Genomic DNA, 288,358 nt, shown 5'->3' with positions numbered 1-288,358 from the left:
CTACCCCTCCCCAGTGGTATGATACTCCCTCCTACCCCTCCCCAGTGGTATGAGACTCCCTCCTACCCCTCCCCAGTGGTATGATACTCCCTCCTACCCCTCCCCTGTGGTATGATACTCCTCCCTACCCCTCCCCAATGCTATGCTACTCCTTCCTACCCCTCCCCAGTGGTATTATGCTCCGTCCTACCCCTGTCTTTACCTTTCGCCGGTTGCTGTTCAGGTGTGTCAGAGGCAATCAGGATCTAAATGCAGTATTCACGAGCGGATGTAAGCAGCTAATACCAGTAACGTTACTCCTCGGAAATAACACTCTTTTTCTTTCCATTACGAAGAAAAAATATGGCGTAATATATTTTGGTAATATACAAATTTAAAGTGCACTCACATAAAGGGTTAAGGCAGTGAAATGTGTTTGGAACATATAATAAGATAGATGGCACGCGCAGCACAACAGACAGACACCTGCAAAATCTAGTTATAGAACCAGAAGTAAGAAGGGAGAGACTGTTAACTACGGACTGTGTTCTTACTTCGTCATTCCCGCGTCCTTTAGAGGGAACAACTGTAGTAGTCTATGTATATATAGAATGTAGTAAACTACTTCTACTGGTAAAGTCCGCAGTGGGAAACGACTATCTTACAGTAACCAGAAGATTTCTCATCAATATAAGTTACAAAATTGCACGATAAATAGAATATGATACTATTAAAAATTCGATTTATTTAGCTATATATTTGGTACTATGCTGGCACTCAAATAGGATCTTCTATTGATGATATAACAGTTTGACTTCAATGTTCTATTAACGATCGGTATAACACACGTGACACAGTGTGACGTCAATAAATGACGTCACATCGTTGTCGCGCTAGTCAAAGATGTGTACATACGTACAATACATTTGTAAGCACGTTTCCCGACTCAGCTTCTACAACTCCATTGGAATAACTATTTAGGATCAATCTATAATCATAATGCATCTCTATTTGTAACCAGTTTGTAATGCTTTTGGCTAAACTTTCTATAAAATTTGGGAGACCAAAACGTTAAGTAAACAAAATCGTTTCAAATGCTTTTGTAAATATTGTAGGGCTGTGAGCGCAACCATCATATTGTTTAAAAGCGCATGTTATCAGGGAGTTTTTCTGACTATAAAGATAAACGTTAGGCTGTTGTGATCATTCAATATGCGTAAAAACTCACGGTGAATCACGCCTCGATGCCGAGTTTTACAGTTGGTCCAACTTTGCGAAGGATTCACATTTTTTCTTCAAATGAAACGCATCCGATAAATGTTGTAATATAAATTTAAACTATTTCTGAGTTAGATTTATATCCGTCTCAGTCAGTTTGTCATTATAAATAAGTGATTTTGTAGCTTAAAGTTCACTACTATCTTCTACGATCATGATGACCAGCCATCTTGACCATTACCTAACGGTACCTAATGCCTGTCCCTTACACGACTCGGGAAGTACAGCATTGAAACATCAATAGATATAAATGAGTTATTCCAGAACTTCAAGAACACAAAATTCATTGCAAGGGCATAAGGGAACATACGAATAGTTTTAACGTTTCGGTTCCAAGGACTTGAACGAACAAATAAAAAAGAATTAAAAAGAAAGAAAGAAAAAGTGCTAAATAATTGCATTTCTTTTCAATCAGAGCCGAGTAATCCGATCTATCAGCCAGCAAAAACACAAAATCTGTTATAATTCCTATAGAATATTACATATTTTCTATAAATGTCATTCGTAACTCTACAATATATCCACATGTACAATCGTGCTTACACATATTCGTCCGCACTTTCTACAGATACCCTCACACATGCACATGCTGTTTAAAAATGTGGACGGACACGGAAATAAGAACCGCGGTTTCAACGAACGAACGTTAACAGACACAAACATCGTTTTCAAGGACATATACAAACACAAAAAATATTTCGAAGGACATATTCATATATAAAAATTGTTTCGTTTCTATCGATACAAACGAGCCCAAAAATCATAGCAATGGACATCAACGAGTCTAAACAGCGACGCCAAGGACATGAAAAGAACACAAAAAATGAAGCCAAGGACATAAACAAACACAAAATGCGAGGTCAAGGACATAAACAAGCACAAAAAGCGAGGTCAAGGACATAAACGAACACACATAGCGATGTCAAGGACATAAACGAATACAAAAAGCAAGGTCAAGGACATAAACGAATACAAAAAGCAAGGTCAAGGACATAAACGAATACAAAAAGCGAGGTCAAGGACATAAACGAACACAAAAAGCAAGGTCAAGGGCATAAACGAACACAAAAATTGAGGTCAAGGACATAAACAAGCACAAAAAGCGATGTCAAGGACATAAACAAACACAAAATGCGATGTCAAGGACATAAACGAATACAAAAAGCGATGTCAAGGACATAAACGAATACAAAAAGCGATGTCAAGGACATAAACGAATACAAAAAGCGAGGTCAAGGACATAAACGAACACAAAAAGCAAGGTCAAGGGCATAAACGAACACAAAAATTGAGGTCAAGGACATAAACGAACACAAAAAGTGAGGTCAAGGACATAAATGAACACAAAAATGAGGTCAAGGTCATAAACGAACACAAAAAAACGAGGTCAAGGACATAAACGGTCACAAAAATTGATACCAAAGACATTAACGAACCCAAAAATAGATACCAAAAACATAACCGAACACAAAAATTGAGGTCAAGGACATAAACGAACACCAAAAGTTTGATCAAGGACATAAACGAACACACATAGAGATGTCAAGGACATAAACAAACACAAAAAGCGATGTCAAGGACATAAACGAATACAAAAAGCGATGTCAAGGACATCAACTAATATAAAAAGCGATGTCAAGGACATAAACGAATACAAAAAGCGAGGTCAAGGACATAAACGAACACAAAAAGCAAGGTCAAGGACATAAACGAACACTAAAAGCAAGGTCAGGGACATAAACGAACACAAAAAGCAAGGTCAAGGACATAAACCAACACAAAAAGTGAGGTCAAGGACATAAACCAACACAAAAAGCAAGGTCAAGGACATAAACGAACACAAAAAAGCGAGGTCAAGGACATAAACGAACACAAAAAGCGAGGTCAAGGACATAAACGAACACAAAAAGCGAGGTCAAGGACATAAAGGAACACAAAAAGCAATGTCAAGGACATAAACGAACACAAAAATTGAGGTCAAGGACATAAACAAACACAAAAAAAGCGAGGTCAAGGACATAAACGAACACAAAAAGCGAGGTCAAGGACATAAACGAACACAAAAAGCGAGGTCAAGAACATAAACGAACACAAAAAGCGAGGTCAAGAACATAAACGAACACAAAAAGCAATGTCAAGGACATAAACGAACATAAAAAGCAAGGCCAAGGACATAAACGGTCACAAAAATTGATACCAAAAACATAACCGAACAAAAAAATTGAGGTCAAGGACATAAACGAACACAAAAATAGATACCAAAAACAAAACCGAACACAAAAATTGAGGTCAAGGACATAAACGAACACAAAAAGTTTGATCAAGGACATAAACGAACACACATAGCGATGTCAATGACATAAACGAACACAAAAAGCGATGTCAAGGACATAAACGAACACAAAAAGCAATGTCAAGGACATAAACGAACATAAAAAGCAAGGCCAAGGACATAAACGATCATAAAAATAGATGACAAGGACATAAACGAACCCGAAAATTGATGCAAAGGACATAAACGAACACAAAAAGTGAGGTCAAGGACATAAACGAACACAAAAAGTGAGGTCAAGGTCATAAACCAACACAAAAAACGAGGTCAAGGACATAAACGGTCACAAAAATTGATACCAAAGACATAAACGAACCCAAAAATATATACCAAAAACATAACCGAACACAAAAATTGAGGTCAAGGACATAAACGAACACAAAAAGTTTGGTCAAGGACATAAACGAACACACATAGCGATGTCAAGGACATAAACAAACACAAAAAGCGATGTCAAGGACATAAACGAATACAAAAAGCGATGTCAAGGACATAAACGAATACAAAAAGCGATGTCAAGGACATAAACGAATACAAAAAGCGATGTCAAGGACATAAACGAATACAAAAAGCGAGGTCAAGGACATAAACGAACACAAAAAGCAAGGTCAAGGACACAAACGAACACAAAAAGCAAGGTCAAGGACATAAACGAACACAAAAAGCAAGGTCAAGGACATAAACGAATACAAAAACCGATGTCAAGGACATAAACGAACACAAAAAGCAAGGTCAGGACATAAACGAACACAAAAAAGCGAGGTCAAGGACATAAACGAACACAAAAAGCGAGGTCAAGGACATAAACGAACACAAAAAGCGAGGTCAAGGACATAAACGAACACAAAAAGCAATGTCAAGGACATAAACATTAAACAGTCACAACAATTGATACCAAAGACATAAACAGTCACAAAAATTGATACCAAAGACATAAACGAACCCAAAAATAGATACCAAAAACATAACCGAACACAAAAAGCGAGGTCAAGGACATAAACGAACACAAAAAGTTTGATCAAGGTCATAAACGAACACACATAGCGATGTCAAGGACATAAACAAACACAAAAAGCGATGTCAAGGACATAAACGTATACAAAAAGCGATGTCAAGGACATAAACGAATACAAAAAGCGATGTCAAGGACATAAACGAATACAAAAAGCGAGGTCAAGGACATAAACGAACACAAAAAGCAAGGTCAAGGACATAAAAGAACACAAAAAGCAAGGTCAAGGACATAAACGAACATAAAAAGCAAGGTCAAGGACATAAAAGAACACAAAAAGCAAGGTCAAGGACATAAACGAACACAAAAAGCAAGGTCAAGGACATAAACGAACACAAAAAAGCGAGGTCAAGGACATAAACGAACACAAAAAGCGAGGTCAAGGACATAAACGAACACAAAAAACAATGTCAAGGACATAAACGAACCCAAAAAGCAATTTCAAGGCCATAAACGAACATAAAAAGCAAGGCCAAGGACATAAACGATCATAAAAATAGATGACAAGGACATAAACGAACCCGAAAATTGATGCAAAGGACATAAACGAACACAAAAATAGTTGCAAAGGGCATAAACGAACACAAAAATTGAGGTCAAGGACATAAACGAACACAAAAAGTGATGTCAAGGACATCAACGAATACAAAAAGCGATGTCAAGGACATAAACGAATACAAAAAGCGAGGTCAAGGACATAAACGAACACAAAAAGCAAGGTCAAGGACACAAACGAACACACATAGCGATGTCAAGGACATAAACAAACACAAAAAGCGATGTCAAGGACATAAACGAATACAAAAAGCGATGTCAAGGACATAAACGAATACAAAAAGCGATGTCAAGGACATAAACGAATACAAAAAGCGAGGTCAAGGACATAAACGAACACAAAAAGCAAGGTCAAGGACATAAACGAACACAAAAAGCGAGGTCAAGGACATAAACGAACACAAAAAGCGAGGTCAAGGACATAAACGAACACAAAAAGCAATGTCAAGGACATAAACGAACATAAAAAGCAAGGCCAAGGACATAAACGATCATAAAAATAGATGACAAGGACATAAACGAACCCGAAAATTGATGCAAAGGACATAAACGAACACAAAAAGTGAGGTCAAGGACATAAACGAACACAAAAAGTGAGGTCAAGGTCATAAACCAACACAAAAAACGAGGTCAAGGACATAAACGGTCACAAAAATTGATACCAAAGACATAAACGAACCCAAAAATATATACCAAAAACATAACCGAACACAAAAATTGAGGTCAAGGACATAAACGAACACAAAAAGTTTGGTCAAGGACATAAACGAACACACATAGCGATGTCAAGGACATAAACAAACACAAAAAGCGATGTCAAGGACATAAACGAATACAAAAAGCGATGTCAAGGACATAAACGAATACAAAAAGCGATGTCAAGGACATAAATGAATACAAAAAGCGAGGTCAAGGACATAAACGAACACAAAAAGCAAGGTCAAGGACACAAACGAACACAAAAAGCAAGGTCAAGGACATAAACGAACACAAAAAGCAAGGTCAAGGACATAAACGAATACAAAAACCGATGTCAAGGACATAAACGAACACAAAAAGCAAGGTCAGGACATAAACGAACACAAAAAAGCGAGGTCAAGGACATAAACGAACACAAAAAGCGAGGTCAAGGACATAAACGAACACAAAAAGCGAGGTCAAGGACATAAACGAACACAAAAAGCAATGTCAAGGACATAAACAGTCACAAAAATTGATACCAAAGACATAAACAGTCACAAAAATTGATACCAAAGACATAAACGAACCCAAAAATAGATACCAAAAACATAACCGAACACAAAAAGCGAAGGTCAAGGACATAAACGAACACAAAAAGTTTGATCAAGGTCATAAACGAACACACATAGCGATGTCAAGGACATAAACAAACACAAAAAGCGATGTCAAGGACATAAACGAATACAAAAAGCGATGTCAAGGACATAAACGAATACAAAAAGCGATGTCAAGGACATAAACGAATACAAAAAGCGAGGTCAAGGACATAAACGAACACAAAAAGCAAGGTCAAGGACATAAACGAACACAAAAAGCAAGGTCAAGGACATAAACGAACATAAAAAGCAAGGTCAAGGACATAAACGAACACAAAAAGCAAGGTCAAGGACATAAACGAACACAAAAAGCAAGGTCAAGGACATAAACGAACACAAAAAAGCGAGGTCAAGGACATAAACGAACACAAAAAGCGAGGTCAAGGACATAAACGAACACAAAAAACAATGTCAAGGACATAAACGAACCCAAAAAGCAATTTCAAGGCCATAAACGAACATAAAAAGCAAGGCCAAGGACATAAACGATCATAAAAATAGATGACAAGGACATAAACGAACCCGAAAATTGATGCAAAGGACATAAACGAACACAAAAATAGTTGCAAAGGGCATAAACGAACACAAAAATTGAGGTCAAGGACATAAACGAACACAAAAAGTGATGTCAAGGACATAAACGAATACAAAAAGCGATGTCAAGGACATAAACGAATACAAAAAGCGAGGTCAAGGACATAAACGAACACAAAAAGCAAGGTCAAGGACACAAACGAACACACATAGCGATGTCAAGGACATAAACAAACACAAAAAGCGATGTCAAGGACATAAACGAATACAAAAAGCGATGTCAAGGACATCAACGAATACAAAAAGCGATGTCAAGGACATAAACAGTCACAACAATTGATACCAAAGACATAAACAGTCACAAAAATTGATACCAAAGACATAAACGAACCCAAAAATAGATACCAAAAACATAACCGAACACAAAAAGCGAGGTCAAGGACATAAACGAACACAAAAAGTTTGATCAAGGTCATAAACGAACACACATAGCGATGTCAAGGACATAAACAAACACAAAAAGCGATGTCAAGGACATAAACGTATACAAAAAGCGATGTCAAGGACATAAACGAATACAAAAAGCGATGTCAAGGACATAAACGAATACAAAAAGCGAGGTCAAGGACATAAACGAACACAAAAAGCAAGGTCAAGGACATAAACGAACACAAAAAGCAAGGTCAAGGACATAAACGAACATAAAAAGCAAGGTCAAGGACATAAAAGAACACAAAAAGCAAGGTCAAGGACATAAACGAACACAAAAAGCAAGGTCAAGGACATAAACGAACACAAAAAAGCGAGGTCAAGGACATAAACGAACACAAAAAGCGAGGTCAAGGACATAAACGAACACAAAAAACAATGTCAAGGACATAAACGAACCCAAAAAGCAATTTCAAGGCCATAAACGAACATAAAAAGCAAGGCCAAGGACATAAACGATCATAAAAATAGATGACAAGGACATAAACGAACCCGAAAATTGATGCAAAGGACATAAACGAACACAAAAATAGTTGCAAAGGGCATAAACGAACACAAAAATTGAGGTCAAGGACATAAACGAACACAAAAAGTGATGTCAAGGACATAAACGAATACAAAAAGCGATGTCAAGGACATAAACGAATACAAAAAGCGAGGTCAAGGACATAAACGAACACAAAAAAGCAAGGTCAAGGACACAAACGAACACACATAGCGATGTCAAGGACATAAACAAACACAAAAAGCGATGTCAAGGACATAAACGAATACAAAAAGCGATGTCAAGGACATAAACGAATACAAAAAGCGATGTCAAGGACATAAACGAATACAAAAAGCGAGGTCAAGGACATAAACGAACACAAAAATCAAGGTCAAGGACATAAACGAACACAAAAAGCGAGGTCAAGGACATAAACGAACACAAAAAGCGAGGTCAAGGACATAAACGAACACAAAAAGCAATGTCAAGGACATAAACGAACATAAAAAGCAAGGCCAAGGACATAAACGATCATAAAAATAGATGACAAGGACATAAACGAACCCGAAAATTGATGCAAAGGACATAAACGAACACAAAAAGTGAGGTCAAGCACATAAACGAACACAAAAAGTGAGGTCAAGGTCATAAACCAACACAAAAAACGAGGTCAAGGACATAAACGGTCACAAAAATTGATACCAAAGACATAAACGAACCCAAAAATATATACCAAAAACATAACCGAACACAAAAATTGAGGTCAAGGACATAAACGAACACAAAAAGTTTGGTCAAGGACATAAACGAACACACATAGCGATGTCAAGGACATAAACAAACACAAAAAGCGATGTCAAGGACATAAACGAATACAAAAAGCGATGTCAAGGACATAAACGAATACAAAAAGCGATGTCAAGGACATAAACGAATACAAAAAGCGATGTCAAGGACATAAATGAATACAAAAAGCGAGGTCAAGGACATAAACGAACACAAAAAGCAAGGTCAAGGACACAAACGAACACAAAAAGCAAGGTCAAGGACATAAACGAACACAAAAAGCAAGGTCAAGGACATAAACGAATACAAAAACCGATGTCAAGGACATAAACGAACACAAAAAGCAAGGTCAGGACATAAACGAACACAAAAAAGCGAGGTCAAGGACATAAACGAACACAAAAAGCGAGGTCAAGGACATAAACGAACACAAAAAGCGAGGTCAAGGACATAAACGAACACAAAAAGCAATGTCAAGGACATAAACAGTCACAAAAATTGATACCAAAGACATAAACAGTCACAAAAATTGATACCAAAGACATAAACGAACCCAAAAATAGATACCAAAAACATAACCGAACACAAAAAGCGAGGTCAAGGACATAAACGAACACAAAAAGTTTGATCAAGGTCATAAACGAACACACATAGCGATGTCAAGGACATAAACAAACACAAAAAGCGATGTCAAGGACATAAACGTATACAAAAAGCGATGTCAAGGACATAAACGAATACAAAAAGCGATGTCAAGGACATAAACGAATACAAAAAGCGAGGTCAAGGACATAAACGAACACAAAAAGCAAGGTCAAGGACATAAACGAACACAAAAAGCAAGGTCAAGGACATAAACGAACACAAAAAGCAAGGTCAAGGACATAAACGAACACAAAAAGCAAGGTCAAGGACATAAACGAACACAAAAAGCAAGGTCAAGGACATAAACGAACACAAAAAAGCGAGGTCAAGGACATAAACGAACACAAAAAGCGAGGTCAAGGACATAAACGAACACAAAAAACAATGTCAAGGACATAAACGAACCCAAAAAAGCAATTTCAAGGCCATAAACGAACATAAAAAGCAAGGCCAAGGACATAAACGATCATAAAAATAGATGACAAGGACATAAACGAACCCGAAAATTGATGCAAAGGACATAAACGAACACAAAAATAGTTGCAAAGGGCATAAACGAACACAAAAATTGAGGTCAAGGACATAAACGAACACAAAAAGTGATGTCAAGGACATAAACGAATACAAAAAGCGATGTCAAGGACATAAACGAACACAAAAAAGCGAGGTCAAGGACATAAACGAACACAAAAAGCAAGGTCAAGGACACAAACGAACACACATAGCGATGTCAAGGACATAAACAAACACAAAAAGCGATGTCAAGGACATAAACGAATACAAAAAGCGATGTCAAGGACATAAACGAATACAAAAAGCGATGTCAAGGACATAAACGAATACAAAAAGCGAGGTCAAGGACATAAACGAACACAAAAAGCAAGGTCAAGGACACAAACGAACACAAAAAGCAAGGTCAAGGACATAAACGAACACAAAAAGCGAGGTCAAGGACATAAACGAACACAAAAAACAATGTCAAGGACATAAACGAACCCAAAAAGCAATTTCAAGGCCATAAACGAACATAAAAAGCAAGGCCAAGGACATAATCGATCATAAAAATAGATGACAAGGACATAAACGAACCCGAAAATTGATGCAAAGGACATAAACGAACACAAAAATAGTTGCAAAGGGCATAAACGAACACAAAAATTGAGGTCAAGGACATAAACGAACACAAAAAGTGATGTCAAGGACATAAACGAATACAAAAAGCGATGTCAAGGACATAAACGAATACAAAAAGCGAGGTCAAGGACATAAACGAACACAAAAAGCAAGGTCAAGGACACAAACGAACACACATAGCGATGTCAAGGACATAAACAAACACAAAAAAGCGATGTCAAGGACATAAACGAATACAAAAAGCGATGTCAAGGACATAAACGAATACAAAAAGCGATGTCAAGGACATAAACGAATACAAAAAGCGAGGTCAAGGACATAAACGAACACAAAAAGCAAGGTCAAGGACACAAACGAACACAAAAAGCAAGGTCAGCGACATAAACGAACACAAAAAGCAAGGTCAAGGACATAAACGAATACAAAAACCGATGTCAAGGACATAAACGAACACAAAAAGCAAGGTCAGGACATAAACGAACACAAAAAAGCGAGGTCAAGGACATAAACGAACACAAAAAGCGAGGTCAAGGACATAAACGAACACAAAAAGCGAGGTCAAGGACATAAACGAACACAAAAAGCAATGTCAAGGACATAAACAGTCACAAAAATTGATACCAAAGACATAAACGAACACAAAAATAGATACCAAAAACATAACCGAACACAAAAAGCGAGGTCAAGGACATAAACGAACACAAAAAGTTTGATCAAGGTCATAAACGAACACACATAGCGATGTCAAGGACATAAACAAACACAAAAAGCGATGTCAAGGACATAAACGTATACAAAAAGCGATGTCAAGGACATAAACGAATACAAAAAGCGATGTCAAGGACATAAACGAATACAAAAAGCGAGGTCAAGGACATAAACGAACACAAAAAGCAAGGTCAAGGACATAAACGAACACAAAAAGCAAGGTCAAGGACATTAACGAACATAAAAAGCAAGGTCAAGGACATAAACGAACACAAAAAGCAAGGTCAAGGACATAAACGAACACAAAAAGCAAGGTCAAGGACATAAACGAACACAAAAAAGCGAGGTCAAGGACATAAACGAACACAAAAAGCGAGGTCAAGGACATAAACGAACACAAAAAGCAATGTCAAGGACATAAACGAACCCAAAAAGCAATTTCAAGGCCATAAACGAACATAAAAAAGCAAGGCCAAGGACATAAACGATCATAAAAATAGATGACAAGGACATAAACGAACCCCAAAATTGATGCAAAGGACATAAACGAACACAAAAATAGTTGCAAAGGGCATAAACGAACACAAAAATTGAGGTCAAGGACATAAACGAACACAAAAAGTGAGGTCAAGTACATAAACGAACACAAAAAGTGAGGTAAAGGTCATAAACGAACACAAAAAACGAGGTCAAGGACATAAACGGTCTCAAAAATTGATACCAAAGACATAAACGAACCCAAAAATAGATGCCAAAAACATAACCGAACACAAAAATTGAGGTCATGGACATAAACGAACACAAAAAGTGAGGTCAAGGACATAAACGAACACAAAAAGTGAGGTCAAGGATATAAACGAACACAAAAATAGTTTCCAAAGACATAAACGAACACAAAAAACGAGGTCAAGGACATAAACGGTCACAAAAATTGATGCAAAAGACATAAACGAACACAAAAATAGTTGCGAAGGACATAAACGAACACAAAAAATAGTTGCCAAGGACATAAACGAACACAAAAAATAGTTGCAAAGGACATAAACGAACACAAAAAATAGTTGCCAAGGACATAAACGAACACAAAAAATAGTTGCAAAGGGCATAAACTACATGTAACACAAAAATAGTTGCCAGGGACATATATAATAGGAAGGATTGATGTAAAAGCCCTCTCCGTGACTAGTGACCTTTCACTCTCAAGGTAGACATTTTACCGATAGGCTAAAGGGAAATTGACGCTAGCCTGATTTAGTAAGGTGACCTGATACTTTCCACTTTTTCAACCCTGAAGACAACCACAACCCCGCTTCTTACAGCTTTCACTTTGAATGGTGAACGGCACCCATCCGTAATAGAAAAGAGCAGTGAAAAATACCTTGCCCGTGCCGAGACTCGAACTAGCGATCTGTCTCTTAAGATGCTTCTCGATCGAACGAGAAAAAGGTATGGGATCACTTGCCCGACCTCGTGACAGAATAGGAAAGATGCAACAACCAGATCGGGACTCGAATCCGGGACCTCTGAACTCTTGACCACCGGCGTTCTGCCCACTCCAATTCTGCTGCACATTAAAGACAAATCCAGGGACAGAAATACAAAAATCGTTTCAAGGGCATAAACGAACACAAAAAAAACACCACAAAAAAACACACAAAAAAACACAAAAAATCGCCAAAAAAGACGTCAGCGATTTTGGAAACCGTTCCGAGGGCTTAACTGATTGTAAACAGAAAGTACGGATAACAAAACTCGCTCCATGAGCATACTTTGTATATTGTATGTTTGATGAAAATGTAAACGAGCACAATATAGTTTGAATGATACTAATGAAATACAAAAAACGACAATGGTTTTCGAAATGCTGTTTGTAAGATTGTAATGTAAAAGTTATATAACACCGCATGTCGAAACAGTACAGACTGATAACAAACAGCATGGATATGGTCGGCTTCGATGATCAAGATAAGACTGCGGAGTGCACGCAATAACGTCCATGATAAGGCTTATCGTCCAACATCCGTGTCAACAACTACGTGTGCATTACAAAGAATCACAGTAAATACTGTAACATACAGACAAAGTATGTACAGCAATTCTTACATATACTATATACATTTGTATATACACACATTCTTATACATATAGAATATATAGTGACATGTATACACACAGCCTTATACACAGAATAGATAGTGACATGTATACACACATCCTTATACACAAATTAGATAGTGACATGTAAACACACATCCTTATACATATAGAATAGATAGTGACATGTATACACACATCCTTATACATATAGAATAGATAGTGACATGTACACACACATCCTTATACATATAGAATATATAGTGACATGTATACACACATCCTTATACACAGAATAGATAGTGACATGTATACACACATCCTTATACACAGAATAGATAGTGACATGTATACACACATCCTTATACATATAGAATAGATAGCGACATGTATACACACATCCTTATACATATAGAATATATAGTGACATGTATACACACATCCTTATACACAGAATAGATAGTGACATGTATACACACATCCTTATACACAGAATAGATAGTGACATGTACACACACATCCTTATACATATAGAATAGATAGTGACATGTATAAAAACATCCTTATACATAGAATAGATAGTGACATGTACACACACATCCTTATACATATAGAATAGATAGTGACATGTATACACACATCCTTATACATATAGAATAGATAGTGACATGTATACACACATCCTTATACACAGAATAGATAGTGACATGTATACGCACATCCTTATACACAGAATAGATAGTGACATGTACACACACATCCTTATACACAGAATAGATAGTGACATGTATACACACATCCTTATACACAGAATAGATAGTGACATGTATACACACATCCTTATACACAGAATAGATAGTGACATGTATACACACATCCTTATACACAGAATAGATAGTGACATGTATACACACATCCTTATACACAGAATAGATAGTGACATGTATACACACATCCTTATACACAGAATAAGATAGTGACATGTATACACACATCCTTATACACAGAATAGATAGTGACATGTATACACACATCCTTATACACAGAATAGATAGTGACATGTATACACACATCCTTATACACAGAATAGATAGTGACATGTATACACACATCCTTATACACAGAATAGATAGTGACATGTATACACACATCCTTATACACAGAATAGATAGTGACATGTATACACACATCCTTATACACAGAATAGATAGTGACATGTATACACACATCCTTATACACAGAATAGATAGTGACATGTATACACACATCCTTATACACAGAATAGATAGTGACATGTATACACACATCCTTATACACAGTATAGATAGTGACATGTATACACACATCCTTATACACAGAATAGATAGTGACATGTATACACACATCCTTATACACAGAATAGATAGTGACATGTATACACACATCCTTATACACAGTATAGATAGTGACATGTATACACACATCCTTATACACAGAATAGATAGTGACATGTATACACACATCCTTATACACAGAATATATAGTGACATGTATACACACATCCTTATACACAGAATAGATAGTGACATGTATACACACATCCTTATACACAGAATAAATAGTGACATGTATACTCACATCCTTATACATAGAATAGATAGTGACATGTATACACACATCCTTATACACAGAATAGATAGTGACATGTATACACACATCCTTATACATAGAATATATAGTGACATGTATACACACATCCTTATACACAGAATAGATAGTGACATGTATACACACATCCTTATATAATTTATACACATATCCGTTCATCCACATCCTTGAAGTCTACGTGGAATGTTAGAGGGAGGGCGGCTTTCACATTGATATTTCCTTAATCATTTTGAATAGTGCCCTTGTCTAGGACCCAAACTATTTGACAGAAACTCGGCCAACAAAATTTGCTAAGTTTTCTCATGTCAGCCGACTTCCGGATGCACTAGGCTTTCGATTATAGTCGGAGTTCAGTGGCTTATGAACTACTTACCGAGTCAGAGGGGAACACTACATTTGCTGAAATACCGCGATCATACATAAAACCACAAATAGAGATGAACTTAATTTTTATACTGCGTTTACGGGTAGCATGAAAACAATGTCATTAAACTGCTTAAGGAGTCAGAAGTGATATCGAACTAGGTACCATGCTGGCTAATTGGGCATATATGGGTAGAGATGAAATACGTTTTTATTGCGTTTATTGTGGCACATTGTGTATGAATATAAAAACTAGGATTTAGATCAACATTAATAAAAAAAAGTGGGAGTCAGATCCAAATAAGTATAAAACCAGGATTCCGATTCACATTAATGTAAAACCAGGATTTAGATCCACATTAATATCAAACCAGGATTCAGATTCACATTAATATAAAACCAGGATTCAGATTTACATTAATATAAAACCAGGATTCAGATTCACATTAATATAAAACCAGGATTCAGATCCACATTTAGACTCATCTTTAGTACGATCCCATGCTATACTGCAGCTTCTAAAATGGATTGAAGGGAGGCAAGGTTTTCTGGACGAATAGACAATTTAGGTACCCTCACAAAAATATCTTATAAGGGACATTTTAGACGGAGCTTTACATCGATTCAGTCGAGGGGATACAGATAAATGTCTCATATAACAATTCTGTGTTTGAACACCATTAAATGTGAGGATAAATAATGTGAAAAAATAGGATAGAATTCATTCGGAAGGAGACGGGGTATGGTGATTCGATCTACATGTCCACCTCAACGAAATATACGTAGTACTAAATAGGAAGATTTGCATCTACCAACTTTTTTCGGTAGGTGACGAGACAAAATGTAAAATATTAAAGAAAATATTGAAAATAAATAAATATTTAAAATTCATTTAAGCATTGATGTCATTTTTTTTTAGTTTCATCGGGGTATGAAACACATTTTGTTTGCAAACTGTATGAATCTACGCGGATTCATACAGTTTGCAAACAAAATGTGTTTCATACCCCGATGAAACTAAAAAAAATTGACATCAACGCTTATAATTAATTTTTGAAAATGATTTTCTAATCTAAAACATGTTTTATGTACAATTTTACTGGTTTTGAATGGGATTCTTTTTCTCAAATCAATACGCAACGTCAATTGTCGTATTGTGACGTCACATTTTTCGCGCCATTCTCGGAATTTCTTTCATAGAAGAATGAAAAGAATTTTTCGACCAATCACATTTGAGTATTTACCATGAAAACAAAGAAAAAATAATTATATGTCATTCAAGTAATATGTAGAACTATATATACTTGTTTACCGACACATAATAGCCTCATTAATTAGCTGATTTTATGCGAGCCGAGTTACAGTAGTAAACACTTGTTGTTTCAGTTGCCACACTATAGTACTGTACTGGGTTTTTCCACTCATGCACATGCACTTAATGCTGTTCTGAAATGAAATATTAAAAATTATAAAGTTCATTGAAAATTATAAAACTATCATTTTGGCATTTCTTTTGATCAACCTCGAGATTTGTCGCCTCCTATCATCAACAATTTAGCTCTTGGCACAGCTGTATGATGCATTCTAATTCGTTTTGGCTCCCCAAACTTTTTAAAGGGAAATAACTCTTCAACAAATTACGATACCGTAAATAATGAGAGTTATCTTTCTTACATAGATGCTGCGAGAGTTTAACATCTGTGTCTTGGCCTTCAGATCTAATCTACTAACTTATCCAGTAACCATCCAGATGAATAAAAAAGACTCCAACCAGTAATAAAAGTTTCAGAATGTATTATCTAGAACATGAAAATACAATTGCTACAGTTTCAGATCATTATAAATGACACTGACAGTGTATTTTGTCATCAGAAATAATCTCGGGAGTATACAAGGCATAACATGTAATTGTCAGTTATGAGACATGTAGAGAAGTAAAGGTTTGTCCAAGAGAGACCATTTGCCGTGTTTTATTTCCAATGATGACGTTTAATTAAAAGGAGACAACCTACTCTGTTTGATATCTTCACTCATTATCTATAATCAACTGGTAAATAACTTGATAAAGTAATTTTTGGACTAGGTTGCTGATATTTAGTAAAAGAGTCCCTCTGGAGTTACACTATCCCTTCTTGGAGTGAAAAAAAAACAATGTGAAAATGCTCACATTAGACAATTTATACGGATCTACATTTTTCAAGGGAGACAACTCTTATTCGGATAATTTTTTTTATCAAAAAATAAGAAATAGGTCCAAAAGCAATTATTTAATATAGTTATTCAATTTACAACAGCATTGCTTGTCTCCCGAATATTTGTCAATAAATAATTTATATAAATTGGTATGGTTTTGAAAATTGCATGAATACACAATAAACAATATGATCAAACAAACAATATTGATATTACTAATGCAATTTGCATACATTTGCGAGAGGAGCTATGCTGTTCTCCAACATATCTTATTTCAGTGGTTGTCGTTCGAGCAATTTTCTCATCGCTCGTTCGTGGAAGAGATCGAGGGGCCACCGCACTGGAAAAAGCAATGTGATAATCTATAAAACTGGCAACACACATCAATAAATGTTACCACATATTATGTTTAGCATCAAATTTGGATATTTGAAAAATACATTGATTTTTTTTCATTAAGGATTTACACCTACAAAATTCCTGTATTAAACTTTTTTTCTCGTATATTTTTTGGAAATGAGAGTTAATAGCATGACCGAAAATGAAGGAAGAATTATATGTGTGTGCTCGTTTTTGTACCTATCTGACATAATATGTGAAGATAAGCGAATTCGCTATTTTGACCTTTTACGGGGAAAATCCACACAACATCTTCATATGTGTTGTCAGAAATGTATGGATGCTTGTAGAAATGAAAAAAATAGAATTTTCTTTTAAATCATGGAAGTTAACTTTCTCGAACATGTTCATTTAACTCAAAAAAGCAATTAAAGTTAACCCTACCTCTTTATTTTCATGGCAAAATATTCATTTCTTTCACCATTTTCAGATTCAACGCTTTACATAAAAGTTCTGAAAATATTTTGAAATATTTTGCAGATCAAAAGAAAACAAAGTAATCTTTAGACTTGCAATAAAAGTTCATGTTTATGGTTGTGTTAAAGGTTGTGTTTTTGCTAAGCTGACAGCTGAATTTTTAATACCGTTTGGAGAAATAAAGCATTTTTTTATTCGGGAAAAGGGATAAATATCGCGATATTGCGGTCCAGAGTGATACTTAGAAAAGGGAGTGGCGCTTGTAGGGGCGTGTTCCAAAAAAGGAGATTGATGACCGGCTGATCTGCTCCTCTCTTCATGGTGACAATGCCGTGGAATTTTCAAAAAGTATCTATGCTTCTAAAATACTGGCTTATGTATTGATATTATCCCAGCTGAATATTATTCTTGTGAAAAAATAATTTTGTCGGGTCGTTGGTTTTTCTGACGTCGGTGGTACATTTTTTTCTGATGTCCCAACTGAAACTATACAATTTGGCAGTGTAAGCGTGTGGCGGACTGCCACGCTAAAACAGGCAATGGTGATCACTGCAGAATTTATATTAATATTGACACTTGAATTTTGACTTGAAGTAGCTAAAGGAAATTCTTATTTGCTAAAAGAGAAAAGTGGTATTTAGTGGCTTTTGAATGTGATTCATTTTTGTATATCGCATATTTGACCCAAGCGGCCAGGGCGCACAAAAAAAAAAGGGGGGGGGGGGGGGGGGGGGGGGGGGGGCGCTTATTGGGAACCACTATTTAAAGCCATCAGCCATAATGACGCACACAAATAATCAGAAATGCTACAAGTAATTATTTTTTCACATTGTATTGTATTGACCATGGTTGTAAAAACACTGTTATATTGATTACCCAAAAAAGCCACCTACAAATTGAATGGGTGCTTATTGGATCAATATGGTATTCCTTTATTATGTGTAGTTAGAATATAAAGACTCTTATACGACGTTGTACAACCAAAGCAGGTGAATGAAAGCTTACATTAAAATAAATTTTGTATGACTGCTTCGGGTCAGACGGTTGAGTTTTACACAGAAGACAGGGGACCTGATTGACCAGGATGAGCCAGAATCTTCAAACCTAAAGCAAGACACACTAGAGTATACATGTACAGTAAATCAAAGTGACAAGGATGGAATTGAGACTTCACTCTGATTCAGACTTGTCTGCAATCTTACCATTCTTGCCTGCATTGAACAAACAGTCTGCTCATGTTTTTAAGAATGTAGACTGTATTAATATATCATCTGGTGACAATGATGTGGCAAATTTTAGTGGTGACACCAATTGTTTATTGGCCAAAAAAGGGAGAATGGATGTGAATACAAGGAAAATTCCCCTGTAAAATTAAAGGGACCATCTCGGAGAAGAAAGAAGATGGTGATAATGTCGGAGTCAGAGTCCATCTGCAGTGAAAAGAATGAAGATAGTGATAACTCTGCGACGATGCCAAACTCTGCAAACAGGAGAGATGAAAACCACGGGAAGCTATTTAAAGGAGCTGAAATAATAACAGTAAAAAGGCAAAGAGAATGTTTGGATCAGCAAAGCGATGATGATGAAGCAGATCAGAAAAAATGTCACAACACAAGGGAAGAATTCATTATCTGAGATAAAAGCTTGACCGGAATATTCATAAAGAAATATAGATTAAAGAAATCGGGTAGGAGAATATATGACAATACCCATGCATGTCTATTTAGTAGTAGTGTTGTTCTTCACATAAACTAGCATCTGAAGACTCACAGGAATCGACCAGAAGTAAAGGAAGACACATCAGATTTCACTCCACTACGAAAGCTTATAGATGATAAGCATAATAGAGAGGTCATGGAAAAGGAACAAGGATAAATTATCTTGGCTAGAAGGTCATCAAAAGATGAGATTTTTGCAGATTTCAAACATGGACCATGCCCGATATGTAGGGAATTGGTTCTGTTGAAGTCACTTAAGTGCCACCATAAGAGATGCACAAAATCTGACCGTGACATTAGTGAAATGAAAAAGAAAGATCTCGTCATGCAAGCACAAGTGTTGGCTGGACACATCAAAAGTGATTATAGTATTATGCTAATCATGAGACAGTGATGCTATATTAAAATTGCAAGAGAAGATCCACTAATTATGGTCTTAGGTGAGAGTTGGATGACACGAAATGTGGCGAATAAAGAGAAACGGAAGATTATGCAAGTTCGCATATGAGACTATGTCCAAGATTTCTCCAACACTCCGGTCTCTACAGAAACAAAAGGCAAACCAGAGCACTGGTGAAATGTTAAGTGTAATTGATGAAACTGACAACACAGCTGAAGATGAAGAAGAAGAAACACCAGACAATAACATATCCAAGGATATTGATATGGAGAAATCTTGGATTGAACCTTCTCCGGAAGTAAAATAAAAGACAATGTGGGACTTTTTAAAACCACTACACTTCAATGGTGTCATCCAAGCAGCTCTAAAATGTTCATTTCTAAATGTTGATGATGTGGAATATTTGGTTGCACCTAGTAACAGTAGCAAACTGAAGTATGATATACTGAAGCTGATCAATGGTAAATAGGCAATGATCGCAAAAAGAACTGGAAATGTAAATCACCCTGACGCTCAAGACTGCAAGGCATTCATGGGCTTGATGGAGGTGGAATGGAAAGAGAAAGTTACCACAGTAGCTAGTTCTGTTTTGAACAGAAGAAAGTACGAAGAAGTCAAGGAACCTCTATCTCCTGAAGATATTGATAAGATAACAAGATATCTTATTCAGGAATTGAAAACAGTTCCTATGAGTCAAGAAAATGTCGTCCATCTTTGTACGACAGCACAAACACGATTGCTTCTTTATAACAAGCGAAGAACTGGAGAACTTGAAGTCATCAATTAAGTTGTCCGATAGTTTTTCTTTTAACATGTGGTTACTTGATTTTTATATCTTTTATTTTTACAGTCTAACTTATCAGCATTTGAATACTTTAAAGTTATGTGTGTTAATGCTTAAAACATGTTTCCAATTCGTAATAGTTTGTGGTCAAGGGTAACTCCCGAGGGAGGTTGACTTTTGTCATGGTAATATCTTACAAAGAGTTAATTTATGTAGACCAGTTATGATATACACACAGAACATTTCAATTATTTGCAGAGAATTTAGATATCATTTCACAAATCTATCTAGAATTTTTGTCCTATTGAGAAAACTTCATATGTAAGTGTAGTAAAATGCAAACATCTTTTCATGTTAAAGAGTTCACAGCTATGCTTCACGAAGTCGGGGACTTGATGAAATGGATGACTCCCTGGCACAGGACCTCGCAACGGTTGAGAAAAAGCTACTCGAGTCGCAAGATCTGATGAAAGTTAGAGGAAAAGGGAGGGAAATTTTTAAAACAAGTATTCATAGGGGGGTGTCTGCATTATGCTTTGTAATCACATTTGGTCAATATTGTTTTGAGGATTTATTAATGTTGTGACAATTAATTACAGAAAGAATGTTGTAATTTAAGATTTAAAAAAAGTACAAAATTTATTTACCAATATTAAGGTTTTAGTAAGCATTCATCAAGACAGGATTATATATTTTTTTGAATGAAGGCCTTGTGTATGACAAAATGTATTCATGAAAGCTCTGTAACATAAGTGACTTTGAATATTTATGTATGTGCACCAATACATTTTTCAGAGAGGAAAACCTGTTCCAGTAATTATACCGCCAGATGCCAAGGCAATGTTGGCTTTTCTTGCCAGTTCTGATATGAAGCGAAAAGCAGGGATCGTAGAAGGGAATCCCTACCTGTTCCCAAATTCTAGTAAGTTTTAATTCTGTCTAAAATATGGTATGTTTTAAATCCGTTCACCATGGCATCAAATATGCTAAGGAAGGAGCTATCTTGCTATTAAACAGGTACTGGGTGCTGTTGAATCATATATCTTAGAAATCCTTCTTTGAATTAACAGGCAAGATCGAACATTTTGTAAAAGTACCTTTTAGAATGATATAAGACATTGTTTATTACAGTCAAACTTTGTTGAAGTTACGGGATAATGAAAAAAAACATTTAAGCTATTCGAGTTAAGCGAGTCCCGAAGTTTGGTATATTTGGTTATTTGAGTCGTCAATTTTACGATGTCAGTGAACTTTTAATGATCAAAGAAGGACAGAAAAGGATCATATAAGATCAAGGCGATTAATTCACAAGACATACATGTTAAATGTTAAATAAATAAACACACATTTTAGTGTATATTGTCATTCGCCCGGTATGGTGGCCCTGCTGATAGGGCATGAGAACTACTTGCTGCCCCCATTACATCATCGTAGAAGGCGAGTAAACTTGGGATCGTATCTTTTCCATTCTTTCTAAACAACTTTCTCCTTCCTAATGTCTCCCTTTACACAACCTCACATTTGGGCTTTAGTTGAGTGTTCGTCCCTGTGAGGAAAGCTATATACAAATTGTATTTCGTTTATGGGTTCTGTTCCCAGACCGAGACATACCAGAATCTCTAACAATTTTAGTTACTACTCCCTGCTTGACGTTCAGTAGTATTGGAGTGGAACGACTGGTTTGCCCGTTGTCAGTTAATGTGACCGGATGGGGTGTTGGGGGCTTTTGGTAGTATACTTCAGTGTGATAGCACTTTAAATCGGCCAAAGATCCGGACTATCGCAAGAAGGCTTACACGAACACATCCCATCGCTTAGACCGGGAGGCCGTCCTTAAATGAGCATTGAACTGTTACCAGATGTATAAGATAACAATTTGGGTGAATGCATGCGTCATAATTTATCTGTTGTCCAAATTGTGTTCTTATCGACTGTATACTAAATCTGGTAACATTGTGATGCTTATATTTAGATTTGTGATTTTTTTTTTTAAATATGCCTGTGTCTTTCTTTTTAGATATAGTCGGTTTACCAGGGTCTTAGTTATCCGAGTTCGAGGTAGCAAAATGTGGCTGTATTGTTAGTAATACAATTTTGATAATCTCTCAAACAGCGGTTAATCAAATAGTTGTTTCCAATACAAATGGGTTGTCTGATATGGGTATGATAAAAAGTTCAACACGGACTTGTATTGGTATATATTTTTAACACATCTGACATTTTTTTCTATATGTATATATATATATATATGTGTGTGTGTGTGTGTGTGTGTGTGTGTGTGTGTGTGTGTGTGAATATCGGGAGCAATACATTTAGCATCTTGTTGATACTAGTTTGTTAAAAGATGAGTTTTAGTTTATGTATCTTAAATCATATACCTGTCAATAAAGTTCAAAATAGTGGCATGATTTTTATGAAATTTGAAAGCGAAGAGCTTATTGATATATATTACACATCTTACTGACTCTTGTATTTTATTTTTTGTCCAGCAAACTACTAAGTATTATGCAAGAGCATACGAATATTTTAAAATCTGTGTGTAACAGATTGCACCTTGCGGCACCCCACCGGATTACATCAGTGTCCATGCGGAAATATACAAGAGCCTGAAGTTGGTTCCGAGTTCCGAGTTCCGTTTACGAAAAAACGGAACTAGGAACCAGTTCCGAGTTCCGTTTAAGAAAAATGGAACTGCAATGGATTAGCTTTACGGGTTTTGGTCCCAGTTCCGAGTTCCGTTTAAGAAAAACTGAAAAACCATGTATTCGCTTTATTGGTTTTGGTCCCAGTTCCGAGTTCCGTTTAAGAAAAACTGAAATACTATGTATTAGCTTTATTGGTTTTGGTCCCAGTTCCGAGTTCCGTTTAAGAAAAACGGAACTAGGAATTAGTTTCCAAATTCTTTAAAGAAAATATTCTACGTACTTTATCTCAATATAAGACCCGAATCTGAAAAGAAATGATATGTCAATGAGTGTAAGGACACTTATCAGTCAGGTATAAACTTTACGGGACTTGGTCTTTGATCTCAGTTCCGTTTGAAATAAATGAAACTAGAAACCATTTCCTAGTTCCGTTTAAGATAACTAGGAATCAGTTCCGAGTTCTGTTTAATTTAACACCTTATCAATTTGCTGTTGCAAAAACAAAATGTTCCATATGCATAAAAATGCCCATTTTTTGGAGAACATTAGCGAAAAGAAATGTTCTAGGGACATCCAGCTGTTCATATGTGTTATAATAACAGCAAGATATTTTGTTCTGAGATATGAGTTTTCTTTTTCTGAATTCCTTATGAGCTAATGTTTGTAAACAACATTGAAGAATATGAATATTGCTCAATGCATCAAAATGTACTTTAATATCATTGTCAACGTCTAAGAGTCATTTTCCTTCCAACGTTTAGCCGCTGATAAGTGGTAGGGGGGGGGGGGGGGGGGGGGGGTATATAGTGTTACCCATATATGTTCCATCTTGTTGTGTCCTGTCCCGATTCAGTATAAACATTTTGGTCAAACTTCTGACATATGTGAAGTATGAGTATACTTCAAACATTATTGTGTGTCAAGGTTCCAGTTCACCATTACTGTTGATGGAAAAATGTCCAACAAAATACTAATTTGCATGGGAAAAGAGACATTCAGACATTTTCTTGTTATTATTTTCACGGTTTTAGAATAAACCTCAGTTGTTCCCAAAATTCTCTGCAGCAGTGAAATACTTCTTAAGATTATTTGAGAAGGCGTTAAGATGTAACATTTCATAATCCGGTACTTTATCAAATTTGCTTTTACAAAAAAAATAAAACTAAAAAAAAGTCTTGCTGGTTATTGCTCTATGAATAAAAATGCACTTCATTCGTCATTGTCAATGTTTGAGGATATTGGAGGACAGGAATCTTCTCAGTTGTCCATGTTTAAGTGTGATGATAACAGCAAGATGGTTTATTCTGAGAGATCACTTTTCTAAGTTTGAATAGTTTATTGATTTTTGTAAACAACATTGAGGAATATTGTGCTCCATGCATAAAAAATGGATTTCATTTACATTTTTTTTTTGTACATGTGTCAGGATTTCCATTTTTTGAGTATTTTGAGTTATAATGCCATATTAATCTTGTTCTGACAATGATTCAATGCGTTATAGTATTACATTTGTTTTTATTAAACAAAATTGAGGAATATTGTTCCATGCATATAATACCTTCCATTCATTATAGTGGATGTATATAATATTGGAGTCATGGAGAGAAAAAAGTCTACTTTCATTTTTAAATGTAACAAATTGTATTATGCCATGTTTGTTTTCTTCTAAGATATATTTTTGCAGTTAATACTGTACCTTAGAATATTTCCGATAACATTGAGGAAATATGACTCTTCTGCAATGTATTAAGGTGTATGCATTGAACACTGGGTAATATCAGATCCACAGTAGTCAAATGTTGATTTGAAAATGTAAACACCTCAATTTTTAGATTATATTGAATTATTTATGTGATTTATGAAAACACAAGTAAATAACTAAGTGAGCACATGTATACATATTGTACTGGTCTGACATTTTTTGGTGGAAGAATGTGCATTTTAAAATCACTTCAGGGTTGCCACATTACAGAGAAACTGGTAGCATAATTTATTTTCTTTTTCAGATATAAAGAAATTACTCTTCTTCCTAACATTGTTGTATATCTATAATGGCTTTTTTCCATGACATTTTGTACTTGAAGACCAGTCACCTACTGTGACGTACGTTTTTTTACGCAATCGACACACAGCCATGCTAGCATATTACTTGAACGCATGTATATGCTGAAAAGCATTATTAGCCTTGACAAATCTCCCTTTCCAAACATGCTGAGTAAAATGTGATATTTCACTTAAATGGTACGATTTGACGCAAAAAGAAGCCTCGTTGTCATTAGCAACAAACAGTTATTTCTATATATAAAAAACAAAATGTATCAAAAGAAGAAAATAATTTAAACCAACCGTCTCTCTCTATTGTGGCAACCCTGAAATTGTTTAAAATGCATATTTGTTTTCACCCAAAATTGGCATACCAATGAAATGTGTACTTTCATAAATCATATCAGTATAATCTAAAAGTTGAGGTTTTTACACCCTCAACGTTGACTACTGCCGGTCCTAATTGTGTTCAATACATATCCCTAACATTACTAACGTTTGTGTAATGTGACCACTCGCCACATTAAATAAAATTACACTTTCGAGATGCATACACCATTGATATTGTTCATGTTGCCATTCAATTGGTTATTTGACACCACCTTTTTGGTGAACAGAAAGTGGATGATGTTTATGATCCACTATGGTTGCCAATCAGGGGTATGGAAATCATCCCTTTCATCCATCCATTCATTTAACACCGACAAATGTATATAACACTGTCCCGTGTAGTATACAAGTATCTTCTAGGAAGACTGTGCATGGAATATTTCATGCTCCATAATTCCATTTGGCATGCGACTGCCTTACAATATGAATCCAACATCAAGTGACTGTATGGACATATTTTATGTGACTGCATGTCCATACAGAGTCATTTAATGTTGGATCCATATTGTAAGTCAGTCACATAAAACATGTCCATACAGAGTCATTTAATGTTGGATCCATTTTGTAAGGCAGTCACATAAAACATGTCCATACAAAGTCATTTAATGTTGGATTCATATTGTAAGTCAATCACATAAAACATGTCCATACAAAGTCATTTAATGTTGGATTCATATTGTAAGTCAGTCACATAAAACATGTCCATACAGAGTCATTTAATGTTGGATTCATATTGTAAGTCAGTCACATAAAACATGTCCATACAGAGTAATTTAATATTGGATTCATATTGTAAGTCAGTCACATAGATTATAGACACAATTACATAACTATCAATTCATTACAATAATTAACAATGTCACATAAAATGTACTGTCACAAAACATACATGTTACATAATTGAAATGTCACATAAACCTCAATGTAAGTGTACAGATATGACGGACAGTATATGTGTACAATGTAAGTGTACAGCTATGACGGACAGTATATGTGTACAATGTAAGTGTACAGCTATGACGGAGAGTATATGTGTACAATGTAAGTGTACAGCTATGACGGACATTACACGTGTACAATGTAAGTGTACAGCTATGACGGACAGTATATGTGTACAATGTAAGTGTACAGCTATGACGGAGAGTATATGTGTACAATGTAAGTGTACAGCTATAACGGACAGTATATGTGTACAATGTAAGTGTACAGCTATAACGGACAGTATATGTGTACAATGTAAGTGTACAGCTATGACGGACAGTATATGTGTACAATGTAAGTGTACAGCTATGACGGACAGTATATGTGTACAATGTAAGTGTACAGCTATGACGGACATTGCACGTGTACAATGTAAGTGTACAGCTATGACGGACATTACACGTGTACAATGTAAGTGTACAGCTATGACGGACAGTATATGTGCACAATGTAAGTGTACAGCTATGACGGACAGTATATGTGTACAATGTAGGTGTACAGATATGACGGACATTACACGTGTACAGTGTTAGTGTACAGATATGACGGACATTACACGTGTACAATGTTAGTGTACAGATATGACGGACAGTATATGTGTACAATGTAAGTGTACAGCTATGACGGACAGTACATATGTACAATGTTAGTGTACAGATATGACGGACATTACACGTGTACAATGTTAGTGTACAAATATGACGGACAGTATATGTGTACAATGTAAGTGTACAGCTATGACGGACAGTATATGTGTACAATGTAAGTGTACAGCTATGACGGACATTACACGTGTTCAATGTTAGTGTACAAATATGACGGACAGTATATGTGTACAATGTAAGTGTACAGCTATGACGGACATTACACGTGTACAATGTAAGTGTACAGATATGACGGACTTTGCACGTGTACAATGTAAGTGTACAGCTATGACGGACATTACACGTGTACAATGTAAGTGTACAGATATGACGGACAGTACATTGTACAACGTATGCATATGCATGAATGATGTATATTCCACAGTTCCAATGGACAGGACATAAGATGTGTATGTAATTCTATTATCGGGCCATAGTAACCGTCATATGTAGTCGTCATGGAAATAGTAATGTTTTGTTGACGTCATCTTAGTAAGAGCATTCTCATAAACTTACAATTAAAACAATAATGCGTCTCGGGGGGTTCCATAAAGCGGCTTTCACTAATATTCAGCACACCACGGTTAATTTCAAGGGGTCACATCAATACATACAATTCAGATTTAAGTACCCACACCAGAAATCCTGAAACTCTCTGTATGTATTGAATACCTAGTAATGGAAGTGGGGACAGACAATGCTTTGTTTGCGTGTCAAAGTCCGCTATCTTTACTGACAAGCACAACCTCCATCTCGTCGGTTATAAATACAATTCTACATTTAACTGTGCAAATCACATACCATGACTACTGTATCTGCATAATTTCGCTGTCAGTATTATATGTTAAAGCGACATCACGGTAAACATTTTATTTTTTTTATTATCATTTTTCCATATATACATCAAGTGTATCACTTTCTGAACAATGACTATTTGATTTCGCTGAAATATGTACATCAATATGTGAGTTAATAATTGTGAAAGGGAAATATATCGTTGTTGATCAACATGTATTTTTTTGCAAACAAACATGGCTTCCAAAGTGAATCAGCTGTTGTTAAATGGGATTTCAGAGTCAGTTAGAATACGAGAGATGGACAAATGGGCAAAAAAATCCCTAGAATTTCGCTAAGAAAGCAAAATGTATAGCATATGGGACCTGTTCATACAAGCCGCGGCTATCTGAAAGAACAAAATACCCGCCTCGTTTTCAAAACAGTCACGTGATATTATTAGCGCTAAATTTGAGAGGGCCGGGTTTCCCGGCTTCTGCTTCATCGGCCATCCTAGTCAAACTCAAATGAAAGTTAAGGTGGTGATAATGGAACTACTAGGTATATTAACAACCATCAAACACATCTGACTTCATATCACACAGGGAAATAGAATAATGAGTTTATGATGTCAATCATATAACTTTGTCAATGTTCTTTATCAACCTGTATCTCTAGAAATCTTGTGCTTTTTAATCTCTCCGTAAGCAGTCGACACCGGCAACCACGGAAATCGTGATAATGGGAATAAGCCTTAATGTATCGGACTAACTGGGTCATGTAAATTGATGACGGATACAGGGATGTTGTTATCTAGAAATGAAAAAAATAACAATTGGAAATTGAAGTGATTACCTTATCATACAGCGATGGTGTAAACCGTTCCTGTTGGGTACGTTGTACGTAAATATCGAGGTACGCGGCTGACCTTGAGGTGTCTCCAATGTCCCTGATTCCAAGTTCTACAGGGTATATCCGATCGACATAGTCAATATTTGTTTGTTACCCAAAGATAACACATCGTCAATATACCTTTAGATATAGGATTAATCATGATGTCCAATCAAATTGCTTCCCAATAAAATATGTTAAATCGAAAAATTAAAGAAAAAAAAAAAAAAAAAAAAGACTAGGTGAAATTGAAGGATTTTGCCAGGTCTTTGTTACCTGTCCTGAAAAGCTTTTCAATAAAATCGATTTCGTATAAAAACAAAAACAAATCGGAGATCTGAAACAATTACAAAATCATGAAACATGCAGATTTGACCAATGCGACCATGAAAAGCGTCAATGTCATCATTTTCAACCAACTCAACAGCCTCCAACTAAGGATACTACTGGCCAAATATCAAAACCCCTTGGCCTCTTGACAAGAAAACCTTTCATGATTTTGACAATTTTTTCCCCTGTGACACTGTACATCAAAGTCGTTCATAGGAACAGACTTGATAGCCATTCACCTGAACACCTGATATTAAGATTCTACTTTTATCATATTTCTACCAAGTATGCGCCATGTTTGTCATTGCATTTCCAATAATTCACTTCAAGACACGTGTTATCGACGTATACATATAGATCGATGACCTTGTCAAACATAAGAATACTATTTTTTCCCGAAATATTACTTTTGAAATGTTGCCCAGACGGAAACCGGAAGTTAACCATTGACACAATTTGTTTTAAGATGGTCGATATCAATTGATCAAAGTATGATACTGACCAGATATAATCGTTCAGTGCCTCTTGGTTATTATAGAGAAGTTTTGTTATCCCTTATGATCATGAAAGTAACCAAAACCGAACATTAGTATACACAGTCAAATCCACGTATATGAGGTCATGGATACCATTTTGTTTCAAAATTATCACCAAATTTGAAAAGACCTCTGGCAAAACTTTTTATACTATATATATAAAAAGATAGAATATTAAAATTGATGCGCACATGATGGTGAAAAGTCCTAATTACAAAGAAGCCTTATATAAGGCTCAAACCACTGGTCTTGTGTCACCCAAATAATGCTTCCATACCTTCTTCTTTTCTGTTTTAACGAGGCGTAATCAACAGTAAGCATGTCATTGTCTGGAATGTTAGATAAAATATAATGAAAAGTATATATATATTCCCATTTCATACTGACCCGTCACTGACTGAGGGAACTCGAAAATATGGGTCATGGAGAGAGTTAGGATCGAAAGAGAACACTGCTTTGAGAGAACATTTTAAAAGTAAAGTGTTTTTTTACGTAATTTCATAATTAAATTGATAAGATTGTATTGATAAACTCCTATAGATATGATAACCAGTTTATTGTGATGGAGCTTAGGTAACTAAATCCGATGGTCAGACGTAAATAACGAGCTCTTACAGGACACCTTGTCCTATTCCATTGGCATCGCTCCCTAGTGACGGGCGTTGACGTAATACAGTGGTCCGATGTCCATTCCGAGAGATATAGAGAGCTTGTCGGCTGCACCTTCATTAAGGATAGGTTACCCTTCATCTATAAGTGCCGTTTGTTTAGTGCCTCTCGAGCTATCAGACGCCGCACGTTGTTTGGCATTATTTTCGTCCTAGATGTTCCATGTCGCCTGATGTCTGAGGACGCTGGGGGCGGGCTTAACTACCGTCACAACACACCGACAGTACACAGTATAAACATTGCCCTAAAATCCGCAAACTTGGCGGAAAACCTACCGCTCTGAGATGTATATCTTTATTCGTGGTCCCGGTGGGATCAGGAAAACTAAAACCGATTTAATGTAGGAATGTTTGACTTGAATTACTGTCAAAACTATCCCTACTTTGCTTGGGAGTTGTCTGTATTCTCGGCAAAGTAGACAGCTTTGCAATGGAGCGTTTTAAATATTCATAGCGAGGTTATAGGACCGGTGTTTCGGGGGCACATCCAGAGAACTTCCTTGTCACATTTCATTTATTCTGTGCGCGATGACGTCATAACTGTCAGAAAATCGATGTTCGATCGGTGTACGTGTTCTCTGGTGGACGACAAAAAGATTGTTCTTGTCCCTGTTCTGAGATCGACTCAACAACCCGAGCCCCCGGGACACACAAGAATGGTCATTAACCCGGGGAGCAGTACTTGTCACTATAAAGCTTTCCTTATCCACACTAGATTATTTCAAAAAGCTAGATCTTTTACCAACCAAGGAAATTAACGATTTGTTCATCTAGTGTGTCAGTTTAAATCTACTGCTATATGGTATTATGGAGAAGATTATAGTGATGTATATAAAACAATATTTATTTTACAATGATTCAGAAATACTTTCATCTCATACTAATCCCTCTGTTGGCACGGACAGAGCTAACTGTGGTAGGCAACTGGAGTACCTAAAGAAAACTCACAAAGTCGGGCAGATGACCCCCATACCTTTAAACGCCCGATCGGGGAATCGAACCCTGGCCGCCTTGGTGAAAGGTGATTGTGTTAGCACTGAGCCATCAGACCGCCAAAAGAATTAGGCTCACGTTGTCGAATTTAAATAAAGCCCTCTCCAACACAATAACAAATACATTATATATATTTTAATAAAAAATACTTTCATTTTCATTATACGATAAACTAAAATCTCCGAACAACACGGTTTCTAGACCGAGTGGTAGATTGACATTCAACTTCCTGTAAAGTTCTATTCGTTGTTGAGCATTTAAGTTACAGTAAAAATAATCATATGCATCTTCACGGGTGATGCCACCTGATCTTGAACAGATCGTGTTTAAGAGTACTAGAATTATTCCTTAATCTACAATGTAGAATGTTAGTTTTTTTTTTCTATCACCAAGGAGAAAAGATGCGTATAATTAAACACGTTATTTTTACGGAGAGTATATATAGATGTGCTAAATGTACATTTATCTATCTAATATTGGTAGCTTATGGTTCCGAAGTCATAGTAGATGGAAAGAAGGAAGTGTTAGTTGTTTTAGACGGTTATTAGATACATTTAAAATGTAATTTTCTGAGTCTCTTAGTGTGAATCTAGAGTTTTCAGAGTTTAACGGTCGAAAGAGAGCAAACAGATATGACGGGGTTAGTCCACTATGAATTTTGAAGAATAAGTTGGATTTACGTCTAGATCTACGGTCAGATTTTTCCAGTCCGATTCGAAATATAGATATGGTATTATTTGATATGAAAGGAGTCCTGTGCCTATCCTAGCAGCTTTTGACTTTTTTATTCAATTTCCTACCGTCAGCAAAACTACACCCTATCCCATAATTCACAACAATACTCTAAAGTTGGCAGTAAATATATGTTCTATAGATTTTATATTTAAAGTCCCGCGATGTAGAATATACTTTAGCTGTCGTAGGAATACTTGTTTGTTTTGCAGCCTTATAAGATCGATACGATACATACACCTAGGTGTTTGTGGTCGAGTTCAGTGTTCAGTAATCCTTACGGAGTTACCCCCTCACCCTCTGCCGTTGACAAATCCAGAAGCTCCAACATACCCATAGCGTGGATATTGGTTCAGACATTTTAGATCTGTAATACCTCTTCCTTAGTTGGTGTTCCCAGTCAGTATCGCGCTAAATGTAACTGTATCGAGTTCGAACAACAACTTGAAAGACTACGGTATATGTCGAACGTTGCAATCAATGTTTAAAAAATATCAATTCATATTTAAGGAATATTTGTTTTCTGAAAATGTCAAAAAATATAAATTCGTGTTCATCAAATATCAACTAGAAGTCAGAAGTATATACTGTTCAAAAAGAAATATCCAGAGAAAAGCGATTATCTACTACACCATACATATAGCCAGTGAGGGCGAGCGTTTTAGTATGGAGGTTGTAAACACGAAATATTTGCGATGACACAATCTGTGTTTCGGTTCAAGATGATAAAATGATACCTCAAATTCACATATTTACAAGAAATAAAAATCCATCTGTCAACGACAATAAATGTGTCCAAACAAGCAGTTGGACAACGCGCACAGGGGCCTTGGAATTTGTTCTGGTGTTTTTGAAATTTTTCTTGTCTGTATGGGCATTTTATAAGTGTATTTATAAATACCGTTGTAACAAATGCTTGCACAAACTACTTGAAAGATTATATACAAACCGTCAGTGCAGACGCTTTATTGTTAATGTATTCTACTGTAGCCATAATAATGGGGCCAAACGCCCCTTCCTCTCGTGTAAGACACGTGCGTTCCATTATCAATATGCTGGGTCTCCCGCTATTTAAAAAAATGTTTAATTACATGTACCTTATCCGTTAATACATTAGTGTACCTAAATAGTACGTATGACTTACACTGAGCCTAATCATCCGCATTCGTATCCCGCAATACAGTAATATAAACCAGCCAGTGTGTATTTTCATTGACCAATCAAAACCAAAAACAACTATTATGCTAGCCCGAGTTTCCTCTGGCCCCGACACCATATCTGGTGTAGGGCCAGGGCGCACTACTATATGAAAACGTGGAATTATCCGACACCGTTTGGTGTTGCTAAGAATTTTGCATCGTCCGACATCCGGCCGGGAATCGAGCGGTAATCACACCGCCCGACAATCGCCCTACATTCGGCCGGGCCTGGTACAAGCATCGTTCGTTGTCCGTATGATACTCGGGCGATATTCGTACGATGTCCGGTGAATAGGCCGGTTATCGCCGGGACATCATAGGATAATCGCCCGATTAGTATTAGATGTTCGGTTGGTATTCAATGCCTCAACCCCCCCCCCCCCCCCAAAAAAAATTCTCTTTGGAAACAGACGCCGTACGATTACCAGACGGCGATGTGTGACATATCATCTTTTGACCGGTGTTGTCCGATGTCGGAAAAATGGCAAAAACCGGCGGTGTACTCCCGATTATCCCCTATCCCCGGATACCGGCCGATCTTTGTGATCATAGCTTAAATACAATAAAATCGGGTGTGACATAACACCTACCTTATAAATATGGATAAATGAGATATTTATTTACCCCAGAACACCCATTTATTCTCATCGAGGTGTTTTATTCCGATAGTATGGACCCTCGCTTTACGCTAGCTATATAGCTCAGTCAAAATTTCACCCGCCATTTTGTAAGTGACCGTACAACTAACCACTCGAACCGGAAGGCAATGAACCGAAAAGACCACATATCATTCATTGTGTTTTTCTTCTTACATAGTTTAAATCAAGAAAACTAAGCTAATTATTTCCCAAAACCTGTTATATTTAATTCAAAAATTCATTATTTATAAATCTAAAAGTAAGATATGTAGAAATAAATGTATTTTTTCCTTTTCGCTCCATCGCGCAATGATTAGGGTAATTAGGCCTTCCCCGACCTACATACCTCGGTAGTTAGCAATATGGCGTCGAGTCAGGAACGATAACTCTGGTAGAGATTGCAGACATGGTGTCAGGGCCAGAGGAAACTCGGGCTCCTATTATGCAAGAGCCAGTTTTCGAACTCGCCAGTAACTCATTTTTGAATTCCCATAAGACAATCTTTTAATAGTTATAATTTTTGTTTAGTATGAATCGATTTTTTTTGAATACAAGTTTATGAACGTTGTAATGTTTGACATGCCATATGGTCAAATCATAATTATCTCAATTTGGTGACCGGTTATGCGAAAGCGAATGTGTGTAGACATTTATGATTCCACGAAATCCTTTGGTCCAATCAGGGAAACCGGACATCATATCCGCACGTATCATCACTTCACTAAGTTGTTTTGTAATCGCACTACGTGAAACATTATATGGAAGGTTATTCACGCCAAAAGTCAATGGAACGTCCTTATCATAACTTTGCACGCTAAACTCGAACTAGCCTTCATGTGAAGCCGAGTAACGTCGTAGGAATGAACTAGTCTACGGTATCGCAAATCGTACAGAATCGACTTGGTATATATACCCTACAATGGACAATATTAACGATCCATACTAGGTCGATTGGTGGTCGTCTTAATTTTGTTGGTGTAGCCGCGATTGTTTGTGGATATTGTAGGAATCTTGATAAAAAAATCACAGAGTTGGGAGGGGATGGATAAAAACTGATTCCTGACTTTTTCTCTCTTCCCCTTTCCAATTTGCTCTTCGCAAACACAAACGTTAAAACCCGTAGGCTACTGAAATGGTGTTTGCAAAAATCAATGTTTCCGGAATTTAACACGAAGCAATATATGACGGTATTTTATCAAATATACTGGTACTTTTGTATTTCAATTAAGCCATGGGCAATCTTTAGTTAGTCATGAATTTATTTTACGAAAATATATATCTCTAAAATAAACTTAATTATACTCCGGTTTAAAACGTCATTTGCTTTCATAAATGCAAGAGAGAATCCTATTCGAATGTAAATTACGCGTGTTACGAATGCAAAACTACCTCAGAGAGTCGACACCTAACCAGATTGAGGACTTAATACGTCAATTTAGCTCCAAGTATCACTTAAATGTTTGGGAATCGGAAGGTTGGTGGAGGCGAGGTTACAACCGTTTAACATGACAAAGTAAGTGAGATCGATGTCACTTTGTCAAGGTCACAGAGGAAAAATGGAGCGTACAAATCGATCGAGGACATTGACATGTTTATGGTCGCAAAGGGAGGGATCATCACACACCAATATTAGTAGCACCGATATAATTCAGTACTTAACAGTATTTAGGTCATAAGAGCTATATATCATTTGGTGATTTTATTTCATAAAGCTTTGCTGAGGTAGCGAAATCGTCAATATTTCAGCGACCTGAAGATTTATTGACTTGTGTGTTCTAGAACGTTCTCCGTTTATTATAATAATCACAGAATTACAGTAATCAAAATATCTAAATATACCTGATATCAATCTGCAGCGTTATCATCATAATATATAAAATGTGCCGAAGTCCCCACTATGTAAAGGTGAGCTTCACAGGGGGACATAACTCTCGTGTGTAAATACTTGGGACGGCCGTTGGAACACTATATTGATACTGTACGCCTCGCTTTGTCTGTGATCTGCTTCTTGTAAACAATGATTGACACATGAGATTGATGGAAGCATTAAAGAAGAGTTCAGCGTTCGTTACACCGAACTCGTGTTATCTTAACCACTGTCTGTTTATATTGATCTGTTTAGAGTTCCAATAGACGTTCAATATGTATCGCTTGATAGGCCTCCTTTCCACTTTGACGCTTTTTTGTTCATACCTATTAGACAGTTTCTATTTCGTGCCATAAAGTAAGATCCAAAGCTTAAAACACCTTAGTATATGACTGTGTTTTCTCTCTTTCTGATTGGTCAATTCTAAACAGTCTCACTTTGCTCAAACTTTATATCAACCCAAACCAGCGCTCCGGGTTGACATAACAAGTTCGTATCCAAATACAGTAACAAGGAGCTTCCTCACATTCCGTGACGTCGATATTAGAAATTAATCCAGTGCGCTTCTAGATCGGCGGTGCTGATGACATTTGTTAAGATGCACATGACAGGCAAATAGACTGGTACCATATTCAGTTACCTCCCTTGTTACAGAGGACCGGTAGCTAGTTACCTTCTTGAGTAGGAATTCCTAATCCATCGTGTACTCATCTTTATAGCCGATGCTATGTCATCATGGAGATGGTTATTTCCGCTGAAGTAACAAGCTTCAATAGTGGCAGTACCATATAGTATAAGCACATTGAACAATGTTTGTCTGAAGTCATTTTTAAAAGCAAATAGGGATTGAACGGTATTTTTATTGCGTTTACGGTGGTATAAACGCTATTGGATACAGACATATTCTATATAGCACGCTAGCGCTACATATTGAATATGTCTGTATCCCATTGCGTTAATATCATCGTAAACGTATTAAAAATATCGTTCAATGCATACATTTACATCAAACGAATCGTTGAAATACCGTACGAAGTAAATAAAAGTTGTGACGTGTTGTGACGTTGGTATCTATAGCAGTCGTGGTTGCTAAGATAATATACTTCCGGTGACTCTTCATTTGTACTTAAATCTACCAGTATTGTTAACAAAATTAAAAGAAACAACTCAACATTTTCGTTGAATACATTTTGCGTTTTCAATTCATTAATATTTTCATAATCCACAATTACTCTCTCGCATTAATGATGGTTGTCAATCACAGCGGGTATTGACACAGAGTTAGTAGTGACGTTGTCAAATGTTCTCTAGGAACTGTACGTTTCAGCCATTTGTTGTAAGTTCACTTATTTCCGCAATCTTCTTTAGTTTTGAAGAAACACTCACTTGACATTAGATTTTTGTACAGAGATCATCGGGTAACAGAAGAAAACGCGAAAATTGCGTTGATCAGTCATGGCGCCGTCTAGTTGACGTTCCAGTAACGACGACGACCACGTCATGATTATGTTACCGATTCCCGCGCTTATTAATCCGCTGAGCCTTTTTTCACTGCTTTACGCTATTTTTAACACAGTCAGAGTTGACTAAGCTGAAGAAGGGAGACATGTAGATATAACTTAATATTCTCTTCGTTTGTTTATCGACCAAATGGTTTATTAAGTATTGACGCCGAAATCCATCGCTTCGTGTGTATTGTAGTTTTCCGCGGCTTAAGTTTGCACAACGTACATCACCGGGTATAGAAAGTATCCAATAAAAACAACCAAACAAGCAAACACAGAACAAAAACAAAAAAAACAAACAAACAAACAAAAACAAAACAAAAACAAAAAAAACAACCTAATGGTTATCCGCTACTGGTGGGAGCGGAGCGCTGCCCTGGCGGAGAGTAGAGATCTTAGGGAGGGAACCAGTCTTTCAGGCAACGGAACGTCCCGCAAAGATAAACAAAGTTCGAAGAACAAAGTTTTCCAATACACAAGACAAAACATTCCGATGCTTTCTACGGGGGAATGGAGCCAACTGACACCCTGTCAGTCGCTGATTTAGATACCGAGGCTGGACGGAAGTACGGTGTTATAATAAAGCTTGAGTTTGAGTCTGTATCTGAGCGGAAGTACGGTGCTGTAATAAAGCTTGAGTTTGAGCCTGTATCTACTGAATGTATCTGAGCGGAAGTACGGTGTTTTAATAAAGCTTGAGTTTGAGCCTGTATCTACTGAATGTATCTGAGCGGAAGTATGGTGTTGTAATAAAGCTTGAGTTTGAGCCTGTATCTACTGAATGTATCTGAGCGGAAGTACGGTGTTTTAATAAAGCTTGAGTTTGAGCCTGTATCTACTGAATGTATCTGAGCGGAAGTACGGTGTTTTAATAAAGCTTGAGTTTGAGCCTGTATCTACTGAATGTATCTGAGCGGAAGTACGATGTTATAATAAAGCTTGAGTTTGAGCCTGTATCTACCGAATGTATGTGAGCGGAAGTACGGTGTTATAATAAAGCTTGAGTTTGAGCCTGTATCTACCGAATGTATGTGAGCGGAAGTACGGTGTTTTAATAAAGCTCGAGTTTGAGCCTGTATCTACTGAATGTATCTGAGCGGAAGTATGGTGTTGTAATAAAGCTTGAGTTTGAGCCTGTATCTACTGAATGTATCTGAGCGGAAGTACGATGTTATAATAAAGCTTGAGTTTGAGTCTGTATCTACTGAATGTATCTGAGCGGAAGTATGGTGTTGTAATAAAGCTTGAGTTTGAGCCTGTATCTACTGAATGTATCTGAGCGGAAGTACGGTGTTATAATAAAGCTTGAGTTTGAGCCTGTATCTACTGAATGTATCTGGGCGGAAGTTAAGTGTTATAACAAGGGGATTATGCTCGTTTTTTATCGTCATTTAGAATGGAATTTCTAATCTGTGTGATAAAGGTTATGAAGTAGTTGTTCTTTTTTTTATTTCATCATTGACAGCAATCGTCCTAGCTTACATCTTTAAACTTAAGCTGTAATAATATAAAATATCTTGATGGTGGTGTATTTGGGAAAGATAGCGCTTGAAGCGATCGTAAGACAAGATTTAATTGCACGGCCTTCTCTTATGATTGTAAGTGTTCACACAAAAGACATGTTTGGAATTAAACACGAGCCGAATTTGTTTATTTTATAATTTAATTACCAATGTTGATTTGCAGGTATCATTTTATCTGCGTCGTCTCTTGACTCTGCCATTGACAACTTCACAAGTACATTTCTGGACTTCTGTCTGTATCCCAAATTATCAAGTAACGATTTCTCTGTCGACCAACCCATGGTTTGTTTCGAATTTACATTAACATTGCCAAATTTGTGAAAGAAGGAACTGAATATACAGTTGTATGAAATCTTTTCGATTGCAAAAAATTACTATATTGGGCTAATCAGTGACTAGTACAGTTAAATCCCTCAAAGACGATAACTGTTCTCTTCTATTCTCGGCCTCCTGATAGAAAACCAAATCCTACCTATAATAACGATCCACCAAAGTCCATTGCCGTCTTTGTGTCCTTCTTGGTACTAGTATACTGGTCGTACTCTCTTTGATTAAAACAAAAACGTTATAGATCCACCCCTCCAAAGCCAAGTATGGGTTGTATAGGCGAATAACACAGGAAGGCTTACTACAAAAATGACACTTATCTTTATTACGGTGACCGCAATGGGAAACAGGTACCGGTTATATACCTACACCAAATAAATAATTTTGGCACCTCAAGAGTTTATGACATGATCAAACAGTTTAAGTACGTCTGATTGGTGCTGTATAGTTTTGTCATTAGTATAGGTTATACCGGTGCCTCGAACCCTAGTTTATATTGTTACTGGCTAGATTTTGGTTCCTCCAGTGTTCTTATGTTGTTCGTCTTCCTTTTAATGTTCGCCCTCCTTTGTCGTTCACCTTCCTGTGTGATTCGCCTTCCTGTGTGTTTCGCCTTCCTTTGTCGTTCGCCTTCATTTGTTATTCGCCTTTCTTTGTCGTTCGCCTTTCTATGTGATTCGCCTTCCTTTGTCGTTCGCCTTCCTGTGTGATTCGCCTTCCTTTGTCGTTCGCCTTCCTTTGTCGTTCGCCTTCCTTTGTCGTTCGCCTTCCTATGTGATTCGCCTTCCTGTGTGATTCGCCTTCCTGTGTGATTCGCCTTCCTGTGTGATTCGCCTTCCTTTGTCGTTCGCCTTCCTGTGTGATTCGCCTTCCTTTGTGATTCGCATTCTTTTGTCGTTCGCCTTCCTGTGTGATTCGCCTTCCTGTGTGATTCGCCTTCCTGTGTGATTCGCCTTCCTATGTCGTTCGCCTTCCTTTGTCGTTCGCCTTCCTTTGTCGTTCGCCTTCCTTTGTCGTTCGCCTTTCTGTGTGATTCGCCTTCCTATGTCGTTCGCCTTCCTTTGTTATTCGCCTTCCTTTGTCGTTCGCCTTTCTTTGTCGTTCGCCTTCCTATATTATCCGCCTTCCTTTGTCGTTCGCCTTCCTTTGTCGTTCGCCTTCCTTTGTCGTTCGCCTTCCTGTGTGATTCGCCTTCCTATGTCGTTCGCCTTCCTTTGTTATTTGCCTTCCTTTGTCGTTCGCCTTTCTTTGTCGTTCGCCTTCCTATATTATCCGCCTTCCTTTGTCGTTCGCCTTCCTGTGTGATTCGCCTTCCTTTGTCGTTCGCCTTCCTTTGTCGTTCGCCTTCCTGTGTAATTCGCCTTCCTTTGTCGTTCGCCTTCCTGTGTTGCATGGTTTCAAAATATTTACTGAAATGTTATGCTTTTGTCGATACCTTCTCTACACCTCGTTATACGTTTGCTGTGATGAATGGTATTGTCTCCATCTACTTGAGAAAACAGGAATACATAATTTGTATTAAAACGCCATACCAATGTGATGTATTGATCTACGGAAAAGAACTTCCTTTACTGAAGTGAGTGGGCGATATTTGTTTGCTAAAAGACAAAGATCTGAAGATTACTGTACGAAGTGTTAAGTCAGCGATACTTGAAGAGATTCTTTTTCATTTTTTTTTTTTCATTCCAATACGGTATTTGACAACAAAGTGGATTCTTGATGTGGTTTATTTGTGCAGTTATTACAATGTACACACTGAACACAGAATTCCGTTCGGAGCCTGTTACACGGCAGTACCGATAATCGTAGTATCTCTGCTCTTAGACAGTTCGTTTAAAACGTTTGTGTGATCATGTAAAGACGTTAATAATATCGAGTCCCTCGAATCAAATATGGAGTCGTTTTTTTTCTCAAGGGTCATTTTAATCAGACTTTTTTTTTCAAAATCTCAAGCAGATCAGAGAGGAAGTAAAATAATCATGGCTTAAGATATTATTTGAACCTGTAAATTTGATCTACTTTGTGTATCTAAATTTGACTGAAAAACTGATTTCCTTAGTAACACCAATCTTGAGACATTTGCGTAAAAAGCCAAAGATGAACATTAACGTAAGTAAAACAGAAGCTACGACATGTAAGACGCCTCTATTATCTACAGACCGGAACTGTAGCAGACGGTACAATGCGAGTTCGCCAAGCATTACATATGTATCGTATGTTACGTAATGGATGGGAATTACTCAATCAAATGCCTCATGTTCATTTTAGATAGCGGATCCTCGTGTCCGATCATTACGTTATTTACGGCGCTTATCTACAATTCTGACTAAGCCGTCTACAATTACTAGATTAACGCTACTGTACTACATGAAGACAGGTCTGGTGTCCACATGGACCAGGAAATTTGTTCTAGTCGAAATGAATAATAAATATAGATTATATGTTTATCTATATTCACAAGTGGGCATTTTTACCCATTTTTTTTTATCCAACGAGATACATGTACATCCTAATAGCATAGGATGACAAATTATCAAACCCTGTGCTAGGACATACATGTACCTTATGACGTATACAAAGGATAATATAGCCCGGTGTATAATGACGATCTCTAGCCTTCTTTTGACAAAAAACGCACAGTTACGTATGATGAACTTTAGTTAATTTCTTAACATCAATTACGTGAGGTTTCGATTATCTACTTATTTGGGATTTTCTTTTACTTAAATGACGTCATAATAACTGAAGATAACCCGATTGTGTGAAATTTGCGGCGTAGAAATGTTCATCACGACATACCACCGCATACAGCCGCACACAGATCAGTATCCTTCTTTCTTATTCATTTCAAGTGAAACAGACAAAAATACGGTAGTTTTTACTGACTCTGTCGAAGATTCCTGACAACAGTAGTAGATACTGTTTATGAAGTCACTGTCATGACGATGTCCTGCGGATATGGCGTAATAAACCGTAAGAGGCCACTGGACTTATGATCTTATATTCTCTCATCTTTATAAACAATTTTCTTCTTCCTAATACATGTCTTTCTCTTGATACTGCCTCACTTTTGACCTTAGCTGAGAGCTGGCCCCTTTGAGGAAGGCCTTGGGTTATCTCCCCTGACTGAGACATGCTGGAATATCTAAAAATGTTATTTCTACTCATGTTTAACGCTCAACATTTTGGAAGTGGGATGACTGGTTCGCCCGTTGTCAGCATATTGTGACCAGATGTCCTGTTGGGTGTCTTCGGCAGTATATTACAGTGAGGTATCACTATAAAGTCGTTGTCATTGACAACATTAATAATGACAATCCAGGCTTCATATATATGCAAACGAGATATTAATGAACATTAATTTCATTGACAGATGAAATGTAACATCTCGACAGAATTACAACATGTCAAAAGTCGCAAAAGTGTACATGACTGCGCAGTTCCCAGTGTATGTTCCACAAAAGGTGACGATGACGATGAAGAATACCCCAGGTCACTAGATGGCGGTACTGTCGCCGTCCAGGTCATATCGAACATTCCCCGTGCGTTCCTTCATTGGGATTGTACCGGTACGAATCTGATGTACTCATAATGAAACGCACCGTACCAGCATAACCGAACCGGTTCTTGCGAGTAATTTTTTCAAACGTACTTCTTGGATCTAAGATGGCGGAACTGCGATTCTTCATTCGTTAGGCAAATGTATTTTTTGTTAAAAAACAAGATCGGAACTCTTCAAGTGCGATGCATTTTTCATAATTAGATATGTCAATGTTTGACGGAACTATTCATGTATTGATTTTACATCTGCTACTTTAAAAATAAAAAATAAAATAAAAAATAATAGGGTTTAATGTTCAAAGCGAGCGACAGCCGCCATCTTGGGAACTTGAGATTCAATTGCGTTCCATTATATACGATACCGTACCTATTTGGTACAACTGGTACGAACCCGATAAAGGTACGCACGGTCCATCGTTTGATTGACTCAATCATATGTTACGTCCAGCAGACAATATCGAGATTACCTTCTGTAGGAAGGGAAGGTCCGATGAAGGAGGGACAGTGCTTGTGAATGAGGACTGATAGATTGGTTTATAGATAGAAGTAGTGACAGACGTTTTAATGAGTATTCCGATCAGTTCTCGTAATTTACTGGTAAGCTCTGCGGCCCACACAGGGTAAGGAGGTGGTAAAGGAGTAGAGATACCAGACACGATTCTGACAGCAACAATGATTTACTCGTCGACAAGGAGGGCCAAAGCATTCAAGGATTTCAATCTTTTCGAACGTTTGTTTGATGTCAGTGTAATAGAGTTGCTTAAGGAGGTCTCTCAGACGAGTCGTCTGGTTTAATAGATGCATTTCGTCATCACATGCGACAGATGTAAAGTACAGGGGGAGATATCCGAGTCAGCACTGGGCAATGGATATATGGGTAGTTCATGTGAGACCGATCAGTCATATTACACGATCATACGTGAACAGCAGAACAAAACAATGTGAAATAACAGTTTTCATAGCCCATACTCCCCTTTATCAAAGACACAATGTCAGAAATCATAACTGTATACTGCACTACAAGACCGTGGTCCACTAAAGTCTGTGTGTGCCAGCATCACAGCGGAATAGGTGTAATTAATCTAATATTTTTAATGCCTGTTTACTAACATTGGTTAACTAAATGTTTTAATATGGTCACATGTGAACTATCTTCTCCACACGCTCACGTGCTCACGAGCTCCTAAATAACTGATATTGGGGATGTATTTATCTTATACAAAAAGCTAGTCTCCTTGCTGAATAAAGCAAATTGAATTACGACACGGCAATTGCATTACTCGTCTTCATTTAACGGCTATTTATGGTAATTGACCCGACGTTTTGTTTTGCAGACGTACATTCGTCAACACTGTTGATCATTAGGGTTGACCAGTTCACCAGCGCTTCCGACCGACTCATTCTGGTCATTGTCACTACACATCAATGTGAACGGCAGTCTAAACCGTCTGAAAGTCTTACCACTGTACAGACATACGTATAGTAGATTCTCGTTATGTCACAATACCGACTATAACGTATGTTAGATAGAACACGTTTTAATCGGACTCTACTAGCGTGAAATATCCAACTGTCCAAAACGCAACTCATATTTCTATAGTTAAGTGGTAAAAGTACAGCGCATTGATTGTTAGGGATGTTTCTAATTATTTTTACGAGGTGAAGGTAATCAACAATATCACAGATAATTTCTGGAAACCTATCGACAGGCATGTATACTCATCTTCCGTGTTTCTGTCTGTCGGTCGATACTTTGGCAGATCAGGGACCAGTAGCAAGACTCTCTCTTAAGATACGAGATCAACTTACCACTCTCTCACACACTAACTGTAAACCGTTTCTGAGAAATATAACGGTATTATTTAAGATACACAGATTTCATTTTGACTGTAGGAAATTGAAAAATTCTTCTGCTGTCAGATTAAATGTAAAAGTTACAAATAGTACATGTAGTTGGTTAAACTTATTACTAACACGAGTTCTGTTGAGTTGCAGAGTTGCAGATAGAACATGCAGATGCTGAAAAACAAGTTAATCATATCAACATTGTGAATTGAATGCGTGTCGCTTAAATACCAATAAGGGTACGTATATGAGTCTATTATATATCTAATGTTTAATGATCACTTCGGTAAGAGTTCGATGGTAATTAAAAGTTCTATATGTGTGACATGGATGAGTTCCCTGTGGTTATAGTATAGAGAGGAGGTTTGTTCTTCCAAGGACGGTCAAGGCTATCTTCAAATGCTCGGATTATGTGTGACGTCACAACCTCAGGTTGTTACATATATCCACGGTTTGGTTGAGGAATGGATGTTTCCGGAAATTCAGTCGCGTTCTTTATATAATTTTAGTTTGTGTCCTCTGATGGTGTTGTTTTTGTTAGATGTGATGAAAATCGGCATCTCTGGGGTCATATTCCTCTGTCCTAATTTTGTATAGCTCTCTCATGTCTCCTCTGGCTCTTCGATATGCCAATGTTGGTCATTCCAATTGTTGAAGTGATTAACCATTCCAGTTATTAGCTTGGTGGCTCTCCTTTGAACATTTTCTGCGGATTCTATATGTTTAATAACATGTGGTATCCAGACTTGGTTGTCACACTCTAGATGTGGTCTCACGAGTCCTGTGTGTAGAGCTCTGGATGTTATAAGATCCATGTACTAGTATTCCATAGTCCGCCTTATTACACCCATAATCGAGTTATTTGTGTTGATTTTCCCCAGATATATGAACATCAAATGCTAATTTGTTGTCAATGGTGACTTCAATATCTTTCTCGGTTTTCTCTTTTAAGGTTGACTGTACACGTCCACTTATATTTCACTTAGAACTCCCTTTGCATAGCTGGGATAACAAATTAGAAGCATTCTTAAACTCTAAGAGATCCGTAACGGAATCTTTTACCTTTCTTTGAGGTTTAAGGGCGTAACTTCAACATCGATCTAAGTAAAAAATGTCCACTTAGACTATGGCTGCGCATGACCTCCGTAAACCCCTCATAGTACACAGTTCTGAAAGCAAGGCATGGCATTGATTTTGATGTTCCGAGAGAAGAACCGTGTTATACCACGGGGGTTATTCAGAGATCGCCAAAATCCACTGGATTATTTAGTGATCAAGGAATCATAAAAGATTATCGTCTAGATGGACAGTCTGTATTCAACTTTGCAATTTACTCTAAAATCACATCTCAAAGATCATGAAGGGGATCATGGCTCTTCCACTTACTTTGCAAACGATGATTGCTATGCGGTAGTACGTCAGTGGGAACGACATGACGGAAACGCATGGTGTTAGCAAGATGGCTGTATTCCGTGACTACAATGTATGTGTCACTGACCTTGTCACGACATGCCAGATAATTCCCTTTGACAGAATTAGCTGTTGATAGGACATTAAACAAATATAACCAAACCAAAACCAAACCTTTGACTGATCAAGAACAAGTTCAGGTGAAACAAAATTTCTTCAACATTCGAAGACTCCGCAATGTTCTAGGGGCTGTAGACGGTAGTGTATTCTCATCCACATTCAACAGAGAAAGAACACCTGTATGTGTGTAGAAAAGGATTCCATTCGCTAACATTCAAGGGAGTCGCGATGCAGACTAAAAATTAGCTAATGTCGTTGAAAAATGGCCCGATTCTACCCCCGATTCTCATATCTGGGATTACTGTGGAGTAAGTCGTGCTTTTGAGACATGCCAAATTGTAAAGGCTCTCTCCTCCGAGAGAGTGGCTACGGTCTCAGACCTTGGCTTTTATCTCCTCTGAGAGAGTGGCTGCGGTCTCAGACCTTGGCTTTTATCTCCTCTGAGAGAGTGGCTGCGGTCTCAGACCTTGGCTTTTATCTCCTCTGAGAGAGTGGCTGCGGTCTCAGACCTTGGCTTTTATCTCCTCTGAGAGAGTGGCTACGGTCTCAGACCTTGGCTTTTATCTCCTCTGAGAGAGTGGCTACGGTCTCAGACCTTGGCTTTTATCTCCTCTGAGAGAGTGGCTACGGTCTCAGACCTTGGCTTTTATCTCCTCTGAGAGAGTGGCTACGGTCTCAGACCTTGGCTTTTATCTCCTCTGAGAGAGTGGCTAAGGTCTCAGACCTTGGCTTTTATCTCCTCTGAGAGAGTGGCTACGGTCTCAGACCTTGGCTTTTGTCTCCTCTGAGAGAGTGGCTACGGTCTCGGACCTTGGCTTTTATCTCCTCTGAGAGAGTGGCTAAGGTCTCAGACCTTGGCTTTTATCTCCTCCGAGAGAGTGGCTAAGGTCTCAGACCTTGGCTTTTATCTCCTCCGAGAGAGTGGCTGCGGTCTCAGACCTTGGCTTTTATCTCCTCTGAGAGAGTGGCTACGGTCTCAGACCTTGGCTTTTATCTCCTCTGAGAGAGTGGCTACGGTCTCAGACCTTGGCTTTTATCTCCTCTGAGAGAGTGGCTACGGTCTCAGACCTTGGCTTTCATCTCCTCTGAGAGAGTGGCTACAGTCTCAGACCTTGGCTTTTATCTCCTCTGAGTGGCTAAGGTCTCAGACCTTGGCTTTCATCTCCTCTGAGAGAGTGGCTACAGTCTCAGACCTTGGCTTTCATCTCCTCTGAGAGAGTGGCTACAGTCTCAGACCTTGGCTTTTATCTCCTCTGAGAGAGTGGCTACGGTCTCAGACCTTGGCTTTTATCTCCTCTGAGAGAGTGGCTAAGGTCTCAGACCTTGGCTTTTATCTCCTCTGAGAGAGTGGCTAAGGTCTCAGACCTTAGCTTTCATCTCCTCTGAGAGAGTGGCTACAGTCTCAGACCTTGGCTTTTATCTCCTCTGAGAGAGTGGCTACGGTCTCAGACCTTGGCTTTTATCTCCTCTGAGAGAGTGGCTGCGGTCTCAGACCTTGGCTTTTATCTCCTCTGAGAGAGTGGCTACGGTCTCAGACCTTGGCTTTTATCTCCTCTGAGAGAGTTGCTACGGTCTCAGACCTCGGCTTTTATCTCCTCTGAGAGAGTGGCTGCGGTCTCAGACCTTGGCTTTTATCTCCTCTGAGAGAGTGGCTACGGTCTCAGACCTTGGCTTTTATCTCCTCTGAGAGAGTGGCTGCGGTCTCAGACCTTGGCTTTTATCTCCTCTGAGAGAGTGGCTGCGGTCTCAGACCTTGGCTTTTATCTCCTCTGAGAGAGTGGCTGCGGTCTCAGACCTTGGCTTTTATCTCCTCTGAGAGAGTGGCTGCGGTCTCAGACCTTGGCTTTTATCTCCTCCGAGAGAGTGGCTACGGTCTCAGACCTTGGCTTTTATCTCCTCTGAGAGAGTGGCTGCGGTCTCAGACCTTGGCTTTTATCTCCTCTGAGAGAGTGGCTAAGGTCTCAGACCTTGGCTTTTATCTCCTCTGAGAGAGTGGCTACGGTCTCAGACCTTGGCTTTTATCTCCTCTGAGAGAGTGGCTACGGTCTCAGACCTTGGCTTTTATCTCCTCTGAGAGAGTGGCTACGGTCTCAGACCTTGGCTTTTATCTCCTCCGAGAGAGTGGCTACGGTCTCAGACCTTGGCTTTTATCTCCTCTGAGAGAGTGGCTAAGGTCTCAGACCTTGGCTTTTATCTCCTCTGAGAGAGTGGCTACGGTCTCAGACTTTGGCTTTTATCTCCTCTGAGAGAGTTGCTACGGTCTCAGACCTTGGCTTTTATCTCCTCTGAGAGAGTGGCTGCGGTCCCAGACCTTGGCTTTTATCTCCTCTGAGAGAGTGGCTAAGGTCTCAGACCTTAGCTTTCATCTCCTCTGAGAGAGTGGCTACGGTCTCAGACCTTGGCTTTTATCTCCTCTGAGAGAGTGGCTGCGGTCTCAGACCTTGGCTTTTATCTCCTCTGAGAGAGTGGCTGCGGTCTCAGACCTTGGCTTTTATCTCCTCTGAGAGAGTGGCTACGGTCTCGGACCTTGGCTTTTATCTCCTCTGAGAGAGTGGCTGCGGTCTCAGACCTTGGCTTTTATCTCCTCTGAGAGAGTGGCTGCGTTCTCAGAAATTGGCTTTTATTTCCTCTGAGAGAATGGCTACGGTCTCAGACCTTGGCTTTTATCTCCTCTGAGAGAGTGGCTACGGTCTCAGACCTTGGCTTTTATCTCCTCTGAGAGAGTAGCTGCGGTCTCAGACCTTGGCTTTTATCTCCTCTGAGAGAGTGGCTGCGGTCTCAGACCTTGGCTTTTATCTCCTCTGAGAGAGTGGCTGCGGTCTCAGACCTTGGCTTTTATCTCCTCTGAGAGAGTGGCTACGGTCTCAGACCTTGGCTTTTATCTCCTCTGAGAGAGTGGCTGCGGTCTCAGACCTTGGCTTTTATCTCCTCTGAGAGAGTGGCTGCGGTCTCAGACCTTGGCTTTTATCTCCTCTGAGAGAGTGGCTGCGGTCTCAGACCTTGGCTTTTATCTCCTCTGAGAGAGTGGCTACGGTCTCAGACCTTGGCTTTTATCTCCTCTGAGAGAGTGGCTGCGGTCTCAGACCTTGGCTTTTATCTCCTCTGAGAGAGTGGCTACGGTCTCAGACCTTACCTTTTGACCCCGAAACTAAGGTCAGCGTCAGTAGGAGAAAGGAAATATAACATCGGGCCACTCGCTGTGTGATTTAGAGAACATTTGGGATCGGGAAATTCCGATTTAGGTGGGCCTTCAAAGGTCTTCCATTGTCCCCTGAACAATCATCTCGAGTGAACAGCAATATAACACAATACATGTATCAGTATATTAAGAAAGACTGTCTTGTGAAGATCTCAATGATGATGGTGATGCCAGCCTAGAAGAAGTTACCCAAGTACAAGGTCAGTCGGATTCATCGTCAGGATTTCGAGCGTGACAAAACGTCATAGCAACTGTGTTTTCACATTCAGAGAAAAAATCAAGTGCAAAAAATGCAATATTATGGATTATCAAGCCAAAAATGAGGGGGAAAATCAATTACCATTTATTGTTTCCTGAACTTTGACAACGAAAACAAATCATCTGTTTTAATCATTAATGAAGAAGAAAACAGTTATTGTCAAAAATAAATGAATAAATGACTGCCTTTCGAACGAAATACATTACATGTATCAATAAACGTTATAAACATGAGGTAACAGTCATAACTGACATTTTGCATTTCTTCATGCACTGGTGCACTAGACGGACAAACATTTTATCAACGGATGACATTGCATGAAACTGTCCTTTCAATATTACAAGCATCGCATCAATTCAAACATAGATGGATTAACATTCATATACTTTTTTTCTGAATCCTGTTAATATTCCTGTATATATAATGTATAAAATGCAATAAAATATGGCTTAAACATTTCAATTTTCGGATCTCGATAATAAGTCTCATAGAAATGTTAGGTAAAACCAAAAATCATCGGATATCTGGTCTGGATCAAATGATGTTTGAGATAAAAGAAAAATGATTTTACGATGAAACATCAAGATACATCGAGGTGATACTTTCCTGACAGTCTAATAAGGGAATAGTGCTCCCATCAACTGAATTCACAGATCCTGGTGATGACAAATTTGATGATGGCGTCACCATACGTGTAGTACACAGGCTGGTGTCATCCAGGAAGGCCGTCAGATCTTTTTATGTCTGTATAGACTTTTTGTTTAACCAATGATCCGTCAAGTTTTCCCCATAAACATAGGTCCCACATTTTCTTTTGACATGAAATGACAAATATTACATTAGATTATATTGTAGAAAACTAGTTGAGATTAATTTATAAATTGGTTCTGGAGTAATTTATTTTAACTGTCACCATCTGAGGTTTGAAATACATGTTGATAGTTGATGCTGTCACTTCAATGATTTAGCACAGGTGACTCCTGTAATCTTGATTCAATAAACAAAAGTCACGTCATCCAACAAGATAAACTTTTGATTTTCCAGGCATGTATTTAATCCAATATCATCACCTTGTGCCTTTTGTTTTATACAGAATTCTAAAAACTGTGGACTCAAACATTTTTGATTCATTTTGTTATTTATAAGTCAACTGTATATAGCGAGCGTCTGTTTATACATATAAGATATATTTACACGTTACCTGTGAACATTGAAAGGCAAACCTTGAAGTCGTAATGCTTAATGAAGACCTGTTATGCCGTTTGTGCACTTTTTCCTATACATATAATACAATGAATATCTGTTTACTTAAAGACATCGTCATCTGATTGGAACTGCTGATCGCCATCCTTTGTCCTAGGATAGATAATCTTGATCAAAACAGTAAAATACAAAGTATTGGAAACACTTTCATTTACTTAATCTTGACAATAAATAAAGAATGAAGTGTAGTAAGGGGCGATAACTCGTTATCGTTCCTTACGGAACGTAATGATAGTATGAGCTAATTCGCGATTTTTGCCGGCTATTGTAGCGATTTGGGAGCGGAAAAAATGGCATATACAATTTTGATGGGCTTTTGAACCATTGTAAAACTCGGCTCGATCTAGGTCTGGATGTATCTGGTATCCCTGTGGAAATTCGTATTTATGAGATATTTTGGGTCAAACATGCCAAAATCGTCACTTTGACTAAGAGGTTCTGTTTAAATCGCCCTCAAAATTCAGAAAAAAATCCAGAGATATATACAATGCACATACAAAGAGATAAATGTTTCCTGAAGAAAACAGTCTGTTTAGTTTTTCGATATCTTTAGCAGAACGGTTACAAGATTGTTTTGAAAATGGCCTATTTTTTCGACCTTCTCAGTATTTTTCCACTCGACTGGGGTATTTTCCTGCCTGTTTTGATGACGCAAGACCGGGTGTTTCCTTTCCGTTTAGCACGGTAGAACAGATGGACCGGATCGGCATACATAGTTATCAGCATTACATTCATTACAAATCAACTGGTTTTATATTTGTTTTGCGCGAGTCATCTTGATGGTGTGTTTGAAAGCCTGCATTAACATCAACAGGTCCATTAAAATTGACGTATGAAGTTTATATGTAATAGAAATTATTAACACAATTGGTTTGGTCGGCTTGACCGCATATATATATAAAGGACAATATAGAATAACGCCATCCTGAACTCATCGGGTATTATGACTGAAATGATTCTCCGAGGAGTTCCGGATGGAACAACACCGGGGACTTCACGCCGCTTACTCGTTCAACTCCAGGCAGTATAAGTGAGTTGTATTACATTTTCGCGTCAGGGCCAGGACTTTTTAATACCATCTCATATCAAAAATGACATTGGAGATTATAGTTGTTCTACTATGACCATATTTGTTGCTTTCCAGGATCAGTATTCATCGTCAACCCAGACCATCGTTCAATTCTTTTCGATAACAAATCTAAACTCGTACTGAGTCGTAGGCTTCCAGTACTGGCAGTAGGCCTAGTGTAAATGTTACGTGTTCATTAACGTTATAGAGACAGGCGACGTTTAACTATGTAATATTTAATTAATTTCTTTATTGTTTGTTTAATGAAATTACTGTGTCGTTAGTTGATGCAGAGACCTATATACTAGTATAGGTCTCTGGTTGATGCTTTGATGTCTTGATCAGCTGATATTTGTTTATGTTGAGGAGCAACGACGTTTCGAGAATCATATCTCATACATATTAGCTTACGATGACACGAACTTTCAAGGAACTAGTGTACATGTACTTCAGTACACACTAGCAGTATATTGAACAATTCTTTTTCAGTAATAGAAGTTTTTTTTCAAATTTTTAATGAAATATTTATATTCTAATGCTTTAAATTTTGAAATTTAAGTCTCTGACCTGCCCTTTATTGAGATGGTTCTTAGGACAGTGTCAAATTATATCATCTTTTGCATTAATAAATATATGAAATAAGTTTTCAAATATATTTAAACCCTTCGCTTTTATGCACCAAAGAAAACAATATGCAAGAAAGCTGTTCTGACAAATTTAAGCTAAAATATTGTCAATTATTATGTTGCATTAAGTAAAATTATGTTGCTTTGGGTGTCATGCATTTTTTTTTATCTTTTAGAATTAAATTAATTTCAACTTTTACAAAAAAAAGTATAAGATGGAAAATTATTTGACAAAATCAAAGAGCTACCAGGTTTTAGCTATCACAATTTTACAAAATAGTTGACTTTGAAATTTCATGAATTAGTCAATTTTCAAATATCTATAAGTTGCTTTATTATCAATTCCATATCAACATATTTCAACTCTTTGCTTACATGTACATGTGCCAAAGAAAACCATGTGCGAGAAACCTGTTCTGACAAAATTTTACTAAAATTATGTCAATTGTTATATCACATTAATTTAATTAACTAATTTAGGGTGTGGGACCATGTTGTATTTTTGTTTTATCTTTTGAATTTTTAATCTGTTTCAACTTATTACAAAAGGTATTATAGAAAACTACTTGTCAAAATTAAAGAATTACCAATATTTTGTTATCACTATTTTACAAAATAGTTTTTCTCCAAAATTTCATCTGCACACAGGTAGCAATTAGTAAATTTTGAAATATCTTTGCTTTAAATACCATTCCAACATATTTCAACCTTTCGCTTACATATACCAAAGAAAACAATGTGCAAGAAACCAATTCTGACAAATTTATACTTATGTTTTTTTTAACTATTATGTATTTATTGTGTAGCACTAAGTTAAATTCAATGTTGGGGAACCATATGTAGTTTTTTTTTTATCTTTTGAATTTAAACTTTAATTATATAAAGGTATTATAGAAAATTATTTGACAAATTCAAACAATGACCAGGATTTTAATGATAACCATTCTACAAAATAGTCTTCTTCATAATGTCATCTCCACACAGGTAAAATACTGTAACACAGGGACTAGTGTACATGTAAATAGTTTATATGTTTCTGTTTTTTAGGCCAACACCACCATATGCATATACACTCCGTATTTACATTAGGAGGGGTGTTCTAAATTGTTGGCCAAAGACCGCACTTAATTTCCTTTTATATTCTACTGAAGAAACAAATTCAGAATTTTGAAACTTTACATAAAATCTGGTTTTAATTTCATATTGTAGAACTATTCTCTCATTATCAAATATTTTGATATTGGGATAACACCATTTTCTTTAATTTTCACATCTTTTACAATTGCAACTGTGACAAATAAGAATTAAAAAGTTTTAAACAGTTACTGTAATTGCAAGCCTTAGACCGCAAGTAATTACCCTCTATGTTCTACTTAAAAAAAACTTCATTAAAATGTTTTTGAGACTTTGTATGAAATATGGTTTTCATTTCATTTTGTAGAACTATTCTCTCAATTTCAAGCCATTTAGATATTAAGAAACAAATTTTCCACAATTTTCACTGTAATATGGTTTATTAATTATTTATTATTGAGGGGCAGCGGTGGCCGAGTGGTTAAGATATGTCATGACACTATCACTAGCCCTCCACCTCTGGGTTGCTAGTTCGACACCTACGTGGGGAAGTTAACTGGTACTGATCATAGGCCGGTAATGTTTCTCCTGGTACTCCGGCTTTCCTCCACCTTTTAACCTGGCACGTCCTTAAATGACCTTGGTTGTTAATAGGATGTTAAACCAAGTACACCAAGTTGATTAATATTATATTTATAGAAGTATAGAAAAGTTTGAACAGTTATCCTGCAGAAGAAAAGGGAAGCTGACAATCAGGCCGGTATGTGCTGTTGTGGTTGTGTCTTTGGGCAAGACCACTTTACCCTTATTGATCTGGATGATTTTTACCTCAAATGATGCATGACATTTTTAAAACTTGGAATACTGCAAGTGCATTTGTTCCTGAGCTGAACTTAGTTTGGTTTCTTTGCTGGTTTTATCACCACACATATGGTTCAGTCATGCAAGATCATTTTGAGACTTGGGCTCCTTGTAGTAGTTGGTGACTACCTCATTGAATAACACACTAGAACCCTGATTTTGACATCATATTATATAATATGCATGACATTTCTTAATCTTTGATGGCATATGTCACTATTTATGGATTAGAATACTGCGAGTACATCTGTTACTAAGCTGAACATAGGTTTGTTTGTTTGTTTGTTTTATCACCACGGTTCAGTCAGGATCATTTTGAGGCTGGATCTCCTTGTAGTAGTTGGTGACTACCTCATTTAACAACAGACAAAAGGCCCTGAACTTATGCTTGGATAGATGCCAATTGATGTATCATAATCAATTAAATTGTCATATTCCAGAAAACTGTAGAATTTTGAGAATTATTATTATATAGGAGGTACCAGTTATATATCACTGTATCGGAGGTGTATATTGGTATAAGAGGTGACTACCTCATTGAACAACACACCAGAGACCCTGAACTTATGCTTGGATAGATGTGAATTGATGTCTCATAATCAATTAAAGTGTCATATTCCAAAAAACTGTAGAATGTGTGAGAATTATTGCACTGGTAACCCCATAACTTTCAGTTGATAAATGTTGCGTGTGTCAATTAAGTGCAAATGAGGAAATTTAGTGGAAGTAGTGAGGAAAATCAGTGCAAGTGAAGTTATTAATGCTAAAGAAAGGGAATTTATTTGTATTTATCTGTCTTTCATGCTCAAATAGAGTTATCGCCCCTCACTACACTTCATTCTTTCTGTGACACTCCTTTAGGTGTCACCCCACTAGTAAGGAATATTGAACGCGTTTTCCTTTGGAATACTTTGTATACAATGTGTATGGAAAATATGTATATTTTCTGACGTTGCAAAATTATCACTTTAAGTGTCATAGGAGTGAAATTTGTTTGATATTCAACGGAGACATAGTTAATTTCCATTTAGTACATTTCAAACTCAAAGTGCATACAACAATGGAACACAACAGAAACATTACTAAATATAAATGAAAATTTAAATAAATTACGGAATAGATAACCTACATATGTAGCGTCATATATGTATGATGTTTGACAGTGAGACTGCGCGCCATTTTTATCGACTAATGAACGCAGTCCAATCGATTTCCTTTTTTCATTTATCTGACTAATTGGCAGTAAAGTAAATATCACCTCAGTGTTACCAAAACAATCTCCTGATCTACCAGCGTTTCGTTTTGATATCGTCACACTTTTGGAGATCTGAACAAACAAGAAATATCTTAAAAAAAAGATAAACGGCATAGTTTTAATGCTGGTGGTTATAATGTAAAACTGCTGGTGAAATAAATTAACGAACTAATTAATAAATGCGCAGTTTCATCACGGATAACAAAACTTTATCAGTTTGAATCATTTTTCGTGATAGTAAGACTGCATTTGAATAAGGAATATGATTTTATTAATGTGTCATTTGAATAGATACATCCACTTATTCAGCTTGCATTAAATCTTAATTTTGTTTCGTCTTTAACTGCATGTCTGCATTTTCCGCTACATTGACCAATCACATACTTCATCTTGACCAGTAACGCCACCTGTCGCGTCATATCCGGGGTCAAAAGAAAATTATACGGCTATGCCGAAAAAAATGCAGATGAATGAGTCGCTGATGAATGTCACCGTGCTATCCGAACAGTAGACACATGGTGACGTAAAACACGCGTCTCGCTCTCAACTTTGGTTTGTTGTTGAGTCAGCGCTACAGTAACGCAACTCGTCGCCCCTCAAGGTTCTAGACAATTAACACAGTGATAGATGCATTGAGATTGTTCTGCTTAGAAAACGTATTGTTGATAGAATGTAGTCCACATACATGTGCGGTATAGCTGTTGTTCCTCCAATCCTCCATAGTGGTCGGCTGCTCCCAATCAATAGTGCAAAATTCAGTGGAAAGCCCGCGATATGTCATAATATGATCTATACTATGTCTACTAGACAGAACTGATATAGGTCTGGCTGTGGATCAGTGTGAGTATGGACAACAGTGTACATATCTATCGTCAATACGGGTATACATTCATTACACAACACGTGTCCACTCTACCAGTTAACGCATGGGCCATGGATAGATAGTGTACTCGATCAGGGCCTAAACTCCACACCACGGGTTAGGCCACACCCCCTCTGTTAGGAGGGAGGAGAAGTGAAGTCGCTCCGGGCCAATCACTGGAGGCCCTCCAGGACCGAGGAGGGACGCGGTGGTACTTATTGGTACTACATGTGACACGGGGACGGATTCGGGTCAATGGAGACTTTACAACCCATAACAATTCACTTTAGCATCATTTTGTAACTGAGGACATGAAGTGTTATGGTACAGCTGTAGAATGGTACTGGCGCCGTGTGTGTAGTGAGCTCTGGTAGCCAGATTCAGTGTAGCAGTATTAGTTGCCACCTTCTGCTGAAAGCACGTGTCAAATCATTTTTACTCAATGAAAATTTATTGACGATGGATGGGAACCTCCGGTAATGGACGAGCTCACTGCTATTTATGGTAGGACTACCTGTAGAGCTCTAGTATTCGATATTCTATAGGATAGCAGATGAATGCCTTTCTAGCGGGTATGGCGCTAGAGTGAAGAAACCAAAACAAATCAAAAGATGCATTGTGGTCCCAAAGCTCTCACGATAGTGTCTTTTACCATGGGCGCGGTTGCCCTGGTGACACTAGTACTTTCTGTGTCCACGGACGCCTGGCTCTTCACTGTGGAACCTGTTACCGCTCATTTAGACAACCAAACGTTTGTGATCAACATGAACGTCCGGTCAGGACTCTGGAGAGTGTGTACCATTGCAGAGGACGGTAAGTCGGGCGAAAAATAAATGCATGTTTGGGCGTAGTAGAAAATTGGGTGGGAATGGTTGTCAAACATACAGAGATCAACATGTTACCAGAATTAACAAGTTTTCATAACACACTCTTCAAGGTAAAAGCCTTACTAAATGTGTCAATCCTGTATGTAAGCTAACCGAATGCTACAAAGTTACACATCAAATTCTTTACATTCATTGTAGCTATAGGCGGAGTTTCTTTTCTGTTTCTTTTCTTTCTTTTCTTTTACGGATATCTATAACTATGTTGTACACCGGTAGACTGATTGATGACGATGTCCAGGGGTGGAGGAACATTAATTTACCTAAACAATTATTTGTTAGCAAATTTGTGTGTTAGTAGGGATGCTACATTTGTTACCTTAAAGAGAAAAATGAAATCTTTATATCACAATATGAATAGCTACAATGGATGCATCTGCCTTCGAAGTACAATTACTTCTCTGTGAATGAATGACCGTCACATGCTCTCTCACCTCGTAAATCGTCCCCCCTCCCCCCCCCCCCCCCCCCCCCCCTACACACACACCCTTACCCCGACCCCAAGCCCCCCAATGACTATTGCCAGTCTATATTAATTCTCAGATCAGGGTAGATTGTCATTCCCTTTGAATAAATCCGTTAGTAACTGTACACTATCATACGTTACTTTCTGTGTTTCTCTTACTACGTACACGGTAATTCATTTACGTCACTTCCTGTTTGTACCTCTAGCTGTACATGTAATATATGTGTACAATTTCCTGTGTGTGAACCTCTTGCTGTACATGTAATACATGTGCACCACTTCCTGTGTCTGTATCTCTAGCTGTACATGTAATACATGTGCACCACTTCCTGTGTGTGAACCTCTTACCGTAGTACGGCCATCATGTATGATATTTCCTGTGTCAGAACCTCGTTCGCTTAGTACACGATCAGACGTCACTTCCTGTGTCAGAACGACAGTGTTCTGCATATAACACTTCCTGTCTCTGAACCTCTTTGTACGTGAGGTCACATTCCACTTCCTGTTTGTGAACTTCTCTGTACATGGTCACATTCCACTTCCTGTATCTTAACTTCTCTGTACATGGTCACATTCCACTTCCTGTATCTTAACTTCTCTGTTCGTGGTCACATTCCATTTCTTGTATCTTAACTTCTCTGTTCGTGGTCACATTCCACTTCTTGTATCTTAACTTCTCTGTTCGTGGTCACATTCCACTTCTTGTATCTTAACTTCTCTGTACATGGTCACATTCCACTTCCTGTATCTTAACTTCTCTGTACATGGTCACATTCCACTTCCTGTATCTTAACTTCTCTGTTCGTGGTCACATTCCACTTCCTGTTTCTGAACCTCTATGTACGTGGTCAAATTCCACTTCCTGTGTTTGAACCTCTCTGTACGTGGGGTCACATTCCCCTTCCTGTTTCAGAACCTCTCTGTACGTGGTCAAATTCCACTTCCTGTTTCTGTAACACTCTGTACGTGGGTCACATTCCCCTTCCTGTTTCTGAACCTCTCTGTACGTGGTCAAATTCCCCTTCCTGTTTCTGTACCTCTCTGTACGCACCAATGCCACCTCCCTTGTCTGAATTTATCTTGTGTAAATTAACGATAAAGGTGCGTCCGTGTATATACACAATTTTCATTATGGAAGTCTGAGGTAATCTCCGTGTCTTCTACCAGGTTGGCAGCGCTCTGTAATCATTAATCATGCATTTGTGATATGTTGGACATTAGTTCTATAGCAAGAAAATTATATAAAATTAAATGTAAAAATGCTTTTTTCTCTCTCTTATTATACCAAAAGGAAGTCCTGGATTACCGGATAAAAATATTGTTTATTTATTCAGTTTGGTCGGGAAGTAATTACATCTTCTAACAGCAGTTGTCAGTGATCGTGTCGCCAGTACCAGTCAATTGTTTACAGTGGGTAAGAAAGTGGCATTGATTTGTTCGGGACGCAAAGCTTGGCGACTATCGAAGACAGGAGATACATGTACATGATGTAAATAATGAAAATTATCTGGCAAGCTTCTGAGTTACGATTGACGATAGATCGTCTAGATATGCGAGTCAGGGAATTGAAAGAATGCATATCTTTACGTGTTACATATCAAATCATAATATTTATGCGCAGGTCTTTTGTCCAAGAGCTATGTAGTAGCGATTTATTATCCAGTGTTATGTGTGTACGTGAGAAATATTCAAATCCGCCACAATTGCCTGAGTGCATTGAACATTTTTTATGATACACTCGACACCATACATAATTTGAAATAAACCTAAAGCCTAAAAAATTAAGCGTCTGCTGGAGGTGTTGGAAACACTGCTTTTTGGTATTGTGACTACCTGGTACATGTCAGCTACATGCACGCTATCATTTCGTTTAAATTCACAGGTCGCGTGGCGTATCCTACTGCCGTACAAGTCTGAAAGCGGCCATGGATAGGTGATTTTACTCTCAAATTAATGGACGACATTTTGAATTAAACAATCACAAAATAAATATTTCTGATAGTGCTTTTGGAAGTAGGCTGGTGATCACCGTCGGACTAATCTGGGCCTGTGATTAAAACAATCTTGTAGTTTTGACATTTTATAATATATTGACCATGGGTTTTGTTTATACCTATGTAATGTAATTACAAGAAAGAGAGTAAATGACTTGATGTGATGCAATGATTACGTGTAAGGTCAAAGTGACGTTACGACCATTTACTTAATATCAGCCCAATTAAACACCACTATGAATGTATCATACAAAATAGTTTATATCAGATTCATGAACCCTTTTTATTTGAACAATCACAAACTGGATCTAAAACTGAAATCCGTAAAGCAAGAATGCATTCTTCGACAGCGTGTTTTACAATGTCTCATGGTTCGGTTACGGAAGTTTAAAACAATTTCTGTATTTGAAGTATTAAGAACATGGTGTTCATACTGTACACAAATGTTTCCGGGAGTACGGAGTGTTGATACTGTACATCAATGTTTCCGGGAGTACGGGATGTTCATACTGTACATCAATGTTTCCGGGAGTACGGGGTGTTCATACTGTACATCAATGTTTCCGGGGGTACGGGGTGTTCATACTGTACATCAATGTTTCCGGGAGTACGGGGTGTTCAGTACGGGATGTTCATACTGTACATCAATATTTCCGGGAGTAAAGGATGTTCATACTGTACATCAATGTTTCCGGGAGTACGGAGTGTTGATACTGTATATCAATGTTTCCGGGAGTACGGGGTGTTCAGTACGGGATGTTCATACTGTACATCAATGTTTCCGGGAGTAAAGGATGTTCATACTGTACATCAATGTTTCCGGGAGTACGGGATGTTCATACTGTACATCAATGTTTCCGGGAGTACGGGATGTTCATATTGTACATCAATGTTTCCGGGGGTACGGAGTGTTGATACTGTATATCAATGTTTCCGGGAGTACGGGGTGTTCAGTACGGGATGTTCATACTGTACATCAATGTTTCCGGGAGTAAAGGATGTTCATACTGTACATCAATGTTTCCGGGAGTACGGGGTGTTCATACTGTACATCAATGTTTCCGGGAGTAAAGGATGTTCATACTGTACATCACTGTTTCCGGGAGTACGGGGTGTTGATACTGTATATCAATGTTTCCGGGAGTACGGGGTGTTCAGTACGGGATGTTCATACTGTACATCAATGTTTCGGGGAGTAAAGGATGTTCATACTGTACATCAATGTTTCCGGGAGTACGGGATGTTCATACTGTACATCAATGTTTCCGGGAGTACGGGATGTTCATACTGTACATCAATGTTTCCGGGAGTACGGGGTGTTCATACTGTACATCAATGTTTCCGGGAGTACGGGATGTTCATACTGTACATCAATGTTTCCGGGAGTACGGGGTGTTCATACTGTACATCAATGTTTCCGGGAGTACGGGATGTTCATACTTTACATCAATGTTTCCGGGAGTACGGGATGTTCATACTGTACATCAATGTTTCCGGGAGTACGGGATGTTCATACTGTACATCAATGTTTCCGGGAGTACGGGGTGTTCATACTGTATATCAATGTTTCCGGGAGTACGGGGTATTCAGTACGGGGTATTCAGTACGGGGTGTTCATGTTGTACATCAATGTTTCCGGGAGTAACGAGTATTCATACTGTACATCAATGTTTCCGAGAGTACGAGTGTTCAGTACGGAGTGTTGATACTGTACATCAATGTTTCTGGGAGTAACGAGTGTTGATACTGTACATCAATGTTTCCGGGAGTACGGGGTGTTCATACAGTACATCAATGTTTCCGGGAGTACGGGGTGTTGATACTGTACATCAATGTTTCCGGGAGTACGGGTTGTTCTTACTGTATATCAATGTTTCCGGGAGTAAAGGATGTTCATACCCCGAGTTACGGGATTTCCAAACACCAGTTTTAGTTATCATGATTATTTGTTCCGTCTATTGCCGGAGACAGTAATATACCCCTGGGTGACGTGGTGTAGGGTGTGAAGGACCTCATGCATAAGTAATCTGGTCTTTTAGTGGTACAAGATTCAGTAAAGTGCACATTTTAGAGAAACAACAGGCTTCTACAATAATCTAATATAAACACATCAGAATCAGCTCAATATCCAGCGATTTCCATGAATAGTACATGGACTGCTGTGTTAAATAATGTTCTCGTGTTAATGGGTTTCGACTGTTTTTGTGTCGTTGTGTCGTCTGTCGTCAACGAATCTTTACATGCAGCGTTTTCCATGGAGTACATTATTAGGTCAAGATCTGGAACGATTGACTCAATACGAACAGAGCTTCGACTTTTCAATTACAATCACCTGTCATAAATCTACATATCACTTACACTCACCTGCCATCAATCTACATATTACATACAACCGCCTGTCATAAATCTACATATCACTAACAATCACCTGTCATAAATCTACATATCACTTACAATCACCTGTCATAAATCTACATATCACTTACAATCACCTGTCATAAATCTACATATCACTAACAATCACCTGTCATAAATCTACATATCACTTACAATCACCTGTCATAAATCTACATATCACTTACGATCACCTGTCATAAATCTACATATCACTAACAATCACCTGTCATAAATCTACATATCACTTACAATCACCTGTCATAAATCTACATATCACTTACAATCACCTGTCATAAATCTACATATCACTAACAATCACCTGTCATAAATCTACATATCACTTACAATCACCTGTCATAAATCTACATATCACTAACAATCACCTGTCATAAATCTACATATAACATACAATCACCTGTCGTAAATCTACATATCACTAACAATCACCTGTCATAAATCTACATATAACATACAATCACCTGTCATAAATCTACATATCACTTACAATCACCTGTCATAAATCTACATATCACTTACAATCACCTGTCATAAATCTACATATCACTTACAATCACCTGTCATAAATCTACATATCACTAACAATCACCTGTCATAAATCTACATATCACTTACAATCACCTGTCATAAATCTACATATCACTTACAATCACCTGTCATAAATCTACATATCACTAACAATCACCTGTCATAAATCTACATATCACTTACAATCACCTGTCATAAATCTACATATCACTAACAATCACCTGTCATAAATCTACATATAACATACAATCACCTGTCGTAAATCTACATATCACTAACAATCACCTGTCATAAATCTACATATAACATACAATCACCTGTCATAAATCTACATATCACTTACAATCACCTGTCATAAATCTACATATCACTAACAATCACCTGTCATAAATCTACATATCACTTACAATCACCTGTCATAAATCTACATATCACTAACAATCACCTGTCATAAATCTACATATAACATACAATCACCTGTCGTAAATCTACATATCACTAACAATCACCTGTCATAAATCTACATATCACTAACAATCACCTGTCGTAAATCTACATATCACTAACAATCACCTGTCATAAATCTACATATCACTAACAATCACCTGTCATAAATCTACATATAACATACAATCACCTGTCATAAATCTACATATAACATACAATCACCTGTCATAAATCTACATATCACTTACAATCACCTGTCATAAATCTACATATCACTTACAAATCTTGCGACCCGTCCATGTTACCCTCTAGCAATTCATACAACCCCTGTACTTCACCCCTAGTCATTGTTTAGCCTTCTGTGCTACCCCTAGCAAATCTTGTGACCTCCCCCTATTATCACAGCAACTCTAATGACCTCTCTATTATCACAGCAACTCTTGTGACCTCCCCCTATTATCACAGCAACTCTTATGACCTCTCTATTTTCCCAGCAACTCCTATGACCTCCCCCCTATTATCCCAGCAACTCTTGTGACCTCTCTATTTTCTCAGCAACTCTTATGACCTCCCCCTATTATCCCAGCAACTCTTGTGACCTCCCTCTATTATCCTAGCAACTCTTGTGACCTCTCCCTATTATCCCAGCAACGCTTGTGGCCTCTCTATTTTCTCAGCAACTTTTATGACCTCCCCCTATTATCCCAGCAACGCTTGTGGCCTCTCTATTTTCTCAGCAACTCTTATGACCTCTCCCTATTATCCCAGCAACTCTTGTGACCTCTCTATTTTCTCAGCAACTCTTATGACCTCCCTCTATTATCACAGCAACTCTTGTGACCTCCCTCTATTATCACAGCAACTCTTGTGACCTCCCCCTATTATCCCAGTAACTCTTGTGACCTCCCCCTATTATCCCAGCAACTCTTGTGACCTCCCTCTATTATCCTAGCAACTCTTGTGACCTCCCCCTATTATCCCAGCAACTCTTGTGACCTCCCTATTATCCCAGCAACTCCTATGACCTCCCCCTATTATCCCAGCAACTCTTGTGACCTCTCTATTATCCCAGCAACTCCTATGACCTCCCTCTATTATCCCAGCAACTCTTGTGACCTCCCTATTATCCCAGCAACTCCTATGACCTCCCTCTATTATCCCAGCAACTCTTGTGACCCCCCTATTATCCCAGCAACTCTTGTGACCTCCCTATTATCCCAGCAACTCCTATGACCTCCCCCTATTATCCCAGCAACTCTTGTGACCCCTCTATTATCCTAGCAACTCTTGTGACCTCCCCCTATTATCCCAGCAACTCTTGTGACCTCCCTCTATTATCCCAGCAACTCTTGTGACCTCCCTCTATTATCCCAGCAACTCTTGTGACCTCTCTCTATTATGCCAGCAACTCTTATGACATTTCCCTATTATCCCAGCAACTTTTGTGACCTCCCTCTATTATCCCAGCAACTCTTATGACATTTCCCTATTATCCCAGCAACTCTTCTGACCCCTCTATTATCCTAGCAACTCTTGTGACCTCCCCCTATTATCCCAGGAACTATTGTGACCTCCCTCTATTATCCCAGCAACTCTTGTGACCTCCCTCTATTATCCCAGCAACTCTTATGACCTCCCCCTATTATCCCAGCAACTCTTGTGACCTCCCTCTATTATCCCAGCAACTCTTGTGACCTCTCTATTTTCTCAGCAACTCTTATGACCCTCCCTATTATCCCAGCAACTCTTGTGACCTCCCTCTATTATCCCAGCAACTCTTGTGACCTCTCTATTTTCTCAGCAACTCTTATGACCTCCCCCTATTATCCCAGCAACTCTTGTGACCTCTCTATTATCCCAGCAACTCTTGTGACCCTCCCTATTATCTAAGCAACTCTTGTGACCCCCCTATTATCCCAGCAACTCTTGTGACCTCCCTATTATCCCAGCAACTCTTATGACCTCCCCCTATTATCCCAGCAACTCTTGTGACCTCCCCCTATTATCCCAGCAACTCTTGTGACCTCTCTCTATTATCCCAGCAACTCTTGTGACCTCCCTCTATTATCCCAGCAACTCTTGTGACCTCCCTCTATTATCCTAGCAACTCTTGTGACCTCCCCCTATTATCCCAGCAACTCTTGTGACCTCCCTCTATTATCCCAGCAACTCTTGTGACCTCCCTCTATTATCCCAGCAACTCTTGTGACCTCTCTCTATTATGCCAGCAACTCTTATGACATTTCCCTATTATCCCAGCAACTTTTGTGACCTCCCTCTATTATCCCAGCAACTCTTATGACATTTCCCTATTATCCCAGCAACTCTTGTGACCCCTCTATTATCCTAGCAACTCTTGTGACCTCCCCCTATTATCCCAGGAACTATTGTGACCTCCCTCTATTATCCCAGCAACTCTTGTGACCTCCCTCTATTATCCCAGCAACTCTTATGACATCTCCCTATTATCCCAGCAACTCTTGTGACCTCCCCCTATTATCCCAGCAACTCTTGTGACCTCCCTCTATTATCCCAGCAACTCTTGTGACCTCTCTATTTTCTCAGCAACTCTTATGACCCTCCCTATTATCCCAGCAACTCTTGTGACCTCCCTCTATTATCCCAGCAACTCTTGTGACCTCTCTATTTTCTCAGCAACTCTTATGACCTCCCCCTATTATCCCAGCAACTCTTGTGCACTCTCTATTATCCCAGCAACTCTTGTGACCCTCCCTATTATCTAAGCAACTCTTGGGACCTCCCCCTATTATCCCAGCAACTCTTGTGACCTCTCTATTTTCTCAGCAACTCTTATGACCTCTCCCTATTATCCCAGCAACTCTTGGGACCTCCCCCTATTATCCCAGCAACTCTTGTGACCTCTCTATTTTCTCAGCAACTCTTATGACCTCTCCCTATTATCCCAGCAACTCTTGGGACCTCCCCCTATTATCCCAGCAACTCTTGTGACCTCTCTCTATTTTCCCAGCAACTCTTATGACCTCCCTCTATTATCCCAGCAACTCTTGTGACCTCCCCCTATTATCCCATCAACTCTTGTGACCTCCCTCTATTATCCCAGCAACTCTTGTGACCTCTCCCTATTATCCCAGCAACTCTTGTGACCTCTCTATTTTCTCAGCAACTCTTATGACCTCCCTCTATTATCCCAGCAACTCTTATGACCTCCCCCTATTATCCCAGCAACTCTTATGACCTCCCTCTATTATCCCAGCAACTCTTATGACCTCCCTCTATTATCCCAGCAACTCTTATGACCTCCCCCTATTATCCCAGCAACTCTTATGACCTCTCCCTATTATCCCAGAAACTCTTGTGACCTCTCCCTATTATCCCAGAAACTCTTGTGACATCTCCCTATTATCCCAGCAACTCTTATGACCTCCCCCTATTATCCCAGCAACTCTTATGACCCCTCCCTATTATCCCAGTAACTCTTGTGTCATCTCTATGCGTTAACCCAGCCACTCTTGTGATTCTTTTGTGATTCCCCCTTCCTCCCTTGTTACACGCATCGTGTATGAACAAATTCGTGTATGAACAGTGACGTCCCAGATTAAATTTCGATTTTTTGGAGCTCTATGAGTGTGTGTATCAGTGTTGTGTGAGCAGTGTTGTGAGAGCGAGTTGGCAGAGGAACATTGATTGATCTTCTCTACACGTTAAACTCTCCTGAACACGATATAGGCTATTGCTTTCCCCTATCGCCACGCCGCCGTCATAACTTCATTTGGTAATCCAATGTTGGAGAGATGTCTCGTATAATTGCCTGGGGTTAATTTGATCACAACTTCAATATGACGGTAATATGGGGAGGATGTGACGATGGTGATGTAATACTTTATTATCCCTCGGTAAAATATCATGGTAATACCCCTTTCACCTGGCTGACGACCAGCACAATCTCATCCAAATGATTACACTTCCCTCCTATTCCAATTCGTTATCTATTCCAAATGTCAGCTCCTTACCTGTATTTCAATACGTTTACACCTGAGTCCTGGCTGTGTCTTTTGACATAGTATGTTGCTAGTATATCGGAAGTTTGCAGCATCTGCTTTGGAACATTCCTGTGTAAATACTTGTACAATTAACACGTTTCATTCCGTTTACCAAATTGAAACTGTTTACATTTCGTATTGGTAATTCCAGAAGTATTTAAGAGAGCGAGTTGTACAACAACCATGCTCACTCTTTGTGGCATAACGACACTCTCAGAACGGTGCAATTCCGCGGCAAAATCACACCCTCAAAACGATACAACTCTGCGGCCAAATCACACCCTCAGAACGGTGCAACTCAGCGGCAAAATCACTTCCTAAAAACGGTGGAATTCTGCGGCCATATCACACCCTCAAAACGATACAACTCCGCGGCCAAATCACACCCTCAGAACGGTGCAACTTTCGGCAAAATCACATCCTCAGAACGTTGTATCTCCGTGACCAAGTCACTCACTCAGAACGGTGCAACTCCACGACCAAATCACACCCTGAGGACTGGTTATCTCGCGACCACATAACACATTCAGAACGGCGTAATTCTGTGGCAAAGGCAAGCACTCAGAACGATGTAACTCGGAGGGTAAGTCACTCACTCGGAACTCACATCGCATAACTGTGTAACTCCGCAGCCAAATCACCCTCTCAGGACGAAGTGACTCGATCCGTGGTCAAATCACATACTGCGGAAGGTGTAACTCCACAGCCAAATCACACACTCAGGACGAAGTAATTCGATCCGGGGTCAGATCACAAACTCTGGAAGGTGTAACTCTGCAGCAATCACACATTAATAGCAGTGTAACTCTGCTACCAAATCAAGCACTGAGGACTATAACATGGTGACCAAACCAAGCACTTAGGACTATAACATCGCGACCAAATCAAGCACTGAGGACTATAACATCGCGACCAAATCAAGCACTGAGGACTGTAACATCGCGACCAAATCAAGCACTGAGGACTCTAACATCGCGACCAAACCAAGCACTGAGGACTCTAACATCGCGACCAAATCAAGCACTGAGGATTTTAACATCGCGACCAAATCAAGCACTGAGGACTGTAACATCGCGACCAAATCAAGCACTGAGGACTCTAACATCGCCACCAAATCAAGCACTGAGGACTATAACATCGCGACCAAATCAAGCACTGAGGACTCTAACATCGCCACCAAATCAAGCACTGAGGACTATAACATCGCAACCAAATCAAGCACTGAGGACTCTAACATCGCGACCAAATCAAGCACTTAGAACTCTAACATCGCGACCAAATCAAGCACTGAGGACTCTAACATCGCGACCAAATCAAGCACTGAGGATTGTAACATCGCGACCAAATCAAGCACTGAGGACTCTAACATCGCGACCAAATCATGCACTGAGGACTCTAACATCGCGACCAAATCAAGCACTGAGGACTCTAACATCGCGACCAAATCAAGCACTGAGGATTGTAACATCGCGACCAAATCAAGCACTGAGGACTCTAACATCGCGACCAAATCAAGCACTGAGGATTGTAACATCGCGACCAAATCAAGCACTGAGGACTCTAACATCGCGACCAAATCATGCACTGAGGACTCTAACATCGCGACCAAATCAAGCACTGAGGACTCTAACATCGCGACCAAATCATGCACTGAGGACTCTAACATCGCGACCAAACCAAGCACTGAGGACTCTAACATCGCGACCAAATCAAGCACTGAGGATTTTAACATCGCGACCAAATCAAGCACTGAGGACTGTAACATCGCGACCAAATCAAGCACTGAGGACTCTAACATCGCCACCAAATCAAGCACTGAGGACTATAACATCGCGACCAAATCAAGCACTGAGGACTCTAACATCGCCACCAAATCAAGCACTGAGGACTATAACATCGCGACCAAATCAAGCACTGAGGACTCTAACATCGCGACCAAATCAAGCTCTGAGGACTGTAACATCGCGACCAAATCAAGCACTGAGGACTATAACATCGCGACCAAACCAAGCACTGAGGACTCTAACATCGCGACCAAACAAACCACTGCACAGTTTGACAGAATCCCCTGTCTTCTCTCTGAGGAAAACAAGTTGTCTTACTTCTCCCGCTCTCGTCTCTCAGAGAAGTTACCGTGTAAAGTACATGTACAATGCCATCATTTTAATACATTAATTGGGATTGTACTCTTCATTTCGCCATTAATCCTCGCCAACTTACTTTGGTCCCACATAGTCTGACCATGGTAATCGTTTGTCTCTCTATCCCGGAGATGGTGTTGGCTTATTAAGTTAGATGTTGTATTCGTTGGCAGATACGTTAGTCTGGGTTCTGGTGTTATGGATATAATCAAAGTAATTTTCCTATCTGTAAAATCACGTGTACAATTTACAGAGTAAGGACCCATATCATTCGGCAACATTAAAATGTGATGTACCCAGATATATATTGAGTGAACGATCTATCTCACAGTGCACTGCAGTCACCTAATTTACCTTCGCGTGTACGCCACACGCCACAATTACTAGACAAGCGGTAGCCTCCGTATTTCTGTGAGTTATGAAATATGTGATGACCTATATATCTGTAATTACAAGATTATTGACGACCGTGTATTATCCATACAGCTTGTAGATTGATTTAGTTTTACTGACCCGGATGGAAGCGCTCCTTACCGTGGATACCAAGAGAAACCCCACGTGGTCGGGCAGGTAGTCCCATATTTTTTCACTTCCGATCGTGGTATCGAACCCAGTCGTCCTAGGTGAAAGTCTAATATGTTTCCATCGTGTCACCCGACCACCTAATGTAGCTTGGTAACAATTTCCAGAGGGAAAACTGATGACGTAGATAAAACTGTTCATTTTTGAGTTTAAGATATCTATTATCCCGGAACTTATAAACCCATACAACAAAACTCGTAATTAAGAAGGACACCAACTACTTGGTTTTCTGTTTCATTTGTTGAATGCTCATCCCGACTTAAAACAGCCAATTAGATGTGTCTAATTAGTAAATAGCTGTCACGCTGATGGCAAGTAATGGTAATAGTCGCCGTTTATTTCACAAGCATGCACCAAGCTGAATTACTTAATGGGAATTAGATGGTCGTCGTGTGGATGCAGTGGGCTGTCCATGCTCCTTTTCATTTGTCCTATAGACGGTCAATTTCGCTGTAAAGTGACATTTTATAATAGACAGCAGCTTTATTTTAACTATTTATTATTTTTCTATTTTTTAATCGGAAAAGACGCCGTATGTAGACTATGTACCATAAAGGACCAAAAAGAGCAAATCTTTAATGAGAGTTCAATAATAACAGTTTCAGGACGTTTTTCATCTGCGAAAAAAAGAACGAAAAATGATCTAATCAGCCATAAGCTGTTGTAAGCAACTTTTATATGCTCCTAGACTCTCATCCTGGCATAACCTTTACTGTTGTAAGTTTTACGTTTCCTAGACTCTCATCCTGGCATAACCTTTACTGTTGTAAGTTTTACGTTTCCTAGTCTCTCATCCTCGTATAACCTTTACTCTTGTAAGTTTTACGTTTCCTAGACTCTCATCCTGGCATAACCATGACTGTTGTAAGTTTTACGTCTCCTAGACTCTCATCCTGGCATAACCTTTACTGTTGTAAGTTTTACGTTTCCTAGACTCTCATCCTGGCATAACCTTTACTGTTGTAAGTTTTACGTTTCCTAGACTCTCATCCTGGCATAACCTTTACTGTTGCGAGAATATTTAACCTGGTATTCATGGCAAAATACGTCATTTGAAAAATTCAAATCAAACTCAAATTCAAATCGCGAAATGTTCATCGCGATTACATTTTCCAAAATGCGTCAAATTTTAGTCAAACTGAAAGTGATTTGAAAAAAAAAACCCGCACATTAAACAGAAATATTCTAACGCCCTTTGAAATAAAATCTATATTTTATGAAATTCGGATGTTATTAAATCTGCACCACTTTAAGTAGATTTGTGTGTCGCGCATCCTATAAAGACTCCATCTCTGTATCGACACTAGCTTACAGTAATGATGACAAACGGTTTATACATTATACATTTAGGTATGTGTGATATATAGCGACTTCATGTGTCACAGCACATCTGTGGTGTATCGGGTTTGGTGTTCAATCTTCTTACCCCATCAAATTGTAATGTGCTATGTTGGAAATGGATGTGCATCCGTTGATAAAGATCGATGATACAGTGATATCTAGCACAGCATCACACGGCGTCTCCGCTGGGTGTCGCCACCAGCTTGCACCAGAAGATGTATTATAGAGGATGGCAATAGCCTCTTCCTGGAAATGAAACCTTTTCTATCACTTTCTATTTTTTCATCGCTTTACTCGTCGCTGTGTGGATTCGCAAAATTTTCGTGTATATGCATAGAAAAGAATTCACAACAAAATACCAGGTACAGGTAATGAGGTACCGTCTCCAAACACGTGACATGATAATTCATCTACTACAGCAGACAACAAAGAGTTACCTGTCCTTCTCTGGGTACATAACCCAGATGATATGTGTGGTCTATAAATAGAACAACACACCGGAAGCTGTAAAAGAAAGGCAACGTGGATGGCATATTTTCTTATGAAAAGAGAAAACACGCTGTGTGATCTGATATATAGTATAGAATCAAAATTTATCTGAAATGTCTTCAAGTTAGAACACATTTCATTCCGTCCATGACTTATTCATTACCACGAAATCGCGTGTCGAGCTGCATGTAAAAGTCAGCCAACATCTAGTAGTCACCGTACATGCAGACTTATAATCATTATGAAGTGATATACACATATCGGTGTAATATATGAAGGGATGCCAATATCGTGGTGTGTATAGTTGAGACAGCTATGGCCTAGTCCATCACTGAGAGACAGGATAATAGATCTATGTTGGATGGTCGGAATGATGGATAGAAACAAACGCACGTTATAGCGGAGCCCGAGCACCGCTATTTACACGACATATAGATCAAGCAATCCCCTCAGAGGTTGAAAGGCACTGTTATTATATTTTCTTTTATGAAATTTTATAAGAATATATCATCCTGCTTGACATTCTGAACGGTCTTTATTTGAAAATGGGAGGCAGGAACGGGGAGCTTGGAAGTCTACTTGGCAGCATATCTGGGTTAAACTTCGGTTCGAAAACATTCAAATATCTATGAGATAAAAAGCCTGGTGCTGTCTCCACGCAGTGCTATAAGTGACAGGCTATCTGGCACCACTGTCTCCACGCAGTGCTATAAGTGACAGGCTACATGTATCTGGTACCACTGTCTCCACGCAGTGCTATAAGTGACAGGCTATCTGGCACCACTGTCTCCACGCAGTGCTATAAGTGACAGGCTATCTGGCACCACTGTCTTCACGCAGTGCTATAAGTGACAGGCTATCTGGCACCACTGTCCACGCAGTGCTATAAGTGACAGGCTATCTGGCACCACTAGAACAGAGGTGGCATTCACACGTCTCCTATCACAATTCTTCTAGAGAGTTTATGTACCGTTGTTATAGAACCTGATTGTATCTGCAGCTATACTGATGTTAATGATACGTGTGCAATTATATAACCCATATTTACATCTACGGTCCAACCAATCAAGTATCCACTGGCGATACGTACGCCACCGCGAGTCATTAGTACGCCAACGGTTAGATCCCTCCGCCAGATCCCAAGTGTTGGCGGTTTATTTTGGCGGATGTAGATAGGATATTGGCAATGTATGACGATAGCTCTGACACAGACATTGCTACACATTTCGATTTTTCCGATAACATGGTTCGGTACTGCGAGTATGTAAATGTACTTGCAATAGATATGCAAATGGCTTATATGTTAAAGAAAAGGCTAGGATTCAATTTCCGATTTAAAAGTTGCGTACTGTTTAGGTAGATTTGGAGTAAAATGAAAATCTCTCTTCATGACAATGACATATTTGAGGGACACAACTCTTCAACATACATTTGCAGATTGAACAAGGCCATCACACGACATTCTCTATAGAATTGTGTGATTTGGCTGTCCGATAACGCCAGTCCCAAATGGCTTAATTTCGTTTCTATTGAAACGTGATGAGGGAAATAAGGGTGTAATGGACGTGTACTGACACCGACGGGAAGTACATGTAGGTGTGGGATTTACTGTAGTGAGAACATAATTGTATAGTGTCAATGGAGACCAATGATGTCGCTGTGATAGACCACGGCTTTGTTGGTGTCCGGTGCCATCATTTCTGGTAGAAAGATATGGGTAAAGTAGCGAGGAAAACACCAGGATTGTTTGATATCGCCAAGAAAAAAAAATATATAAAAAAAACAACAACAACAAAAAACAGTATTTCCATACAATATCTGAATGTCGTGTCCTTGCAATTGCCTAGTTCACTTATAATTATGAAAGTTCGCGCCATGGGAACTGCACGTAGATTAGTACTAGAAACAAATAATACTGGTGTGCCACGCGAACGACAATGAAAAGAGGATTGTTCGTGTAAAACTTCCGTGTAAAGGTTTCCGTCCTTTTCTTCAATTACCTCCATGGAAAGTTTTCCTCTGTTAAAAACAAATCCTTCGTGTCTGTTGAATTTCCTTTCCCTTTCCTGTACCTCAGATTAAACAATACACGTATGTTGAATGATTACCGTTCTGCTAAATAGTGTCGATGTTCTGTCAGTGTTTGGGTATTTTGGCGATCCGCTGTTCATAAGCTATAGTCTTTCGTGGAAGGTTTCCTGTCCGCTCTTTCAGTGTAATTGAAACACGTCCAGGTTGTCGTCTCGTTGTCCGGGGACTTTGTTGGCATAGTCCAGACGTTCTTAGCTTGACATCATAGACAGCTAAGGTAAGTGTCCTGTCGTATTTCGGACCAAGTGCTGTCCAAATTGTGTTTAATTCTCTCGCGTTACACAAACAATGCTGTGGGTTCTGTGGAGTTTTGGATTCATTCAACTTGTGAGTTCCACGGTACCTGGTTTAGATAACCAACATAAGGATTCGTTCATTATGACATACAACCTGTGCTCGCGCCCATCACTTACTTCTGTGTGTTTCTCACAACACTGATACTGTTCCGTGTCGACAGTCGAGTGATTTGTAGTCGGCTACCAGTTCTAACATGTTGACTGCCTGTATCCAAAGCTCTTGTCACAGTCTCTGCAAATACTGTACAGTGAATTTGCGATCCTTACCTGCGGTTACGTAATCCTCCAACCTGGTTTCATCCTGTCTATCGTAACCATCTAACGGTTTGATGTTATGACTGCTGTAGTCACTATGCTGTCAACGTATACCGTAAATATAATGCCATGTCGTTATTTTTCTATCATTTTGTTACTTAAAACAATGCACGATTAAATTTTGTTGATTAAAATTAGGCGTCGAAGATTGTTCGTTCTTCCGTGTACTAATTTTGGACTGTAATTTGAATACTGCTTCACATATTTCTACGAGACTTCGTACTCAGGTCTAATCGGCGTCCTGCTTTTGCTATTGGTCCTTTCATGTATGTGTTTGTTTCTGTAACCATGAAAACCAACAAAGTAAACACTAAATGTCTGATTGTTTATACACTGTACCTGTAAATGAAGCTGTCTTTCATTTTGTTGGATTTCAAAACATTAACAATTGTCATGGAAATGAGTATCCAAATCTCTCTGCTTTTCTGAGCTACATGTACAACTCCGAAACCCTCCCACATACATTTAATCTACCTACTTTAACGTTAAAGTAATGGCATTTTAATGTTTTTTTTCTGTTTTCATGTCAACAAATTGACAAACTAAGCAAAAATCATTTTCTGTCAAGAACAGATCTCTCCCGTACCACGTTTGTACATTGTATCTGTAAAGTTTGCTGATGGAAAATTGCCATATTTAAACTAACAGTTCGGTAAGGGAGATAAAACCACACAGTGCGATATATTGGGAAATTTTCTTTGCAAAGGCTTACACATTAATTATCTTAAGACAACAATTGACGTAACTTTGTCAGTACAACGTACCCCAGACTGAGGATAGATGATGATCGTGGTTATTCTGACAAGTCGTGCTCATGCTATCACATAAGGAACGCCCAGTTGCCCCATTACTTTACTGGAATGATGATCTTAATATAATGTAACCATCCCTGTGGGAGAAATAGAATCTATCACTGTTGTATATATTGATTATGTAACTGAAGCGGAAGAGATTGTTTATTATTCATATAAGTATCTACAATGTTCACACAAAGCCTTATCTTGTATGTGATCTAGTTCTTTGAGACATTTCTTCACCAACACCCGTTTAAGTTCCATACACCGATCGTTGGAAACACCTTAGATATCCAGTGGAACGTGATTCACTGATATTTCCAGTGTAACGTAATTTACCGAGATCTCCAGTGTAACGTAATTTACTGACATTTCCAGTGTAACGTAATTTACCGAGATCTCCAGTGTAACGTAATTTACTGACATTTCCAGTGTAACGTAATTTACCGAGATCTCCAGTGTAACGTAATTTACTGATATTTCCAGTGTAACGTAATTTACCGAGATCTCCAGTGTATCGTAATTTACCGATATATCACGTGTAACGTAATTTACTGACATTTCCAGTGTATCGTAATTTACCGAGATATCACGTGTAACGTAATTTACCAAAATCTCCAGTGTATCGTAATTTACTGACATTTCCAGTGTAACGTAATTTACCGAGATCTCCAGTGTAACGTAATTTACCGAGATCTCCAGTGTAACGTAATTTACCGAGATATCCAGTGTAACGTACTTTACTGAGATATCACGTGTAACGTAATTAATGAAATCTCTATTGTAACGTAAATTATTGAGATTCCAGTATAACGTAATTCTGCATCTCCAGTGTATCGTAATTTACTGACATTTCCAGTGTAACGTAATATACCGAGATCTCCAGTGTAACGTAATTTACCGAGATCTCCAGTGTAACGTAATTTACCGAGATCTCCAGTGTAACGTAATTTACCGAGATCTCCAGTGTAACGTAATTTACCGAGATCTCCAGTGTAACGTAATTTACTGACATTTCCAGTGTAACGTAATTTACCGAGATCTCCAGTGTAACGTGATTCACTGATATTTCCAGTGTAACGTAATTTACCGAGATCTCCAGTGTAACGTAATTTACTGATATTTCCAGTGTAACGTAATTTACCGAGATCTCCAGTGTATCGTAATTTACCGATATATCACGTGTAACGTAATTTACTGACATTTCCAGTGTATCGTAATTTACCGAGATATCACGTGTAACGTAATTTACCAAAATCTCCAGTGTATCGTAATTTACTGACATTTCCAGTGTAACGTAATTTACCGAGATCTCCAGTGTAACGTAATTTACCGAGATATCCAGTGTAACGTAATTTACCGAGATATCCAGTGTAACGTACTTTACTGAGATATCACGTGTAACGTAATTAATGAAATCTCTATTGTAACGTAAATTATTGAGATTCCAGTATAACGTAATTCTGCATCTCCAGTGTATCGTAATTTACTGACATTTCCAGTGTAACGTAATTTACCGAGATCTCCAGTGTAACGTAATTTACTGACATTTCCAGTGTAACGTAATTTACCGAGATCTCCAGTGTAACGTAATTTACTGATATTTCCAGTGTAACGTAATTTACCGAGATCTCCAGTGTATCGTAATTTACCGATATATCACGTGTAACGTAATTTACTGACATTTCCAGTGTATCGTAATTTACCGAGATATCACGTGTAACGTAATTTACCAAAATCTCCAGTGTATCGTAATTTACTGACATTTCCAGTGTAACGTAATTTACCGAGATCTCCAGTGTAACGTAATTTACCGAGATCTCCAGTGTAACGTAATTTACCGAGATATCCAGTGTAACGTACTTTACTGAGATATCACGTGTAACGTAATTAATGAAATCTCTATTGTAACGTAAATTATTGAGATTCCAGTATAACGTAATTCTGCATCTCCAGTGTATCGTAATTTACTGACATTTCCAGTGTAACGTAATTTACCGAGATCTCCAGTGTAACGTAATTTACCGAGATCTCCAGTGTAACGTAATTTACCGAGATCTCCAGTGTAACGTAATTTACCGAGATCTCCAGTGTAACGTAATTTACCGAGATCTCCAGTGTAACGTAATTTACTGACATTTCCAGTGTAACGTAATTTACCGAGATATCAAGTGTAACGTAATTCACTGAGACTCCAGTGTAACGTAATTTACCGAGATCTCCAGTGTAACGTAATTTACTGATATTTCCAGTGTAACGTAATTTACCGAGATCTCCAGTGTATCGTAATTTACCGATATATCACGTGTAACGTAATTTACTGACATTTCCAGTGTATCGTAATTTACCGAGATATCACGTGTAACGTAATTTACCAAAATCTCCAGTGTATCGTAATTTACTGACATTTCCAGTGTAACGTAATTTACCGAGATCTCCAGTGTAACGTAATTTACCGAGATCTCCAGTGTAACGTAATTTACCGAGATATCCAGTGTAACGTACTTTACTGAGATATCACGTGTAACGTAATTAATGAAATCTCTATTGTAACGTAAATTATTGAGATTCCAGTATAACGTAATTCTGCATCTCCAGTGTATCGTAATTTACTGACATTTCCAGTGTAACGTAATTTACCGAGATCTCCAGTGTAACGTAATTCACCGAGATCTCCAGTGTATCGTAATTTACCGAGATCTCCAGTGTATCGTAATTTACTGAGATATCCAGTGTAACGTAATTAATGAGGTCTATGTTGTAACGTAATTTACCGAGATCTCCAGTGTAACATAATTTACCGAGATCTCCAGTGTATCGTAATTTACTGAGATATCCAGTGTAACGTACAAATGTAATTTACTGAGATATCCAGTGTAACGTAATTTACCGAGATATCACGTGTAACGTAATTAATGAGGTCTATGTTGTAACGTAATTTACTGAGATTTCCAGTGTAACGTTATTTACCGAGATCTCTATTGAAACGTAATTCACTGAGACTCCAGTGTAACGTAATTTACCGAGATATCCAGTGTAACGTAATTAAGGAGGTCTATGTTGTAACGTAATTTACTGAGATCTCCAGTGTATCGTAATTTACCGAGATATCCAGTGTAACGTAATTAATGAGGTCTATGTTGTAACGTAATTTACCGAGATCTCCAGTGTATCGTAATTTACTGAGATATCCAGTGTAACGTACAAATGTAATTTACTGAGATATCCAGTGTAACGTAATTTACCGAGATATCACGTGTAACGTAATTAATGAGGTCTATGTTGTAACGTAATTTACTGAGATTTCCAGTGTAACGTTATTTACCGAGATCTCTATTGAAACGTTATTCACTGAGACTCCAGTGTAACGTAATTTACCGAGATATCCAGTGTAACGTAATTAATGAGGTCTATGTTGTAACGTAATTTACTGAGATTTCCAGTATAACGTTATTTACCGAGATCTCTATTGAAACGTAATTTACTGAGATATCACGTGTAACGTAATTAATGAGGTCTATGTTGTAACGTAATTTACTGAGATTTCCAGTGTAACGTTATAAATGAGATCTCTATTGTAACGTTATTAATGAGATCTCTATTGTAACGTAATTAATTAGATCTGTATTGCAACGTAATTTACTGAGATTTCCAGTGTAACGTTATAAATGAGATCTCTATTGTAACGTTATTAATGAGATCTCTATTGTAACGTTATAAATGAGATCCCTATTGTAACGTTATTAATGAGATCTCTATTGTAACGTTATTAATGAGATCTCTATTGTAACGTAGTTTACTGACACCACTTGCTATTTAATGTTTAACGTCCGCTGTTTTACGGCCTTTTAGCACACGAGCCACTATTGTTTGACGTCGTTATAGCTATACTCACGGTAGGTGCCTCAGACCCTCAACTTTATATACCAGTGAGACATCGGGACTCATTCATATTATATTCAGTCTGTCGATGATAAATGACACCGTGGCCTGCAGGTTTCCTTCTTGTGACAATAAATCTGACCTAGTTATGGGAGAGTTTTACTCTATCTATCGCTCTAACACTGTATCATCTCGCCCCTATCTACACAGAGTCGGGAGACATTGTCTTTAAAATCTAATCATGACGGGACATCCCACACTCCTAAAAGTAAGTAGTTGATTGTGTTTGCCCGATGTTACAACGCTTTCTGAATTAGGTTTTGTTCAATAAACACAATACGAGAGCTAGTGACTCTCAAGTAACTTCACAGTTTGACGTGTGGGTAAAGACATACGTTTCAAATGTCTTTATACATTTACACCTTCAACATAATGAAATTGACAAATTACATTAATATTGACTGTAAACGTACAACACTTTGAGAATGGTTTCCCATGGAAATATATACCTAAATATTTCTGTTCATCTATTGATTTTAGAATAGCTATACTGTCTGAAATTGGTTGTGTAGACAAGTATTGAAAATCTAATCACATGTTAACTATTTATGTTATTCAATTTTGATAGAATCATGATTCCAGAGTAATGTACCGTGAATGTCACACCATCCGTCTATGTACCCTAATTATTAAGAAGGTTATATATTATATTTGAATTCAATAACATATGGGTATAATCGTCAAACTTATTATGAGGCTTGATTCAGATAATACACATTGTAATAGTATTTTCTGAAAGCTCTTCTATTGAATTCCCTGCATGACATTGAAGCAGTTTATACAATGTTGAAGACTATCTCCACAATGTGGAAGATTATTTTCAGAACACTAACATGCCGTCATTAAAATATGAAACGTAATAGTAAAGCTACCATACACGAGTTAGGATAATTGGTTAAGAGCTGGAAATAAAAGATAGCTATTGTTCATCTGTAACAGCACTTTCCCTAAAACAAGATAAGGCTTTGTTGAGCAGGTCCCCCAAAAATCACAGTTGGTTTTAAAGCCAGATATATAATTTGAATATCTCCAATTGTTTTGTGTCCTACATAGATTTGTAAATATGTAACATATAATTAAGTTTTGTGAAATGATTCTAAGCATTTATATCTACTACGTAAACACCGACTGTAATGGTGTATGATATAAAACTAGAATGTAGAATGACAATGCTCTGGTATAAAAAAAGAATTGTCTAGCTTAATGTACAAGCTTGTGTTGTGTCTTGTTTTTAAAGCATTATGATATAAAGAAGTTATCTAACTTTACACGGATAAGCTACGTATCGGTGTAACAAAACACTATGGACGATTTGACCACTAGACCAGCTGACATTTTCTAACACCAGCGATGTCATTAGCGTTACCATCCATTAACTGGGTGTTTTGTCGGCAACTGTTATTGCCTGTAGCTACCACCACTATCAGACAGTTTATCGTATCTGTTCACGCCTTAAAAAACATATTAACCATGTATTGACCATGGTTGTTTCGTGGACGTTAAAAATCTCGACAAAGTGTGCATTGGTTACGGGGGAAATGGGTTTTTATCGAAACTTTTCTAAGAGTACTTTCATGGTATGTAGCGTAGGTTGTATGTATACTGCCAGCCAGCCTGTCGGAGACTGTCGTAGCTTGCCGAGTGTCTGAAGAGCAGTTTGCCAGAAGTGTTTCCTTTTCTATTTAAGGTTTTGTACGGTTATTTCGTAATGCCAATGGGAAACAGTAAATTGTTATGAGCATCTCGAAGTTCTTTAAACGTTTAGCGTGCTAACGACTGACAGAAGACAGCAGTGGAGCCGTATCAGGAACAGGCAGTGCGACAAACCACCTTGGTCGCCTGTTACGGCTTCCGTCTCATAACCGATGGCTAGTCTCAGACAATAGATCTCGTCTGCTATAAATATCCAGAAAAAAAATGTTCTCATCGTTATTGCAGTAGTTTTGGTTTTTATAACACTGACTATTCATATGTCAACTATTTCCACATGGTTAGCATTCATACCATATACTGATATTAATAATGTGTAGCGGAAACTTAGCCATACATACCCTACCTACTTATCAAATATCCGCCGAATAGAAACGGGCATATCAATGATCATCGGGTACGTCTGACTTATACAGGGAAATAGAATATGTCCAAATGTAATCATGATGTCCACCATACACTTTCCCGTGTTTTCATCAACCTGCATCTCAAAACATCGTGTAGTAATTATTCCCGCCAGTCTCTTCATCTGTTTGTGATAACTGTTATAGTTAATTTGCATACGGGCCGGGGTCAACGATCTTCGTGACTTTTATGCAAATGAGAACCATTCTCGAACATTCGTCTTCATGTTGTCGTTTTCAAACCGTGCTGGTGGTACTTTCTCTATTGTGTTTTTGATGTGATTTCGCCCAGAACTGACACGACAGGTAGAAAATAAATCTTTCTCGCGTTCCCGTATAAAGTAATCTGTAATGTTAATTAGTCCCCGTTGAGGACACACAAGTCCGATATCTGAAAACTATCTGTAATTTTGGTGAAATACATATTTTTTTTCGATAAAAGCATGTCGTTTGTGATCTTGTGATGTCACCATAAGTCATTTTCAATGAATATTTCGCCAATAGTAATATAAAACCATAGGCATTTGTAGTATAGGTAGTTATCAATTTTATGTATATATATATCTAAAAAAAAAAATTATAAAATATTTTTAATTATTTGCGTTACTCGTTATGAATAACTATAAATGCCTGTGATCAAGTTAGACCCGATACTCCAGGATATCTACCCTGCTGAGGGAGAACCATCTATATTGTCAACACATAAACATGCCTTATAGACTTTTAACAACATACCTCGAGTATATGTCTAGATTACGCCTGAGATGTGGGATCTGAAAGTTCAAGTCACGCGGACATGAAGTCTTATATGATAACATTTGTGAGAAGTGTTACATGACATTGATTTAATCCTTAATTTTGTTAACACAATTTCGTTAATGATTTACACGACATAGTCTTGCTAGAAACGCCATCTGACATGACTTATTCGCAATAGTCGAGTTATTTCCCGATCATCAATCCACTATTTCTTATTAAAAATATTGATCTAAGAACCAAGCTCTCAAGTATATCAAAACGTTATGTGCCAAATATCAAAATACAGCGATATCGCACCGTATAACACGGAGATGTTTGATCTCGTGCTTTCCTCTGTCTCTTTTGTTTATATACAATATGGCGCATATTACACACTTGTGACGTCATATCTAGGTAGGTCACCATGCAGGACGAATAGCATTCGCTTACAGGTATGCAATTCACGGAATCGCGCATTTTCGTAAAAGATACAATATTTACATGATTTCGCCACGGTACCTAACAATACGTAAACATAAAAATAATATTCAGGGTATACTTTAAACTTGTCTGCGGTTCGCTGAGATTCCCCTTAAAAGAAATAGTCTGAGTTCACTGATCCCATACATGAAGCATGCTACAAGTCTTGTTTGAAGGGGTGGATGTGTTCTAATTCACAATCATGTGTCACACTGGTTAACATCTTAAAACTAGATATATTGTGTTCTAACTCAGATCTTACTCGGGATGCAATGTTTGTATCAATTATTTTCCGGAAAGTGACGAATCATATCTTGGTCGATAAATATATAGTTAAAATCGACATCCGTGTCTACATGTGTCGGAGAACCTACATCATTTGTCTAAATAATACTGACTCAATATGGTTGCAACCAATAATATTGGCGCACAGTGCCCTTGGTAAATAATACTTAAAGTTTTAATGAGCTCGTTAGGGACGCATTACACAAGCGTTAGTTGACATGGAGCACGGAGTTACATAATGAACAATGTCGGCACCCATGGTCAATCCGTTTTTCTTCAACTTACTCTCAAAGGGAAAAAACAGAAACGTCATTATCAGAACGCAAACCAGGAAGTTAACAACTCCATGGCTGTTTAATTTTTACAGGATGTGACGTATCAGAATCTATCATCATCCAATATTTGCTGATAGATGGCGTTTCTGATCCTATGCTCTCTAATGAGAGGGCGCTGCGGTTCGGTCGTGTCACCGACCAGATAATTTGGTCTGGCTAACCATATTAGAGTCTATGCGACTTCATATGTTCTGCATCAGCCAGCCTAATGCAATCATATACCCTTGGGCTTATCAGTGACAAAACAGACAGCGCATCTCTATGTTGTTTTGTGTTTATTTTAAACTGCTGTACAGAAGATGATGAAGCACCATTGGTTATCATTGATGTGCCGGAGGGAGGGAATTACAACTCCCTTTGATCCGTCTAATTATCTGTAATGCACCCGTTTGTAAATTCACTCTATTAGTGAAGTATACCAGCTGAAAACAGTTATATGGAGGTTAGGCTGTGCTATCTAACAACAGCCCAGGCGTTATCAAATGGAAGTGCCCATGCATTGTCTATGTTTCCCTTCAGATCTGACGTGGTGCACTGTCAACCATTCTATAGAGACATCCCCTTTGCTTAAAGTTTGTTCAATTTTTTTTTTATTATTCTTATTTTTTTTTTTTTATCAGGAATTGAATTGGTCAGCCTATTAAAGTACACTGTATGTGCCTCTGAAAAATGTGGTGGTTGGAAGCGCGGGACCTGGAGCTGTTACGTACAGAGACAGCACAGGCATAAATGATGACGGAGGCTTCAATGAGCAGTGACGTAGACGTCATGGACCATTATTTGTACACTAGCAAAAAATAAAACGCTTGAAAATTGTCCATGTCAAATTCATCGGTAAAACGTTTCTTTGAGTTGGAAATAGTATCCGTACGCTGTTCATACACAATGCAATGAACAGGAGAGTCCTAATGCGGCAGGGTCGATTTAAAATAATCAATGTTAAATAGGTTACACAATGTACTTTAAAACCGGGCAAAGAGAAACTGACTCTTAGCACATGTGAATGTTGATGAAAAAGGCACTATCATATCGCCAACACATAACCTAATTTCCAACAAAGATTTCAGTGTCCATCAATATTCTGTCAAATTAAGGTAATCAATTAGCTGCTCAACGCCTTTCAATATAATGTATTTCTTTGCTTTTAGAAATGTTTTTATGCGTTATATTTTTTCATTATAGAAAAAAAATTAAAGGTGAACGAACTAGACATTTCTTCGGCTGGTAGTCTTAGTAAGTCCTTATTGAACCTCCTTACAGTAAATCTAGCTGTATTCTGTAAACTGTTTGGTACCACAATAATACCCCCTTATTGAACCTCCTTACAGTAAATCTAGCTGTATTCTGTAAACTGTTTGGTACCACAATAATACCCCTTATTGATCCTCCTTACAGTAAATCTAGCTGTATTCTCTAAACCGTTTGGGACCACAATAATACCCCCTTATTGAACCTCCTTACAGTAAATCTAGCTGTATTCTGTAAACTATTTGGCATTACCCCTTATTGAACCTCCTTACTCCGGTTTACGACGATTTCCTTCTTCATTTTGAATAGTATTATAGGGAATAAATTACAACAAATGCCTGAAATGGAACGCATTTTAGTGTTTTATTTTATGACATTGGATTCTTTCAGCAAAATTATTACTTGTTCGTCTTTTTAAAGGTTTTTATCGCGCATGATTTCCCCGATTTAGGAGAAAATAACATCCGTGTTCAGCATCTGAAACGAGTTTTCCTGGCAAGTTGTATTTTTATGACGTTTAAAGTCTGGATTGATTCTGAGTTGATATGGATCAACAACATGTTAATCCTAAATCGAATGACGGCAACTCATACCTTCTTTAAAAGCAGACTATTCCGAATCGATTTCTTATTCATCTGAATAAACTATCCCTCAAGTTCCCAGGTAATAGTTTTATAATATGAGTAATGTGTGTTAGGATGAGGTTACATGCTTCCTGCGATTTTGACCTAAAGGAGTGATTGGAGCTCAGAGCCCTTCAGTGTTTCTCATAGCGATAATTCCAGTTTCATCATCTGCGTGTAGAGAATTGGTTTCTTTTTAACTTGCAAATGAAAGAGTATGTGAAGACGTTGCTTATTTCAGTCAATTACTTCGGAAAGCAAATTCTCTTGTTTAAATTATTTTAAACACAATTCCGGCAAGTTACGTCCGAGGCATACTCTTTTCACGACTGAGCAGTAGACACGCAACCTGGCTATAAACCCCCATAGCACACGTGATGCCTGTGTATTTGATGAGCTTTACTCAATATCTACCTTGCTATTTTCTATAAAAAAATAAATTAATAACAAAGGCACTTTAAATAAATAAAACATACTTTATTGACCATGTCGATACCAAGTAGAACCTGAAATCAATGTTTTCAATATCTGTCATTTCAATATTACAGCCACACGGATTCAGGCTCTAATAGCACAAACGCTACTTTAACCTTATTGTAACGTGTGGTATACATGTCATCTAGATGTTTCTCCTTTTAACTTAGAGATACACACTGCGTGTACATCAAATTTCCCTCATCGACCAACATTCCTTTCATTAACCAACCTCGAGCTCCCCTTCATTAATCAACCTTTCCTTCATTAATTAACCGTTCCTTAATCAACCAACCTTTCCTTCATTAATCAACATTTTCTTCATCAATCAACCTTTCCTTCATTAACCAACCTTTCCTTCATTAATCAACCTTCCTTCATTAACCAAGCTTTCCTTCATTATTGATCAATCTTTCCTTCATTAACCAACATTTTCTTCATTAATCAATCTTTCCTTCATTAACCAACCTTTCCTTTATTAATCAATCTTTCCTTCATTAACCAACCTTCGCTTCATTAACCAACTTTCGAGAAGGACAGGCCCAACCTGGGCAGGTCAGGAACAACATGGCATCAGCAGAAGAACCGGTCCGGTTCATGAACCAACCTGCCATGAATCAAGCTTGCCGTCAGTAACCAACCGGCCGGGAGGTAACAACTCCTTCATTAACCAACCTCCTTCATTAACCAACCTTTCCTTAATCAACCAACCTTTCCTTCATTAATCAATCTTTCCTTCATTAACAAACCGTTCCTTCGTTAATCAACCTTTCCTTCATTAACAAACCGTTCCTTCGTTAATCAACCTTCACTTCATTAACCAACCTTTCCTTCATTAATCAACCTTTCCTTCATTAACCAACCTTTCCTTTATTAACTGACATTTTCTTCATCAATCAATCTTTCCTTCATTAACCAACATTTTCTTCATCAATCAATATTTCCTTCATTAACCAACCTTTTCTTCATTAATCAATCTTTCCTTCATTAACCAACCTTTTCTTCATTAATCAACCTTTCCTTCATTAACCAACCTTTTCTTCATTAATCAATCTTTCCTTCATTAACCAACCTTTTCTTCATTAATCAATCTTTCCTTCATTAACCAACCTTCACTTCATTAACCAACCTTCACTTCATTAATCAACCTTTCCTTCATTAACCAACCTTCCCTCCTTTTTAACTTGGGATAACCAGTTTCCATATGAACCTCGTCTTCTTCGGCTTGTTCGGAACGATTGTCTCCTCTCCACACCCAAAGAGATTGGATTTTATCTATATTTTGTTTCCCGTTTATTACAATCTGATTGTACTTGGAGTCTAGAGATTGGTCCTCAAATTTACCCTAACCTTTCCTTGCCATGCTCCCCCATATCATCTTTGGAGTCCTCAGTACTTTGAGTTTATCATGTAGAGTTCCAGAATTGTATTTTACATTTATCCCCTTTGCCATGTTAAACATGTATATATCTGAAGTTGTTCCTCTTGAACACGATTTGTACACGTCCTAATCACCGACAGTTTATGATATCAACACCGTATGAAGTTACATCATTCACACCGACGGTATCACAAGTGTAATGCACAATCGATACCAATACTCCCGAAACATGGCTATTCCTCCTAAACTCACATTATGTGACAATTCCGCATATTCATTGTAGATTTATTGATAGACGAGGCGCTGAAATGGTACAGAATTGACCAAAATGTCACATTTGCAACACCCATAAAGCCAATTGCGTTGTGAGGGAATGGTATCTGTGGTAAGTGGGATACACAGCCAATTGCGTTGTGAGGGAATGATATCTGTGGTAAGTGGGATACACAGCCAATTGCGTTGGGAGGGAATGGTATCTGTGGTAAGTGGGATACACAGCCAATTGCGTTGGGAGGGAATGGTATCTGTGGTTAGTGGGATACACAGCCAATTGCGTTGTGAGGGAATGGTATCTGTGGTAAGTGGGATACACAGCCAATTGCGTTGTGAGGGAATGGTATCTGTGGTAAGTGGGATACACAGCCAATTGCGTTGTGATGGAATGGTATCTGTGGTAAGTGGGATACACAGCCAATTGCGTTGTGATGGAATGGTATCTGTGGTAAGTGGGATACACAGCCAATTGCGTTGTGAGGGAATGGTATCTGTGGTAAGTGGGATACACAGGCAGTTAACGAGAATATCGATGTGTCCTCTTTTGCCCAAAGCTTGAATGACCAGACGGGAAACTGAAAATAAAATCGAACGACAATTTCAGAAATCGTGGGTCTATATGAAAAAACAAATATATGGAAACCTTATATTTTTTTCGAAATAAATGTTCACCGTTCTGTTTTCCTGACTGCTTTCTTTCTTTCGTTATCAAGTTCTCAACTCCCTCTTCAATGTTTTAACAATGTGACTTGTAAAGGGTGCTTTGTATTGTAGTTATTGATTCCAATAAAGGATCTCGTCCTGAATTCGTAAGTTTGTTATGGAGATGTCTTACCCTAATCCAGGATTATTCCGGCTTTTACTGCCAGGCCTGTGTCTCCCAGCGCCTATAATGGGACAACAGGCGGACTATCAACACAATTCACTTAATGGCATTTTGTTCGTCTTGGTACGTTTATTGCCCTGCTGGTTTACGTAACTCTCTCGTAAAAAGAACGAACCCTTAGATAGGTTGCCATTTCACCGCGATTGCCTTTAATATTAATGAATTAATAATTACCGAAAAAAACACGACTTTTCCGGTTGGAGGGATAAAGTCGTTGTTTGTATCAGTAAACAGCCTTCCGTACTTCTGACAAATGGCGTTACACAAACAGGACGTGCCTTTCAGTCGCGAGGACCTATCCTTTGTCTCTTTACAGACTGATGCTCCGCTCTATCGACACTTACAGCCGTAATGCTTGTTTTTCTCTATCGACACTTACAGCCGTAATGCTTACTCCACTCTATCAACACTTACAGCTGTAATGCTTATTTCTCTCTATCGACACTTACAACCGTAATGCTTATTTTTCTCTATCGACACTTACAGCCGTAATGTTATCCTCTATGTCGACACTTACAGCCGTAATGCTTACTCCACTCTATCGACACTTACACCCGTAATGCTTATTTTTCTCTATCGACACTTACACCCGTAATGCTTATTCCACTCTATCGACACTTACACCCGTAATGCTTATTCCACTCTATCGACACTTACAGCCGTAATGCTTACTCCTCTCTATCGACACTTGCAGCCGCATTTTTATTCCACTCTATCAACACTACATCCGAATGCTTATTCTACTCCAAAAGGTACTTAAAGTCAAATGTCTATTCCACTCTATAGACACTTCAGCAAGATGTTTATTCCGCTATATCGACACTAACAGTCGGATGCTTATTCCATTATATCGACACTTATATGTACAATCGGATTTTTATTCCACTCAAACGACACTTACAATCGGATGTGTATTCCATTCTATCGACACTTACATCAAACGAAGACTTATTTCCACTCTATAGACACTTACAGCCGGATGTTTATTCCATTCTCATTTATAGGGTGCAGGTCTAAAATACATATACGTATTTTTATATGCTCTGTAACAACAGTTTCGCTTGAATAAACTGTCGACTGTATTTGTTATCAACCCCGTTCAAAATTTCTGCACCAGCACTTCATTAATTTTATACCACACAGAGTGTGTTGAAGTATTGCTAAAAAAGAATCACGGAAACATACAAAATACAACAAGTGTCCAATTACAGCCATTTAACATTACACCATACAGCAAGTATCCGATTACAGCCATTTAACATAACACCATACAGCAAGTGTCCAATCACATTACACGACACAAAAAGTGTCCAATCACAGCCATTAAACATTACACGACACAGAACGTGTCCACTTACAACTATTTAACATTACACCATACAGCAAGTGTCCAATTACAGCCATTAAACATTACACGATACGCCAAGCATCCAATTACAGTCATTAAACATACACCATACATCAAGTGTCAAATTACAGCCATTTAACATTACACAACACAGAAAATGTCCAACCACAGCCATTAAACATTACACGACACAGAACGTGTCCAATCACATTACAAGACACATAAAGTGTCCAATCCCATTACAAGACACAGATAGTGTCCAATCACATTACACGACACAGAAAGTGTCCAATCACATTACACGACACAGAAAGTGTCCAATCACATTACACGACACAGAAAATGTCCAATCACATTACACGACACAAACCGTGACCAATCACATTACAAGACACATAAAGTGTCCAATCCCATTACACGACACAGATAGTGTCCAATCACATTACACGACACAGAAAGTGTCCAATCACATTACACGACACAGAAAGTGTCCAATCACATTACACGACACAGAAAGTGTCCAATCACATTACACGACACAGAAAGTGTCCAATCACATTACACGACACAGAAAGTGTCCAATCACATTACACGACACAGACAGTGTCCAATCACATTACACGACACAGAAAGTGTCCAATCACATTACACGACACAGAAAGTGTCCAATCACATTACACGACACAGAAAGTGTCCAATCACATTACACGACACAGAAAGTGTCCAATCACATTACACGACACAGAAAGTGTCCAATCACATTACACGACACAGAAAGTGTCCAATCACATTACACGACACAGAAAGTGTCCAATCACATTACACGACACAGAAAGTGTCCAATCATAGCCATTAATCATTAAACCATACATAAATAAACAGATGGAATTAAATGCTTATTGATGAAATCGCATTAAGCTGTGCCTTTTCCCGCAATTGAATGTAAACATTTCTTTTCAAGATAGTGTCAAGCATGTCCCAAATTTAGCGTGATTTGAAAAGAAAAAAATCCAAATATCTACCGACGAATCATACAAGAATGTCCATCGGGACCCGCAGTGCTTTCGCTGATCCAACATTGCCGACTGAATTGCGATGATTTATGACCTGCGCCCACATGGTACCGAATACTTTCGTAATTTATCTATAAAATGTATTGTTTATTTAAGAAATCAATAAGGTCTGTTTGGTTGAAGTTATAACGTGTGTCGATTCATCTATTAAGCTGCTAACCGCCATGATGTTCGGTTTAAGCAGTACTTTGTGATAGCAGTACTTTGTGAAAGGGTGTGTCGTCAAATCACTGTGCAATCATTTCTAATCTCAGGTTCTGCTAAACAGTTGAATCTGTCGTTGTTCAATGTACCTATGGGAGGTTGATTTCCGTAGTTTAATAGTGAAGGCTTTAGCCCGCTTGCGGGCGCTGGAACTTAAGTAATACATACACATACAAGTATGTAATAATGACAGTAAATAGCCAGGACAAAACTGTACTTGACTAAACAGGAAACTTCGTGTTCGGATTATAGGGGCTACCATTTTATAAAACTCACTTTAACTATTGTCTCTTTGTGAAAGAAAAAAACAAAAACGAAGAAAAAAAACTCCATTTGAAATGGGTTCATTCTCTGTTTTCTTTTTCCCACTTTTAAGCGATTTTGGTGCCATAATGCTGATTTTCTTGTACGTGTCTGTTGAACGATGGCCCGGCATTTCTTAACATCCTCTTGGCTAGATTTTGAAAATACGAAAATGATCAAATGTCTTTTATCGAAGGATGGAATGTAGTCCTTAACAGCAGCTATTACACATGGCATCATGTATGTGTGACCAGTGTGAGGAATCGAAAAGTTTTAAATGGTAATATCGCTGTAATGAAAATATTTAGTTTATATCGATCGGTGATTAATGTAGCCAATGGAAACTGGCTGACACGAAAAGAAAAAACATATCCAAATACCAGAATCTATTTCGTCATTTTGCTTTCGTAGACTTTCGTCTTTCAGCTCTGGCTGGTTTTTGTCATTTAGCTCTGGCGGGCATTTGTCTTCTGCTCTGGCTGGTTTTAGGTCACCTGAGACGAAGTCTAAAGTGACCTATTCTAATGGCCTGAGTGGTGGGGCCAAAAAGGGACAAATTGACTAAAACTTCAAAAATCTTCTTTCCTACTCTCAGATATGGTGGAATCAAACACTCTTCATAGATGGAAGGGTCTGATGGTGCTTTGCCAAAATTGTGAATTTCATTACCCTGGAGTCTCACATTTGTCCCTGGGGAGGGGGTAAACTTTACTATAGTTTATATAGGGAAAACACAGTTTTGACTATTATTTGTTGGATTTGTATTGGAATTCATTCTAACCTGGTTAACATTATCAGCATGGGATAACAGTTTGATGGTATGCCCATGTTGGCCCTGACGGATCCCCAGGGGCTGATGGGCGGAGCTAAAATGGGTCAAATTGACTGAAATTTCAAAAATCTTCTTCTCAATACCAATATAAGATAGAATCAAATACTTTTCATATATGGAAGGGTCTTAAGGTGCTTTACTTAAATTGAGAATTTCATTACTCTGGGATAGCAAGTTTGCCCCTTGGGAGAGGGTAAACTTTGCAATAGTTTATATAGGGAAATAACATTTCTGTTGAAATTCATTTTTACTTTCTTAAAATCATCAGCATGGGATGACAGCTTAATGAGCACATGTTGGTCCTGACTGACCCTTGGACTGATGGGTGGGGCCAAAAAGGGTCAATTAGATTAACTGAAATTTTTCAAATCTCAGGTAACCGTTAAGGTCCATGGGCCTTTTGTTGTCATTTAGCTCAGGCGGACATTTAAGCTCTGGCTGGTTTTTATTTTTTTCGTTATTTTGCCTGTTGGGCGTTTTTTTTCGTGGGCAACAAAGCGAAAGACGAAATGGCTGATAAAGCTTTACCTACTGTAGTCCAATACAAATGGAACAATGGGATATGGACAGGCAGTTGTCTACCTAGTCCAATACAAATGTAACAATGGGAGATGGACAGGCTGTTGTCTACGTAGTCCAATACAAATGTAACAATGGGAGATGGACAGGCAGTTGTCTACCTAGTCCAATACAAATGTAACAATGGGAGATGGACAGGCAGTTGTCTACCTAGTCCAATACAAATGTAACAATGGGAGATGGACAGGCAGTTGTCTACGTAGTCCAATACAAATGTAACAATGGGAGATGGACAGGCAGTTGTCTACGTAGTCCAATACAAATGTAACAATGAGAGATGGACAGGCAGTTGTCTACCTAGTCCAATACAAATGTAACAATGGGAGATGGACAGGCAGTTGTCTACCTAGTCCAATACAAATATAACAATGGGAGATGGACAGGCAGTTGTCTACCTAGTCCAATACAAATATAACAATGGGAGATGGACAGGCAGTTGTCTACCTAGTCCAATACAAATGTAACAATGGGAGATGGACAGGCAGTTGTCTACCTAGTCCAATACAAATATAACAATGGGAGATGGACAGGCAGTTGTCTACCTAGTCCAATACAAATATAACAATGAGAGATGGACAGGCAGTTGTCTACCTAGTCCAATACAAATATAACAATGGGAGATGGACAGGCAGTTGTCTACCTAGTCCAATACAAATATAACAATGGGAGATGGACAGGCAGTTGTCTACCTAGTCCAATACAAATATAACAATGGGAGATGGACAGGCAGTTGTCTACCTAGTCCAATACAAATATAACAATGAGAGATGGACAGGCAGTTGTCTACCTAGTCCAATACAAATATAACAATGGGAGATGGACAGGCAGTTGTCTACCTAGTCCAATACAAATATAACAATGGGAGATGGACAGGCAGTTGTCTACCTAGTCCAACACAAATATAACAATGGGAGATGGACAGGCAGTTGTCTACCTAGTCCAATACAAATATAACAATGAGAGATGGACAGACAGTTGTCTACCTAGTCCAATACAAATATAACAATGGGAGATGGACAGGCAGTTGTCTACCTAGTCCAATACAAATATAACAATGAGAGATGGACAGGCAGTTGTCTACCTAGTCCAATACAAATATAACAATGAGAGATGGACAGGCAGTTGTCTACCTAGTCCAATACAAATGGGAGATGGACAGGCAGTTGTCTACCTAGCCCAATACAAATGGAACAATGAGAGATGGACAGGCAGTTGTCTACCTAGTCCAATACAAATGTAACAATGAGAGATGGACAGGCAGTTGTCTACCTAGTCCAATACAAATGTAACAATGAGAGATGGACAGGCAGTTGTCTACCTAGTCCAACACAAATATAACAATGGGAGATGGACAGGCAGTTGTCTACCTAGTCCAACACAAATATAACAATGAGAGATGGACAGGCAGTTGTCTACCTAGTCCAATACAAATATAACAATGGGAGATGGACAGGCAGTTGTCTACCTAGTCCAATACAAATATAACAATGAGAGATGGACAGGCAGTTGTCTACCTAGTCCAATACAAATGTAACAATTAGAGATGGACAGGCAGTTGTCTACCTAGTCCAATACAAATATAACAATGAGAGATGGACAGGCAGTTGTCTACCTAGTCCAATACAAATGGGAGATGGACAGGCAGTTGTCTACCTAGTCCAATACAAATATAACAATGAGAGATGGACAGGCAGTTGTCTACCTAGTCCAATACAAATATAACAATGAGAGATGGACAGGCAGTTGTCTACCTAGTCCAATACAAATGGGAGATGGACAGGCAGTTGTCTACCTAGTCCAATACAAATATAACAATGAGAGATGGACAGGCAGTTGTCTACCTAGTCCAATACAAATATAACAATGAGAGATGGACAGGCAGTTGTCTACCTAGTCCAATACAAATGGGAGATGGACAGGCAGTTGTCTACCTAGTCCAATACAAATATAACAATGAGAGATGGACAGGCAGTTGTCTACCTAGTCCAATACAAATATAACAATGGGAGATGGACAGGCAGTTGTCTACCTAGTCCAATACAAATATAACAATGGGAGATGGACAGGCAGTTGTCTACCTAGTCCAATACACATATAACAATGGGAGATGGACAGGCAGTTGTCTACCTAGTCCAATACAAATGGAACAATGGGAGATGGACAGGCAGTTGTCTACCTAGTCCAATACAAATATAACAATGGGAGATGGACAGGCAGTTGTCTACCTAGTCCAATACAAATATAACAATGGGAGATGGACAGGCAGTTGTCTACCTAGTCCAATACAAATGGGAGATGGACAGGCAGTTGTCTACCTAGTCCAATACAAATATAACAATGGGAGATGGACAGGCAGTTGTCTACCTAGTCCAATACAAATGGGAGATGGACAGGCAGTTGTCTACCTAGTCCAATACAAATGGGAGATGGACAGGCAGTTGTCTACCTAGTCCAATACAAATGTAACAATGGGAGATGGACAGGCAGTTGTCCACCTAGTCCAATACAAATATAACAATGGGAGATGGACAGGCAGTTGTCTACCTAGTCCAATACAAATATAACAATGAGAGATGGACAGGCAGTTGTCTACCTAGTCCAATACAAATATAACAATGGGAGATGGACAGGCAGTTGTCTACCTAGTCCAATACAAATGTAACAATGGGAGATGGACAGGAAGTTGTCTACCTAGTCCAATACAAATATAACAATGGGAGATGGACAGGCAGTTGTCTACCTAGTCCAATACAAATGGAACAATGAGAGATGGACAGGAAGTTGTCTACCTAGTCCAATACAAATGGAACAATGAGAGATGGACAGGAAGTTGTCTACCTAGTCCAATACAAATATAACAATGGGAGATGGACAGGCAGTTGTCTACCTAGCCCAATACAAATGGAACAATGAGAGATGGACAGGCAGTTGTCTACCTAGTCCAATACAAATATAACAATGGGAGATGGACAGGCAGTTGTCTACCTAGCCCAATACAAATGGAACAATGAGAGATGGACAGGCAGTTGTCTACCTAGTCCAATACAAATGGAACAATGAGAGATGGACAGGCAGTTGTCTACCTAGTCCAATACAAATATAACAATGGGAGATGGACAGGCAGTTGTCTACCTAGCCCAATACAAATGGAACAATGAGAGATGGACAGGCAGTTGTCTACCTAGTCCAATACAAATGGAACAATGAGAGATGGACAGGCAGTTGTCTACCTAGTCCAATACAAATATAACAATGGGAGATGGACAGGCAGTTGTCTACCTAGTCCAATACAAATGGAACAATGAGAGATGGACAGGCAGTTGTCTACCTAGTCCAATACAAATGGGAGATGGACAGGCAGTTGTCTACCTAGTCCAATACAAATGGAACAATGAGAGATGGACAGGCAGTTGTCTACCTAGTCCAATACAAATATAACAATGGGAGATGGACAGGCAGTTGTCTACCTAGTCCAATACAAATATAACAATGGGAGATGGACAGGCAGTTGTCTACCTAGTCCCAATACAAATGGAACAATAGGAGATGGACAGACAGTTGTCTACCTAGTCCAATCAACCTATTTTTCGTATTCGTTATGTCATAACTGGGTCAAAACTTGGCCATTTTTTCGTGTGAACACAGAGTTAATCTAAATTTAAAAGAGCCAATTTTAAAAGCACTCATTTGGTTGTCTCCCTGGAAGTTAATAACCGTGACACATTTAATACATCCTCTCTTTTTAAAGATAAGTCTTTTTTCTTCACTCTGATTGGCTTCGTTTCGAAGGTTCTGACATTTTGATTGACTGATACTAAATGTATAATATACAAGTATACCACGGGGATGTTCCTTTTGTCCAAAATCGTTTCTGCAAAGGTGGGGTCAACGTCTATGGATAATTAATAGTGATACCGGCCCAAACTTTCCTTTATTTTTTTAACCATATGTAGATTCATCAAAATGAGTATTCGCATAAATAATACATCCTTATAACAACCGACAGTCGTAGTGGACCTGCTGGAATACCTCCAAGTTGAGTGAAGGGGTGCCCTAACAAAATAGTTAACAACATTTTCACAGGCTAATGTAGATCTTAAAAAATCAATTATAACAGTTTACAGTGTATGCATTTACTATTATTTTGGTATCAAATACGTCATATTGACGTACACGAGGTAAGCGTAGTGATACCTTTTATTAGAAAAACATGCAAAATGTTCACAAAATTTTAAATGAATCTTACATTGTCAACTTAGTATAGCTGTTATCGCAGTCTCTGTTTATATTTCTTTAAAAACTTTCAAAATATATTTACCTTCTACAAACTCTAATGGAGGAAATTCCAAAATCGGTAAATTACTTTTTAAGCATGTGAAACATGCCCAATGCACTATTGCCAATAACCATGAATATCTTATTATCATAGATTTTTATTTCAAATATGGTTCAAATGGTGAAACAATACAAGAACTTGAATTTGGGGTCAAATCTTTTCCAGGCCTTTGATACAATTGACCAATCATCAAACTACATCATATATATGTAACATGTCGTAAACGTGTTCACATAATTTCCTAAAAATATGCAATCTCGTTAACATAGGATTGTCTCAATTTTGTTTTACAATTTACATATCTGTACTGTCGCTATCACCACATGACCAATTATCTATTTCTAGTAATACACATCCAGCGAACGTCTGTTTGTTAGGATCCAGTACCTATATTAGACCATATCGTCGTTATTACTTACTAGACCCCATACAACACTATGTTAGGATCCTGTACCTATATTGGACCATACCGTCGTTATTACATTGTACTTACTAGACGATGTATCTAGACTATGTATCAAATATGATATATATAATGTCAGACTATGGGAATAGTGTGTGGCATTATAATTCCTTATCCCAAACGTACTGCCAATCACGAGATGTGAAGCAATAGTTTAGGTACGTATAAGATATGAGTTTTCTTATGTGCTTGTGAAGGATTATTGAGTCTCAGGTCAATTGTATGCAACAGCACCCGGGAAATTGAAAGGTAAGATTAATTCCATGGTAAAGACAGATTTAGCATTTGATGGAGGACATATTTCACGGTGTCTGGTTGTTCTCGGCTGCTGGTGGGCGCGGGGAACTGTGGAACAGTCAATCTTCCTACTACTGCAGTCTGCTTCTAATCCATGTCACAATGTCCACAATTATGTACACTACATCTAGAAGATTACACCATCCCCTGACAACACACTTTGTGATATTTAAGATTTAAATTCCGTAAAATCCAATCCCAGTGTTCAGAGTTTGGATTTAAATATCGTCTGCTAACTTGCGACGCTTGTCTGGGTTTGGACGCCATCTTGACATAACCCATTCGTTGTCAAGACGGAGGTCATCCCTGTACTCTGATGATTTAAATCTAATCGTTTCCGTATAAATCTTGGCGACTGAATGCGATTGATTCTAATCCCCTGACTTCCAGTTGTGATATTTCACGCCGTCTGGAGATAGATAGATAGATAGATAGATGGATGGATGGATGGATGGATGGATGGATGGATGGATGGAGGGAGGGAGGGAGGGAGGGAGGGATGGAGGGATGGAGGGATGGAGGGATAGATAGATAGATAGATAGATATAGATAGATACATGTAGATAGATAGATAGATAGATAGATAGATAGATAGATAGATAGATAGATAGATAGATAGATAGATAGATAGATAGATAGATAGATAGATAGAGAGAGAGACAGACAGAGAGACAGAGAGAGACAGACAGACAGACAGACATTATTACAGCTATCGTTGAATTGTACTGAAATGTAATGTCTGACCGCAATCACACCCGTAAAATAGGCGGCGATACATTCAATGCTACGTCAGCTAAACACTTCCTGTCTATTTTCAAAAAAATGTATTTCAAATGTACATTTTGTAATTCAAAACAATATTAATAGTATACACTTATTGTATGGGTGTGAGGGACCTGGCATTTTTATTGTCCCGCGAGACATGAACTATTTTCCGAGGCGAAGCCGAGGGAAATTGTTAATGTCAAGGGGGACAATAAAAGTGTTATTTCTATAAATACCCAAACAAAATCTGTTTTATCATACCAGCATTTAAATCATTGCATTTTTTTCTCTCGAACAAGAGTTCATATCCTCCACTAATTCTAATAATTTTTCCCGAATATAGTCTTTTTCAGAAATAATCCTCTCTAGCATTTCTTCATCCAGATTATCGAAACTTGTAGATGAAGCCATTTTGACTATTGACCTGGTTAATAGCGTTTTTAGAGGATGTGGTTCAAATAGCATTTCTATTATCTACTTTTTATATAGCGTAAACTAAGGAAAGGTACGATATCATTATATAACACGTTTGGTGTACCAAGACAGACACTGAATTCACGATTTGACGTTTGTATCAGACAAGCTTCTTCAGGGACGATGTATTTGTTAGAGTTGGTTCCCTGCAGTAACCTGTATAATCACTAGCAGTATATACCTGATTATGCCCCATACCCCGCTCCTATTCCGTGTCGTATGTTTTATATGTCTCGTGGCTCCACACATAATGGCCAGCCGTTGTGAATCCGAAGCCAGGAGTCAAAATTTGCATAGAAACGTTCAGACAAATTAGGCGCATGTAAACGCTTGCAGAGGTCACAAAAGGAGTGTCGAACGTCAGAACGAATGCCATATAAATCCTTGTAAAGAAATGGCCGAAAAGAGCTTGCATTTTTGTTGAGCAACTGTCTTAAATGTTTACTAAGAGAATATGGGCTGGGGAAGTTGGAGACAGCAACGTAGGAGCCCGGTGGTAAGTAAAGTTGATAGCTGGCCCCTCCTCGTACAATAGGTATCACACTGTTTAGTCGGTACAGGTCAAACACTTTCTCTGTTATGTAATCCTTACAAAGGCAACTTTCAAACGCTAGATGGAACTTATATCCATTGTCAATGGCAGCGTGGCAGCTGTTGTCACGAGTGCCCGAGAACCCACGGGTCGTGGAGCGGGGACACGTGTATTTACCACACCTGCCGTACGTGTGAACCGTCACGTGCTTTCTGCAACTCACGTACATAGTCCTCTCTTCGGCTTTGAGTGTGGCAATTATTTTCCAACCAAGAAATGGGCCTGACTTTTTGGTTCCACAATGATGATACCCGGACGTTCTCATGCCGTCGTGTTTTAGTGTAGAACTCTCCAGCCATAGCGAGGATGTCGGCGTCACGTCGGTAGGACATGGTCCAATTGAACACGTATCGCCAGTTCTTGAAAGAGGAGCGCATGCGCTTTGGGGATTCCATCACATAAGCCACCCACACGTGACCTGGAAGCTTGATAGGAAGAAACTTGACATCCAGGCTTGGCAGGTCAAAAATAACCGCGTGTGATCGGTTGTAGCCATGAAAATCATTTACCAGCACACATTTAGCGTCACAAGTTTTGAACAGAGTGTTGTCTACCCAGCTTGGGCGGTTCCAGAAGTACACGTACCGCGGCACGCTAAGATCGACATACTGCTTTGGATCTTCCACCAAAGAGCCTCTCCCCCACAGGAGCTTGACGAGGAGGGACAGAAAACAAACAAACGCCAATGCAACCTTTTTCCTCTGTTACGGCTAAGTTCCTATAAACAAAGAATGTTTTATTTTCATTAAAGTACATACATACATGTATTAATGTCAATAAGATTTACGGGAGGGAACCGTAGTTTTTACACGCTTGCCGCCCTGTTGTGTAATGGTTGATACACATGCAAACGGTAAACATCCGGGCTTATCTTCATTATGGACTTATTAAATCAACATATACATGTTACACTGTCCAAACTCTGGCGCTTGCAGTTTTGGAAAAAGTAAGTTTATGGCTTTTAGAATAAAATTTGACGCAAGATATAGGCATTGGCTATAATGATTTGATCAGAACTCCCCGAAATTTATCTATCTACCCATGTAGACTCATTTCTACGGCGTACGCCATTATGAGAGGACCGTTCATAACGGCAGTCTTATCTATTATTTGTAGATAGAATAGACAATACTTAATTGATAAAACAGATGTGATTGTTATCTAATTACGAAATACAATGCATTAACGAGGTACGCTGTAGTGAGATTGTTTAAGTTAGCTGACGCAGTTACACAGCGATTCCCTATAAATATCAGACCGGCAGATAGATGGCCTCCAAAACAAAAATTTAATGGCATGTTTACATGAAATCTATTTCATATCGCGCCGGTAAGCTGTTGTACTCGGAATTACAATTCCATCTGCGTAAGACCAATTACATTATACAAATGTATTTAAAGAGTAGAGCGTCGGATTTATTTCTGTGATGTGATCGATGTTGTCGAAGGCAAAACTTCCGGACACAACTGATCCACCGGAATTATTCGGATGTATGGATGTAGGGTTAGGACTGTGTAAGGGTTAGGACTGTGTTAGGGTCAGGACTATGTTAGGGTTAGGACTGTGTTAGGGTTAGGACTGTGTTAGGGTTAGGACTGTGTTAGGGTTAGGACTGTGTAAGGGTTAGGACTGTGTTAGGGTCAGGACTGTGTTAGGGTCAGGACTGTGTTAGGGTTAGGACTGTGTTAGGGTTAGGACTGTGTTAGGGTTAGGACTGTGTTAGGGTTAGGGCTGTGTTAGGGTTAGGACTGTGTTAGGGTTAGGACTGTGTAAGAGTTAGGACTGGGTTAGGACTGTGTTAGGGTTAGGACTGTGTAAGGGTTAGGACTGTGTAAGCGTTAGGACTGTGTTAGGGTTAGGTCTGTGTTAGGGTTAGGTCTGTGTTAGGGTTAGGACTGTGTTAGGGTTAGGACTGTGTAAGGGTTAGGACTGGGTTAGGGTTAGGACTGGGTTAGGACTGTGTTAGGGTCAGGACTGTGTTAGGGTTAGGACTGTGTTAGGGTTAGGGCTGTGTTAGGGTTAGGACTGGGTTAGGACTGTGTTAGGGTCAGGACTGGGTTAGGGTTAGGACTGGGTTAGGACTGTGTTAGGGTTAGGACTGTGTTAGGGTTAGGACTGTGTTAGGGTTAGGACTGTGTTAGGGTTAGGGCTGTGTTAGGGTTAGGACTGTGTTAGGGTTAGGACTGTGCTAGGGTTAGGTCTGTGTTAGGGTTAGGGCTGTGTTAGGGTTAGGACTGTGTAAGGGTTAGGACTGGGTTAGGACTGTGTTAGGGTTAGGACTGTGTTAGGGTTAGGACTGTGTAAGCGTTAGGACTGTGTTAGGGTTAGGACTGTGTAAGGGTTAGGACTGGGTTAGGACTGTGTTAGGGTCAGGACTGTGTTAGGGTTAGGACTGTGTTAGGGTCAGGACTGTGTTAGGGTTAGGACTGTGTAAGGGTTAGGACTGTGTTAGGGTTAGGACTGTGTAAGGGTTAGGACTGTGTTAGGACTGGGTTAGGGTTAGGACTGTACAGATGTCTGTGTTAGGGTTAGGACTGTGTTAGGGTTAGGGCTGTGTTAGGGTTAGGACTGTGTAAGGGTTAGGATTAGGTTAGGACTGTGTTAGGGTTAGGACTGTGTTAGGGTTAGGACTGTGTAAGGGTTAGGACTGGGTTAGGACTGTGTTAGGGTTAGGACTGTACAGATGTCTGTGTTAGGACTAGGATTGTGTTAGGGTTAGGACGGTGTAAGGGTTAGGACTGTGTTAGGACTAGGATTGTGTTAGGGTTAGGACTGTACAGATGTCTGTGTTAGGACTAGGATTGTGTTAGGGTTAGGACTGTACATATGTCTGTGTTAGGGTTAGGACTGTGTTAGGACTAGGACTGTACAGATATGTGCATGTATGGCTAAGGGAGGGTTGTGGTAACATGGTTAAATAGGCGAGGTGATGTGGTTACATGGTTAGATAGGCGAGGTGTTGTGGTAACATGGTTAGATAGGCGAGGTGTTGTGGTAATATGGTTAGATAGGCGAGGTGTTGTGGTAACATGGTTAGATAGGCGAGGTATTGTGGTAATATGGTTAGATAGGCGAGGTGTTGTGGTAACATGGTTAGATAGGCGAGGTGTTGTGGTAATATGGTTAGATAGGCGAGGTGTTGTGGTAACATGGTTAGATAGGCGAGGTGTTGTGGTAACATGGTTAGATAGGCGAGGTGTTGTGGTAACATGGTTAGATAGGCGAGGTGTTGTGGTAACATCGTTAGATAGGCGAGGTGTTGTGGTTACATGGTTAGATAGGCGAGGTGTTGTGGTTACATGGTTAGATAGGCGAGGTGTTGTGGTAACATGGTTAGATAGGCGAGGTGTTGTGGTAACATGGTTAGATAGGCGAGGTGTTGTGGTAACATGGTTAGATAGGCGAGGTGTTGTGGTAACATGGTTAGATAGGCGAGGTGTTGTGGTAACATGGTTAGATAGGCGAGGTGTTGTGGTAACATGGTTAGATAGGCGAGGTGTTGTGGTAACATGGTTAGATAGGCGAGGTGTTGTGGTAACATGGTTAGATAGGCGAGGTGTTGTGGTAACATGGTTAGATAGGCGAGGTGTTGTGGTAACATGGTTAGATAGGCGAGGTGTTGTGGTAACATGGTTAGATAGGCGAGGTGTTGTGGTAACATGGTTAGATAGGCGAGGTGTTGTGGTAACATGGTTTGAATAGCGAGGGATTTTAGCATCTACCGGAAAAAAGCACAATCACAACATTTGAATCACAACATTTGTATCACCACCACCTAACTTCCAAACAGATTTTTAGCCTTTAGATCTACCAGGAAAAAAATCAGAACACCTACCCTTTTGGAACAGAGCCTCTCCCAGCTCATACTTCCCACTAACGGCGCTTTGTAAGCCGGGTATGTGCCGCTACTAAACACCGGGCGTTTGAGTGTTGCGTTCCGGTGAGTGCCTCCATTGATTTAAAACACTACACATGTATTTGTACGGGGATAAACAATAGGACGTTAATAGCATGATCTAAATTGAGATGTGTACAGATCAAATTACAACTATGTGAAAATAATCGTAAAGTCGCGCAATATTTCTTCTTGCAAACATGATAAACATTTTAAAGATTTTTATTTCGTTAAACCCGCTACAAATGCCGTTGATACCTGGTAGATATCGAGCGGAGTATTGTGTCCTCGGTGTTAGAGCCGTGTTCCAGTGCGACTCTTGAAAGCAATTACTTTGTATCAATCATATCATCTTATACAAATTTCTATATAAAAATTCGAAACAACCAGCTAACAGTATAACCCGCGCAAGGGAGATCCCAGTGTTGATCGTTACACAATGCATGTTATTGGTTATTGACGAAATTTACACAAAACAACTTGATGTACAGTATAGTTGAAGGACACATTAGTTAAAGGCTAAATGCCTTTAGATAAAATAAAAGTCATTTAACGGAACTCTGGACGTTGTTTTCTTAGGCGGAAGTAAGCTACGCGATCTCTGGTGTTCATTGTGTCATCGTCAGTATATGATGATGGTCTGACCGCGGGGGAGCATTGTGTCATCGTCAGTATATGATGACGGTCTGACCGTGGGGGAGCATTGTGTCATCGTCAGTATATGATGACGGTCTGACCGTGGGGGAGCATTGTGTCATCGTCAGTATATGATGACGGTCTGACCGTGGGGGAGCATTGTGTCATCGTCAGTATATGATGACGGTCTGACCGTGGGGGAGCATTGTGTCATCGTCAGTATATGATGACGGTCTGACCGCGGGGGAGCATTGTGTCATCGTCAGTATATGATGACGGTCTGACCGCGGGGGAGCATGTATCGAGGTAGTACCGACCCATTGAATAATACATACTGTGTAACACATTATGGATCACGTCTGGGCCTAGTACTATCACAGGATACAGTCGTAACGTCTGCTTTTATCTGTGATTGGCACTTTTTGGAAAACTGCCTCAAAAACTGATCAATAATAACATTTTGACACCAGCGATTTCCTTCATGAGTAATGTTTACAGAAGCCTTAGTCATAACAAGGGAGTTTGTCAGCAAGCGATCACCATAGCCCATGACACTCACTTTTGCACGAGTGCCTTATTTCAACATCCTCACACGAGTGCCTTATTTCAACAATCCTCACACGAGCGCATTATTTTCACAACGCCCTTTCGTCTTCAATCAGGCGGCGAGTTTTCTGCTGGATGTTTCGGCAGATGCTTCAGTGAGGTAACACTTTAATGTCGGTATCAGATTCGCACTATTACAAGGAGACAAACACGAACAGCACACACATGCACCAACCAATGATTATAGCTGTTGATAGGACGTTGAGCAATAAAAACCAAACCAAATTAAACACTCGATTCCGTAACGTATCGTTGTCTCCACAATTCCCCTGTGTCTGTTACATGTAGAACAATGTCCGTGTATGTAACATGTATTCTCCAAACTAATATATGGAAGAGCCTAACTAAATACTAACACGCACCTCGCAAGGTTTATCTATTTAAAAAAAAAAGTATTATTATTTATTATTTGTATTGATGGAGTTACCAAAGATGTGAATATATGAGCCAACTCTGAGTACGAAAAAAAAATTATATATATATATGGAAGAGCCTAATGCTTCTAAACTGCTCCACACTCTCACCTTCTTTGTATAGATCATGGTGTACTACGTACATTATGTAATTTACAGGAATGTACCAAAAAAAGAGTTCTACGACATTCAGTGTTTACATTGCCGGGATTATAGCTGGAGGACCTAAGGATGATATAACTGGTGGACCTGAGGATGATATAGCTGGTGGACCTGAGGATTATATAGTTGGTGGACCTGAGGATGATATAGCTGGTGGACGTGAGGATGGTATAGCTGGTGGACCTGAGGATCCTATAGCTGGTGGACCTGAGGATTATATAGCTGGTGGACCTGAGGATGATATAGCTGTGGACCTGGGGATGATATAGCTGGTGGACCTGAGGATGATATAGCTGGTGGACCTGGGGCTGATATAGCTGGTGGACCTGAGGACGATATAGTTAGTGGACATGAGGATGTATAGCTGGTAGACCTGAGGATGGTATAGCTGGTGGAGCTGAGGATGATATAGCTGGTGGAGCTGAGGATGATATAGCTGGTGGACCTGAGGATGATATAGCAGGTAGACCTTAGGATGATATAGCTGGTGGACCTGAGGATGATATAGTTGGTAGACATGGGGATGATATAGTTAGTGGACCTGAGGATGATATAGCTGGTGGACCTGAGGATGATAAAGCTGGTGGACCTGGGGATGATATAGCTGGAGGACCTGAGGATGTATAGCTGGTAGACCTGAGGATGATATAGCTGGTGGACCTGAGGATGATATAGCTGGTGGACCTGGGGATGCTATAGCTGGTGGACATGAGGATGATATAGCTGGTAGACCTTAGGATGATATAGCTGGTGGACCTGAGCATGTATACATGTAGTTGGTTGACCTGAGGATGACAGCCCATTAGCATGTCTGTCAGTTGCTTCCTAGATATCTGCGGTCCTCTCCACCGAAGTAGAAACGCCGACATCGCTATATAAAATCTAAATACCACAACGGCAATATTTTGTCAAGATCGCTGAAAAATTACAGGCAGTTTTATCAACATTCTTTGTTCTCGGTTTCTAAATAGATGCTTTTAACTCTATAGGGTGTTTATGTGATATTTTTGTGTAATGGAAATTACGAGGGAGATGAACAAACACTTGATATGTGTTCTAAAATCGATGGGATCTGATACCGTGGATGAGACTGGGTGTCGGTACCGCTGTTGAATTGTCTAATGACACCTCCCGATCGTTTATGGGTAGATGGAAAACATCTAAAGTATATCTCGGCGTCTCCACAATACAACATTTTTAACGCATGAGTTAGCACAAAACCGTTGACTTTCGTTGTTTTGGACCTTATTGAAGTATATTTATCAATGTCATTCAATAATAGATATACAAAGCAATAGTATATTGCAATAGTACATTCCATGATGTAAACTCACGGTATTTTTTGTTGTAAAGTACAGGCCAACTTAATTTAACTAGATTAATTTCTCCTTGGGAATTGTAGTGATTAATATAATGTGGTTTCCTGTGTTATCGTTAACACAATGACAGCTGTATTGATGTGTTTTCTTTAAAATAAAAAAAAATTGTACCGAATAGTATTTGTTTTCAATTTACAAGAACTAGAAACATTATAATGCCTAAAATCGAGGGGAAATATTGCTACTACGTATACGTATACGGTTCTTTTTTAAAACGAAGTATCAAATATATTATCATTATGGAAAAAATATCTCAGTGCATAACTGTAAGTACCGGATAGTGGTACGGGAATCATTAAATGTATAGCTAGAGGTACCGGGTAGTGGTACGGGAATCCTTAAATGTATAGCTGTAGGTACGGGAATCCTTAAATATATAGCTGTAGGTACGGGAATCCTTAAATATATAGCTGTAGGTACGGGAATCATTAAATGTATAGCTGGAGGTAAGGGAATCATTAAATGTAAAGCTGTAAGTACCGGATAGTGGTACGGGAATCATTAAATGTAAAGCTGTAAGTACCGGGTAGTGGTACGGGAATCATTAAATGTATAGCTGTAAGTACCGGGTAGTAGTACGGGAATCCTTAAATGTATAGCTGTAAGTACCGGGTAGTTGAACGGGAATCATTAAATGTATAGCTGTAGGTACGGGAATCCTTAAATGTATAGCTGGAGGTACGGGTGGTACGGGAATCATTAAATATATAACTGTATGTTCCTGGTAGTGGTACGGGAATCATTAAATGTATAGCTGTAAGTACCGGGTAGTGGTGCGGGAATCATTAAATGTATAGCTGTAAGGACCGGGTAGTGGTACGGGAATCATTAAATGTATAGCTGTAAGTACCGGGTAGTGGTGCGGGAATCATTAAATGTATAGCTGTAAGTACCGGGTAGTGGTACGGGAATCCTAAAATGTATAGCTGTAAGGACCGGGTAGTGGTACGGGAATCATTAAATGTATAGCTGTAAGTTCCGGGTAGTGGTACGGGAATCATTAAATGAATAGCTGTAGGTACGGGAATCCTTAAATGTATAGCTGGATGTACGGGTGGTACGGAAATCATTAAATATATAACTGTATGTTCCGGGTAGTGGTACGGGAATCATTAAATATATAGCTGGAGGTACGGGAATAAATACATATGTAAATCTATAGCTGTAGGTACCGGGTAGTGGTACGGGAATCATTAAATGTATAGCTGGAGGTACGAGAATCCTTAAATGTATAGCTGTAGGTACGGGTTGTACGGGAATCATTAAATGTATAGCTGTAAGTACCGGGTAGTGGTACGGGAATCAATAAATGTATAGCTGGAGGTACCGGGTAGTGGTACGGGAATTCTTAAATGTATAGCTGGAGGTACGGGGATAATTAAATGTATAGCTGGAGGTACGGGAATCATTAAATGTATAGCTGGAGGTACGGGAATCATTAAATGTATAGCTGGAGGTACGGGAATCATTACATATGTAAATGCATAGCTGTAAGTACCGGGTAGTGGTACGGGAATCCTTAAATGTATAGCTGTAAGTACCGGGTAGTGGTATGGGAATCATTAAATGTATAGCTGGAGGTACGGGGATAATTAAATGTATAGCTGGAGGTACGGGAATCATTAAATGTATAGCTGTATGTACGGGAATCCTTAAATGTATAGCTGTAAGTACCGGGTAGTGGTACGGAAATCCTTAAATGTATAGCTGGAGGTACGGGAATCATTAAATGTATAGCTGGAGGTACGGGAATCATTAAATGTATAGCTGGAGGTACCGGGTAGTGGTACGGGAATCCTAAAATGTATAGCTGTAAGTACCGGGTAGTGGTACGGGAATCATTAAATATATAGCTGTAAGTACCGGGTAGTGGTACGGGAATCATTAAATATATAGCTGTAAGTACCGGACAGTGGTACGGGAATCATTAAATATATAGCTGTAAGTACCGGGTAGTTGAACGGGAATAATTAAAATATATAGCTGTAAGTACCGGGTAGTTGAACGGGAATAATTAAAATATATAGCTGTAAGTACCGGATAGTGGTACGGGAATCATTAAATATATAGCTGTAAGTACCGGATAGTGGTACGGGAATCATTAAATATATAGCTGTAAGTACCGGGTAGTGGTACGGGAATCATTAAATGTATAGCTGTAAGTACCGGGTAGTGGTACGGGAATTATAAAATGTATAGCTGTAAATACCGGGCAGTGGTACGGGAATCATTAAATGTATAGCTGTAAGTACCGGATAGTGGTACGGGAATCCTAAAATGTATAGCTGTAAGTACCGGGTAGTGGTATGGGAATCATTAAATGTATAGCTGTAGGTACGGGAATCCTTAAATGTATAGCTGTAAGTACCGGGTAGTGGTACGGAAATCCTTAAATGTATAGCTTGAGGTACGGGAATCATTAAATGTATAGCTGGAGGTACGGGAATCATTAAATGTATAGCTGGAGGTACCGGGTAGTGGTACGGGAATCCTAAAATGTATAGCTGTAAGTACCGGGTAGTGGTACGGGAATCATTAAATATATAGCTGTAAGTACCAGGTAGTGGTACGGGAATCATTAAATATATAGCTGTAAGTACCGGGTAGTTGAACGGGAATAATTAAAATATATAGCTGTAAGTACCGGGTAGTTGAACGGGAATAATTAAAATATATAGCTGTAAGTACCGGATAGTGGTACGGGAATCATTAAATATATAGCTGTAAGTACCGGATAGTGGTACGGGAATCATTAAATATATAGCTGTAAGTACCGGGTAGTGGTACGGGAATCATTAAATGTATAGCTGTAAGTACCGGGTAGTGGTACGGGAATCCTAAAATGTATAGCTGTAAATACCGGGCAGTGGTACGGGAATCATTAAATGTATAGCTGTAAGTACCGGATAGTGGTACGGGAATCCTAAAATGTATAGCTGTAAGTACCGGGTAGTGGTACGGGAATCATTAAATATATAGCTGTAAGTACCGGGTAGTGGTACGGGAATCATTAAATATATAGCTGTAAGTACCGAACAGTGGTACGGGAATCATTAAATATATAGCTGTAAGTACCGGGTAGTGGTACGGGAATCCTTTAATTTGATGTAAACATTACGTGTTTAACCTATTGAAAATCCGGTAAGGAAATCAGGCGACGAAACGCGAGCCAGAAAATTGAACTGCTTTTTTAAATCTAAGCTTTTGACATACACTAGTTATTGATCCAGGATACCAACAGAAAGCAGTATGTTATTTTCTAATGAACACGCTGTCATGCGTGAATCAGCTTTTTACCCATCGATTTAGTAGCCTACTTCTTTATAGCGTCATCAACAGCGCTATCTTTAGTTGAAAAGCAATGTTTCGGTTTAATGTAGTTAACAGTGCCGCCTTCTCTTGAAAACAAAGTTTTGGTATAGAATATTTGTAGTTTACAGCGCCACCTGTTGTTGAAAAAAGGTAGACAGTACCGCCTTTAGTTGTTAAACGTATATAGTATGAATTCAGCGACAAGCAGAGCCGATTGTAATCGGGATCAATGCAACAAACGACGCTGCTTGTCTGCCATTAAATGGGAAGGCTGGCCACTGATTAATTCTCGCCAGCCAATCTGATGGCGGGAGTCCGGGCAGCATTTCGACACTGGGATTGGAGGGAGCAGTCCTTAACGACATACAATCAGTCGGAACATTCCCACAAATATTATATATATGCTTTTAGATGAAAATGGCACCGGAGTAAGTATTTCCATCACAACTTGCGGTAATTATATCTCTGAAGTGCGTGCGTCCTCTCGGGGTCTATGTACATATTGCTGTAAAGACTTCGTAATGATTTTCTTGCGTTTAATTCGAATTCAGAAAATGTCCCTGTCATTTCGGCGACCATTTTCCTGCCACTTGTGATAGATGTTATGAGACTGTAATTTTCTGTAAGTATAATACATCTATAATCCTAGAACGTGGTATCTATCTCGTGTGACGGCCGATCGATCACCACGGACATTTAATGCACGTGTGACGTAAGTGTATTTCGCGTGCACGACCTATGGCGTGCCGGGCGAATGCTGCGCTGTTGTCCACCGTTACTGGGGGAATAAGCAGATATACCTACATGTACAGATAAAGCTTCAATATGCGAAATGGGTTTTCCAAAGCTAGGGGTGGAGGACGGTTGTTTAAATTGCTACTTTGATGTAGTTTTTTTCCTAAAAGGGGTCCTGCGAAATACTCAAATGATAGTAATGTTTGGCAGAGACATACTCAAATGACAGTAATGTTTGGCAGAGACATACTCAAATGACAGTAATGTTTAGCAGAGACATACTCAAATGACGGTTATGTTTGGCAGAGACATACTCAAATGACAGTAATGTTTGGCAGAGACATACTCAAATGACAGTAATGTTTGGTAGAGACATACTCAAATGATAGTAATGTTTAGCAGAGACATACTCAAATGATAGTAATGTTTGGCAGAGACATACTCAAATGACAGTAATGTTTGGCAGAGACATACTCAAATGACAGTAATGTTTGGCAGAGACATACTCAAATGACAGTAATGTTTGGCAGAGACATACTCAAATGACAGTAATGTTTGGCAGAGACATACTCAAATGACAGTAATGTTTGGCAGAGACATACTCAAATGACAGTAATGTTTGGCAGAGACATACTCAAATGACGGTTATGTTTGGCAGAGACATACTCAAATGACAGTAATGTTTGGCAGAGACATACTCAAATGACAGTAATGTTTGGCAGAGACATACTCAAATGACAGTAATGTTTGGCAGAGACATACTCAAATGATAGTAATGTTTGGCAGAGACATACTCAAATGATAGTAATGTTTGGCAGAGACATACTCAAATGACGGTTATGTTTGGCAGAGACATACTCAAATGACAGTAATGTTTAGCAGAGACATACTCAAATGATAGTAATGTTTGGCAGAGACATACTCAAATGACAGTAATGTTTGGCAGAGACATACTCAAATGACAGTAATGTTTGGCAGAGACATACTCAAATGACAGTAATGTTTGGCAGAGACATACTCAAATGACAGTAATGTTTGGCAGAGACATACTCAAATGATAGTAATGTTTGGCAGAGACATACTCAAATGACAGTAATGTTTGGCAGAGAATGATAGTAAATTTTGGCAGATAACCAGTGAGAGACTGTACCCCCTCTCAGAATAATGACTATGGAAACGGTTAAACAAACCTATCACAGTGCCTCCGGTTTTCTTCAAACCGTTTTAAAGCGGAGGTAAAGGGGTTATTGGTTTTACACCCCCACTAACTTAGGTAGAATGTGTAGTGGGAAATCTCGCTTCATTGTTTTACACCCCCACCAACTAAGGTGGAATGTGTTGTAGGAAATCTCGCTTCATTGTTCTAAACCCCTACCAACTTGGGTGGAATGTGTAGTAGGAAATCTCGCTTTATTGTTTTACACCCCCACCAACTTAGGTAGAATGTGTAGTAGGAAATCTCGCTTCATTATTTTACACGTCCACTAACCAAGGTGGATTGTGTAGTAAGAAATCTCGCTTTATTGTTTTATACGTCCACTAACCAAGGTGGATTGTGTAGTAGGAAATCTCGCTTCATTGTTTTACACGTCCACTAACCTATATAAGTAGATTGTGTAGTAGGAAATCTCGCTTCATTGTTTTATACGTCCACTAACCAAGGTGGATTGTGTAGTAGGAAATCTCGCTTCATTGTTTTACACGTCCACTAACCAAGGTGGATTGTGTAGTAGGAAATCTCGCTTCATTGTTTTACACGTCCACTAACCTATATAAGTAGATTGTGTAGTAGGAAATCTCGCTTCATTGTTTTATACGTCCACTAACCAAGGTGGATTGTGTAGTAGGAAATCTCGCTTCATTGTTTTACACGTCCACTAACCAAGGTGGATTGTGTAGTAGGAAATATCGCTTCATTGTTTTACACGTCCACTAACCAAGCTGGATTGTGTAGTAGAAAATCTCGCTTCATTATTTTACACGTCCACTAACCTATATAAGTAGATTGTGTAGTAAGAAATCTCGCTTTATTGTTTTATACGTCCACTAACCAAGGTGGATTGTGTAGTAGGAAATCTCGCTTCATTGTTTTACACGTCCACTAACCAAGGTGGATTGTGTAGTAGGAAATCTCGCTTCATTGTTTTACACGTCCACTAACCAAGATGGATTGTGTAGTAGGAAATCTCGCTTCATTATTTTACACGTCCACTAACCAAGGTGGATTGTGTAGTAGGAAATCTCGCTTCATTATTTTACACGTCCACTAACCAAGGTGGATTGTGTAGTAGGAAATCTCGCTTCATTGTTTTACACGTCCACTAACCAAGGTGGATTGTGTAGTAGGAAATCTCGCTTCATTATTTTACACGTCCACTAACCAAGGTGGATTGTGTAGTAGGAAATCTCGCTTCATTGTTTTACACGTCCACTAACCAAGGTGGATTGTGTAGTAGGAAATCTCGCTTCATTGTTTTACACGTCCACTAACCAAGGTGGATTGTGTAGTAGGAAATCTCGCTTCATTGTTTTACACGTCCACTAACCAAGGTGGATTGTGTAGTAGGAAATCTCGCTTCATTGTTTTACACGTCCACTAACCAAGGTGGATTGTGTAGTAGGAAATCTCGCTTCATTGTTTTACACGTCCACTAACCAAGGTGGATTGTGTAGTAGGAAATCTCGCTTCATTGTTTTACACGTCCACTAACCAAGGTGGATTGTGTAGTAGGAAATCTCGCTTTATTGTTTTATACGTCCACTAACCTATATAAGTGGTTGTGTAGTAGGAAATCTCGCTTCATTGTTCTACACCTCCAATCACCTAGGTGGATTATGTAGTAGGAAATCCCGTTTCCTTGTTTTACACCTCCGTGTACATTCTCTTGTGAAATACTGGAATCAAGTTGTCCGTCTGTATATCAGTACGCATGTCCACATTACGCCGACACTCGGTCGGCAACCACATTATGATAGAGTTAAGGTCCCTGAGTGTTACGAGTCCAGAACTTTCCACAAATTCTGGTCATTACAATGATATTGTGTGCTTAATTTATGAAAACAATTGTGTTACCAGATCCTGCCCACTCTTCTACCTGTTACACTGTACATGTGATGTACGATCAGATTTACTTACTATAGATCTATATTTTGGTTGTGTACATGTGATGTACGGGTGATTTACTTACTAAGATCTATATTTTGGTTCTGTACATGCCCTCATCCTTTAGAGAAAATAATGGTTTTATTATTTTGTGTATGAATGTTTATCTTCTTCAATTCTGTACGTGTCTGATCGTCATCTGTGGAGATACCTCAGTGTTCCTTTCCTTTTCAATTGAAGCAGACAATATCAAGGATTGCAGACTACGGGTTGGAGACAATATCAACAGGTTATTTCATTAAAAGTTAACTTCATGTAACAAATTAATAACTTGCATATTTTCCTACTCAGTCGTCAGTCCATAGCACATTTTTTCAATGCTGGAATAGGACAGTTTAAAATTTTGTCCAGATAAAGACTGTGCCCTTTGCATGCCAATAATGCCAACAACAAAAACCTATTTGATTACCAACATTACGAATGTGTTGTGTTGCGGTATTGGATGCTGTTTCCGTGGCGTACTAATCGTGTTTGGTCGTTCACCCTGTCCCCTGAGAATGGTCGGAGGTATCACATACAGTTAGGGGCACTGGCCCGTCAGACTATGGCGCACACACAATCACCACCAATCTAAAAGAATAAGTGGTGCTCTGTCATTCCTTCTTACTCAGACACGCGATTCGGCTCCGGTAATATTGATCCTATGCGAGGTGTCAACCCCATTGCGACCAGCCCACCTCTTCGGACAGTGTCCGAGCGAACACTTATCGTAAAACAGTATAATAAAAATTTCACGCGAAATTATTTATTGTGTATTAGAATTACTGATGTTGTCACTCTTCCTTCTCGTACCCTTGACACTCATCCGCCCTCGGCCACTTGCCATTCTCCTTTATCTGACACTTCTCCTTGTCCGTTTGACATTCTTCACTCCTCGTCTATATTCACCCTCTCGCCCATCCAATCATCATTCATTCTCTTCAATCTGACATCCATTCCTTCCGTCAATATGAGTAATATAATCTTCCCCTACCTTGAGGGTGTGAGAAAGGGTTATGCAATCTAGAATATTACCCCGAAGGTTGGAGATTTCTCTACGTCCACAAGGAAGAAGATGCTTATTTTTCTCCCATCATACTATTTTAGTTACCTAGGGTCCAGTTGTACAAATATTTAACAAAACTATGGCAATGCAAAACGATGTGACGTGACTGAACTGTTACCGTGACGTCATTATATTGTTGCCAGCACGTGCTATCTGTTATATACCCTTGAGGTTGACAGAAAAATCACGCAGTGGGGTTAGACAGAAAAGTCTTGAACAGGTAAAATGGAAGACAGATATGTTTGTGATGGCAGAAACTCGTATCCCTCCTCATTTGGCATTCCTTCCTCTTGTCAATATTACATCCCTCCCTCCTCGTCCACCTGACGATTCTTCGTATTCGTCCATCTGGCAATTTGGTATTCACCCCCTCATTAGCCCGAAACCTTCCTTCTAAATAGCATTAATTACTTCACCGCTAAGCAGACATCATCTGGGGATTCAACATGGTAAATGTACCTCGTTACAAATTGGTCGATGTAGTGATTAGATTGGGTGAAGAATATGGCGATGGATGCCAATTTGTTCTTACCATTTGTTTCTACGAGTGTCAATTTGCTCTTAGTCCGGAATTATGCTGATCAACAGTTGTTCATTACATGATCAACACCTATATTTATTGTAGCAATGACTTTATCACCTCGAACAGCGAGGCCAAGCTCCATATTAAACAAACGAATGCAAGGTAAAGAAATGATAAAATGTTGTCTCTAACAATATAAAAGGGCACAGAATAAGGAAACATGTAATTCGTCACCGTAATATGAGGATAAAAATGTAGTCTGTTTACATTGTTGTCCGCTGAATGCTGTCCCAGTCTGATGTAATCAGAGACAGCATCACGTTAATGTCATCTAGAGCTATGTCGTCAGAGGGACTGTGTGTTGTATATAAACATAGTGATAGACTCCGTGTGTGACAACCGTCTGTCTCTTACTGGGTAAAATAAAACTACCATCACGCATGTATACATCCCACTGTATCCAGGCTAGAATTAGATAGTTCTTAAACTGATTTCATCTCTCGTCTTGTCGATGATTGCCTCTGATAAACCTATGTCGTTACTAGCTCCTTCGTAGATAAAAGCAGGAGTAAACAAAAGGGGGCCTCGGTATAGTCACATATTGAACCAATTCCTAGGTTTCAATCAGTTTTCAGCGTTACCTATGTATCCTTCTCAATTGCTTAAACGTCGACAGCATGCTGGGATGAGTGACATTAACCTACAATTAAAGCCGCAGTCGTAAATTGTGTTAAATTCTTAACAACCAAGAGGAACGGGGCCATGGTAATTGGTCAGTAGCATGTAGAGATTAATAAAAACCAAGGTTAATCAAATAAATAACCTTTCAAGGTCACAGGTGTCAAATGTATTTAGTATATATTTTTACCTGAATATGGGCCAATACCATGCTATGACGAATCATTGGAATAAATAAGTGTCCAATGGGCAAAATAATCAATAAATAAAGGAATGAAAAAGGATCGATGAATAGATAAATAAATAAATAAATATATACATAAATAAATAAATAAATAATTAATAAAACGATTACTTTACTATGAACCAAAATTCTTACCTTACTATGACAACGATGCTTAGATAGACAATGCTTCTCCAAAAATGGTAAAACTTGAAATAGCAAACCGACCTATCTCTAAATAGATTTTGGTTAGTGACAAGCACGTATCTTTAGCTGCAATTATTTACTCTATTAAGGGCACCATGACATTTCTAAAGTACAAAGTGTGTCTGTACTGACCAGACATTGTCTGTAATACTGTCATAGTGTGTCTGTACTGACCAGACAATGTCTGTAATACTGTCATAGTGTGTCTGTACTGACCAGACAATGTCTGTAATACTGTCATAGTGTGTCTGTACTGACCAGACAATGTCTGTAATACTGTCATAGTGTGTCTGTACTGACCAGACAATGTCTGTAATACTGTCATAGTGTGTCTGTACTGACCAGACAATGTCTGTAATACTGTCATAGTGTGCCTGTACTGACCAGACAATGTCTGTAATACTGTCATAGTGTGTCTGTACTGACCAGACAATGTCTGTAATACTGTCATAGTGTGTCTGTACTGACCAGACATTGTCTGTAATACTGTCAAAGTGTGTCTGTACTGACCAGACAATGTCTGTAATACTGTCATAGTGTGTCTGTACTGACCAGACAATGTCTGTAATACTGTCATAGTGTGCCTGTACTGACCAGACAATGTCTGTAATACTGTCATAGTGTGTCTGTACTGACCAGACAATGTCTGTAATACTGTCATAGTGTGCCTGTACTGACCAGACAATGTCTGTAATACTGTCATAGTGTGTCTGTACTGACCAGACAATGTCTGTAATACTGTCATAGTGTGTCTGTACTGACCAGACAATGTCTGTAATACTGTCATAGTGTGCCTGTACTGACCAGACATTGTCTGTAATACTGTCATAGTGTGTCTGTACTGACCAGACAATGTCTGTAATACTGTCATAGTGTGTCTGTACTGACCAGACAATGTCTGTAATACTGTCATAGTGTGTCTGTACTGACCAGACAATGTCTGTAATACTGTCATAGTGTGCCTGTACTGACCAGACATTGTCTGTAATACTGTCATAGTGTGCCTGTACTGACCAGACAATGTCTGTAATACTGTCATAGTGTGTCTGTACTGACCAGACAATGTCTGTAATACTGTCATAGTGTGCCTGTACTGACCAGACAATGTCTGTAATACTGTCATAGTGTGTCTGTACTGACCAGACAATGTCTGTAATACTGTCATAGTGTGTCTGTACTGACCAGACAATGTCTGTAATACTGTCAAAGTGTGCCTGTACTGACCAGACAATGTCTGTAATACTGTCATAGTGTGCCTGTACTGACCAGACAATGTCTGTAATACTGTCATAGTGTGTCTGTACTGACCAGACAATGTCTGTAATACTGTCAAAGTGTGCCTGTACTGACCAGACAATGTCTGTAATACTGTCATAGTGTGTCTGTACTGACCAGACAATGTCTGTAATACTGTCATAGTGTGCCTGTACTGACCAGACATTGTCTGTAATACTGTCATAGTGTGCCTGTACTGACCAGACAATGTCTGTAATACTGTCATAGTGTGTCTGTACTGACCAGACAATGTCTGTAATACTGTCATAGTGTGTCTGTACTGACCAGACAATGTCTGTAATACTGTCATAGTGTGCCTGTACTGACCAGACAATGTCTGTAATACTGTCAATAGTGTGCCTGTACTGACCAGACAATGTCTGTAATACTGTCATAGTGTGTCCTGTACTGACCAGACATTGTCTGTAATACTGTCATAGTGTGCCTGTACTGACCAGACAATGTCTGTAATACTGTCATAGTGTGTCTGTACTGACCAGACATTGTCTGTAATACTGTCATAGTGTGCCTGTACTGACCAGACAATGTCTGTAATACTGTCATAGAAGTCGTTAGAGTGGTAACTCGGAAACCGAACGGAAAAAAAACATGATAGCATGTCGGTCACACAGACTACTGACGGACGTACGAGATTATATAGGGATGAAAAGTTCCAGAACAACTAACGGACGTGCGACACTGTATAGGGATGAAAAGTTCCATCAACATTGTATACCATCATCAACATTGTATACCATCACCAACATTGTATACCATCATCAACAATGTATACCATCATCAACATTGTATACCATCACCAACATTGTATACCATCGTAAACATTGTATACCATCATCAACAATGTATACCATCATCAACATTGTATACAATCATCAACATTGTATACCATCATCAACATTGTATACCATCATCAACATTGTATACCATCATCAACATTGTTTATCATCATAAAGATTTATACCATCATTAACATTGCATACCATCACCAACATTGTATACCATCACCAACATTGTATACCATCGTCAACATTGTATACCATCATCAGCATTGTATACCATCATCAGCATTGTATACTATCATCAGCATTAAATACCATCATCAACATTGTATACCATCATCAACATTGTATACCATCATTAACATTGTATACCATCATCAGCATTGTATACCATCATCAACATTGTATACCATCATCAACATTGTATACCATCACCAACATTGTATACCATCATCAACATTGTATACCATCGTCAACATTGTATACCATCATCAACATTGTATACCATCGTCAACATTGTATACCATCGTCAACATTGTATACCATCATCAGCATTGTATACCATCATTAACATTGTATATCATCATCAGCATTGTATACCATCATCAACATTGAATACAATCATCAACATTGTATACCATCATCAACATTGTATACCATCATCAACATTGTATACCATCATCAACATTGTATACCATTGTTAATATTATATACCATCATCAACATTGTATACCATCATCACCATTGTATACCATCATCAACATTGTATACCATTATTAACATTGTATACAATCATCAACATTGTATACCATCATCAACATTATATACCATCACCAACGTTGTATACCATCATTAACATTGTATACCATTATTAACATTGTATACAATCATCAACATGGTATACCATCATCAACATTGTATACCATCATCAACATTGCATACTATCATCAACATTGTATACAATCATTAACATTATCAGCACACTGATCCTTCGCCAGATCTGTGTTTAGGTAGATACAACATAAGGCATGCGCTCCCTTAACTGTCATTTTACTTAAGGACGTGATGTATTCAAATTGCTTTATGTCATCTAAATAACAAATCCAGTGACATCAGTGATACACGTCTTTAAATCCATAATATGGTGCAATTTAAAACAAGTAAGTTGATCAATTGTTAGTATGTATCATGGTTAGACATGGGCCTTGCTGTTGACATGTAATTTGTTAAAACAAAACGTGAAAAAAACGCGTGTTTCAAACATCAAAAACCAGGCAAGAAGACTGGCTTAGGTAAAAATGTTCAGCCGATGCGTTAAACTAAAAGATGCATATCTCTATAGGCCCCAAATTCCACAGTTTAACTATTTGTCTTGAGAACACCCTTCTTACTATGAACAGGTGTCTTGATAGTACGAAATATGAGCATTTTTATTGATTGAAATGTCTCCGCTTATGCCTTATGTGTGTAATATTATCCACAGCCGCCATTGCATTTCCAGGTCAAAGCAGAATAAGTGTTTTACGTACACAAAGTCAAACCCTGTCAAACAAATGCTCCTATTGTGTGCTATAGACGATTCAAGACCTGTTTAGTAGACAACCAAATTGTGACACACAGCAACGTTTACATTCTAAAGAGAAAGCAGAGAATTCTATCTAATACATGAACACAAACTGAAAACTCGAAGGATGAAGCTGGGGACGGTGAAGGATAATAGTGAAAAAATAAGTCAATTGTTACTGATGTGCTTCCAATACATACAGAGAATGAAGAGTGTCCTACGATATACGCTTAACTGGTATCAGAGAGGATGTAGAAACTGCTATGTATCGTCATCAACATGACACTTCCATAGTGTACTGTAGGCGGTGGGGATATCGAAACATTCAGGATACATGTGATAAGACACAGGACCTTATGCACTGCTGAAATACCTTGAACCAGTCAAAACTATACCCTTCCTGGTGTTCAGACTGACCTGGTGTATATCTTATAAAGTAATTTTGATTTATGACATAGTGAAATACTGAGAATCATTAAAGACGTAAGTGTCACCTCATAGCACGAATTTTGCTGATGTTTGTTCTAGTCGGCATACATTGCATATAGAGAATACATAGTTAGTATTTTACAATACAATGTATAAGGTTTATTTTTGGCGAGGGTTAGGAGAGACGAGATGGCGACCCATAGACGTCTTTCCGTTCCGAGCCATATATAAACCTTGTATTGTATGATACAAACTACATGTATGTATTCTGTTTATCCTGCAACAGTTTTCTACAAGTGGATGACATTCAAAACAAACAAATTTCTGTTTTTTTTTTTTATCTTTGAACTGCTTCATCGCGCAAAATATCCATTCATTGATACCTTTCGTGTGTATTTACCACCACGAAACTATTAATGCGCCATTGCAAAATAGTTCCAGGCATTTTATGCAAATCTTAGTTTAATTTCACTATACATGTTAGGAAAAAAAAACGACAAAGACCCATTTAATTTACTATATGTATAAAATACCAATCAACAAAACGATTTAGATTTTGCAGACTCATGCTGTAGTCAACAGACACACAACGTCAAAGGTCAAAGTTCAGGGTCAAGTTGAAATAATCCCGTCAGTTGTGTAACAAATTTACGTGATTCGCATTGACGTATAAAGCAATCATATTGACGGAGAAAACACTGTAGGTTTATCCGTCAGTAGTTATCGGTCAGTGTGTGTGACAGTTGCAGGATAAATTAGATCTATATAAATCAGGTACAACATTGCAGTTAGATGAGATAACACAATCTTAACATGCACAGAAAAAAATAAAGACATTTCGAGATTTTGTAATTCTTTTTTTTTTTTTAATTTTATTTTCTTCTATTCTATTTTTTTTATTAATCTATTTTTTATTTTCATTTATTTGTTTTTGTTTTATTTTAAATAACGCATAGTACGATATATAAACATTATATTTATATTCATTTAACAATGAATTACGTTTCTGTGTGAAAATATAAACTGACCATCCCGCTAAACAATTGGTCATCAATGACAGTCGGGGAGTACCGATGTGGGTCTTCTTCGCGTTGACAATCGCACATCAAGACCAATCAAATCAAGTAAATCACGTCACGCCGTCTATGACACATCACAGATCATTGGTGTCGTGACCAATCGACACCAGGTGTCGCCCCTGTCTACACAACATCACTGACGTCGTCAATATGTAGTGTGTTGTTGTTATTATGGGACGAGAGAGATGGATTAATGCAGCTTTAATTGAATTGTTAGCTTGGTTATTGGCGGCTGTTTTATTGATAATTGTTTTGGTAAGCGTCATATCAGGTTTATGATTGGATGTTTATTTCACCTAAGTTGTGCTTTATTACGAACAATAATCTATCTATTAGAGTAGGATTACTGATGAAAAGATGATGACTTGTTTATTGAACAAACAGAAGCAGCACTGCTGAGAACGTATGAATAAATAGAATATGTCCGTTGTAGGAATTCCCCACCAGTAATCCTACACAGCTTACCGACCTCATTACGAGAGTTGATGTCTTCGGCAAGGACCAAATCTGTTACTTATTGTACGCCAAAGTACATGGATGATTATACCAAGTGCGTGGGTTAAAAGTACCTGAATCTAGAACGAACTTTACAAGTAAATTTGCATACATATGTAGGTAGTAAAACATACATTATTGAAGGGACCTTAAATTGCTTATATATACAAAACCTATAACAATCTTTACAATAACATACATAAGAAGAAACTACATGTATACTTGACTGACATCAGGTCCAGGACTACTTTTTAACGGTGTGACGTTACTGGGAAAACCCTTCTGTTTGTTTATATGTATACATGTGACATAAATCAGCTGTATTTTTTTTTCTTTGTGTTATTTGAACAAATTAATAATTGTGATCATTGACTTATAAATTCAGTCATATTGTTACTGTTCGTTGGGAATTTATTTTTATGGCGAAAGACTAGATACTTTTCGTTGTGCAACAAGCATAGGCGGAGGAATATGACGTGATGTCAAACATCAGTGGGCAGTTTCCGAAAAGCCGATCACCTCTGACTCACATTAATCTATATTTATTGTTATCTTGACACTTTGACAGTCAGCTTATTTTGCATGGTATACATATTTTTTTCTCATCTTTCCAAATATATGATTTGTTTAATTGTCGGTCACCGAGAAAAATACAAAGTTCCTATATGGTTTCGCCATGTTAATCGATTTCCCCATGCATTTCACGAAAAAGATGTGAGAAAAAAAGTCCATCATATGTTAGGTTTGTGGGATAGGAAAATTCTATTGGGTGTAAAATTTGGACATTCCTACATATGAGGGACTCTATTAAGAATTCTTTACCAGAATATTATAACTAGAATATACGTTATTTGGCTGTGCAGAACTAGAATATGTCTAACTAGAATATACGTTACTATACGCTGTGCAGATCTAGAATTTTTATAACTAAAATATATGCTACTAGGCTGTGCAGAACTAGAATGAAATTCTTTACCAAAATATTTATAACTATAATAGACTTTACTAGATTATGTAGTACTAGAATATATTTTTTACTAGAATATGTATAACTATATAATATACTTTACTAGAGTTTGAAGAACCAGAATAGAATTCTTTACCAGAATATTTATAACTATAATAGACTTTACTAGATTATGTAGTTCTAGAATATATTTTTTACTAGAATATGTATAACTATATAATATACTTTACTAGAGTTTGAAGAACCAGAATAGAATTCTTTACCAGAATATGTATAACTATAATAGACTTTACTAGAGTTTGAAGAACCAGAATAGAATTCTTTACTAGAATATGTATAACTATAATAGACTTAACTATATTATGTAGAACTAGAATAGAATTCTTTACCAGACAATATATATTATTTATATTCTTTACTAAAAGGGACTAAGGTAGAAAATGCTAAATGAGAAGATATTTTACTTGAATAAACATATCATATTGAATAAACTTTAGCTAAACAAGACTTTACCAAAATATCTAGAACGAACTTCACCACCACATTATAGATACCTAAATCTGATTCTACTAGAAGGGGCTTTATTAGAATGCTGGGAAAGCATTTAAGCATTTCTATTACTGTATTGTGGCCTTTTGAAACAGTGTACTGAAAACATAGCTATGTTAATAATTACACGATTTACGATGTCAAACACGCCAATGTCACACGACAATGATGTAATGTTTAATAATTACACGATTTACGATGTCAAATACGTCTATGTCACACGACAATGATGTAATGTTTAATAATTACACGATTTACGATGTCAAACACGTCTATGTCACACGACAATGATGTGATGTTTATTCATTTCTGGTGTTTCAGACAGCAGTGGTACCCCGTGTTTAACTGTGAGCTACTTTGGGGACCCGGGACGTATCGAGGGACAAGAAACATCGTTCGCTATCATAAGTAAGTTGTTGGTAATAAATAGCTGTCCTCATATTTCTCGTGACCACTTCGGCAAGCTATGTTTGAAAGGTCAAGGATATTGACCTACAAGCTAAATGAAGCGTTCTAGTCAGTCTTGGGAGGTGTGTATTACATAGAAACTTAAGAAGGTCATAGTCAAAAAGCTTCAGTAAATATATATTTTCCCTGAAAAAGGTCAGGGCTAATATGCCACTCGAGTGGATCATCATACAACCCATTATAAGATTTTTTCATTACAAGGTGGCTTCTAAACCTTGATGGACTAAAACATATATCATAAATGTGACAACCGACTCGGCCTTGTTTCATCCGCGCGTGATTTACGTTTGTGTAGAAGAAGTATACACCGATCCCTAGAGATGTTTAAAACAATAACACAGTACATTAAAACCGTTGGCGTCAGATTGCTGGTAAACTTGCTTGATAGTTTCAGTAAAATACATTACACTTGTCATCTAGAACAAATAGTAACAGGCAATGTGACGGTAAGTGATCACATTGTGAAGGTGATTCTGACTGGATGGGTATCGGGTAACCCTCATTTTTCCTCACACGTTTTCTGGCGTTACCATGGTATTTGTATTGAGAAAAGCTCCTTGCCATCTATCATACACAACAACTACAGAGTTAATAGTTCCCTTATCGAACCATTGATTGTAAACAATTAAGAAATAGATATTATTCTCTTACAGTATGCGGTTTGTCCTCGTAATATAATCGCCGAGGCGTTCCCTCTTGGTTTCCCGCCATTTCTACCAAGCACGCGAAAAGCCCTCCCCACTCTGTGACGACCAAAACAACTTTGATTGGAAGTCGACTCTTGCTCCCACAATATGACAGTGATACGTTCTGTTAACTTTGACCTCTTGTTTGTACGGAGGAATTGGTTGTCAATAGAACTATTATGATGACTAAGTGATTTTAACCTATTGAGATGTATGACCATGGCCGAAATCACTGGTCCTTATATACCGTCAATATTCGAGGTACTGTATACGTCATTACGGTCCGTATGTTAACGCCATCACAGGCGGTAATTGGAAGCTCCAGTATCCGTACCATGAACTTATTATTGAACGCTTGAAACAACCTCTTCGTTAAACTATGACACAAAACCAAACATAGAAAGGACCTCTTCCAGGAAAAGTTAATCAATTTTTCCCACGAACCAATTTGACCAAAACTAGGTGTTATTCGTAGCAACATTAATATTTTAGTGTATTGTGTTGATTACCTCTAATGAACATTTCGAAAACACCAAAATGACCTTTTTTTCTTATCTACTTCAAATTGTAGCATGGTTAGTGTCATAGGACTTCAATAACCTTAGGACGGTGTTAGTGAAATATACAATCAAAATTGCATATGGCAATATACCGAGGAGTGTTTAATGGTTGAAAGTATATATACATTTATCCTGCAACTGCCACCGCATTGTCAGAATACACCCATCATATGTATTTTTGCTGTCCTATACGGCAGTGACGGAAAACTTTGGAATCTTAGCTCGTGCGTCAGTTCGACTGACCTACTTCAAAGTGAAACTACGTTTAAAAGGCGAACATATTTCTGTCATTTTTGACACCGTTTCACTTCAAAATTATTTTTTTTGATGATTATTTTTATGACTGTTACAGGATAAATAGAATACATGGTCAGTGTCTTAAAATATAAGCTGTATTTTTGGCTCGGGACAGAAAGACAAAAGGGGCTCGCCAAAGCTCGCCACTTTTGTCTTTCTTAACTCTCGCCAAAATACAGCTTATATTTTAAGACACTGACCATGTATTCTCTATGTATAATTAGTTTTCTCTAGAAAGTATATCATATAAAAACAATATGGTACCATGCATGAAAATGTTTGATTATCGGTATGATTGGTCAAAGAACAATGCCAAGTACCTTCATACATTCATCGTAGCCATACTAAGTTGGTGTTATTTATGTATATATATATATATATATTAAATATCAAATGAATAACTAGTGCTGATATAGGAATTAAGGAGTGTGTATCTACATCAGAGTATGATAATGTTAAGTTTTTTGCTCTATCTAAATATATGTATATATCAAATTTCCACATAAAATGCTACCATGTATTTACCATTGTATAATAGTTTATGAAAGAGGACGTAACTAAGTTGTATAACTTGTGTCCAATTTCATTTGAATTTTTCAAATAAAATATGGTTAAACTAAAACTAAGTCATCTGACTGCAAAATCCATCGACGTCGTCAGCCAGGACCACCTCTCACTGGGCGTTTCGACTCCTATCCTGGAACGCCCTAAAGGTGGCGAGTCGACAGTGATTGGCCAAATCACTGCCCGTCGATGGATGGCTTCCAGCTCTTGTCCTCCCTTCTCCACCAAAGCCAGCTTGACGACTTCTCTGCTGTTGTGGCCAGTCGTTGTACAGCTGCCCTTCGGTCTTCCCCCCGGATGCCTACAGCACCAAACAGCCTCCACATGGACTGTGCAGGGAATCCTCTGCACCCCATTTCTACTGGCATGACCCACACACACCATCCTTTTGCTCTCACGTCATCATCAAGGTTGGCGTACTTAATATTACTGTTAATACAAAAATTGTTTTATCGTCAGTTATTTTCAATGCTGCGGTGGTCATATATGCTTCCTTATTTCAATGAAACAACACATTTATATTTGCACCGAACAAAGAAGTATTGTACCTCACTGTTAGTAAATACTAAAATAGATTCATTCTTGTCATCAATCTAAGGTCATAACTTCAAACATAAGATATGTTAAATTGTATCTTGTAAAGCACACTTCAGTTTCCTATTCTAGCTCCATTGTACATCATTGTACATAAATGTGAAATTATGTCAAAATAGCAATGCAATTATATTATTTAGTCACTAATGTCAGAAGAGCAAAACGTGTTAAAATCAAATGTATGTTAGTGTACAACTATTTTGTTTTGTCCTATAATATGACATTGCTAATATTGCTGGACGTGCATGTCAGTATTCTCCCAAGTTGATAAACATTCCCTTTTCGGTACATTAAGTCAATAATCTCCACAGATACGACCATCATCCATTGTGATAACTGTGTTGGTATAATTTTGAATTAATTATAAACCATTAATCTATCACTGATTGAATGAAATAGAGTCCAATCGAATACTCATTTTGGCACTGATCATACCACAATTTGAAGATACATTTTTCGGTTACCAATTTTGTCGACCTTTTAACTATAGCCAACCAGCATAATTTATTGAGCCGTGTCACATGAATGTCGGATTACAAAGAAAAATCTGGCTTCCATAAAAACATTTTAAAAAATACTGAAATGTCACATGATTGAGATCGCATAATTTTATTGTACAGTATCGCAACATCTAACTATATACATATATTTGAGCTCAAACTTTACATTGAACTTAACTGATGACTACATTTATATGAACAGATTTATAAATTAATTCCTCCCTGTGAGTCAATGGAATTTTTTTTTTTTTTTTTTCGAAAATGACCCTATTTAAATTAAATCTTTAGATGACAAATTTACCGATTCCAGACTTTCTGAATTTTTTACCATCATCACTTATCAACAAAATGCGTCAAATGATTGCAAAATAATTTGGTGTACAAAAGCCGGAAGTGGAAGTAACACTTCCATGAAGATTTGAAAAATGTTAAGGTGTGCATAAAGTAGTGAAATGTTCATTATTGAGATTGCCTAACTCAATTATTTCACATCATCTCGCTATATGGTTGAGCTAAACTAATAACTATATAAACAGATTTGAAAATAGATTACTTTTGGCTATTGTATTACACATTTAACACGAACATATTACAGTCTTGTAACTATAGGATTTTCGAAGAATAGACATTCCAAATATTTGACGATTAGATGACAAGTTCTCAATTTTTCTGCAATTTTGACCGTCATTATGTAACATACGGAAGTGGGTCTATCACTTCTGTAAATTTGTGCCTCTAAAATTGAACATTTTTGTCTTTAGCTATTTACCTACATATTTGAGCTCACAATTTACAGTAAATCATACTCTTGAGAATATATTAAGATCATTTGACGGCACACGACATTGTCTTTTTAGTTTTTGATGAAAAAGTTAACCCTGTCAAACACCTCTTGTTGGGAAAACTAAGAAGGTCATATCACAGGTACCTGGGACCTTTTGATTTTTTACATACCCCATGGTTGTCTGTAAAGTCGCTACAAATAACACCTTCTTTTGGTCAAATTGGTTCGTGGGCAAAATTCCATTGTTCCTGTAAGTTGTCATTTTTAATTGTTCATATTTAATGTTAATCACTATTCGTGTGAATAAAACAACTTCGTGACTTTAATTAGTTAATACAATGTCACTAAAACATCGCCAAAAAGGGATACCGGAAAACGTATTCAAGCATTCAACTGTAATTGCCAAAGTTTATACATATTTGGTAACAGTTTAATGCGTATATTTACATCTGTAAAGATTTTATTATCTACTACAGCTTTTGACGCGTTAAATGTGCCGTTGATGTCATCGGTGTCATCAAGTCAAAAGGCCAGAACAGCCGAAATTTCCAGAAGGAATAATATCGTATTTCATGTCATTAATAATAAACACATAAAATGTTTTTTTCCCACAAATTTGGTTATCAAATATATTATATACGTGTTGAGATATCGTTAAATTGTTCACAATGGCAAAGTTTATGAATGTTTAAAATCAAAACCGTTTTACTGTACAATGGTATACCGTTATATTTTAGAAATGATGCGGCGTTGAACGGGTACCGGATAGACTCGATTGATTCCTCGGAAACACTTTTGTTTCTATCGAATGGATTTACATTATTTTCAGAAGAATATTAGCTCTTAAACTCTAAATGAGAGCCGTCTTGACAGTAGGAGAGAACGATTCCAAGGATATTTCATTCGAAACAGATTCCATGTCTAACCAGTCAGATTAGTGTCGTTAACTTACATGTAGCAGACGATGTATAACTACAAAAAGGGGCTCGGTTTTGGATTTTGGAGTAAGGTAGGCCTTTGACACCAGTGAATAACCACAACACTAAAATCCAGTATACGTACACATCGGAAAACATGTCGATATTCTCCATTTTTACAATGTTTTTTATGATTGCTGGACTTTTAATGTTGTGGTATCTTGCATTTCCCAAATTCGAAAACGAGCCCCTGTGGGTGTGACGACGTTGACAAATTTGGTAATTTAGTATAGATCTAGAATAACGCTTATAATAATTTTGTGATAGCTACATCTTTTATTTAAAAAATCTGTAGTTTCATAGCTAAAACAGTTGTTTTATTTTATGTGGTGGCTTATGTGACTAAATTCTAACATTCAAAAGCTCTCTAGACCGAATGTAACAAGCATCCATTGGCTCTTTTTTAACATAAATCACATTGAGCTGTATTCCTAAGCTGACCGAATCACTGCAAATTGTAGTATACAGACTTATATTGTAATGCAATATGGTTTACTAACGACATATAGGCAACTGCAACAGAATGTAAATATTTTGTCTTGTTTCTACACAAACAAGAAGCTGCTCCGTATATTATGAAACTTAAATTTATCAATGTCTTTGCTTTCAAGAGTCCAACAGAGTAGCAGCCATGATACCGGTGATATCATTGATTCTCCTCACCATAGCAGCGGTCCTCAGTGTGCTAGGAAACCTTCGACAGGACATCAAGACGCTCATCTCCGCTGTCATCTACATCCTAGCGGGTAAGATCATCATAACTTCTGTCTGTAAAATCATCTCCGCTGTCATCTACATCCTAGCGGGTAAGATCATCATACTTTACATGTATGTCTATATAATCATCTCCGCTGTCATCTACATCCTAGCGGGTAAGATCATCATAACTTCTGTCTGTAAAATCATCTCCGCTGTCATCTACATCCTAGCGGGTAAGATCATCATACTTTACATGTATGTCTATATAATCATCTCCGCTGTCATCTACAACCTAGCGGGTAAGATCATCATACTTTACATATATGTCTATATAATCATCTCCGTTTGCATCTACAGCCTAGCGGGTAAGATCATCATACTTTACATGTATGTCTATATAATCATCTCCGCTGTCATCTACATCCTAGCGGGTAAGATCATCATAACTTCTGTCTGTAAAATCATCTCCGCTGTCATCTACATCCTAGCGGGTAAGATCATCATACTTTACATGTATGTCTACATAATCACCTCCACTGTCATCTACATCCTAGCGGATAAGGTCATCTTATATTCCTCTCTAAATAATCATCTCCGATATCGTCTACATTCTAGTGGTTGATATAACCTCCGCTGAAGTCTACATCATGTACATTCTTGCGAGTAAAATCTTCTCTGTTGTTTTCTACTTTCAAGCGGGTAAGATCATCTCCGCTATCGTCTACATCCTATCGGGTAGGTAATATCCGCTGTCGTATACGTTCCAGTAGATAAGATCATCTCCGCTGTCGTCTACACCCTTTCATATAAGGTAATCGCTGTTGCCATCTATATCCTAGCAAGTAATTCCATCTCCGCTGTCGTCTACACCCTTGTTGGTAAAGTCATCTCCGCCAAGGTAAACTGACCATCAGATATCATGTATTACGATTATATTGCGCTGAGCCAAGGTAAACTGGCCATAGAGAATTACGTATTACCGAACAGACGCTGCGCCCAGACACACTGTGTTTAAAATATTACGCATCGAGATTATCTAGCCATATGATATTACGTATCACGTGGCCGGCACTGTGCACAAACACACTATGATATTACATATCACGTGGCCGGCACTGTGCCCAAACACACTATGATATTACGTATCACGTGGCCGGCACTGTGCACAAACACACTATGATATTACATATCACGTGGCCGGCACTGTGCCCAAACACACTATGATATTACGTATCACGTGGCCGGCACTGTGCCCAAACACACTATGATATTACGTATCACGTGGCCGGCACTGTGAACAAACACACTCTGATATTACGTATCACGTGGCCGGCACTGTGCCCAAACATACTATGCATGATATTACGTATCACATGGCCGGCACTGTGCCCAAACACACTATGATATTACGTATCACGTGGCCGGCACTGTGCCCAAACACACTATGATATTACGTATCACATGGCCGGCACTGTGCCCAAACACACTATGGTATTACGTATCACATGGCCGGTACTGTGCCAAAACACATTATGATATAACGTATCACGTGGCCGGCACTGTGCCCAAACACACTATGATATTACGTATCACGTGGCCGGCACTGTGCCCAAACACACTATGATATTACGTATCACGTGGCCGGCACTGTGCCCAAACACACTATGATATTACGTATCTCGTGGCCGGCACTGTGCCCAAACACACTATGATATTACGTATCACATGGCCGGCACTGTGCCCAAACACACTATGGTATTACGTATCACGTGGCCGGCACTGTGCCCAAACACACTATGATATTACGTATCACGTGGCCGGCACTGTGCCCAAACACACTATGATATTACGTATCTCAGTGGCCGGCACTGTGCCCAAACACACTATGATATTACGTATCACATGGCCGGCACTGTGCCCAAACACACTATGATATTACGTATCACATGGCCGGCACTGTGCCCAAACACACTATGATATTACGTATCACATGGCCGGCACTGTGCCCAAACACACTATGATATTACGTATCACATGGCCGGCACTGTGCCCAAACACACTATGATATTACGTATCACATGGCCGGCACTGTGCCCAAACACACTATGATATTACGTATCACATGGCCGGCACTGTGCCCAAACACACTATGATATTACGTATCACATGGCCGGCACTGTGCCCAAACACACTATGGTATTACGTACATGTATCACGTGGCCGGCACTGTGAACAAACACACTATGATATTACGTATCACGTGGCCGGCACTGTGCCCAAACACACTATGGTATTACGTATCACGTGGCCGGCACTGTGAACAAACACGCTATGATATTACGTATCACATGGCCGGTACTGTGCCCAAACACACTATGATATTACGTATCACATGGCCGGCACTGTGCCCAAACACACTATGGTATTACGTATCACATGGCCGGTACTGTGCCAAAACACATTATGATATTACGTATCACGTGGCCGGCACTGTGCCCAAACACACTATGATATTACGTATCACGTGGCCGGCACTGTGCCCAAACACACTATGATATTACGTATCACGTGGCCGGCACTGTGCCCAAACACACTATGATATTACGTATCTCGTGGCCGGCACTGTGCCCAAACACACTATGATATTACGTATCACATGGCCGGCACTGTGCCCAAACACACTATGGTATTACGTATCACGTGGCCGGCACTGTGCCCAAACACACTATGATATTACGTATCACGTGGCCGGCACTGTGCCCAAACACACTATGATATTACGTATCTCGTGGCCGGCACTGTGCCCAAACACACTATGATATTACGTATCACATGGCCGGCACTGTGCCCAAACACACTATGATATTACGTATCACGTGGCCGGCACTGTGCCCAAACACACTATGATATTACGTATCACGTGGCCGGCACTGTGCCCAAACACACTATGATATTACGTATCACGTGGCCGGCACTGTGCCCAAGCACACTATGATATTACGTATCTCGTGGCCGGCACTGTGCCCAAACACACTATGATATTACGTATCACATGGCCGGCACTGTGCCCAAACACACTATGATATTACGTATCACATGGCCGGCACTGTGCCCAAACACACTATGATATTACGTATCACATGGCCGGCACTGTGCCCAAACACACTATGATATTACGTATCACATGGCCGGCACTGTGCCCAAACACACTATGGTATTACGTATCACGTGGCCGGCACTGTGAACAAACACACTATGATATTACGTATCACGTGGCCGGCACTGTGAACAAACACACTATGGTATTACGTATCACGTGGTCGGCACTGTGAACAAACACACTATGATATTACGTATCACATGGCCGGTACTGTGCCCAAACACACTATGATATTACGTATCTCGTGGCCGGCACTGTGCCCAAACACACTATGATATTACGTATCACGTGGCCGGCACTGTGAACAAACACACTCTGATATTAACGATAGATTACGTATTACTGCACAGGTGTTGCACCAGATATACTGTATATAAAATATTGCGTATGACTGAACAGGCCCTGCGCCGGGACACACTGGATGCTGGATGTCGACTCATACTTGGTATACCACTGCGTTCTTGTACAATTTTAAATTACAGACTGCAACAAATCAATTAAGACAGCATACAAAATATATAGGTACAGCGTGCGCTAATAATAGGCGCGTATGCATTTAGGCAGGGATTGGTTCGTGCTGCTACACAGATAGTCATTAAAGTGTTAAGTCTATTGAGTTGCGTTCGTGCAAATCATATAGGTTGGTGTTGGGGAGAAGATGGTGTGTATGACAATGGTTATAAGAGTTATTGGTTCCATCATGCATTGCAAACATTCGGGGACTAATTAGAGAAGTGTTACACCATATTAACAAAGCATTGCCCATTAGTGACTGTTATCGGAAATATCTCCCCCAGATATATACCCAGAGCTGTCATATTGCCGTCATCATTTCTGGATAGGAAACTATTTGATGTTGAACTGTATATCATCATCACAAATTGTCAAAGCTTGTGACCTGTCTCCCTCTGTCTGGTCACACACCAGACTTGTGACCTGTCTCCCTCTGTCTGATCACACACCAGACTTGTGACTCCCTCTGTCTGATCACACACCAGACATGTGACCCGTCTCCCTCTGTCTGATCACACACCAGACATGTGACCCGTCTCCCTCTGTCTCATCACACACCAGACTTGTGACCTGTCTCCCTCTGTCTGATCACACACCAGACTTGTGACCTGTCTCCGTCTGTCTGATCACACACCAGACTTGTGACCTGTCTCCCTCTGTCTGATCACACACCAGACATGTGACTCCCTCTGTCTGATCACACACCAGACATGTGACCTGTCTCCCTCTGTCTGATCACACACCAGACTTGTGTCTCCCTCTGTCTGATCACACACCAGACTTGTGACTCCCTCTGTCTGATCACACACCAGACATGTGACCTGTCTCCCTCTGTCTGATCACACACCAGACATGTGACCTGTCTCCCTCTGTCTGATCACACACCCGACTAGTGACTCCCTGGATCACACACCCGACTAGTGACTCCCTGTTTGATCACACACCAGACATGTGACCTGTCTCCCTCTGTCTGATCACACACCCGACTAGTGACTCCCTGTCTGATCACACACCAGACATGTGACCCGTCCTCCTCTCTCTAATCACACACCAGACATGTGACCTGACTCCCTCTGTCTGATCACACACCAGACATGTGACCTGTCCTCCTCTCTCTAATCACACACCAGACATGTGACCCGTCTCCCTCTGTCTGATCACACACCAGACTTGTGATATGTCTCCCTCTGTCTGATCATACTCCAGACATGTGACCCGTCTCCCTCTGTCTGATCACACACCAGACTTGTGACTCCCTCTGTCTGATCACACACCAGACATGTGACCCGTCTCCCTCTGTCTGATCACACACCAGACATGTGTCTCCCTCTGTCTGATCACACACCAGACATGTGACCTGACTCCCTGTTTGATCAAACACTAGACTGGTGACCCGTTCTCCTCTCTCTAATCACACACCAGATTTGTGATCTGTCTCTCTCTGTCTGATCACACACCAGACATGTGACCTGTCCTCCTCTCTCTAATCACACACCAGACATGTGACCTGTCCTCCTCTCTCTAATCACACACCAGACATGTGACCCGTCTCCCTCTTTCTGATCACACACCAGACTTGTGACTCCCTCTGTCTGATCACACAACAGACTTGTGACCTGTCTCCCTCTGTCTGATCACACACCAGACATGTGTCTCCCTCTGTCTGATCACACACCAGACTTGTGTCTCCCTCTGTCTGATCACACACCAGACATGTGGCCTGACTCCCTCTGTCTGATCACACACCAGACTTGTGATATGTCTCCCTCTGTCTGATCACACACCAGACTTGTGATGTCTCCCTCTGTCTGATCACACACCAGATTTGTGATCTGTCTCTCTCTGTCTGATCACACACCAGACATGTGACCTGTCTCCCTCTGTCTGATCACACACCAGACATGTGACTCCTTCTGTCTGATCACACACCAGACATGTGATCTGTCTCCCTCTGTCTGATCACACACCAGACATAAGATCTGTCTCCCTCTGTCTGATCACACACCAGACATGTGACCTGTCTCCCTCTGTCTGATCACACACCAGACTTGTGACCTGTCTCCCTCTGTCTGATCACACACCAGGCTTGTGACCTGTCTCCCTCTGTCTGATCTCACACCAGACTTGTGACCTGTCTCCCTCTGTCTGATCATACACCAGACATGTGACCCGTCTCCCTCTGTCTGATCACACACCAGACTTGTGATATGTCTCACTCTGTCTGATCACACACCAGACATGTGATATGTCTCTCTCTGTCTGATCACACACCAGACATGTGATATGTCTCTCTCTGTCTGATCACACACCAGACCAATGACCGCTTTCTCCCGACGATTTAAGTCGATCCACGATAGTGTAACTATAGACAGTTTTCCTGACAAAATAATCCGCCGAGGGCAACTGAGGGTACAAAGTAGCGTTAAGCGTACCTTAAAAGGGCTCTTGGACAACATGACTTCGCCAGGCGGTCTTTTGTGGAAAATGGCATCTAGATGTCATTTTTCGTTCTGCCGTTATTTTAAAAGGTTACTTCCCTTTGATGCCGGATATGGATTTGTTTTTATTAAAATATCACTTTGAAAAATTGAATGACAAATAAACATTTTTTAACTTCATAATTATAAAAATACACAAATTGACTTTAAAAATTGTCACCCCAAAAAGTCCGCTAAAGCCAGTTGCCTGCCAAAAATCCATGTTAAGAAAAGTCTCCTTAGGGCTGGTTGCGAACGTGCGTTTTCAGCGGGCAGGGTCTAAACCTGATTTTTCTCCGCTAGTAGCGTTTTGCGGACCTATTTAAGATAATAATTTAATCATTGATAAAAGATAATTAATGACAGAGCTGGAAATAGAATGTGACTGAAAATATTCAATCTTTGGTTAGAAATATTCAATCCTTGGTTTTTTTGTTTTTTTTTATCTAAAATCATGTTTGACTGTAAATGCTTCATAATGAATTAATTGAATGCCACACAGAATCCACAAAGAATCCACACAGAATTATAGACTGATATTTCCCATAACAATAACACCAAATCCGACTCTAATTTACCATAGAATTATGTTTTCGGGTTAGGAATGTCCGCTAAAAACATGTCTTCGATTGTTGCTGAATTAAGCAACTTGTACTTGGTTTTTAACCTTAAATCTATCATGTCATGGAGTTAAAGTGCGATATCTTTATTAATGAGGTAGAACCAATCCGGAAATCTTCTATTGTTACAGGCCAAAAAAGGCCGCTTAGTGCCATGTTTTTATTGATTTATTTCTTATATATGCATACATTCATTCATTCTGTCGTTCGATTAATTTTTTCTGTAGAATATACATTGTAATCCTTTTATAGGGTCACAGAAGTTGATATTTATTTTTGATAACTTCTCATATTGGCACATTACGTTGCCAAATTTCAGAGGTCTGCTTAATAAAGTGATTTCAAAAATTAAGAAAATTATTTATAAGATATGGACAGGAAGGTTTGTTATAGTCCACGTGTATTTGGACCTTCCCTAGTGCGTATACATGTAGCACTTTCTTACGGAATAGATTTTCTTCGCTTTTGTTTTGATTTGTTGTTTACTAATGGTAAATGTATCTTTTTGATGTATTACGTATCTATATTTAGAAGGCAGAAACACCGAAATAAATCTCATAACTTTTAACTACAGCAGATCAGCTTTTACCCTTTTTGGCGGCCATTACACGTACATTGTTCGATTAAAAAAAAAATTAATGGAGGGAGGGCGTAGCCATTTTTAATAGGGAACAATATAAAACAAAGACCAATGTCCTAACTATTATGACAATGCTATAGAGTTCACTACCGATAGCTATGCAGTAGTTGGCATACTATCTATAGAGTTGACATACTATCTATAGAGTTCACTACCGATAGCTAAGCAGTAGTTGACATACTATCTATAGAGTTCACTGTCGATAGCTATGCAGTAGTTGGCATACTATCTATAGAGTTCACTACCGATAGCTAAGCAGTAGTTGACATACTATCTATAGAGTTCACTGTCGATAGCTATGTAGTAGTTGGCATACTATCTATAGAGATGACATACTATCTATAGAGATGACATACTATCTATAGAGTTGACATACTATCTATAGAGATGACATACTATCTATAGAGTTGACATACTATCTATAGAGTTGACATACTATCTATAGAGTTGACATACTATCTATAGAGTTGACATACTATCTATAGAGTTGACATACTATCTATAGAGATGACATACTATCTATAGAGTTGACATACTATCTATAGAGTTGACATACTATCTATAGAGTTGACATACTATCTATAGAGATGACATACTATCTATAGAGTTGACATACTATCTATAGAGATGACATACTATCTATAGAGTTGACATACTATCTATAGAGTTGACATACTATCTATAGAGATGACATACTATCTATAGAGTTGACATACTATCTATAGAGATGACATACTATCTATAGAGTTGACATACTATCTATAGAGTTGACATACTATCTTTAGAGATGACATACTATCTATAGAGTTGACATACTATCTATAGAGTTGACATACTATCTATAGAGATGACATACTATCTATAGAGTTGACATACTATCTATAGAGTTCACTGTCGATATCTATGTAGTAGTTGGCATACTATCTATAAAGTTGACATACTATATATAGAGTTCACTTCCGATAGCTATGCAGTAGTTGGCATACTATCTATAAAGTTGACATACTATATATAGAGTTCACTTCCGATAGCTATGCAGTAGTTGGCATACTATCTATAAAGTTGACATACTATATATAGAGTTCACTACCGATAGATATGCAGTAGTTGACATACTATCTATAGAGTTCACTGTCGATAGCTATGTAGTAGTTGACATACTATCTATAGAGTTCACTACCGATAGCTATGTAGTAGTTGACATACTAGCTATAGTTCACTACCGATAGCTAGGCAGTAGTTGACATACTAGCTATAGTTCACTATCGATAGCTAGGCAGTAGTTGACATACTATCTATAGAGTTCACTGTCGATAGCTATGTAGTAGTTGACATACTATCTATAGAGTTCACTACCGATAGCTATGTAGTAGTTGACATACTAGCTATAGTTCACTACCGATAGCTATGTAGTAGTTGACATACTAGCTATAGTTCACTACCGATAGCTATGTAGTAGTTGACATACTAGCTATAGTTCACTATCGATAGCTAGGCAGTAATTGACATACTAGCTATAGTTCATTACCGATAGCTAGGCAGTAGTTGACATACTAGCTATAGAGTTCACTACCGATAGCTAGGCAGTAATTGACATACTAGCTATAGTTCACTACCGATAGCTAGGCAGTAATTGACATACTATCTATAGAGTTCACTACCGATATCTAGGCAGTAGTTGACATACTAGCTATAGTTCACTACCGATAGCTAGGCAGTAATTGACATACTAGCTATAGTTCACTGTCGATATCTATGTAGTAGTTGACATACTAGCTATAGTTCACTACCGATAGCTAGGCAGTAGTTGACATACTGTCTATAGTTCACTGTCGATATCTATGTAGTAGTTGACATACTAGCTATAGTTCACTGTCGATATCTAGGCAGTAGTTGACATACTAGCTATAGTTCACTACCGATAGCTAGGCAGTAGTTGGCATACTAGCTATAGTTCACTACCGATAGCTAGGCAGTAGTTGACATACTATCTATAGTTCACTGTCGATATCTATGTAGTAGTTGACATACTAGCTATAGTTCACTGTCGATATCTAGGCAGTAGTTGACATACTAGCTATAGAGTTCACTACCGATAGCTAGGCAGTAGTTGACATACTAGCTATAGTTCACTACCGATAGCTAGGCAGTAGTTGGCATATACTATTGTTATCTGATTGATCTTTTTCGGCATGGACGGTACAGTAGAAACGGATAATTGGCGGACGACTACGAATAGAAAGGAGAAGGACAGAAAGGTTCGGGATGTGATGAACAATAGAATAATGGAAAGCTATGTACAGTTGTCTGGTGTATCACTTGTGCTGTCCTGTCAGAAAAGATCTACCACATGGTCTGACATACCATGTGGGTATGCGTGTATATATGTGAACAATTAGCTTCAAATATATATATGATATATGCGTGTGTGATAATTTTTGTACTAGTTAAATGATGTACGGCTGAAGATGTAACAAGTTATTAACCGCTTTAAAAATATTATCTACAATTTCCCCTCTGTTACATTGGTTCTCACTTTCACCCACTTTCTCTCTTCTTCTCATCCAATTATAATCGTTTTGTACATGTATAATTATCACTATTAACCATCTTATGATGTATGCATACGTTTAATTCTATTATTAGGAACGGGCGTCTCTAATGTTTATGTATTTTGTGCCCAATCTTTTAGCTGTATATTAACGATAAAATGTGTTTAAACTAATACATAGAACTGAAACTGATATTGGCTTGAGAAGACATCAATACACAAGGGAAATAGAGTATTCCGCTACCCCTGTAGCTAGGCCAAAGTCACACACATATTTACATATTGCGTACGGACCGTAAAACGTTTTATTTCAAATCTACTTTACATATCAGACATGTACAGGCACTCTGATAACGTCCAACATTACGTGTTGTTGGTATCTTTTCCATGCCTTGAAGTCGCCTTAGCACTCTGTCCTCCAGGCGACATATATATGCTAGACATGTGTTGCAGCACCAGAGGGACTACCTCGACAGTCCCTAAACAAACCGACTCGGCTGAATTTGTAAGCCGAATTTCCCCGATGGCTAGGCTTTATTAGCAGTTTTACATTTCATATGTACGAATAGATCCTTCATCGTCTTTATATTGGCACTTGGCATGCTGGAAAGGCGCATGCGGCCTTTGTATTGGACGGCGGAACACGTTCACTTACAACCGCTTCCATTTACAATCGCTTCCATTAGCTGTTTGGTATTCTCAAGGTTTGATCCAGTACTATAGTGTATACATATTCCGTATGTAGATCTAGTGGAGCTACACCCTACCAGTCCCTCGGTACTAATGTGTATGTAATACAATGTATTAAACATATACATAATCTACTGTAATGAAGGCCTACTATATGAAATACAATGTATTAAACATACATTGAAGGCCTACTATATGTAATACAAAGTATTAAACATACATAATCTACTGTAATGAAGGCCTACTATATGTATACATGGTGTATACATACTTGTTGTATATTAAATTTTATAAGATCACAGTATAGTGTTTGAACATTCTGTATCAACCTTACGAGAAAATCAATATAAAACCTGTTTTTTTTAATCCGGGCTATATTTCTATTTACTCAGAAGAGTAAGTAAATCTCTTCCACGTCAAGACTATTCCCACACACTTCCTTGTTGGTTGACTGAGATTCCAAATCACTTTGTTGTCATTTTGCATGCATTTCCCCGCCATCAAATTTACCTTCGAAGGATGAGCATGTTTTATTTTGAATATTTGAGCTGGTCACAAAAAGTTGTTTGAAGCCATAACACACTGTTAAGAGTCATCGAGAACACTATCAGATTAATAACGAGTACACATATTAACAGTATATGGTACTTCAAAGACGTCTGGACATTTGTGTATGCACTTAGTGCACGTGTTGTTTACCATGTGTGTAATCAACTGGTAATTATATCCACTGTAATTGACCAATGAGATTAGCGTGATGTCGAAATCGCATCGGGACGGTATCACTCATATTACGATATATATCTTTAATTTGACTTCTTGATATATATTTGCAGCACAATGTACATGTATACAGTGTGACCATTTTTTATACATCTATTTGATAATTACTAGATATTATCAGTATATTCATTCTCCATCAGAAATGGTCTATAAAACTGTAACTTCTAGTTCCAGAATCTACATATAATGTAAAGTTTTCAACTATGTATACATATTGCCTGTGTTATTCTTGCCAGGTCTTGTATACGAAATGTAAAATTTAAATGACATGCTATCTATTTCGTTGTCAGATCTGTAAGTCGTAGTAACATACATATATATAGGTCTTCCTCGTCAGAAAGAACACTATCTCGTCAGGGAGAACACTATCTCGTCAGGGAGAACAGGGAGAACACTATCTCGTCAGGGAGAACACTATCTCGTCAGGGAGAACACTACTCGTCAGGGAGAACACTATCTCGTCAGGGAGAACACTATCTCGCCAGGGAGAACACTATATCATGTAACAGCATTTATCTCGATCTATAAGCGCCATGATTTTGTAGCAATCGATTGGTAGGTTACGAAAACAACATTCCTCTTGTATGACACTTGAATTGTTAGGCACACGTATTGTTGATTTTTTCTGGCATGTCTTACGTATTTCTGTTTAAACATAACATTTATATCTGTTTAAATCATTTGGGTAGCTACAAACAAGACGGCACCTCTATAACAAGCCTGTGAGTCTTATTATGTAATGGCCGTATACCCCGCACTACAGAGAGCTGATATCTGTTAATAGAATTCGATTATAATCCAGAAGCACGAACTTCTAATTAACTTTTTGTTGGCTTATTTTTCTTGATTGTGTTTAAGTGAGAGAAAATATAATCTATTCCATAGTTAGCTGTTGGAATTTAATTATCTCTGATGGTACAATAAATTCTGACGATGTCTTGCAATGTTTGTTGGTAAATAGGGGCAGATTAAGACCCGGGCCTCGCGCCGTGTTATCTCAGCAGGTTAGTGCGGTTTCTAATTGAAACAAAGCAAGTATGACGCTCGACCTTGAACATCCGGTAATTGTCTCGTTTCAATGTGTGCAACGCCAAATGAAATCGTGCAACATGTGCTTCAATACATGCATAATTCACATAGAGATTTTTCAAACTTTTGCCTGCATTGCTAACATGTATTGTGGTAATGTAGGTTTCCTCGAGATAGTCAGTGACAGCATTGGCGACAGTCTTGCTATTGTAGCTGACTGTAGATCCAATTACATGTCTGAGGCCTCGGAGCTACATGTTCTGTGTTTGGCATTAGGCTTGAGAACTTACTGCAAAGCTTGCAGTATTTACGAAAGCTTAAAAGATCTTGGTGTAGCAGAAGACCCGCTATCCAATCTGTGTCTTAACAGCAGTGGGTCTGATATTCCACCTCTACATTTACAGCAATGAGTCTGATATTCCACCTCTACCTTTACAGCAGTGGGTCTGATATTCCACCCCTACCTTTACAGCAGTGAGTCTGATATTCCACCTCTACCTTTACAGCAGTGAGTCTGATATTCCACCTCTACCTTTACAGCAATGAGTCTGATATTCCACCTCTACCTTTACAGCAGTGAGTCTGATATTCCACCTCTACCTTTACAGCAGTGAGTCTGATATTCCACCCCTACCTTTACAGCAGTGAGTCTGATATTCCACCTCTACCTTTACAGCAGTGAGTCTGATATTCCACCCCTACCTTTACAGCAGTGAGTCTGATATTCCACCCCTACCTTTACAGCAATGAGTCTGATATTCCACCTCTACCTTAACAGCAGTGGGTCTGATATTCAACCCCTACCTTTACAGCAGTGAGTCTGATATTCCACCCCTACCTTTACAGCAATGAGTCTGATATTCCACCTCTACCTTTACAGCAGTGAGTATGATATTCCACCCCTACCTTTACAGCAGTGAGTCTGATATTCCACCCCTACCTTTACAGCAATGAGTCTGATATTCCACCTCTACCTTTACAGCAGTGGGTCTGATATTCCACCCCTACCTTTACAGCAGTGGGTCTTATATTCCACTCCTACCTTTACAGCAGTGAGTCTGATATTCCACCCCTACATTTACAGCAGTGAGTCTGATATTCCACCTCTACCTTTACAGCAATAAGTCTGATATTCCACCCCTACCTTTACAGCAGTGAGTCTGATATTCGACCTCTACCTTTACAGCAGTGAGTCTGATATTCTACCCCTACCTTTACAGCAGTGAGTCTGATATTCTAACCCTACCTTTACAGCAGTGAGTCTGATATTCCACCTCTACCTTTACAGCAGTGAGTCTGATATTCCACCCCTACCTTTACAGCAGTGAGTCTGATATTCCACCTCTACCTTTACAGCAGTGAGTCTGATATTCCACCCCTACCTTTACAGCAGTGAGTCTGATATTCGACCTCTACCTTTACAGCAGTGAGTCTGATATTCCACCTCTACCTTTATAGCAGTGAGTCTGATATTCCACCCCTACCTTTACAGCAGTGAGTCTGATATTCCACCTCTACCTTTACAGCAGTGGGTCTGATATTCCACCCCTACCTTTACAGCAGTGGGTCTGATATTCCACCTCTACCTTTACAGCAGTGAGTCTGATATTCCACCTCTACCTTTACAGCAGTGGGTCTGATATTCCACTCCTACCTTTACAGCGGTGAGTCTGATATTCCACCTCTACCTTTACAGCAGTGGGTCTGATATTCCACTCCTACCTTTACAGCAGTGGGTCTGATATTCCACCCCTACCTTTACAGCAGTGGGTCTGATATTCCACCCCTACCTTTACAGCAGTGAGTCTGATATTCCACCTCTACCTTTACAGCAGTGAGTCTGATATTCCACCCCTACCTTTACAGCAGTGAGTCTGATATTCCATCCCTACCTTTACAGCAGTGAGTCTGATATTCCACCCCTACCTTTACAGCAGTGAGTCTGATATCCACCCCTACCTTTACAGCAGTGAGTCTGATATCCACCCTACCTTTACAGCAGTGAGTCTGATATTCCACCTCTACCTTTACAGCAGTGAGTCTGATATTCCACCTCTACCTTTATAGCAGTGACTCTGATATCCACCCCTACCTTTACAGCAGTGAGTCTGATATTCCACCTCTACCTTTATAGCAGTGGGTCTGATATTCCACCTCTACCTTTAGAGCAGTGGGTCTTATATTCCACCCCTACCTTTACAGCAGTGGGTCTGATATTCCACCTCTACCTTTACAGCAGTGAGTCTGATATTCCACCCCTACCTTTACAGCAGTGAGTCTGATATTCCACCTCTACCTTTACAGCAGTGAGTCTGATATTCCACCTCTACCTTTACAGCAGTGAGTCTGATATTCCACCTCTACCTTTACAGCAGTGAGTCTGATATTCCACCTCTACCTTTACAGCAGTGGGTCTGATATTCCACCTCTACCTTTACAGCAGTGAGTCTGATATTCCACCTCTACCTTTACAGCAGTGAGTCTGATATTCCACCTCTACCTTTACAGCAGTGGGTCTGATATTCCACCCCTACCTTTACAGCAGTGCGTCTGATATTCCACCTCTACCTTTAGAGCAGTGCGTTTGATATCCACCTCTTCTTTACCAGAGTCTAACTGTAGCTTTAGAGATCAGTCTAGCAGTAGATGCGATACTCTGACTGTATCTTTACAGATCTAGGTCTTGCTTAGTCATGATAATAATAGGCTTAATTTAAGCTTGATAACATGTTGAGTCAACGACTTACATATGATAAAGTCATATTAAATGTACATTATATACAACATTACAGTTATAAAGTAATTAAGCATATAATTATGTATAATACTTCAGTAGAAAGATGACAATGGACAAATACCACAGAACTATAATTATCGTATGAGTATCACATATTGTACTAATGTTTCAGTTTCCTGGTAGCCTGGTCGATCGTGCCAAGTTCTCAGCTTCTGTGTTGTTCATATCAACTCTTGCCATGTCATCTGAGTGTTCGGGACGATTGACCACGCTCCACATTCATTTAACCAATTACTAATTACAACACATACCACAGCTCTGAATGTTTCGAAAGCAATGCGCTTAGTAGGAAACGCCATCTAAAAAATAGAGGCTATTGTATGGATGGTATCAGCCATCTGTATATGTACATTTCTAAAACAAATACATGTTGCATTGCTACACCATAAAATGCTATTTGGCATATTTCTTGAAAGATAAAAGACTTTTCCAGGTTAAGTACGTAAGGTAGTAAACTATGTATTCCATATGTGAGGGAACTTGGAAGGTAAAAGATCTTTTGAACATATTTGTTTTAAAAGTTGGCATGTAGAATACAGTGTGTGTTGATGATCTGGTAGTTCTTGTTTGAATTTCGGACGAGAACTTAAAGTTGCTCAGGTAATATGAGGTCAGGTTGTTCAGGACATGGTAAATCAGAATAGACTGGGATGAACAAATTATTGTTTTAAGCAAGCCATTTAAGTTTTTAAACATATCTGCTGAAGGTTATCAAAATCATATTTTTTCTGGCAGCGCGTTTTTGAAGTTTTTTTAATCTTGGCGATGCGATTCTGTAATGCATTTCCTCATAAAGTAGAACAGTAGTCGAAATAGGTGTTAATGAAGGTTCAGTCAGGAATAGTGGAATACATTTCATTTGGAAAATTTAATAACTTTTTTTATGTTTCTGCAAGTTGTTTTTGTTTTTCCTCAAGATAAACAATCATCAATAGTTACCCCAAGTTTTGTTTGTTTTGTTTTTATTTTTCACACTTTCAATTTGTTAATAGTTCATTAAGACAGAGATTTGTTCTGTTTGGCTACAGTTTTTTGCGATGTCCTGTTTTGACACACATCTTGTTTACATCAAACCACTTTTGAGTTAGTTTATCATTATTATTTAGGCTGTAATTCATGTTTTCAATGGATTTTCCATGTGTGTGAGCGGCTGTGTCATCGGCATAAATGAGCATTAGTGACCCGTGTATTGTTCCCTGGGGGACACCGACTGCGAGGGGTTCAGGATCACTTAGAGAGTTTTTGAACTTAATTGTTTGAAAACGGCTATTCATGTAACTTTTGAAAAATGTCATATTGTTTTAGAACAGCCGTACAAGTCTTTCTTAGAAAAGTAACATTTTGTTGTCAACAAGGTCAAATGCTTTTCCATAGTCTTAAAATAGAACCCCTGTTAAGTATCCCTTGCCGATAGAAATATACCATATATTTGTTATTTTCGTCAATGCAGTCTGACAGGAGTGTCGTGATCTAAAACCTTATTGACATTCTAAGATAAGATCATGACTTCATAAAAATGTGTAGAAATGTTGATAAATGTGTTTTCTAGACATTTGGATAGAATCGGTAGTACTGATATTGGTCTAGTGTTACTACGTTCTTCCCTTTTTTGAAAAGGGGACTTAACTTAGTACTTTTCCAAAGACATGGAAAGGTATTAGTTTCAATACTAAATTAATCAGTTTGCAAATTACAGGTGCAAAAGATTTGGTACAATATTTCAAAACTTAAGCTCTTATATTGTCAGGTCCAGTTCCCTTTGAAGTGTCTTTATCGGCCAAAAGTTTTGCGGCAAACTGTTCTTAATTTCAGGTATATCGAAGGAAGCACCCTTAATATTTCCTGTGGTGAACTGTCTAATTGTACCCAGATGTTCGGGAGTACTGTTTAGATATATAAGTAATATATTGGTTAAAGACATTGCTAATTTCATCTGTGTCTGTTAAATCTCTATCGTCAAATTGAATAAAGGTTGGAGATTGTTTTTCAGTTTTAGGGCAAAGGTTTCTAAAGTGTTTCCAGTAGGTTTTGCTTGAATTTCTGCATTTCTCTAAGACTTCAGAATAGAAGATTTTTTACACTTCTGATCACATTGTAACTTTGTTTCTTCTTTTTTTGAACATTTCAGTGTTGCCATCTTGTTTATGTTGATGTCATCTTGTATAAGTTGATTCCTGATATGAATACCCATGTTGGTGTCATCTTGTATAAGTTGATTCCTGATATGAATACCCATGTTGATGTCATCTTGTATAAGTTGATTCCTGATATGAATACCCATGTTGATGTCATTGCTCCACCACTCAGGAATGGTGAGATATAACACGTTGTTCCTTGAGTGGTGCGTGTTTGTCTACAATATAAAAAAAAACAGAAATTGAGAACCAAAACTCATGTCATCTATATAGTCAAAAACATCAAGGGATGACCATGGAATGGTATCAAAATCGCATCTTGAATTAGTCTCGTCAAAGTTGTTTTTAGGTATCTGTAATCGATTGTCTTTTGTCCTTTTGCTGTGTCAGACACTTCAGTGTGTATGATAGATGGTGTCTCATGTAGGGAGATCAATGACATTTGATAAGTTAAAACGATTAAAAAGTACACTTTCCTTTAAAACGTTGATACTGAAGTCTCCCATGATGTGTTCTTTGTTTTCATGGAAACTTTTCTCAGTTATGGCTTCCAAGTTCTCTTTCCATTTGCTGTCAGAATCTGAAGGTCTGTATACGACTCCTGGGATGATGGGCTTAACGTGGGGCTACTTTACTTCAATCCATAATGACTCAATACCTCCAGTTTGTAAATTGTTCCTTAGAATATATGTCGTGTCACTTTTGATATACATGTAGAAAGCAACACCTCCGCCTGTTTTATGTTATATGTCGTGTCACGTTTGATATAGAAAACAACACCCCCACCTGTTATATGTGTTCTGTCCGATCAAATTAAATCATAACCACGGATTTGACCATCTTTATCCGGGCGTTAACCGTTAACCACGTGACGTAACCAATGACGTCTAAGTTAGCTCCCGAAACAACGGGTCGCACCTCATCAAATTGATTACATACACTACGGATATTTCATAATGAGAGTCGAAATCCTTCCATATTGTAGTGTTTCTGGAGACTTTGAATGGTCTTGGTTACTTCTGTCTGCATTTACATTTGTAATGCAATTGTCACAATACGATATGAGTAGAGAACTGTCCCTCCTTTAGTAGTGTTTTCCTGGAGACAGTGTATATACCAGGTGTTAAAATATCCAGTAAAAAATGTCAATATCTACTGCCAATACAGGTTATCATGAGAACAATGTGTCACTCCACTGTCAGGCAGGGGATAAGCTTCACATTAGACTATCTTTACGGGTCAATACGTACAAGGATACCTGGTATTACACCTCTGCTTTTAGACCTGGCAGTGGGTCTGATATCAAACTTCTGTATTTACATGTCTAGTCTAAATATAGCAGTGGATCTAATGATATATCACCTTTAATTTTTTACAGGTTTAAGTCTAGCCGTGGGCCTGATTCTGTACATTTCTGTCATCAACGATGAGGTAGGCCACCGAATGAAGGAAAAGGACAAAGATGAGGGTTCCTTTAGTTACACGTACGGATGGTCGTTTTACTTCGCCGGCACCGCCTTCCTGTGTGCAATGCTATCAGCGGTCATCCATGTGTCTCTTTATCTCCAGAGAAATTCGCGAAAGGAGGAGATGGTACGGGTCATCCCAGGGCTTGACGAACTCCTGGAAAGCGACACGGGTACTGCTAATCCTACTGTCATCATCTGATGTAGAAAGCTTGTTTGTATCCTATCCATATGCAGATGTTCTAAATAAGATCCAGTTTGTTACAAACATACCTATTGGGTGAACTATACGTATATATATGTTAAATGCACCAATGTTTCCTGGCGTCGGCGTCGAAAATATGTGGGGTTTTTTCTCGAATGAAAAACGATGATGTGTTTCTTTTGATCTGTCATCAATTTAGATATGAAAAGATAAACTATTCACACACACATATATATATATATATATATAGGTACGTTGTCACACGACAGGATACATCGAAATGATAATGTGTACAAAACAGTCTTTCAATATACAGACTCTTCTCTGGACCAAACGCCGAAAAACATTGACAATTGCCAACACAGGTTCTGAAAACGTCTTCCACTAGTTCAACTTATAATTTTTTATCATTGCACAAGTGCGTATGTGTGTTCTGACAAATCAGCAATGGCCTAACCAAAGAGGCAGAGACAGTCAATCTATATCGAGGCTGTGAAAGTTCCATCCATAGCGAGGCTGAGACAGTTCCATTGGCTTGCTGTATGCTATTCATGTGTGATTATGTCAACGACAACTTAACGTTGTCGACATGTGTCCATGACTTCCACGGTAACTTTACGTGGTCGACATGTGTACATGGTCTCCAAGGTAACTTGACGTGGTCGACATGTGTCCATGACTTCCAAGGTAACTTGACGTGGTCGACATGTGTACATGGTCTCCAAGGTAACTTGACGTGGTCGACATGTGTACATGGTCTCCAAGGTAACTTGACGTGGTCGACATGTGTCCAAGGTCTCCAAGGTAACTTGACGTGGTCGACATGTGTACATGGTCTCCACGGTAACTTGACGTGGTCGACATGTGTACATGGTCTCCACGGTAACTTGACGTGGTCGACATGTGTACATGGTCTCCAAGGTAACTTGACGTGGTCGACATGTGTACATGGTCTCCACGGTAACTTGACGTGGTCGACATGTGTCCATGACTTCCAAGGTAACTTGACGTGGTCGACATGTGTACATGGTCTCCAAGGTAACTTGACGTGGTCGACATGTGTCCAAGGTCTCCAAGGTAACTTGACGTGGTCGACATGTGTCCATGACTTCCAAGGTAACTTTTCGTGGTCGACATGTGTACATGGTCTCCACGGTAACTTGACGTGGTCGACATTTGTCCATGACTTCCAAGGTAACTTTTCGTGGTCGACATGTGTCCATGACTTCCAAGGTAACTTTTCGTGGTCGACATGTGTCCATGACTTCCAAGGTAACTTGACGTGGTCGACATGTGTACATGACTTCCAAGGTAACTTTTCGTGGTCGACATGTGTCCATGGTCTCCACGGTAACTTGACGTGGTCGACATGTGTACATGACTTCCAAGGTAACTTTTCGTGGTCGACATGTGTCCATACTGTCCACGTAACTTGACGTGGTCGACATGTGTCCATGACTTCCAAGGTAACTTTTCGTGGTCGACATGTGTCCATGACTTCCAAGGTAACTTGACGTGGTCGACATGTGTACATGACTTCCAAGGTAACTTTTCGTGGTCGACATGTGTCCATGGTCTCCACGGTAACTTGACGTGGTCGACATGTGTACATGACTTCCAAGGTAACTTTTCGTGGTCGACATGTGTCCATGGTCTCCACGGTAACTTGACGTGGTCGACATGTGTCCATGGTCTCCACGGTAACTTGACGTGGTCGACATGTGTCCATGACTTCCAAGGTAACTTTTCGTGGTCGACATGTGTCCATAACTTCCAAGGTAACTTGACGTGGTCGACATGTGTACATGGTCTCCACGGTAACTTGACGTGGTCGACATTTGTCCATGACTTCCAAGGTAACTTTTCGTGGTCGACATGTGTACATGGTCTCCACGGTAACTTGACGTGGTCGACATGTGTCCATACTGTCCACGTAACTTGACGTGGTCGACATGCGTCCATGACTTCCAAGGTAACTTGACGTGGTCGACACGTGTCCATGGTCTCCACGGTAACTTGACGTGGTCGACATGTGTCCATGGTCTCCAGGTAACTTGACGTGGTCGACATGTGTCCATACTGTCCACGTAACTTGACGTGGTCGACATGTGTCCATACTGTCCACGTAACTTGACGTGGTCGACATGTGTCCATACTGTCCACGTAACTTGACGTGGTCGACATGTGTCCATACTGTCCACGTAACTTGACGTGGTCGACATGTGTCCATACTGTCCACGTAACTTAACGTGGTCGACATGCGTCCATGACTTCCAAGGTAACTTGACGTGGTCGACACGTGTCCATGGTCTCCACGGTAACTTGACGTGGTCGACATGTGTCCATACTGTCCACGTAACTTGACGTGGTCGACATGTGTCCATACTGTCCACGTAACTTGACGTGGTCGACATGCGTCCATGACTTCCAAGGTAACTTGACGTGGTCGACACGTGTCCATACTGTCCACGTAACTTGACGTGGTCGACATGTGTCCATACTGTCCACGTAACTTGACGTGGTCGACATGTGTCCATACTGTCCACGTAACTTGACGTGGTCGACACGTGTCCAAGGTCTCCACGGTAACTTGGTGTGGTCGACATGTGTACATAACAAGTTTCATTACCAGCGATATGTGATAAGCTTTCTATAATTTTGGATCGCGCAAATTATGATTGTGTTGTTTTACTTACCAGAAAGATTCTGTCGGATTCCCTCCATAAGCATGAACGCCGGATCGATCGATTTCGATTTTTCCTAGGACTGTTTGACTGAAAGGTTAGGGGATAGTTTCCTTGGTTAATTATAAATTGTTAACTATAATATTATTGTGTTAGTATATATTTATCTATATGTTGATTGTATTATTATATAGTAATCGAACAAGTCCATGGATAGCATGTAGTACCGGTTCGAACGTTATTGATATTGACAGGGTTTTTTTCTACCGGTATGCCAGCAACATTGATCTACCGTTTACTTGTCTTACAGTTTACACGGGGTGTACTTAACACACTTTGTATACGTTTTGTTTTGTTTCAAATAAAATGTTTCTTTGTAAAGGGGTGTTTTTTTAGTATTTTGGTTGGACCGGTATTGTTTTCTGTTTCAAATTATATCATGTATATGTGGATATTGGGCAGTGGTATAAGCTGCGGGTATTTCTGGCTGGGCGATTAGGTGCTGTAGATCGTGAGTTCGAAGCCCGGTCAGGATTTGCCAGCATACAATTGACAAACAAGTCACTTTCACTTACCAATTTCAGTCTTCCTGTGCGCATGATCAGAACTCTACCAGTAGGAAAACATTGTACCTACAAATGGTTTTATCATTACGCAATATTGTGACCTGGCCTTTGTATACATCCATACACAGATTTATTTTTGTATTATGAATTGTAACAAAACGTTATCGCTGACGATGATTAGCAAACAAACAAATCTTACGGTAAAACACTATAATGCGGTTAAGTATGTACTGTGTTAACTGTAGGGCCGCCATTAACAGCGTGGTTGTCTCAGCATCCTGTCACACAGACACATGTAAGATATTCCAAGGTATCAGCCGCTCTAAAATTCCCTGGAAAAAAATTGAGGACAAAACAACACTCTCCCCGTAGCGACGATGTGCGGGGATTACTTAGCCTTGTGTATAGGTCGATAATCGTATCACATCTATTTCCTAATACTATAGTAATTGATTATTTAGACGGCGGATGTTTGATACGTTTGGATGTGCCATCGGGTACATACATGTAGCTATGAAGAATGACTTATCTGACTGCTAAATGTGACCCAGTAACCTATCTACTTATTTGAATGTATAGTGTGTTGTTGGTGAAAGTTTGTTCTCATTGAATATTTTCTGTTCCAATCCTTGTCCAGACAAAATGGTCAACCAAATTGAATGTCCCATCATCCTATATTACATGCCTCCTTTACGAATAACGACTCAGGGGTGTCATTGGAAAGTGTCCAATTGGATGTTATATCACAATTTCGATTGTCGGGCAATTACCGTACTATGTATAAGGTGGTTTTTCGAGTCGAATCTTGATTTCAAATATCGTAAGAACCTCTAAATAGAGTTTCGGCTGACGATTTCTTCTTCTCTGTTTACTCTCAAATTGTTGTTATAATGACCTTCGATTTGTGCACGTGGAGATAGGTTTTTTTTATAGATTTAGCCTTAGTTACAAACTAGATTAGTGATAAAGAGAGGCGAGAAAGCCTTCCATCCATGTCATCGATACTGTTTGATCTTAAACTATTCCCGATTTACAAACTTTGAGACTCTCAACGTTATTGTCTCCACCTAATACTTCTAACATTATTGTCTCCGCCTGTTACTCCTAACGTCATTGTCTCCGCCTGTTACTCCTAACGTTATTGTCTCCGTCTGTTACTCCTTACGTTATTATCTCCGCCTGTTATTCCTAACGTTATTGTCTCCGCCTGTTACTCCTTACGTTATTATCTCCGCCTGTTACTTCTATCGTTATTGTCTCGGTCTGTTACTCCTAACGTTATTGTCTCCGCCTGTTACTACTAACGTTATTGTCTCCGCCTGTTACTTCTATCCTTATTGTCTCTGTCTGTTACTCCTAACGTTATTGTCTCTGCCTGTTACTTCTTACGTTATTGTCTCTGCCTGTTACTCATAACGTTTTTGTCTCCGCCTGTTACTTCTATCGTTATTGTCTCTGCCTGTTACTCCTAACGTTATTATCTCGGCCTGTTACTCCTAACATTATTGTCTCCGCCTGTTACTCCTAACGTTATTGTCTCCGCCTGTTACTCCTAACGTTATTGTCTCCGCCTGTTACTCCTAACGATATTATCTCCGCCTGTTACTCCTTACGTTATTGTCTCCGCCTGTTACTACTAACGTTATTGTCTCCGCCTGTTACTCCTTACGTTATTGTCTCCGGCTGTTACTCCTTACGTTATTGTCTCCGTCTGTTACTCCTAACGTTATTGTCTCCGCCTGTTACTCCTAACGTTATTGTGTTCGCCTGTTACTCCTAACGTTATTGTCTCCGCCATTTACTCCTAACGTTATTATCTCGGCCTGTTACTCCTTACGTTTTGTCTCCGCCTGTTACTCCTAACGTTATTGTCTCCGCCTGTTACTCCTAACGTTATTGTCTCCATCTGTTACTCCTAACATTATTGTCTCCGCCTGTTACTCCTAACGTTATTGTCTCCGCCTGTTACTCCTAACGTTATTGTCTCCGCCTGTTACTCCTAACGTTATTGTCTCCGCCTGTTACTCCTAACGTTATTGTCTCCGCCTGTTACTCCTAACGTTATTGTCTCCGCCTGTTATTCCTAACGTTATTGTCTCCGCCTATTACTCCTTACGTTATTGTCTCCGCCTGTTACTCCTAACGTTATTGTCTCCGCCTGTTACTCCTAACGTTATTGTCTCCGTCTGTTACTCCTAACGTTATTGTCTCCGCCTGTTACTTCTATCGTAAATGTCTCTGCCTGTTACTCCTAACGTTATTGTCTCTGTCTGTTACTCCTAACGTTATTGTCTCCGCCTGTTACTTTTATCGTTATTGTCTCCGCCTGTTACTCATAACGTTATTGTCTCTGCCTGTTACTCCTAACGTTATTGTCTCCGCCTGTTACTCCTAACGTTATTGTCTCTGCCTGTTACTCCTAACGTTATTGGCTGCGCCTGTTACTTCTATCGTTATTGTCTCTGCCTGTTACTCATAACGTTATAATCTCGGCCTGTTACTCCTAACATTATTGTCTCCGCCTGTAATTCCGAACGTTATTGTCTCTGCCTGTTACTCCTAACGTTATTATCTCGGCCTGTTACTCCTAACGTTATTGTCTCCGTCTGTTACTCCTAACGTTATTGTGTCCGCCTGTTACTCCTAACGATATTGTCTCCGCCTGTTACTCCTTACGTTATTGTCTCTGCCTGTTACTTATTCGTTATTGTCTCACATTGCCATTTAAGACATTCATTTCTTATGGATCTTCGATGTCGCTTTTAAACATATAGCTTTAACACTCGTATTGTACCCTATACCGTGAAAGAATTGTGTGAGTTTATTATGGAGTCAGACTCGACAATTTGTTGGATTGTTACATCGAGACGATAGAAGTAATAGCATATATGTTCTTTTAATGGAAAGAAATTACCATGAACGTTACAAGTATTCCGCTTGGTAAATGTTTCTCCAATTTCATCAACATTTCCTTATAAAACATCTGTCACGTGAATATGGTACAGTTGTAAATGTTGTCAGCATTTCTGACTGGGCGATTCGGTGTCGTGGATCATGAGTTCGATACCAGGTCAGGGCACCAGTGATAAAATAGTCTTCCTTCCTTCGTCATATGTGTTATTATATATCATAAACATCTACTCTAAGGATTATTTCTTACTCTATCATTAACGCTAATTGATTATACAGAAAGACAGACTGAGGATGTAAATGATAGACAGGTTTCTCACGTTGATAAATCGTCTTTTAAACAGTTACATTGTATTGTATTGTAAACATACACTGGGCGTGAGAAGGAAAGCTGTATTTCCTATTCTAGAAGCGAATTTAGACCCTTCCCAATGGTTAGTGCTACTAAATTTTGTCATTTCTTTTGAAGGTTATCTAGAATCTCCAAGGGGAAATCTTTTACTGTAAATCACAGAGAAAGACGTAATTTCGTTGTAATGTACGATAACGCCAGGACTATAATCCGAATGATTCCGAAGAAAAATCAGAGTAAAACATATATCTGATTTGCTACAGGATACACATTAGCCAACGTGGCCATGCTTTCTTACTCAAGTACGCAACTGTAAACGGCTCACCAAACACATATCTTTATACAATCTGTCAGTACAACTGTAAACGGCTCACCAAACACATATCTTTATACAATCTGTCAGAACAACTGTACACGGCTCACCAAACACATATCTTTATTCAATCTGTCAGTACATCTAAACAAACATTACCTTCACGACACGTCCCACGAAAACTACATTGTTGTCAAAATAATCCTTTTCTTGAAGCTGAATTAAGTCTTGGCTGCAAAAGGTGTTTTGGATTGTTTTTAATGAATTAATTAATTAATCGCAGAAGGCATGTGGAAAATTCAATATTTGACGTAAACACGGAAGATGTCAAAAATCAATTTAAAAAACAATGATGATAGCTTGTTCGAAAATAATGTCAACTTTGCAGAACCCGATCTACCGAAATGACACCCTTGAAAACTTAGCTAATGACACTGTAATTACAAGAATAGTAGCCAATGAAAACTGTCGTTACACCAGCAAAATGATACACAGTAAACGTTGGTCATTGGCTAGAGAATACGTCATTCTATCAACGTCATATATACAGCACAGCAAACCATGGGAAGTAACAAATAAAAACTATAATATAAATACCACATACCGATACCTCATTATATAGGCCATAGAAAGGAAATCTATATAAACATCTTATTTATCGATTCAGAAAATGATAATCAATTTAAATTTGATAAATCTATTCGTGGATTATACCCACTTGGATATTTTAATGTTGTGTTCTGTACGAGATGAAAGCCTTTGTTATTTCATTGATCATTGCGCTGAAATGAAACTTCAGATTGTATACACAAAACAGCAATATATATTATCTATATATGTACTGGAAAGTTTCTCCGTCATACCAAATGTAGAGAACGGAGAAATTTCCGACAGGATTACATCACAATCAAAGCTATACATCTGGCTTCACTCATGATTCCCAAACCGCAGAAGGCATGTGGAAAATTCAATATTTGACGTAAACACGGAAGATGTCAAAAATCAATTTAAAAAACAACAACATATCTTTGTGGTGTAATCGCCAACTCAATCAGTTCATTTCGAAATATTGCATTCATTTGGCAAGCAAGTACGTGTGGTGTTACCATTGACAGTTGATCTACACTACACTTAAATTGGTATTTCCATTTATCAATGCAGATGTATTCCGAATGGTTTTCAAGACCTGCAGTTATTGAACACATTGCTTTAGGAGACCTCGATGAAAGCCGGTGCAGACATCGGCGTGTCTCGACCGGAACGCGACGATCTGATATATACACTGACCTTTACCCTCTATATTTGATGACATGTTTGACCTCACAGATGTACTACTCCACAAATAATGTCTGCTCAGACAGTTGGTTTCTGTTCTTTAACAAATGTTCAAAGAAAGGATCAATATCAGTGGACAGCCCATACATCGAACATACTAATGTCGGACGGATGTTGGACCGTGGCGAATCCTTTGTCGGCCGATTCACGAGACGATCAGAGCGAAATGGACGAGACGTAATCACGGAGACGCTTGTATTCAACGTCCTAGAATGTCTTCTTTGTCAATCAGGCTCCGCAAAAGCCGCAACATCATCAATCGGGGATGCTTATACGACTGATTAAATGGATCTGACAGTTTGTTTGATTATAACTCGTAAATGTTGTTTGTGGTCCATACGGGAATAATACACTTCATAGGACTCGTGTAAATATTGGACGCCAAAGCAGAATTATTATTACTAATCATGTCCATTGTCATCAGTCGACGATCAATACTTGTTGTGCGGGACTCCAGTGGGGGTTCTAGTACCCGTCTGACGAAGCATGGCTAGGAACTGATCATTATACTCCCCGTTACCGCCCTCTCAAATCACCGAGATCCTTGTAAATAGTCTCTCGTACATCGCCGAATTAAACGGTAAATATGAGAGCATCAAATGAACAAGATAGACTACTGTTTCTTCTCTTCGAGAAAAACAAGTAGAATACCCAGTCCAGATTGGTCTTAAAAAGCACAACGGCTTCTATATATCGAAAAACATTCTTAAAAGTTTTTTGTTTGATGGTTAGAAATTTCTCAGTTTTCCCAAAGGTTTGAAGATTAAAGGATGCATGATTCTTTCTTTGAATTAGGACCATAATTTTCTCGTTTAGCTTTATAAGGTATCTATTCTATATTTCCTAGGATAAGTTTAGCCCTGAAAATTTATTAGCATTTTATTAGCATTTATTAGCATAAATAATGGACGCAGGCTTGTAGCCTCTATATCCATATCAATATCAATACATGGTATAATATAAATATTTCCTATGTAATTAATGGCTTTATATTAGTTCCTGTACATTCATGAATAATAACGTTTATTTTTCCAATGATCATCTAACATTATTTCAAATTTTATGACAGAATCAGCATCGACAACAATTTGTGGCAAGCTATTCCATAAATCAATAACTCGGTAACTGAAAAAATGTTTCCTCCCATCAAGACGACATCGCTTTTTGAATATTTTCTTATCGTGAGCTCTGGTTCTACTCATCTTGTCCATTTGGAAAAAGTTTTGAGTTATTCTACTATCGTATATGTTATTTACTATCTTAAAAACGTTAATCATATCTCCTCTGGTCCTACGGTGCTGTAGCGTCGGGAGATTTAACCGTTGTAGCCGTTCCGGGTACGATATATTTTTAAATCCAGGGATCAGTTTTGTTGCCCTTCTCTGCACATTTTCAATGAGTTCTATATCTTTTACTTTTGATGGGTTCCAAACACTTGCAGCATACTCAAGGTGGGGTCAAACTAGAGCTTTAAATAGCATTTTGATTATGAGTTCGTCCAGATACACAAATGATCTTCTTATCAGTCCAACTATACTGTTAGCTTTATTGACAATTAACTGTATGTGCGTTTTGAAGTTTAAATCCTCATCTATGGTGACACCAATGTCCTTTTCGTTCTTGACATGTTCCAGTTGGATTCTTTCTCCTCCCGATCCTTCCATATAGTATTTTCGTTTTTGAGTTGTTTTAAGCGAAAGAACTTTACATTTATTAGGGTGGAATTTCAGTAGCCATTCGTCGGACCAATTTTGAAGATTATCCAAATCGTTCTGGAGTATTTTAACATCCTCGCTATTGCGTATTTGTCTGTATAATTTGGTATCATCAGCAAAGAGCGGCGATTGGGACACTGGTATTTCTGGTAGATCGTTGATATATACAACAAATAATATTGGGCCCAATACACTTCCCTGGGGGATACCACTCATTACCGGGTACGATTTAGAGGATTCTCCGTTGACTATTACTCGCTGGCATCTATTTCTTAAGAAGTCTTTTATCCAATTAACAACCTGAAGGCTAACACCATATCCTGACAATTTCCTCAATAAACGTTGGTGTGGCACTTTATCAAATGCCTTCAAGAAATCCATGTATATAACATCAAGCTCCCCGCCCTTGTCTATTATCTCTGTCCAATTTTCCAGTACTGTTAGCAATTGTAGTTGAGTTGACCTTCCAGATATAAAACCAAATTGTTTGGGGCTTAGAAAGTTATTTTTATCCATATGTTCAACAATGCTATCTCTCACTAATTTTTCGAGTGTCTTAACTATTACGCTTGTCAGGCTTACAGGTCTGTAATTACCCGGGTCAGATTTGGACCCTTTTTTGTAGATTGCGGTTTGATTTAAACATATTTTATTGTATCTTAATATATACATGGGAATTGGGCACAAGTTATCAAACTTATATTAAGCCCTTTCCCTATATAATTTTACATACATATAATACATTTATTTTACAAGATGACATATATTTACATATGAGAGAGAGAGAGAGAGAGAGAGAGAGAGAGAGAGAGAGAGAGAGCGTTATAATGAAGATATAATTTTTCAAAAAAATCATTATGACTATAGATTATCAAATGAATAAACAATTCAAGTAAACTATTCCGATGCCGATAGCAGAAGTTCACACTATTCACTTTTCATTGTGGATTGCGGTTATGTTTGCCTCTTTCCAAGCTTGGGGTAGTTTTCCTTCTGATAATGATTTTTTAAGAATATCTGCCAAAGGTGAACTTATATTGTTTCTGATCTCTTTTAGAATTTTTGGGTGCATTCTATCTGGTCCCTGTGACTTGTTTTCATTTAGGTTCCCGAGTAATTTTTCCACGACATTCTGATTACAAACCATTCCTTTAAAAGGGTAACTTGGACTCCTGTTTTCAAACTCTGGTAGGGCCCCGGGGGGTTCCTTTGTAAAAACACTACTGAAAAAAATGGCTAGGACTTCGGCTTTTTCCCTGTCTGTTACTGCCATCTGCAGATTTTAGACATCTCTTCGGCGCCCATCTTCTACGTGGTTCAAATATTGTGATGTATCTAACATCTGTAGGCACCATGGCGATGTTGCTTTATCATAGAGATGAAAGAAACGCCTGACAATCTTCACATCCACCTGGTGTTGTTGTCGTGCGATAAGAACAAGAAACCTCAAATACGTCAATATTTTTAATTAATCTAAACACCGAAGTGAAGTAGTGTTTGGATGAGCAATTTAAAGCAAATCCCTGTGAACGGAATAATCATATACCCGTGTATTTTTGATTAGGTGGTAAGTATCAGTTACATTCATAACCTAATGAAATTTGATATTTTACACCACCCTACGCTGCTGATATGCCTATGATAATTGTTACTACAGAGAACGAATAAGGATAATTAGAGACATGATCTTATCCAATTTTATATCTCATTTACACCACCCTGCAGAGGGATATCTACAGCCAATTTTATATTTCATTTACACCACCCTGCAGAGGGGTATCTACAGCCAATTTTATATTACATTTACACCATGCTGCAGAGGGGTATCTACAGACATAATCTTATCCAATTTTATATTTCATTTACACCACCCTGCAGAGGGATATCTACAGCCAATTTTATATTTCATTTACACCATGCTGCAGAGGGGTATCTACAGACATAATCTTATCCAATTTTATATTTCATTTACACCACCCTGCAGAGGGATATCTACAGCCAATTTTATATTTCATTTACACCATGCTGCAGAGGGGTATCTACAGACATAATCTTATCCAATTTTATATTTCATTTACACATTAAAACACAGGGCAATCTGGACACAATAATAGAATTTTATATGTCTGCACTATTGCGGAATTCGTCAATAACAGTATTTAAAATTACAGCACATGGCTGTGATGTGATTTTATATCTAATTGATTGCCATTCAAATCGGAAAGGGACATGATGATTACAATGGAAGGGGTTTATATTATTACATGAGAAATGGGTATTTTCAGTTTTGGTTTCCGGGTATATAGTGTATATAGAAAGTATCGTGGTACACATTTTAGTTTAACTTTATTGGAAGTATTTATTTGCGTGGATTCCTACCAACCACGACAATAGCGAAAATGTATATGCAATAAGAACCAATAGTATCCATCATTATAATTAAGCGGCATACCAATCAGTGATAAAGTATAATGTTAGACAAAGGAACAGCAATTGCTCAGCCAACCAGTGATGACGTATGATGATAGACAATGGAAGCGCCACTGCTGGGCCAATCAGTGATGACGTACACGTGTTTGATGATGGAAAAAGGAAGCGCCACTGTTGGGCCAATCAGTGATGATGTATGATGAAAGACAAAGGAAGCGCCATTGCTGGGCCAATCAATGATGACGTACACTTGTATGATGATAGACAAAGGAAGCGCCACTGCTGGGCCAATGAGTGAGGGTGTATGATGATGAAAGACAAAGGAAGCGCCACTGCTGGGCCAATCAGTGAGGGTGTATGGTGAAAGACAAAGGAAGCGCCACTGCTGGGCCAATCAATGATGACGTACACTTGTATGATGATAGACAAAGGAAGCCCCACTGCTGGGCCAATCAGTGAGAGTGTATGATGAAAGACAAAGGAAGCGCCACTGCTGGGCCAATCAATGATGACGTACACTTGTATGATGATAGACAAAGGAAGTGCCACTGCTGGGCCAATCAGTGAGGGTGTATGATGATAGACAGAGGAAGCGCCACTGCTGGGCCAATCAGTGAGGGTGTATGATGATAGACAAAGGAAGGGCCACTGCTGGGCCAATCAGTGAGGGTGTATGATGATAGACAAAGGAAGTGCCACTGCTGGGCCAATCAGTGAGGGTGTATGATGAAAGGCAAAGGAAGCGCCACTAAAATGGGGAAAACTGCTTGTTGTATATTAAAAGTACCGCCAAAATGAACCATTCGAAAAGAATTTAAAGCAAACTGAAAGGTTAAGGATGTTTGATAACATCCAATTATGTTAAGATATGCTTATGAATTCAATTTCATAATCCATCGCATGATACGAGTTATGGGTCGGACGGATGGACCACTTATGCCAAAACAAAAAGACCTCTTCGTCGACATTCAACAGGTAAAAAGAGATGTCGAAGCTCCTTAACTTGTCAACTGCCCTATTTCAACTAAATCAGATATTTAGATAAATAATATGTAAATATTGAAATATGAAATTTATATACATTGTATTGTTTGAATTGGGTGGATTTTGTAAAAATTTCGCGTATGAATGAGTATGGTATGTTTGTGCACAAATGTTTTAATTTTCGATTAGAAGTTATCTGCGGGGGTATAAGCTATCCTTACGAAGATATTTCTAGTTTATTTATGAAATATAAATCACTTATCTACCGGTTTGGTAAAAAGATGCGAGGGGCGTGTGTCAGGACGCTATAAGGTAACAGGATAAGAGGTCGTACTAACGTGTCCGGGTTTTGACAGTGTGCTATAATTCTGTTCTGTACTTAGTCGGGACACGCAATCTGTCATTAACGAAAATATATTATAATAAAGGGGGGAATTTTTCCTTTTCTTCTGAAACCATGCATTGCTTTTAAAAACGCAAGCGCCGTTTGGTACATTTTTATGTATATACATTAATGATCAGATAATGGTAAACTCGCACGGGCCGATAAGAATGTTACGTGTCTTTTTTCCCTCCTGTGGGAACCGAGAGGATTATCTAGCACTTCGAATGGCGTTTGATGGAGAAAGTAGTACGGAATCCTGGAAATGGATGAGCACGAATCTGGTGAGATTGACCTTGAATTGAATTTTGATTGTACAGTGTCAGCGTCCTAACTAGGACACTGGAATAGACATTGGATATTCTCGTCCACTTTTACGACTCTGCCCATCTAAATTGATGACACAACCCAATTAACCGAGACTGCGTGTACTTGTATACGTAGTATTCTACGTAATATTCTCAAATGAAATAGCGGTAAGTGTAGAAACTGCTACTCTTACCTTAACTCTAGATCTGCTGGTGGACCGAGTCCCAGAGGTAGCGACACCAGCTCAGAATGTATACTGTTTTTTGGTTTTTTTTTGTTTTTTTTTTGTGCTCTCTATAGTTTACCACAAGTTCGAACCCATTTAGATTCTCACGAGTTCCGTCTGCATTCCCACACGTTTAGCTCCAAGAACTTCTAGTACGAATACAACTGTATACTAGTATCAATATCAATATACTTGAAGTTGTATTACCGGTATCGTTAACTGTTCCTTCTCATACAACATACAGGAGCTGATGTGAAAATTGCACATCTATTTCGTTTGATAATGTCTTGACGACTGCCCTGTAGGTAGGGCATAAGAACAGTACCTGATGCCCCCATTGCACTTTCGAAACAACTTTCTTCTTCCTTATGTTTCCATCGACACTGCCTCACTTTCTGTGAGGAAGGCTTTGGGTTTTGTCCCCTGGCCGAGACATACCGGTGGCTATAAAATGGTAGTTGCTATTCATTCTTATCACGCGGCCTTATGGGAGTGGGACGACTGGTTTGCCCGTTGTCAGTATAATGTGACAGGGTGGGGTGTCCTGCTGGGTGTCAGCAGTTTCGCACTATCACAAGAAGACGAACATACACCGTAGCCTCCTAAAATACACATTTATACAACTCACGCATGATCTCGCGCAGATACCGTCCTTAAATGATCATAGCTGTTGATAGACGTTAAACAATGCTAAATTAAACCAAAAGACTTGCAGGCATGCATGTTTCATTCATGAATACAGTGAATTAATTCAATTAATTCTATTCCCTCGAGAGATATGAGCGGATGAATTATCTCATTAAGACTCGGTGGTATACCGCCTTGTTGTTTAGAATCCGACTCTTTTGATGATGTGCCTTACCTCGGATTTGACCTACATTTATATGGCGGGTGTCGCCGTGACCTAGATTTGTAAGGTGGGTGTCGTCTATGAAGCAGAAAATGCTTACTCCTCCAGCGCACATGGTATTATTCTCTGTATTCTTTTCCAGGACTCTCCATACAAATCTACATCTTTGTTTTGCCATCGTTTAATCGATTTCGAGTTTGAATTAGATCTCGTTATTACATGTACCTTTATTTGATTGTTGGTATTCTTTCATGTTTTGGTTACTTGACATCGCTTTATTAGACAATAAATTCGTATGTGGCCGATGAATAACACGAGTTCAAGGAGAATATAAAAATGATAACGACTTACGTCAAAGAATTGAATTACTCGTGCGGCAATCATTTAGTAGAGTTGAATTGTTAGGCAATGATAATGCCGCGTGGTTCACCACATTTTATCATTTATAGGTTAAAGACTTTCTATGTATAGGAATGACCTCGCCGAAGAATTACCCTTCAATTTCACCAGTCCGTACATTAACAAATTCACAATATAGACCTTGATCAATGCCGTAACCATATTTTAACGACTTTTCTGACGACAACACTCGTGTGTAGCGATGTAAAATAAACTGTAACAAGGCGAATTTCCCTCCACCAACAGAATTATATACATATATTAGCCAAACAACGCAGACACGATTATCAAATGAGCATTTCCATATCTGATAGCGTGTGGCGAAAGCTACTTTGAAATTCCTCTGTCGATGTCACGAACTTAGGCGACGTCACTCCAACACATGTACATTTGTACCTAAAGCTGCAAGACCGTAATAATATACCTGTCATTGCGATTATCTTCATCGCCATAACACAATGTATTTCCCCATTGTTTGGTTCTGTATTACGAACTTGCTCAAATCGTGGTGCTATACAATAACAAGGAAATCAATAACGGTAATGGAAATAGAAATTTTAATTAAAATATCGAAACATAATTAACACATATCAGAAGAACCTTTAAACATGTACACACTCTGTGGCTAAGACGCCTCTTTCCTAAATTGTAATATCTGTTGTTTATTTTTGTATTTCCTGGCTTAAGTTCTGGATTTCAACAGTTTTGTCCCCAAGCCTCACTGACAAATCCTACGACAATACAGCTGTGTGGTGATTTTCTCGGTTCAATATTTAGCATAAACGTTTACATTGTATAATATATTACTTAACTCATATTTAAGGTGTTGTTCATTTGTTTCTTTGTACAATGCGTACTGGCGAAATTCAATTGGATAACGGTTTTGTTGATCAGAAGAACAAAACAACCCTAAAATGAATCATTAATTTTAAATAATCTATTACCAGTTTATTAGATTATGATACTAATGTTAGTAGTGATATAAACCTCCCCCTGGGTCCAGAGGCAAATTTCCCTCATTCTTCTGACTGGAAAACGAGCTCTTTTTTAAAACCAACCGCAGAAAAAAAAACTTTAAATGTTCTTGCTATTAAATCGTTTGCCGTCGTGCCATCTTGCTCGTGCTGGTGTTGACGAGTCCCAGCGGTCAAATAGCCATATACAAAATTAACAAATGATGGCTTGTTAAAGCTTTTCTCCGTATAATGTCTTTTAGAATAAGAATCCCCCAGGACACTCAACACTTTATAAGGGTATCTACAATAAATACAGACAAGTGTTAACAATTCATGCCCCGCCACTCAAACGGACGATTAGCAAATTATCCAATCGCGTTTGTACCTTGATGATAGAGACATATGTCTGGAATTTGGCGTGGACAACAATAACATGTATTAGATAAACGTTTTTAACCTTTTAGGTCATCTACAACATAAGTCATACAATGAACAATGACCTTAACCCTGAATAAATCATTTCAAGATTTGACCCTTCTAGGTAAAGGAAAAGAGGAGTCCTGTTCTGGTCAATAGTTTGGGATGAAGGAAATACGGGAGGTGGAGAGCTCTAGTCTGTTCTAGTGATACTGCTAGGTTACTAATGCAGCTCAAGCCAAGCGACTAAGCAGTTAGCGACTGCAGGTATCTGGTAACGTGATGGCGACTACAGATATCAAGTCACGTGTTGGCGACTAGATATCTAGTCACGTGTTGGCGACTACAGATATCTGGTTAGTGTTGACGACTATAGATATCTGGTTACGTGTTGGCGACTACAGATATCTGGTTACATTTGTTTGCAGCTTTGTATTTGCCAATGCGTTTTCTACAAATTGAATGTGTCTATATTACATGTAACTATCAGAAATGGAGTATAACTGATAACAAAAACATGTGAAAAAACGAGCTTCTTTTATCCGATTCTTATCGATTTCTTGAACACCTTTGGTCTTAACAATTACAACAAATAATAAGCAAAACATTAAGATAAAGAGGTTCTGGATAACACATGGAAATAACATAACGGACTGTATACTATAATCACTAATATACAAACAAGGTGTACACTTTAATCACTAACATAATAAGTGAGGATGGCAAGGCTGGTTATAAAATACCCAGTATAACCACTCATCTAATACCTTCATATTATAAAACTTTAAATATAAATACAAAATGCACTCAACATGTCAATTCTCTAAACCACAATGATATGATTACTCCTCAAGTATACTATATAGGAATGAGTTCTATTGATTTATTTATGTAATGGAGCACTAATTAGCACTTCCCTGTCCATCTAACCACATCTTTGGCAAGAATCACGGAAATCAACAATAGAAAAAGGACACTGTTGGTTAAAACAGTAAAGTAAATTAACACGAAAGATATCACAGATTGTGTCATGAAGGCATTGTATATTGAGCTCATTTGTATAAAACATTCACAATTAAAATATCAACTCTGTATCTATTAGTAGTGTGTTTTGATTGCCTACCTCTATGACTCACCAATGACGCTGTCAAACTAGGACAATCATGTTAATGATAGACGGCTACATGGCCAGTGGTGGCCGGCTTATACATATATTGTGGACAAAAAGGATATATAACACTCTTCTTATATCTTGGTAGACACTTTAAAGGCTATGAGTACTGCTAGTCTACTCTTCCATTATCGCCATGGCAGGGTATGGAACACTTACATCTCTCGGATAGATCATACTCTACCATGGCTGTACAGAAATCCTGCTATGCCTGTTTTAACAATTTACAAACAGAATAAACTGATATTTTGATCTGAATGCTGGTCAATCAAGTTAGGGTTTAGTTGTGGATCTGCTGTAGTTATAGGATATCATTACACAACATAAGATATAACAGGACATCAGGTCACAGGACAGCAAAATCTGCTGGACATCAGGTCACAGCACAGCGAAACCTGCTGGACATCAGGTCACAGGACAGCAAAACCTGGCTGCTCGCTTGTACATGTAATCATATGATTGACACCAGAATTAGAAAACTGTTGAAAATTTGTATAACAGTTGACATGGAATCTTACTTTACTATCGTAAACATACACCGATAAAGCCCTGTTTGTTCCAGCCTATTTGAGTTTCTTCACACGAAGTAATTGTATGTAGGAGAAGAAGAGTAGTATGAACGCTATACAGAAGAGGGCAACATAGTTATGGTACAAGTCCCAGTCGCTCTCAAATTCAATGCCCTGCCGAATTAACTCCTCCATCCCAGTACCACTGAAAAACAGAAACCGGTCAAAGGTAAGCCATACTGTAAAAAGGGTGAAAAAGTATCAGTCTGTTATATTTAACAAGACATTACGTGTGTTATGAACTTTATCAAACCACCTAAAATGAGATATTAAGCATGAAATGAATGAAAATAAAATAAATATCATATAAGAAATAACACAAGAAATGCCTACATGATTCTCGTTTTGAAATATCCGTGAGGGAGGTTGTGTATATTGGAATATCCGTGAGGGAGGTTGTGTATGTTGAAATATCCATGATGGAGGTTGTGTATATTGGAATATCCGTGAGGGAGGTTGTGTATGTTGAAATATCCATGATGGAGGTTGTGTATGTTCAAATATCCATGATGGAGGTTGTGTATGTTCAAATATCCGTGAGGGAGGTTGTGTATGTTGGAATATTCATGAGGGAGGTTGTGTATATTGGAATATCCGTGAGGGAGGTTGTGAATATTGGAATATCCGTGAGGGAGGTTGTGTATGTTGGAATATTCATGGGGGAGGTTGTGTATATTGGAATATCCGTGAGGGAGGTTGTGAATATTGGAATATCCGTGAGGGAGGTTGTGTATGTTGGAATATTCATGGGGGAGGTTGTGCATGTTGAAACATCCATGATGGAGGTTGTGTATATTGGAATATCCATGATGGAGGTTGTGTATGTTCAAATATCCGTGAGGGAGGTTGTGTATGTTGGAATATCCGTGAGGGAGGTTGTGTATGTTGGAATATTCATGAGGGAGGTTGTGTATATTGGAATATCCGTGAGGGAGGTTGTGTATATTGGAATATCCGTGAGGGAGGTTGTGCATGTTGAAATATCCGTGAGGGAGGTTGTGTATGTTGAAATATCCATGATGGAGGTTGTGTATGTTGAAATATTCGTGAGGGAGGTTGTGTATGTTGAAATATCCGTCAGGGAGATTGTGTGTGTTGAAATATTTGTGAGGGAGGTTGTGCATGTTGAAATGTCCGTGATGGAGGTTGTGCATGTTGAAATATTCGTGAGAGAGGTTGAGTTTGAAGGAATATCTGTGATGGAGGTTGTACATGTTGAAATATCCGTGAGGGAGGTTGTGTATATTGGAATATCCAAGATGGAGGTTGTGTATATTGGAATATCCGTGAGGGAGGTTGTGTATATTGGAATATCCATGATGGAGGTTGTGTATATTTGAATATCCGTGAGGGAGGTTGTGTATGTTGGAATATTAATGGGGGAGGTTGTGTATGTTGGAATATCCATGATGGAGGTTGTCTATATTGGAATATCCATGATGGAGGTTGTGTATGTTTGAATATCCGTGAGGGAGGTTGTGCATGTTGAAATATCCATGAGGGAGGTTGTGTATGTTGAAATATCCATGAGGGAGGTTTTGTATGTTGAAATATTCATGAGGGAGGTTGTGTATGTTGAAATATCCATGAGGGAGGTTTTGTATGTTGAAATATTCATGAGGGAGGTTGTGCATGTTGAAATATCCATGAGGGAGGCTGTGTATGCAATAACAAGCTTGGCCCAAATAACAAATTTATCCATGCATATGAATGGACTGATAGACCAATTATTATCTAGCACTATCTTAATACCCTGATAATTTGATTTCAAAATTAGCATGAAAAACCTCAAACTTTGCATCAAATTTGACCAATCTGATGCCACTTGACAAATTCTGTATGCCCTTATTGGCAGGAACACGCCCATTTCAGACTCCATTTTGATTACCGCATGTTGTTATCGGCAATGTCAAACAACATGTAAATGCACTATCGTAGTGTTTTTGTAATATATACATATTTTATGAAAATTTCTCTTTGACAAAACAGGCTAGGATTTTTCAAGTAAACCAATCAACGAAAAACATGTTACAAACAAAAATAAAGCAACTTAAGGAAACAATGGACATTAATATGAACGGGTATTGCATCTCACATTGTTTTATCTCAAAACATTTATATAACAATAAAAATAATATGTATGGTTTTCTGCTGGCATATCACAATTATTTGGAAATCCATAAATGGTGAAGCTGAGTGGCAAGTAAGCAAGATTTTTTCCGATTTTGTGAAGCTTGTTAATGTTGAGAACATTCCTGTCTACCAAGTCTTAATGGTGTATCAGACACAGTGTTATACAAATATCTCGTGTATAATAGGTAGATGCAGTGTAAGGAATTCCTAAGAGATATGGCGTTTTTATGACTCTCAGGACTACACAGCATGTTTATATAGGTAGGATCTGGTCTATACCAGAGTCGCCAGCACATAATCCACATTTTAGTTTTTTACAACCTGTCCTCCGTTACTGTGTGGGAGATCTTCACCATAATTCTTACTTAACAGCCTGACTTGGTGGCTTAATGGTTTAGCTTAGTCTATAAAAGTGTTTTGTTCCACAGACATGACGCAGACTGCCAGATTTGACATGAGTATGTAAAACTACTAGTGGGAAGGCTAATACACTAGACTGCAGAATGAGTGTCACAGCCAAGTTAGCCTCGTTATCTAATAGTCCATAAGGATAAAGAAAGATAACCCTTGTAGGGACTTGTAATCCGGGTCCTTCTGGCCTGTTTATATCTAATAGTCCATAAGGATAAAGAAAGATAACCCTTGTAGGGACTTGTAATCCGGGTCCTTCTGGCCTGTTTATATCTAATAGTCCATAAGGATAAAGAAAGATAACCCTTGTAGGGACTTGTAATCCGGGTCCTTCTGGCCTGTTTATATCTAATAGTCCATAAGGATAAAGAAAGATAACCCTTGTAGGGACTTGTAATCCGGGTCCTTCTGGCCTGTGGTAAATAGTCCATAAGGATAAAGAAAGATAACCCTTGAAGGGACTTGTAATCCGGGTCCTTCTGGCCTGTTTATATCTAATAGTCCATAAGGATAAAGAAAGATAACCCCTGTAGGGACTTGTAATCCGGGTCCTTCTGGCCTGTTTATATCTAATAGTCCATAAGGATAAAGAAAGATAACCCTTGTAGGGACTTGTAATCCGGGTCCTTCTGGCCTGTTTATATCTAATAGTCCATAAGGATAAAGAAAGATAACCCCTGTAGGGACTTGTAATCCGGGTCCTTCTGGCCTGTTTATATCTAATAGTCCATAAGGATAAAGAAAGATAACCCTTGTAGGGACTTGTAATCCGGGTCCTTCTGGCCTGTTTATATCTAATAGTCCATAAGGATAAAGAAAGATAACCCTTGTAGGGACTTGTAATCCGGGTCCTTCTGGCCTGTGGTAAATAGTCCATAAGGATAAAGAAAGATAACCCTTGAAGGGACTTGTAATCCGGGTCCTTCTGGCCTGTGGTAAATAGTCCATAAGGATAAAGAAAGATAACCCTTGTAGGGACTTGTAATCCGGGTCCTTCTGGCCTGTGGTAAATAGTCCATAAGGATAAAGAAAGATAACCCTTGTAGGGACTTGTAATCCGGGTCCTTCTGGCCTGTGGTAAATAGCCTCGTTATCTAATAGTCCATAAGGATAAAGAAAGATAACCCTTGTAGGGACTTGTAATCCGGGTCCTTCTGGCCTGTGGTAAATAGTCCATAAGGATAAAGAAAGATAACCCTTGTAGGGACTTGTAATCCGGGTCCTTCTGGCCTGTGGTAAATAGTCCATAAGGATAAAGAAAGATAACCCTTGTAGGGACTTGTAATCCGGGTCCTTCTGGCCTGTGGTAAATAGTCCATAAGGATAAAGAAAGATAACCCTTGTAGGGACTTGTAATCCGGGTCCTTCTGGCCTGTGGTAAATAGTCCATAAGGATAAAGAAAGATAACCCTTGTAGGGACTTGTAATCCGGGTCCTTCTGGCCTGTGGTAAATAGCCTCGTTATCTAATAGTCCATAAGGATAAAGAAAGATAACCCTTGTAGGGACTTGTAATCCGGGTCCTTCTGGCCTGTGGTAAATAGTCCATAAGGATAAAGAAAGATAACCCTTGAAGGGACTTGTAATCCGGGTCCTTCTGGCCTGTGGTAAATAGTCCATAAGGATAAAGAAAGATAACCCTTGTAGGGACTTGTAATCCGGGTCCTTCTGGCCTGTGGTAAATAGTCCATAAGGATAAAGAAAGATAACCCTTGAAGGGACTTGTAATCCGGGTCCTTCTGGCCTGTGGTAAATAGTCCATAAGGATAAAGAAAGATAACCCTTGTAGGGACTTGTAATCCGGGTCCTTCTGGCCTGTTTATATCTAATAGTCCATAAGGATAAAGAAAGATAACCCTTGTAGGGACTTGTAATCCGGGTCCTTCTGGCCTGTTTATATCTAATAGTCCATAAGGATAAAGAAAGATAACCCTTGTAGGGACTTGTAATCCGGGTCCTTCTGGCCTGTGGTAAATAGTCCATAGGGATAAAGAAAGATAACCCTTGTAGGGACTTGTAATCCGGGTCTTTCTGGCCTGTGGTAAACAGACTTGTTACAGCTTGGACCAGTGCACTATATTTATAGAGGGGGATATATCACAAGTCTACCATAATATAACCAGTTTAATTACAATTCTACAGACATTACTGATTTCCCGACTGGTGTCGAAACACTAGGCGAGGTGATTGTTAAGCACATTTTGTTTATTCACTGTATGTAAAAAGAATAATATTGTGAAGGAACGGATGAAAACACATTCCTGCCGAGCACCAAGACAAGATCTGAAACCTGGGTTTCTGGGTTCTACCAACTAAAGAAGCATGCTTTGTCCTCTGTAATGGTATAGGATGTGTACAAGCAACACCGAACCGCTCAAACCCTAACCATACCAATAGGAAAACAGCACAATGCTTTCAACATAATGCAATATGTACATGATTTTTTTATGGATGATTTGATGTGATTTTTCCTCAGTATGTAATGGAGTCAAGTCAAACAATTTTGTGGTGATTTTATACGATAATACTGTGACTCCATAACATTTAAAATGCTACCTTTGTCATATAAACTTACAATACTATTTCACTATTGATAATGATAATCAGTGTTGCTCCATTACATGTACATTGTTAAACTTACCAAATCTGTCCTGTTGTTTTGTTGTAGAGGTTCAAATCTTTCAATTCATTCACTAACAAAGCCTGCAAACAGTGTTGAAATCGTCATCAACATTTTCAGAAAAAAACAACATGAAAAGTAGTCGGAAAATTAGTAATGGTAATACAGTTAGTTTATTTCATTTTTAACAGTGAAATATATAGAGGATATTGAATGGTTTCCCGTTTAATATAACATACATTTCACGAGTATGACAGAATATCGATATTTTCACGAGTGCGAAGCACGAGTGAAAAATATCGAAATATTCTGTCAGACGAGTGAAATATATGTTATATTTAACGGGAAACCATTCAATTTTCTTTTTATTGCATTTCATAAACTTAAAAACAAAATAAAAAACATCGAAAAATTAATAGTAAAAAAGGGCGGGAATCAGTAATGACGTCATCTATTTGTGACGTTACTCCACGTCAACTTGACGGTGCCATTTTGAAAGGACTGATCAACGCAATTTAAATGTTTTCTGCTGTTATAGGAGAATCTGTGCATGATTAGCTAACGTCAAGTGATTATTTTGTCAAAAACTAGTCTGAAAATTTCAGAAATACAGCAAAATAACCAATTTATCTATCTGCAGTTCGATTGCAAAAACCGATTGCTGCTCATCGCTGCAGTGAAAATATAAGTTTTATTAGGTCAATAAATTTCTTTATCCTGCAACTGCCACCGCATTGTCGGAATACACCCACCATATATATTTTTGCTGTATACGGCAGTGACGGAAAACAGCTGTATTTTGGAATCCTAGCACGCGCGTCAGTTCGACTGACCTACTTCAAAGTGAAACTACGTTTGAAAGGCGAACATATTTCTGTCATTTTTGACACCGTTTCACTTAAAAATGATTATTTTTGATGATTATTTTTATGACTGTTGCAGGATAAATAGAATACATGGTCAGTGTCTTAAAATATAAGCTGTATTTTTGGCTCGGGACAGAAAGACAAAAGTGGCTCGCCAAGGCTTGCCACTTTTGTCTTTCTTTACCCTCGCCAAAATACAGCTTATATTTTAAGACACTGACCATGTATTCTCTATATATTTCACTGGCAAAAATGCAATAAAGAAAATTATTCATTTTATAAAAGTGAAATTTTTCACCAGTAAAAGATTTCACTAGTGAAAATAAGATATCATTGTTTATGATATTTTTCACTAGTGAAAAACATCACTTTTTCAGATTTGACCAATCAAAACACTGCTAACAAACGACAATAGAAGAACTTTAAGCTGACCTGGTAGATTTTAATTCTATAAATTTAAAGTGTAATAAATAGAATATCTAACAGTATCTTCAGCAATACCTAATACATTTCACTCATGAGGCTAACACTTTGATATTTTTTTCCAGTGCTGCACACTCGTAAATTGTTTAGATACCCTCTATATATCCTACATTCAAACCTTATCTGATGATGAGGTGATATATAGTCATTAATGTACATTCAAATTGTATCTGATGATGAGGTGATATATGATATATACAGTATATAACGTACATTCAAACCTTATCTGATGATGAGGTGATATATACAGTATATAACGTACATTCAAACTGTATCTGATGATGAGGTGATATATACAGTATATAACGTACATTCAAACTGTATCTGATGATGAGGTGATATATACAGTATATAACGTACATTAAAACCTTATCCGATGATGAGGTGATATATACAGTATATAACATACATTCAAACTGTATCTGATGATGAGGTGATATATACAGTATATAACGTACATTCAAACTGTATGATGATCAGGTGATATATACAGTATATAACGTACGGTGTACATTCAAACCTTATCTGATGATGAGGTGATATATAGAGTATATAACGTACGGTGTACATTCAAACCGTATCAGATGATGAGGTGATATATACAGTATATAACGTACATTCAAACTGTATCTGATGATGAGGTGATATATACAGTATATAACATACATTCAAACTGTATCTGATGATGAGGCGATATATACAGTATGTAACGTACATTCAAACCGTATCTGATGATGAGGTGATATATACAGTATATAACGTACATTCAAACTGTATCTGATGATGAGGTGATATATACAGTATATAACATACATTCAAAGTGTATCTGATGATGAGGTGATATATACAGTATATAACGTACGGTGTATATTCAAACCGTATCAGATGATGAGGTGATATATACAGTATATAACGTACATTCAAACTGTATCTGATGATGAGGTGATATATACAGTATATAACATACATTCAAACCGTATCTGATGATGAGGTGATATATACAGTATGTAACGTACATTCAAACCGTATCTGATGATGAGGTGATATATACAGTATATAACGTACATTCAAACCGTATCTGATGATGAGGTGATATATACAGTATATAACGTACGGTGTACATTAAAACCTTGTCTGATGATGAGGTGATATATACAGTATATAACATACATTAAAACCTTATCTGATGATGAGGTGATATATACAGTATATAACATACATTCAAACCTTATCTGATGATGAGGTGATATATACAGTATATAACGTACATTCAAACCTTATCTGATGATGAGGTGATATATACAGTATATAACGTACATTCAAACCGTATCTGATGATGAGGCGATATATACAGTATATAACGTACATTCAAACCTTATCTGATGATGAGGTGATATATACAGTATATAACGTACATTCAAACCTTATCTGATGATGAGGTGATATATACAGTATATAACGTACATTCAAACTGTATGATGATGAGGTGATATATACAGTATATAACGTACATTCAAACTGTATCTGATGATGAGGTGATATACTAACAGTATGTAACGTACGTTCAAACCGTATCAGATGATGAGGTGATATATACAGTATATAACGTACATTCAAACTGTATCTGATGATGAGGTGATATATACAGTATATAACGTACATTCAAACCGTATCTGATGATGAGGTGATATATACAGTATATAATGTACATTCAAACCGTATCTGATGATGAGGTGATATATACAGTATATAACGTACATTCAAACCGTATCTGATGATGAGGTGATATACATTATATGTATACAGTGTGTAACGTACATTCAAACCTTATCTGATGATGAGGTGATATATACAGTATAAAACCTACATTCAAACCTTATCTGATGATGAGGTGATATATACAGTATATAACGTACATTCAAACCGTATATGATGATGAGGTGATATATACAGTATATAACATACATTAAAACTGTATCTGATGATGAGGTGATATATACAGTATATAACGTACATTCAAACTGTACCTGATGATGAGGTGATATATACAGTATATAACGTACATTCAAACCTTATCTGATGATGAGGTGATATATACAGTATGTAACGTACATTAAAACTGTATCTGATGATGAGGTGATATATACAGTATATAACGTACATTCAAACTGTACCTGACGATGAGGTGATATATACAGTATGTAACGTACATTCAAACTGTATCTGATGATGAGGTGATATATACAGTATATAACATACATTCAAACTGTATCTCATGATGAGGTGATATATACAGTATGTAAAGTACATTCAAACTGTATCCGATGATGAGGTGATATATACAGTATGTAAAGTACATTCAAACTGTATCTGATGATGAGGTGATATATACAGTATATAACATACATTCAAACTGTATCTGATGATGAGGTGATATATACAGTATGTAACGTACATTCAAACCTTATCTGATGATGAGGTGATATATACAGTATATAACGTACATTCAAACCGTATCTGAAGATGCTGAACCACTTGATCCACTCCAGCCAGTCAGCGATGGAGTCTAGGTTCACCAGCAGCCCTCCGAAAACCTGACAATGTCAAATTATGAACAATCAGTAATTGTCCGTCTTGCTTTTCAGCTAAAATAGGAAGCATCCATTTAATAGTAACAAAATGTCTTATCATTTATCAAAATGTAACATACTATTGATATTATCAATGTAAATTTTTGGTTAGAAAAAAAAAGTAAAATTTGTAGTCAATTCTTTTAAATAATAATACATCTTTTTCTATCTAAATTTTGGTGCATGACCCTATATATCATTTACAAAACATTATAATAAAAATTCTCTTACCATCATGAAGACATAACAGAGAGCAATACAGAGATTGGCGACGGCAAATATCCTGACAGATGCACTGAAGAAGAAGGCGAAGCCCGACGCAGAGAGGGTGACAAGGAACAGACTGAGCAAGTACAGGAAGAACTTTCCCACATCTACCTGTAGGCCTGGTAATTAAAAATTAAATATATAATACAGGACAACCTGAGGAGGTGTGGGAGATCTACCTCACATCTACCTGTAGGTCTGGTAAATAAAGGTAAGATATATATAATACAGGACAACCTGAGGAGGCATGGGAGATCTACCTCGCATCTACCTGTAGGTCTGGTAAATAAAGGTAAGTTATATATAATACAGGACAACCTGAGGAGGTGTGGGAGATCTACCTCACATCTACCTGTACTGTAGGTCTGGTAAATAAATTATAGATATTTATAATACAGGACAACCTGAGGAGGTGAGGGAGATCCACCTCACATCTACCTGTAGGTCTGGTAAATAAAGGTAAGATATATATAATACAGGACAACCTGAGGAGGTGTGGGAGATCTGTACCTCACATCTACCTGTAGGTCAGGTAAATAAAGGTAAGATATATATAATACAGGACAACCTGAGGAGGTATGGGAGATCTACCTCACATCTACCTGTAGGTCTGGTAAATAAAGGTAAGATATATATAATACAGGACAACCTGAGGAGGTGTGGGAGATCTACCTCACAACTACCTGTAGGCCAGGTTAATAAAGTATACGTATAGATATATATAAGTGAACACATTCTCCAAGTATGATGTTCCAGTAACTTGTAGGGCATTTGGTATTCCTGGTAAGGGACTAATAAATGAATCATAAAATCTGAGAAGAACGTTGGAGGAAGAGTATGAAAGCTTCCTTTATCTATCTGTATGCATGGTTTGTAAGGTGTATACACAATAGGGAGAACTAATGAGCTGTAAAACCTCAAGTTCCAGTGGTGCTCTGACAAAATCAAATATTAGAAAATATTTGTATAGTGAATTGATTTTTTATATTTATATTTTACCTATCATGAAATAGGTGATGACTGCAAATATTGACACAGGTATCAGCCTCATCGGGACCACATCACAGAATATCTTGGAGCAGAAATAGGATGACACTCTGTAGAAGCCGCTCACATTCTCATGCCTGTAACGTCACAGAATTGCAGGCCACTGTATATCTGGTGTCTTGTTTTTTTTTTAGATAAATGGCTACAGTATTTTAAAAGACATCATTTTACCTAATATTTCTCTAAATGAGTTTTTCCTAAAAATCAAGTAACCAACACTAGCATGAAAGAATTTCAAAGAATGTGCATTAAGTGTGAACTTTGACCCTTTAAACTTGACCAACGACTCCCAAACTTGAATCATGTGTACAAAACATTATTGCAATTGTGATTGAACTCACATTTCCAAGTTGTCTATATATGTAGATTGATAAAGATGAACCTAATGACATCACTTACATGAAGATTGCTCTCTCTTTGATGAAGAGTTCTACAGCAGACAGGTTTCCAAACACCTGGTTCATCACCACAAAGAAGAATACTCCCACCCTACAACAGAATAAAATTGAAGTACACAGTAACAAGGGGCTGAATCAGTACACTGGAATGATACAATGTAAGTAAAATATTTTCTGTAAAATTCATAACTTAACAAGATGCCCATGGGCCTTAACGGTCACCTGAGTTTTTATATATTTTGCCCCTGTGACCTTGAATGAAGGTCAAGGTCATCCATTTGAACAAACTTGATAGCCCTTCACCCCAGCATGCTACAGACCTAATATTGGATCTCTGGGCCTTTTGGTTATCAAGAAGTCATTTATAAGATTTTAGCATATTTGACCCCTGTGACCTTGAATGAAGGTCAAGGTCATCCATTTGAACAAACTTGATAGCCCTTTATCCCAGCATGCTACAGACCTAATATTGGATCTCTGGGCCTTTTGGTTATCAAGAAGAAGTCATTTATAAGATTTTAGCATATTTGATCCCTGTGACCTTGAATGAAGGTCAAGGTCATCCATTTGAACAAACTTGATAGCCCTTCATCCCAGCATGCTACAGACCTAATATTGGATCTCTGGGCCTTTTGGTTATCAAGAAGAAGTCATTTATAAGATTTTAGCATATTTGACCCATGTGACCTTCAATGAAGGTCAAGGTCTTCCATTGGAACAAACTTGGTAGCCCTTCATCCCAGCATGCTATAGACCCAATATCAGTGTTTAATACCTTAGCATTAACTAGTCTTTCATGGCAGTAAATTAATGATCTCACAATGCCAATGCTTACGTAAGAGGTCCAATAGGCCTGCATCACTCACCTCTACTAAAGCTACTTTCAACTTGATCTGGATAATTTTTTACATGCTAAATATTTAAGGGTATTGTATCAATATTTAATGTCCCATCAACAATTTGATTCATTTAAGGACAAACAACAATTGACTAGAAGGGTGTTTACAAAAAGAAAATCAAATTAAAATGTTTAAAGGAAACATTTGATTATTGCTTATATCAAACGAACTGGTTGTAAGATACATTATATTTCATGGCAGGGCCAAATCACATTAGTAATCAAATATAAGCAATACGGGCCCTCACATTAATAATAAAATATAAGAAATACAGACACCTGTATCAAGTGAATATTTCACAGAACATAATGTTTACATATGCTTTTTGTTTCATAGCATTCAATCATAAAATGTCTGAGAATAAATGTCAATATACAAGAGTAGTCTAAATTAATTCATTTAAACAGATTTTGTTGCCTATTTATCCCAGCATACTATTGGCCAAATATTATTGCCGTAGCTCTCTTCCTTATTCATGCAGGTAAACCAATCAACACATTTGACCCCTGTGGCCTTGAAATCAGGTCAAGGCCATTCCTTTGAACAAACTTGGCCCTTTATCACGGCCAAATGTCAGGTCTCTGGGCCTCTAATTATATTACAGATATCGGGGTGGTGAGGGGGAGTATATGTTGTATTTACCTATTCTGGATGCCTGAAGTACAGTCATCATCAATCTGCCAGTAGATAGCACCAACAATGGCCCCAAACACCACCATCACCATCACCTATATATAGAGAGACCATTACACTACATACTGTTCATGTGACATATAATACAGTGTAATGTTAGACTACAAAGTATAAACAGTATTTTACCTTTCTTATTCTATACAAGATGAGGTATAGATTGTTATGAGATTAAATCCACTCTTGGTCTATATATCCCGAGTTTACTACCCATCTTAGTTATTCATATAAATTTAAATTGTCCCACAAAATACAAGATTTTACATCCCAGAAATAAGACAGAAAATTAAACCTACCTGCATTATTGATGTCTGTGGGTTCCGAATCAAATTCTTCATCGTCCTTTGAGACACTACAGAAAACTGCACAAAGAATGGTTTGTTCAAGCAAACATCAAAATAATTAAAATCAAACTTTACTTTACAACAACTAAGTAATCAGTCGGAGGCACACTTATTATAAGCATTGAACTGCTTTCAGTTGGAAGTTATGGGCTGATGAATGCCAACTGGACAAAGGCAAATTTAATGAAGCGCGCTAGTGCTTCATGTTGAATTTGCCTTTGTCCAGTATATACACAGAAACAGGAAAACATTACACAATATACACAGAAACAGGAAAACATTACACAATATACATAGAAACAGGAAAACATTACACAATATACAGAGAAACAGGAAAACATTACACAATATATACACAGAAACAGGAAAACATTACACAATATATACACAGAAACAGGAAAACATTACACAATATATACAGAAACAGGAAAACATTACACAATATAAACACAGAAACAGGAAAACATTACACAATATATACACAGAAACAGGAAAACATTACACAATATATACACAGAAACAGGAAAACATTACACAATATACACAGAAACAGGGAAACATTACACAATATACACAGAAACAGGAAAACATTACACAATATATACACAGAAACAGGAAAACATTACACAATATATACAAAGAAACAGGAAAACATTACACAATATATACACAGAAACAGGAAAACATTACACAATATATACAGAAACAGGAAAACATTACACAAAATACACAGAAACAGGAAAACATTACACAATATACACAGAAACAGGAAAACATTACACAATATATACACAGAAACAGGAAAAACATTACACAATATATACACAGAAACAGGAAAACATAACACGATATACATACAAACAGGAAAACATTACACAATATATACACAGAAACAGGAAAAACATTACACAATATACACAGAAACAGGAAAACATTACACAAAATACACAGAAACAGGAAAACATTACACAATATACACAGAAACAGGAAAACATTACACAATATACACAGAAACAGGAAAACATTACACAATATACACAGAAACAGGAAACCATTACACAATATACACAGAAACAGGAAAACATTACATAAAATACATACAAACAGGAAAACATTACACAATATACACAGAAACAGGAAAACATTACACAATATATACAGAAACAGGAAAACATTACACAATACACACAGAAACAGGAAAACATTACACAATATATACACAGAAACAGGAAAACATTACACAATATATACACAGAAACAGGGAAACATTACACAATATACACAGAAACAGGAAAACATTACACAATATATACACAGAAACAGGAAAACATTACACAATATATACACAGAAACAGGAAAACATTACACAATATATACACAGAAACAGGAAAACATTACACAATATACATACAAACAGGAAAACATTACACAATATACACAGAAACAGGAAAACATTACACAATATATACACAGAAACAGGAAAACATTACACAATATACACAGAAACAGGAAAACATTACACAATATACACAGAAACAGGAAAACATTACACAATATACATAGAAACAGTAAAAACATTACACAATATACACAGAAACAGGAAAACATTACACAAAATACACAGAAACAGGAAAACATTACACAATATACACAGAAACAGGAAAACATTACACAATATACACAGAAACAGGAAAACATTACACAATATACACAGAAACAGGAAACCATTACACAATATACACAGAAACAGGAAAACATTACATAAAATACATACAAACAGGAAAACATTACACAATATACACAGAAACAGGAAAACATTACACAATATATACAGAAACAGGAAAACATTACACAATATACACAGAAACAGGAAAACATTACACAATATACACAGAAACAGGAAAACATTACACAATATACACAGAAACAGGAAAACATTATACAATATACACAGAAACAGGAAACCATTACACAATATACACAGAAACAGGAAACATTACACAATATACACAGAAACAGGAAAACATTACACAATATATACAGAAACAGGAAAACATTACACAATATACACAGAAACAGGAAAACATTGTACAATATACACAGAAACAGGAAAACATTACACAATATACACAGAAACAGGAAAACATTACATAAAATACATACAAACAGGAAAACATTACATAAAATACATACATACAGGAAAACATTACACAATATACACAGAAACAGGAAAACATTACACAATATACACAGAAACAGGAAAACATTACACAATATATACAGAAACAGGAAAACATTACACAATATACACAGAAACAGGAAAACATTGTACAATATACACAGAAACAGGAAAACATTACACAATATACACAGAAACAGGAAAACATTACATAAAATACATACAAACAGGAAAACATTACATAAAATACATACATACAGGAAAACATTACACAATATACACAGAAACAGGAAAACATTACACAATATACACAGAAACAGGAAAACATTACACAATATATACAGAAACAGGAAAACATTACATAAAATACATACAAACAGGAAAACATTATACAATTATTGCCCTTGTTCCGGGTTGACATGAATATTTGACCACCCGAGAGGTGTCATGTCACCCGAGGGCGTAGCCCGAGGGTGACATGACACCTCAAGGGTGGGCAAATATTCATGTCAACTCGGAACAAGGGCAGTAATTGTTTTATTATACCGAAAAAAACATAAGTGAATTAATTTTGGTATCAATAAGTTTATTTATTACTATCAACAGTTTTTAAGAAAAGTTTTTAAGAGGTACCCCATCGTCTTTCTGTCTAAAGGAATCCACGGCCACATTGATGACCCTTTTGGTGTTTTTAGAATCCTTTTCTTGCAATAATTTCGCCAATTCCTCCTCTGTTGGCAGACGATAGCGTCCGCCGGCAGCCATTGTTGTTGTCAAGCAGAATACTCGGAACTTCTCTGATTCGACTACTTTTGAAGACGTTCCGGAAGAGAGTTCCGAGTTGGGGCTCACGAGAGGGTGACAACGATTTTGGAGGGCTCACGAGAGGGTGACATTATGATATTCAGAGGGTGACATGATGTTTCGAAAGCGACAGCAAGTCAATAATGAATTATTTGGAAAGTTGTGGTTGACATAACGAATGTTTTTAATTACGTGACATGGTTTTCACTAATCAGAAGCTGTGATACAAGTCTGAGGTATAATAATACACAATATATACAGAAACAGGAAAACATTACATAAAATACATACAAACAGGAATACATTGCACAATAAATATGGAAAAGGAAATATTACACAAAGGAGGTGGTAAACTAGCTCTCGACGTCCCTACCTGTGTTAAGAACGAGGTGGTAAACTAGCTCTCGACGTCCCTACCTGTGTTAAGAACGAGGTGGTAAACTAGCTCTAGACGTCCCTACCTGTGTTAAGAACGAGGTCGCATACTCCACTTTGGGCATCCTCACAACTGTTCCAGCTTGTTTTTTCTCCAGATAAGAATTGTGGATTGGCTCTACATATGACTTGATGCTGCAACAACACAGATAAATTGAAACAATAGAGTGTAGGTATAAACACAATACAATACAGATATAAATACAATACAGTGTAGGTATAAACACAATACAGTGTAGGTATAAACACAATACAGTGTAGGTATAAACACAACACAGTGTAGGTATAAACACAATACAGTGTAGGTATAAACACAATACAGTGTAGGTATAAATACAATACAGTGTAGATATAAACACAATACAGTGTATACATATAGATATAAATACAATACAGTATGGACACAAATACAATACAGTACATACTAGTAAGTTGCAATTCTCATTTAAATGGTTGTATTTTTGTTTTTTAACACTGTTCCGCCAATGACCTTTAAACTTTTAAATCCTGTGTCAAATGATAGTATACATACAGAAACAAGAGGCCCATGGGCCTTAACAATCATCTAACTCTAAAGACCCTTATACTATTGTAGTATACATACTCTGTAGCAAGTACAGTGGCACTGTGGGCCATAGCGGCCATCCTAGATTTCGAACCGACCCAAAAAATAACAACACTTGTTTAGGACTATCTCAGGATCATTTCAGGAAAGTTAAAGCTGAATCCAACTGGTGGAACTTGAGAAGAAGTTTAAAATAGGTCTTGTTCATGAAAACCATGATTGCGCAAGCATGTTACAAAATGGCTGCCGTAGCTGCCATGTCAAAGTTTTTACGAAGCTAAAAAATAACAACACATTGTTGGCTCCCCTTCATTAACATCCTCACCAATATCCAGCTCAATGGCAGCTGTGGAACTGGAGAACAAGTTTAAAGTGTGTTTTTCAAGATGGCTATCATGGCCATGCCATATTTTTATAGTTTTAATGATCACAAAATAAGCAAAACTTTCCACTTTTACAGTATGTAAAAATGTACAGATGGTATATGACAGAGTACAGCAGACAGAACATGATTGCAATAGGTCAGATGACCTAAAGAAGTAAAGGAGGCAATTTGTAGGAGACAAAATGCCAATTTCAGTAAAATTACTATCTATTCATAAAAATATATCATACCTTTGGTACCAACGTGATTTCTTGTAGCCTTGTACAAGCTTGTCATGTGTATTAGTATTCCCTGGAAGAACAATGACGAAACAACACTATATAATGTACTACCATACTTTCAGTAGAGGGGATCCATGCATATGATCACTACCGATTTTAAACAAATTTAATGAAATTTGATAAAGATTTATGTAAGTGATTTATAAAAGGTTGGCTATGGTGAAATTCCAGGCCCACTTATAAACATCACTAAAATGTTAGTTTATTATACGGGTACATAAATTACTTATCATACAATAAATTTTAAAGCCAGATCTATTGTTGGCTTTATATTATCAATAGTATACATAGTGTACCAAAAAGAGAAAGTTCATACCAACACCAGCATCAGGCCCTGTTCACGCCATCAAGGTAAATGAAAGAGAGAGAAGTTAAGTATATTGTGAGTTTGTGACATATAAATAATAACTGTATAAATACTGAATGATGATACCAAACGCAAGTAATTTTGATAATTCAGCTTAAATGATAATATAATATAATATAATATAATATAATATAATATAATATAATACAAAATACAAGATAGACTGAAGACAAACACCATATGAATGAATAGATGGGTGTTCACAAAGCTGTAGAAATACATGCAATGGATAGTTTAAAACTATTTAAGGTTTTTAGGAGATTATAAATGTACTATATGTGAAGAACCATGCACACTGACACATATAATGATAAACACTCAGAAATAGAGTTCAGTAGGTTATTTTTACAAGTTTATTTGGCAAATTTTGCTTTAAAATTCTTCCTAAATCTTCAAAATTGAACATATCAGGAATGAAGAATAGAAATGGGGTTTACGTGGAGGCATTTAGCACAAAAGCATTCAGACATCAACAGAATCACAGCCTGTACTGTACCTACACTGTGTCTCAGGTATGGATAAAGGGAGATAACTCCCATACTCTTGAGAATAATTGAAATTGTAAGCTCTTTGCTAAAAGAAGATTGTATGGTAATTCGTCCAAGAATATCACATTTCAGTTTGAAAATCAGATTAATTTTTGATCTCATCATTCGGGAGTAACTGAAATCAATTCTGTTTTCACAACATGGTATCGGCAGATATGCATTTCTTAGATATCAAAATATTGTAATTGGTTCAACATGATTTTTCTTACTAATGGAATTGTCAGTTTATGGAAATAAATCTATCAGCATCTACAATAATGTATCAAAATCAAAAAGATACAATGATGTGATCAAGAAATTTTGGGAATGAATGAATAACTTGTAATTTTCTTTAAACTACAACAAATTAGAGCTGGTAACATGATTTTTAAAAACATGTACATAATCCATATATGGTACAAAAATATAACTTACCTTTGCCACTTGTGTTAATTATACTGAGTTGATCTGTCAAAACAATACACAGATATCCATTAACAAAACCTTCTTTATCACAAAATCTCCCATCTCACAGTAGCGAGTTTGTGAGGAAGGAAGAAGACTGAAAACATCATTGATGCTATGAAGAAAAGAAATACATTTCTCACAAGAGGCCCATGGTCACCTGAGATTTTAAATATTTCAGCTAATTCAATTGACCCTATTTTGGCCCCACCCATCAGTCCCTAGGGGCCACTCTGATAATGTTAACCAAGTTAGAATGAATTCCAATTGAAATCAAACAAATTAGAGTCAAAAATGTGATTTCCCTATATAAACTATAGTAAATTTTACCCCCTCCCCAGGGGCAAACGTGAGACCCAAGGGTCATGAAATTCACAATTTTGGTAAAGTACCTTAAGACCCTTCCATTTATGAAGAGTATTTGATTCCATCATATCTGAGAGTAGAGAAGAAGATTTTTGAAGTTTTAGTCAATTTGACCGATTTTAGCACCGCCCCTCAGGCCCCTCGGGGTTGGGGACCATATAATTCACAATTTTGGTTGACCTTTAGCCATAGAAGCTTCCAGCCAAATTGCCTTCGAATTTTGCTTAGGGGAGTTGGAGAAGAAGTCGAAAATGTAAATTGTTTACGGACGCACGACGGACGACGCACGACGGATGACAGACGACGCACAACGACGGACAAAAGGGGATTAGAAAAGATCACTTGAGACTTCGTCTCAGGTGACCTAAAAAACATAAACACATAAGAGAATGCATGCAGACCAAATATTTTTACTCAGAAAAATGTTAAGTCCATACATTTCAGAAAACATATACTCCATCAGACAAGTTTATGTGTGCAATGAGGGAGGATATCCTTTTACAGGCTACAACACAATTCTTGACTCAATTTACTAACAGGACAGTGGGAGACCGAACTTACCGTCTTTTTGCAGGAGGTCGTCAGATATACTAGCCATAGACAGATCTCCATTGATGACATCCAGGAAAAAGTCTGGAGGATTGTTATGCTCCTCTATTGTATAACCTGTTTCAGAAATGCATAATGATTGGTAACATACATATACTTTATATAGCAACACTGTGACACAGGAGCTTGACACTTTCAATAAGTGATCTAGAGGTTGGACCCTTCGGTTAATTTTTCATTCTGGGTCATATGTATGTGTCAAGTCCCTCTACCCAATGATGCAATATGATGTGTACTCGACTTTTGTGATTGAAAAAACAGACATCTAGAGAGAAAGTATGGATTTTAAGCACACTATTACAGTATGGGCTGGAGTTTTTTTGTGTGTGTGTGTTTTTTTTTTTACATAAATGATTAAATAATCAGAAACATCACACACATCAAAGTAAACGTTAATGTTCTAACATAAATTTTCACGGGTACAAGCTTGCATATGGAATATCAAGCTTTGAAAAAAAAGGTGGAAGATTTTTTCTTTTATAGAAAAAAATTGCCTCTTTACATTTCTCTAAAACATTTTGGTTTAAAGACTGAAGCTTTTTATCCCAGCAAATATGTAGGAGCACAATTAAAATCAAAATAAAATTCTTAGCATTGTAAACTTATTTAAAGGGACAATTTAGTCAAGCATGCTTTTTATAATTCAAACAGAATCGATAAAACATATATCCAGACAAAAACATTTGCGGTCAATAATTATCTCTACATTATGGTCAGTTTAAGTTTTGGGAAAGCCCACGTCAAATATACCTATACTCCAAATATAGTGCAACTTGTTGCGCCCTCTGGCGGGAACAGAGATGGTTGTGAGTGACAACATGGTAGATCTCACATATACAAAAAAATGTACTTATTTCTTTGGATTTCGATTTAACAACATGCGTGGCATACAGTTGTTGCATGTATCATATAAATGATAGATTCAATGATGATTTATTGTTTTGACAATTCAAATCGACCAAACACAGGTTTATTCCAGGGTCACCGAACGGGAATTCGTGTTCATGTAATTGTGTACACACATGTATGTATACGGCCGATACGTATGCAGAAGAAGATAGCATTTTCATTTGTGTACAAATGCAAACAAACGCTAACACCCACCTAGGTGATTTATTTCATCCATGATGTAATCATAACAATACTTATAACAAGTACGAATGGAATTATGATAATGAAAGTTGTACAGAACAAAAATATCGCACCTCAACATTATTCCGTAGGCCTATCTAGGTCAAGTCTCGGCAAACTCGCTCGCAACTGTATTAACTTCTTCATTGTTGTCGCAACCGTTCGAAAAACTCACATCTGTTATATTCATGTCCTAACAGTAATTCTCCATATATTTTGTTTATCCATTCACTGTCTACGTTTGGTACGAGACCCGCAACCTATGTAGTTAAAATATCTGCTAACAGCTTCAAATGCAAACCAATGTTGTCTACAGTCACGAGACGGGGCTGTGCTTGCACACATGTATACAAAGTGTGTAGAGACGACTTGCTCATTTGCATATAAATCGTATGGTTATACGATTATGATCGCCCTTACAATTAATTAAAAAACGCATGGAAAACATAAACTTGTATCAATATATGACCAAGGATTGTTCATAAGGAGAACTGAAGTACACTTTCATGAAATAATTTGTGAAATGATAAAAAGTAAACAAACTTGACTAAATTGTCCCTTTAAAACCTATTTTGTTAATCAATTTTTTTTTTAAATTGAACTATCCATGAAGACCGCCATGATGTACATAAAAGTCATTCAAGTTAGGAGAGGTCTTAATTAATGTAATCCTTTTTTGTCATTTTCAAGGTGTTAAAAATACTTTAAATCAAACAAATTTCTCCGGCAGTAATTTACCTAATGACTGGAAGTGTTCAAGTGATTCATGAGATTCGCCATGGTACACAGTTTCACCTAGGGACAGGAGCATGAGTCCGTCAAATAGACGGTAGATGGAAAAGCGAGGCTGGTGAATGGAAAATATAATGGTGCGTCCCTTTAGGGCCAATCTGTCAAAATAAAATATATAATGTAAAGAAAGTTCCATCTGTTTTCAAAATACACAGAATACAAGAGCCAACATGTACAATTTTAGCACAAATAATATAGAAGCTGCGCCAAGGAATAAGCTTACTTTCCCATTTGGCAGGTGGCCTTAAATTTCATGAGAGTTAGCATAACTCAATCAACGCACCACATTATAACCATCAGAATACCAAATCCATTTCAGTCAACCCACAGGGTTATTACCATCAGAATACCCCGTCTATCTCAGTCAACCCACAGGGTTATTACCATCAGAATACCCCGTCTATCTCAGTCAACCCACAGGGTTATTACCATCAGAATACCAAGTCTATCTCAGTCAACCCACAGGGTTATTACCATCAGAATATCCCGTCTATCTCAGTCAACCCACAGGGTTATTACCATCGGAATACCAAGTCTATCTCGGTCAACCCACAGGGTTATTACCATCGGAATACCCCGTCTATCTCAGTCAACCCACAGGGTTATTACCATCGGAATACCCCGTCTATCTCAGTCAACCCACAGGGTTATTACCATCGGAATACCCCGTCTATCTCAGTCAACCCACAGGGTTATTACCATCAGAATACCCCGTCTATCTCAGTCAACCCACAGGGTTATTACCATCGGAATACCCCGTCTATATCAGTCAACCCACAGGGTTATTACCATCAGAATACCAAGTCTATCTCAGTCAACCCACAGGGTTATTACCATCAGAATACCAAGTCTATCTCAGTCAACCCACAGGATTATTACCATCAGATAACCCCTTCTATCTCAGTCAACCCACAGGGTTATTACCATCAGAATACCAAGTCTATCTCAGTCAACCCACAGGTTTATTACCATCAGAATATCCCGTCTATCTCAGTCAACCCACAGGGTTATTACCATCAGAATACCCCGTCTATCTCAGTCAACCCACAGGGTTATTACCATCGGAATACCCCGTCTATCTCAGTCAACCCACAGGGTTATTACCATCGGAATACCCCGTCTATCTCAGTCAACCCACAGGGTTATTACCATCGGAATACCCCGTCTATCTCAGTCAACCCACAGGGTTATTACCAACGGAATACCCCGTCTATCTCAGTCAACCCACAGGGTTATTACCATCAGAATACCCCGTCTATCTCAGTCAACCCACAGGGTTATTACCATCAGAATACCCCGTCTATCTCAGTCAACCCACAGGGTTATTACCATCAGAATTCCAAGTCTATCTCAGTCAACCCACAGGGTTATTACCATCAGAATAACAAGTCTATCTCAGTCAACCCACAGGGTTATTACCATCGGAATACCCCGTCTATCTCAGTCAACCCACAGGGTTATTACCATTGGAATACCCCGTCTATCTCAGTCAACCCACAGGGTTATTACCATCAGAATACCCCAATCTTAAAATCAACCCACCACATTATTACCATCAGAGTTGCTCACCTGCGTAGCAAAAGCATGACAGAATTGGCCGTGTTGGAATCAAGTCCTGTGGTTGGCTCATCCAGGAAGAGAACAGGAGGGGAGATGATTAACTCCATGCCAATGTTAGTTCTCTTTCTCTCTCCACCAGACACTCCACGGATGAATTCATTTCCCACCTACCAAGTGATAATTTTTTGTGTCATGTAGATTATCTCACATGATTCTTATCAATGGAAAGTTGTAATTAATATTTCACTTCAGTACAGTAAGTATCTTTCAGATGATGAAAATGTTTCCAATCTGCCGTTCCTATCAGAACTTGACTTTTTAATATTCTTTGTTCTGAGGAAGCTATTCAATACACTTTGTTAACACCTAGACTAGCACAATTTTGATCTTCATATTTTGACTTCCCAACTATTGATAAAATTCTTTTACAATTTGTGCATATTTACAGAGTGATTGGAGATGTTTTCAGCTTTATATATAAATGAACTAGCTTCCCTGAAGTTGATGATGTCCTATTACTTTACAGTCTATATTTGTACCTGACTTCCAGTCCTTTAACATAAACCTTCCTCTGCCATAATCAGGATAGCCACAGGCCCTTTACCAGCAATAAGCCCATTCCAACTTAGGTCAAACTTTATGTGTTGGACCCTGGACTCTCACATTTACATAACACATCATACCTGTATGTCCAACTCTTTACCTTGTGTATGAGCCCTACAGGTAGGACGTCAGAATTGTACCTGCTACCCCATTGCATGATTGTAAGAGGTGACTAAATTTGAAATTTTATCTTTTCTCTTCTTTCTAGTAAATTTATAAATGTACTTTCTAATGTTTCCGTTTACACTGCCTTACTTTTGGCCTTTAGCGTTTGCCCCTGTGAAGAAGGTTTTGGGTTCTGTCCCCTGGCCAAGACATAACAAAGTCTATAAAAATTGTAATTGCTACTCCTGCTTAGCACTCAGCAGTTTTGGGAGTTGGACGACTGGTTTGTCCGTTGTCAGTATGATGTGACAGAGAGGGATGTCCTACTGGGTGTCTTCGGCAGTACGCTTCAGTGAGGTAACACTATAAAGTCAGCATCAGTTCCTCGCTATCACACGGAGACAAACACGAACATAAAACAGCCTCCCAAACACACATTCACCACACACATGTACCATGCACACAGGGAAGACCGTCCTTAAATGGCCTGTTGATAGGACGTTGAACACTAACAAACCAAACCAAATCACCTTGTTTATGACCTCTAGCTTTTGTTTCTGGACTCTCATTTTTGTACATTTTTACACTATCTAACAATTTTATATTACATGTACATTGTATATCAAACCTTTGTGTGTGACGTACAGCAAATGTCATTGTTTTAACTTTGATTTCTAATAGCACCTCTGAAGGTGGTCTCTCACTTTAAACTTTCACCTTTATGCTAGACCTCTTACCTTTGTGTCTAACCTTTCACCTTTATGCCCAACCTTTCACCTCTTTGTCAGACCTTTCATCTTTGTGTCTGACCCCTTATCTGTATCTAACCTTTTACCTGTGTATCCAACATTTCACCATTGTACCTAACCGTTCATTATTGTGTCAGACCTCTTAATCTCTTTGTCTGACCTTTAACCTTTAGGCCTGGCTCCTCACCTTTGTGTCTGCACAATGTGTAAGTCCTAGTTCCTGGATGACATTCTCTACCCGCTCGTTCCTTTCGCGCTGACTGACAGACTTGTTTAGGCGAAGAGCCGCGGAGAAATGGAAGTTCTCCTTCACAGACAAAGTGCCCATGACAACATCATCCTAGAAATAAACATTCAATACATGTGATTGAGACACATTTTATATTTTGATTTATTAAAGTTATTACTTTCTACCATTGTTTGTTTGATGGAAATAAAAACCTAAATGTTTAAGGATAAAGGAGTTGCTCAGATGATTTTTCCAAAACATAACATACCAACAGAGCTAATTTTAAGATCATTGAAGAGATAAAACAATATGTAAAAAAACTTACAAATACAATCCCCAGACAACATTACATGATGTTGAAAACAAGAGGCCCAATGGGCCTGTATCACTCACCTGGCTCTACAGCAACTTTGAAGTTGATTGAGGTCATTTCTAAAGATACTATGTTGATTACCTCTTTATTCAAATATAATTGTAAGCTAGTTTTATTCATATTGTAAATTTTCTAGTCCTTCATTCCAGCATTCTATTGGCCTAATATCAGGTCTCAGAGGCTCTTGGCTATCGCAAAATTATTGTTTACAGATTAAAGCCGATTTCACCCCTGTGACCTTGAATGAAGGTCAAGGTCATTTATTTGATAAAAACTTTGTAGCCCTTCACCCAAGCATGCTACAGGCCAAATATCAAGTCCCTGGGCCTCTTGGTTATTGAGAAGAAGTCATTTGAAGATTATAGCCTATTTGATCCATGTGACCTTGAATGAAGGTCAATGTTATTTATTTGAACAAACTGTAGCCCTTCACCCAAGCATGCTACAGGCCCAATATCAAGTCTCTGGGCCTCTTGGTTATTGAGAAGAAGTCATTTGAAGATTATAGCCTATTTGACCCATGTGACCTTGAATGAAGGTCAAGGTCATTTATTTGAACAAACTTTGTAGCCCTTCACCCCAGCATGCTACAGGCCCAATATCAAGTCCCTGGGCCTCTTGGTTATTGAGAAGAAGTCGTTTGAAGATTATAGCCTATTTGACCCATTTGACCTCGAATGAAGGTCAAGGTCATTGATTTGAACAAACTTTGTAGCCCTTCACCCCAGCATGCTACAGGCCCAATATCAAGTCCCTGGGCCTCTTGGTTATTGAGAAGAAGTCGTTTGAAGATTATAGCCTATTTGACCCATGTGACCTTGAATGAGGGTCAAGGTCATTTATTTGAACAAACTTTGTAGCACTTCATCCCAGCATGCTACAGGCCCAATATCAAGTCACTGGGCCTCTTGGTTATTGAGAAGAAGTCGTTTGAAGATTATAGCCTATTTGACCAATGTGACCTTGAATGAGGGTCAAGGTCATTTATTTGAACAAACTTTGTTGGCCAGACGGCCGGACGGACGGACGACGGACGCCGCACCACGGCATAAGCTCCCTTGCCCTTCGGGCAGGTGAGCTAAAAACCAAAGGGCAAAAACTCCTTAAAGGCATACAGAAGCACTCACATGTGACAAAGGGTTAATTAGTAATCATCAAATCACAATGCTGCTCAGGAAAACACAGCTTAATGTTATAGGATTATACAGTCTTCTTAAAGACTTGTCGAAAACTGAGAAAAAAGTTGATGACAGATGGACAAACCATGCCACATCCCAATATTCTAGTCAAGATGTGACAAGTTTATGAAAACTGCCATACGATTTTGTATGTAAAGACACACAGAGAGATGGACAAACAATGCCATACCCTAATATTCTAGTCAAAATCTGACTAGTACATGTTACAAAATGTATATGTAATTTTGCTTGTAAAGTCACACAAGTGACATTCCTACTATTTATTGGTATCAATACCTCCCATCTTATATTGCTTTACATGAAATTTTAACTAACTCGCAAAAAAATTATTTATTTCTTCCTCTTCCAAAAACATGTACATACAATGGTCCTTTTTGGCTGATTCACAACAATATGTGACCACATTAAGTCTATACATTACATTTATCTAACTTTGTCTGACATAAGCATGCAACAGGTAGATAAGGAAAATCAACAACACTAAAGGCGTACATGTGTGTAGCCTCTAACTGTACTTACTATTGATCTACACAGGCCTTACCTGTATCTCATGGCAATTTATTATACTATATTTAACATACCAGTATACACTTCTATCCTTATCACAAAGTACCATATAACAACAGGTGCTGTCCATACAGATGAACAATATTGTTATACAACAAATATTTACTGTAAAAGTGCATAATAGCCACGGGATACAGTTATATTCTATATCATCATAGTGTTAACTTAGCCTCTATAGTCTATATAGTTATCATTATTGTGTTAACTTAGTCTCTATGTAGTTATCATTATTGTGTTAACTTAGTCTCTACATAGTCATCATTATTGTGTTAACTTAGTCTCTATGTAGTTATCATTATTGGGTTAACTTAGTCTCTATATAGTTATCACTATTATGTTAACTTAATTAGCCTCTATAGTCTATGTAGGTATCATTATTGTGTTAACTTAGTCTCTATATAGTTACTATTATTGTGTTAACTTAGTCTCTATAGTCTATATAGTTATCACTATTATGTTAACTTAGCCTCTATAGTCTATATAGTTATCATTATTGTGTTAACTCAGTCTCTTTAGTTATCATTATTGTGTTAACTTAGTCTCTATATAGTCATCATTATTGTGTTAACTCTGCAGTCTCTTTAGTTATCATTATTGTGTTAACTTAGTCTCTATGTAGTTATCATTATTGTGTTAACTTAGTCTCTATGTAGTTATCATTATTGTGTTAACTCAGTCTCTTTAGTTATCATTATTGTGTTAACTTAGTCTCTATGTAGTTATCATTATTGTGTTAACTTAGTCTCTACATAGTTATCATTATTGTGTTAACTTAGTCTCTATGTAGTTATCATTATTGTGTTAACTTAGTCTCTATAGTCTATGTAGTTATCATTATTGTGTTAACTTAGTCTCTATGTAGTTATCATTATTGTGTTAACTTAGTCTCTACATAGTCATCATTATTGTGTTAACTTAGTCTCTATGTAGTTATCATTATTGTGTTAACTTAGTCTCTATATAGTTATCATTATTGTGTTAACTTAGCCTCTATATAGTTATCATTATTGTGTTAACTTAGTCTCTATATAGTTATCATTATTGTGTTAACTTAGTCTCTATGTAGTTATCATTATTGTGTTAACTTAGTCTCTATAGTCTATGTAGTTATCATTATTGTGTTAACTTAGTCTCTATAGTCTATGTAGTTATCATTATTGTGTTAACTTGGTCTCTATATAGTTATCATTATTGTGTTAACTCAGTCTCTTTAGTTATCATTATTGTGTTAACTCTGCAATCTCTTTAGTTATCATTATTGTGTTAACTTAGTCTCTATGTAGTTAACTTAGTCTCTATGTAGTTATCATTATTGTGTTAACTTAGTCTCTATGTAGTTAACTTAGTCTCTATGTAGTTATCATTATTGTGTTAACTCAGTCTCTTTAGTTATCATTATTGTGTTAACTTAGTCTCTATATAGTCATCATTATTGTGTTAACTCTGCAGTCTCTTTATTTATCATTATTGTGTTAACTTAGTCTCTATATAGTTATCATTATTGTGTTAACTTAGTCTCTTTAGTTATCATTATTGTGTTAACTCAGTCTCTACATAGTCATCATTATTGTGTTAACTTAGTCTCTATATAGTTATCATTATTGTGTTAACTTAGTCTCTTTAGTTATCATTATTGTGTTAACTCAGTCTCTACATAGTCATCATTATTGTGTTAACTTAGTCTCTATATAGTTACTATTATTATGTTAACTTAGTCTCTATGTAGTTATCATTATTGTGTTAACTTAGTCTCTATGTAGTTATCATTATTGTGTTAACTTAGTCTCTATGTAGTTATCATTATTGTGTTACCTTAGTCTCTATGTAGTTATCATTATTGTGTTAACTCAGTCTCTTTAGTTATCATTATTGTGTTAACTTAGTCTCTATATAGTCATCATTATTGTGTTAACTTAGTCTCTATATAGTTATCATTATTGTGTTAACTCTGCAGTCTCTTTAGTTATCATTATTGTGTTAACTTAGTCTCTTTGTAGTTATCATCATTGTGTTAACTTAGTCTCTATGTAGTTATCATTATTGTGTTAACTTAGTCTCTATGTAGTTATCATTATTGTGTTAACTCAGTCTCTTTAGTTATCATTATTGTGTTAACTTAGTCTCTATATAGTCATCATTATTGTGTTAACTCTGCAGTCTCTTTAGTTATCATTATTGTGTTAACTTAGTCTCTATGTAGTTATCATTATTGTGTTAACTTAGTCTCTATGTAGTTATCATTATTGTGTTAACTTAGTCTCTATGTAGTTATCATTATTGTGTTAACTTATCTCTATGTAGTTATCATTATTGTGTTAACTTAGTCTCTATATAGTTATCATTATTGTGTTAACTCTGCAGTCTCTTTAGTTATCATTATTGTGTTAACTTAGTCTCTTTGTAGTTATCATTATTGTGTTAACTCTGCAGTCTCTTTAGTTATCATTATTGTGTTAAGTATTTGGTCAGTTCATTCTTCGCTTAATTTCGACCAACTTTGCTTCAAAATGTCATTTCCATATATTCATCAGTGGAATGATAGAAAATTTGACCTTGACCATTTGGCTTAATGACCTTGACCTTTGACCTTGATTTTTGACCACAGCATGTATTTTTGTGAAATGAACATCTTGACTGAATATCATATAAACTGAAAATATCAGCCATGAACCATGTTTGTAGATGGACAGACAGATGGTCAGACAGGTGGACAGTCAGATTGATTACTTATTTACTATAGGGCACCAATATCTCCGATATGAGGCCCTAATTAAGACAAAATCCTGTCATTCCTACAAAAGAAAGATTTAAAAAATAAGCTAGATTTTCCCTATTCGGCCTCATACCTCAGGGCCCAGGTTCCCAGACCCACCATTTATACTAAATTGTTTTCCCTTAACCAGGGATCATTCAGACCAAATTTAAACAGAATCCTGTCATTCAAACAGAAGAAGGATTTGAAAAATTTGCAGTAATTGCAGGGGGATCAGCCCCACCTTTTGTACAATTTTGAATCACCCCCACATAGGGATGCTTCCTGTCAAATATTAGTGATATCCATTGCATAGTTCTTGATGAGTCGTCCATAGCAATATAGCCAAATTGATAGCTTGTATTAGACAAAGCAAAGTACCTGTACTACATATCCCACCATACACTTGTAGTTATCGGGTGGGGGTGCACCATCAATTAATATATCGCCCGTCAGACCAGTGGGGTCCTTCCTCCCTGCCAGAACATCCAGTAACCTGTGAAAAATATACCATTTTATAATTGGTTTAATTATAACCTATATATTAATATAAAGTCACTTATTTTCCTTACATCCTCAAACCTGCTCTAAAAACATAGATTGGCTGATCTCTTGATGTTTCCATCGAAGATATTTTATTGAAAAGCAAATATTGACCAGGGACTCACATAAATATATCCCTCCACCTTTCTGTTCCCAATCTCTTCTCCCCAACCATTGCCCCCCCCCCCCCCCTCCTACCTCCACACTTCCCCTCTCCCTTTCCTCCCCATCTCTCCTCCCTAATCACTGTACCCCCTACCTCCACACTTCCCCTCTCCCTTTCCTCCCCATCTCTCCTCCCTAATCACTGTACCCCCTACCTCCACACTTCCCCTCTCCTTTCCCTCCCCATCTCTCCTCCCTAATCACTGTACCCCCTACCTCCACACTTCCCCGCTCCTTTCCCTCCCCATCTCTCCTTCCCTAATCACTGTACCCCCTACCTCCACACTTCCCCTCTCCCTTCCCTCCCCATCTCTCCTCCCTAATCACTGTACCCCCTACCTCCACACTTCCCCTCTCCCTTCCCTCCCCATCTCTCCTCCCTAATCACTGTACCCCCCTACCTCCACACTTCCCCTCTCCCTTCCCTCCCCATCTCTCCTCCCTAATCACTGTACCCCTACCTCCACACTTCCCCTTTCCCTTTCCTCCCCATCTCTCTTCCCTAATCACTGTACCCCCTACCTCCACACTTTCCCTCTCCCTTCCCTCCCCATCTCTCCTCCCTAATCACTGTACCCCCTACCTCCACACTTCCCCTCTCCTTTCCTCCCCATCTCTCCTCCCTAATCACTGTACCCCTACCTCCACACTTCCCCTTTCCCTTTCCTCCCCATCTCTCCTCCCTAATCACTGTACCCCCTACCTCCACACTTCCCCTTTCCCTTTCCTCCCCATCTCTCCTCCCTAATCACTGTAACCCCTACCTCCACACTTCCCCTCTCCTTTCCCTCCCAATCTCTCCTCCCTAATCACTATACCCCCCTACCTCCACACTTCCCCTCTCCCTTTCCTCCCCATCTCTCCTCCCTAATCACTGTACCCCCTACCTCCACACTTCCCCTCTCCCTTCCCTCCCATCTCTCCTCCCTAATCACTGTACCCCCTACCTCCACACTTCCCCTCTCCCTTTCCTCCCCATCTCTCCTCCCTAATCACTGTACACCCTACCTCCACACTTCCCTCTCCCTTCCCTCCCCATCTCTCCTCCCTAATCACTGTACCCCCTACCTCCACACTTCCCCTCTCCCTTTCCTCCCCATCTCTCTTCCCTAATCACTGTACCCCCTACCTCCACACTTTCCCTCTCCCTTCCCTCCCCATCTCTCCTCCCTAATCACTGTACCCCCTACCTCCACACTTTCCCCTCTCCTTTCCCTCCCCCATCTCTCCTCCCTAATCACTGTACCCCCTACCTCCACACTTCCCCTCTCCCTTCCCTCCCCATCTCTCCTCCCTAATCACTGTACCCCCTACCTCCACACTTCCCCTCTCCCTTCCCTCCCCATCTCTCCTCCCTAATCACTGTACCCCCTACCTCCACACTTCCCCTCTCCCTTCCCTCCCCATCTCTCCTCCCTAATCACTGTACCCCCTACCTCCACACTTCCCCTCTCCTTTCCCTCCACATGGGGTCTTTTCTCCTCCACATCCATAGTCCTGCACCTGGATAACTACCTCTTTCTTACCTTGAATTAGTATAAACTCCTTATCTATGAAATAGGATGTTAAACTAGTACATTGGGCATACATGTATATGATTAGTCTGATTCAAATCCACTGAAGTGACTCTCTTTATGTTTACATTCACAACATGTTTAAACTAAACATACACATTCTGTATTTCTATAAACCATTCAGGATAACACTTACGATGATTTTCCACTTCCAGTTGGCCCAAGTATGGCATTCATTCCAGGTTTGAAGACGCCACTGAAGATATAGGAAAACCATAGTAGAGAATGATACCAAGATGATATTACAGTTTATAATCGAAACAAAGTTTAACATGAATTAACATCAGGGCAACCATTCACCAACTCAACGCAAAATCCTCAAAAAAACTTTGTTTGGGGTCAGGAAAGTCCCAATGACGTTTTATAGTTTCTTTGATTAAAGACAATTGAATGTAAGCCGTTCTTATTTTGCAATGCATAGACAAATATTACTTAAATCATTTTTTTTGTGTGACACATTCCTTAAGATACCATTTTTGTATTGAAAACAGGACATCTATTTGTTATATATGATTATACCTACACTGCAACAATATTATTCCTATGTATAATTTGGTGCAGCATAGAAAATGTTAATCAGAACTTTAGGAAGCCAAGGACATTATGTTAGAATCAAACAATTTAGTGGTCTAGCTATATAGGTTACCAGTTTTTGGATACATGCAGGTCAAGAAAATGTTTTTCTTCAGCAATCCAAGTTTTAAAGGCCCTCACTTTTTGTGATAGAATTCCATGATTTTATATGTACATCTGGCTGTACAGGTACAAACCCCCACTTTTGCCAACTTTCAGTGCACTAGCCCCCTGGGATTATACCCGGTAAGATATGGTAAGACATGCAAACTCTAGTCTCAGGTCTATATTTATCTAAATCAAATTGTCAGGCCAGTTGATAGCAGGACTAGTGACAAATGCGTACATGTGAATATATGTAAGTGATCTGGGGTAGCCATGTGACAGACATACAAAGTGTAGAGGGGAAAAGTACCCTGATGAGATAGCCATAAGACATTATATAGAGGGGAGAGGTGACCTGATGAGGTAGTCACAGTAGATTATATAGAGGGGAGAGGTGACCTGATGAGGTAGTCACAGTACATTATATAGAGGGGAGAGGTGACCTGATGAGGTAGCCATGTAACATTATATAGAGGGGAAAGGTGACCTGATGAGGAAGTCACAGTACATTATATAGAGGGGAGAGGTGACCTAATGAGGTAGTCACAGTACATTATATAGAGGGGAGAGGTGACCTGATGAGGTAGTCACAGTACATTATATAGAGGGGAGAGGTGACCTGATGAGGTAGTCACAGTACATTATATAGAGGGGAAAGGTGACCTGATGAAGTAGTCACAGTACAGTATATAGAGGGGAGAGGTGACCTGATGAGGTAGTCACAGTACATTATATAGAGGGGAGAGGTGACCTGATGAGGTAGTCACAGTACATTATATAGAGGGGAGAGGTGACCTGATGAGGTAGTCACAGTACATTATATAGAGGGGAGAGGTGACCTAGGGTAGTCACAGTACATTATATAGATGGGAGAGGTGACCTGATGAGGTAGACACAGTACAATATATAGAGGGGAGAGGTGACCTAGGGTAGTCACAGTACAATATATAGAGGGGAGAGATGACCTAGGGTAGTCACAGTACATTATATAGATGGGAGAGGTGACCTGATGAAGAAGTCACAGCACATTATATAGAGGGGAGAGGTGACCTAGGGTAGTCACAGTACATTATATAGATGGGAGAGGTGACCTGATGAGGTAGCCACAGTACATTATATAGAGGGGAGAGATGACCTAGGGTAGTCACAGTACATTATATAGATGGGAAAGGTGACCTGATGAGGTAGTCACAGAACATTATATAGAGGGGAGAGGTGACCTGATGAGGTAGTCACAGTACATTATTTAGAGGGGAGAGGTGACCTGATGAGGTAGTCACAGTACATTATATAGATGGGAGAGGTGACCTGATGAGGTAGCCACAGTACATTATATAGAGGGGAGAGGTGACCTGATGAGGTAGCCATGTGACATTATATAGAGGGGAGAGGTGACCTGATGAGGTAGTCACAGTACATTATATAGAGGGGAGAAGTGACCTGATGAAGTAGTCACAGCACATTATAGAGGGGAGAGGTGACCTGATGAGGTAGTCACAGTACATTATATAGAGGGGAAAGGTGACCTGATGAGGTAGTCACAGAACATTATATAGAGGGGAAAGGTGACCTGATGAGGTAGTCACAGTACATTATATAGAGGGGAGAGGTGACCTGATGAGGTAGTCACAGTACATTATATAGAGGGGAGAGGTACCCTGATGAGGTAGTCACAGTACATTATATAGAGGGGAGAGGTGACCTGATGAGTAGTCACAGTACATTATATAGAGGGGAGAGGTGACCTGATGAGGTAGTCACAGAACATTATATAGAGGGGAGAGGTGACCTGATGAGTTAGTCACAGTACATTATATAGAGGGGAGAGGTGACCTGATGAGGTAGTCACAGTACATTATATAGAGGGGAGAGGTGACCTGATGAAGAAGTCACAGCACATTATATAGAGGGGAGAGGTGACCTGATGAGGTAGTCACAGTACATTATATAGAGGGGAGAGGTGATCTGATGAAGTAGTCACAGTACATTATATAGAGGGGAGAGGTGACCTGATGAGGTAGTCACAGTACAATATATAGAGGGGAGAGGTGACCTGATGAGGTAGTCACAGTACATTATATAGAGGGGAGAGGTGACCTGATGAGGAAGTCACAGAACATTATATAGAGGGGAGAGATGACCTAGGGTAGTCACAGTACATTATATAGAGGGGAGAGGTGACCTGATGAGGTAGTCACAGTACATTATATAGAGGGGAGAGGTGACCTGATGAAGAAGTCACAGCACATTATATAGAGGGGAGAGGTGACCTGATGAGGTAGTCACAGTACATTATATAGAGGGGAGAGGTGACCTGATGAGGTAGTCACAGTACAGTATATAGAGGGGAGAGGTGACCTGATGAGGTAGTCACAGTACATTATATAGAGGGGAGAGGTGACCTGATGAGGTAGTCACAGTACATTATATAGAGGGGAGAGGTACCCTGATGAGGTAGTCACAGTACAGTATATAGAGGGGAAAGGTGACCTGATGAGGTAGTCACAGTACATTATATAGAGGGGAGAGGTGACCTGATGAGGTAGTCACAGTACAGTATATAGAGGGGAAAGGTGACCTGATGAGGTAGTCACAGTACATTATATAGAGGGGAAAGGTGACCTGATGAGGTAGTCACAGTACATTATATAGAGGGGAGAGGTGATCTGATGAAGTAGTCACAGTACATTATATAGAGGGGAGAGGTGACCTGATGAGGTAGTCACAGTACATTATATAGAGGGGAAAGGTGACCTGATGAGGTAGTCACAGAACATTATATAGAGGGGAGAGGTGACCTGATGAGGTAGCCACAGTACATTATATAGAGGGGAGAGGTGACCTGATGAGGTAGCCACAGTACATTATATAGAGGGGAGAGGTGACTTAGGGTAGTCACAGTACATAATATAGAGGGGAAAGGTGACCTGATGAGGTAGTCATAGTACATTATATAGAGGGGAGAGGTGACCTGATGAGGTAGTCACAGTACATTATATAGAGGGGAGAGGTGACCTGATGAGGTAGTCACAGTACAATATATAGAGGGGAGAGGTGACCTGATGAGGTAGTCACAGTACATTATATAGAGGGGAGAGGTGACCTGATGAGGAAGTCACAGAACATTATATAGAGGGGAGAGATGACCTAGGGTAGTCACAGTACATTATATAGAGGGGAGAGGTGACCTGATGAGGTAGTCACAGTACATTATATAGAGGGGAGAGGTGACCTGATGAGGTAGCCATGTGACATTATATAGAGGGGAGAGGTGACCTGATGAGGTAGTCACAGTACAATATATAGAGGGGAGAGGTGACCTGATGAGGTAGTCACAGTACATTATATAGAGGGGAGAGGTGACCTGATGAGGTAGTCACAGTACATTATATAGAGGGGAGAAGTGACCTGATGAGATAGTCACAGTACATTATATAGAGGGGAAAGGTGACCTGATGAGGTAGTCACAGTACAGTATATAGAGGGGAGAGGTGGGTAGTCACAGTATACAGTAGGGAGAAGTGACCTGGGGTAGTCACAGTATACAGTGGGGAGCAGTGACCTGGGGTAGTCACAGTATACAGTAGGGGAGAAGTGACCTTGGGTAGTCACAGTATACAGTGGGGGGGGGGGGTGACCTGGGATAGTCACAGTATACAGTGGGGAGAAGTGACCTTGGGTAGCCATAGCACATACAGGGGTAACATGACCTGATCATAACAGTGGGATGAGGTGACATGGTAGCAGAAGGTGGAGAATCCATAGCTAAGGAGAGGAAGCCTACACCTATGTACCACTAATTATTATGTATATATATACAGATGTTTACATGAAAGTTGAATAGAATTGTCAGTTGAACAAAATTCATAGCCCATCTGCCTTGAACACTACTGTCTAAATTCAGTAGCTACCTCAAGAGTTATTAGCACATCTGATGTAACCTTTCAAAAGTGGGTCAAATTCATCCATTTTAACAATATTGAAAGATCTTCATCTCAAGTACAAGTAGCCATATACCATGACTCCAAATGTATATAAAATGTACTTGAAGTAGAACTTTAGTTAAAAGAAATAAATTGAGGACTTGAACTTTGTCCCTATAACCAAGATATACAGCAGGTTATACTTCTGTAGATCATTCATATAACAAGTCTGAAACTCTGTTGTTGATCAGGCACTTGTCTCTCTCCTGCGTAGTAAACGAATTCTAATACATATTTAACAATGATTTGTAAAATATTATAAAGAAAAAGAAAATACATAAGATTATCATTATATATTATTCACAAATACTGTTTCTATATATATACTATACTTTCCATTCTTGACTAATAACCGGATACTAATTATTTGAAATAAATGTAATATGTTATGGAGAGAACTTTAATATAGGCTAAGCCTGATGTTCAATCCATTTGATTTCCAATAAAATATGTTGAAATGAAATTGATATAACAAGCTTGTTAATCAACTCTTCCTCGTGACTCCTGCAGGCTTCTTTGTTATCAAAATTGTCTAAAGGAAAAGCTTGATAAAGGAAAACCAACACATTGAGGCACATGTAGAAATAAATAAACCGACAGCTAAGACTTCAGTTATGACTACTACAAGTGTATAGGAAATATCATCAACTAACAGTCATTGAGGTGTCAATGTATAGGAAATATCATCAACTAACAGTCACTAACTGAGTTGTAAGTGTATATGAAATATCATCAACTAACAGTCACTAACGGAGTTGTCAGTGTATAGGAAATATCATCAACTAACAGTCACTAACTGAGTTGTAAGTGTATAGGAAATATCAACTAACAGTCATTGAGGTGTCAGTGTATAGGAAATATCATCAACTAACAGTCACTAACTGAGTTGTAAGTGTATAGGAAATATCATCAACTAACAGTCATTGAGGTGTCAGTGTATAGGAAATATCAACTAACAGTTGTCAGTGTATAGGAAATACCATCAACTAACATTCACTAACTGAGTTGTCAGTGTATAGGAAATACCATCAACTAACAGTCACTAACTGAGTTGTCAGTTTATAGGAAATATCAACTAACAGTCACTAACCGAGTTGTCAGTGTATAGGAAATACCATCAACTAACAGTCACTAACTGAGTTTCAGTGTATAGGAAATATCAACTAACAGTCACTAACCGAGTTGTCAGTGTATAGGAAATACCATCAACTAACAGTCACTAACTGAGGTGTCAGTGTATAGGAAATATCATCAACTAACAGTCACTAACGGAGTTGTCAGTGTATAGGAAATACCATCAACTAACAGTCACTAACTGAGGTGTCAGTGTATAGGAAATAGCATCAACCTATAGTCATATATCTGAGGTGTCAGTGTATAGGAAATAGCATCAACTGACATTCACTAACTGAGGTGTCAGTGTATAGGAAATATTATTAACTTACAGTCACTAACTGAGGTGTCAGTGTATAGGAAATAGCATCAACCTATAGTCATATATCTGAGGTGTCAGTGTATAGGAAATAACATCAACTGACAGTCACTAACTGAGGTGTCAGTGTATAACATAAACCAGTGACAGTGTAAAGGAAGTAACATAAACCAGCGGTATATCGGAAATGACACTTAACCAACAGTCACCAGTAGCCGCGATCGCATCAACCTATAGTTATATCGGAGTTGTCAGTGTATAGGAAATACCATCCATGTTATTTTAAAACACAAATGTACTTACTCAATGTTTTTTAGGATTTCCTTTTTCACCATAGATCCACAGCACGGTCTGGACGGAATGTCGACGCTATAACAAATGTTGTGAGCGGTGATAGTCGACCCAGCCCTAGAAGTCCTGACGTCCACCACATGGTGATCGGTGCCGTAGTTCTTACTGCCATTACTGGTCAGGTGTTCCTGTGTGTGAACCTTATTATCATTCATGCCGTCCATTGAGAATGAATCTCTCAGACTAGGTTTCTCCCCCGGCATATCAGCCAGTATGCACACGTCTTCCCAGGCTACAGAGATAGGCTAGTCCACCCCACATTCCCATTCACATGTGTATATTTTGTTATGAAACCTAGATCGATCCACACAGTAGTAATGGTCAAGGGATGAGAGGTCGTGCGCGCGTGTTATTCTATACATGTATACGTACCAACCATGTACATATGATCACTGTATATTATACTACGACTCCTATACTTATTGACATTATATATATGTATAGATAAACGTCTTCACATTTATTTTCATTGCGAAGTAAACAAAACTTAACCTATCAGACAATACGGTTGGCTTATCTCCACCCACCCGTATCAAAATATAACATAGAACCGTCCAAAATGTAAGTTGTAACAATGACTAGGCCAACAGACGACGTAAATGATGTCCCGCTGATTATATGAGATCGAAATCCGTAACCAGAGCCAGTATTTTAAAATACTTTTGTAACACATTAAAACACAATCTATGGTACAATTTCTTTGAAAATCTAAAAAAAAAAATAAAAAGCAGTCGACTGAATCGGGTGCGAAATATAGGCCTTTAACAGCTTCTAGTACACGTGTACTTGTACTCGTGTTTTCTGGTAGGGAAATGTATGTCAAGCCACTTTAACATTCAATCCCGTTTGAAGTGAAAAAGTAATTTTACTTAAGTGAAATAAAACAATGCAAATAAATGTTAACTTCCCTTAAGATAAAAAGAATTTCACTCACGTGAAAAAAGTATATGCAGACATAATGCAAAATAATTGTCCGTTAAGGGGAATTCTTTTCATCTTAAAGGGTTTTGGACACATAGGGTATTTTTCTATTTTCTGTTAGCCCGACCCCATAAATGTTGGCTGACACAGGTTTCACCTCGCCTTACAAAGCTGTGTATTGCTGCTGGCTGAAAATTTTTAATGAGCTAGGTGGTCACGTGGTCTGACGCGTCATCTGGTTCACCCCTGACCAGTATCAGTAGTATCACTAGGCTAGAATCTGCCTTGTTATATGCATTTATAGAGCGAAACTTCAAAGCCCCATATTATTTTGTAACATTGAAAGCAATGACAGTGAATGTCCTGATTTTATCATCTTACATATTTAGATTTTCTTTCCACACCTCATGTCTGTAATTGTATAATCAAAATAGTAGACCAGCGGACAATATCATAACTTTGGTAATTTACTATTATCACATGTCATCTTTTTTTTTTCTTTTTTTTTCTTTTAAAAACTCAAACAATGGCATATACACTAAAGGTCCACTCAGGGGTGTAAATATCACATACATATGATATATACATCTCTGGTCTACTATACAGTGAGGTGACAAAATTATATTACTTGTGCAGTCTTTTTACGGTGATTAATTTTCCTAGCCTTGTTAACCATTTTATTTTTGGCATAATTTGATAAGATTTTATTAACTTTTAAGAACACGTTTTACCCTTTCCTGACATAATGTTAACATAAAAATATCCATTTCTTAATTTTGCAAGATAAAGATTTGATAAAAATGCAGTAGTTTAAAACACTGTTGTCTCATTCTGATGTAATTTAATTAGATAGAACGTAATCACAGAACTGATTTTTTTTTATCTAAGACGATACATGGGTTTTTTGTACATCGAACTTTGAGGATTTCCTTTGTACATATTAAATCAAGAATTTTTAAATATTGATTGAAATTAAAGCGTCGAGATAATTTTTTACTCAAAGCATGTTATGATGACATGTTGGAAACTAAAGATCCTTGGATTCTTTATTTAAATCAGTAACTTTGAACTGTCAGTCTTGGGTATATGTTTGAAGAAATCAGTTACTGTTCTGATCAATTTTACAGTAATGTATTCAAACAACGTCCTCTTTTTGACAATTTCCTTAAAGAATGTTTTATGAAGGTTATGAAGGAAATGTACATGTATTTGATGTGGTGAAAATGTTACGCAGATATTCGTATTGATTTGATTAAAACATATCATTTTAAAGGGTGTATCTCTGAAGGCTGATTCCCTGAACGCCTACATTTTGAAATAACACCCTACTGAGTTTGTTTGTACAGTAATTATAGTCTGTTCTGGTGAAGTCACTTAAGTCACATGTATTTTACCTGTGTGTGTTACCTGTCGATTTTATAGTATTTCTCATCAAAATCAAAGGTCAATATTCAATGAATAAATACTGGACAAAAATATAATAGTTTAGAATTACCTATATGCACATGATATTTGTCAATACTTATTTAAACAAATAAGAAATTATCAAATTAATAAATATCAATAATTATCAAATTAATATTAATTAATATTACATTGCATTAAATATTAATTAATAATTCATTGAAATTAATATTGTAAAATATTCATTAATAATTCTTTAATTATCAATTTCATCAAACCAAAACGTAAATCAAATACTTTGCTTTGTTCTTAATTACAAGTTATACTCAAACGGCTCTCTTTTCTCATTTGAACACCTCTCTGATATCACAAAGACTGAAGATAATGATGTTGATAAGTAAAAATCGCTCACTTTACTGATCGAGATCAGTTAAAACGATGAGCTGTGATGTAGCCCTGGCTACGGGATGGCATAACACGTGAAGATGAATACCGGAGCTACATGTATGTATCTATATAAACTTCAAAATAATCATCAGTTTGCAATCCTCACCATCTTCCCGTGGACCAACATCAAGGGATGCTTTTCCATTTACCCAATACAACGACGACACTAGGAGACTGGTTCGCCCCGCAGCTGTATTGCCACTTTTACCACTACACCAATGAAAAGACGTAAGGTTCCGAGCACAAAAGGATAGAGGGAGACAGAACCGTTTGAAACCACTACGACAACGACCAAGGACGACCAACCACTTAAGTAGGAGCCTGGCACAGGAAATTCAAAAAGATTGTACACCATGCATGTACATCCCAACATCTTCACCATTATACGGACATTAAAGGACATACAGGCTACTAATGAGATAACTAGAATTCAACGTCGCGCTGGAGGTACAGAAACATTTACACTCGCCTTGTCCTTAAACAGAGCCTGAATAACCAAACTATTGATATAAAAACATGTAACATTCTAGGATTAAAATAGTGATATTCCAAAATATATTAGCATATATGTACATGCACATTTCAAGTGCTCAATACATTATTAAGATTATCATAGTGTTGTTTTCAAAATAAGATATAAAGATATATTAACTTGCAGAATTCTAATGCTCTTATAACTTATATATCAATGTGATTAATATTATACTATAAATTTCACAATTCTATTTAAAGAAATATGCTAGTGTCTTGGTTTTCTTTAGTTGTCAACTGATTTCTACAGGTAAAATATTTCAGGTAAATACAGAACATGTATGAAACAGACTATAATTACCCTTCCTTTGTTGTCTCTGTCTATTGTTCTAAATATGTAGGCGTTCGGGGAGGAGTGTCATCCTGTTTCTCCCAAAACTGAAAAATATATATCCTGTTTCTCCCAAAAACTTATGTAAACAATATAGGGAGAGTGTTGTTTTAACAGTTAAGTTAACTTCTACCTGTACAGGTAAATCAACATTCCTGTTACCTGTACAGGTAAATTAAGGTGTCTATTACTGAATTTATCAGTTGACAAATAAAAAAAAAGATTTATCCATATGTTCACAGATGGTTTGAATTTAAAAATAAAACGTGTAATTTAATAAGAAATAAATAGATAAAAATAAAAAGTTATATATGTATATTTATGATAAATTTATAGAAGTGATTATAATTGACTTCTTTTAGATTTATCCATATATTCATAAATGGTTTGAATTTAAAAAATAAAACGCGCAATTTAATAAGATGATAAATTAATTTCAACATTTTTTTATATAATTGACTTATTTTTTATATGTATCCCCAGGCTATGCTCATCTTCAGGAGAGATGTTATCTGTACCAATTAAGCTATTCGTTCAACCTGAGAAGAGTTGCAAACCAAACCAATGTGGGGGGTGTATGGTGGTAGGGCTCTAGTCCAGGTTGGATACCGGTACATGGTGAAGAACAACTACAGAGACACTACCTACTGGAGATACTGTGATTAGATCCTGTATCGAAGCAATAGCTATTAACTGAGAACAAAATCTTTTTATAACTCTGTAACATGATCATAATTTGACAAAGGATATACTAGAACCTTATTGCCTCCCTTTTCCACTAATTGTTAGTTCTTTTTATAATTACCTCCCTTTGACCATATATAAAAATCAATATATTCATAAAAAAAAAAAAAAAAATCATCTCCATAGATATTTCATCTCCATTGACTTAATTTATATACATATTTCTTATACTTTTTACTTTCAATTGTTTTAGTTTAATTCTACTATTGTTCTGTTTGTATTTGGGACGACTTAATATATAGGCCAAGCCAGCTGCTGTCTAACCCATTTGTATAAATGTTATACAATAAAATATGTTGAAATGAAAATAAAGACTGCCCTGCAACCATCAACATTACCAAGGATATTCCTGTAAAATTCGGTCATCAACACAACCACCCACCTAACCATTTCCAGGGGGAAGTTCAGAAGATAATGAACAGCATCAAGAAGAGGTGTAGGAAGAAACTCGAACCCATACCCGACATCTACGACGAAGAAGTCTCCAAACTACAGACACAGGACTGGGCAGCTGACAGACCACTACAACGGCGACATCGACTACATCAACTATGGCGACCGAGCAACATATTTATTACATATGGAGTGAAAAACAACATAGTTACATAAAGTTCTGTTAACAATGTATCATCCTTGCTATAAAGCAGGAGTAGCAACTACCATTTTTAAAGACTCTGGTAGGCCTATGTCTCGGCTAGGGGACAGAACCCAAAACCTTCCTCACAGCGGCGAACGCTCAACTAAAGGCCAAAAGTGAGGCATTGTCAAGGGAGATATTAGGAAGAAGAAAGTTATCAAGAAAGAAGAGAAAAGACAAGATCCCAAGTTTAGTCGCCTCTTACGATCATGCAAAAATGGAAAAAAAATCATAATGGAAATAAAACATAATGGAAAAAAAATCGTAATGGAAATAAAACATAAGGGAAATAAATAGGGAACATTTTAAGAGGAAATGGGATTAAATGTTAAAACGGCTTGTCAAAGGAATGTGGTATATTATCATAGACGGATTGTCGATTGATAAAAGCGAATTTAAAAGAAATATGTAGTGTGTACCTTTTTACGTACATCGAAAACTGCAACGCGTAACACGGTCAGTGAGCGATATCTGTTAGACACTTAAATAATACCTTTTCATGGTAAAATGTGACAGATTATCCTAAGGTACACATTTGAACACTTTTACTGTTAAAGTGTGTGGTACACTTTTTACAAAGATGTCACAATCCACGAATTATGTAATATATACAGTAAAATCCGCGATCAAAATTACTATAAATCTCACAGTTTATCGATATTATATATTAGTCTTTTGGATTAATTGGTATCAGTTCAATTTTCGAGACAATTCCGTATTTTACACATGTGACACCGAAGACGCTTTGAGCTTTACACCCGGGCGCCGGATTTTGCTGAGGTGATGGTGATGTGGATATTACCAGAATTGGCTTTCTTGATGACTGTTTTATATATTTCGACGATTTCTCTATGATAACCATAAAATATTGTTCAATTAAAGTTATTTCGAATAGTCATCAACTTGCGCTTTTTTATTGTTTGTTTCAAGTTTAGTAGCGTTCGATGCAATCATGAAATTATTTTTAATCTGCTTTTACTGGAATTACCCCGGGGTGGGAGTTTTCTGGAATTACCCTGGGTTGGGGAGTTTACTGGAATTACCCTGGGGCGGGGGGTTACTGGAATTACCCTAGCTGGGGTGGGGGTTTAATGGAATTACCCTGGGGTGGGGGTTTACTGGAATTACCCTGTGTCTATTCGTCTGTCTGTCTCTAAACACAATTTTGTGTCGCCTGTATTAGTTTGTATTAGTTAGCCATTGGTAAAGTGAAGTTTAGAGTATCATCACATTTAAATGAGGGATGAAAGAGGGGTATTAGTTAGCCATTGGTAAAGTGAAGTTTAGAGTATCATCATGTTTAAATGAGGGATGAAAGAGGGGTATTAGTTAGCCATTGGTAAAGTGAAGTTTAGAGTATCATCACATTTAAATGAGGCACGGTGGAGGGGGTATTAGTTAGCCATTGGTAAAGTGAAGTTTAGAGTATCATCACATTTAAATGAGGGATGGAAGAGGGGTATTAGTTAGCCATTGGTAAAGTGAAGTTTAGAGTATCATCACATTTAAATGAGGGATGGAGGAGGGGGTATTAGTCAGCCATTGGTAAAGTGAAGTTTAGAGTATCATCACATTTAAATGAGGGATGGAGGTGGGGGTATTAGTCAGCCATTGGTAAAGTGAAGTTTAGAGTATCATCACATTTAAATGAGGGATGGAAGAGGGGTATTAGTTAGCCATTGGTAAAGTGAAGTTTAGAGTATCATCACATTTAAATGAGGGATGGAGGAGGGGGTATTAGTCAGCCATTGGTAAAGTGAAGTTTAGAGTATCATCATGTTTAAATGAGGGGCGGAGGAGGGGGTATTAGTTAGCCATTGGTAAAGTGAAGTTTAGAGTATCATCACGTTTAACATCTTATACACTCACGTGTCAAATATGACGTCACATTACAATAAAATTTATGTCATGAATACTTTTCCACTGCCCAAGTGGGGAGTCAACATTCTCAGAGTGACTAATAAATAAGTATGTTCTACTATAGTACGAGACCTGCCATATTTGAGTGAGTGCTTCACACAAAAATGTCAGTTTTTGCAGCATGTCTACTTTGTTTTTAATATCGAGCATCCATTAGTTATCCACATTCTTTCCCACGTGATCGAGTTCCTGCTGATATATTTCATATTCCTGATTGAGAAAATACACAGCTTCCTGTGTAGAATCAACTTAACACTGTCTAGGTAATCATGAAAGTTACGTGTTGTCTTTCCTTGTCTTTTTCCTGATTAATCACAGAAAAATCCAAAAACGTTGTTCAGAATGTTTTGCTGGTGACATTTGGTATTTCACTCTGTTTTAGCAGAAATGTTTGTCTCGTTCACATAAAATTTGATATATTACCAGGAATTGGCCCGTCGTCCAATCGTTGTGAGTATGTATACTACATAACTGCATAGTTGTGTTTAAATCACTCTGGTATTTAAAAGGTATTGAGAAAAATAGACAATACACGTATCTTCTATATCAAGATTCCTCAATGTTGAACGTTTGACGTATTGATTGCATGCTAGTAAACATCCATGTCATACGTGTTTATGAAAAGCTATCAATTCAAACCACAAACCAATACATTTTGGAAATATATAACTGATCTTCCACAGAACCGATCTCGTATTTCTTTGTGTTTCTTATTTTGAACAGTTGACTTAGATCGCTACCTTTAAAAACATAAATGAAATGCTGTGGTACTTAGATTTTATCGAGTCACCAGAACCAAGTCCCTAACGAAAAACGTGTTTCTTAGGTTTGAAGCTATTTAGTGAGTAATTAACACACGGACTTCCTATATAAGAGAATTAAGAATAAATACACCAGTCTACTACTTCGAAATTATAAGCCCTTCACTAGCAGAGAAGTCAATGCACCATGTGCATTCATCTATATTGACAGCGGAACCCTTGAATTTCGAGTCTACTTATCGACTTGATCGGAATTATTGTTCGGTGCGTTCATGCTACAAGAACCGGGGATACACTTACCCTGGACGATGATCTTTTCATTTAGATGCTTTGACCAGTGACACGGTATCCCTGTTTTGACCAGTGGTACGGTATCCCTGTTTTGACCAGTGACACGGTATCCCTGTTTTGACCAGTGGTACGGTATCCCTGTTTTGACCAGTGGTACGGTATCCCTGTTTTGACCAGTGGTACGGTATCCCTGTTTTGACCAGTGGTACGGTATCCCTGTTTTGACCAGTGGTACGGTATCCCTGTTTTGACCAGTGGTACGGTATCCCTGTTTTAACCAGTGGTACGGTATCCCTGTTTTGACCAGTGGTACGGTATCCCTGTTTTAACCAGTGGTACGGTATCCCTATTTTGACCAGTGGTACGGTATCCCTATTTTGACCAGTGACACGGTATCCCTATTTTGACCAGTGACACAGTTTCCCTTATTTACTGTATACCTTGTACCTATATGTGAACAGCCTCTCTATCTTTATATAAGTTTATCACGCCACGTTGCTATCTAACATGGTTTATTAACTATATCAGATTACAGCGTTCAGAAGTCAAAGGGTTGTCTTAAATAGGCTAATCCGCACATGTACAGTAATTTGAGGGAAATGGTTCAGATATGTCATGGAGAATATTGGAGAAAGTGTCAAAAACATCCCCTATCTAACCGTATGATAAATGGATGACAACAGACAGAAAATATCTTTGCCATTGTCACATAACCGCTATATAACTAACTTTTACAAACACACGTGGTAAAGAAAGCCTAATGGGACTGCAATAGCTAGGCTACGTGTCATTTGCATTATGACGTCACCAAATAAAGAGGAATATGGAGAAAAGCCATTTTAGAATTCAAATCAGCCTGACTCTTAGTCCAAAATTCAACCTATTATTTTTGATTTCTTATCAGATTGATGAAATTAGTTATGATTATCCCATATATATTCAACTGACGAAGGAAGACAACTTTATGACTGGTGCCTGACCGGGCCTCGAACTCACGATCTACGACACTTAATGCCTAGCCAGAAGTACACGCAGCTTATACAATTATTATTGCAGGACAGCATTATCACATCAAAAAAGAGAAAAAATATCTCAACTGTTCTTCCGATCCCGTCTTCGGCGTTCATTTTCTATAGAAATTCTATAGAAACAAGTACTTATTGTAATGGGAAACCATGACAGAAGTCCCCCAAAAGCCCCCGCAGTCGTACCATTATGTTCGGCATCCCTCAATATCCCTATATACCAAATTTCATTGAAATCAAACAACATTTAAATTTCGACCAATCAGAAGCTTTGTATGGTTGCTATGGTAGCGAACCCCATTCAGTTGATTTTGCAGTCCCCTAATACCCCTACATACAAAATGTACAAAATTTCATCAAAATCTGACAATATGTAAATTTGGACAAATCAGAGGCAAGGAAATGGCAGCCATTTTGTTAAAAAAGTGAAAACGAGGTTACGAGAGTGACCGGTGTGCCATGATGTACCTACATATGTACCAAATTTTATCAAAATTGGACAATATGTAAATTTGGACCAATCAGAGACCAGGAATTGGCAGCCATTTTGTTAAAAAGTGAAAGCGAGCTTAGGCGAGTGACCGATGTCCCATGATGTACCCTGGAATTGGCAGCCATTTTGTTAAAAAGTGAAAGTGAGGTTACGAGAGTGATTTAAGCATTGAACTGTTTTTATATGGTATTTATGATCTATTTGAATGCCAGAGCTTTGCAAGCAAACAAAATAATGTGCGTTAGCTTATATTTACATTCCTTTTACTTTTTTTTATTTTTTAAATGCTATAATTCATATTTAAAATTCATAATTCCCGCCATTACCGACAGTCAGCAGATTTTTGTCAGTCGTTGGAACAGCCGGAACATGGTCGCGTGATTTTTGGCAAACAAAATAGTACATGCAATTTTTTTTAAAAACTTCAATTTTTTTGATCATTTTATTATCAACGTAAAGCGCAAATGACATATCTTTATAACAAATAATGTAGACAAAATAATTAGTCGTTAAACTTAATTATCGTAGTATAGATATTGTAGTTCCGGTTTGTGTTGTATTAATACGCTCATAGGTGTAGCGCGTGATGGATGGCATTTAAACGTACATCAATACCAGAGCTCTCAAACAGACTATATAGTGACAATGCCAGGCAAATGTAAATATATACGAGTATATTCTAAATTCTATAAAAATCGGACAATATCTAAATTTCGACCAATCAGAAGCCTCCGTATGGTTGCTATGACAACAAAATGCATTCAGTTGATTTTGCAGTGCCCTAATATATCAACATATCAAATTATATCAAAATCAGACAATATCTAAATTTCGACCAATCAGAGGCCAGGAAAAAGCCGGCAATTTTTCAATCTAGAAACGGAAGTTGCAGTAATGTTTTAAGTGTCATGAGACACCTTAATACCAAACTTCATGAAATAAAAGTTATAAGGAAAATATAAGGGAAGCTGGCCTAGAACCCTAGCATACACCATAGAAATAGAAAAATTTTCAAATTTCAAAAAATCAGTAGCCGCGACAGCCATCTTTGATTTCGGGAAAAAATATACCTACAAGTGTATCAAAATAATCTTCACATGTTCATCTTCATTCCCACCAAGTTTCATTTCAGTGCAACCAATGGTTATAGAGTTATAGCCCTTTACATTTTAGCCAATTAGGGACTCTGGTGGCCATATTAGAAGTCAGATCGAAAATCGAAAAATAAATAGTGAGGTGCACAACTTCAGATTGCCATCTATGTTCACGCAAAGTTTCATTTCAATCCGACTTACAGTGTTCGAGAAACGCGTCGGACAAAACTTAAGAATAATAAAAGAAACGGAGTAAAAACAATAAGTCCCCAAGCTTTGTTTGAAGTTTGGGGGACTTAATTATCGTTGACCGGGTGTAAAATTCATCGACACAGTGTAAGCACCGGCGCCCGGTCAGTACGATTGAACCCGGTGTTATATACCGCTGACAAATGGCACAGTGATGGTCGGCCCGATCTCCTGACATGATCTGTATCTGTATCGTTACGTCGCTGGTCCCAGTTCTGGTTTTTACGCGACGGAGAGAGAGAGAGGGCAATGCCTTTATTGGCACTGCTTTGATAGGGATACTTTGAATCCCTCGACTGTTTTGGCGCACACTTATGAAGAAAGAGTTTTTGTAAAGATTTGTTGTGTTGTTGTATATGGTTTATTGTTGTTGGTTGCATGTGTCCACAATGTTTGTTGATATAAAGTTGCCAAAGTTTCGTGGTGTTCTGATGGCTCTTTTAGGTCTAGATTTTTGTAGGAAATCAGATGATGGTATGGCTGGTACCAACCCCTCGACAATTTTGAACATATAGATGAGGCGTTGTGCTGTTTTTCTTCATTGGAGTGATGGTAAATCCAAATCTTTTAGCATTTTTGTCACGCATCCTTCTTCTCGGCTGGAGGAATTTTTATTTATAAACCGGGCTGCCTGTCTTTGTATTCTCTCTAGCTTCTCAATTTCTGGTTTGGTATATGGGTCCCAGACGATAGATCTATATTCCATAATTGATCTTACAAGCGAGATGTTTTGTTTATTGTTGGTTTTTTGTTGGTTTTTTTTTTTTGCAGTTTTTGTTGCAGTGGCGTAGATTGCGTCTTAGGAAGCCTAATGTTGAGTTTGCTTTCTTTGTTACGTTTTTAATGTGAGTACTCCATTTGAGGTCTTCTGAGATTTGTAGGCCGAGATACGGGTTGTTTTGTACTTGTTGGATGATGTGCCCGTTCCGTGTATAGAATTTTAGGCTCTTGTATTTTATGCTGAGTATGTAACGCTTCTTTGCATTAAATGTCATCCCCCAAGTTTCTGCCCAGTTTTCAAGGTTGTTTTTTTATGTCGTTTTGTAGTGTCACATTGTTCGAAAAGGTTATTTTTGCCTCCACTGTAATAAAACTCTCTTCGAATTTATGACAAGTGCTGATCCTCCTCCCTTTTACAAATCAATTTGTTATTTGACATGTTACCTCCATGCTGTAGAGCTCTATTTGCTGCATTGTCTCATTCTAAACGCGTGTACCAAATAAAAACCAGCAAGACAAATGTGTGGCGATAAATTGGCTCACTTTTTAGGAGTGACCGCAATGATTTTATCTTATTTTCATTCTTTTATGTTGATAATGATAATTGAAAAGATTTTGATTATTACTAGTATTTCTTTGAATTCTTTGTATGAATAACACCTTATACAGCAAAGGTGAGCGGAAGATAGATTAGTCGGCCAAAATGACAATATATAATTGATATATATTGTCATCCGCTGTTCATGTAAAGTAGGTAGTCGTCTGCAAAAAGTCGGACAGATGATTTAACTGTGTCTGGTAAGTTGTTGACAGAGGAATAACAACGGCCCGAGGACTGTTCCTTGGGGGACACCTGAGTCGACCGTGACCTCTTCTGATTGTTCCCCTTCTAGGACGACGCGCATCTTTCTGTTGGTTAAGAATGTTGTTAACCAGGTATGGATTGGTCCTCTGATCCCGTAATGGTCCTGTTTGTACAGCAGTTTGTTATGGGGTACTGTGTCAAATGCTTTTGAAATGTCCAAAATTGCTACATCTACCTGGTTTCCTGCCTCGTATGCTTTTGTGAAGTCATCGAGTGTTGTTAGCAGCTGTGTTTGGCATGAGTACCCTGATCGAAAGCCGTGGTTTAATGATGTCAAGACCTTGTTTTTTTCTAGATGTTTTAGAATATGCTTGCATACGATGTGTTCCAGGATCATGCATGCGACAGATGTTAGGGAGACCGGTGTGTAGTTTTCAGTGGAGTGTTTGTCTCCCTTTTTGAAATATTTGCATTTAGCCTATCTGATGGTAGTTCGCCTGTACTGATGGATTTTTGGTATATTGATGTAAGTCCTGGTGCAAGTTGTTCTGCTCATTCATTGAGTATTTTGTTGGTTATTTTATCTGGGCCTGAAGTTTTTGTTGGATTTATTTTCTTGAGAAGTTTTGCGACTCCTTCCACAGTTATAGCCAAGTCTGGGATACTTTGTTTGGTCTTGCTTTTCATCTCGGGGAGTTCTCCGGTATTTTTGGTGTTGAATACATATTTAAATTAGTTGATTAGTATTTCCGCTTTGCCTTTGCTATCATTTATGAGAGTGCCCTTTTGCTTTAGTGGAGCTACACCGAGTTCACATAGAAGGGTCTAGAGTTGTATTTTTTTCTAATCCTTCTGATATGGTGTTGTTGACATATGTCCACTCGACTTTTCGAATTGTCCGTTTGCATTCTTTTTGGTGATGGCGGTAGTTATTCCATTTATTGGTCTTTTTGGTTTGTTTGTACAATGGTGATTTCTTTTGTAGCATTTTTTTTCACCTTGTGGTTTATCCATGGAGTGTTTCTGTTGGACTTCATCATTCTAGATGGTACATTATTGTATGTGCTTATCAACTTTGGCTTCAAGCTCCTTTTTAAATTCATTCCATAGCTGTTCTGTTGTTTGCCCTCTTTGTTCATGTAGTTTGATATCTCCTGATACTTTAGTTAGGTATTTCTTTAGTTCATCCCAGTTTTCTTTGACGTAGATATAGCACTTTCGTGGTCTCGAGACTTGGTAGCATAGCTTAGTCTCAAGGTCGGTGACAATCATATCATGATCTGATATGCCTGGTGCATTTGTTGATGATTTAACCAAGGTGGTGTTGTTGAATATTAGGTCCAGGAGGTTACTTTCTCTGGTAGGTTCAGAGTGAACTTGAGCCATTTTGGCTGATGTTGTGATATTGATAAGTTGTGTACTTCCTTGTATTTGGTCTGGTTGTTTGCTGTAAGTGTTTCCCATTCGATGTGCGGGCTGTTGAAATCACATGTGAGCACCACTTGTTTGTGCTTCTGTTCTGTGATTTTGGCTTGTGACTTTTATAGTTCTCTTATATGTTCCATGTTCCTGTGAGGCATATAGAAGGTAGCTATGAGTATTTCTTTGTTTCCCCTGGCTTGAATTTTGACCCATTCTAGTTCACAGTTGGTGATTAGTTCCGGTTGTTCTGTCGATACTGCTGTTGTAGATCAAAATGTATACATGCATATCTAATTATTAACATGCCATGTGTACACATTTTATAAATATTCATCACTACGACAGGGAATTCAAAGATTTGAATTTCCTGTCGTATTTATACTGTGATGAACACACATACTCTCATTTTGATGAAGAAGTCTTTAAATTGAAAATATCGTGTACATGTACGTATTTTTTCATCGGGATCAATCGTGAGTTTGATATAAAAACAGAAGGCGCTGCACGTGCATACATGGAACAACTATATAAATTATTTGTCTCAGTGTTCATTTTACTTGAAACACGCAACGGAGACAATCGTGTGACGTCATCCCATATATCATTTGTGACGTCACGATGGTGTTACATATATTTCACGTGTCCGACGATATACATGACGTAGGCGTATTTCATGGTAGACCCGTTATTTAATTTGTAACGGATTTTTTTCGGGTCTTTGTCTACCGAGTATTTACTGCACTCGTTGGCACCATTTATCATCGGTACACCGGATATAGCTATTCACGAAGCGAGCGCAATAAAATGTGAGGTGACAAGAGGTAAGAAAACAATTGTTTTTACTGATCTAACGTAGAATTGCTGGCCCCATCTCGGCCTCATAGCTTTAGGAAACATTCAAGTAACATGGAAAGTATTCAACGGGAAACCATTCAATTTTCTTTTTATTGCATTTTATATACTTTAAAACAAAATTAAAAACATTGAAAAAAAGTGCGGGAATCAGTAACATAATTCATGACGTCATCTCTTTAAGTAAGGTTACTCCACGTCAACATGACCAACGCAATATTAAGCGTAATATTAAGTTTGTTTCTGTTATCGGAAAATCTGTGCATGAAAAGCTAACGTCAAATTAGTATTTTGTCAATAACTAGTCTGAATATTTCAGATAAAAAGCAAAATAACCAATTTATTTATCTTCGCTTCGATTGAAAAAACCGACAAGATTCAATGAGGTGAATACAAATTTAAGGCTCGCTCTGATTGGTCAAAAACGAAAAACTTATATTTTTCCTGCAAAACTTATATTTTCACTGTGGTACAACATAAAGGTTAGACTATACAGGAGGTCAGACTACAAAAGTTTTATTAGTTTGATAATTTTTTCTATTTCATTGACAAAAATGAAATTAAAGATATATTTCACTGGTACAACAGAATATCTCGATTTTCCACTCGTGCCTCTCACTCGTGAAAATATCGATATTCTGTTATACTCGTGACATATATGTTATATTAAACGGGAAACCATTCAATATCTTCTACATATAACATAACAATGATAATATATGTGACCTAATGATAACATAAGATACATGTATATAACATAATGATAAAACATCAATGTATTTCGAACTGTTATATACAATGTAGATTTGAAACATCGCTGATGAACCATTGGCAACAATGGAGTGCAATGAGATACTCTGACGCACAGAGCGTCAGCACAGCACAGGTACTTTGTTACAATCTAGGTTATATCAGAGACATATATATATAATGTCTCTGGTTATATACCCGTCTCGGTGACTGCATCGGAAGGTACCGGAATCAGCCGATTGCTGTAGTCAGATTGGTAATTATACATACGAACTGTATCTCGGTAGATTTATATTGCGATATTGTTATTTTGCATTTTAATGAACACAGATACAGTTATGTTCATCCATGGGCAAATATATTATCTGCAATAGGAAAGCACACTGATTGAAGTGACGGTCTATTGAGAACGGGGTAAACTATAAAAAGCTACTTTCACTTTGACTTCGTCAGGTTTATAGCGGTTTGTTACATGTACTTGCTCAGTGTTTATTGTTACGAGTGTATTATTTCTCTGACTTCAGGAACAACTACGTGTACTATATGTATATGCATGTATAAGATGTTATGAACCTAGTGAGAGGACACTTATAATCTTTAAAACTTAGTGATGTACTGTACACCATGTTTACTCCATCCCAATTTATAACCTGCATCTGTAATGTTTGTTTGTTGTATAATATACGTACCATGGGGTCTAAATGTCAATATTCAAATCGTATACTCGATATGTAACGCTGTCACATTCATGATTGATAATAATAATGTTTGATTTTGTAATTGGTTATTTCAATACAAATCTGTACATTAAGTATTTGTATAACCAGCTGTTTTTGCTGTACATGTACATATGCATGCATGAATAATAGCATCGTGGCACCCACATCTAATTTCGAAAACCTTCTGGATTTCTTATCACAATAGGGTATTGCGAAATTGTCCCTGGGTGCAAGGTTGGAATGATAGAAGTGAATTTTGGTGTTAGCGGCGGAATTGTGCATATCTGTTATTAACCCGAGTTTCCTCTGGCCCTGATACCATGTCTGGTGCCCTGATACCATGTCTGGTGTACATATAGGGCCCCATACTTTTCTTCAGACAATTAATGTCCAAGTTGGTCTGATCTATCAAAGAACACGATATCATTTCTCTACACATCAATGTGCTTTACCTCATCATGTGAGTTTGATCTTAGTTAGGTCAAGGTCACTTTAGGTAATGTGTACATGGTGATGAGATTTTGTTTGTATATTTATTCAGATAGACCTGGTAGGTTGTAGATTCATGTTCCCACAATCAACATGAGGCTAGTAGCACTGGCTCTATGTACACAGCCATGTTTGAGGGCTCTGCTTCCATGTGTGGGCACATCTGTAGTCAGACGGACGAGTCACAACAAAAGGTCAGTGCCACTGTTGGCTGGTCATGGTTATAGAAATTATGGAAGTCATGCAGACACACCAGAACGATTTGAGGATTACGAATGGCACAGGAAGTGGATGGAAAGTGAGTCCAAGAAAGAAAATCTCCCAGAGTACTATAATTTTGCTCGAGATGCGATAGACAGATGGGCAGCCCTAGAACAGGTAAGGAAGTGTAAATAAAATAGGCAAAAACATATTTATAAAAATTATTTTCTTACACTGTGTAAAATGTCCAGATGGTATGCTGTTACAATATAGGTGTAAGAAGGAAACACTAGAGTAAAAGGCTCACTAGTCTAACTTGTAGGGAGTGATGTAAACCAGTTACTAACTAAAGACATCCCTCTGGTCTGACCTGTATATCGTACCACAGTCAATAAACTATAGCTGATCTCCTGTCTAGTCCAACCCCTCTATAGTCCGACGTTTTTGTCAAGTCTGCCTCCTGTCTAGCCTGACCTGTGTCTTGAACTACAGTTATTAAACTTTATTCTGACGCTCTGTCTACTCTGACCTTTATGTTGTACCAAAATCGTTAAACTGTAGTTGACCTGTCTAGTATGACCGTTTAATATGTTGTACCACAGTTATTGAACTGTAGCTGAGCTCCTGTATAGTCCGAGCTCCTGTATAGTCCAAGCTCCTGTGTAGTCTGAGCTCCTGTATAGTCCGAGCTCCTGTATAGTCTGAGCTCCTGTATAGTCTGACCTCCTGTCTAGTCTTTACTTTGTACCACAGTTATTGAACTGTAGCTGACCTCTTAACTAGTCTGACCTCCTGTAAAGTCTACTGCCTGTATAGTCTGACGTGTCTATTCTGACCTCAAGTGTAGTCTGCCACCTGTATAGTCTGACCTCCTGTATAGTCTGACCTCATGTATACTCTGCTACCTGTATAGCCTGAGCTCCTGTTTAGTCTGACCTGTGTAGTCTGACCTCCAGTATAGTCTGACATCCTGTATAGTCTGACCTGTGTCTTGTACTACAGTTATTAGACTATATTCCAATATCCTGTCTAGTCTGACATCCTGTCTAGTCTGACCAGTATATTTTTTAGACAGGAGTAAGACAGCTGTCCAACCCTGCCTTGTGGATTACAAATGATGATGGGGAGGACCAAACATGGAGCTTCCAGGATCTGTCTATTCTATCAAAGAGGTATGGAATAGCCTTAACTGATGACAGGAGACCAGTTACCTTGGTTATGAAGGTATGGTACATATGTAAGTAGATTATACCAGAAGCTATTGATACATGTTTAGAGTATGGTGATAAAATTTACTGTCCAGCACTTGATAGTATATTTGAATTAGCTGGATGTTCTAATAATCAACCTGGTTCATGTAGAAAAAGAGGGAGTCATTTCCCAGACAACAGAACACCAAGTGTACAGTCACGTATCTAGAATGACATGTGGGGTAAGTTAGTAACTTATAATTCTGTTAAAGAAGCCATATACATGATTTTTTTTTTAGGACAGCCAATGTTCTTATTCACAAATGTGGCCTTGACCCCGGAGATAAACTCATCCTTATTCTTCCACGAGTCCCAGAGTGGTGGTTCGTCAATATTGCAGCAATAAGAGCAGGTAACTTTGCATGTCCTAACTATTGGGAGTTTTCTGTGATTGATTATTAATGCCTTTACACCTTTATATATGTATATGATGATGCATTCTCTGGTGTATATACCACACTATTTACATGTAATCCTATACCCTTCACAGTTAAAAATTAATATATTTACACTTGTAAAGTGTTGTCACTATATAACAATACCAGACCGATTTGTTTACCATTCTTGCATGGAAACATTGACCTTTGAACTTGCGTATGAAAATATGACAGGGTACGGGAACTACTTTCGTCAAGCACATGACTTTACAATTTAAGTTACAAAGGGTTATTTTTTAATTTGAAAATGTATAAAAATAACATGTTTGACAATATTAAATATGATAATCTATCAAAATGTTTTTGTTATTTATGTTAATATCATTTTAAAAAAACAGAACTATTTTTTACCGCGGAAAAAAAAGTCTCAATTTGTTGTGAAGCGTCACCATTGGCTGTTCTAATAATTGACTCCTCCCACTGTGTCCGACTTTTATATGATTTTTTTTATTTACAAAGAAAAAATATTGTAATCACAAAGACTTATAGAAACAACATCTGTAAGTGTAAATATAGGGATTTGGTTTCACTTTTATGTTAACCATGCTTTTATGGAGCAATTCCTCTAAGAATATATTATAAATGGGGCGCTGGTGCGCCCCATAGAATATATTCTTAGAGGAATTGCTCCATAAAAGCATGGTTAACATAAAAGTGAAATCAAATCCCTATATAGTATCCTAAATCTATCATATAATAAAGTCCATGGAGGTTGATATACATGTAGCTTAGACTGAAAGGGTGGGCCTATTACCAGACATGGGTGGGCCTATTACCAAACATGGGTGGGCCTATTACCAAACATGGGTGGGCCTATAACCAGACAATAGTGGGCCTACTAACAGACATTGGTGGGCCTATCAACAGACATGGGTGGGCCTATTACCAGACAGTGGTCGGCCTATTACCAGACAGGGGTCGGCCTATTACCAAACATGTGATTATATTGTTGGCTGATACAGAACTTCATTATCCACAGGTTTGATATTGAGTGCAGGTACAGTTTTACTGCGACCAAACGACATCAAACACCGTGTCCAGTTGTCAGGGGCCAAATGTATCATAGCAGATCGTCTGTCTGTGGACAACATAGACAAGGTCAGACACCATATGTAACATGTACTCTAAGGTCAACATGATTATCTCCCTTTGATATAATACAGCTCAAGGTAACTGATGACAATGACTAATGCTTATCTCTATTATTTTCTCCAGATTGCTGACCAATGTCCTTCTTTGAAATCCAAAGTTTTTGTCGGCAGTAAGTCGGAAACAAGGTAGATACGCAAGATAAATACATGTAGTTGGTACAACAGACCCCTTGAGTGTCGGTATGCTTATATAGTTACCACACTTTCAATTGATAACAATATCCCTCTAAAACATTATTTCCTCTTCACATGAGATTTTATATACATGAACTATATATTATTATCATTTTATATTTTGTGATATTGTCATTTCTCGTCGAAAAATCAGTGACCAATGAGGACACTTTCGTAATGTTTACAAACTAAGACTAAATAGATCTTAAAATGTATCTCTCTCTGATTAGGATAACTTTATATACATACAATGTATCCAGTATACTTATACTTTCACTTTATATGAGATCAGTGTTGATTTTATTACCAATGTCTGACATGTATAATGTTATAATCCAAAACATACTTCCTAAGTTATGATTTCATGGACAATGCTATCACTTTGTGCAATATAGAGCACATTCTCTACATGAGAACCTGGGTGTTTTATCATAGATCTGACTAATTCATATTTCACAGAAGATTATATTTAGAATATTCCCAATGTGATCATAATGTTGACCATAAAAGTTTTTTGCGGAAGATATATATGTGGAGGGTATTCACTTGTCAGTTACATTAAGATGTGTATTCCCTTTAGTAGTTTTAACAATAGTAATTGTGTCTCTCTGTATCTTCATTGTAATAAAATGACTTAAACTGTGGTTAAGAGATTGAAGCTTTTTGTTTTAAAATATCAATATGTTGTATTCCAATAGGCCTGGTTGGCTGAACTTTGAGGATGTACTATCTAAAGCCAGCGATGAATTTCAGGTAAGAACATTAGTTAATTAATCAGTAGGACAATTGTTTAACACAAACAGGAGTTATTTGTTGCCCACTTTTTATTTATCACATACTTTGTGGGTACATAGTGTATAGAAATGTATGTTTCATCATTATCTCAGCTATAGTATATACTTCTGTCATATGTCCCTCATATTTGTGGTCTACTCCACAAAAAAGACCGAACACCTTAGTCATCATGTTCCAGACAATGGCTAACACCCGCATGAAATCAATGATTCTGTATGTCATGCCCAGAAAATATACGAAAAAGTTCATGTTCTTTAAATTTAAATGTCATCTTCCTTCTGATCTTCTGACAAAGTGTCTGGAATCTGGTTTTCACTTTCAGGGGTCCATATTTGTCTTTTAAGTGTTATGCTAGAAACACATATTCTCAATACTTTGTCATCTTGAAATTGACATCTTCATACTGTGTCCATGGTGACATGGTCCAGTAACCCTGATATCATCATCTCACAATATGTTCTGGAGTAGACAATAGTTTTTCTCATCAAACCTGATTGGGAAATAGTCTTTATGGTCTAGCTTTGCATTAGAGAGAATATCCCTTTGGCCTGAGTGGTAGAATAGTGGGCTAGTGAGATTGGGGTCCCAGGTTCAGAGACATTACTCCTGAGTGGTAGAATAGTGGGCTAGTGAGATTGGGGTCCCAGGTTCAGAGACACTATTCCTGTAACATGTTTATATTGTCTTTATTTTATCAATTGTAGACAGTTAACTCTAAATTTGACGATCCTATGACTGTGTTTTTCACGAGTGGGACAACAGGGACTCCCAAGATGGCACAGCACACCCACGGGAGCTATGGTTATGGCAACATCATTACAGCAAGGTAATTTCCTGTCAAACATCGTACACCTGATAGCTCCTTATCTATATATCTTACATAACAGAATAAGGGATTTCCTTCTGTATCCTGCTATCAAGGACACCCGAAGACCAATATTATTTTGCTGATCTCACTTGCTATAGACCATTTCTTGCTGATAAAGCATTGGACAATTCAACTTCAGGTGAAGATCATAGGTTCAATCCCTACCTGGTACTGTTCTCGGGAAACTGAGATCTGTCCTGTTCTGTCCTTGTGTCATTCGACAGGACCCTGTACCCAAATCACACGGGATAGCAAGTACTTGGCCTCCTGTATGTTGTTCAGTGAGGTACATGTATAGCCACCAGCTACTACATGGAGACCCCTACTTTAAAATTACCATGGCTATTCACAGAGCAATGTAATCTGCAAGAATATACGCCTGTCATCAGATGACATTGGACAATGTGAAATGAATTAATGAATTAATTTCAGCGAAATGGTATTTTATAATGCATCATCATAACATAAACTTGAGTTCCAACATCAATTCCATTATCTATATAGGTACTTCCTACAGTCAACAGAACACGATGTGGTGTGGAATATGTCTGACACAGGGTGGGCCAAGTCGGCCTGGAGTAGTCTGTTTGCCCCCTGGTTACGAGGCTCCTGTGTGTTTGCCCACCACACAGACAAATTTGACCCAGAGTTAACACTCAAGGTAAGGCAGGGTAGAAGGGAAATACTTGTAAACTAGTGGTTCAACAAAAAATTACTTTTCACGTTAAATAAAATCTGTATTTCTGACATCTGGTAGAATTAACAGACAGTGAGAATGTGTTGTAGATCCTGGATACAAAGCCAGCCATCAGTGTGTTTTGTGCTGCTCCGACCGCTGTAAGGTTCCTAGTCCAGCAGGCACTCAGTCAGTATAAACACGGAAAGCTTCACTGTGTCAGTGCTGGGGAGCCTTTGGTTTGTACCTAACTTTATACTTAATGTTGTAGTGAATTAGATTTATCAAGTACTAACTAACTGTACCTCAGTTCATTGTTCATTCATTGATTCTGTGCAGAATATTTGGTGACACTATAATGTATAATAGTTATAATTCAGGTGATTGCAAGCAATTCCTAGTCCCTCACCTTCCAAAACATAAGTATAAGTATAAGAAGTACCAAATAGCAATATAGAAAATAAACTTAAAACCACAACTCTATACTGTACACATACATGTATGTATGAATTTTCACAGTTGAAGATTGTTACCATTATTTCTCTGAAAGTCCTAAATGGATCTTTTCTCTAACTTTATGCATATACAATGTATTTCCCATGGTCCCTAGGTGTACATGTTTAATATAAGACTGATCAGAAAACAGGATGGCTGCCAGGAGTGAGTGGCAGCCATTTTGAATTTTAACAGTTGATATTCTTTACCTCTATTCTCATGAAGCTTTTCACAGATCTTTCTCAAATTTCATCTTTAAGTTCTTCTTGATTTTTAATTCAGAGAAAAACAGGAAGGTGAGAAAAGTATATAAAATATTGGTCTTACACAATGATATAGATTTTATAGATATGGGTTTATATATGAATATATTGTTATACACACAGAAGTTTAATGAACCAAGCTGTAAAATTAATGTATTTGTGTGTGATATAGAACCCCGAGCTGCTGGAGGAGTGGAAATCTGGGACTGGACTAGACTTGTACGAGGGCTATGGTCAGACAGAAACGGTACAACTAATTATTCTCTATCATATATAACTTTGATAGTTTTTGTAACTGCCCTTAGGAATTATTAATCCTCCATTAAACAAAATATTGATGAACAAAACTACACACTTTATATTAAACATGTTTCAGGGATCAAAATTTGATGTTACTGTTAATATTGAAAATCTTGATGTGAAAATCTCAAAATTTATAAATTAAGCCAATATGAAAACACTTCAAGCAATTACAGTACATGTATTTCAGGTAGTAAAAGTCATTGTTACTATATCTAAAGAAAATATAAAATTTGTTATAATTCTGATACTTAACAGATTAGAAGAGACTTACTCCCCCTGATGAGGTAGATTTGATATATCAAAAGATCTAGGCATCTATAAACCTAACTTACTCAGGGACAGACTACTTTGTGATGATTTAATGACATGTTTGATATTTCGGTACTATCAATCAAACCTAACATGTGATTTACAGACATTTTTGTGTGGCACATATCCTATAATGGAGAACAGGCCAGGATCAATGGGGAAAGCTGCTCCAGGGATTGACCTCAGGGTATGTTTATTTTTTATTGTTACCAGATTTATCCCACCATCAACAGCTGGGGTCAATTTACAAGTATAAAATTTAGATGTATACTTGTAGTAGATGGTGGCAACCTGAAGGTAGATAACTAGTATAACTTACATGTTCAGAGAAGACTGTACTTGGGGATAAGCTGTTGGGTATCAAGGATACATGCATCTAGTTTGTAAGGGACATCTAGTATGTAGGAGACATCTAGTATGTAGGGACATCTAGTATGTAGGAGACATCTAGTTTGTAGGGGACATCCAGTATGTAGGGGACATCTAGTATGTAGGAGACATCTAGTATGTAGGAGACATCTATTATGTAGGGACATCTAGTATGTAGGAGACATCTAGTATGTAGGGACATCTAGTATGTAGGGGACATCTAGTATGTAGGGACATCTAGTATGTAGGGGACATCTAGTATGTAGGGGACATCTAGTATTTAGGAGACATCTAGTATGTAGGAGACATCTAGTATGTAGGAGACATCTAGTATGTAGGAGACATCTAGTATATAGGGGACATCTAGTATGTAGGGGACATCTAGTTTGTAGGAGACATCTAGTATGTAGGAGACATCTAGTATGTAGGAGACATCTAGTATGTAGGGGACATCTAGTTTGTAGGAGACATCTAGTATGTAGGAGACATCTAGTATGTACGGACATCTAGTATGTAGGAAACATCTAGTATGTAGGGGACATCTAGTATGTAGGGGACATCTAGTATGTAGGAGACATCTAGTATGTAGGAGACATCTAGTATGTAGGGACATCTAGTATGTAGGGGACATCTAGATTGTATGGGACATATAGTATGTAGGGGACATCTAGTATGTAGGGGACATCTAGATTGTATGGGACATATAGTATGTAGGGGACATCTAGTATGTAGGAGACATCTAGTATGTAGGGGACATCTAGTTTGTAGGGGACATCTAGTATGTAGGGGACATCTAGATTGTAGGGGACATCTAGTATGTAGGGGACATCTAGATTGTAGGGGACATCTAGATTGTAGGGAACATCTAGTATGTAGGGACATCTAGTATGTAGGGGACATCTAGATTGTATGGGACATCTAGTATGTAGGGGACATCTAGTATGTAGGAGACATCTAGTATGTAGGGGACATCTAGTTTGTAGGGGACATCTAGTATGTAGGGGACATCTAGATTGTAGGGGACATCTAGATTGTAGGGGACATCTAGTATGTAGGGGACATCTAGATTGTAGGGGACATCTAGATTGTAGGAGACATCTAGTATGTAGGGACATCTAGTATGTAGGGGACATCTAGATTGTATGGGACATCTAGTATGTAGGGGACATCTAGTATGTAGGGGACATCTAGTATGTACTGAACATCTAGTATGTAGTGAACATCTAGTATGTAGGGGACATCTAGTATGTAGGAGACCTCTAGTATGTAGGGGACATCTAGTATGTAGGAGACATCTAGTATGTAGGGGACATCTAGTTTGTAGGGGACATCTAGTATGTAGGGGACATCTAGATTGTAGGGGACATCTAGATTGTAGGGGACATCTAGATTGTAGGAGACATCTAGTATGTAGGGGACATCTAGTATGTAGGGGACATCTAGTATGTAGGAGACATCTAGTATGTAGGGGACATCTAGTTTGTAGGGGACATCTAGTATGTAGGGGACATCTAGATTGTAGGGGACATCTAGATTGTAGGGGACATCTAGATTGTAGGGGACATCTGGTATGTAGGGGACATCTAGATTGTAGGGGACATCTAGTATGTAGGAGACATATAGTTTATAGGGAACATCTAGTATGTAGGGGACATCTAGTATGTAGGGGACATCTAGTTTGTAGGGGACATCTAGTATGTAGGAGACATCTAGTATGTAGGGGACATCTAGTATGTAGGGGACATCTAGTTTATAGGGGACATCTAGTTTGTAGGACACATATAGTTTATAGGGAACATCTAGATTGTAGGGGACATCTATTATGTAGGAGACATCTAGTATGTAGGGGACATCTTGATTGTAGGGGACATCTAGTATGTAGGAGACATCAAGTTTATAGAGAACATCTAGTATGTAGGGGACATCTAGTATGTAGGAGACATCTAGTATGTAGGGGACATCTAGTTTATAGGGGACATCTAGTTTGTAGGAGACATATAGTTTATAGGGAACATCTAGATTGTAGGGGACATCTATTATGTAGGAGACATCTAGTATGTAGGAGACATCTAGTATGTAGGGGACATCTAGTATGTAGTGAACATCTAGTATGTAGGAGACATCTAGATTGTAGGGGACATCTATTATGTAGGAGACATCTAGTATGTAGTGAACATCTAGATTGTAGGGGACATCTAGTATGTAGGGACATCTAGTATGTAGGGACATCTAGTATGTAGTGAACATCTAGTATGTAGGGGACATCTAGTATGTAGGGGACATCAAGTATGTAGGAGACATCTAGTATGTAGAGATATCTAGTATGTATGAGACATCTAGTATGTAGGGGACATCTAGTATGTAGGAGGCATCTAGTATGTAGGGGACATTTAGTATGTAGGAGACATCTAGTATGTAGGGGACTTCTAGTATGTAGGAGACATCTAGTATGTAGGAGACATCCAGTTTGTAGGGACATCTAGTTTGTAGGGGACATCTAGTATGTAGGGGACATCTAGTATGTAGGGGACATCTAGTATGTAGAGATATCTAGTATGTAGGGGACATCTAGTATGTAGAGATATCTAGTATGTAGGGGACATCTAGTATGTAGAGGACATCTAGTATGTAGGGGACATCTAGTATGTAGGAGACATCTAGTTTGTAGGGGACATCTAGTATGTAGAGATATCTAGTATGTAGGGGACATCTAGTATGTAGGAGACATCTAGTTTGTAGGGGACATCTAGTTTGTAGGGGACATCTAGTATGTAGGGGACATCTAGTATGTAGGGGACATCTAGTATGTAGAGATATCTAGTATGTAGGGGACATCAAGTATGTAGGGGACATCTAGTATGTAGGAGACATCTAGTTTATAGGAGACATCTAGTATGTAGGAGACATCTAGTATGTGGGAGACATCTAGTATGTAGGGGACATCTAGTATGTAGAGATATCTAGTATGTAGGAGACATCTAGTATGTAGGAGACATCTAGTATGTAGGGGACATCTAGTATGTAGGAGACATCTAGTATGTAGGGGACATCTAGTATGTAGGAGACATCTAGTATGTAGGGACATCTAGTATGTAGGGGACATCTAGATTGTAGGGGACATCTAGTATGTAGGAGACATCTAGTTTATAGGAGACATCTAGTATGTAGGAGACATCTAGTATGTAGGGGACATCTAGTATGTAGGAGACATCTAGTTTATAGGGGACATCTAGTATGTAGGGACATCTAGTATGTAGGGGACATCTAGTATGTAGGGGACATCTAGTATTTAGGAGACATCTAGTATGTAGGGACATCTAGTATGTAGGGGACATCTAGTATGTAGGAGACATCTAGTATGTAGGGACATCTAGTATGTGGGAGACATCTAGTATGTAGGGACATCTAGTATGTAGGGGACATCTACTATGTAGGGGACATCAAGTATGTAGGAGACATCTAGTATGTAGAGATATCTAGTATGTAGGAGACATCTAGTATTTAGGAGACATCTAGTATGTAGGGGACATCTAGCTGGTAGGAGACATCTAGTATATTATTGTATGTAGGGGACATATAGTTTATAGGGGACATCTAGTATGTACATTGTAGGGGACATCTAGTATGTAGGAGACATCTAGTTTGTAGGGGACATCTAGTTTGAAGGGGACATCTAGTATGTAGGGGACATCTAGTATGTAGGGGACATCTAGATTGTAGGGGACATCTAGTATGTAGGGGACATCTAGTTTATAGGGGACATCTAGTATGTAGGGGACATCTAGTTGATAGGGGACATCTAGTATGTAGGGACATCTAGTATGTAGGGGACATCTAGTATGTAGGGGACATCTATGTATGTAGGGGACATCTAGTTTATAGGGGACATCTAGTATGTAGGGGACATCTAGTATGTAGGGGACATCTAGTATATAGGAGACATCTAGTATGTAGGGGACATCTAGATTGTAGGGGACATCTAGGTATGTAGGGACATCTAGTATGTAGGGACATCTAGTATGTAGTGAACATCTAGTATGTAGGGGACATCTAGTATGTAGGGGACATCAAGTATGTAGGAGACATCTAGTATGTAGAGATATCTAGTATGTATGAGACATCTAGTATGTAGGGGACATCTAGTATGTAGGAGGCATCTAGTATGTAGGGGACATTTAGTATGTAGGAGACATCTAGTATGTAGGGGACTTCTAGTATGTAGGAGACATCTAGTATGTAGGAGACATCCAGTTTGTAGGGACATCTAGTTTGTAGGGGACATCTAGTATGTAGGGGACATCTAGTATGTAGGGGACATCTAGTATGTAGGGGACATTTAGTATGTAGAGATATCTAGTATGTAGGGGACATCTAGTATGTAGAGATATCTAGTATGTAGGGGACATCTAGTATGTAGAGGACATCTAGTATGTAGGGGACATCTAGTATGTAGGAGACATCTAGTTTGTAGGGGACATCTAGTATGTAGAGATATCTAGTATGTAGGGGACATCTAGTATGTAGGAGACATCTAGTTTGTAGGGGACATCTAGTTTGTAGGGGACATCTAGTATGTAGGGGACATCTAGTATGTAGGGGACATCTAGTATGTAGAGATATCTAGTATGTAGGGGACATCAAGTATGTAGGGGACATCTAGTATGTAGGAGACATCTAGTATGTAGGAGACATCTAGTATGTAGGGGACATCTAGTATGTAGAGATATCTAGTATGTAGGGGACATCTAGTATGTAGGGGACATCTAGATTGTAGGGGACATCTAGTATGTAGAGATATCTAGTATGTAGGGGACATCTAGTATGTAGGAGACATCTAGTTTATAGGAGACATCTAGTATGTAGGAGACATCTAGTATGTAGGAGACATCTAGTATGTGGGAGACATCTAGTATGTAGGGGACATCTAGTATGTAGAGATATCTAGTATGTAGGAGACATCTAGTATGTAGGAGACATCTAGTATGTAGGGGACATCTAGTATGTAGGAGACATCTAGTATGTAGGGGACATCTAGTATGTAGGAGACATCTAGTATGTAGGGACATCTAGTATGTAGGGGACATCTAGATTGTAGGGGACATCTAGTATGTAGGGGACATACAGTATGTAGGGAACATCTAGTATGTAGGGGACATCTAGTATTTAGGAGACATCTAGTATGTAGGGACATCTAGTTTGTAGGGGACATCTAGTATGTAGGAGACATCTAGTATGTAGGGACATCTAGTATGTAGGGGACATCTAGTATGTAGGGACATCTAGTATGTAGGAGACATCTAGTATGTAGGGACATCTAGTATGTAGGAGACATCTAGTATGTAGGGACATCTAGTATGTGGGAGACATCTAGTATGTAGGGACATCTAGTATGTAGGGGACATCTACTATGTAGGGGACATCAAGTATGTAGGGGACATCTAGTATGTAGGGACATCTAGTTTGTAGGGGACATCTAGTATGTAGGAGACATCTAGTATGTAGGGACATCTAGTATGTAGGAGACATCTAGTATGTAGGGACATCTAGTATGTAGGAGACATCTAGTATGTAGGGACATCTAGTATGTAGGAGACATCTAGTATGTAGGGACATCTAGTATGTGGGAGACATCTAGTATGTAGGGACATCTAGTATGTAGGGGACATCTACTATGTAGGGGACATCAAGTATGTAGGAGACATCTAGTATGTAGAGATATCTAGTATGTAGGAGACATCTAGTATTTAGGAGACATCTAGTATATAGGGGACATCTAGCTGGTAGGAGACATCTAGTATATTATTGTATGTAGGGGACATATAGTTTATAGGGGACATCTAGTATGTACATTGTAGGGGACATCTAGTATGTAGGAGACATCTAGTATGTAGAGACATCTAGTATGTAGGGACATCTAGTATGTAGGAGACATCTAGTATGTAGAGACATCTAGTATGTAGGGACATCTAGTATGTGGGAGACATCTAGTATGTAGGGACATCTAGTATGTAGGAACATCTAGTATGTAGGAGACATCTAGTATGTAGGAGACATCTAGTATGTGGGAGACATCTAGTATGTAGGGACATCTAGTATGTAGGGGACATCTAGTATGTAGGAGACATCTAGTTTGTAGGGGACATCTAGTTTGAAGGGGACATCTAGTATGTAGGGGACATCTAGTATGTAGGGGACATCTAGATTGTAGGGGACATCTAGTATGTAGGGGACATCTAGTTTATAGGGGACATCTAGTATGTAGGGGACATCTAGTTGATAGGGGACATCTAGTATGTAGGGACATCTAGTATGTAGGGGACATCTAGTATGTAGGGGACATCTATGTATGTAGGGGACATCTAGTTTATAGGGGACATCTAGTATGTAGGGGACATCTAGTATGTAGGGGACATCTAGTATATAGGAGACATCTAGTATGTAGGGGACATCTAGATTGTAGGGGACATCTAGTATGTAGGGGACATCTAGTTTGTAGGGGACATCTAGTTTGAAGGGGACAGGTTGCTTATAGAAAAAAGTTTAAGGCAAGTATTGAATTAAAAGAGCAACTGTTTAGATATATTATATTGAAATTCTCCAAAATATTTTCCTTTCATTGCTGAACTGAGGACTGAAGCTCTATATGATCTGGTTGTTTTACAGATTGTTGATGATGAAGGGGTAGAATTACCACCAAATACTGAGGGCAACATTGGAATCAATACCAACAACTACCGTCCCATCGGACTCTTCTCTGGCTATGTGGTAAGTGTTTTCATCAGTTATATAAAGTATACTGGATCTCTTATTTATAATTGGTGATCAATTGTAACACACCCTATATGCAGGGCATCTAGTTTTATGAATCCATTGCTGTGTTTTTGTTGTCAGGGAGACCCCGATCGGACAGCGTCTGTTTTTCAAGGTGGATACTACTTGACTGGGGATCGTGCTAAGATAGACGAGGATGGATATGTGTGGTTCATTGGACGTGCAGATGATGTCATCCTCACATCAGGGTAGGTAAAGAAACATAGATATACAGAATATAAATATAGAATGATTAGGGTCTAATATTTTTTCTATTAATGCTAACCAGAAGCAGACGTCTGCACTTACATGATGCATAATTCACTAATTGGTTGAATGGCTGTGCCTTATTGTACTTTGTCTATATACATACCAGATAGGGCCGTTTGAGACTTTGTCTATATATATATTGTATACATATACCAAGTAGGGCTGTAGGACTTTGTCCTTATATATACCAGATACTAGATAGGGCCGTTTGAGACTTTAAATATATACTAGATATTGCATAGGGCCATTCGAGACTTTTTATATGTACATATGTATATATACCAGATATTGGATAGGGCCGTTTGAGACATTATATATATACCAGATATTGGATAGGGCTGTTTGTGACATTGTCTATACATGTATATATAACAGATATCGGATAGGGCCATTTGAGGTGGAGAGTGCACTTATAGAACACCCCTCTGTGTTAGAGTCTGCTGTGGTCAGTAGTCCAGATCCTGTCCGTGGAGAGGTTAGTAGCCTTTGGAGGATTTCTTTTACCTTTTTTACTTTATGCATTAATGTTTTTTTTTAATGCTGAATTTTGGATATAAAAGAATCAGTTTCGATTTGTCAGGTAAATCTACAATGTGTTATTTAAGTTTTAGCTAAAAGAGAGTGTGCTGCTCAAATTACAATTTATTTGTCTACAAAATATCATTGATCTTTTTTAGAATTTTGATCCTTGATCTTAGAACAAGATGCCCTTCATGTTGTCATTTAAAGTTTGTTTTCCCAAAATGTATTAGAGATATCTGCTTTATCTTACATTAATGAACTGATATTATTGATACAGGTAGTGAAAGCTTTTGTCACATTGACTAGTGAATACCAAACTGCTGACCGAAACAAGCTGACCAAAGAACTCCAGGACCATGTTAAAACTGTGACTGCTCCATACAAGTATCCAAGGAAGGTAAGTCATCTACTCTCACTGTCCAGGGAGGTAACTTCAGTAACTACCCCTCTCCTTCTGTTAGTACCCGAAACAAATACCCATTACGGGAGCTCCAATTAAGTCCTCTCTTGGAAGTACCATATACATTTACCAAAGGGAGGTAAGTTCTCTCCTGTAAGTATCCAAGGGAGGTAAGTCCTCTTCTGTAAGTATCCAGGGGAGATAAGTCCTCTTCTGTAAGTATCCAAGGGAGATAAGTCCTCTTCTGTAAGTACCATATACAAATACCCATTAAGGGAGCTCCAAGTAATTCCTCTCTTGGAAGTACCGTATACATTTACCAAAGGGAGGTAAGTCCTCTCCTGTAAGTATCCAAGGGAGGTAAGTCCTCTTCTGGAAGTATCATGTGCAAATACCCAAGGAAGGTAAGCCTTCCTTTGTAGATACTCCATACAAATACTGCTCCATATGAATATCCAAGGGAGGTAAGTCTCCCTCTGTAATTGTCTTGTACAAATACCCAAAGTAGTTTGTCCCCTTCTGTAACTATGCCATACAAATACCTAAGGGAGGCAAGCACCCCCGTCCCCCACATTTAAAAACACCACACAATTACCCAAGATAGATAAGTTCTCTTTTATTTCTTCCCAACAAATACTCAAGGGAGGTGCATTACTGTAACACTATATTGATATACATGTGCTACATTTACAGATTGAATTTGTGGACCAGCTGCCCAAAACTGTAAGTGGAAAAATACGACGTGTGGAATTACGTGGCAAAGAATGGGACCACAAACCTGAGAACTGATGACCATTATATATTGAGGGACACATTGAGTTCTCTAGTGGTAGTGAGATGTGTGAAATGTTTCAGTTGGTGCAGATGTTATATTTCTTCATCATGGGAAAGAAAAAAGGATGAACATTAGCATTTTATACAGAATTTTAAATTAGAAGTAAGTGAATTCCAAAGTCTTAGTACATGCATACAGTATAAATACACTAGAGTTCAATATTCACAAGAGCTCAATATTCACTAGAGTTCAATATTCACAAGAGCTCAATATTCACAAGAGTTCAATATTCACAAGAGCTCAATATTCACAAGAGTTCAATATTCACAAGAGCTCAATATTCACAAGAGTTCAATATTCACAAGAGCTCAATAATCACAAGAGTTCAATATTCACAAGAGTTCAATATTCACAAGAGCTCAATATTCACAAGAGTTCAATATTCACATGAGCTCGATATTAAAAAAATTGTAGGAGCAAAAGAAGTATGGATGTTCGACTGTATGTGGAAATTAAAGGCAGTGTTGTAATTGAGAGTTGTCGATAGATTGTAAATGAGAGAGTACTGATGACTCTGTCTCATTAACCTAGAACCACCATAGAGTGATGATATTTGGCCAATAAGAAGCCCATCAAAGTTTAAAAAAGAAAATTACCTTAAGCTGTATTCTAGGTCACAGGGTTCAAATTTGTTAAAACCTTTAAAAATACTTCTTCTCATAAACCGAAAGGCCTATGATCATGATATCTGGCTGGTGGGTTCCTAGGATGAAGCCCAACAACAGTTTCAAAAAAGAAATGATCTTTACCCATGTTCATGTTCACAGGGTCAAATTTATTAAAACATTCCAACAACCGCTTCTCACAAACAAATGACTCTTATCTGGCAGGTAGGTTCCTGGGATTGAGTCCCACAAAGTTTGAAAAAAGAAATTACCATGACCTACATTCAGGGTCACAGAGGTCAAATATGTTAAATCATTAAACAGACTTCTTCACACAAACCAAAAGCCCTTTTTGATAATATTTGGCTGGTATGTTCACTTGATGTTACACAACGAAATGTGCCATAATAAATTGCCTTGTTCCATGTTCAAGGTAACAGAGGTCAAATAACTTATTCTGCTAAAGAGAAAGGTCTAGAATCAAGTTGTTTTGATTATTACTGAAAGGCAGAGAATGACCAGGTGAGAGATGCTGGTAATCTTGGGTCTATGTGACCAAACAAATATGTACAAATGTCAGGGTTTTTTATCGTGCTATTGGTGCCTCATGAATCAGTTTGTACAGAGACCTTTATATTTTATTTAGTTCTCTGGTCTAAACTCTTAACCTGTGTATATTAGTAGAGGAAACAATCTTCAAGTAACTTCATCACAATGTGAGTTAAATCAATACCTACATTTGTAGATGTTGTGATCATTTATATTTGGCTATTTTGTTTACACATCTTTTGTATACAAAATGTAGCAAGACAACATATTTTTATAATATCTACATTTACTATGCAATACAATTATTTTGTGATATGTTTTGTAAGGAGAGTTTAGATTATTTTACATAAAGGTTATGATTTCTCCATATGGCAAATGGCGACAAAATATTATACTCAGACGATACAAATATAATTTTATCTGTTGTATTCATAGACCAATAAACTGACACTTATGTAAAACAGTGAGTTGGTGTATAAGGATTTCATGTTTGATACTTACAAAAACCACTTTTTAGGTCAAGTTTTAGTGTCAAGTGACCTTGACCTACTTTAAAGTTCACAGGGGTCTAATGTGTGTAAATCTGGCAATGACTTCTTCTCAATAACCACCAGGCCCAGGCTCATTATATTGGGATAATAGCATTCTTACATGAAGGAATACCAAGTTTGTTAATCAAACCTTGATATAAGGGGGCCACGGTGGCCGAGTGGTTAAGGTGTCCCCACACTTTAACACTAACACTCCATCTCTGAGTTGCGAGTTCGAAACCTACGTGGGGCAGTTGCCAGGTACTGACCGTAGGCCGGTGGTTTTTCTCTGGGTACTCCGGCTTTCCTCCACCTCCAAAAGCTGGCACATCCTTAAATGACACTGGCTGTTAATAGGACGTTAAACAAAAACAAACCAAACCAAAACCTTGATATACATATACGAATGTACTTTCAAGGTCACAAGATGTTTTAAATCTTTTATAAAAAAAAAAATCATCTATCGGTATAGACTCCATAACTCAGGTGACCAATATTTTTTTGTTATTATTATATATACTGATTATTCTCACAATCAGAAATAGAATATGTTACTGACCACAGATTTGATAATTGTCTTTTTGCATTGTCCTTACACATACAATATATTGTCAGTTCTGGTTTTATGAACTACTACTATTATTTTACTCGTTTTTTTTTTAAATACTGTGAGTACTATATATATTATATTTGCAGCAATTTTGTAAAATAAATATACTCTTTACCAGTCTGTGGCCTTTTGTTGTCTAGCTTGATATACAGTTAAACTTGTACTATCTAGTGAGGATAAGCTCGTCATGTTTGAGTTTTAGCGGGTGGTGGACACTCTAAAAAATAAACTGATAAAAAGTGTTCATGATCTCTTGGTGAGTATAACAATTGTATTAATCTATGTAACCCTGGTAAATACTAGCCGCAATATACCGCTCGGCTAGGGAGATCTTCTCTTTAGCTCGATCGGTTGAGCGTAAGAGTAGTAAGCCAGAGGTCTCGGGTTCGATCCCTAGCGGAGGCAGTGATTTAAATTTAATTAATCCTGTGCTCTGTTACATCTACATGTATGTACATACTCCAAGGAATCACTATATCTACACTACACCACTAGGACGTCGTCTATACGGTTACAACTAACAATAAAAATCCTAAACAACTTCACACACTGGCTGCATCTGTTTATTCGTATGTTTACCATTAGTAGATTAACTCTGCTTTCGGAGTCACAGATTGGCTACAACTGTTTAACAATCAGTTTAACAAACATTTTGGCATAAGCTATATTTAAAATGTGGTCAAAAAGAACTATACATGTACTTACATTTTGAATGTTTGTCACGCCAGTAAGTCCTTTCACAAAATAATAAAAATACCGAGAAAAAAACGCGCGTCTTTTGTTCGGACTCAAAGCGCAGAAAGGTAATATATATCTAGTATGTGGGAAGGGCGAAACAATTACAAATTGCATTCATGATGTCAATGGGCCACCTGTGCTTCATCAGGCAGTCGGGAGTTATCAAATGGTATGTAATTATATAAATTACCTAGCAAAGCTCGAAAAGTGCCAAGGCGGTTACGGGCCAACACTGCGTTGTCGAAATAAACAAAAAGCAGAGCAAAATCTGACGATGAAATGTGTCCGACACTTGGCAAAAAACAACTGCATATGCAGTTTTTCGACCATTTTTTTCTGGAAATATTGTCCAGGCGTATATGGGCCGTCGTAATTTACTGTGTGATCACGTATACTGTAAAAGTCCTAACACATACTCAATGAAGTACCATACATGAGTACTATACATATGTAATGAAGTACTATACATATGTAATGAAGTACTATACATATGCAGAGACCTATATACTATAGGTCTCTGACATATGTAATGAAGTACTATACATATGTAATGAAGTACTATACATATGTACTTGACACTGTTTTGAAGTGTCCGTGGACGATGTGAGGTGTGATTCCGTGCGCATTCAACAAACGTTTGATGCACAAGAAAAATATTTTTTTCAATATATACCTGCTTCTGGCAACCTTACAAATTGAACCTTAAAACTGTTATCATCTTTGCAGATACAAATACAAATTTAAAAATGACTTCGATATAAGTGTTATGCATACGGTTGGGGCCATTTTGCGGAGAACTGGATATTCTTTCTACGGAACTGTTTTGTAGATTTAAGGGAAACATCATTGTATGTTTAGTCAAAAGGTTGCATTGTATACCGTATATCGGAATACTGGACACACTGCCAGCGATATCAAGGAGGACTTGGATAATAGAAAACGACGATTGTTTTATCTAAACAAGAAATTTTCTGTGTATAACGATTATGACCGATTTCATTCTTCATTAGTATATTTTTTCAAACAATCTTGTAGAATTTTCAGTGTGAAATTCACTGCTCCGGACACCGTACCATAGGCCTATATGAGAATTAGTAAAAGGATTTTTTTTTTTAAAGTCATAACACAGACATATATGAGAATGAACATACAACACTTGTTACAGTATGGTCACGGACAGTTTGATCATGGACTTAAATATATATTTAGTATTTCAATTTTGCCTTCAAAAAGTGACAAATATTTTTCTTTTCGTGGGGGATTAAAAGGCTTTATTTACATTTTTAATAATTAGAAAAGTCATGTTAAAATACTTCCAAATGATAATTTACTAAAAGCAATAAAGAAAAAAAATTATTATTAATTTAACCGTAGATGTATCGTATACTGTCAATACCCGCTCGCATTCATCAACGAAAACTGACTGATTGTCACTTTGACAAACAAGTAATTAATAAAACATATTATATGCGTTTTGTGATAGGACTGGACCAGGTAGCTTAAATGGTTATAATAGCGTTCGTTTTATTAGAGTCTGCAGACCCTGGCTCAGTCTACGGGTGCCCGTTTCAGAATAAATTACCAAAACTACTCTAGTAAGAATCCCGTTTTCACACTTGAGTAGAGAAAACGTGCATAATTACAGTACATTGATTTCACAATGCTTACAAAGCTTGTGTAAAATAACGCCAAGTGGTCGAAAACCATTCTGATAAAAAATCACTTCAGTAATTATGGTATTTTAACCTGAAACAGCTGCCGATGGGTTTAGGGTCTGATATACATTGACCCCACTTGACGGGCATATATAATCTATATCAGGTGAATTGTAATTAAATATCAATATCCTTAGTTCTGCCGTAGGGTAGAACGCAACCAATGTTCTAAACTTGCATCAGCTATTCTTTGGACCTGTCGCGTGTCAAATGACTTTTTTAAGATAATTAGACAATATGTCAGTACAGTAGTAATAATGTAAATTGTGATGTTCGCTTTGCTGCCATTAAATAATTTAACAAAAACACGTTATACCATCAAACTTAATAAAAGCTCTGGTAATACCATGCTCGTTCGTGTTGTCACAAAGTATCGTTAATTCGTCAATGATTAGGAGATTCTAGATACAATGTATTGGGCTAAATATGATAGTGCGATACCACGATTGCTAGAGTTACGTCCCATGACAACACTCGGCAAGGGAGCCTACTCTAATGCACTAGATCCGTGTGGATTTAACAACTAACGTGTCAACATTTATTTCGGTGTTTTCTAATAGTGTTTACATGTTATGTCATTGACATTAGCCTCATCGGTTTGTTGTGATGTTTTAAAGTTCCGTAAACGTACACATATACAAACAAGTTGCCAATGCGAAGAGAGAATATGAGATGAATCTTGGCATTACATAGCCTGCTGTTTGGTTCCATCAACTGTATAACCCTGATAACTGTATAAGACCATGGCTAACGATGACCAAATCGAAGAACTTGAGGCTCTCAGAGCCATCTACGATACTGAGTTTACAGGTAAGTTTTGTATAACTATAAAATATAAACTTAATAACGAAGTTTGTGTGATGTTGTGTAGCGGGGGTACGTTGTGTAGATACATGTACATTCTGGGGGGGGGGGGGGGGAGTACATGTAGAGAGGAACTGGCAGATGGATTTCATAATATAAGACTCTCTTCATTAGATGTATATATTAACGACTTTCATGAAACATAAAGCACAGCAAACTAAGACTCTTTTAGGACACTATAGTAAAGCTACAACCAGACTTGGACAGCTGACACCACAGGACAATAGGAGACAAACTGGCTCATGGATCAGCATCACACCAAAATACAACAGTAAATACGTATACGTCGGCGTAATATTACAAAAAAACCTACGATGAGATAAACACTAACAACATCACAGTAAATATAGATCTCTAGGTTTTCTCAAACACTTTCTAAAAGTCAACTCGCCACAAACACAAAAATACACTTGTGGACGAAAAAGTGCAACGGAGAGCACCAAGTTACAATACCAGCACAGACATACATAAATGTAGGCCTACTAGACATATTTCATTGACTAACATTGAAAATTCTCAGATTACATGTACAATCAAGATCTATCCTCTTTTACAAAATACTTTATTGCAAAGTTGCTAGACATGCAAAAATAATCACCAATCGGAGACCCCTGTCTGAAGTAACAGCAATGCACTAAACTATAGGAATTCAAAGCACATAGCCCTTACGTGGTCTTAGAAACATTTACACACTTTGACGCACCACATCATCATTTCGTCTTTTTTCTTAAACATGTGTAATAGGAGAGGGGAAATGCACGGTCAAACCGGGATCGAACCCGGTACCTCCGAACACTAGCCGGATGCTCTATCAATTGAGCTACCTGGTCACCGGCGTTCACCCCAGCCCAGTTCCGCTGCATTCCTCCCTCCTTCAACAAAGTCTTCGACCTCGAAGACACACACGAGACCCTATAACACTTCCATGGGTATTTAGTTGGACACCATACGTAATAGGAGAGGGAAAATGCACGACCAGACCGGGGTTCGAACCCGGGACCTTCGAACACTAGCCGGATACTCGCATAAATGTCCCGATGTATAGAAATATATGCACGAAGATAAATGATGTTTCTCTACCCCACAAAAATGTTGAGATTTTGGTTTGGTTTGTTTTTGTTTAACGTCCTATTAACAGCTAGGGTCATTTAAGGACGTGCCAGGTTTTGGAGGTGGAGGAAAGCCGGTGTACCCGGAGAAAAACCACCGGCCTACGGTCAGTACCTGACAACTGCCCCACGTAGGTTTCGAACTCGCAACCCAGTGGTGGAGGGCTAGTGATAAAGTGTCGGTACACCTTATTATTGTAACCACTCGGCCAACGCGGCCCCTCACAAAAATGTTGAGAATGAATTGAGTTGGGAAACGCCACGGACATGTTTTAACGAAACGTGTATTATTACACTTCTGTTGGTGTCGGGGAAAATGTCTGACAAGATGTAGAGAATTAAACGACAATTATATCTGTTTCAGAGCTGACGTCAAATCCGCCCTGTTTTATGATAAAACTAACAGACTTAACGGTGCAACTTGCTGGTAAGTACCGTGTTTTTAGTAAAGACTGCAGTAGATATAACTGAAACCATTTTGAGACTATCTTTCTCGTGCCCAACCAAAACTAGTTCGAAGATACGCCGGCACTGTGCTAGCGATCACTTAATATGCAATAGATGCATTGCATGTTTCAATTCATACATGAAAAAAACTGACAAATGCTACTACACTTGTCTCATGCTTATCTTACTCTGGTAAAAACGATATTCCATGTAGCCTTGCATTCACAACCACTCGCCATCCAATAAATATTTTTGTCTTATTATCAAACATTGTTCTCTTTAATTCTCAGGCCAGGTGAATATAAAGTTCACATTGCCAAATGGTTATCCTGCTGAAATGCCGATATTTGAACTGCCCATGAGGTCAAGGGTATTGACGTCTGACCAGGTGTCTTCTATACTACAGGAACTCAGAGTTTGTGTAAGACAATATTTATATGGTCCGAATCGTCTGTTTCCCGTAGCGTCCTGTAGGGACACTTCGGCATTCGTATTTCTGATATTTTCAGTCTTGATAAATATTTGTAGCAGTTTTTTCACACCACTCTCTATAATTCTTATGATCTAACACATATTTTTCTAAAGTTTTTCAGACTTTGTACACGATATTTAAACAATCACTGTAGAGACGATAATGCAACATTTTTTTATATAAATGCAATGTCGTCCACTAGCAGTGTTTAGGGACGAATCGTCTTTGAACTCTTCGGAATACTTTCACGTGCGGGGGAATTCAAAATATCTCTGCCGTTGGTCGCATAGCGTTCTAGTGTTTGAACATGATGCAGTCACGCTAGTATCCGCCTTCGGCCCACGTTTGCCGAAGGGTTCATTGTGGTTTCTCCAGTTACTAAAACATTCTTATTGTATTTTATTGTATTTCCAGTACTTCTTATATATATTATGTGATTGTATTTGTGATTTTTTGTGTTTTGATAAAGGGGCGGATTGCCTCGAAAATTTAACAAACCTTATTGTTTACACTGTTTGAATTACTTCTTTGCCCCATATATATATAATCCACCACTCATGTTAGTTTTATTTGTATTTGGTAACATACCGTCAGTATAATTTGGACAACATTAATCTCCAAATTTGCAAAGAATGACTGGATGCTCATTATAGGGATGTTATCTATTACAGGCGGAGGAAAACGTAGGTATGCCTATGATATACAGCCTCGTGGACGCTGCCCAACACTGGATCAATGAGAACGTCTCTGAGGTCACGGATACTGTCAAGGTCAGTATCACTACCACATGTTGTCATACTGTATAACCATCACTCATCTTCAGAATCCAAGGGTTCCACTATCGACATTATATATATCTTCTACACATACTGTGTCTCAAGTATCCTTCAATGTTTATCATGGTACAGGAGGAAGAGGACGAGATCGAGGATGTGACCATACACACAGTCAAGCTGGAGGAGCCCAAGGTCAGCGGCGGCAGATGGGAATACGTCATCGGGCTCGTGGTAAACGGTTCATTGAATGTACAAATCGTATGCACTATTATACAAAATACTGGATTATCTTTATGCAAAACCCTATATTGAACTAGGCTGGTTTTCTATCTTTATACGGAAAACATGGTAGTAAAAGACAGGATTTTCTGTCATTATAGAGGAAAACAAAAACAAAACAAAATAAGACTGAAACGTCTTTATAGAGGAAGTTTCAATGACTTACCCTTTGAGTATGGTCACTATCCGATATATCAGTTATCAAGCAGGCGAAAAGAACCCATGACTGGGTGATCTATTTCATAGGGAAAACCTTCGGCAGGAAAATCAACGTTTTTCAATGCAGCCACAACAGTCGACCTAGCCAAGACCGGAGCACACCCCTTCACCACTATAGAACCAAATATTGGTAAAGCGTTTTACTCCATAGACTGTCCGTGTGACCGGCTGGACAAGCTGTGTGACGCAGGTAAGATGTATTGGCACATACCCGCCTAATATTTATACTCATGTCATTTCCTTAGTAAGTTATCATTTGAAATATTTGGTACGTTTTATACACAGCACATGGTCATAACTTCCGGGGAAAGCGACACGTGCCAGTGTTGTTAAAGGATGTGGCAGGATTGGTCCCGGGGGCATGGGAGGGCAAGGGACGAGGCAACAAATTCCTCAACGATCTATTGGACGCCGATGTGCTGATCCATGTGATTGACGCCTCCGGAACGACCAATGAGAAGGGAGAAGAGACTCAGGGATATGATCCAGCCAATGACATTCGTTGGCTCCAACAGGAAATTCAGTAAGGACTACAAATATATTATCACTGTCTATAGAATGACCTTTTCAATGTGATGCACACGGCTTTTTCTTTTACTTGTAAAATGTTTTCGTTTTACATTAAAATCATAATTTTGTGATCACAAATTCTTGTCTCTTTCAGTCAGTGGATTTTTCAAAACGTCTGGAGTAGATGGGACTCTATCACCAAGCGTCCCTCCAAACTGATCGACATGTTTACGGGTTACCATGCCAACAGAGCCACCATACATTCTGCCTTACATAACGCTGGTATAGGAGACAGGTATGGACAGACAAACCGAGGACAAGATAGACAATTCAATATGGGCGTACATGTACAAGTGAAGCAAGTTTTTTTTTGTTGCAAAACATGATCCCCACAACCGTTTAAACCATATGTATAGAGAAGGCCTGCCAACAATGTATTTTTGAGGAGAAATGATAGTGACCCAAAGTTAAGGATTTACGATCTGTAATTTCGTATTGAAAATGTAAAGGATGATCAAATGTTCACTGTTCATAAGTCACACAGCAAGTCACTGTCATAAGTCACACAGCAAGTCACTGTTCATAGGTCACACAGCAAGTCACTGTTCATAAGTCACGCAGCAAGTCACTGTACATAAGTCACGCAGCAAGTCACTGTTCATAAGTCACACAGCAAGTCACTGTTCATAAGTCACACAGCAAGTCACTGTACATAAGTCACACAGCAAGTCACTGTCATAAGTCACACAGCAAGTCACTGTTCATAAGTCACAGCAAGTCACTGTTCATAAGTCACACAGCAAGTCACTGTACATAAGTCACACAGCAAGTCACTGTACATAAGTCACGCAGCAAGTCACTGTTCATAAGTCACGCAGCAAGTCACTGTTCATAAGTCACACAGCAAGTCACTGTACATAAGTCACTGTTCATAAGTCACACATCAAGTCACTGTTCATAAGTCACACAGCAAGTCACTGTTCATAAGTCACACAGCAAGTCACTGTCATAAGTCACACAGCAAGTCACTGTTCATAAGTCACACAGCAAGTCACTGTTCATGAGTCACACAGCAAGTCACTGTACATAAGTCACACAGCAAGTCACTGTCATAAGTCACGCAGCATGTCACTGTTCATAAGTCACACAGCAAGTCACTGTTCATAAGTCACACAGCAAGTCACTGTTCATAAGTCACACAGCAAGTCACTGTACATAAGTCACACAGCAAGTCACTGTACATAAGTCACGCAGCAAGTCACTGTACATAAGTCACGCAGCAAGTCACTGTACATAAGTCACACAGCAAGTCACTGTTCATAAGTCACGCAACAAGTCACTGTTCATAAGTCACACAGCAAGTAACTGGTCATAAGTCACTCAGCAAGTCACTGTCATAAGTCACACAGCAAGTCACTGTCATAAGTCACACAGCAAGTTACTGTCATAAGTCACACAGCAAGTCACTGTCATAAGTCACGCAGCAAGTCGGGGATTCTCTTTCTGTATTGTAGTAGTTTAGTGTGTCGTTGATACCGGAAATTGGTATCCAAAGGGGTTGTTTAAGAACACCGTGTATGTTTATGGTCATTAAGTTCAACTTTGTGTAATGAAGCCCTACTTTCTAGTGTTTATTAGGACTATGATTTACTGGTCCAGCCCAGGGTTTAAAGCTAAATGCTGGGAAGATAGTCCTTCTAAGGCAAGAGTCGATGATAATCATGTCATGCAAATGTTTCTTATGGGTTGTTTCTTGTTTGTTATACGGAATAAAGTAAAGGCGCCATATTGTTATATTTACAGGGAGCTTGGTGCAATAGCTGGATGGAAGGAGTCGGTATTACATCAGATTGTGGACCACTTTCTTCGACTCCGGTTCCCCATGTTACTAGTCCTCAATAAGGCAGACAAACCCGAGGCCAACACTATTATACAAAGGTTAGTATATGTTGAAAATCAGTATGGGGAAAACATTACAACATCACTACACTGTAACCTCTGACACTGTAACCTCTAACACTGTAACCTCTAACACTGTAACCTCTAACACTGGAACCTCTAACACTGTAATCTCTAACACTATAACCTTTAACACTGTAACCTCTAACACTGTAACCTCTAACACCGTAACCTGTAACACTATAACCTCTAACACTGTAACCTCTGACACTGTAACCTCTAACACCGTAACCTCTAACACTATAACCTCTAACACTGTAACCTCTGACACTGTAACCTCTGACACCGTAACCTCTGACACTGTAACCTCTAACACCGTAACCTCTGACACCGTAACCTCTGACACTGTAACCTCTAATACTATAACCTCTTACACTGTAACCTCTGACATTATAACCTCTGACACTAACCTCTGACACTGTGACCTCAGACATTGTGACCTCTGACATTGTGACCTCTAACACTGTAACCTCTAACAATCTAACATCTAACATTGTAACCTCTAACACTGTAACCTATGACATTGTAACCTTTCACACTGTAACCTCTAACACTGTAACCTCTAACACTATAACTTCTACTACTGTAACCTCTAACCTCTGCCACTGTAACCTCTAACCTCTAACACTATAACCTCTACTACTGTAACCTCTAACCTCTACCACTGTAACCTCTACCACTGTAACCTCTAACACTATAACCTCTACTATTGTAACCTCTAACCTCTACTACTGTAACCTCTAACCTCTACTACTGTAACCTCTAACCTCTACCACTGTAACACTGTAGTAACCTACAAGGCCAGAACGTACATGGGCGATACTATATCAAATGATAGGTACAGCTGACATGTAAAATAATAAAAAGTATGATATGCATCTTCTGCAAAGCGTGTTGGTCGTTTTGATAAAACGAATGGACAAGTGGCTAGAATATTTCAAAACCTGAGCATCGGAGACGATCAAAGATAGAGTAAGACTAAAATAGGTAAATATTTATAAGTAATATTTATACATTTTCGCCTTTGGAAATCTCACTAGATTAAAGTATCACTTTGAATATGTTTCTCAAATCACAGAACGTTAAAGTTCCTTCATTAACAGTACCCACTTAAACAGTTGTAACACATTCATTATTTCATAATATATATTTGTTTATTTATAACTGATATGTTGTTAAGAAATCTACGACTTGTAATTCACTTCTATAAAATATTCCATGTGTTTGGTAACACAATGAGCAGATATGGTTTTTGTTTGTCCTCGCCACACCACGCCTTTCTCGAACAGCCTGCACCAAAATGTAGATCTGTTAGAACTGTTGTCAAATCCAATAAGTAAAATACAGCTTGTAGTCCAAGGTAAACATCAAAGTATTTTTCCATGTTTGCACTACGTTTTCACGCGGAGTCATTGGTAACACGCTTTTCTGTCGTCAATGATAGGCCGTGCTATGTATTGTATGGTATGTTATATACATACTGATAAGTTCTAAAGTCATAATAACGACATAGACTGAAATATGTGCTTCTTTCTACAGTGGATTGTTTTGTATATTGCAAATCATAAAACATTTGGTTTAAGACTGCTTCGACTTATTTCAGTCCCCTTCATCAGATAGAGGACTTTTCTAATCGCCCTGCGACAGTCGTCCGTCTGTCGTCCATCCTTCCGTTCGTCCGTCCGTCCGTTCGTAAACAACCATTCTTATCGTTATTTCTTAGATTACTAGATAGATATTTCTCAAACGTCATATGTAGCTTTCCCGAGTTTTGCCAATTCAATTTAGATTTTTGGTGAGAAAAACAAAACGGCCGACAGGCGGCTATCTTGGATTTGTGTTATCGGTATTTTTTTTAAAGTACTGTCTCAAACTTCACATGAAGGTTCTACTTGTTTTTGTTATCAGATAAAAGAAGAAAGAAGGGAACGTAGAGAGTAGACCAGTCTGTTATAGAACTTGTAAAGATCATTCAATGGTAGGCGCAAAGATCCCTCTGGGATCTCTTGTTGATTGGTTTGTTTCATATATTTTTTGTCACTTGTAGTGAACACCAAACTCGATCTCGTTCTTTGTAGAATTCAGACAGATATGGATGGATTGAAATCTATAGCGGTTAGTGCAAGGACGGAATGTTTGCTGCAGAAGTTGTCAAAAGAGGGCGTCGTGCAATACGATTACGGAAATGGTGAATTCCAGGTGGTCAGTGACACCCAGCGGACAATAGCGGAACTACAACAGGTCTCAACGGCCATCTTCAAAAGGTAAGGGGTGAGGCAACGATATCATTTGAGAAATGTTTTATAACATGTTTTCAGGCGTTGTGCTTTGCTGAATGTTTCTTTTAAGATTTGTTTTGATATAAGTGACTGGTTTTTAGGTCACCTCTGACGAAGTCTCAAGTGACCTATTCTAATCGCCTTTTGTCCGTCGTCGTCCGTTTGTAAACAATTTACATTTCCATCTTCCTCACAATAACCAAGATGCCTAGATATCTGATATTGGGCCTATAGCATGCTGGGGTGGAGGGCTATCAAGATTGTTCAAATGAATGACCTCGTCCTTTATTCAAGGTCAAAGGGATCAAATATGCTGTCTGTAACTCCATGTAATTGACTTTTGCATAACAGACATGTGCAGTTTACTATACATGTATATATATGCCTCTTCCTATTATTTACTGTGTATATATGTGAAAATGTCAATTAGTAAGTCATTGCGTAGTCTGATCGATTATATCGATAACGTAGCGAATGTGATTATAGAGTTGATATACATTTATCTATATATTACACATGTTGATATAATGATATTAATTGACAAGGTACATGTATCATGTCCAGAATAATAAAAAAAAAATGGAATAAATTGTAGTCATTATATGAGAACAAAAAATTGAAATTAGATTAATTTGACTATTATTATGATTTTTTCAAATCATATTATTGATGTAAAATTTGAAATAAAAAAATGAAGCACTATGATGAGAAAAAAAAAATGCAAAAGCAGATTAAAATTCCGAGAAAAAATATATAACGTAAGTATATAGTAAGTGTGTGTTTTGTCTATGCATGTGGTGCATCTGTTTGTGTGTATCTGTTGGTATGAGGGTGTGTTATAAGAGAGGGTGTGTCTGTGCGTATATGTCTGTTGGTGTCTATCTATGTAAGTGTATGTCTATGTGTGTATGTCTATCTTTCTGACTGTGAGTGTGTCTGTCTGTCGGCGTGTATGAATGTCAGGGTGTGTGTCTTTTGCATGTGTGTATCAGTCTGTGTGTGGCGGTGCATCGGTGTGTATGTATGTCTGTCGGCACGTGTGAGTGTCGCGGTGTGTATGTTATGTGTCTGTCTGTCTTCTTGTGTGTCTCAGTCTGTAGGTGAGGGTGTATGTGTGGGTTTGTTGTATTTGCGTGTGTTTGTCTGTCTACCTGTCAGTGTTTGCATCTGTGTGTATATGTCGGACTATGTGTCTATCTGTCTTTCTGTTTGTGGTATGTATACTTATTGAGTGTAAGCAGGTTTAAGCTAAGCAGATATGAAAATTCGTTGTATAATAAAGTTTGTAATATTATAGTCTGCTAATGCAAAAAAGTCTTTGCTGTATGCTTTGAGTGCAAAAAAAAATCTTTTAAAAACTTCTTCTCATTGACCAAGAGGCTTAGAGAATTGATAATGGGCCTTTTGCATGCTGGGACATTGACCCATTGAACTATTTATGATAGTATAAATGACGTATTGTCTTCAAATGCTGAAATGATCGCAATCTAAAAACGGCTGTAAATATTGTTTTGATGTATTGGAACTCACCTGTTAAGTCAAGTCCTCAAGTCTGGTCCGTGACAAAAGAGATTTCCGCCAATACAAGAACAATATTTCAATGATATAATTTATATAATTTTGTGTCTTGACAAAGGAGCGGATGATAATGGAAATTTTGCAAGTAACATGTCCGTACTGTCACTATTACTTCATCGATCATCATTCAAGAAATAAACATCTTGAACCAATACCGGCTTTATTGGGCCATGCCGTCGTTTCTGCGCGATCGCATTCCAAGTAAAACTGTTGTTTTTAACATAACATCGTTGTTATGATAGCGATGAAAATATTGTTTCTATAGGACTTTAGTGCCGCAATCTAAAAACGCGTTAATATGTTTACGTTCCATTTTGCTCTATACTGTTATAGTAGATAACATAACAATGTCGACAGTAACTTTGCTTTACTTCTAACAATACATGTGTTGATATATCTGGTGTAGCATGTAAATTATATCTGTAGAAAGGTAGATTTCAGCATATATAGTGACCGAGTTAAGGTAGATTTCAACATATATAATGACCGAGTTAAAGTGAACCTTTCCTCACGTGTCCACCAGTTTCCACGTGTCAAAAGTCCATCGGTAACCACGTGTCAGAAGTCCATCAGTAACCACGTGTCAGAAGTCCATCAGTAACCACGTGTCAGAAGTTCATCGGTAACCACGTGTCAGAAGTCCATTTGTGACAACATGTCAGAAGTCCATCAGTTACCACGTGTCAGAAGTTCACAGTTACCACGTGTCAGAAGACCATCAGTAACCACGTGTCAGAAGTCCATCAGTTACCACGTGTCAGAAGTCCATCAGTTACCACGTGTCAGAAGACCGTCAGTTACCACGTGTCAGAAGTCCATCAGTTACCACGTGTCAGAAGACCGTCAGTAACCACGTGTCAGAAGTCCATCAGTTACGACGTGTCAGAAGTCCATCAGTTACCACGTGTCAGAAGTCCATCAGTTACCACGTGTCAGAAGTTCATCGGTTACCACGTGTCAGAAGTCCATCAGTAACCACGTGTCAGAAGTCCATCAGTTACCACGTGTCAGAAGTCCATCAGTTACCACGTGTCAGAAGTCCATCAGTTACCACGTGTCAGAAGTCCATCAGTAGCCACGTGTTAGTTCTCGTTTGAACTTTTGGGGGATTCTGTGTCGGATACCACGCACTATGTCACCTAAAGATTCTACAAACGAGACATCTTTTACTGGATCAGATTTAATTATAAAGATTTTTTTCTTGTTCTTGGCCTTGTCAAGTTTGGAAGAAAAATATATGTGGGGGAAAGTGCACGAAATGCCATTTATTTAGACATCTGAACATGCTTTTAACGATATGTGTGTAAATTATGTAATCGTAAAAAGTTTACTGAAGTTTTGTTTCGCTCAGCCTTTTGCCATGTGTTCTAGAGAGTTCTTCCCTGTGGTGTGCGAACATATGTTACATATATGTATGTACGCTTGTTGTTTTGTTTTGATGTTGTCGGCTTTAATGTTTCTGTGTATAAATCTTAGTGTATTTCCCGTGTTCTTTATAGTGATAGTGACGTGTGCCAATTCCAGTTGAGATCATATGCATGCATGGAAAAACCTGTGTTAGTTTGTGTTGTTGGCGTGTTTAGCTCTTATCCGTGGGATGCTTCTATGAGCTATACTTTCATCTGTTTGTTACCTTCGGGAACATACTAGACCTTCTTGTGTGTCTAAGCCACAAACCATTATCCCTTTACTATGCAAAAAGGTTTGATTTACTTTACAAGTTCATGAACCCGGTTCTGACATGTTGGCTGAAAGTGAAATAAATGTTGGGATGGGTGTTTTCGTCGTTATTTTAAGCGACTACTACAGTACATTAAAACTGAACAGAGGTCCTGAATAGGATTTCTTTTCTCCAAGGTTCTGTTGTTGTTGTTGTTGTTGTTGTTGTTGTTGTTGTTGTTGTTGTTGTTGCTACATCATTTAATATGGATGTTTTCTGTAAGATTTCTATAAAATAATTTGGTATTCTTTCACTTGAAGAATTTAGAATATACGTTGCAGCTTTACTGGGTTCGGGATTCGATTCGTCCCAACGGCGCGAGCGTAGCTATACAACGTCTATAAATGACCCCTTCTTCTTAACCACGGATTGGAACTGAGCTTAATTTGGCTCTAAAGCATTCCTGTGGTGGTGATTCAAAATTGTTCAAATGGTGGAGTTTTGTTAATTTATCTTTTTCTTAAGCTTTTCTACAGAGGTTGTGTTTCCAAACATGGGGAAGTTGTTTTACTTTGATGTGTTGTTTAGATTTCGTTTCTTATCAAACCATGTTAACAGATGTGTCCTGAAAGATTCCTTTCTGTTTGTTTCCTAAAAGATCAGACCGACCTTTTGGAAATTTTAATGTATTGATGAAGTGACCAGATTATCATTGTCAATTTTGATATCAAAATGAAGTAATGCATGTTGTTGTCAGCCAAGTTGGGATCAATGTCGAAAGGCTGACAAACCACTTATGTGTGTACCAAAATTGTCCACTGCGTTTTATTCACAGATATGGGTCGACAAACGTCCACGAAGCCCTGTGTGAGGCGGTCAGACTGCGGCCACCGACATACGCCTTTCCTGTACACTGTCTGGACACACTGCGCTCTGTGGGTCGCTCTCCCCGCGAGGCAGTTTTACGCGACTGTGTATCCCTCCGGCCTGGGACTCGAGTGGAGGAGTTACATACAGTCCTGTGTCATTACCCGATAAATCTACTGTCCGGGGACTTCGTTAGAGCAGAGGTGAGTTACATACAGCCCTGTGTCATTACCCAGTAAATCTACTGTCCGGGGACTTCGTTAGAGCAGAGGTAAGTTACATACAGCCCTGTGTCACTACCCGGTAAATCTACTGTGAGTTACATACAGTCCTGTGTCACTACCCGGTAAATCTACTGTGAGCTACATACAGTCCTGTGTCAATACCCGGTAAATCTACTGTGAGTTACATACAGTCCTGTGTCATTACCCGGTAAATCTACTGTAAGTTACATACAGCCCTGTGTCATTACCCGATAAATCTACTGTGAGTTACATACAGTCCTGTGTCATTACCCGGTAAATCTACTTTGAGCTACATACAGTCCTGTGTCATTACCCGGTAAATCTACTGTGAGTTACATACAGTCCTGTGTCATTACCCAGTAAATCTACTATGAGTTACATACAGCTCTGTGTCATTACCCGGTAAATCTACTGTGAGTTACATACAGTCCTGTGTCATTACCCGGTAAATCTACTGTAAGTTACATACAGTCCTGTGTCATTACCCGGTAAATCTACTGTAAGTTACATACAGCCCTGTGTCATAATCCGGTAAATCTACTGTGAGTTACATACAGCCCTGTGTCATTACCCGATAAATCTACTGTGAGTTACATACAGTCCTGTGTCATTACCCGGTAAATCTACTGTGAGTTACATACAGTCCTGTGTCATTACCCGGTAAATCTACTGTGAGTTACATACAGCTCTGTGTCATTACCCGGTAAATCTACTGTAAGTTACATACAGCTCTGTGTCATTTCCTGGTAAATATACTGTAAGTTACATACAGTCCTGTGTCATTACCCGGTAAATCTACTGTGAGTTACATACAGTCCTGTGTCATTACCCGGTAAATCTACTGTAAGTTACATACAGCCCTGTGTCATTACCCGGTAAATCTACTGTGAGTTACATACAGCTCTGTGTCATTTCCTGGTAAATATACTGTAAGTTACATACAGCCCTGTGTCATAATCCGGTAAATCTACTGTGAGTTACATACAGCCCTGTGTCATTACCCGGTAAATCTACTGTGAGTTACATACAGTCCTGTGTCATTACCCGGTAAATCTACTGTGAGTTACATACAGCCCTGTGTCATAATCCGGTGAAAAGTAGCCCGATTAATCAATAGATATACCTGGAGGATTATTTAGGGAAGTTCTACTGTATCCAATGGATAAGGTATGTATTATTCTTAACAAAAGCAAAGACAAAACTTAACCTGTGCTTTTTCTTATCCAAAACCTGACCCCTTGCTCCATGTCGAATTATGCTCATGCTTTAGCTGAACGTCAACATTTCTTGAACGAACAATGCCCGACGTATCATTTACGAGTTGAACTAGTCGCAATACCTCTGTGAAATTGGTTTTAGAACTTTTGACTTTGAACAGTAATGTTAAGATTCTGTTCTCGTATATAAATGCGTACAATCCTGTTTTGATTTATTACAATTTTGTAACGTTTTCTGTTCCAGACGATGACAGAAGACAGAAAGCTGAAGCCATTACGGAAGGACGAGGTGATCACGCAGTGTAACAACATAATAAAAATAATGACAAACAGACGTACCTCCTAACCCACAGTGTAACGACGTGATACAGATACTGACAGACAGACGTACCTCATAACCCACAGTGTAAGGACGTAATACAGATAATGACAGACAGACGTACCTCATAACCCACAGTGTAACGACGTAATACAGATAATGACAGACAGACGTACCTCATAACCCACAGTGTAACGACGTAATACAGATAATGACAAAAATACTTAAATTACAGCTTTATTGTAATAAAGTTTTATTTTACATTCGTTGTTGTTTAGTTAGAACAAAATTATTTCAAAAAATGAAGATAAAAAATGGTTATAAAATATAAATATGATCTGGGCACGTCGAAGAGATTACAGCCTTGTTATCTTGGAAATCCTGGCACTGCATCTCTACAGCAAGGTGACTAACCTACTACAGACCTTAGTACAAACATCGCCACTAATTATCACCGGCATTTAGCTTCTTCTTGACTTTTTCCTCAGTTGTTTGCATTTATCTACGATTTCACCTGCAACAAAGCAAAGCTTAATATACTGTAAATCACTTATGTTTCGCGTGGGATTTATTTTCGCGTTAATTCGTGAGGAGAGTCAAACGCGAATTCAAATCCCTCGCGAATATTTATATAAGAATGACAAGAATAAGTGGCGTCCATTTTGAATCTATCGTAATCTTTAGTTGGTGAACAGACATCGCCATTAAAGTAATAATAGAATGATAGATTATATACTTATATCAGAGTGTAATTTTATATTACAAAACACCAAAATTTCACACACAAAAAACCCACTGAACACTAATATTGTAGTAGAACTCGGACTAAAATACCTTCTAGACGACGATTTAGTACTCTGATGTATCGGGTCTTATTACCTCAAACTTAATGTTGTAATGTACAAAGTTCAGCAGCAAGGAAACTATGACTCATCCATTGATTACGTTACGCATGTAGGAATGGTGAGTTATTCACAAACAGCTTCTTTGAAACGAGGAACAACATAATATCATATGCAACAAGGTTGTCAAAATTACTTCGGCAGTTCTGATGTTGCACGTGTGATCAAGAAAGCATTTACGACAGACGCTGCACCCTTCAAGGTGAAAATAATAGTTTCAGTTTTGATGAGTTGACTACCATTTGATCCTTGCATATTGTGTGTCTGCTTACCCTTGTCCAATCCTAGACAGGTGCCCCACTCCTTCAGTGCAATCTTACGGTCGCCATTGGCGTCACACTTATTGAGGAAAGGCACGAGACAGGGCTCCATAGGCCGTAGTGAGGCGATGGTCATCTGAAGCTCTCTACGACTGACACGTCTGTGGGAGAAAATGTTAGTTCATTACCTCGCCAGTAGTGTATTAACCTGATGGTAGTTCATTACCTTGCCAGTAGTGTATTAACCTGATGGCAGTTCATTACCTCGCCAGTAGTGTATTAACCTGATGGCAGGTCAATACAGTCTGTTTCCCAATGTCTTCGACAGTGGACGGAGTGGTAGGGGAGAGTTGGGGGTATACTTGGGTACCAAATCTGAAGTGGGACAAGAGCATTAAGGTTCTATGGGGATGTCTTTTGTTAAGGTGGGCGGTTCCAATGCTTCTCAACCCTGCCAGTCTTCACCTTCATGTATATTCCCCTCGACACTCTTAGCGGATTGCTTAATGTGTAGGTACTGGCTTCCTGTTTTCTATTTGATGTGAATGATTTGGAGAAAAGGACAAGATTTGAAATTTCAGTGCAATGACACTATAACAGCGTCCGTCAGTGGCACATTCATCGTTGACATTCTCTTGTTATGATCTTGGCTGTTGCGATGATACAAAACCGAAAAATACACCTTAATTGGAGGGATACGGTAATGGTTATTATACCTGTCCTGTTACCTGTTATGCCTTACCTTTACTTGAGGATACGGTATTGGTCATTATACCTGTCCTGTTACCTGTTATACCTTATACCTTTACTGGAGGATACGGTATTGGTCATTATACCTGTCCTGTTACCTATTATACCTTACCTTTACTGGAGGATACGGTAATGGTCAGTATACCTGTCCTGTTACCTGTTATACCTTACCTTTACTGGAGGATACGGTCATGGTCATTATACCTGTCCTGTTACCTCTTATACCTTATACCTTTACTTGAGGATACGGTATTGGTCATTATACCTGTCCTGTTACCTGTTATGCCTTACCTTTACTGGAGGATGCGGTATTGGTCATTATACCTGTCCTGTTACCTGTTATACCTTATACCTTTACTTGAGGATACGGTATTGGTCATTATACCTGTCCTGTTACCTGTTATATCTTACCTTTACTGGAGGATGCGGTCATGGTCAGTATACCTGACCTGTTATGCCTTACCTGTCCTGGGGATGGACATCGAGGTCGCAAAATTTCCAGATTACTGCATTGATACGTTGGTGAAGACTATCGGTCAACAGTTCTGAGTAATCACCGAGGTCACGGCGGGAAGCCTAAAACAGGGAAATACAATTAGATCATGTGTTTTTTGTCGACTAAATCACGTGTCTGCTATATGACTGATGCCGCACTATTATTCTTACTGCTTGCTCGAATAGGCTCAGTACCATAAAATGGAATGCAATTGAATCTCAGGTGAGTTCCAAAGATGGCGGAACCATGCGAACCGGTTTGGTTCTGCTGGTACGCCGCGTTTCAGTATGAGAACAACAGATTCGTACCGATAATCCAGCTGGTACGAACCCGATAAAGGAAACACTATGTGATGACATATTGCTCGTTAACCACATCTGAGTAACGTACGCGCTGCTTCTTACCACAACATTCATGATGACAGAAAGCCAGCCCTCCATCCTCCCAGGAAATTGGGCCATTCCCACGTTATCACATCGGGGAAGATCTGGAAGAAACCGAAGAACGTTAAACAATGGAATACTGTACCGAAATGTTTGTTTTCTAGGCGACAGAATGCTAACGGAGAACGATGTCGTTCATTTATGGTGTATTCTGACATTATTTAATGATGGGAGGGTTACAACTTACTCTGACAGGCTCCAAAGTAATTCAGCTTCAGTTTCTTGAAGGCAGGGTTGGAGCATTCAGGTGACTTTGTCTTGCACAGACAGATCTCACGGTCTAGATGACATTCACTGTCAAACGTCGTGTTCCGAGAGCCGCACACCTGTTAATAGATATATAACGCCATCACGACAACCACATAAGGCGGCGAGAAGGAGCATGAATCGAGTAGTTAAATTTCCGGAAGATGTATTTTATGTATTAAAAAGGTCCAGCATGGACTTGTAGACTAGATGTCAGTTATATCTTTGTTTTGTGGAGAGAACCTCCTTCATGTTGGCGATTTCATGTCGACATTCAGGAACATAGTTATGTGGATTGAGAACTGTAATTTTGCTAATTGCTGAGACTTTCCAACTTGATTCTGAGTCTATGACCTGTCATTGCCTTCCCTGGTCCCAGTTTCATCAACAGGGAACTGATATCTTAAAATTGTGAATAGGAAAGCATTATTGGATTTAAGGGGGAAATCTTAATTTGGGAACTTTTATTAAATTATTTAATGTAATGATGAGTGCCGAGGTTGCTGACCTTGTGTCTGGGGTTGGTGGTGATGGGACATCTTCCTACACACACACACTTGGGTTTGTCGTTACGAATAACACATTCCTCGCCTCTCTGACATTGCTTCTTGTTACATGGGTCTGAAACAAACAGAAGAGTAAAAAAAATTGGCTGTAAAGATGATTACATTAAAACAAACCTCCCCATTATTTTAACTTTATGCATTTCCTCTTCTTTGGCGTGACCAAACACATTTTCACGAGTGTACATTTATAAGCTATATAACAAAGCTCTCAATTGCATAGACCTGTCCGTGCATCGCCCCTCGCCCCTCCACCCCACCCTCTTTTTAGGTCATCTGACCCAAAGGGTCAGGATGACCTATAGTCATCGTGCTTCGTCCGTCGTCGTCCGCCGTGCGCCGTCCGTAAACTTTTTCTTTCAAAACGCTACTCCTCCTTAACGCTTGGGTGGATTACTTCCAAATTTGGTTTGAAGCATCATTGGGGGAGGGCAATCATATTTTATATAAATGAGGCTGGTCTGACCCCTGGGGCCAGAAGGGCGGGGCGCCGAAAAGGGAACTTAGGTGAATATTGCTATAAAATCCTACTCCTCCTTTACCCTTGGGTGGATTACAACTAAATTTGGTTGGAAACATCATTGGGGGAGGGCGGTCATATTTTATATAAATGAAGTTGGTGTGACCCCTGGGGCCTGAGGGGCGGGGCCCCAAAAAGGGAACTTTGATGAAATTTTGCTATAAAATCCTACTCCTCCTTAACCCTTTGGTGGATTTCAACCAGATATTGTGTGAAACATCATTTGGGGAGGGTGATCATATTTTATATAAATGAGGCTGGTGTGACCCCTAGGGCCTGAGGGGCGGGGCCCCAAATGGGGAACTTTGATGAAATTTTGCTATAAAATCCTACTCCTCCTTAACCCTTTAGTGGATTTCAACCAGATATGTTGTAAAACATCATTTGGGGAGGGCGGTCATATTTTATATAAATGAGGCTAGTGTGACCCCTGGGGCCTGAGGGGCGGGGCCCCAAATGGGGGACTTTGATGAAATTTTGCTATAAAATCCTACTCCTCCTTAACCCTTTGGTGGATTTCAACCAGATATTGTGTGAAACATCATTGGGGGAGGGTGGTCATATTTTATATAAATGAGGCTGGTGTGGCCCCTGGGGCCTGAGGGGCGGGGCCCCAAAAGGGGAACTTTTATGAAATTTTGCTATAAAATCCTACTCCTCCTTAACCCTTTGGTGGATTTCAACCAGATATTGTGTGAAACATCATTGGGGGAGGGTGGTCATATTTTATATAAATTAGGCTGGTGTGACCCCTGGGGCCAGAAGGGCAGGGCCCCAAAAGGGGAACTTTGATGAAATTTTGCTTTACAATACTACTCCTAACCTCCATAGTGAATTATTACCAAATTTGGTGTGAAACATCATTGGAGGAGGACAATCATATTTTATATAAATGAGGCTGGTTTGACCCCTAGGGCCAGAGGGGCGGGGCCCCAAAAGGGGAACTTTGGTGAATTTTTGCTATAAATCCTACTTCTCTCTAACCCTTGGGTGGATTAATACGAAATATGGTGTGAAACATCCTTTGGGAAGGGTGGTCATATTTTATATAAACGAGGCTAAAAGGGGAACTTTGGTGAATATTTGCTGTTAAATCCTAATCCTCCCTAACCTTTTGTTGGATTACAACCAAATTTGATGTGAAACATAAGGTGACGGCAATCATATTTTTTAATGAGACAGGTTTGACCCCTGGGGAAAAAAAGATGGGGCAAAAGGAGCGCTTAGGTTAAACATTTCTTAAAAATGCAATTCCTCCTTAATGCCTGAATTGATTACAACCATATTTAGTATGAAACATCATTGGGGAAAGGCAATCCTAATTGATATAAATGAGTCTTGTCTGACCATTGGGACAGAGGGGCATGCCCCAAAAATGGGAACTTGGCTAAAATTTTGCTTTATGATGCTGCTCTTCCTGGACAAGCTAAATGGATAAAAACCAAATTTGATCTAAAACATAACTGGCTGCAATAAATAATTTATGGTAATAATGCTGGATTGGGGTGTGTGTCCCTGCTGTAAGTGTAAGTGTTTTTCAGATGACCGTTAAGGCCCATGGGCCTCTTGTTTATAGCCCTGAAAGTGTTGATAAAAAGTGCATGAATGTATTTTTCTACGGCGGAAAACTTCTTAATCTTTTTATCTCGCCTGGACCAAATGAACGTTGAACTTGTGTCATGGCTCAGCGTCCGTCCGTCGTCTGTTAACTTTTTCCAAAAATCGTTACCAATGGTCATGAACGACTAAGTGGATTTTGACCAAATTTGGTGTAGAGCATGTTTAAACGGTAGACCTAGCCCGCATGGCCCTAGTTGCTACCCAGAATGAACATAGAGATAAAGCTTATGAGGTATTTTTTACCTGGAGGTGGAGGGACGGTTTCAAAAGAGGGGAGAAATGTATTCCAAATCTTTTTTCTGATGTATAGATAAAGGTATTTTGATCAAATTTCGTTTGCAGAATCCTTTGACAACTTTTGGGTATGGTTTTATACCTGTTTGTAGTGACCAGTTACCATGGCCACCAACATTTCGAAGGAAATAACACATGCTATTGTTGTTATTATTATTATGCACGTCTACATGTGTCCCTGTATATTTGTGTGAAGTTTCATTGAAATCGGTTCACAAAAGGAGAAGTTCTGAGGACAACATTTCGGACGACAGACAGGGTGATTCCCTGAACTTAGGTTTGGGGCTATACAAATGCTTGCATTACATTTTCGTGTTATACATATATCTTATCAAAACTATTTCCGTCAAAATCATATTTCATGAATGCCAAAAAATACCAATAGATAGTTGAGTATCTTAACTTTACGGAAATATTTTCTTTAAAAAGACGGGTTTTTTTTTTTTTAATTTTACGCCAAACGACCTTCGTTTATCTTGTCTTTATGAGGCCCTATAACAATTACAAGGTATTGCTTATTATAACTCATCTAAAAAATACTACTCCCTGTGATGTATCAAACCAATACTGTAGATAACTGTACCTGGAAATCTGTAAGTACAATTTTTATTTTGAATATAAACAATTGGAGCTAACCTTACTCGTTAACAATGTAAATTCACCGATATTTTTGGTATCGTATTTATATAGGTTTTAATGTTGTTTTTTGTGTATTCCTTTAAACAAGCGAGGAACTCTTTTTATTCTCGTATTGACTGCTTGCAATCTGTGACTCATTTTATTGAAGAAATGCTTTTCGTGTAACGTTTTTTTAACTGTACCCTTGAACATGACTGTTTGCGTTGCCAAAGAATGAACCCTAAAAAGCTGATCATGTGTAATTTAACAAATATTTTATTGCTGTCTCGAAATAAATTCGAATTTTATCTGTAAAGGGTTCCCTTGGTGTAAATTGTATCCGGCTAGAAGAACAAGATGCCTGGCAGGTGGCTATCTTTGAATTTGACGGTTAAGCATTAGTAAGATAGGATGAGGTAGAACGTATATACTCATTATGTCGTATAATATTAATACATATCTGATTTACACTGATATTACTACATCATCTGTTTGTCGTCGACTCACTTTCTCGTGCTATTGGCTCGGTCATATCATCGGTGTCATCGTCGACGGCCACGTCATCATCATCGTCATCATCCTCATCCGCTGCCATACCCTATGGAAATAAATTGATTTATAGTTTTATACGACATTCACTGAGAGCTCCGGAAATAGTTTTCCCATCACATAACTCACAAGTTTTAGTAGCTAAAATGACCAACACAGAGATAATGCGCCTACTGAGTTCCTTCGTAATTACGTAACATGGCAAGATTTCGACATCCGAATAGCTATCACTTGATCTTCTTAGCTCTGTTTTATATTTGTATACGAATGACCCTCGACATTTACAGACGTAACAAGTGTGTGTTATATGGAATGAATAGACCTTGTCCAGACACTTAACATTCCCACACATAGTCATGTGGTGTATAGTGTGGGAGGATTAGAATAGAGAGCTCGGCTTATCCAAATCGTCACATACCATTGTTGAGCATACCACCGGCCAAATTATGGAGCATATTTGTCAGTTTTAAACGTCTGGGAGAATGTTTGTGTCGGTTCAAACCATTCTAAAATGTTTATATATAGTAACAGTATACTTACCTGTTCCGGTATATCATATGTCTCGCGGAGATATACCGGAAGCGGTAAGGACAACCAAACTCTATATCCTTTATCGGGGAAATATAGAGATTGAAGGTACCCTTACCTGTTCCGGTATATCCTGTATCAGAGAGATATAGAGATTGGAGGTACCCTTACCTGTTCCGATATATCCTGTATCGGGGAGATATAGAGATAGAAGGTACCCTTACCTGTTCCGGTATATCATGTATCGGGGAGATATAGAGATTGAAGGTGTCCTTACCTGTTCCGGTATATCCTGCATCAGAGAGATATAGAGATTGGAGGTACCCTTACCTGTTCCGATATATCCTGTATCGGGGAGATATAGAGATAGAAGGTACCCTTACCTGTTCCGGTATATACTGTATCGGGGAGATATAGAGATTGAAGGTACCCTTACCTGTTCCGGTATATCCTGTATCGGGGAGATATAGAGATTGGAGGTACCCTTACCTGTTCCGGTATATCCTGTATCAGAGAGATATAGAGATTGAAGGTATCCTTACCTGTTCCGGTATATCGTGTATCAGAGAGATATAGAGATTGAAGGTATCCTTACCTGTTCCGGTATATACTGTATCGGGGAGATATAGAGATTGAAGGTACCCTTACCTGTCCCGGTATATCCTGTATCGCGGAGATATAGAGATTGAAGGTACCCTTACCTGTTCCGGTATATCCTGTATCAGAGAGATATAGAGATTGAAGGTATCCTTACCTGTTCCGGTATATCATGTATCGGGGAGATATAGAGATTGAAGGTACCCTTACCTGTTCCGGTATATCCTGTATCAGAGAGATATAGAGATTGAAGGTGTCCTTACCTGTTCCGGTATATCGTGTATCAGAGAGATATAGAGATTGGAGGTACCCTTACCTGTTCCGGTATATCATGTATCGGGGAGATATAGAGATTGGAGGTACCCTTACCTGTTCCGGTATATCCTGTATCAGGGAGATGTAGAGATTGAAGGTACCCTTACCTGTTCCGGTATATCCTGTATCGGGGAGATATAGAGATAGAAGGTGTCCTTACCTGTTCCGGTATATCCTGTATCAGAGAGATATAGAGATAGAAGGTACCCTTACCTGTTCCGGTATATCATGTATCGGGGAGATATAGAGATTGAAGGTGTCCTTACCTGTTCCGGTATATCATGTATCGGGGAGATATAGAGAATGAAGGTGTTCCTACCTGTTCCGGTATATCCTGTATCAGAGAGATATAGAGATAGAAGGTACCCTTACCTGTTCCGGTATATCCTGTATCGGGGAGATATAGAGAATGAAGGTGTCCTTACCTGTTCCGGTATATCCTGTATCGGAGAGATATAGAGATTGAAGGTACCCTTTCCTGTTCCGGTATATCCTGTATCGGGGAGATATAGAGATTGGCGGTACCCTTACCTGTTCCGGTATATCGTGTATCAGAGAGATATAGAGATAGAAGGTACCCTTACCTGTTCCGGTATATCATGTATCGGGGAGATATAGAGATTGAAGGTGTCCTTACCTGTTCCGGTATATCCTGTATCGGAGAGATATAGAGATTGGAGGTACCCTTACCTGTTCCGGTATATCCTGTATCAGGGAGATATAGAGATTGAAGGTATCCTTACCTGTTCCGGTATATCATGTATCGGGGAGATATAGAGATTGAAGGTACCCTTACCTGTTCCGGTATATCCTGTATCAGAGAGATATAGAGATTGAAGGTATCCTTACCTGTTCCGGTATATCGTGTATCAGAGAGATATAGAGATTGGAGGTACCCTTTCCTGTTCCGGTATATCATGTATCGGGGAGATATAGAGATTGAAGGTATCCTTACTTGTTCCGATATATCCTGTATCGAAGAGATGTAGAGATTGAAGGTACCCTTACCTGTTCCGATATATCCTGTATCGGGGAGATATAGAGATTGGAGGTACCCTTACCTGTTCCGGTATATCATGTATCGGGGAGATATAGAGATTGGAGGTACCCTTACCTGTTCCGGTATATCCTGTATCAGGGAGATGTAGAGATTGAAGGTACCCTTACCTGTTCCGGTATATCCTGTATCGGGGAGATATAGAGATAGAAGGTGTCCTTACCTGTTCCGGTATATCCTGTATCAGAGAGATATAGAGATAGAAGGTACCCTTACCTGTTCCGGTATATCATGTATCGGGGAGATATAGAGATTGAAGGTGTCCTTACCTGTTCCGGTATATCCTGTATCTGGGAGATATAGAGATTGAAGATGTCCTTACCTGTTCCGGTATAGCCTGTATCAGAGAGATATAGAGATTGAAGGTATCCTTACCTGTTCCGGTATATCCTGTATCGGGGAGATATAGAGAATGAAGGTGTCCTTACCTGTTCCGGTATATCCTGTATCGGAGAGATATAGAGATTGGCGGTACCCTTACCTGTTCCGGTATATCGTGTATCAGAGAGATATAGAGAATGAAGGTGTCCTTACCTGTTCCGGTATATCCTGTATCGGGGAGATATAGAGATTGAAGGTATCCTTACCTGTTCCGGTATATCCTGTATCGGGGAGATATAGAGATTGAAGGTGTCCTTACCTGTTCCGGTATATCCTGTATCTGGGAGATATAGAGATTGAAGATGTCCTTACCTGTTCCGGTATAGCCTGTATCAGAGAGATATAGAGATTGAAGGTATCCTTACCTGTTCCGGTATATCCTGTATCGGGGAGATGTAGAGATTGAAGGTACCCTTACCTGTTCCGGTATATCATGTATCGGGGAGATATAGAGATTGAAGGTACCCTTACCTGTTCCGGTATATCCTGTATCGGGGAGATATAGAGATTGGAGGTACCCTTACCTGTTCCGGTATATCCTGTATCGGGGAGATATAGAGATTGAAGGTATCCTTACCTGTTCCGGTATATACTGTATCGGGGAGATATAGAGATTGAAGGTACCCTTACCTGTTCCGGTATATACTGTATCGGGGAGATATAGAGATAGGAGGTACCCTTACCTGTTCCGGTATATCCTGTATCAGAGAGATATAGAGATTGAAGGTATCCTTACCTGTTCCGGTATATCCTGTATCGGGGAGATATAGAGATTGAAGGTACCTTTACCTGTTCCGGTATATACTGTATCGGGGAGATATAGAGATTGGAGGTTACCCTTACCTGTTCCGGTATATCCTGTATCGCGGAGGCTGCACGTGTTTGTTCGTCTGCCTGTAAAAGAAGAGAAACCATTGGTTACGAGTAACTTCCATGAGTAATCATTTGTTACCGGTAATATCCGGTAGACTATGGATACCACTGCAGCAGTTTTTTAATCTTACTAGGACATGCTTACTTTTACTTTTATAATTAAGTTTTACCCGAAAATTCTAAACATGCTAAATAAATGCCACCAAATGCTATAATGAAGATAATGTTATCATTAAGATCGTATTATTATCAAGATCGTGTTATCATTAAGATCATGGTCCGTCTTCAATCCGTCGTAGGTCGTCCGTCAGTCCGCAAATAATCCTTCTTATCGCAATTTCTGGAAAAGACAGGCGACCATCTTAGATTTTGAGAATTAAAGTTTGTTATCGCTATTTTGAGACGCATTCGGAGGATTTTTCTCAACTTTCATTTTTGGGTTTCCATTTGTCCGTAGTTGTGCCCATTTGATTTTGAGTCTGATCCAGAAAACAATATGGCCGTCAGGTGACCATATTGGATTTTAACAATTGAATTTTGTTATCGCTATATCTTGGAAACTACAGGATGGATATTCTCAAACTTCATATGTAGGTTTCTCTCGGTCCGTTTTTTTTTTTTTTTTTGTATCCATTTAATTTTGAGTCTGATCCAGAAAACAAAATGGCTGCCAGTTGGCCATCTTGGATTTTTAAAATTGAAGATTGTTATTGCTTTTACTTGAAGAACTGGGAGGATTTTTCTCAAACATCGCTGGTAGGTTCCCCCAGTTGTTCAGAATTAAACAATTAAACAAGGAGTCAGCTGACCAAAGGTCAAGGTTGTGGTGTCAAATGTCAAATTTTGTATCGTTTAAATGATAAACATTTTGTGATGACATGATTAATCAAAGATGTGCAGAATTAAACAAGGACACAATTGACCAAACGTTAAGGTCATGGTGTAGAAGTCGAGCCCTCTGGATCAGAGGCCAAGGTCACATTTTTTATGTTATCACTTATTACCATTTTGTTATGAGATCATGAACCATAGTTGGTTGGAATATAAAAAAGTTCTTTTGCAAAATAACATGGTCACTGGGTTGAAGGTCACGGTCCAGTTTTGTATCCTTCATTAACGTAAAACTTTATGAAGAAAACGTTGGTTGGAATTAAACAAAACATCAACTGTCCATAGATCAAGGTCACTGGGTCAAAAGTAAAGGACATTTGGTTGAAAAGTAAGTGGTATAGGAGTGATGTTATGGCAAAATCATGCAGAAAAAAATTATGATTTTTTCGCATTTCATCATTTTGTGGACTTAACTTTTTTAGCCCCAAAATCCACTTTAAAGTTTTTGGGGTAAGTTTCTGGAAAGCTTGTAAGTCCAAAAGTATACACCTCACACCATTCTCATTTGGTGTATACATTCAATAGAGGTGTAGGAGTGATGTTATAGCAAAATCATGCAGAAAAAAATTGTGACTTTTGGAGTTTACATTTTGTGGACTTAACTTTTTTGACACCAAAACTCACTTTAAAGTTTTTGGGTAAGTTCAAAAGTATGAACCTCACACCCTTCTTATTTGGTATTTGGTATTTGGTTTATACATTCATAAGAGGTCCAGGAGTGATGTTATGGCAAAATCATGCAGAAAAAAATTGTGATTTATTTTTGGCATTTAACCATTTAGTGGACTTAATTTGTTTGGCACCAAAACCCACTTTAAAGATTTTGGGGGTTAGTTAGTTGTCCACACCCTTCTTATTTGGTTTATACATCCATTAGAGGTCTAGGAGCGATATTATGTGGCATACAATTTCAAAATGACATGCTTCTACATACTGTACATAAAAAATGAATGCATACACTGTAGTGTGATTGCTGCCGCCGGTGAGCTTTCGCAATCATTGATTGCACTTTTTAGGATTAAAATGAAACAAATCAAATCAAACAAAATAGTTTTAATGGTGTTCTAATTCAATTTTTAGTTTAATCTAGAAAGCAAAATCGCGGAAAGTTAAAATTGTGTGTTAAGATTTCTAATTAACACAAAAAAAGTTCTTCTTAGATATCTCTAAATATCATATGTTGGTTCCCCTTGTATCCAGCTTCATATGACGCCTAGTTGTGCTTATTTGATTTTGAGTCTGATCCAGAAAGCAACACTGCTGACAATTGAAGTTTAGCATTACTATTTCTAATTCACAGAAAATTGTTCCGTAAGATGTCACTTAAATTTCATTTGTCGGCTTCTTTATGTGTAGGCTTCCATGTAATCAGATCATTAAAGTAGAGAAAAGATCATACATAGAACAAAAAAAGATCATACATACAACAAATAAAGATCATACATACAACAAATAAAGATCATACATAGAACAAATAAAGATCATACATAAAACAAATAAAGATCATACATAGAACAAATAAAGATCATAAATAAAACAAATAAAGATCATACATAGAACAAATAAAGATCATACATACAACAAATAAAGATCATACATACAACAAATACAGATCATACATACAACAAATAAAGATCATACATACAACAAATAAAGATCATACATACAACAAATAAAGATCATACATAGAACAAATAAAGATCATACATAGAACAATTAAAAATCATACATAGAACAAATAAAGACCATACATACAACAAATAAAGATCATACATAGAACAATTAAAAATCATACATAGAACAAATAAAGACCATACATACAACAAATAAAGATCATACATACAACAAATAAAGATCATACATAGAACAAATAAAATCATACATAGAACAAATAAAGATCATACATAGAACAAATAAAGATCATACATAGAACAAATAAAGATCATACATAGAACAAATAAAGATCATACATAGAACAAATAAAGATCATACATAGAACAAATAAAGATCATACATAGAACAAATACAGATCATACATAAAACAAATAAAGATCATACATAGAACAAATAAAGATCATACATAGAACAATTAAAAATCATACATAGAACAATTAAAAATCATACATAGAACAAATAAAGACCATACATACAACAAATAAAGATCATACATACAACAAATAAAGATCATACATACAACAAATAAAGATCATACATAGAACAAATAAAGATCATACATAGAACAAATAAAGATCATACATAAAACAAATAAAGATCATACATAGAACAAATAAAGATCATAAATAAAACAAATAAAGATCATACATAGAACAAATAAAGATCATACATACAACAAATAAAGATCATACATACAACAAATACAGATCATACATACAACAAATAAAGATCATACATACAACAAATAAAGATCATACATACAACAAATAAAGATCATACATACAACAAATAAAGATCATACATAGAACAATTAAAAATCATACATAGAACAAATAAAGACCATACATACAACAAATAAAGATCATACATAGAACAATTAAAAATCATACATAGAACAAATAAAGACCATACATACAACAAATAAAGATCATACATACAACAAATAAAGATCATACATACAACAAATAAAGATCATACATACAACAAATAAAGATCATACATACAACAAATAAAGATCATACATACAACAAATAAAGATCATACATACAACAAATAAAGATCATAAGAACATACATCAAACAAATAAAGATCATACATAGAACAAATACAGATCATACATAAAACAAATAAAGATCATACATAGAACAAATAAAGATCATACATAGAACAAATAAAGATCATACATAGAACAAATACAGATCATACATAGAACAAATACAGATCATACATAGAACAAATAAAGATCATACATAGAACAAATACAGATCATACATAAAACAAATACAGATCATACATACAACAAATAAAGATCATAAATAAAACAAATAAAGATCACACATAGAACAAATAAAGATCATACATACAACAAATACAGATCATACATAGAACAAATAAAGATCATACATAGAACAAATAAAGATCATACATAGAACAAATAAAGATCATACATACAACAAATAAAGATCATAAATAAAACAAATAAAGATCACACATAGAACAAATAAAGATCATACATAGAACAAATACAGATCATACATAGAACAAATAAAGATCATACATACAACAAATAAAGATCATACATAGAACAAATACAGATCATACATAGAACAAATAAAGAGCATACATACAACAAATAAAGATCATACATGGAACAAATAAAGATCATACATAGAACAAATACAGATCATACATAGAACAAATAAAGATTATACATAGAACAAATAAAGATCATACATAGAACAAATAAAGATCACACATAGAACAAATAAAGATCATACATAGAACAAATAAAGATCATACATACAACAAATAAAGATCATACATAGAACAAATAAAGATCATACATACAACAAATAAAGATCATAAATAAAACAAATAAAGATCACACATAGAACAAATAAAGATCATACATAGAACAAATAAAGATCATACATAAAACAAATAAAGATCATTCAATTTTAGGCGCCAAGATCCTTTTTGGATCTCTTGTTCGATACTTGTTGAAATGTATGTGTATGATTGGAATGTTTTTGTGACACTTTTGTATTTTAAATGTTCTCACTCGAGGGATAATGCTTTCATTCGATCAAATAACACCATCCTTTTATACATCAAGTTTCAAACTTTGGGCCATTGACCCATACATAGATCGGTCTGTTCCAACGGTAGGCACGTGCTCTTTAGCACAACTGATGGACAACGTCTATGGTCAGTTGTCAGTGGTCAGTCTTTGGTGACAATGACAATGATAATTGTTTATTCTCGAAAACAGTACAGTACAGAGAATGTGAACATTAACAAATGGATAATAATGATACAAGGTAAAACAGGATGGACATCAGTATTGTGAATTAATCATCTCATTTTGAACACTTATTGTTATCGCTATTTCTTCAGGAGTAATTTTTTGAGCCCAGAGCAAAATATTCTTCCTCATACAAATGTAGACCGTTGAACTACATAACATTGAAGGCAAAATATTAGTATTTAAAACATACATGAATGGACAAAACCTAACACGATATAAAGCTGTGTTAAAGAAAAACATCCGAGTTACTGTAGAAAGTGGTGGTGTGCCATGTAGATTGCTGACCATGCAGATGTTCCGCCAGCCGCTACTCGGTATTAAGTTGACACCCTCCTCGGTCAAGTATATACATGTTCTATGCATCATTTGCAATTTGGCTTCAGTCCACGTGTAAACACGTTGCTACGGTAAAGCACGGTCCGGATAGATTAGACTGATTGTCGAACGTTTTTGTTTTCGTTATTTAAAAGTTAATTTGGACAATGTTCGTCCGACGTTTATATAGTATCATAAACATTATAAGCAATGAACATCAGTGAAACTGTTTATAAAATGGTGATAGCATCTAAAGTTACACAGTGACGTGTTTACATATTTGTAACATACATGTGTAGCCGCTAATGGATCTGTGATAATTGACCTTCACCGCGCGGTACCAAGTTCGTGTTAAATCTCGGATAGCATGTGCTGTTCGGTCAGTCAAATTAACGTTCTGACCTATGTTGGTTCACTTGAATGCTGACTGTTCTGTAGCACAGAATGTTCCTCTTTCAGCTGTCGGAAATGTAATGCAAGTATGTCGGTAAATAGTATGAAAAACAGGCTTGTTCCTGTCGAATTTCTAGAGTCCATGGGAGATTCACGCCACTTGAATCAAGTTTTAGACGTGTGTCGTTATATTTTACAAAAAGAAAAAAAAATCCGGTTGTATATTTCCAAACCTACTTGAGTGTATTACTAAGGCCGTACAGCTTAATGCCATTGAGACAGACCAGTCTGTGATTAATGTTACGAGCAGGAACTTAGACAAGACTTCCCTTTTAATTTATGTCTGCCTTGTTTCAGAAAGGTTTTACCGGAAGTGAACTAATGTGCGTGATAGCGGAAGCACGAACTATTTCTGTGATACTTACACTCTGTAAAAACGGTCATACGGCCGTAAATTTCACAGATAGTTACACTTTTCTCAAATAAGGAGCGGTATTGTTTCATGATTTTAAAATAGTGATGATGAAGCAGAGGAACGGTTGAGGAAATACTTCATAGGAAATGCCTTTATGATGCTGGCAAGATTCCTGAGTCAACATCCATACCACTCGTTGTATTGTTCCACTCAAACCGACATTAAAAGATGATAGGTTTGAATTGAAAAAGGCCACTATATTTGTATAGCTGAAATATGTACAATTAGAAAAGGAATTCCAATGATCTTTCGAAATCTCAAATATTTATGTTAGTGTACTAATTACATCCTGACGATGGAATGTGTTTGATAAATATTTATCAGTTAATCCATGAATGTGAACGAGTTTGTCTGCGTCCGACCATCAGAGAGCGGTATCTACTAATATCGGGCCCGGAAAGGACGCTGTCAAGTAGCTTATACTTCAATTACTACACTAACAACATACCGAACTTAAAATGTAACCGTGAATCCTCCAAGACGTTGTATGTTAATTTATTTTCGATTCATGGTGAACTGTTACGTCGTACTACCAACTGGTTGTATGTTTATGTCCCCCGGTATACCGCCCTTAGTTGGATGGGGTTCTGGAATCGTTGGATTCAATAGGGGAGAATTCGTTCAATCTACGTTAGAGTATCGATGTGTTTCTGCCATTATCCCATCATTACACCAGCACACTGATACTACCAACTACTTAAATGTTTTATCAGAACAACTGAACACTCCACTTCCGCTATCAATTGGTTCGAAGCCTAATGTTACCCCCAGAAATTGAACACGTCTGCACGTCATCTTTCAAAGCTATACTATATGTTTTTCTTTTGTTTTTTTGTTTGTTTGTTTGTTTGTTTTTTCAATTTTCATTGTTCCTTTTTCACATAAAAACAATCTCTTAAAGCCGAATCCATTACAATATGTCATCAGTCTGTTAATTTCCCTACTTATTGATATAGATGATACACTGGGTCCTGACTCATCGAGATGGCTAATCGACAAGTGAACGTTTATATGCAATTTGTGGTGCAAGGTTTCATTGTCTTTGAAAATTAACTGTCAATATAACTTCTAAACATAAACAAATCGTCTAAATCAATACGCATCCCTCCTATTATTTATGTTAGACATAGCAAGTGTTCTTTTTTCTGTGAACATTCACACTTTCAGTTGCAGGCGTGTCTGCGTCATCACCTACACCGTCGTGATAGAATGGTCTATCTACACCGTCGTGGTAGAATGGTCTATCTACACCGTCGTGGTAGAATGGTTTATCTACACCGTCGTGGTAGAATGGTCTATCTACACGTCGTGGTAGAATGGTCTATATACACGTCGTGGTAGAATGGTTTATCTACACCGTCGTGGTAGAATGGTCTATCTACACCGTCGTGGTAGAATGGTCTATCTACACCGTCGTGGTAGAATGGTCTATCTACACCGTCGTGGTAGAATGGTCTATCTACACCGTCGTGGTAGAATGGTCTATATACACGTCGTGGTAGAATGGTCTATCTACACCGTCGTGGTAGAATGGTCTATCTACACCGTCGTGGTAGAATGGTCTATCTACACGTCGTGGTAGAATGGTCTATCTCTACACCGTCGTGGTAGAATGGTCTATCTACACCGTCGTGGTAGAATGGTCTATCTACACGTCGTGGTAGAATGGTCTATCTACACGTCGTGGTAGAATGGTCTATCTACACCGTCGTGGTAGAATGGTCTATCTCTACACCGTCGTGGTAGAATGGTCTATCTACACCGTCGTGGTAGAATTGTCTATCTACACCGTCGTGGTAGAATGGTCTATCTACACGTCGTGGTAGAATGGTCTATCTACACCGTCGTGGTAGAATGGTCTATCTACACCGTCGTGGTAGAATGGTCTATCTACACGTCGTGGTAGAATGGTCTATCTACACCGTTGTGGTAGAATGGTCTATATACACCGTCGTGGTAGAATTGTCTATCTACACCGTCGTGGTAGAATGGTCTATCTACACCGTCGTGGTAGAATGGTCTATCTCTACACCGTCGTGGTAGAATGGTCTATCTACACCGTCGTGGTAGAATGGTCTATCAACACGTCGTGGTAGAATGGTCTATCTCTACACGTCGTGGTAGAATGGTCTATCTACACCGTCGTGGTAGAATGGTCTATATACACCGTCGTGGTAGAATGGTCTATCTACACCGTCGTGGTAGAATTGTCTATCTACACCGTCGTGGTAGAATGGTCTATCTACACCGTCGTGGTAGAATGGTCTATCTCTACACCGTCGTGGTAGAATGGTCTATCTACACCGTCGTGGTAGAATGGTCTATCTCTACACCGTCGTGGTAGAATTGTCTATCTACACCGTCGTGGTAGAATGGTCTATCTACACCGTCGTGGTAGAATGGTCTATCTCTACACCGTCGTGGTAGAATTGTCTATCTACACCGTCGTGGTAGAATTGTCTATCTACACCGTCGTGGTAGAATGGTCTATATACACCGTCGTGGTAGAATGGTCTATCTACACGTCGTGGTAGAATGGTCTATCTACACCGTCGTGGTAGAATGGCCTATCTACACCGTCGTGGTAGAATGGTCTATCTACACGTCGTGGTAGAATGGTCTATCTACACCGTCGTGGTAGACTGGTCTATCTACACGTCGTGGTAGAATTGTCTATCTACACCGTCGTGGTAGAATGGTCTATCTACACCGTCGTGGTAGAATGGTCTATCTACACCGTCGTGGTAGAATGGTATATCTCTACACGTCGTGGTAGAATGGTCTATCTACACCGTCGTGGTAGAATGGTCTATCTACACCGTCGTGGTAGAATGGTCTATCTACACGTCGTGGTAGAATGGTCTATCTACACCGTCATGGTAGAATGGTCTATCTACACCGTCGTGGCAGAATGGTCTATCTACACCGTCGTGGTAGAATGGTCTATCTACACCGTCGTGTTAGAATGGTCTATCTACACGTCGTGGTAGAATGGTCTATCTACACGTCGTGGTAGAATGGTCTATCTACACCGTCGTGGTAGAATGGTCTATCTACACCGTCGTGGTAGAATGGTCTATCTACACCGTCGTGGTAGAATGGTTTATCTACACCGTCGTGGTAGAATGGTTTATCTACACGTCGTGGTAGAATGGTCTATCTACACCGTCGTGGTAGAATGGTCTATCTACACCGTCGTGGTAGAATGGTCTATCTACACGTCGTGGTAGAATGGTCTATCTACACCGTCGTGGTAGAATGGTTTATCTACACCGTCGTGGTAGAATGGTCTATCTACACCGTCGTGGTAGAATGGTTTATCTACACCGTCGTGGTAGAATGGTTTATCTACACCGTCGTGGTAGAATGGTCTATCTACACCGTCGTGGTAGAATGGTCTATCTACACCGTCGTGGTAGAATGGTCTATCTACACGTCGTGGTAGAATGGTCTATCTACACCGTCGTGGTAGAATGGTTTATCTACACCGTCGTGGTAGAATGGTTTATCTACACCGTCGTGGTAGAATGGTCTATCTACACCGTCGTGGTAGAATGGTTTATCTACACCGTCGTGGTAGAATGGTCTATCTACACCGTCGTGGTAGAATGGTCTATCTACACCGTCGTGGTAGAATGGTCTATCTACACGTCGTGGTAGAATGGTCTATATACACCGTCGTGGTAGAATGGTCTATCTACACCGTCGTGGTAGAATTGTCTATCTACACCGTCGTGGTAGAATGGTCTATCTACACCGTCGTGGTAGAATGGTCTATATACACCGTCGTGGTAGAATGGTCTATCTACACCGTCGTGGTAGAATTGTCTATCTACACCGTCGTGGTAGAATGGTCTATCTACACGTCGTGGTAGAATGGTCTATCTACACGTCGTGGTAGAATGGTCTATCTACACGTCGTGGTAGAATTGTCTATCTACACCGTCGTGGTAGAATGGTCTATCTCTACACCGTCGTGGTAGAATGGTCTATCTACACCGTCGTGGTAGAATGGTCTATCAACACGTCGTGGTAGAATGGTCTATCTCTACACGTCGTGGTAGAATGGTCTATCTACACCGTCGTGGTAGAATGGTCTATATACACCGTCGTGGTAGAATGGTCTATCTACACCGTCGTGGTAGAATTGTCTATCTACACCGTCGTGGTAGAATGGTCTATCTACACCGTCGTGGTAGAATGGTCTATCTCTACACCGTCGTGGTAGAATGGTCTATCTACACCGTCGTGGTAGAATGGTCTATCTACACGTCGTGGTAGAATGGTCTATCTACACGTCGTGGTAGAATGGTCTATCTACACGTCGTGGTAGAATGGTCTATATACACCGTCGTGGCAGAATGGTCTATCTACACGTCGTGGTAGAATGGTCTATCTCTACACCGTCGTGGTAGAATGGTCTATCTACACCGTCGTGGTAGAATGGTCTATCTACACCGTCGTGGTAGAATGGTCTATCTACACGTCGCGGTAGAATGGTCTATCTACACGTCGTGGTAGACTGGTCTATCTACACCGTCGTGGTAGAATGGTCTATCTCTACACCGTCGTGGTAGAATGGTCTATCTCTACACCGTCGTGGTAGAATGGTCTATCTCTACACCGTCGTGGTAGAATGGTCTATCTACACGTCGTGGTAGAATGGTCTATCTACACGTCGTGGTAGAATGGTCTATCTACATGTCGTGGTAGAATGGTCTATCTACACCGTCGTGGTAGAATGGTCTATCTACACGTCGTGGTAGAATGGTCTATCTACACGTCGTGGTAGAATGGTCTATCTCTACACCGTCGTGGTAGAATGGTCTATCTCTACACCGTCGTGGTAGAATGGTCTATCTACACCGTCGTGGTAGAATGGTCTATCTCTACACCGTCGTGGTAGAATGGTCTATCTACACCGTCGTGGTAGAATGGTCTATCTACACCGTCGTGGTAGAATGGTCTATCTACACCCTCGTGGTAGAATGGTCTATCTACACCGTCGTGGTAGAATGGTCTTACTACACCGTCGTGGTAGAATGGTCTATCTACACCGTCGTGGTAGAATGGTCTATCTACACGTCGTGGTAGAATGGTCTATCTACACCGTCGTGGTAGAATGGTCTATCTACACCGTCGTGGTAGAATGGTCTATCTACACGTCGTGGTAGAATGGTCTATCTACACCGTCGTGGTAGAATGGTCTATCTACATGTCGTGGTAGAATGGTCTATCTACACGTCGTGGTAGAATGGTCTATCTACACCGTCGTGGTAGAATGGTCTATCTACACGTCGTGGTAGAATGGTCTATCTACACCGTCGTGGTAGAATGGTCTATCTACACCGTCGTGGTAGAATGGTCTATCTACACGTCGTGGTAGAATGGTCTATCTACACCGTCGTGGTAGAATGGTCTATCTACATGTCGTGGTAGAATGGTCTATCTACACCGTCGTGGTAGAATGGTCTATCTACACCGTCGTGGTAGAATGGTCTATCTCTACACTACCACAATACCCCGTGTTATTCAACTCACAGACCATCAGTTAATCATTACAGCTGCTGATTAACAATCTGTTTATACCACACGTGGTATAAACTCTGTACGCATTTTGATTGGCTAACACGGTGAACTTTGACCCAAGCTGCAATTGTTAGTGACGTCATCAATAATCTAATGACGTCACATCACCGGGTCCCGGACGTCACCGGTACACTTTATTTGCATACGCGAAATTATACTTGGCCACGTTTCCCTTTGATTCAAGCCGATATTATTGTGGTAGAAACAGGTCACACGACTCGAAATTGTTGGATATGGAATTTATTTCACATGAGTAAGTTATTTTTTAAAAGTTGCAAAAAACACTCGCTAAAGCTCGTGTCTTTTGTAACTTTTAAAAAATAACTTACTCGTGTGAAATAAATTCCATATCCAACAACCACTCTTTGTGTAACCTCTATATCTACACCGTCGTGGTAGAATAGTATATCTACACCGTCTTGGTAGAATGGTCTATATACACCGTCGTGGTAGAATGGTCTATCTACACCGTCGTGGTAGAATGGTCTATATACACCGTCGTGGTAGAATGGTCTATCTACACCGTCGTGGTAGAATAGTCTATCTACACGTCGTGGTAGAATGGTCTATCTCTACACGTCGTGGTAGAATGGTCTATCTCTACACCGTCGTGGTAGAATGGTCTATCTACACGTCGTGGTAGAATGGTCTATCTACACCGTCGTGGTAGAATGGTCTATCTACACGTCGTGGTAGAATGGTCTATCTACACCATCGTGGTAGAATGGTCTATCTACACGTCGTGGTAGAATTGTCTATCTACACCGTCGTGGTAGAATGGTCTATCTACACCGTCGTGGTAGAATGGTCTATCTACACCGTCGTGGTAGAATGGTCTATCTACACGTCGTGGTAGAATGGTCTATATACACGTCGTGGTAGAATGGTCTATCAACACCGTCGTGGTAGAATGGTCTATCTACACCGTCGTGGTAGAATGGTCTATATACAAGTCGTGGTAGAATGGTCTATCTCTACACCGTCGTGGTAGAATGGTCTATCTACACCGTCGTGGTAGAATGGTCTATCTACACGTCGTGGTAGAATGGTCTATATACACGTCGTGGTAGAATGGTCTATCTACACCGTCGTGGTAGAATGGTCTATCTACACGTCGTGGTAGAATTGTCTATCTACACCGTCGTGGTAGAATGGTCTATCTACACGTCGTGGTAGAATGGTCTATCTCTACACCGTCGTGGTAGAATGATTTATCTACACGTCGTGGTAGAATGGTCTATCTACACCGTCGTGGTAGAAGAATGGTCTATCTACACCGTCGTGGTAGAATGGTTTATCTACACCGTCGTGGTAGAATGGTCTATATACACCGTCGTGGTAGAATGGTCTATCTACACCGTCGTGGTAGAATGGTCTATCTCTACACCGTCGTGGTAGAATGGTCTATCTACACCGTCGTGGTAGAATGGTCTATCTACACGTCGTGGTAGAATGGTCTATCTACACCGTCGTGGTAGAATGGTCTATCTACATCGTGGTAGACTGGTCTATCCCACTACACAAACCTGAGACGACTTTGGTTGGGTATGAGGCGACTTATGTGAATTCCCAGCATTGGTCGATTAAATGAGCATTTAACCCAATTGACCTACACTAAAGAAACTATTCAGTTAAGGACAATATACATGTATAAGTTGACCTGTGTAATCACCATTATCTGTATCTTACCTTGATGACGGCGCATGTGGCCAGTAGGAGAAGAATCAGTGTCGACAGAACCTTCATGGCTGTTACCTAAAAAAATCAAAATAGTTTCTTAAAGTGTATTTAACTAAAATCAACTAATACACGCCAAAGGCTTTAAATGACCACCGTCCGGGGATGGCCGACATCTTAGCCAGGCCTGACTATAGTCCTGGCGATCGTTTCTGACATCCACTTCCTGGAATGAAATCAATGTGTGGATGAAAATCATTTATCTTACTCACTCAGAGATGTTAAAGTAACACTTTAAACTTTTTCCACTTAAAAAATAGAAGAAGAGAAGAGCTGGAAAACAATAACTAACACATATTGTCGAAACTTTATTTTCTTTCAAAAGTCAGATGTCAAAAATATGTTAAATATCCGTGCTGTTTTAAGTAAGAAGCAGCTGATGAATTTACCTCCCCCAGAAACATTAACTGATGGACAGTGTTTTGGCTGTTCCATCTGCCCACCTATTAGCCCCATCAACAGATACGCGTGTTCTCCGAGGTTTGTAATACAACGTCACTGACACACCTGAGGTGGATTGTGACGTCATGTTTACAAAGACACAAGTCTAAGTGTTTCAGTTGGTTTGCATTAAAATACATGTTTAATTTTTGACTGCTTTTAAATCCAAATTATTGAAGGGAGATACAATCTAGACCATTACAATGTGTGGTTGAATTATTTTTATTCAATTGGAATTGAATGGTTTGCTATATAAAAGACCATGCCAGGAAGAGCTATATTTATAACTTGTTTTATTTATAACTTTGTGCATTGCAGTCGTCGGAATTGATGTGAGGGATCTTACAAGGGAAAATTTGATCACTTTAGAAGGTATAATTGTCTTGTCCAAGATTGTTACTTTATCAACCGCCTCCATCAAACACAACTGTTTTCTATTATTTTTTTTTCTTAAGAACAAGTAATTCTTCTCAGAATATCAACTAATTTACTTGACTTAAATTGTATGTTACTTAATGAATCTTTAATACATTAATTGATTTTATTATTTTAAATCAATGGATATTTGATTTTATTATATTAGTGATGTAATATGATTAATTAATGATCATTTTATTCATTAGCTCATCATTGTCGTTTATCATTTTGTAGGTTATACAATAGTGGATACTAGAGTGTTAATATTCTGTAGTGTCGAATCACTGGTATCATATGTCACTGCATCAGTTTAAAGTCCAGCAAAATTTCTTCAGAATTGCAACACCAATTAATGTCAACATCATTCTCGTATTCAACATCGTGTCATTTCTCAGGGCATGCCTGTCTCTTAGTTGCTTTATATTGTAATTATTGGAGGGAAAGGAATGGGTGAAACCTTGAAGTTAAGGTTGGGCTTGATAACGTAATGATTACAAGTGGTAATATACATGGGATTGGTGGCCAGCTCCCTTGATGAATCTGATTCTCTGGACCAGCTCCATGTAGAGTAGAGTATGATTCAACACCAGTAGAAAACAAACGGTCGCCTATAATTAAGGTGACGTGGAGCTATCCACTCATCCAGTAGGATATACTAGTAAACTCTTACACATCACTTCTCGTGACATCAGACACGTGAGCTAATGACTGGGGTTTATAAACAAAGTCAACAGTGTATCGGTAGTTATTTGCTTTGTTAGTGGTTCGTCAGTTTGCGAGGCTGGTCGCTTGGTTTGGCACGATTCCGTGTTACATTTGCCAGAACCAGGGAGACCGAGTAGGTATTTAATTGCTGTAGGTGTTTTCTCTGATGGAGCCTGACAGCTGTCCGCTTCCATATTGTCTATCCCAGTACGTACTTGCCACCCTCCCCTCCTTCACCCTCGGTCCTGGGGCGACGGCCCATTCTCCTCAACCTCATCGCAATTTTCCATCATGACGTTTACATGTACTGGCATTTTCAGAATGGCAAAGGTACCCGCTACCAATTGACATAAAAACGGACAGATCTTTAGGACCGTAACAAACATCTCCAGCGATGGCCAATATTGAATCAACAATGTTGATATACAACGGGGATCGGGCACACGTTTTCCAACTTATAAAGCTAAAGATTACCCAACAAGAGTATGCAACACATACATATTAATACAAGATCGGATTAGAATTAAATACAGCGATCTTATTTTCTGGAAATGGGAGTTTAAGAAGAGTAGTGATAGGATGTTAAGCAGAGTGAAAGGGGGGGGGGGGGGGGGGGATGTGGAAGTCTCTTGTTAAAAAAATCCTAATTATTCTTCATAAATTGTGAACTAAAGTGTAAATGAATTACAATTTATTTTACAATTTATGAAGAATAATTAGAATTGTTTTAACAAGAAAGTTTTAAAATATAGATTTAGACAGAGTGAGTGATCTCGACATTTGTTGACATTACTTTTCCATACTATCATCTGTCCAACGTTCATCATATCTCCCGCCATGTTTGTTTTCACCGGTGTCTTTCCTTGTGATATCTACTCACATTGTATAGCGACTTATTATGGTGAATTGCATAGAAAATAAGAGCACAGAACGATTATACGATTTCAGAATTATTTTGAATAAGAAATACACATATACTGTGATACAGGGTAATGACAACCTAATCACACCCCGTCGTCATCAATTCATTAGCCTGTCTATGGGTAAACAAACCCGGGGAATATAGACGTGGTTAAGGTTTGTAACTTTTCTTGTCATTTCACTGGCTATAACTCTTTCGGGATTTTATCCACATTATATAAACAAATTATGATATACTGAACGTGATACCAATTAATACCTATCTACATTTATCTCTTGGCATTATCTTTTTAGAGGTCACAATTCGCACCAACTTGTCCAACATTTTGAACATTACACTAACACTTTTGTTTGGTCTATAAGTACTGTTTGGACGCGTTATTTTGGGGGATTTTAGATTATCACGGACGAGGAACATAGCTGAAGCGAGTCCGAGACTCCAGAAACTTTGGGATTATGAGAAACTAAAACATCGCTGACATGGTATCGTAATTACTTTAACATCGTTATACGATTGGTTATACAACATATTTGACAACGTTTTGTAAACTGAGGGCTTTCAGAACTTTTCATTTCGTGAAACATGCTATATAAGATAATTCGGAGCTTCCTTTGGATGTCAGCTATGTTTTAAAAGGGTGTTCTGTGTATATGTTTGTAAAGAGTATATCGAGGGAAATAGTAAAACGTGTACTCCTGTGCTGATTGAATAATTAATAAAATAAACGAAAAATCAACGATACAAATTTATCATGCGACAACTATCCGAGTTTATGATTTGTGTTGAAATTAATCGTGTTGTAACGATTGTAATTAAGTTGTTCTACAGGCAACCCTGAAATCCGTGCCTCTCAATAAACAGAAAATAACAAAAATATTTTGAATTAAAATAAAATAATTTAAAAAAAAAGCACAATTATGGTTGATAATGTTATTTAATATGCTTTTGTTTGTGTAGTTTGATACAATTTATCATAAAACTAGAAGCAAAGGAAAGCAGAACTCAACTGTCGAGCGTGCAATGTTGATTTTTAACACTTAAGAGGGGGCACAAATTGCAATCACGTGCGCATTGAATTATTAATAGCATCGTCTAGGATGAGGTACATTTATTAGCGGTTATTGCGGTCTTTGAGGAAGGTCTGCCCATTTCTTAAATCTACCTGTCTGTTTTAACAAGTTATTCTCGGTATCATGGTGTCTGCTACAAAGTATCTCAGTGGTTTGCGCCTATGAAATCTTCGTTACATGATTGCAAAAGAAGTGGTTTGGAATACCATTCCATGTAACAATCATAATGGCTGGCATTAAGTTGGATTACGAGAGCCAATGTGGATTGGAATATTGCCACGCAGAGGTCCCTCGTGTCCACAGCTAAGTCCAATTAGTGCATTTGTATATGTTCCAGAGGTTTCAAAAACAATGCGTCTAAGATAAGCGACTTGACCCGTTCTTGGCCAGCAAACCTTTTAGTCTCTCACGGACATGGTGTATAGTGTCGGACGTTCGAGATAGGGGGATGCAAATCTTAAAATGACCGACATCAGTTAAGTCCGTCTGTCCATATATTATAACACAAACTCTAACGAAAATGTCTATCATAATTGACTGAATCCATTAAAAAAGATGATAAATAAAAAACAAAAACAAAAAAAAAGAAAACAAAAAAAAACCCACACAAAGTTTAAATTAAAATCAATTAAAATTATATGTGTCCCTGTGTATTTGAAGATGTTGTTAAGTTATAAAGTGTTGACATTATGTGTGTATTCGTTCGTTTAGTAGTATTATGAATTATTTTTTTTACTTATTTTGTGTATCGAAATAACTAAATAACCAACAGAGTAGAAAAAGAAAGTCTTACCTCAAAAGAACTCCCAGTGTGAACACAGTTGAAAGAATCACTACACTTCAGACAAGTTGACCGCACAACACAGTACGGAAATGATTCCGCTCAAACATATAAACCCTCTATAGTGGCAAGGAGAGACCTGACTCACGACTGCCCTAAACCCACCACTTGTCGGCCACCAGTACGCGCTGCAGAGTGCATTGGTAACACGAGACCAGACCGACGCACACAAAAAGTACGCGCGCAAGCTCAGTTATGCTTCCGCCATGGCTATGTTCACGTACAAATCGTTTTCTTAATTATAATTTAATACCTATCTTGATATTTTTGATGGTGGCGAACTGATTTCGGTCCAACAACATCCGTTGCCAAATGTTTCAGGTCAGACTGGGGTTGTATACAGATAACTTCGAGACGTTGCGTCATTTTAGTAAGAGGCAGGCGTGTTCAATAATATTATTTTCCGACTAGCTTCAACGAATTTCATAATGTGTACATTTGTATTTCATCTATATTACAATTAATTACATTTTATGTATACCTTCAGAATTGCAAAATTTGTCGAATCAACCAAGAATATTGGCCTCATTTAAAGGTGTATAAGTCTCTGATGAGCGAGGATAGTTTTGTGTATTAACGTATTTTAATCGGGTTCAGTCTATA

General features: G+C 38.3%; 6 protein-coding genes across 9 annotated transcripts; 4 read left to right on the top strand and 2 right to left on the bottom strand.

The window, feature by feature from the left end:
* The first annotated feature begins 19,799 nt into the window (after positions 1–19,799).
* LOC117334609 lies at positions 19,800–32,258 on the top strand. The gene is given in 7 exon segments (XM_033894349.1): positions 19,800–19,928; positions 20,514–20,592; positions 20,595–20,603; positions 20,867–20,968; positions 21,654–21,773; positions 22,085–22,213; positions 32,056–32,258. Coding segments are annotated over 7 exon segments (771 nt in total).
* Positions 32,259–57,417: 25,159 nt separating this feature from the next.
* LOC117328050 (voltage-dependent calcium channel gamma-7 subunit-like) lies at positions 57,418–152,626 on the top strand. Of its 2 annotated transcripts, XR_004532789.1 has the most exons (5): positions 57,418–58,194; positions 124,688–124,774; positions 130,408–130,542; positions 149,269–150,560; positions 150,756–152,626. XR_004532789.1 is itself a non-coding variant. In XM_033885383.1 (4 exons), the coding sequence occupies exons 1-4, from the start codon at positions 57,993–57,995 to the stop codon at positions 149,556–149,558; spliced, it is 714 nt and encodes a 237-aa protein (XP_033741274.1). In that variant the 5' UTR covers positions 57,418–57,992; the 3' UTR covers positions 149,559–152,626. The 2 variants fall into 2 exon arrangements, 1 of the variants encoding a protein (XP_033741274.1); XM_033885383.1 differs by having other exon boundaries at positions 149,269–152,626.
* Positions 152,627–165,550: 12,924 nt separating this feature from the next.
* LOC117328035 (broad substrate specificity ATP-binding cassette transporter ABCG2-like) lies at positions 165,551–215,036 on the bottom strand. Of its 2 annotated transcripts, XM_033885372.1 has the most exons (20): positions 214,682–215,036; positions 206,638–206,813; positions 200,378–200,437; positions 198,341–198,455; positions 193,027–193,179; positions 191,392–191,549; positions 189,769–189,920; positions 187,852–187,956; positions 186,895–186,927; positions 185,882–185,899; positions 185,515–185,575; positions 184,361–184,469; positions 180,869–180,934; positions 180,525–180,610; positions 178,985–179,074; positions 178,538–178,662; positions 177,503–177,657; positions 177,146–177,235; positions 173,314–173,375; positions 165,551–168,274 (listed from the first exon to the last, which is right to left on the bottom strand). In XM_033885372.1, the coding sequence occupies exons 1-20, from the start codon at positions 214,700–214,702 to the stop codon at positions 168,124–168,126; spliced, it is 1,986 nt and encodes a 661-aa protein (XP_033741263.1). In that variant the 5' UTR covers positions 214,703–215,036; the 3' UTR covers positions 165,551–168,123. The 2 variants fall into 2 exon arrangements, with proteins under 2 accessions (XP_033741263.1, XP_033741258.1); XM_033885367.1 differs by lacking the exon at positions 214,682–215,036 and having other exon boundaries at positions 206,638–206,984.
* A 7,460-nt stretch (positions 215,037–222,496) lies between these two features.
* On the top strand, positions 222,497–241,846 carry LOC117328029 (acyl-coenzyme A synthetase ACSM3, mitochondrial-like). The gene is made up of 17 exons (XM_033885355.1): positions 222,497–222,545; positions 223,343–223,668; positions 224,563–224,663; positions 224,981–225,093; positions 226,158–226,276; positions 226,394–226,455; positions 227,202–227,256; positions 228,003–228,124; positions 228,671–228,827; positions 228,953–229,081; positions 229,773–229,847; positions 230,319–230,399; positions 237,245–237,346; positions 237,473–237,600; positions 238,037–238,136; positions 238,461–238,580; positions 239,277–241,846. The coding sequence occupies exons 2-17, from the start codon at positions 223,384–223,386 to the stop codon at positions 239,370–239,372; spliced, it is 1,845 nt and encodes a 614-aa protein (XP_033741246.1). The 5' UTR covers positions 222,497–222,545; positions 223,343–223,383; the 3' UTR covers positions 239,373–241,846.
* A 2,812-nt stretch (positions 241,847–244,658) lies between these two features.
* Positions 244,659–259,230, top strand: LOC117328012 (uncharacterized GTP-binding protein YGR210C-like). The gene is made up of 12 exons (XM_033885319.1): positions 244,659–244,975; positions 246,503–246,565; positions 246,876–247,006; positions 247,729–247,827; positions 247,966–248,064; positions 248,359–248,521; positions 248,617–248,854; positions 248,996–249,136; positions 250,645–250,779; positions 252,879–253,064; positions 257,153–257,387; positions 258,891–259,230. The coding sequence occupies exons 1-12, from the start codon at positions 244,909–244,911 to the stop codon at positions 258,990–258,992; spliced, it is 1,659 nt and encodes a 552-aa protein (XP_033741210.1). The 5' UTR covers positions 244,659–244,908; the 3' UTR covers positions 258,993–259,230.
* On the bottom strand, positions 259,202–287,918 carry LOC117328018 (SPARC-like). 2 transcript variants are annotated; one of them, XM_033885332.1, is made up of 10 exons: positions 287,708–287,918; positions 283,312–283,377; positions 269,948–269,998; positions 266,185–266,275; positions 262,571–262,683; positions 262,004–262,142; positions 261,778–261,860; positions 261,341–261,453; positions 260,140–260,288; positions 259,202–259,479 (listed from the first exon to the last, which is right to left on the bottom strand). In XM_033885332.1, exons 2-10 carry the CDS (start codon positions 283,366–283,368, stop codon positions 259,427–259,429), a joined length of 849 nt encoding a protein of 282 aa, XP_033741223.1. In that variant the 5' UTR covers positions 283,369–283,377; positions 287,708–287,918; the 3' UTR covers positions 259,202–259,426. The 2 variants fall into 2 exon arrangements, with proteins under 2 accessions (XP_033741223.1, XP_033741233.1); XM_033885342.1 differs by lacking the exons at positions 269,948–269,998; positions 283,312–283,377; positions 287,708–287,918 and adding an exon at positions 266,401–266,419.
* Positions 287,919–288,358: the final 440 nt, after the last annotated feature.

This window comes from Pecten maximus, chromosome 1 (assembly GCF_902652985.1).
Source record: "Pecten maximus chromosome 1, xPecMax1.1, whole genome shotgun sequence".
Classification (NCBI taxonomy): Eukaryota; Metazoa; Mollusca; class Bivalvia; order Pectinida; family Pectinidae; genus Pecten; species Pecten maximus.
The sequence above is the reverse complement of the archived record's forward strand: the minus strand, read 5'-3'. Positions and strand labels throughout refer to the sequence as shown.

What these genes read in the sequence shown, in the direction of transcription:
- LOC117328029 (XM_033885355.1), top strand. Translation starts at nt 223,384, where the DNA reads ATGAGGCTAGTAGCACTGGCTCTATGTACACAGCCATGTTTGAGGGCT. An exon ending in GGCAACATCATTACAGCAAG is followed by an intron (nt 228,125 to 228,670) that starts GTAATTTCCTGT and finishes TTATCTATATAG; the next exon opens with GTACTTCCTACAGTCAACAG. An exon ending in ACCCAGAGTTAACACTCAAG is followed by an intron (nt 228,828 to 228,952) that starts GTAAGGCAGGGT and finishes AATGTGTTGTAG; the next exon opens with ATCCTGGATACAAAGCCAGC.
- LOC117328018 (XM_033885332.1), bottom strand. Translation starts at nt 283,368, where the DNA reads ATGAAGGTTCTGTCGACACTGATTCTTCTCCTACTGGCCACATGCGCC. An exon ending in CCACCAACCCCAGACACAAG is followed by an intron (nt 262,143 to 262,570) that starts GTCAGCAACCTC and finishes ATCTATTAACAG; the next exon opens with GTGTGCGGCTCTCGGAACAC. An exon ending in TTACTTTGGAGCCTGTCAGA is followed by an intron (nt 261,861 to 262,003) that starts GTAAGTTGTAAC and finishes GGTTTCTTCCAG; the next exon opens with ATCTTCCCCGATGTGATAAC.
- LOC117328012 (XM_033885319.1), top strand. Translation starts at nt 244,909, where the DNA reads ATGGCTAACGATGACCAAATCGAAGAACTTGAGGCTCTCAGAGCCATC. An exon ending in AACGCTGGTATAGGAGACAG is followed by an intron (nt 249,137 to 250,644) that starts GTATGGACAGAC and finishes TTATATTTACAG; the next exon opens with GGAGCTTGGTGCAATAGCTG. An exon ending in TCAACGGCCATCTTCAAAAG is followed by an intron (nt 253,065 to 257,152) that starts GTAAGGGGTGAG and finishes TTTTATTCACAG; the next exon opens with ATATGGGTCGACAAACGTCC.
- LOC117328035 (XM_033885367.1), bottom strand. Translation starts at nt 206,888, where the DNA reads ATGCCGGGGGAGAAACCTAGTCTGAGAGATTCATTCTCAATGGACGGC. An exon ending in GAAATCCTAAAAAACATTGA is followed by an intron (nt 200,438 to 206,637) that starts GTAAGTACATTT and finishes CTATATCTTCAG; the next exon opens with TGGCGTCTTCAAACCTGGAA. An exon ending in TGGTGGGATATGTAGTACAG is followed by an intron (nt 193,180 to 198,340) that starts GTACTTTGCTTT and finishes GTTTATTTCTAG; the next exon opens with GATGATGTTGTCATGGGCAC.
- LOC117328050 (XM_033885383.1), top strand. Translation starts at nt 57,993, where the DNA reads ATGCATTGTGGTCCCAAAGCTCTCACGATAGTGTCTTTTACCATGGGC. An exon ending in GTGTACCATTGCAGAGGACG is followed by an intron (nt 58,195 to 124,687) that starts GTAAGTCGGGCG and finishes CTGGTGTTTCAG; the next exon opens with ACAGCAGTGGTACCCCGTGT. An exon ending in TGTCATCTACATCCTAGCGG is followed by an intron (nt 130,543 to 149,268) that starts GTAAGATCATCA and finishes AATTTTTTACAG; the next exon opens with GTTTAAGTCTAGCCGTGGGC.